We start from the raw sequence: 243,793 nt of genomic DNA, 5'->3' as shown, positions 1-243,793 counted from the left end.
CTATATTTTTGACATACAATTGTTAGCAAAACTTCATTTCAAAATGTTAATCCTATTTATTTTTAAGTTATGTATATGACGCGAATTGTATTTGGTGGAGTCTTGAACAAAAAATTATCGAAAAGAAATAACTTTTAAAAATGTTTTCTTGCTTTTAATATCAAGAAACCTTTTTTTTGTTGCGAGTAAGAAAATATCTCTCTCCATTTTAAGGGAATTCCCCAGTATAAATATTTTTAATCACACAAAAAAACAGTGAACCTAATACCAAGGCATTAAACAAAATTTAATAAAAATCTTTGTTGGGTTTTCTGCTATCTGTATCGACGCATCTTAACTGTCCCCACCAAACCTGCAAAAACAGCTGCACAAACTGCAAAATAAACAAAGGCTTCGGATTGGATTGTTGCAATTATCGAATGGCCATCAGAAACATTTGGCAAAACAGATGCTATTAACCAAATATATATATCTAGTCGGCCAGATGTGGAAAAAAGCTTTCCGGATATACATTGAAACACATTCAATGGGTAAACTTTTATTACTTACCCACAAAAAGTTCCAAACAGATAACAGAATTTGTTATTATTTCAAAATTTATTTACTGATGATAAGTACTAAATAATTCAGTTTTCTTTTAATTTACCATTACCACTTTCAATTAATTTTGGTTTTGTTTTTGCAGTCTTAAAAATTTGTCTAAACAATAAATTTTCCATGTTGCTTCAATTTGTTTATTTTCAATGTTTGTTTTTAAATAGTTCATTACGCTAATGTTAAATTTGCTGAGAGAATTTGTTATAAGAAAATGAATGCCAATAAATGTGGACGTGGAGGAGGAAGTGGGGCATCGGGCTGACGTGGATTGGAATCGAGTTGCATTAATTACAAATATACATATGTGGTGTTTGCTCCAAATGCAAACAGACGCGGCGACAACAATGAGATTTCAAAAAGTCAACATTTTTCTTTTTTGTATATTCTCCGCTTTGGGTTATTAGTTTCGTTTGTATTTCAAAAATATATTATGGAAAAATTGTACACTGATATTGAGGTATCGGAAAAAATCGGCATATATGTTAGGTATATGTATATCTGCATCTATATGTATGTACAGGACATTCAAAAATTGTATGTTTACGCTTGGGTAACGCTACTAGTTTGACATGCAAAAAATGGCCTTGCGCTTGGTGCTGTTCTTACTTGTGTAAAAAGTGAAAATTGTTTAACGGAAAATGACACAATAAACCGAGAGGAAAACACATTCCTGATCTTTCCTATTTATGGCAACCTAGGAAATCTAAATAACAAGTGCGATTCTACTACAATTAAATGTATCTCTGAAAAGCTTTAAAATTGTTTCCTTCTATAATTGCTTGCGGTTCTTGTTATTTGTTGTTTCTATTTGTTGGTTCTATATTCGTTTTCGTTTATTATGAACTATATAAAAATATTTGTTATTATTTATGTATTAAAATTCACAATTTTGGTTACGCTCCATTCGCAAAAATACGTTTAGATTTTGTAATATTTTTTACTCTTCAGCGGTCCTACAAAATCGATTATGGAAAGTTTTTAGCTTTGGAAAGGGGCGACTAAAATGAATATTGAAATCACACACTCGCACATCCATTCACACGTTGATAGTAGGATGGGAAAATACTTCAGATCCACTCACTGATATAGATTATCCCCCGATTCTCACACTTTGCACCAACCTTGTGGTCGCACATTCGCGTTCAAGGACCCTCTTAGTAAGCAATTCGCCAAGGGTATCCTATCTTCGATACTCCTACTAGATTCGATTAATAAAAGTATAAATTTGAAGTAATTTACTAACTACTGGTTGGTTGGTTTGTCATTCGTTTTTGGTTTTATAAATATAAATTACAGGTTTTAATTACAGTGCTTTACATTTGAAATTTCGTTAGAGACGCTGAATATATAAGCTAATATCGTGCCGGCATTATAAGTTTAACACGGCTATGTTACGGAATCAAAATGGAGATTGCATTTTATGCAAACTGGTAACCAAACAAACATAAAGCACATCCAGAGCGGGAAAATTGGGAACGGGACAGGGACACACACGCACAGAAATATACAAAATACACTTTGGGCTTAGATATACGATGCAAATAACAGCCAAATAACACCATTTGCTGTTATCCGCTGATTACTTTTAAAGCTTTTTGGCGCCTAGCTTCATTGGACCGCTCGCCCGCTGAGCCCTTCGCGCCTCCAATTCCCGTTGCCGCTGCAGCTTCTTCTCCTCACGCTTGCGACGCGCCTCATCCAGTTTGGCATTCCCTGAAAACACAGATAGTATACAGATATTAAGTATATATACGCATCTTTAAATTATTTGTTATACACTTGTATTATCACAAAGAACACTCACCAAATCCTGATTCATCCAGTGGCTCAAATTCGCCATCGGCCCACGAATCGCTATTCCAATTGGCATTATGCGTCGAATTATTCAAATGCGACGAAGGCGGGCTAATGTTATTGCAATTGGCAGTGGCTGACGTGGGCGATGTGTTGCTGCTGGATAGATTGGGCAGCTCCTTTGGCCGCAGCATCGATTGCTTCGACGGCGAGGTGACATGTGAGTTGAGCTTGGCCAGCGGCTCGATCAGATCATTCAGTTCGTGCTGCTGCAACTGCTGCTGATGGGGATGTTGCTGCTGATTTGGCAGCAGCGGCCGTTGATGCTGCTGACTGGATGACGTGGTGGATGAAATAGATTGTCTGGCCAGTTGCTGTTGCTGCTGCTCCTGCTCAGCTTGCTCTTCCTCCTCGCACTGGAAAAAATCAATGAAATAAGTATCTCAATTGAATGGCTCTTAAACTCAGATCTCACCGGATCCTCTTCGAGACTGCCCCATTCCTCGTTGTCCCAGCCATCGCGCACCTCGCTCAAGGCATTGGCTGCCATTAAGGCGCCATTATTAGAGCTAGCTGCCAACGGACTGCTGGGATCCTGAGACGTCTAAAATGAAATGAGAATAATCATTAAAGTTCAAGTGGCACACAAATAATACTCACATCCATTTCGCCCCAGTTTTCGTTGTCCCAATCGTTGTTGCCGTAATCGGAGGCCGAGGCGGAGGTGTCATTGCTTTCATGCTCCAGCGACGTCATTGAGGTAACACTGCTTGTTGTGGTCGATAAACTGCTGCTCGAGGGTTGCTCTGCACGGTGAATGCCAGGTTAATTACATTGTGCAAATTGCATAAGCGAGGCAAACACTTACCAAGCGACGCTGGCTTGGACAGATTGCGTCCAGTTAAAGGCGGTCTTGGTCGAGACGAATCACTTTGGCTGCGATAGAACTTGGCTGTGACGGCCGTCACCGCCCATCCCGCCCAGGTCGCCGCCGCATTGCCAATTGAGGGCGTTGCTGTGTGGACATCCGCCTCTGCAAGAGAATATTTTAACAAGTTAAATTTTCAAATTCAATACTTGATGTATAATTATAATCTAACAGATAATGTTTGCCGAATCATTTCTAAAATATAATTTTTTTCGCAGTCTTTTTAATTGTTTTAAAGTTTGTAAAATAATAAATTCTAATTGAGCACATACCCATTGTTTCCCGCAAGCTGGGATCCTCGGAGACCTTCTCCAGTTTGCCCAAGAAACCGCGAATGGTTTTGAACGCCGGATCGCGAACTGTCTTTTCTGGATCGACGCTGAGGGAACAAAGAGACGGCAGCACCCGGTTGGCCACCTCGCTCAGCAAGAAGTACTGCTGGGTGGCAGCCAGTGCCAGAACGCCGGCGACTCGGGCTGGCGGGAAAGGATCGCGCATGGCGCGAATGAAGGCGGAAACCAGCACACGCTGACGCACCTGCGGATGCAAGTGCGGCGCAATCTTGCCCAGACAGACTGTCGTGTTAGTGCGAATTCCGCCTTGGTCATCCCGTGCCTGCAGCCTGGCAAAATGACGCAGCACCTCTACATTCAGATTATTGTAGTTCAGCTTTGGCGCCAAATGGATGATTGACTTGACCGTCTGCTCCCTTATGGTGGCATTTGTGTCCAGAAAGCCATGGGCCACCTGCGGGAAAATCTGATCGTTGACCACTTGCGGCTGCAAGTGTGCGATAAACAGATCCAGCTGCTGCAGCAGACGCGATCGAGTCACACGATCCGTGGAAGCGAACAGCTTGACCACACATGGCACAATGCGCTTCTGGTACTCCACTTCGTCAAGCAGTTTGCCCAGCTGCAAGAAATTACAAATCTCTATGAATTACAGTCCCAAAAAGATGTATCAAGTCAGTCTACAACCTTAAACATGGGTGCCAAAACTGCCGAACCCGCATCTCCGTATTCGTAGGCTGTTATCAGCTGTGGAAGAATCTTGTGCCTGCACACATTGTCCGGAAAGTTGTCCAGATGCGTAGTCAGCCCGCTGAAGAAGCGATTCTTCTCAGCCTTGTCCTTGATTTGGATTTCCTCCAGGAAGAGCAGTGTGTCCACCAAATCGTTCTTGAAAAAGCCTCCCGGCTTGCGGCAACGTGTGATTATATCCGCCGGATTGGGGCGATTTGAAGGCGAGGCTCCCACTAATTCGCAGTAGAGCGATTGTAGGGACTTGGGTATATGTTCTATATCCTTGAGATTAGAGCGCTGCTTAAGAACGCCGTTAAAGGCTTCCCATACTAGACAGCCCAAGCCCCACATGTCCACAGAACTGTTTAAAAATTAGATGAAACGTTAAGATTAAATCGATTAAAAAGGCAGTGATGTATGTACCATTTTGTGGCCGCCTTGAGCTTGCTCTGGTCGTTTTTTTCCGGGGAATCGTAGACCTCCAGGGTCACTGGTATCTTTGCGGGCGGCATGGGATTTCCATCAGCCGCTGAGACGTACTCCAGGCTACCCAGCTTCCATTCGCCCGAGGCGTTGACGAAAACCGACCAGGCGGAGACATTGTTGTGCCGCAGATTGCCATCGTTGTTCAGAAAAGATAAGGCGCGCTGATGGGAGAAAAGATACAGTTGAAGAGGATTGTAAGAGAGAGAATAATTCTAATAACTCACGGTGATCTGAAAGATGCCCCAAGCCAGGTAAAGGCCCTTCTGGACATTGTCGCTACCCAGCTTGCCGAAGTAGCTGCCAAGCGGATCCACCGCCTCGGTAGCCACGTACAGCATCTTGTCCGTTTCCAGGGAGTCTAGGTACTGCAGGATGCTGGGGTGACGCAATGTCTTCAACCTTTTCAGCGATGCCTTTGCCAGCTCGCATTTGGTGTCAGATCCACTACGGATGTCGTAGACAAACACGGACACCTCCTCCTGGTTGCTCTTGCGTTTGGCCTTGTGAAGTGTCCATATGGAGTACTGATCAAAACCGCCGACCGGTTCGCCAATGTCGTAGGGAAAGTCTTTTGAGGAGTCGCGCGAGAAGAACGACCACATCATGTGTTTTGCTCGGCGGCTCAATATTTTGTTACTGTTGTGTCACGACGCAACAACAACAACAACTGCTGGCGATTGCAACTGCAACAACAACACACTGCGCAAGCAACACACACGCACACAATCACGCACCTTGTTGCTGCTGCAAAGGCACTGAGTTCGGTTGATTGAGTGACCGATTTTTGATTTAGCCTTGTGCTTTATGCCTCTGTCTTAAGCCTTAGCTTGATCTTTATCTTCGACATGCCAAATCTGCTGCTGAATGTTTTATATTATTCCTACGCTGCGCAGCAACAATTTTCCAGCTTTGCACACACAAACACGCACACACACACGCACGCTGGCTGACTTATCCGCTGTTTTTTGTCCCCAGAGCTTTCATCCCTGGGATCCTGGAGTCCTGGACAGGGCGATATTTTGTATGCGGTTCTTTTGCGGGGGCGGGGATGTCTATTTATCGGATCGGGCACTCGTCTCCGTCGAATTATCTTAATCTTTTTCCCGAGTACGTCAGCTTTTTTTGCGTGAGGCGTTAGTGACGGACCAACGGAGGACGTGCGTGAGCAGCTGACTGCAACCGATAGCACCAAACACAAATGGGCAACTCTGATTCTGGGTGGAAAACAATCTTGCTCCTTTGGCGAGCCACTTATTTATCATTGTTTACGTTTTATGTTTATATTTAAATAACTGAAAGCCTTATGCATTTTGAGTTTGTTTTACCGTTATCGTGATTTTAATACTTTTATGGGATTTGGCTGCATAATTAGATTTGAAAATCTATAATCAGCATACATAGGTGTAGGAGAAATGGTTCTAAAGGGTCTAAAGAAAATACAGTAATAAAAAACCTAAATAAATTCTATAAGATAATATTTAAATTTGCGCATTCCTAAAATAAGTTTATCTTAGGGAAATGTTTATGTTTAATAAGTGGTCTGCCTGATATGTGATTAAAAATACCCTTTTCTACGCCGCAGGCCGCCATTCACCACGAAACCCAACCATATCAACCGCAACCTGGTGGCAACGTCGCTCGGTGTTATAACACTCGTTGTGGCGCAGCCAACTTAACGCAGGTGAATTTTCTCCGACCATTTTGCCGAGTTGAAATTGAGTGAATTTTTGTGGCAGGGAATCTTCGACAGCTCTCAGGATGATGATGCAACGCACCCAGCTTCTGCTGCCCCTGGCCATGGAGGCCACCATGATGGCCCAGCAGCAGCGTGGCATGGCCACCTTGAAGATGATTTCCATTCGTCTAAAGTCGGTGAAGAACATTCAAAAAATTACGCAATCGATGAAGATGGTGTCCGCTGCAAAGTACGCTCGTGCCGAGCGAGACTTGAAGGCGGCGCGTCCCTACGGCATCGGTGCCCAACAGTTCTTCGAGAAGACGGAGATCCAGGCTGACGAGAAGGCCGAGCCCAAGAAGCTGCTCATCGCGGTGACTTCGGATCGTGGTCTCTGCGGAGCCGTCCACACTGGTGTGGCTCGTCTGATCCGCGGTGAACTGGCCCAGGATGAGACCAACACTAAGGTGTTTTGCGTGGGCGACAAGTCGCGTGCGATCCTGTCTCGCCTGTACGGCAAGAACATCCTGATGGTTGCCAACGAGGTGGGCCGTCTGCCACCCACTTTCCTGGACGCCTCGAAAATCGCCAACGAGGTGCTGAACACCGGTTACGATTACACCGAGGGCAAGATTGTCTACAACAGGTTCAAGTCGGTGGTGTCCTACCAGTGCTCCACCCTTCCCATCTTCAGCGGATCCACTGTGGAGAAGTCCGAGAAGCTGGCCGTCTACGATTCGCTCGACAGCGACGTGGTCAAGAGCTACCTGGAGTTCTCGCTGGCCTCGCTCATCTTCTACACCATGAAGGAGGGCGCCTGCTCAGAGCAGTCCTCCCGTATGACTGCCATGGACAACGCTTCCAAGAATGCTGGTGAGATGATTGACAAGCTGACCCTCACCTTCAACCGCACCCGACAGGCTGTCATCACTCGCGAGCTGATTGAAATCATCTCCGGTGCTGCCGCCCTCACATAAGCGATGATTCTGTGTTCGAAAGGCTCCAACGATTCAACAAGCTAATTGCATATGGTGCCAGGCACCCGGAGCAACGCCTGGAACTCTAGTAATGTTACACTTTCAGAAATACCCCAGAATAAATAGCGTGGAACGAACGAAAATAACTCTAACCTGGGACTCTTTAACTTCGTAAAGTGGGAGGCAAAGAATTTCGAAAGGAAATACAAAGGTTTGTTCTGGCTTTTACATATTGATGTTACCTTTTCAAATACAATAGTAAAGGTCAAGAGTTTAAACTAATATAATAGGATCAAACTAAATAAAACCCATTTTTAAATTTTTACGTATATTTTAGCCCACGTTCAAATATCAGAAAATGATGTTTACACTTTGTGCTTATCTATGGAAAAAAGTTCGTGGATTTCATTGGGATGCTTTGTTCGCTGCCTAGCACATATTCTGGAGCACATTAAGAATGTAGGCTCCAATGTCCTCATCCTGGTTCGTCCAGGATATTAAAACGGTCTTCTGCTTTGGATCTTTCTCGTCCTCTTCCACCTTCACCTCAACGGACTCAATCGCTATGGAGCCGTTTTCTTGCATTGTCACTGTCCAACCAGCCAGTTTTTCTTCAAGCAGTGTCTTGAGCCTTTCGCTGGTGCGGATCATCGGTCCCGGGTCGTCCATCTTGACCTTGGAAGTAAATCTCATCACATGCCGGTTGATGCCGATCTCCTTTAGGGCATCGGTCAAGTTTTGCAGCATTATTCGATTGTCCTTCATCACAAGAACGCCGTGAATGAGACGCCGTCGTTTGGGATCTGGCGGTTGGGCATTGTAGGATCGAGCTTCAGCTTTTAACAGCGAAACGGATGCGTCTACGGGAATTTTAATAGGCGTGGAAATCACACAGGTTTCGCCATTGGCCGGCATATACGTTTCCAGGTTGAACTCATCCTTAATCTTGGAGCGCAGGAACTTCATCTTTTCTGCTTCGCCATGGACGAGCATTACGTTCTTTGGCTCGCAATTTTGTATAAGCTGCATTATGCCTGGAAAAGAAAGAAGTTATTATTAACATTCATAAACTATAGTGGCTTATAGCAACCTTTTGCATCGGCATGGGCCGAAAAACTCATGTACTCCACAGCCATTTTGACCTCCACCACCTGGCGGTTTTCAAACTCCACCTTCTTGGCGCCTCCCAAGATCTTATTGCCCACGGTGCCCTGTACACAGTAGCCGGGCATAATCACCATGTTGTTCTCGTTGGGGGCCCACTTCTTAAAGATCTGCAGGGACAGACCGGCGTGCAGCATTCCCGGCGTGGCAAACACCACCATGGCTCCAGGGTTATCAATGTAAGCCTTATCAAATGGCTTGATGTGCTTAAAGTCAAACATGTTGCGGTGGACAAAAGTCTTTCGTATCTTTTGGTTTGTCCACGTAATAAACATTTTGTAGTAGGTGTTTGCCTTCTCGGTGAGGCCCAAAGCAAAGTAGATTGGATATTTGAGGTTCATCCGCTCCCAGTAGGTCTCCAGCAGGATGCACAGTTCCTGGGCTCGACCAAGGGCGAAAACGGGGATTAAAACCTTACCACCCTTGGCCACGCACTCGTGGACTTTCTTTAGAAAGTCTCTTTCACGACAGCGCTTTGAGTCCCGGATAGTGGTGGCGTAAGTGCTCTCGGATATCAACAAGTCTGGACGGCATTTGTCTATCCAGGCAGCGCCAAGATGTCTGTCCGGGGTCATATTGTAATCCCCCGTATAAACTACGCTCTGGGATCCCACCTTTATCCAGAACATGGCTGCACCAAGGACATGACCTGCGTAGTAGGCTTTGATTTCCAGATCAGTGTCCACCATCATGCTCTGATGGAGTGTGACGGGGATAACCTTCTTCATGCAGTCCTTAATCATCTGGGTGGTGAAAAAGTTGGACTCGCCCTTTCGCTCCACGGCAACCTTGCGCATGTCCTCCAGAAGTATGGGAGCTATGGCCTTGGTTGGGTGCGTCATGTAGATGGGACCAGTGTAGCCCACAATCTCGGACATATAGGGCAAAGCACCGCAGTGATCTGGAATGTACGTAGTTCGATAATGAAACGATTGGCCTCAATTATGCAGATAATGAGCCGTCGGATTCGTAACACTTACCCAGGTGGAAATGCGAGATGATTACACAGTCAATGTGGCTGGTGATCGGACCCTCGGGAACTATGTAAGAGAAGTCCGGGAATCGGCGCTCATCGTTATAGCCCATATGCATCCCGCAATCGAGCATTATGTTCTTGCCGCCCATCGAAAGTAGCAGACAGCTTCGGCCTACATCCTGGCCAGCGCCCAGTGGCGTAATCTTGATGTCTGGCATTTCAGGGACGGATCACCTGGATCCACTTATCTGCTTTTCCACGGCAACTTGTTGCGCTGATAATTGAAATTGCCGAAAAAGTCGACAGTGATTTTTGTAAACAGCAAGGGCGCAGGGGTGGCGTTGCCACTCTACCGGTGCGAGTAGTCTGGTAACGATGCCACGCATTTAGCGGTTCTATTGGGGTGTTCCAAGAATATGCACAAGTTTTAAAGGCCATGAAATTTAAAAAAAAAAAAACAATATTTATTGAAGATTTATTTAAACCCAGTCGAAAAGAAGAATGGAAAATGGGTAAAATTGCGCTTTAGCGGCTTTTGCTAAAAATGGTCTAGGAATTTTTTTTTTTTTTTTAATGGATACCTTGGGGCCTAAACATTAATAAAAAAGTGGCGGAAAGCTTAAATTTTAATTATTTATGTGTTAAAATTGCAATTATTACTGCCGCGAGGCAACCCGTTTTAGAACATTGCCATGTTTTTCTAGCGAAAAACTTTACCGTTGAGAATGTGTTGTGGATGAAGAGTGCTGCAATTGTGTGCAAATTTAAAAACAAAAGAAATTAAACAATTTTACCATGTCTGGCACTGCCAATTTTACTACTGAACGCTGTAAAGGTTGCGAAATGACTCAGAGTGATTTTATAGCACTGAGTGAATACCCAGAAAAGCTATGGCCAGTTGCTTTTTTGCTATTTTTACAAATAAATACTTAGAAATCAAGCTTTCCGCCACTTTTTTATTAATGTTTAGGCCCCAAGGTATCTATTAAAAAAAAAAAAAAAAAATTCCTAGACCATTTTTAGCAAAAGCCGCTAAAGCGCAATTTTACCGGAAAATGTTATGTTGCAGCACAAAGTAACAAATAGCAGTTACCAAATCAGCCTGAAATCTTTTCAGATTGTATGCGTACCCCAGAACACCGTAATGATTTGCCGCTTGAGAGACGGCCATACTAAACCGAAAGAAAAATAAAAGATAGCGTCTTGTCTTATCAAATCACTGTTTTGTTTTCCGAGGGCCAAATTGCTTCTGCTGCAAGATGCCCGATTCCTTGGAGGACACCTCGACGATTTCTCTGCGGATATGTCTGGAAGGACATGCGAATGCCTTGGCTTTGAACAAGGACAACAACCAGATCGCTTTGGCTGGAAGGAGCTGTAAGTTTAGAATCATTCAAGGTTTTTCTATAAATAAATCTAATGTTCTTCCCCAACAGTGCTGAAGGTGTACTCAATCAACAACAATGGGTTTACAGAATCGTGTAATATGCGCGGAAAAAACCAGAATCTTAGCTACTCCGCCAACGATGTAGCATGGTCATCATTGGATAGTAATCTTCTTGCCACGGCTGCCACAAATGGTGTTGTTTCCGTGTGGGATCTCTCCAAATTTGGCCGACAAAAGCAGCTGCTTGTGTACAATGAACATGAACGCACTGCCCACACTGTTACCTTTCACAGCAGCGAACCAAATATCCTGATCTCTGGTTCCCAGGATGGCACCATCAAGTGCTTCGACATCCGATCGGATAAGTCCGTGAACACCTATTTTTGCAACTCAGAATCCGTGAGGGATGTCAAATTCAGTCCGCACACGCAGAACATCTTTTCCGCCGTCTCTGAAAATGGAACCGTTCAGCTGTGGGACATGAGAAAGTGGGATAAGTGCATGGTTCAGTTTACAGCCCACTATGGACCCGTCTACACCTGTGACTGGCATCCCACGCGGAATTGGCTGGCTACCGGCAGTCGGGACAAACAAATCAAGGTGTGGAACATGGATGGCAGGCCGGGATTGGAGCACACAATCCACACGATTGCCGTAGTGGGACGGGTTAAGTGGCGTCCAGAGAGAACGTATGTTTTGAAAGGATTTTTTAGCGTTAAAACTAATTCTTTTTTTTATTCCTCCAGCTATCACATCGCCAGCTGCGCTTTGGTGGTGGACTACAGCGTTCATGTTTGGGACATTCGAAGACCCTACATCCCCTTCGCCTCCTTTAACGAGCACACCAATGTGACCACTGGCATTGCGTGGCAGGGCAGTGACTCTCACTGCCTGCTCTCCATCAGCAAGGATTCCACAATCTACAAACATGCTTTCAAGGATGCCACCCGGCCAGCGATGAAGGCGAATGCACAGGGCGCCAGCTTGGGCAGATTCGGAGACATATCCTTTGCCAACAAAATTAAGGAGTATGCTCCAAAGACCAGCGGTGTATCCAATACGAAATCCTCCAGCTTTATGTATGCCAATTTAACCATATTTATTTACAAGGCTCTAAGGATTATTTTTTAGAAGTCGCCGGAAAACGAATGTGGCTGGAAGTATTCAGTTCCATCTGGACCATTCCAAGATGTACAAATTCATAGTTAACGATACGGTAAACTATGCAATATTAAGGGTATTTGTACTGTATTCAAACTAATTGTTTTCATCTAGTTTTCTGGCTATCCCCTGAGTGAATCAGCTTCGAAACCCACACAAGAACATGAGAGCTTTATTGGCTGTGCCAAGGAGCTTATTATTGGTGGCAAACAGCTGGCGGATCTTTGCGAGCACAATGCTGAGGTGTCCAAAAAATACGGCAAACATAATGTAGGTAATCCAATATAATACTTACGCCCAAATATCAATTAAATTGTTCTTACAGGCCACAACATTGTGGAACTTTATTAAATTGTTCTACGGCACCAATCACTTTGAACCTCCTTTTGAGCACCGTTCCTCATTCTCGAATCAAAAAAATCCGATGAACTCCCGTCGTGCCGCACAAGTGGCTAGCGATTGGCCGCAGCAACGGAGTGAGCTGGGACAGGATCTCAATGGAAACACGCCAGAAACAACCCACGAAACTGATGTGGCGAATGTGGACGATGATCCGCTTGGTGGCAGTGGTGTGGAGCACCCACCAACAAGTTCGGTGATTCTCTCCGAGACGCAGATCATCAGTGAGATTACCTTTGACAACTTTGAGTTGTTGCGCAACGGGTTTATTTACGTGGGCCCAACGGAATGCGCAAAAGCTCTGGCGTTTCCTGCCCTTCATCACGATGTGCAAGCAGCACGCCCGCAACTGGATCTCAAGGCTTCCGATCACGAGAAGTCGCCTGTGAGTTGCACTTATAAGATAATGTGATTAAGTTAAAAATGATCTAATGAATTTTCTTTTAGCCACCTCATGTTCCCACTGTGCTGAAAGTCAGCCATGTTCCGCCCATTCCCATGTGGGAGCCACATAAATTCGTATCCGATGCCATTATGCTCATGAACGATGTGGGTGATGTTCAAACGGCTCTGACAGTTCTCATAGCATTAGGAGAGGCTCGTAAGCTGCTGCTCATTGATGACACACTTGTGGTTAGTAAATATAATTTAATGTTAATTAAATAAGGTTGTCATATTTCTTTTGTATCTAGGAGCACTGGTTCTACACGTATGTTGACCAGCTGCATCGGTACGAGCTTTGGAATGAAGCCTGCGAGGTGATTAACCGCTCTTGGTTGCGTTCCGTGCAGCAGCTCAATCAGCACTCCACGGCCATGCACACGAACTGCGGAGAATGTGGTCGTCCCATGGGTGGCAAAGTGGGATGGTACTGCGACAAGTGCAAGTCCATGCAATCGGCCAAGTGCTGCGTCTGCGGCTTAATTGTCCGGGGAGTGTACGCCTGGTGCCAGGGTTGCTCCCATGGAGGCCACATCAAACATCTGCAGAACTACTTTGCTAAGCACTCAAAGTGCCCAAAATGTGGACACCTGTGCGCGTACTCATGAGACGCGGAGGAAGCTGGATTTACCCAGCTCCTGCCCCCGATTTGAATCGATTGTAGATAGATAATAATTTGGCCCAATAAGTACCTTGCACAATACACTTAAGAAATCTTTGCCTTCATGCTTCTTGAAATCATAAAGAACTCTTCCTACGGAGAATCCATATTTAGAGGTACACACTTAATTAAAAATTAACATAAAAATCAGTTAGAAATAGTTAAGCGTTAAAACAATTTTACAAACTAATAATGTGATCATCTCTATTTTTGAATTACACTAATAATCCTTCCTACATTTGTTTTTAACTTTAATATTAGCAACCAATGATGCCAAATAAAATGTTGCCTGTTTATAAATGTGTTTTACTATGTTAATCTAGAGGTTTCCATAATTTAAAGAATACATATAAATGTAAATATCTCTTTTTTTTAATCAGTTTATTCGAACATTCTTTAGTGCTTTTGTCAGATTCGTATGTAATTATGAACAGTGTAATTATGAGGGTCAATCAAACATTAGGCTACTTGATGAAGGTGCTCTTAAAAGGTAATATTACTACTACCTTTACGTTGAGAGTTGAGCCGCACATTCAGTAGCAGAAAGGGGAGAAAAAGTTATAAAATTGAGAGTTCTGTAGGGATTAAAAACAAAGAGCAGCATTTGTTGCTGTTGCCTTTAACTAAATAACTAATTGTATGTCCTCGCGGGTGGGTGGAAATCACGGTCCCACAAGGACACCACCGCCTGCCAGCGCTGTCCAAATATCCATCATGCCCTCAGCGCAATGGAATTTTGGCAATGCAAAGCATAATTTTTTTATGTAGAATCCAATTTTCAGTTTTTTTTTTGCATTGCGCTTCGCGCAATTGTAACTTTGAGGGGTTGTGTACTCCCATTCAAAGCTTGGATTTTGGAGCAGCGTTGGCGGCTAATTGTCAAGAGGCAAAATCGAGGCTCACAGTTTGGCAGGAGTCGCCCACTGTTCCACTGGAGCCGGCAGCAGTGGCATTTCGCTTGAGCGTTGGTCCCTCATCATAACGAATCGTCATGGAGTTCGAGTTTCCGGGAATGGCAACGTAGCCCAGTGACTCGTAGAACTTGATCAACTTGTCCTTGCAGTCCAGTGACATTTTGTAGCAGCCCAGCTCCTCGGCCAGCAGGGAAACGGTGACCACGATCCTGGTGGATATAGCATTGGCTTAGGGACTCTTTATATTTAATTATACTTCTTACAGTTTTCCCAATTGCTTGCCACGATATGTATCATTTACAACCACATCCTCCAAACGACCACGCTAAAGGATCAAGAATTATTGGAAAAATTAAAGTGGTTCCTTGTACAAAGACATCTTTTTACTCACCACAGCACAATTATGGATAAACTTGCGCTCGATCACCAAGGATGCTGCTCCAATAATTTCATTCTTGCGAGTGTCCTCAATTACTGTTACAAAGTAATCTCCGCTGGCTTTCATCTGGGAGAATCGAGCTAAAAAGGAATTTATGTGGTTTAAATTTAATTCGGTTTAAAACAGAGATTCTGAGCTTACTCAAAAACTGCGTGCGATTCACATTGCCCACGTGGGTGAGTTGGGAAAGCAACTGCAAGAATCCACGATCGTAGTCGGTATCCTTTAGAGGTCGCACTTTCATCCAGGGCTCGCCGGGGTTAGCCGCCGATATAAAGGGTTTAAACTTGGCAGGGCTGCGATGGAAGTCCAGCTTTATCAGCAAATTGGGATCGTACAGATACGTCTCCTCCTGTTAAAGGGTTCGGATATAGTATAACAGATCAAAAAGTTCATATTGTAAGAGATAAGATAAGAAAATCTAGCGGTTTTCAATCTTAGTGAATTTATTGATTATGCAGGCTTGCTATTTGCTTAGTTTTGAAGATTGCGACTACCTTAAATTGCACCATTTTTGCGGTAGTTTACACACGTCAGCAAGTGACGCTGATGGAGGAAAAACTGAAGGTAAAATTCAGCCAACAGGTAAAAAGGTGGAGTCGAAGTCGAGATAACAGGAATGGTGTTAAGAACTGGTTTCTTGCACCCAATACTTTCGATTCGATGGTCGCCAACTGGTTTTGCCGCATTCAATATCATTTATTTTCTATTTTTGGCGCATAAATTAAATAGTACAAGCAAACCGGTAAAGTGCGTAAGACAGCCGCTTAGTATTGATTTAGTTTGTTGTGGTTATGGCCAGGATTAAAACAAGTAGCGTGTGCCCAAGGTCGCGGTGACTGAACTGCCACATGGTCACGTTTTTTGTAGCTTTTTAAAGAAATTTCTTTCCTGCTGGCCATTTCAGTTTGTTGTTTTCACTACTTATGAACCACTTACCATGATTTTATCTAATGTCAGATAATGATAACGAAGCACTTTACTTCTCGCGACAAAACTAGAAATCTCAAGCGGAAGTTTTCTGGTTGCTTTTATCGGCCGAAGTTTCGGAGCAGACTGAGTGAAAAACACAAGCCGCACAATTAACACAAAATACAGAAAGCCGAGCGCTAATTGGCAGTCGTGGAGAGGCTCAAATACCTCTGCAAAAGAAATAAAAACTGCAGCTTTAATGCAAAAATGACCGTGAATATTCGACAATGAATGTAAACATTTGAACAGCTGATTACAAAGAGAAAGGTGGTGCAAAGAAAGATTGGTAGAGAGAAACCAAAAGAGAGGGAAATCAGCTGTGTACAGTATTTACTGTCTTTTAGAAAACCAGGAATTAAATACATAAAAATAAATGTATTATTAGTCCATATAGTCAAATAGGCTAGTTGAGACATGAACATTCAAATGAAACATAAAAGCAACAACCAGGAAATAATTAAATTTTTTTAAAGCCATTTTTACTGTTTTTCAAACTTTTTTTACAATTAAATAACATTGCTGTAACGTCACATAACGTTACGTGGCCACAATGTATTTCGGTGTCTGGTACATTTCGTAGGCGAATTCTTCGCGATGACTGGGATCGTACTCCAGACCTACATAGTCAATTTCAAGGCCAAACGGACCATCCATTCCCTTCTTGGCTGCCACTGAGAATCCAAAGTGGGTGATCTTGTTCAGAGGTATGGCTCCTTGACGATCCTGAACACGTCCTTTCGAAGACAGAAAGAACTTGGAGAAGGGAATCTTCGCTATCTGCCAATGGGGACCTCCACGGGTATATAAAACATAGTGATAAATATCGTTCCACATCAGATCGAAATACCCCTCGGTGTGCAGATTAATCAGGTAGCTGCGTCCATCACCTCGCACCTTCATGATCAGCATGTTGTATTGTGTCCAATCGTAGGTGGACTCTCGTTTAAACGATTTCTATGAAAGGATATGTAAGTAAGTAAGTATGTAAGTATTAAGTAATTATAAAAGGAAACACAAATAGATAACCCACCCGCACTCGCTTTGTGCGTATATTAGCATATCCTGTTCTCTTAATGATCCCATCCTTGGTGTGATCTGAGTTAACTTCTCCATGGAAGAGTCCCGCTCCGGCTGCACTTAACTCTAGAGTGGCAGTACTTTTTCCCTCCCCATGATCCGCATCGGTGGTCACCGTCCACTTGTCCAACACATCAGGCGCCTTGAAATCGAACACCACATCTGTTTCGCCAGGCCGAAAGACCAGGATCGGGTCACTTTCGAGTTGTTCTTTAACCTCCTGACGCCACAGCTTCATCTCCTCCTTCAGTTCCTTCAATCCGTCTATGATAAGCTGCTTTTTAGACGGTTCCGGCAATTTGGTCTTATAGCCGGATTTCTTTTCCCGCTCCCAGAAAGTCCTGTGCACAGCGGTGGTGTGGATTTGCTGTTGGACAGCCGGCAGGCAGCAGCCCAGTCGATGTCCCTGTCGCAGGAGATTATTCATTGCGACATTGGCTTAATTTCCATAAAATATAATTGCACTAAGTGTGTTGTCAACAAAATAACGTAACAAGAATCAGCTGTTATTATTTGCCATTCACTTAGAAGTGTACAGCTGTACAATACAGAAGTGATTGGATAAAAAGCTCATTAAACATTTAAATGTATTAAATTTAAAATAAGTATTTATAAAAATAAAAAAAATGGTTGTTTTTGTATTGCTATGCATTAATATCAATGAACATTGTGTTTGAATTCTTAGCTCAGGTTGTGAACCTACCAGAGCTTCACTGCTCTCCATTTCAAGTGAATGGCAGGTTAGGTTTTGTTTTCGTTGCCAATCATTTTGCATCTGAAAATACGAGTTCAAAGGTTTAATTCGCTCCACATTGAAAAAATGAAAGTGCAGGACCTGGACAAATGTGCTCCCAGCAGCGACTGGAATGTCCTTTACTGGGTGCTGGGAACAATCCTGATGCCGGTTGCCCTGCCATTGGCTCTAATTAACATTTGGCAGCGATTCCGGGCTAAAAAATACCGCAATCAATTGCCCGGCAAGGTAATAAATAACCCTCAATAACTGATTAGCCGGTTAATTATGTAAACGAATTAAAGGTGGTGCTTATCACGGGCGCAAGTTCAGGATTGGGTGAATCCCTTGCCCATGTTTTCTACCGGGCAGGCTGCAAGGTTATTTTGGCAGCACGCCGAACTCAGGAGCTGGAGCGGGTGAAAAAGGACCTACTCGCACTGGATGTGGTAATGTCCAGCCCAACAGTTTTTAATTACTTATTAAATTTAAAAACGGTTTCTTCTAGGACCCAGCTTATCCTCCTACTGTGCTCGCCCTCGATCTGGCTGAATTAAATTCAATTCCTGAATTTGTAACCCGGGTCTTGGCAGTGTATAATCAGGTGGATATACTAATTAACAACGGCGGAATCAGTGTCCGCGCAGATGTGGCATCAACAGCCGTGGATGTGGATCTCAAAGTAATGGTGGTCAACTATTTTGGCAGCGTGGCCCTAACTAAAGGTTTAAAGATTAAGCAACGTTTGAATAGATTGTTTACTAAATTGATTATTTTTCTAGCTCTCCTTCCTTCCATGGTAAAACGTGGAAGTGGTCACATTTGTTTCATTAGCTCGGTTCAGGGTAAATTCGCCATTCCCCAGAGAGCCGCTTATTCTGCATCGAAACATGCCATGCAAGCCTTTGCCGATTCCCTTCGAGCGGAGGTGGCCAACAAGAACATAAACGTGTCCTGCGTGAGTCCTGGTTATATACGCACTCAACTGTCACTCAACGCTTTGACAGGATCCGGAAGCAGCTATGGCAGTAAGAAAATATGGGGTTCTTTTCTGTTTTGCACTTAAATACAAAACCTTTTCCTTTTTCACGCTTCAGAAATGGACGAAACAACCGCCAAAGGAATGTCGCCCGATAAACTAGCAGAACGAATTCTCCAATGCATTCTCCGCAAAGAACCCGACATTATTGTGAGCGATGTTCAGGCCAAGATTGCCTATTATCTTCGCCATCTTTGCCCAAATCTATACTTTTGGATCATGGCCAAGCGCGCCTTAAAGCTGGAGAATGCAGAAAAGAAGTCCTCTTAAGTTTAGTAAATGTTAAGTCGATGTTCTTAAGTATTAGTTTCGTTTTTATTGTTAATAGAATTTTGCCTTAAATGAGGAAATTATAAAATATCGCATATGTGTGTGTGTTCGGGTTAAAAATTAGTTACACTCGTGTTATTTCCTAACAATAAGATTAATAAATAAAGTATTGTAGTAATTGTAACATAAAGTACAACTGAATTGTCACACATGTGCTTTTTGTTCGCTAATGATAATACGTTAATTATTGTTTTGAATCGTTTTTAAAAATATTTATCGTAAAATGCTAGTATTCACTTCTTTGCTCTTCGGTTTTTGTTTTGTTTGTCCCACATCAATTCGTTTCGTTTTTTCTTCCGACTTCTTAAAGACATTTACGCGCTCTTAATTGACAAAATTACATATGTATTTATGTAGGTTGTTGGATTGGTGATGCGGGCTTGGACAACATTTAAGACTGGCCATTAACTAGGAATAGGAGATGGTTTCGTGGGGGTCAGGAGACGTACAAACGTGTTATAATTCATTTAGCTAAATTATAAAAATAGCAATAATCCATCTCGTGAAAAGTATAAAAAATTAATTACAATTGAGGTACACAATACACATACAGATTTAAAAATCGTTTGCAGTTTTACAATTACATTAATATTTATGTATATTTAGATTAAAATCAATCGGTTTCTTATGTACAATACACAAAAATTGTTCATTTCGCGCTAAATAGTCTTTTTGTCACGCTCAAAATACTCTTTTCCATCCGCTTACTTAATATTCATTTGCTTTTAATTATATACAGTACACAAACATTGGCATTACTCAAAATGTTATCTTTTTCATCTTTTTAATTACACTGGGCCATAAAATTTGACGTTTAGAAATACACTGGATGGGAATAAATGTCCTTTGAATTTTGTTATCCAATTTGAGCAAAAGTATTTAAAAAATCTTTTGGAAAATTTAATTTGCACACTTTAAAATCTATTAGATACACAAACTTCCATTCCGGTGTATTTTTGATGTTTCCTAGCGCTATAATTTGTTTTTGGTAAATTTCAACACTCTTGCCTGCCATTATTTTGTATAGTTCCATATTGAAATATGAAGTCAAGACAATGTTGAAACTAAACTTTAATTCTTTTTTCGGGACTATCAATATTTGTTTTTTGTTTTATGTTAAGCATTTCAAAGCGATTGTCGCGTACTCGTTTAACTATTTTCGTTCTCCGTTTCATTACTGGCCAACGCGTTAACTGTCTGTCTGTCTATATTCGATATTTTGGGTCGGTTGTCGGTTTCTTGAGCTGAGCTTATGTCTTCTATCTTGTATCTTGTATATTCCACAAAAATATACCCAAATGCTCGTAAAGTTGCAATGGTTATTGCACGCCCCATATGGATGTATGTATATATTTTTGATACGCCTTTGATTTCCTACACATTCATATAGCTACAAATATCAATCGTTATCCTTAGCCTAAAGATCGTTATTTTTGGGGTGTTAGTGTGTAACTCGAAAGCCGCTGCTCTGTGATTTGATACGGAATGTGGTCCTATATCCTAAGTATTTATGAATATCGTAAGGTGTGTCATTATTGTTTGTTCTCATTGCTCTAACTCGGTATTGCATATAAAAACTATGTCCATTCGATATTCTATGTACACTACAGGCCTGGGAATTGCAAGTGTTGCTATGGGATCGATGCGTGTTTTCAGGTGCCGGCGGTTAAGAGGATCGGGTGGATTAATGGTAATGTTCGGTTGGCTAACTTTCTATGTGGCTTTGCTGGGCATTATCTAAAAACTACTTTCGATGCATGATGCTTTTGATTCATTGACAGTATCGTTGGTTATCTTTGTATCTATTCCGTACATCTATTTGCAACTTTCCCCGGCTCCCCTTTTATTCTATATACTACTTCTTGGGCTACACCATCTTCAAACTTCCTCTATTCCTTTCTTATCTTAGTTTTGATCTTGAGAAAATATGCAAAGGATTTTTGAAATGTTCTCGGCTAATATTTTTTATCGTTTTAGTTCGTTACTAAAATAGCACCTTGTATTGTTCTGTGTGTTCGTCGTAGTTCGGATGAGTAGTGATCGTTGTTCGAAATTTTGAGAGCAGGAAAACTAAGCATTTAAGTATATAGTAGGTACATAACAATTTCAGTAATACTGCTTTGAAAATAACAAGAAGTATAGGCCAAGTTACGGCAAACATAGGTATTAAAAATATGGAGAGCTATTCGATTCCGGTTTTGTTTATGTTTCTGGGAATACAATTTTTACTTTGTAATCCAATGAGAGATCCATATATTTTAAAGTAAAGCTCATTTAGTTTTTCTTACGAAACCGAAATAGAATAGCTGCCCATACTTTTTTTTCGGTATTAACTTTTGATCAAATTCTCCATTTTAATATCTCTTATAGACCAAGGCTTGCTTGCGAGAAATTAAGTTGTATTGGCCTTATTTACGTCTTTAGTTTATTTAAGTCTACGCAAATCGTAATTAAGAAATATTAACTTGGCGAAATTGAATCAAATGTGGAAACCGGAACTAGTAAGATAGCTAAAGTTTCAGTTTACACAATACAATACAAACAGTAAACAGTAGAAGGTACAAAGTGCGGTGAGTGCGGCTGGCGGTTTGGACTGCGGTGGCATCAGTGGGTGATTGGTTGGGTGGCTGCGCGGGTGGTGGTGCATTCAAGGTGGCGGGGCGAGCCTTGGTCGGGGGATTTATGGGCGTGTGGAATGCGGTTGAATGTCTGTTCGTGTGAGTGGGCGTGGTATTTCACATATTCAGCAGAAACGGCAAGTTTAAGGCAGTGTAAAGTACACATATATATAATGTATGTACAAATATATATATATGTTATGCAAGTAAACCTATGCGACAATTTGTATAACTAACATTAAGACTTATCACTTTCACTTGGTTGGTTTTGGAAACTGGAACGGGATAGCTGCCCTTAGCTAACGAGGTTCTCCACATCGGATATGACTACCTCAAGATCGGAGGGCAGCTCATTGTTCTCGGTTGTCGTTGCTGTAGCTGTGGCTCCTGGTTTTCCAGTTGCTGCTGCTGCCGCTCCGGTGCCTGTGGAGCGTGTCCTGAAGTTGTGGAGGCTTCTCCTCATGGGCTGCGAGGGTGGTTGACGCTGCATGGCGCTGGTGGATGCGGATTGCTGCAACGCCGCTCCGCTTATCAATCCTGGAGCGACAGAGGAGCTGCTGGTGGCCGTGCTGCTGGAAGATTGACGTGAGAAATTGGGCGGCACCCCATTGCTTGTGGAGTTGGAGTTGCTGTTTCCTCCTCCCAAACTGGCCCTTGGAATGTTGCTGAAGCTATTCCTCGAATTCCTGGTCGGTGGAACCGGAACAGCCTTTGTGGAGGACACGCTGCTATCCTTGCGAAGATTGGCATTCGATGAGGAACGTCTTTGTGGCGAGGAAACTGCCATTGTTGGCGGATCCTTCCCACTTCTGGTTGCGCCACTACCGCTGGCCTTTAGGTTCAGGCTGCTGCGTTTCTTGGTTTTCGCCAGATTCTGACTGAGATTAATCAAATTCTGAGTACTGCCAAAGTTTCGCGTGAGGTTCACCGATCCACTGGCCTTGCTGCTGCTCCGGCGTGGAGCTGCCGCGAAGGGATTGTGGGTGGAGAGGGAGTTGGACCTGCGATAGGAGTTCCTCTGGGCTGGAACGGGTGCCTGCTGAGGAGCTACCTCCAAGCTGGCCCTGTTCTGCGAGCTGGGAGCAACCTTGCTACTGCTGCTGGGCTTTGAACTGCAGGCCTCCGCCTGCATATCCACATTCTCGTAGCAGTGCTCCATGGAACGTGGCGGTGTTGGTGGCTTTAAGGTCTCGTAGTTCGGTTCGTTGAGGGTAAGTATCTGGTTATCATCCTCCGCTTCATTGCAGAGCAACAGGGCACTCCTCTTGGCGCGTGTGGATACATCCTTCGATGTGGACTGTCCTGCAGTTCGATTGCTAGTCTTCTGGCTTCTCTTTGGCCTTCCACCTGCTCCCACAACGTGAGTTTTGACTTTGGGTTTCTTGGACAATCTCAGCGAGAACTTGAAGGGCGGCTTGTAGACCACCTGCAGTTTGACCTTCTCATTGGACAGATTACCCATGGACTTGGTCTTCTGGGGTGTCTTTTGCACCAGACGTTCTGGCGTAGATTGTGATTTACTCATCACCTTGCGAACCCTGGAACTGTGTTCGATGTGGGACAAAGGTTGCGCCACAATGGGCGATTCCAAAAGCCACTTTTGCACCTTGCCAAAGGTGTTCGTATGATTGTTGGTGGTGGACAGATTGGAGGCATCGTCCCCGTTGTTGTTGCGATGCGAATAGTCAATGATCTCCTTCATGTGCTTACCCAGTTTTTTGTTGGATTTCTTGGGCTCTTCCTCGAGGGATTTCTTCTTGGCCATCCCTTGCCCTCTGGTGCTCTTCTTTTGCTCTTGGTTGGCACTGCTTTTGGCTGCACTTCGAGAGGCAACTGCACCGGTGGTTGTTACTCCTGCTCCGGCTACTGCTCCTGTTCCTGGCTTTTTGCTTCTCTCGCCACGAACCTTCTTTTTGAATGGTACCTTGGTTCTTACGGCTGTGTGCACTATCACGCCGTTGTTGTTTTCCGGCAGACGCACTGTTTCCGTGGTGGCACTATGAATGATGGTCACGGACTTAAGCTTCAGATTCGAGCGTTTCGCCAGGAGTTTTGTGCTCAGCGCCTGTGGGAAATAAATAAGAATTCAGATGTAAGTTCAAATAAAGGATGTTTAAAAGTCTTATAAAATAAGGAAAAGGACAGAGGTAAATGTTTGAATGACATCTAGTCTAAAATTGCCCTCGAAATAGCCACTAAGGCAACTGCTAGATGAGTGTTATCCATTATTCTACTGGATTATTTTCGGGCACTGGAAATCTGAGCGCTCACCCAAGGTCTGGACCTCAGCTTGCGCTTTGGCCTCGACCTGATCCCTTAACATTTGCGTGACCAGTTTCATTAACTTTCCAAACCAAAGAATATTTAGTATTGAATTTAAAAATATCTTTCGAATTTCTAGTGGTCGAACTTACCAGGAGCAGGATAACGCCAACGGCAGCTAAAGCAACGGTGTACCAGTTGTGCTGCATCCACTTCTTAAAGCTGGCTATGCTCTCCTCGGAAAGCAGAAGCTTTCGCAAAGTCGCCAGTGGACCGGACGGATCCACCTCTCTGCACTTTTGAAATACATCACAGTATCTAAAGAAGGGAAAATTCATTATGAGTATATATAAGAATGTTGAAACGAAAAACCTTCTTTCACTTAGGTAAATACTAACCCATTATAGTCATTGCAAGGTGTTCCCGGCTTTGAGTACATGTCGGGCACATCGAAGGGAGCCTCATTCCACTCGAAGGAACTTCGGCAGGGACTATCCTCCCCTGGCAGTTTGCAGCACAGCTCACAGGACTTGATTCGGTCGTCCTGGGGTCCCGGAATACACTGACACGATTCCAGACCATAGGCCAAACAAATACTGCCCGTGCAGTCGCCCATGTAGCAGACGAACTCCTTGTTGCAGATGGTCTTGTTGGGTTTGTTTACCGACGGAGGACACTGGGGCACGCGTCCATCGCAGAACGAGGGATCCCTGCAGCCGTTATCATCCCGACATTTATCGCCAAACTTCAGTTTGCAGTCGGTGGTGCAACAGGGTCCTTGCGAAGGACTGCAGCGGGCGTGGGGTGTTAGGGTGCAGGGGGTTTCGTCCAGACGCGGTTGCCTTGACATGGGAAAACAGCATGAGTCCTTGCAGTCCTCCTCCCAACCGCAGTCGCACTGCTCGCCCGGCTCCACTACACCGTTGCCACAAATTGAGGACTGCGGCTCCGTAAAACATCCCTTCATGGAACGTGCCTTGGCATTTAGCACGGGCTCTATTGATTTTAGCGAACAGGTGCTGAATTTGTTGTTGTTCTTCTTATCACCCGAAGTGGCGCGGGCGAACATGATAAAGTTGCCATCCTCGCCGCCAGGAGTACATTGCTCCGGGTCGTGCTGAAATGGTGAACGTATTGTCATTAAATTGTTGTGTATTTAGTTATCATTTTATATTTCTTACCGGTGATCCGAAATTATGGCCGATTTCGTGTGCCAGTGTCACGTGGGAGACTGCAGGTGGAACATGCTTTCCGTAGTTCAACAGAGTGACTATACCCGTGTTTAGGGACTTCAGAGAACCCCTGTAATGCCCATTCTTTTCGCACACTCCGCCAGCATTCTTAAGATCACCAGTCCAAGCCAATCCCAAAGTTCCCATTTCGAAATCACGATAGGTGAACATGTACGCCAAGCAAAAGGCATCATAGTCCTCCTCTGTTAAATAAATAAATAAATACATTGTATATGTGCTTTAAAAAATCAATAAAGATAAGGTCGAACAAAAAGATGATGCAAAATGTATTTGTGTATTTACGGGTGGTCGACCTAAGAAGCATCTAATTGATTTGTTTACATATTTTTACTTTATCTGATTTAAACTTTGGCTTGTTTTTAATGGTCTGATTGATTTGTGTTAACACATTTTGGATAAAATGAAAACGTGTCAAGACTGATGCTGATAATGATAATTAATTGGCAAACATAAATAAAAAGAGAAAGTCAGTTTTTGTATATTTCAACATCCAATGACTAATAGAACTAAAGACCCGAGTTTCGATAATCCTAACGTTTTTACGTCTTATAACATACCTGAAAACAGTTCCAAGAACTTTTCGACTCCATAATTGCCTGGGAATCGGTAGCTGGGATCCTTCATTGCGTTCATGTTATGCACCTTGATGCGCTTGATCATAAAGGTGATGTTATCCGGCTTGCCGTCGTTGTTAAAGTCAGTATTCCGGTAGATGGTATTGGCCCGCTGAACGTGTCGAGTGATAGCCTCTATGGACGCCTCATCCGAACCCATTTTTTGGAAGAACGTGTGATCCGCCTGCAGATACAACATGCAAGTGGTCTTGCGATCGTAGAGCAGTCTTGGAGAACTATGGATATCCTCTCCGCCCCTTCCGCTCAGCAGATTCGTCATCAACATGCTGTTAAAACTAGGGTTGTGCGGATTGGGGGCGAATATTATCTCTGGATTGTAGTTGTTAACAATGATATTTGGCTTCTTTGTGGCTCCGTTTTTGGTGATGATCTCCACGTGCGTTTTGTGGCTGGGTCGGTCATTGCCATTGTTGTTATTTCCTAGAAAGAGCGTCGTCCAATTGGCGTTGAAGAAGTTACTAGGCAGGTCGCGGGTACCATTGTTATTCGGTTCCTCGTAGGGCGTTCCGAATTCCGGTTCGATGGGTCGATTGTACGTGCTCACAATAATGTTCTTGTGTTTGGTGTACAACTTCCGCACATTGTTATTACTATTATTATTATTATTGTTGTTGTTGTTATTATTGCTGTTGGCATTGTTGTTGCTGTTGCTGTAGCTGCGACTTCCCTCGCCGACATTGGAGGGATTGTAGTTATTTACAAGTATGTTGCGATTCGACGTGGGTTTAGCCAGCGTAGCCAAAAAGCTCTCCGTACTGCGCACAGTGCTCCTGGTTGTGGATGTGGTCGGGTACTTTCTCGGCGACTCCTCGCTCTTGTCCTCCTCGGAGGCCAGGACGCGGAAATCGTCGTTGTAGGGCACCTCCAAATCCAGCGGCAGGGGCGGATTGCGATTGTACGTTGGCGCTGGAGCATCCGACATGGCCAACTGCAGTGATTAAATATATATTATTATTATTATTATGAAGGTAAAATTAACTTCTTATAAACTATTTATTTGTAATGTTCTAGCAACATAAATTTTTGCTTTTTAAATAAACACAGATTTATAAAAACTCACCTCCTCTGGCAGCCAGCGCTTTTTCCTAAGTTTTTCGCTGGCGCAATGCGTTTTGGCAGGAGCTGCTGAGTTTAATCCTCCTCCGGTGAATTGCGTCTTTTGCATATTTACATCACTTAACTTATACACTATGCTGTGGACACCGCTCTCGGCCAGCTGCTGGGAGTATCGTTGCGCCGGCTCGATGTAATAGTGCTCCGCCTGGGTCTCTATCGTCCCGTCCAGCAGATTGTCGCTGGTGAGGATCGCCTGGACATGGGCCGCCTCGTCATCCTCCAGGCTTCCGGTGTAAATGCGTGAGACATCGTAATCGATGGGACCCAGAGTATTTTCGATCTCCACGTCGTGGGCGAACACCGAATGCGGCTGTTGACGCAGCACCAGGCGAAAATCTCTGCGAGTGCGGAGGCATAGGGTGATTAAGTGATTATATTGATGGGTGTCTCGAGTGCACTCACCTGTCGTGGGCGGAGAAATTCAAGCGGATGGTATGCGCCAGACCACTCGGTGTGGTGGCGTCCTCCGTCCTCACCTGTCGCTTCCGCCGAAAGCGAGCCTGCTCCAGGTGCCTGACCTGTGCTGCCTGCAGCACACCGCGATCGAAGTTCGCCGCCTCCCAGTGCTTGATGTAGGGCGTCAGCCTGTGGGTGTAGCCTGAAAGAAGAGAGCGGTGTTAGGTATTAGGGGTAAGCAGATGAAGGAGAAAGCTGCCGGCAGCGATAAAAAGATGAAATTTCTCTTAACGATGTGTTCAGAAAAAAATTGAAGATAGAGGAAGTACTAGAAAGCAAGTGCTTGAGAGGATTACAGACAAGTTCAATGGTCATTCAACAAAATATACAAATAAATATTTTTAAGAAGTCAATGCATTAAAGATAAAAAACATTTTTTGTAAATCTTAGTTACCTGGCAACTTGAGCGGCGTTGGAATGGCCAGTATCTCGCCGGGCAGCAACAGGAGCCAGAGGAACAGGACCTGTAGCCCCAGGAGACCCAGCAGCCAGCTCATCATGGATTTAATCCGGGGTTTCCAGGTGATTTGTGGGTGGCCTAGACTACTTGAAGGTTGTGTTTTTCGAACTCAACCTTGGCTGCTGCATCACATCATTGGCGCTTCTTGTTTGTTATTGTTGTGGGACTCGCTGCGAGGAAATTGCTCCAAACGGTGACATCTTCGCTGCAAGAATAAAGAATGTAGAATGGAGAACCGAGAATTGAGAACGGGAACGGTTATGATCGCGAAATGATTGCATTAACGGTCCGGGGCACAAAGAAACTGCATTGCGTATACGGCGGATCACCAAGTGGCTTTCACCTTTTACGCAAAATCTTTTGTTCAACTCGAAAATTTTTACACATGTATTTGTTTTTTGCGTCTTTTTGCATAAATGGCAAGAGCAACAAACGGCAAGAAGAGCGTCACAGCATCTCATTAGCACTTCACACAAACGCATGCACACACTGACGAACAATTGGTGTTGGTGTGCCCGTGAAAAATACTGTTAGTTGGACGCTCTATTTGGCCTCTCTTTACGTCTTTAACGTTTAAGGCGAGACCTTATTGGCCAATGAAATTAAATGCATTGCTTGACAACTGTTTAATTGGATAATTATTGTTTTTGCTCAATTTTTGTTTGCCTGTGTGTGTATTCTAACCGAGCTTTGGTTTGGGCCAAAAACACCCTCTCTTTTCTGTTCTCTCTCTTTCTACTCGCTGCTCGCTGTTGTTGTTGCGCTGGTCGAAAACCAAAATAAAATACAAGTAAAATTCAATTAGCCACGAATTGTTGCACTCTTTTTCAGTTTGTGTTAATTGGATTTGTGGAATATAGCCAAATATATCGGACAAAAACAGCAAGCACACATACGCAAAACAATCGACCTCCGTTAATGGCGTAAATGGTATAAGCCAGTCGCAAGTTTTTTTTTTTCTTTTTTTTCGTTGTTGCCACGGCCTAAAACCTGTTCTTCTGCCCAATCATCCAGGCCTAAATCGTTGGGATTTCCAATTTCTGTGCAATTTTCGGGCTCGCATGTTTGTGGTTTAACTTTGATTTAAGTACTCCCTTATCTGCTTACTTTTCACAGTCACTGGAGCACTTGCATTATTATTCGTTTTTTCTGCGCTTTTAACAACTTTTTTTCGACCACCATCCACCAAGCAGTGTGACCGCACGACGAATTGACCGTTAAAATGTCTGGCTCAGAGAAATATACTGAACACTTAGCAAATACTGTTAATCTCTAAGCTGAAGTTTTATTCTGGACTCACACCATGTTACAGTGGGGCTAAATTTTTAAGCTTGACAAAAAACACGGAAGCAGATAATACGGGCCAATTTTTTTTATATCAAATGGAATATTTTACAACAAATTTAAAATTAATTTTATAAGTTAACATTCAGGGTCTTCTTTAGCCAACGCCTGTTGCTTTTTGATGCCCTCCCTCAGTTTTCCTGCATTTTTTTCTAGTTTGGCGTAGCATTCTTTCAGTTGATTTCTATGGGTCTCTAGAGTCTCCTCTGTGGCTATTAATTTTTTGACCTTCTGATCGTATTCGTCAAAAACTTGCCACCAAGTTGAAAGTGAAAGATTCTCCGGCTCCGTGAGAAGAGCGTGCTCCAAGTCCGTGTAATCCGTAGGTCCGTTTACTGAGGGTTGATTTACTTCAAAAGTTTCCATGTCCGCAAGCATTTCTTCAATACTTGGAGCCGTTGGCGGAGGCTCAATTTTGGGCTTTGATTTTTTAAACATTTGTGTTTCTAAAAAACTGCATTTCACAAAATTGGTAACGTCAGCATTTTGATTATAAATTTAATAAAATATGGTTACCTAATGTGTGGAGATTAAACTGCACTACACCACTACGGGGAGTTTAATTTAAGATGGTCTTTTGTGGCAGTCTATGACTATATTTATAATTTAGTTTTAACAAATTTCTGCAATTGTTTACAAATAAGACAAACGATAAATATTAAAGTGGCCATTAACGGTTACCCCCAAAAAACCTACCTAAAAACATACCGATGTTTGCATGTAGGGTGACCAAAAACTTTTCGGCAAGGTTTAAATTTGAATTGGCATCCGTTTTCAATTACTCCTGGCTGCAATTATGGGAGCTCTATCATACAGCAACTTAACAGCGTAAGGAGTCTTAATACAAGGAAAATGCTTTAAAACGAATAATTTTTCCCCCAAATTAAATTGGCGGGCAACCTCAGTGTGGCCAGCTGGTGGCGAGTCCAAAAAGGCTTCATCTTTTTAAATGCTCGGTATTATGAAAGGAAAAAAAAGCGGGAACATATTTTATATGTTTTCATTCACATAAACCGACTGAAATGGCAAATAAGGACGAACTAAGTCAGGGAGCTAAGCAAAGATTGGTGGAGAATGCTGCCAGGGCCAAAAACCCATTGGAAACTCTCAATTACCAAAGCTTCAAGGCTTCCAGCGGAGAAGAATTTAAACTAATATGCAAAACAAAATCGGATGCGGATTCCAAGTTGCTTAAATGGGCCTTTAAATTGGCAGAGACCAACGTGGGACCCTACTATAAAGAACTCAAGATGGGATGGCAGCCAAAGATTAAAAACGCCGATTTGAATAAGAACTGGGCGCGATATTTGGTGGCTCAAAACGATAAGAAAGAGAACGTGGCCTATACAATGTTTCGCTTTGACATGGATCATGGGGATTGTGTTTTATACTGGTAATTATACTACAAGATTAATATTAAAGTCACTTAATGATTAGAATCCCGTCCGCAGCTACGAAATGCAAGTGGCGGCGGAGTACCGAAGAAAAGGACTCGGAAAATTTATTATGGGCATTCTGGAACATTGTGCTCGTCATTGGCATTTAGAAAAGATTATGTTAACTGTCCTGAACAACAACGAACCGTCCATTTCCTTCTTCAAACAACTGGGATACGTAAAGGATGAGATCTCCCCAGATGTCCTGGAAGAAGCAGACTATCAAATCCTGAGCAAATCGATGTTGGGCTAAGTGTTTATTGGATTCCAGATATTATAGATAATAGAAAATAGTATAACAATGCTTTTATTTCAACAAATTGGCCGTGGTCTCCAAGTGATTCGCCATGCGAATGTCCTGCGAACTGAGACCGCCCACATCGTGAGTGGACAGAGTGACGTCGACCTTGTTGTAGCAGTTGAACCACTCGGGATGGTGGTTGATCTTCTCGGCCAAAAGGGCCACGCCCGTCATGAAGCTGAAGGCCTGGTTAAAGTCCTTTAGAATGTATTGCTTGAAGATGGCATCGCGTCCCTCCACCAAAGTCCAACCGGCATCAAGGAGAGGTTGCAGCTTCTCAGCACGCTCCTGTTCGTTTAGTCGCACCTGAAAACATGCAACAAGTATGTTAAACGAGCTTTTTAGAATTTGACCCATAACCTAAATCAACATGCATATTAATTTTAATTCTCGAAGTTAATATTCCTTTTTTTATCCAATATGTTTGGTAGTAAAACCTGTTCAACTTATAGGAACTGCTTCTTTGCTGCATTTTGGGGAACCTAAGTAATGAGGTTCCTGACAGGTCCCTTACCATATTTGAAGTACTGCTTCGTATTAGGGTATTACACAGTTGCTTTAAGACTTAACGCGGCCTTGGAGGCTCGGTTTAAATTCGAGGCGATAAGAAAACCTCTCGGTTTCGCTCAGTTTCTATTGCCCTTGATCTGTAAATCACTTTTTTGTTAGTACCTACCACCATTTTGCGTTTTTTCGATGTGATTGAAGCCCCCGAGTTTTGGGTGCCGTAGAATCTCCGGAGATTTGTGCTGCCACCAGTTGCTGCTGTTGCTGTTTTTGCTCCTTCTCTCGTTGCTGGCGAATACAGAACTAAGATTTGCGAACCGCTGCGCGAAAAAGTAAAGCTCAGTTTTCGGTGGGTATTTCTGCTCCTCTCTCTTCAACCCACCTGCCACTCGTTGCTGTTGTTGCACTGCCCTGAGATAAACCAGATTTACAGCGATTGGTAAGCAGATTGGCCACTTTCTGAAAGTTCGGCTTAATCACATTCTGAGCGCATTTAATTGTTAATAACATTTTTGTTTAAAAAACTCGTTTGTTAGCTTTTGTTATTGTTGTCGGCAAAAAACAGCTGATTTATGTTACGTGTTAAATTAACATTGAGTTTACATAGTGTTATTGATTCTGGAGTGCCAACTTGTGTAAATGAAAAATAACGGTCGTAAACAATTTAAATTTAAATTTATTTTTATAACAATGCTTGCTCTGGTTTTTTTTACACAAAATGATTTTATATGTTATATTTTTATTAATATCTGCAATCTTAAACTATAGGTAAATTTATACCGTTCTGACGAACTGGTTATTTATAAGTTTTAATATGCATTCTTAAGATTGGTATTGTTATAGGTTTATCGTTACTTGGGCACAACATTTTCGGACTCCCCGTAATCGTAGTCCCCATTGGCGGTTGAGGTGTCCAATTTGGGATGTTCTGTGGTGGTGACTGCATTAACGAACGGTCCAGCGGTTGCCTCCGGAACCACAGTGGTTGTCTTCCGCCAGCGCAAACTGTAGCGACTGCGAATAAATGGTGGCTTGGTCACCACAATCGGATTGCTCAAAGCTGTAGAGTAGTTAACATTATTAATTGAGAATCGGAAAAGTCTTGTTCAATTTTAAAGGGTATCCTACCAAACCCAAAAAGGCAACAGCAAATGATGAGTACCAGGATAAGCTTCATTCTGATTCTCTCTGTCAATGCGAACTGTAACTTTTAGAACGAGCCTGACTGCTTTTATAGGCCCTTCAAAGCTGAGATAAATAATTCCCAATTCCCCTGTGAAAGCGAAATCATCCCGTATTCCTCTGGGGATATGGTGACCCATCCAAGTTCATTCACCGCATTGGCGATTTTGTATTATTTATTCGTTATCTCTGAATGAACTCTTACTCTTAGCTACATTGTACAATCGAATCGATATTATGCCTAAGCGAAATGGTAATAAATACGTGTGTGGAAACTGAGTGACCCGGCTTATCCGGTTGGCCATCAGTTATCCGGATCCGCGGGTCTCGGACGTTTGGGTCCGGAGGGTATTGGCGGAGGTGGGACATCGGGAACCGCGCTGTTTTTGCTCTCCGATCCGTTGCGAATGTCCTCGAAACTGGGCTGCGCTGGTTCCAGATTATCCAGGGATATGGTTTTTATTTCATTCGGTATCTCGGGGGGATTCTGGGGCTGATTCTCCTGGGCAGGGGGCGTGGCCGGAGGCGCAGCAGTGCCCGTTCGAATGGGATAGCCATGAGTGGGGTAGTAATCATAGGGCGGCAGATAGTTCTGTCTTATATAACCCGCCTGATCGTAGATCACCGGAAACTGACTGTAGGGATAAGGGGGCAGGTGGGTGGGTTGTCCTCTATACTGGGAGGGCAGGGGAATCAGCACTGGCGGCAATCCCTGCTGATTGAGTGGCAGTGGCATCTGATCCTTGGGCACCTCCTGCGGCTCCACGGATCCAGGTGGCAATTCCGGCTGGGGCTGCTGTTCCACGGGGGTTTCCACAGGCTGTTGTGGCTCATAGGGAGCAAAGCCACTTGGGTACTGAGCAGGCGAAGGCAATGGATAGGGGAGCTAAAGAAAAGGAATAATACCTTCCCATCAAGGAATATTGACTTGTAACGGATATAGAAACTCACCCTCTCGTTGGGCGTTAGACCAGGAACAATTGGTTGGCCGAATCTCACCAGTGGAGGACTGTAGAAGCCGTAGGGATTATACGGGCCAAAGGGGGCGTATCCCGGCTCGTGGATGGTGGGCTGGATGACCGGATAGGCCCGGCTGGAGGTCAGATTATCGTCGGTGGTGATCAGGGCATTGTAGACCTTCGGTTTCTTCCTCAGGCGACGAGCGGCTTGCGAGGAATCCGTCCACAAAACCAGGCCCAAAAGCAGGAGAACCAGAAGCGAGTGCTGCGGGGAATAGAAATCGAAACTGGAGTTACACAAGCGCCAATGTTCTGTTTTCCATTGACAGCTGTCCCTGGTTTTGTCACTGCGATCGGAATCAATGGAAAACCATAATCTGTCTAATTGATCGCCATATCGACAATCAATCAATGAATTGTTTGGACTACGCACAATTGTGTTTGTGTTTGACGGAAGTTGGGGAGCTGCTCTACAGGGAAGCTGGTTAGTAATGGGCTCCACAGCAACAACTACACCCAGATCGACTCCCCGCCAGAAGAAACCCACAACTTTCAAATACCAGCACTGCAGTCGCCGAAACAATCAACACATGTCAGCCTTTGTTGCGAATTCTCTACACTTCATTAGTTTTGAATTGAAATGTAGATTGTTCCTTTAATTGGATTACGGAGTAGCCGATCGAACCGGACGGGGGCAATATCTTACACTAGGGAAAATGTTCCATTAAGAATTAATTTATCTTAATATACAAAATGCCTTTACTCTACCCATTTTTAAACTGGAAGATGAAGTGGTAAATAAAGTATAATATCTAGAGGTGCTTAATGCATTAACTATGTTTCCAGCATATTCAAATATTTATAAAATTTTCTAAAGATTTAAGAACTAATTATTTGCTCAGTGCACGGGTTCAACTGGGAGTTTGACTGAGGCCTTTTCCTCAGCGGAATGGAGATGGAGTGTCTGTAGGTCCGGTTAGACGAGTCGCCCATTGACGTGGCCTGGTACTGGAGCATGGAAATGCACTGGAGCGATCCGCGGAACTGTGACCGCGTTTCTGATCTTGATCCCCGGCGGGCGGCGCACTCTAATTGCCGCTCTCGGATTACCCATTCGAGCCATTCAGCTGGGCTGGGCCGCCCTCCTCGGATCGGTTGGTTATTGTAATCGTTATTGTTGTTTACGGAGCGACTGTCTGACTGGCAATTTGCCTTGCTTTCCAAGCATTTCACTTTGACTTTCCTCGGCCCCCAGATCCCCACTCCCACTCCCCTCCACTCCTCTCCTCCACCCTCTCGCGATTGCCGTGATCTTGCTTTCGAGGGAGCAATTTTCGACGCTTTTCCTTTTCTCTTCTAGTTTCGTTTTCGATTTCGTCGGCATCTGGCAAACAGTGAAATTAAACGGATCGAATCGGACCGAATTGAGTGGAATCAGCAGTCATTAATCGTTGATCAAGTGCGGAGTGCTGCACTCCAGTCCACGAAATTGGGCCACCTCGAGTGCCATTGTAATGGCCGCGTTAAAAGTGATAGTTCAAAGCGGTTCATTGGATCACTCGCGCTCTTGGCCATGGGTGTTTCCATAGGCTCAGTGGCTTTCCGAGGAATCGGGGTGGGTGGTCTCTCAAAGGTGTCAATGAAATTCGGTTTTAAAAGAGGCTTGATCGTTGAACTGGATTGACCTGCCATGTTTTCTAAGACTTCACAAAATAACGATTATTTAAGCAAACTGCTTAGAAAGAAAAATTTTACTAAGTGCGTTGCACTTACAACTTGTTTGCTCTTAAAAATAACTTAAGTAGCTTTTATGTTCTTAAGTCTCACTAGCCAAGAAATAAATTGGTTTTTACTTAATGCAGTTATTGTCTCAGTTTTAATATAGTTGTCATTGCTGTAGTACCTTTTTTGCAGCTTCTAAAATTGTTAAGTTGCCCCTCGATCTATGCACATATTCCTAATCGCTTAGTTGTTGTTATTTATATTTTAATTGCAGCAGTTTAGTTGGATTAGTGCACATTACAAATACGCAGGGAAAATGTATATATGTGTTAATTGCTTTGAGATAACAAAGCGAAGCCATAAATCAAGTTCAATCAATTTAAATAACACTATTTAAATAAAAACCTATTTCTAATATGCTATTCAGTTTGCATGGAAGTTTTATTGTTTGTTCAAGTAATGCCTCCGTTTAATAAAATGATTTTTAGGGTAATTGCTAATTAAAACTCGCTATTAAAACATTATATAATTTGTTCTTCAATTCGATATTTACCAAGTTAAGTTTCCGCCATTGCAAGTTACCATATTTTCTGTTATTCTTAGTTCTAGCAGTTGTAGCCAGCGGAGTTCTGGCCATAAAATTGTAACGTGGACCCCGACCCACTCTTCATCCCATTTGCCTGAGTTTTATTGGCCTGCAGTGCCAGTTTGGCTTATGGACGCTGACTCAGTCGCAATTCGAGTTAGATTCATGGCTAAGACCAGTTCAAAGGCAATTGATGGCAGTGGCGTAACCTTAAACCTGAGTCTAAAACTGAATCTGATTTGCCAGACAGCAGGCGAAAGTGAAAGTGCCCAGAGAAGTGTGGGCGCTAAATGATTCCCTAAATCTCTAAATATATATATTCCAATGATGGATCAATGAATAAAGATATCACAGACGCCGCTTACCTTATTGATTTGCATATTGGCCGTGTCTTTTTGTTTTCCCTTTTCAATTTTTTCCCCGGATTTCGTATGCAGCCGATGCACTTTGTGTCAGGAAGCTCCAGAAAACCCACAAAAAAATGGCATAAATTGTCTGATTTGCACTTGGTCTTGCAAGTGTTTTTTTTTTTAAATGCACAATTTGTTTAGCGACTGGCCGACACGTAATGACTTTGAAAACAAGTTGCTGCGAATGATACGAATGATATGCAGTGCACTCTGGAGAACACGGATCACGATTCGAGTTGACTCTACGCGGAGACTGTCGACGGTCGACTGGCTCTTTTTGCGGCTGCGCACGCGCGTTTCTTGATTTTCTGGGGACTTCAAACGATCGCTGGGCGCGCTCCACGGGCAACCTTTTATACCTTCGGTGGTTGCGGGTTCGATGGTGCCAGTGGCTATAGTGGTTACAGCGGCTGCGGTGGTGGCAATGAAATGCTGGCTAAAAGACTTGCAAATAAACATCTGTGGTGGCTTTGGCGTTTTATGGGCGGACAGACAGGAACTTCTTGGAGTTGGCCTAGTTTCGATTAGCCTTGCTTCGAGTCTGATCACTTTTTTATAGATTACAAAAATAATAAAAGTAAATGATAGACCATAAAGACAGCTATTACACGGATTTCGCTAAACATAAACATTAATGCCTATGCTTTATTTTGAACGCTGATCACAACATTTTTTTTACGATATGGTAATATATGGTAATAAACCATTAAAACTTTACATTTAACAGTTTTTCTTGTTTAGAGCAAAAATTGCGCATACGACAGGATGTCCATATATAAAAAAAAAGAGTTTGTATACTACACCGATTTCCTTATACATCTAAATTATTTTTTATAATTCAAGAGTATTCCCAATTCGAATGATGGAAAAACGAAACACAAACAAAACAAATCCGAATGCTTTCCCATTGGAGGAGGCATTTTCATTAGCTTTAACTTAATTTCTCGGTGGCATTAAATGAATGCAATAAACCGAGCGAAAGTGTAGAATGGAGGCGTAATGAAAAACCAAACTGGGCTAGGAATTTGTTCAGCTCTCGACACTCTGCAAATGCAATTGTCAGTTTCGGTCACAACAAGTCTTTATTCTTGGCCATAACTAACGGGCTTACCGGGTTTCACTTTCGTTGCGAGCCAAAGTTCAGAACGGTTGTTCATTTCGCTCCGTGGCAGTGGTTTTAGTCACTCTTAGCCAGCTGTCAAGCCCTCAACTCTTTGTTGTTAACCAGATTGTTTGTATATACTTAGAGACTGGTAGAAAAAATGTATGTATATATACTAGGATAAAAAGTTTGTATAACCAACAAACTTTTTATAAGAAAATAAATCATTATAAAATATATAATAATATAATTATAATATAATTATATATTTTTAAAAGTTTTTACACAGCTTATGTTAATTTTTTTGAGTGCACACCAACCTCCTGCATGATAGTTTGTTTTTACTTGCCGCAGTCACGTTCACTGTCAGAGGTGATAAGAGTGATCCGATCCGGTCCCCACCCACACTAATGCTGCAACTTGTGGGGTTTTCAAAGTGTGGCGGGGTCAATCCAAAAACTTGGAGATCTGCTGAGACAGTTTAATAGACCATCACGGTGGGCGGAACCTCCTGCCCCATTTTCCTCTTGACTTTCGGCCGAACTTTCGCTTTCCCTTTTCTTTTTTGATAGGCATTATGCGTCTACGGACTCAGGTGACCCTAAAGTGCGTTTATTATATGCCTGGAGTGTATATTAATTTAAATAATCAGTACCGAACCCTATTTTAATGAATTGTTTGCCAAATTAGAAATTAAAACCATTTATTTACGTGACTACTGTTAAAAGTTGACTGCTGTAAAATTCAACGAATTGTTTGCACTGCCGAACGGTAGATGGCGCCTCTGAAGGAACGAAAGAACAATCTCTTTTGGAACTTGCTCAAAGTCACGTCATTTTTGTGATAAGCTGTGATTCAGACTTGTTGACAGGCGTGCATTTTGAAGATGGCATCTGGAATCTAGCACCTGCACCTATCGTTGCCTGGCGGCCTTTGCCATTTGATAAGGGTAATCGTTGGGCCAGTCAATCACCCGCAAATCGAAACAAGAGAAGGTTAATTCCATTAGAGCATCTTGATTCCCCAGAACCAGACTTCAGCTATAAATACGGCTGCTGAGCTCAGCACAAATTGCAGTTGCAGGTGTGACACAGAAAAAATACTTCGTCATGAAGGTCCTTATTGTTCTCCTTTTGGGTTTGGCTTGTGCCCTCGCCGATCACGATCACCACCACCACGAAGAGTATGTGGTGAAAACCCACGACGATTTGGTGACCTATCGCACCTACTGTGCCGAGAAGGTTCACGCCAGCGAGGAGCTCGTGGATAAGTACAAGAAGTGGCAGTACCCCGATGACTCTGTGACCCGCTGCTACTTGGAGTGCGTCTTCCAGAAGTTCGGCTTCTACGATCCGGAGCATGGCTTCGATGTCCACAAGATCCACGTTCAGCTGGCTGGACCCAATCAGGCCGACCATTCCGACGAGACGCACCAGAAGATCGCCCACTGTGCCGAGACCCACTCCAAGGAGGGCGACTCCTGCTCGAAGGCCTACCACGCCGGCATGTGCTTCATGAACTCCAACCTGCAGCTGGTCCAGCACAGCGTTAAGGTCTAGAGGAGCCACGGATACTGCCGTCCAGAACCATCTGATCGCTTGCTTGCAGTTCAAGTTTTAAATAAATGATGCACTCGTAACACAGATTTGTACTAAATGATTTGCTGTTTATTTTATTTAAAGTTAAATTTAAGTTTAATACTCAATTCATTTCAATAATACCTTTTGTTGCATTGAAAATGTGCAACATAAATATTTATGTCTCTACCTTACAATAGATGGCGCCACATCCCGTTTTGTTATGGTCTTAAACGTACATAACATAACTTGGTCAATTTTAATCAGATTCCAAAGTGGCATACCTCTCAACGTTGGTAATCGCATCCTTGATACAACTGGATTTACAATTTTCCATTTTAGGACGTTCAAAATTTTGTCTCCTGTTTATGTCAGATTTTTCTTAATATTCCGATATTTTGCCAATAGGAGACCTAGTTCTAGAGGTCCACAGCCCATATCTTTGTCAACTTTAATCCGATTTTAAAGCGGCATGCCTCTAAACGATTGTAATCTCGTCCTTAATGAAACTGCATTCAAAATTTTCCATTTTCGGATGGTCAAAATTTTGAGCCCTGCTCATGTCAGATTTTTCCCAGTGTTCTGAAATTGCTAAAACCAATTTTACCAATTTTATTTTTTGTATTATTTTTTTATTGAAATTTGTTTTTATTTTATTAATCAACATCTTTTTGGCTCATAAAATCCTTGACCCAATGGCCCAACTGACCAGAAGTGGCGCACCTGTAGGCCGAGAAGGCCCAGTCGTCCAGTTGGGATTTGTTCTGTTCCTTCTGGTTGCAGTATTCCACCACGAGCATCAGTTCCTCCATTTGGTCATGGGCTGCGAAGATCTTTGCTATCCGCTTGGCATTGTAGCCGCTTTCGTCTGTCCAAAGTCCCAGTTTTGTAACCAAACATCTCAATGTGGCTGCATCCTCTTCATGGGATTCTAGGCGACAGTTTTCCAAATCCTCGTAAACTTGTTCTGCAGTTGGTAGTTTCCAAACCGATGCTGCCTCGGCTTTTGCAAGTATTATTAAGAGCAGGCAGCTCCAGCAGATAAACTCCAATCTTGACTGATTCATTGCGTGCTCGACTGCTAAATGTTTATAAATGGAGCAAGCTCTGATAAACACAGCTCTTTTATAGAACAATGTGACTATGGAAACCAGTTCTAGAAGCGACATTGGCTTTAACCTAGAATTCACGGAAAATGGGTCTGCCGGCCGGTGTAATTTTTGTTATAATTGTCATGACGGGAGCATCAGATGCTGACGTAATCAAAGCTGGAATATTTCGGTTTTGCTAGACGACACTTCATAAAACTAAGTGACTGATGACAATTTTAATTGGTCCATAACATCAGTACACCTGAACTGGGATGCGAGTTCAAGTTCATGAATGGTTCGGCAGTTAAATTAAAGTCACGTTTAAAAAAATCATACCGATGAAGCATGACTATCTAGTGCGTAAAATTACGAGTGTTTTTCCTTTCCTATTAATGAGTAATTAAAACCTTGTTCGGGTTAATTTTTACTAAGATAAAATTGAGAGTTATTTCGCCTACTTTAGGTTTATTAAATGATTTGTTGATTTGTTGGTAATACCCGGACTAATATGGTTCCCAAACCACAATGCGATCGGCCAAACTGCAACTGCAATTATAAGTGCTCGGCTGACTGCACCGGGCGACAATTTCCCAGGCCCCGCCCACTCTCAACCCGATTGCAGGACGATTATTTGAGGTTCCAATCACACGTGAATTCCCCCTTGTGGATGTGTGTTTTTTTCCACCATTCCTTTGACTGCACCACTGGGCTTTGTTTTCAGTGGTGGGAAAACGGAAGGGCCTTCGACTTTCTCCGCCGACTGTGACTACTTCATTAAACAACTCGCAGTGGCATTTTCACGCTGCAATAGACCTTTCCGCACCACTCAACCCGTGCCGCATTTGACAAAGCTAATTTCGCCACGAAAGCCAGACCTCTCCGGAGACCCAGATCCCGTGCCACCCATTATCCATATCGCACATCGCATATTCCGCATCCCAGACCTCAGACCTCAGCCAGCCAAACGCCAAACAAACACTTGACACGACCTATTCAATTATTTCTCAATTAAATGTCGTGTAAAGAAGTCATCATCGAGTCGGCGTCGTCAATGCATTCGTCGTCGATCGAAGCAAAATCCATCAGTCAGTAAACGGAAAAAAATCTTTAAATATTTACCAGTTATGAAATTGTTTTACAAACCAGTAAATAAAAAATAAACGACTTTAGTTACATAATAATTGCTTGCATTATTGTATTGCAAATATTAAATTTTATTTTAATATTATTTTCTTTAAGTGCACCCATAAACACTTGGCACATTTGCCTGATCCATAAAAGGGGGCGTGGCACTGCATGAGTGTCGAAATAGTCAAAGGCAAGGTAAATTCAATTTGGTTTTTCATTTCCATTTAGCTTTGCTCGTGTCGAGATTGCGTTAGTTCGCCAGGCAGCATTAAGTACTTAGTTTCAAAGAGTTTCCATTAATCAAAAAGAATGAAGTGAAATAAGTGGTTATGGTAAAACTGAATACCTTTGATTCTACGGTGATTGTTTTTGGTTCGAAGCGTTTACATGGGAATTTAAGGATTTCTTCCGGTTATTTTGGAATTGAAATTAATTAAGTTGATATTGAAAGGAGTTTATGAACTACGTACAATATTTTCACCCCCATTCAAATGTGGTCCAGCCGTCCATAAAAAACACTTTATGTTCTATATAAAAAAGGGCTTTTTGTGGTTAATGGTCTGCGACTTGTTTCTTTTGAATGTGCATTGTTTCTCCACTGGGGTGCCCTTTTTTTGCCCATCTCCCCACTTTGTGGACTGCCCCGATCTCAACTGTTTCCATTGAATGCAGCCACCAGTTCACCTGACCACCCACCCACTTTTCCATAGCCCCATGGAAAATGTGGTCAGTCGTTCATTCAGGCTGCTCTAATTGCAACTTTGAAACTCAATTGGGTAGACACAAGGCCACTTCTCGAGCATAAACCACCAATTAAATATAAATGTTTGCGCTTTTCTGAACAGGGCTTTCGCTCTTTTTTTCTTCTTGTACATACTCGTGTGTTTTCGCAGTTAACAATTTGCACATGGCCAGTGTCCAAGTCGGAAGGTCAGTTGAGTTTCAGTGCTCGCATGATGAAAGGCGCTTCAGGACACGTGCTTTTTGTTTAAGTCGGGCCTTCTCCTTTCATATCCCTTCCAAGGACCAGCTAACGTTGTGGGTTTCCTTCCCTCACAAGGGCTGCGTTTTAGTGCCGACTTGGCTGGAGTCGGAGAAATGCGACAGTAAAAACTTTTGGCTCTAGGTTTCCCTAGGGGGCGTGGTCGTCGGTAGGCGACACTTTGAGCCAAAAGTTTTTCCAGCTAGCTTGAAAGTTTTCCGCCCACAAAGTTCTGCGCAAAGCGGACGAGAAAAATGCTAGAAAATTGGAATACTTTCAAAAGTTTCAAACTGAATGCAAAGGCATCTTTCATTCCGCTGAGAGGGGCGGGGTTCGGGGTGTTTGTCCATTTTTTCCAACTTAATTAATAATTAATTAGTGAGTCGAGTCTTCTGAAAGCCAAACAAGTGGCCGATGGCTGGCGGAAAAAGGAAAATTTTTATATAAAATAAATTCATGTTAAAACCTCGCACAAAGGGCCATGGCAATGCAGAGTGGCAATTGGATGGGGATGCACGGAAAAAAATGATATAAACATTTAATTGATATATGCCAATTTATTAATCCAAGCAAAACAGGAAACAAAGATGTTCTTTTAATAAAGCCATTTAATGAATTTATCGAAAATTATTAATGAAATCTTGAAGATAACACAGCGATTGTCAATACATTTTAACCATAGAAAAGATAATTCTTGAGTTCATATCTATATCAATTTATATTTATAATATTCTGTATTACTATTTTTATTTTTAGTATTTTTTCTGGCAGTGTACTGAGTAAGCTGGACACGGTCTGAGCTGGAGGTCAGCGCGTGCGGCGGCCTTTGTTGCCGCACTCCGCGCATTAGCGGCTAAATTACTGGCCAGTCCGCCGAGTGCGCTCGTCCACCGCCAAGGATGGTCAAGGATGGTGGACAGGGGGCAATGCGGTAATTGGAATTAATTCAGCATTAAGCTGCATTTTCTTTGGCCAACTCGCCGTGATCGTGGGCGGGGACATGGTCACCAGCAGCAGTTGTGGCCGCTCTCCATTATGAAGTACCAACATTTTGTATAATTTTTTTCTATTCCTTGTCCCGTTTTAATTCAATCGCTTGGGTTGTTAAGCGCAATTACTTAGTTGCCGCAAATGGCTGTTGGCGAATTCCCGGGTCCTGGGTGGGCGTGGTCGGTAGTTAGTGGCCAGTATATTTTGCTGGGAGTCATTAGCGGGCGAGCAATTAGCAGGACTTGGCAGCGAAATGCAATTCCGGGAATATCTCTGCAGGAATGCTGCCTTTTTTCACACAGCTTAACATTTTATCTCGTCCTTGGTAAAAATTATTAATTGTTATCTAAAATATTCTTGCCATTTTATTTATTCTTAACAGTTTAAATATTTTTATCAAAAGATTAAATTAAATATTGCCACATTTATGTATGCACAATCTAAGCAAAATCAATCTGAAAATGTCTTATTCCTGCATAAAAAGTCCAATTATTTCCTAATCACATATCAATTATGAACCCGCATAATAGACTTCAGAATGTCTGCATACCAAATCAAAGGCAACAATTGCAGTCAGAAGCAAACACACTTATGTGCCTGCAGATATACAGAGACCTACGTGGCGTATGCGCAATGTGAATGCAAAATTGGAGACAAGTGGAGGTCTTTTCAGAAGGGGCGAGTGAGATAGCTACACTTTGTCTGCAACTTATTGATATTTTTCAAATAACGAGGGTTGGCATTGACATTTTGGGGAAACTACTTATATGTAATCCTTTGTGCGTATAACATTTTATGATGTTATAAATTTAGTTTGAATGACTTTATGGTTTCTTGAGGTTATACTAGTATAGGACTTCTCGATCCACCCACTGACTTCTCGAAATTTCATCACTGGCTGCCTTCTTGTAACAGTTTGATCTGTTTTGCTTGTACGCAATGCCACGCCCCCTTCCGCCTGTTATATTGGCCACCCCTTTTTGCACTTATTAACTCGACTGAGAGTGTGTGTGTGCGAAATCCTTTTGTTTTTCAACTGACAATCGCCAGTTTTCCTCCTGCCTGCAGCCTGTGTCTTCCATTGTCCCAGATATATTGTAGATAGTCATTGTGCTATTTTCCGCTTGATTACGGCCAAAGGATTTTTGGCACACACGCACACCCACACCCATACCCACACCCACCGAACCAGCACCAAAACCACCCACTCTTGGGCATTGTTCGTTGGCATTTGACCGCGGGTTTGGCACTCGCAGATCCACAATGCTAGTAATCCCACCGTGTGCTCCACCTCGGCACCTTGGCAACCATTAAGTGGATACGCTTATTATCCATTGTTGGCGTTGATATGAGCCGGAGTGCCTCTTACCCCACCCTTTGACCCCTCCCAACCTGACCTCTGCTGGTCCTGTGTAATTTTATTCATAAACTCAACTAAAACACATTGCAGGCTTTGCCTAAGCTCTGGATATTGTGTGGTGTTTGAGGTTGGCTGCACAGCAAAAAGAATATTATTATAATATTATACTGTTAATTTCTAGAAACTTTTATAAACTGAATTTAATATTTTTGCTTTGAATATCAACTGCTGCTTATTTATAATTTTACTAGCCGCTAAAACAATATAAAAATATTTGTAGAAATTGCTGAAAATAAGAGCAGCTTAATAGCACAGCATAAATTAATAAATAGTTTTAATGACTTTATAAATCACAAATTTTGGGTAATAAATTAAGGAAGCTTAAGTGTATATATTATATTTCCAGCTTTTTTTCGCTTTGTGCATCAGAAATTGGGAGGCTGTTTTGTTTTCCGGGACTTATTTGCTGCTGGCAGTTGGCAAGGCACCAAAAAGCACGCAGCAGGCGGCTGGCTGGTTTGGCTTTTGTGTCAATGAATACAATAACCAAATTAAATAACCAAGGTGATGCAGCCAGGCCCATAAATCTGTTGCCTGCAGGAAGGACGAGTCGCTTTCGAAGGGGTTAAGTGCAGGAGCTGGAGAAGGAGCTGCAATTAGCGTACTCAACTCAACTCAACTCAACTCAACTCAACTAATAGATACTTATCTGCGGATCATAACTCAACAATCAACCGTGGCCTGGGAAAAAATCGTATCTATTCTTAGCCGTCTATCGTTTTGATATCCAATTTGTTTATTTGCGTTTATTCCGGCATAAAATCAAAATAAACGCTGCGGGGACATTTCCACACATGTTCGTGTCCTTGTTCAAATGGCAAACAAATAATGATATCAACTGCCGGGGTCTCAAGTGCAACCTTCCCACACAAAGCCGAAGAAAAGGAGAGATCTGTCTATCCTTTAGATACATTTTCCCTGCTCTGGAACCTTTTTTCCACTCGACTGAATAGCCTGCGAAATGAAAAACCACTGGAGTTCCTCCACAGCTCCTGCTAGTTTTCCCCCGCTAACATTTTTATTTGCTTGTTTACCTTGCTGATTTCTTTTTGAAAAAACATCTCCCCCCGCTTTTTTGAGCAAATTGCGAGCAATTTAACTGCAATTAAATTGCAATTTTACCACACACAGAGTCTGCGGCCGAGATTCCTCACAAAGGCGTCAGTTTTTCTCGGGTTTTTCCTGAAGAGCCGGCCGCCATTGTGCCACCTTTGTGTTGGCCCGACTAAAAGGAAATAACACTGAAAACCTTTTGCATTTGCAGATTTTACAATTATTTTCGCACTAAAAAGCGAGAGAGGCGCCACGCCCCCTACCCCCTACCAATACCATACCCACAGTTCCTATAGCCCGCCTCTTGACTTTCCCCGTTATTTCTGCTTTCTTTGTGCGCGGCGCACAAACAAAATGGCCGCCTTCTTATCTGGCCCATTGTGCAGCGTTTCTCCCTCTCACTCCCTCGCATTGTGCAGCGGCGCGTGCTTTATAAATTGTATTTAAAAGATATAGCAAAGCCAAACAATTCCTTTGAGCGAATGCCACAAATAATTGCTGGCCTTGCTCCGCCGAGGGCTTTTGTCTCGGCTCTCGGCGGAAAGGCGGCAAGGAAGGATCCCGAGGTCCTGCGGAAATGGCAGCGGCAGCTGGCACTCGAGCTAGGTGCTCTAATCGCGGTTTATCCACCAATGGCAAATGTTTTCGAGGTTGCTTAAATTTAAGCTACCTTTTTCAAGGATATATAGAAAAGAATTAAGAAAATAAGACACAAAAACTTAAAACTTGCTTAAATCATGTAAAACTTGGTAATACATATATATAATTGCTCTCACCTTACAAACCATTTTGTGAAACTTAATTCATTAAATTTTTGCTAGATCTAAGCTCCATCAAATTTTAATTACTTCCCAACCGAGGCACCTTGTACTACGTGCTCGAACTGCCTAATCTTTTCTAGATACGTAGTTATTATGCATAAATATTGAATATAAATATTAATTAACGAGAAGAGAGGCAAGGCAACTTGAGCCTGAAGTCAATGCCAAGACGAGGACAAGTGCAAAAGTTATCCTTGCTCTGCTGCCATGTGCTGAATATATAATTTTATTTAATTAAATTCACTCTGAAAATAACTTTGCAAGCGGCAACAGCAAGTTCCAACCGAAGTAATGAGATAAATTTGCATAAAAATGTCTTGACTTGTCGCCTTTTCTTGCGCATCCTTGTAGCCGAAAGGAAATATATTTGCCAGTTCACATCGTCATGGTTTTGCAGCTTTTCCGAGGGGAAGGTGCCAGGCGCTAATCCTTTGAAGGCTGAAATGCTGGCATATGCCAACACCAGAGAATCAAATGCCAAATTAAATTTTAAAGAACTCGCCGGCGAAGGGGATAACAACATTTTCAAATGTTTAAAAAATTCGCTACTTATTGAAAGTGGAAAGATGAGCACGTGCCGCACATAAAAGCCGGCGATGTCCCATTGTCCTCGCAGGATGCTGCATCTAATCCTGATTCCGTCAGCTTAATGTCACCAAAACATATTTCACTTTCACAAATCGAAAACAAATTCAACCCGCTGTTAGTTACAAAAAATGTGTGCTTGTGTGTGCCCAAATTTTCCTTTTCCTCCTTTGTGATAAATTGTTATCCTTTCAAAGGCTCAAGTGTGCGTCAAGTTATTGTTGTTGTTGCGGTTGCTGGTCAGTTTGGCTCGTTATTTCGTTGGTCCTGCAATTTATCTGAAGTAGCATGTATCTGATGCATGAATTATGCGTTTTGGCTGTTTTTGATCATTTTTTGCGACCCAAACATAATTTTTACCCAAAAAAATTTGTCTGTCAATGCTGAAATACTTTTGAAAATACACAGTGATGCAAAATTAAAATGATATATAAGTTTTATTTTGGTCAGTTATATATTCACCCTACCATCGGTTTTTTAATCCAACTTTGTTATGGCATACATACAAAAGAAACAAATAATGCTGGTATTGTTTGATTTTTTTATTGATCTGCTGAATAGCTATCGCCCATCTGCAGTCGAATATGTTTTTTTTTTCAAAGAAACCATGACCATCTGCATATGAAACGGCAACCACTGTGCGAGTGTCCTGGTGAGGTTGCACCCCTTTTCCGGATCGCCGGCCAGCTCTAATAAACTTAACAATAACCGCTTTTTTATCACCCCTCCCCGAGTGTTTGTCATAAATAATTCTAATAATAAATTAAACGCATCCGCAACTGCTTTGGGCTGCGATTCGGGTCACTGACGACTGACTGACTGAGTGAGTGAGTGAGTGAGTTCCGGAGGCGATTCGCACCCCCATTTGTCTTCCATTTGCCATCCTCAGACAGTTATCCTTGGCCGTCGGGCACGGGCACACAGAGCCCAATCCACCGCAAGCCCATCCTCGGTCCTTAAACCTTTTCAAACGTTTTTCGAATTCGTATTTTGAGGGAAAGTCAGTTAAGCGTGGCCTGCAAATTGAATTAACCGATTGTGTTGCCAGTCGAGATACATTCTTGATTTTTAATTACCAATTGGCAGGCAGACAGACACCTGGCCACAGGACCCAAGGATCCTGCGGAATGGGGAGCTCTCCGTCTCTCTCAATCAAATGTGTGTAATGAACTTATTTACACACTTTCCGTGACGAAATTTGATGGGCGCTTGCGGTTGAGCTGAGTTGGCAAATGAAATTCGGGAATGTCACCCACAGACGCTGCCGAGCATCCAAACCTCCGAGCATCCACCACCAGAAATATGCCAGACACCCACAAACACCCCACCAATCATTGCTGGCCTTGCCTTTTGACACGGACATCCACACTGGGGATAATGGATGAACTGTGAATATTTAAAAAAAATTTTTATTGTTTCTTTATTAATAGTTTTTAATAATAGGTTTTCACATCCAAATAAATTATGTTTACATTCCAAATTATTTAAAACTGGTTTACAATAATTAAATAAAAATCAATAGGAACTAAGAGTGAGAGTTCGATGCATTTTAACATGTTCTCATCATCATTTCGAAATGGAAGGAAGCTCTATATTGATATTTATCTAAGTTGTTTTATATTATCTCGTTTTATTCTTTATTAGTTTAAAATCTTTTTGTCAGTGCAATCATCCCGGAATCGAGTGGCTTTCACCTCGCTTCCCGGTCGAAATATTACAAAGTGTTTTTGCGCCCGTGGCATCGCGGCCCAGAAAAGGGGCGTTCTATTTGGCCGGGAAAACGGCTTAGGGAAATGGGGAGAATTTGGGGGAGCGGGGCGACGTTTATTGGCAATAATTATGCCGGGCTCTCGTCGACGTCTGACCGAAAACACCAGCAGATCAAATACCCAGTTACCAGCTACCAGTTACCAGTTACCAGCCAACTGGCAACCCCTCGAGCAGCTCCATTCCTCTGGGCCAGCAGACAATGTCAAAGTGTGATTTTTCGCTTGAAATACTTTTGCACAAATGCTTCGTCTCCCCACTGAACTCGAGCTGGAAAAATATGTTTTACTGGCATTTTGAATTATGTTTGAGGGCCATTGTATAGACGAGAATGGGCGGTTGTGGGCGGCAGAAGTTGGGGGTGTTGGTGTATTATTGAGAATTGAAATTTGTCTTTTATTTATTAAATGTAGATTGTGACAGTGCTAAAATGTGGTGGGTTAAAAGAGGGAGAAGGGTCTTTTTTGCCTTAAGTGGAAAATTATTTTTCAGTTACCTCATTAAATTCCATTTTTTAGTTTCCAAATTAATTTCAGTTTCAAGAACACTTAACCTCAACGAATCTAATTTCGCATAATTGTGTCAATGATTTTACAAAAAAATTTTATATAACAGCTCACGGGGTTTTTTCTTTAAGTTTCATATATAACTGAGTGCATTAAGTGCTTTAAGAATCGCAAATTAAATTTCATGCCAAAACTGTTTAACGTATATAAAGTAATGGTCTTTTATTCCACAATTCCGAATCTCATTTAGCTACATAAAACGTCTTTCCATCTGCCTGCTTTTCAAGTCACATCTGAAGTGGACGCGACTCGAGCACAAAACGATTTTAATGTATATTATATGCAGCATTTAAGGATTAAATTTCCTGGAATTGAGTGTGCTTCCCGGAGCTTCCACGGCTTCTCCGACTTCATCTGCCAGCCCCCGCTCTCCCAAGCCGTTAATTTTGCACTGAAATTAAAGTAATATTTGAACAGAATCCAATTACTGAGACAAGGATTAATGCATAGCAGGAAAGCATTATGAAAATTGTTATGAATTGGCTTTAAGTTTGTAATTTATTTGCTCAACAAATCATAAATATAAATCATAAAATCTTATTTGAGTTATAGTTAAATATCTGCTTGCTACTTGTTTCTTCAATTTGATATAAATTTAGAAGACACAATATATTTGTATTCATGATTTGGTTGGTAACTGAATGCATAATTATATATTGACAATTTCTTTCAGTGATATTTTTCAGCTTGTGATCGACGGCCATTGTAAGAGGGCTGCGCCTGCGTTTCGGGGCGTTTCGACAATGGAGAAACGGCGCGAATCACTTGAACGTATAAACTTGGGCATTGTACATGTATACTTTACACATAACTTCGTTTTGTTGGCATTATGTGCGCATTTCAATAATCGAAATCACAATGAACACGCGAGTGCCCACAGAGAACTGCCCTATATACATTATATTTATTGTGTGGCATGTGAGATCCTTTGTTCGCGGCCTTTGTGCAATGTGTTAAAAAGTTGTAAGCATTCTTCATTATTCGATACCGATACCGAACCGAAACCGATGCCAATTGCAATTGGGGTTTTTGAGCTGTGCGCGCAGGCGCGGCATCTTAAGTTTCCCCGCAATTCAGCCGCATCCTGCACCCAAACTAAGCGATTTCCAGGGAATCTATCTCTTGGGGATTTTTATGAAATTGTAATTCAATTAAATGCGGAGCACTTCCTACTCTGCGGCCTTTGTGTGCGGATAATTGTGGTGGTAATTGATATTTGCTGGGCTGACGGGGCAATTCAATTAAGTGCTTCGACAAAAGATTAATTGTGCGTGTGGGCGAGGCCGAGCGGAGAATTGTTCCTTTATTTACTATATATTCCCATACATACAGTACCTATAGTTTAGTGGGGACCAGCTGCAACAGAATGACAAGGCAGCTAGCAGTCGCATTGCTCATACGCCAGGGATGCCAACACGAGCCAGGATATAAATTGTACTATGTCACACGCATGACGTCAAATCGAAATGCCTGATAATGCTGCCAAGTTAATGCCGCACATGGCAAATTATGTTTTGACATCGCCGAGAACTGAGCAGCGGGCGATAAAAGACAAAATAACTTTGTTAACGAGGCCCTTAAGCACATGCACACGCCTTGTTCCCGTTCCCAAAAACAAATGCTTGTCACTCGGCGGCTTTTACCCCTTGGCAAAATCCCCCTCACGGAGAATGGAGTACGTGGAGATGCCAGTGGAAAAATGCCAAACGACTGTGGCAGGAATGAAGGAGGCTGCTGGGCGGGTGGAGGTCTCTGGGTGGCACATTATCCTTTTGAAAAATGCTAATGTTATAGCAGCCAGCAGAGAGCGCTTATAACCGAAAAAAGATAAATATGCAAATGTGTTTTTTTCCTGTCTTGCCGCTTTTCTTGCCTCGCCTTTGGCATAGTTGCGGTCGCTATATGAAGAGTCGTTAATGTCCTTGATATCCTTTTTTATTCCTTAATTTGAGGGACTTTTTAGCGATCTCAGAAGTTGCACGCTATGTGTGGATGATAAATATTTGGTCGTGCATTGGGTAATCTCACATTTTGTTTGATATAATACTTAGAAGTTCGTAATAAACATCTGCAATATTAAATATCTTTATTGTAGAATAGAAAGTGTACTCAGTTAGTTAATAATTTAAGGTTTGTAATTGTTTTAGTCATTAATACAATACAATACAATAAAATAAATGAGTATTAAAAAGACTTTGACTCATTCGACTATTTTGCATTGAAATTCAATATAAAATATTTTTCAGTCCTCAACCGTTTTTTTTATATTTTTATTGGGTTTCTGTCTGCATTTTTTGTTTGCTTCTTTGCTACAGCAATTTATACACTAAGCAAAATTTGAATAAAAATCAGCGTAAATTGCAGACATGTGCCCATTTCCAGGCCAGTGAACCAAGGACAAGACTTGGGAGGATAAAAAGGATGCAGGGGCTGTTGGGACTGCATCCTTTGTGTGCCGAATAAATCGGTTACGCTTTGGGAGGCGATAGCCATTAGCAGAAGGCATTCGGTTAACTGCGCGTGTCATTACAAATTATTAACAATTCCAGACCGAAAAATGCCAAACAAAAGGCCGCAAGTCAAGGCGATTGAGGCAACTTGCCGAAGAATTTTCCACCGGTGTGTTGGGCGTTGGCAGAACAAGAAGTTCGCATGATTTAAATGCCATTTTAATTGAGTTTCAGCCAGGCAGGCAGGATCGAAATCGGGCCCAGCCATATAGCCCACATTCACCCCCCGTTGCTGTGCAATGCCAACAAGCCGTTTGGACGGCATTCAAATGAAATTTGCCACCAGCTGGGAGAGCTGAAAGCTGGATATCCTGCCAATGGTAGAGAAACATGTCGCATGCCGCTCACAGGACGAAGTAACAACGCAAACTATGTACAAGACTGCACAAACAGATGGGGACAAAATTGTAGATTTAAATTGGAAAATATTACATCATATATATAATAAAATACTAATAATAATTTTACTTGAATCTAATAATATATGACATAAAATCCTTTTGTTTTTATTAGGCCGAATGCAACTCAAATGATTTAACTAGAATATTTTGTTTTAAAAAGTATTTTTTAATTGTTTTTTCGTTTCGATAAGTAAGAAGCAATATAATATAATTACTATATAGAGGAACAAGACCTGTGGCTAACATTTTTACCTCATCTGTTGATTTGTTAAACCCTCACTATGTTTGTAAATAGGAGTGTGTGTTCGGGCCAAGGGGGCGGTGTAATGCCAAGTGGTCAGGATACTACGGACTTCCATTTCGGCGCCATTGCTGTTCGCAATTATGAAACTATGCTGAAAGTGCTCGTTGCGAGAGAATTGGTGAGCGTTTCCGGCTGCCATTGTATGGCGTATCTCCGAAACTTTTCCCATTGGCTGCCGTTTCGGGTCTTCAGGTCCTTTGTGCTTGCGGCAAACTCGAAATCAATATCAGTTGTATCCTTCGGCAGCAACAAAAGAAGCTGAAGCTGCTGATTGACAGAAACAATCCGCACTCACACACACACACACCACAACACACACACGCACACAAAAGCACACAGAACTTGGAACACAATCGCAGAACAACCCTTCAACACTCAACTACATTTTGATTAAAATTTTATTTGTAGCTGCGCTTCCAAATACAATACATTTATTTCCTTTGAGCTCACGCACACAGAGGGAAACAGAAAACTACTCGAACAACAAAGCGCACAAAAGCGAGTCCTTTTCAGTTTTATTTGATTATTTTTTATTTTTTGTGTTGCTGCTGCTGCTTGTCAACATTCCAAAGGGGTTGGCTGCCCGGCCAGGACTCGTAGTCCTTGGCTGTCCTGCTGCCATTCGTCTGTGAAATAAAATGTATAACTTCCATTATTATTTTTTTATTTAGTCCGCTGGCCGTTTGTCGCCTCACTGACGCCCCCATCCTTCCTTGGTTTCCATTTCTCCAACACAGTTAAAAGTTTTTGCAGCTCATATCCTTATTATCAGATTTTACATGAAAAGATCTTTGTAATTATATTTTTGCCTTTTGAAATTAAGATTCCATAGAGTTCAAGGTTTATTATTCATGGTTTTATATAAAGGAAGATGTATTTATTTGCTTACAGAATTATTTTTAAGCTTATTTGTTTCTGTGCACTAACGTTTTGTATCCCCTTTGGAGTTTGTACAATTTTCGGCTTTTCCCTCGACTATTTTTACTGGCTGACGCTTTATTTTAATATTATTTTAAATGTTGTTTTTTGCACTCTTTGGCTGCGTGTGTGTCAGCTGTCTGCATTGTTTCGTCCTTTTCACTTTTGGGCTGCTCCTTTGTTCCTGCGCTCGTTTTTGGAGTAGCTCTTGAGTTACGTTGCCATTTTCGTGCTCCGGTTGCTCCTCGCTCGCTTTATTATTTGAGCATTTATTTTGCATATTGTGCTTGGCTTGTTTTTTATCCGGCTTTTGTGGCTCAAGTGCAGGGATATAGTGGAGAGAATTGCTTCTTAGTGTCAGGCATTTCTGTTGTATTGCAATTTATATTTTATAAGGTGTTGCAGGCGCTAAGCGCCATTGTTTTACATTTTTAGAGAACTTAATTGGCGGGAAAACATATCTTGAAAAGAAACTATTTAATCAAATAGAAAATAATTTTTGGTTTCGGTTTAATTACCCAATTTTAAATTTAATAAAGAAGAGCACTTCGCAAAACATTGCCCCCCAAGAAACATCAAACAATCTTCATTATATCCATATCAGCAAACAACTTATTTGGTTCACACGTGTCAATTATTTGCGGGCCAAAGTCAGATCGGTCCTGGCCAAGCCACAGCGCTCCACGTGTCCTGCACAAAGGACTCGACACACTCTCAACCCGATCCGTTGTCAATTAAACAAACAAATACACTGTTGGATAAACATCGACGCCCCTTGATGAGGCAAATCACGGCATTTAGATATTTATCGCACTCGTAAATCGGTTAACCCCAACGCAACGAGGCCAATCGCAATCGCAAAAAAGAGTGAACCAGTGCACCACCCAACCACTTCCCTCCCAGAATCACACGTCGATGTCAACCGCAGACTACACGTGACATTTACGCAGTTGAAAAACCGAAATCAAAACGTTTGACGAGGATCGTGGATATGCAAACAATGGAGTGCAACAACCCCGATTCCGGCCCACGCTATTTAAAATCCATTTAGCACTCCTCAGCGGCCGCAGTAGTTTGGGTGGGTTTTGAAAAATTGAAATTAAAAATATCCTAAGGTACAGTTGCCATCAGCGACACATTTCCATAAAGAGGGGGCATTTTGACATTTTGTCGGCTGGGATGAAAGAATCGAACAACTATCGAACGAGCCCCCAAGCAAATGTAAAAAATCATTCGTTGGTACAAAAAACACCTAACAAAACACACACACGCACAATATGTAAATGATGAATTTTGTGTAAACAAAACGCGGAGTGAGTGCATCAAAGAACAGGTCTCCGGGGTGAGCCATTAGGCATCCATCCCAGCTACTGTATTAAATCATATTGGGTTATGCCCATCCGCACTCATAGCTCACGGATGCGCACATGGAAATCAAATGGTCGTATCATGTGTTGCTGGCTGCTTGGCTGCCTGGGCGGCAAACACAACTAACAACCCGAAAATCAAAAGCAAAACAAACCCAGGCGATCCGAAAACGAATCCAAAAAAATTGATTTCTCATCGTTTTGGCAGTTGCCCAACGAGCCGCGCAGGTTTCACTATTTCTGATGGACTCTCTGGTTATTAGCCGACTGTGACTGACTGACAAACTGCCCCAGCCCCAAAAAAATCTAAGCACAGTGGTTAAATGGGAGAAAATCCAATTTGTAATATTTGTTTTACGCAAACTCAAAGATTTTTTAAATTATTTAGTTATTTCTGCAAACGGTAATTTGGAAATAATCATTTAAATATAATCACTTTTTTTTAACAACATTTGATATATTAATATATTTGATATCTAATGAGTATTTTATGGAAAATAAATTCATTTTATTTTGATAACCCATTAGAAATCTTATCCTTTTTAATTGTTCAAAAATCCCTTTCCATTCCTGGTTCCACTGTGTTTATTGAGTCTCGGCAAAAAGGTCTGGGCCACCTACTTTACACGTTTGCTACTTGAAATGGCATTTGTTTTCTTTTCTAGTTTTTTTTTCACTCATCCTTTGGCTGTTTCCCCGCGCTGTCTGTTGGAAAAACAAAACAGCTTCGTCTTTTGGGGGCTGCCAAATTAGTTGTTGCTGTATGGCCTCTGACCCTCCGATTGACAAGCCGCAGGTTGGGTTACGTTGCCCAATGAGGAGCTGCATCTCGTGATTCGAAATGTGGAAAAGCAAATAATAACAAATAAGTGAAACTAATGCCTGCGGCAGACCACCCTCGAATGAGCCAGGAAAAACATATGTCCCCGGTTAATCTTAAGCTGTTAAGTAACCCCTTCGCTTGGGATTCGCTTCGTGGCCTTGGGGTGGGCCACTTCTTGGGCGTTTCTTTGCGTTTTTAATTGACGGCACTTTAGGAGGCCACAAGAGGCATGTGCCATCTGCCAGCAGGAGCAGAAACCCCTTTTTTCTGAATAACTCCAGCCATTTTTTTGTACTTTGTTCCCATTGCCTTTGGGCTGTATCTGAGGTTCGATCTGTCTATTTGCTGGTCGGTTGGCTGAATCGGATGGGATTGTTCGTTGGCTCACCGTGTCCCCCTCTGGTAATCGCCTGCTATTAATTCATTGTCTATTATCAAGAATTTCCATGCCTGACATTGTATGCATTTTGTGCCGCACTCGAGGAGCATATGCATGTTGCCCGCCGCTCCTGCTGATGCTTCTGCTCCTGTTTTTGCTCCTGTATCCAGGATTCCGTCAGTGCTGTCGACTTTGCAGGGGATAGTTAGCTCCTTTTTTTTGAGTAATAGAAGTAAGTTTTTTTGAGTAATAGTCAGCTGAATGTAAGCAAATTTAAATTATTTTAAGCACTGAGTATTATAAATAAAAAGGATTAGAAAAATGAGAGATGCTTTGTAATCAGATTAAAAATATTTAAATCGGTTAAACTCATATAAAACTGTTAATGCTGGACATAAGAAAATAAATTGGAAAGTAAACACACTTATCGAGTTTTAAGCTAGAATTATTCTTCCCAGAAAAAAGCTAAAATATCACCACTATCCTTGGCTCTCCTCCAGCTTCATTGTTCGGCCATAACTACATGGGCCACTGCTACTCTAAGATATTATCGACAGCTCGTCCTCCAACGAGCGGCTGACTGACTGGCCGGGCTCACCAGTGAGTCCTGTGACCCGCTCCCCCCAGTTCGTCCTCGCCGCCTTTGTGCCGACCATTGTCCACTCGAGCTGAGGATCCTGTGGCTGCGCTATCCTAACCCACCGGCATTGTTGTAGCCTGACAATGGTACATAGAGCCCATTGTTCGAGTCGGGCACATAAATACAGGGGACTTGCAGATATAACTGGCCACACATCCTGGCCATCCTTGTTGCTGTTGACTTTTCGAGTTTGGCAAGGCGCACAATGGACAAATTGATATCCAATAATTTAATTTTGTTATCCATTCAGTCGCATGTTGGAAAATAGTTTTGTAATTTGCACTCGGCATGTGTGTAACCGATATTATTGTTCGTTGGTGGGTGTGAGTCGAGTCCTCTGGCCATTGTAAAATTTCTGGCAATGTGCTGGTCATGTGTGTGTGTGCGAGTTTGTGGGCATTAGTTTTATTATAATTTTGTTTATCGTGTCGTGTGTCCGAGTGGGGAAAACAAAAACAGCTCGACCCGTTTGTGTGTAAAAGGATTTCACACTTTTCCCCACACGGCCGTGCGGAATAGTTTTCCTGGTGTTTTTCCGGGGGTCGTCGTGTGGCACTGCCCTCAAAATAGTGGCAAATAGATAATGATGGTACGGATTAACGCTTCGCATTATTATTTGGTCATTGTCCTTTGTGATGACCAGTTGGGATTTTCCAGTCGTGGGTGGCCTCTATAATTGGGCCTTCTTGCCTTAGTTTTGTATGTGGAGGGGTGTTTTATGGAAAACCATTGTTCTCGGGTCCAACTTCTCACGATTATAAATTACGTGCTGTGAAAACTAAATATTTACTTAACTATCTCATGGGTTTTAAGCGATTGCCAAACAATAGCAGATTTCAATTAAATAGTTTTATTAATTGCTCCGATTAGTCAGCTATTTAATGCTGGCCTAAACATTTTAATTGGGTATTAAAGAGATTAAAAATTAGAAGCGGAACCATTGTTTAATTTTGTGCTTAGGCAAGCCAAATTGTAAGGAAACGAATCGGCATTAAATAGATTCATTTACTAATTGCTTTATTTGTAAAATAAAACCCCATTCATTGAAAATAAAACCAAACTTTATTTAATTACTTCATTTAATTTTATTGAATTATTTCGTAGATTTATTAAATACTTTAACACAGTGTTTGAAATGTACTTTATCTAAGACATAATATGATATTCAATACAATTATATATGCTTGTATTTATATGGTACACACGGGTATCTCATTAGTTGGTTGCGATCAAACAAACCCTTAAACAATAATCTCATCGTCTGCATAATATTAATTTCAGCTAAACAATTACATCTTATGGCTCTTAACTGGGATCGAGTGAATGGTTTTCTTAATCTGTAATTCATTAAACATATTATTTTTATGGCTTCTATGTTACAATACTTGTGTGCTAAAGTTTCGAGGGTAATATAATTTACACTTATTTTTAGGCATAGCTAGGACAATTTAGAGCCTGGTTTTTGTGTAAAAAAATATTTTGTTTCAAGACGAGAAGTTATAACCAAACAGATAAAATCATTTGAAAAACAAATTTCCTTATTATTCCTGACTTTAGAAGGGGATATTTTTCTCAGTGTAGGTGTGAGAACTTGGACTCTGGGAAATCTTACTCGAAAGGCCTGAAAACGGCGGCGCCGCTGGCCTCAGCCTCGCTGCCTCAATCCTGGGAATCCCCAGCGTTGCTGGTGCGATCCAGTCCGATGCCACCTGCCCCATTCGACTCCGACTGCTCGATGTCCGCCGTACTCAGAACCCCCGGAAGGTAGCCGGTTCCGGCGTAGGGAGCAGTCAGGAACCTCTTGGCGTGCGCCTGCATAAACGGATGATAGCGATGGGTTGGGGAGCCGAAAACCGAGGGCGGAACCAGCGGCGAAAAGGCAGACTTCATGGGAAACGGGGGGGAGGGAGGAACCTGCGGCGGGGTCTGACCCAAATCCTCGCCAGCCAACATGCACTCCATGGCCTGGAGGACATCTCCGCGGAATCTCTGCATCAGTTGCTCCACATCGCTCCTGCGGCGATTGGGAAACACCCTCATAAGGACATCAATCGGCGACCTCTGCTGCTGCTGCTGTTGTTGCTGCTGTTGTTGGTGGTGCTGTGAAAGGTGGTTCTGCTGCTGCTGCTGCTGTTGCTGCTGCTGCTGGTGGTGCGGCGAGTGCGCCGGTGGGTGGTGGTGGGTGGGCAAACCGGCGGCGGCCAGGAACTGCGTGTGGTGATACGGCAGGAAGCCCTGGGCGTGACTGCTGCTAAAGGATCGCAGGAGATGCAGATTTTCGGCGGGCGTATTGGGCGGCGATTGGCTGTCCTCCTTCTTAAGGCTGAGATTCTCCGGCGTGGCCTCATCCGGCGCCGAGTCCACGTCCAAGTCGGATTCAGGAGAGCTGGGCGGTCCTGTGCGGGCGGGCGACAAGCTGGCAGTCAAGTTGAAGAGTCCTGCGACCTTGGGCCGGGGACTACTCGGGGATCCGGACTCGGAGCCCGTGTCCTGGTCGGTTTCGTTCGAATGGGCAGCTCCACGCTTGGAAACTGAAAGAAAAGGTGACACAGAAAGAATTACAATTAGTTATAAATTATGAAGATTAAATAAATTAATATCTTAATATTTCTATATTTTTTTAATATTGAATAAATTATTGATATCCTAACTTTTTATTTAAGGTTCAATGATTTAAATATATCAGATATGATAACTGAATTTTTCTTCTTATTTTGTAGGTCTCCGAATTATTAAGATTGTTTTTTAAGATTATTGTAAAGAATAATTTCCCAACTCTGAAATCCACGATTTTGTCAGGTAGCGAGTGGAAACTGTGCGGTTTTCCACTTGGCAGTTCTGAGCAAATAAAAGTATCAAATGTAGAAATGGGAAAAATGTAATCAGGGGCATCGCAAACAAAAGTGGTGGACGGGGAAGGTAGATCAGGATGCGTTGACATGGCAACCTGGGACAACCTGCTGTTTTTTTCCAAAACTGAAACAAGCTATATGATATTTTTTTGTTTTCATCTCTTATGTTTTTCCTGTCTGTTTGATTTGCAGTTGACGAAGCCGCAGTGAAAATTTAATTAAGTTGAGGGTGCGTGGATACCAATACCCAATTCCAACCTCTGTAACCGAAAATAAAAATTCAAGCGTGAAATCGTCTTGGATTTCATTGCAAATAAAGAGTCGGGTACTTAAATAGACAGGTTTTCTCGATTGATTCGCGTGAGAATCCTGGTGTGTTTTTCTTTCTCGAACAGCAAAAACAGCGTCCTTTAAAAGGGCAAACAAATAAAGACAAGTGGGACGGGGGGAGTATCTCACGTTTCGCTCCTGCCAGGACCCTCAGCATGGGGTTGTCTTACCCCCAAGGACTGCAGATAGTCCTAATGAGTGGGTGAGGCTAAAAGGTCTTTGATATCCTCGACAGACTTTGCAACTGTTTGGCGTTTGATGGGGGAAGAGTTTGAGTTCGGTTGGTAAGGCAATCTGGCTGAGATGATCTGGTTAGAATTGATTGGCTTACTGGGCATAATACCAAATAATATTGGATAATGTTACAATAACTTTTATTGTTTAGCTCTTGAAAAGGTTTATTGTGAGGGAAAGAATAGAAGAAAATATGATGTTGCCGAATTCTCTTCCTAATTTGATAGGTCGGAGAAGTATTTCTATTATGCAAGTGTTTTTGATGCATTATTTGTAGACTATAAGTCTTAAAGTCTCCAATAAGATTTTATAACTTTGAAATTTAAATTCTTCATATATTCAAGTGGTTGCTCCTAGCTTTAAAAACACCTGAAAAACAGGGACGCCAAATCAAGTACCGACTCCATAACGAGGACTTTAACTTAATTGTTGCAATTTGAGCTCCTTAATGTCCTGGTTCCCCCGTTAACTGGATCGCAACCCCAGGACGTTTTCACGCGCTGTTTGGCAAAGTGCAGGACTGCAACTTGGCTGGCTAAACCTTTGTCAAAACAACACCTACGCCCCACCCACTAGCACCACTCCGCCACTTGCACACATGCGGCAGCTATGCACATGCAACCGCGAGTGTGGCACTTTATGCACCGCTGCTTTTTTAACAATCGAAAACAAATTTTTCTTAACGCGCGTTTTACTTGCGTGCCATGGTTTTTTAAGAACTCTTCTCAAAGAAGCCAGGCGTAAAGGCCTTTTTAAGGGGCTGCACTGAAAACCATTTATTTTGAAGATACAACAAATTTAAAACCTTTTAAGCTGTGAGCTCTATAATATTACCGTCCGATTTGAAAATAAAAAATTCGGGTAGGAATATAAAATATTTTGAGCTGTATATAAAACCTTTCAATTTGTGAGAATTCCGACTGATATTATATTTTATATTCCCTTTGATTCTTGATGTGTACTCTTGGTAAAAGTGTTTTCTTCAACTCACCAGGACTCTCGTCCAACTCGGTTCTCGTGGGCGAGAAGCCGACGCTGAGGTGCTCGGAACGGGTGCGTCCGTCGGTGTCGGATTCATTTCCGTTGCCGTTGAACCGCTGGGATTGCTGGTGCTGCTGGTTGTGTGGCTGCTGGTGGTGCGACTGCTGCTGTTGCTGGTGGTGCTGATTCGGCGTGGAGCTGGTCTCGAAGCCGTCGCTCGGTGGCGAGGGAATCCCGCCGTGAAAGACTCCATTCTGACCCGATCCTCCACTGGCTGATCCACCGCTTCCACTGTGGTTGGGGCTGTGCGGAGTGGGCGTGGCACTATCGCTGCCGTTCTGCTGGCCAGGAACCGAGGTGTACAGGAGGCCCAGTTCGCGGGCCTCGTTCTCTTCTTGGGCCTGCTGGCGACGGAGGGCCACCTGGAAGAGCGAGGGAAATGGCGGAAAACGGATCTTCGATCAGTTAAGTGTAACAGGAAGCTTAATTAATATTGGTAAGTCTGAATGGTTGTTCAACTTTTTTAAAAGCATTCTTTTAGAAGCGTATAAAGATTGGAATTCATTCAATGAAAAGAAATAACTGAATGAAATAATGAATGGAATTAAAAACAGATTTTCAATTCTGTATATTCTGTAATTTATGATGGTTCAACTTTAGTTGATTGTTAATTTGTTGCAACTATTCTATATTTTCCAATTTTGTGTAGATTGTTTTCTTAAATTCTTTTGTACAACCAACCTGAGCAGCCATGACCCGTTGGCGTTCCGCAATCAGCGTGCATTTGGCGCAGACACAATCTCGCCAGCGGCAATATCGTTTGTGACCCTTCAAGGCGCTGACCTGCAAGGGTTCGGAAAAGAAGAATCCAATGAGTTAATATCCGCAAATCCAGATGGCTAAGCCTCGAAGGACCTACCACTCCATGATTCCTGCAGCGAGCGCATTTCGGAGTCCTTTGATAGCGTTCGGAGGCGGCTCGTAGGAAGAAAGCAGGTGGCAGGGCACCTAAAACCGGATGCTGCGACATCAGATTCTGCATGTCCACACCCGACGGCAGACTCATTTCGTTTGGTGGATTGAAAACCTCTATTTCACGTTTATTGAAGTTGAAAACTTCTGAGCACACACTTCACTTTCAATTGTTTATAATGTTTAGTTTTTTAAATTAATTATTATTAATTTGGTTTGGTTTCTTGACAATTTCTTTCGATTGTTTTTATAGCTGAGACATATTCCTAGGTAACCACGCGCGCTGACGACATGACACACTGAGCCCTCGATTGCAACTGATTCAACTTTTTGGCCAAAAGGCCACAGCGCACGGCAGCTAAATCGACGGCGACGTTCAGCAATGGCGGCAAGCGGCAACATTTACCAATACAAAAGCGGCTGGCGAACGAGGGTTGAAAGTACGAGTGTATATGTATATAAGTACGGGGGAATATATCCGGACTCCGGAGGATTCGGATTCAGAGAGTGTTGCAACCACCTTTGTGTGGCGCAGCTGCCTGCGTCGGCGTCTCCGTTGCCGCTGGCAGCGACGCCGACGCCGGCAGAGGGCTGGCAATTAAGAAAAAAGTTTCAAATCTAATTTGGTACTGTATACAAAATTGTGCACTCGAGGCGGCGACGCGGCGTATGAGTAATGTGGAGAAACAGAGGAAGGGGGAGGGAGAGCACTCCGGACTGGTTGGTCGTGCGATGGTGGTGGTGCGGTGGTGCACTGGTGGTGGTGCCCGGTGGTTGTTTGGGGTTTCTTTCATTTTCTTTGTTGCCTTTGTTTCACAATTTCTTTTTTTTGTGTTTTCGGCTTGGCGTGTGTGTGAGAGCGCTTTGGGCTTTAGGGCTAATGGAATAGCCAACCAAAAGCGTTGTTGTTGCGACCTCGCCGCTGGTTGGCATGGCTAACACGCACACACACTGTCACACGCTCAACTGACACAGTTGGCAGCGTAGTTGTTGCTTTTCGAGTGGCCCCAGGGATTTGGTCGGGGGTACCTAATATTCCCAGCCCCCAATTTTATGTACGTACACCTCCTTTGGCAAAGCAAAGTTTCTGGTTTTTGGCACATCGCCACTTGCCTTTCATTTCCAGCTGGCGCAGCTAAAATGTCTGAAGTGCGTGCTAAAATCTCCATGAATAAATTCAGCAAGTGTAGGTACACAAATAATTGCTTATTTGTACATTATACTTGAAATAAAACATAAAATGCAAATAAGATGAGTTTGCTGCCTTTAAGGCTTAAGTTTAAGTATTGTTAATATACAATATTCAAGTATATCCAATAATATTTTGAAAGTCTTTAAATGCCCATTAAAACTTCTTTAATTAATCGATGAAGAACTATGTACAATACAAAAATTGCAGATAAAGAAAAATAACAAGTAAAAACGTAGTTTCGAATGTGCAAATACGTTTTGATATAAGTTTGCTACTTATAATATTCAGTATGTACAAAAACAACAATAGTTTGTTACATAAGAACTCCTCTACATAATGTGGCTTATATCCAGCTGTTTTGGAATGAGAAGTGCTTTTTTAATTTTATTTTTGGGGCGGTGGGTTGCGTTGGCCTATTGGAATGTTACAAAATAATTGCAATTGAAACAAACTGAGTGCGAGTTGCCAACAAACATGTGCGAAAGAAGCAGCGACATTGCGCGCGCCTGGATCTCTCGCTCTCCGCCGGAAATGCTCTGCCTCTTTCGCTGTTTCTCCGAGTCTCTCTCTCGTTGAGATTCTCCCTCTCTCCCTGAGAGACTCCGCCTACAGGAAAGGGCGGAGCCTTGGCTCTCACACATACACTCGAAAAATAGTAGAACATAAAGCGGCAACAATGTTGTACAAGTTGACCAAAAGAAACAAGTTTCCAGTCTGTCTATGTGCGTGTATGTGAGCTGGCTAAGGACCTCTATACACACACACACGTACACCCACCGATACACATAAGTAGAGGGGCAGTTCCAGTTCCGCTGATATCGTCTTTTTGGCCAGGCCACAGTCGTTGGCAACAGTAAATGGCTAGAAGTTGCTGCCGTCCGTTGATGTTGCTGCCGTGCTGTTGCTGTTGCTGTTGCTGCTGCAGTTGTTGCTCGTGTTGCTGCTACCGTGGAGCTACTGGTGTTTTGCGCAGGGCCAATTTCTCGCATTTTAACTTTGTTTAAAGTACGCCTATATACACACTCCCAATCACACACACACACACACAAGGCGTCAACTGCCCTGGGTGGCCACTTATAAAGTGTTTTTACTGCGACCAAATATGCAAATTAGTTGAGCAGCGCTGGAGATGACAACTTACTTCGTTGTTGTTGCTTTACAGAGAAAGAAAATATGTTTATAGACTTATATTCAAACCTTTCTGAGCTTCTACTCCTTTTGAAATGACATATTCAGAAACATTATAAATATTTTAGTTTTCATTTCATAATAAGTTTATTGATGATTGAATATATAAATACATTTTTAGCCATTACCACCTTTTATTTCTTGTGTATTGCCAACAATCAAAGCTGAAACATGTCCATTATGTCGTCGGCTTGGCTGGCTCTCTTTACGCTTGAGCGGACCTCCGAGGGCGGAAGGGGTGGGGTAGGGCGTTATAGTGGGGATGGGGGATGGGGGATGGGGGAGGGGAAGGCAGAGGGAGTGAACAGGCGGCGGTCCAATACAAACAATATAAGGCGCGCACACAGTGGCAAACAATAATAATCAACAGCCAAGGCAGCATACGCAGCCTGGCAACAACAATGGAAATGAAATCAACAAAAAATCATAGCAAGAAATGGAAATCAATCAAGGAGATTTGAGGAATTATAAATGCCCTTCTTAATAGATACCAATAAAAACCCTGGATCTCCGAAAAGTGATAAGCAAATATTTAATCAATTGATATTATGAATTTATTGAATGGAGGGAAACTGGTTGTTTTTGTAAACTTCCAACAAAAAGTTGAAAAGATTGAAAGTTGAAATCTTAAAGTATATGAAAGTATATAATTAAAATAAAACAATTGAATATGTAGAATAATAAAATATATATATTGATTAACAAGAGAAAAGGGTATATATTAGGTGTAAGCATATTGTTGTCAGATTGGGTAAAGGAAATGCTGATCTTGGGCATGAATTGAAGACACGCATGTGTTGGCCGCGGTGTAATAAGTAGCCGTTGGCAGGGGGCCCTCGATGAGGAAAGTCGAATCACTCCGGGATCATTGCTACTTTACTTAACCCGGGTCTTGACCACCGCTCTGTGTGCCACATTCTCGCATCTCAGTGCTCTTTTGATGACTCCGACGGACATTTCAAGTGGCCAACTCGACTGCTTCTGATTCGGTGGGCAAAACAAAGACAAAATAAAAACGGAGGACCTGGAGGGGGAACAATGGAAAAGTGCCTTAAAATGTTGACAAATATTTAACATGCAGTGGCCGCAAAATTATTTGATCAAGACCACCGAAAAAATATACAGAGAAAGATCTTTCCAAGCGAAACACACCGGGATATTGTACAAAATTAAAACTGAAACTTCAAGACATGCGGCTAATGAGATTTCCTTGCGTCATTGCCCCATTCATACGTTTCGATTGCGATTTGTTTGCTTTGTGTTCGGATGCTTGGGTTTTTGGTTTTCGGTTATGGTTTCTTTTTTGGTGCCGCGACCCCAAGCCAATATTTGAGCAATCGTTGGGAGTCGATTGTCTCTAGTTCTGTGTGGGTTAGCCAGGTCGAAATACCCCCGCCCATCCGCCCGTCCTTCCATCTTCCCCTTGGAACTTGGAACTGTCAGCGGCAGTTGGCTTCGAACAATGCAGGCGACGGCGGCACTCCAAAATGGACAGGGTCGAAAAAAGTTAATTTAATTTCGAGTGTGTGCAACAATTGTCGTTCGCTCCTCGTCCTTCGTCCTTCACGCTCGTCCTGCGCTTATCCTTTTCAGCTCGACAATAACAATCACAGATACAGACACACAGAAAACGGAGCCCCGCCCGCGTGTTTTGCATATTGTTTTACAAGATTGCAGGCTTCGGAATCGCTCCTTCGACTTATCTTTGACGCAAAGAAAATCTCATTAAATAACTTCCTGCGCTTTCAAGTCCTGCCAGCATCCTGTGACAGTCTCTCGCTATCGCTCTCCCACTCGCTCCTTGGCAGGACCAAAAGCTGAAACTTTGAACTCTCATGTATTCGGATTCGTTCAGCGAGCCATGAAATTACATTTTGCTTTTCTTGCGGCGGAAGTCCTCCTCTTGCCGAAGAAGAGGAAGAAAAGAAAACACCGAGCGGAAACCCATGGAAACGTGAAATTTTGTTAAAAGTTCAAGGAAACTTTGTGTGCGGCTGCCTGGCTGCCATTTTGTTAACTGAAATCTCTGGCTGGCAAGTTGATAGAATTGTGTTGTGTCATATGCAGATGCACACACTTGTGGTCAAAATAATAGCACTAAGATAGGTGAGCTATGAGTTGATTATTGCTCGCTTTTAAAAGAGATAGATGCGTTGATTCGATTTTAAAAATCCTGTTTTTTACTTCTTCAACATTTTTTAAAGGATTTTTCTAACAATATCCTCTCATGTGACACACGCCAAATACCGAAAATTACCTGAAATCAGCATCAGCCTCACAAAAAAACAGCATATCACATTCTCATTTCGAATCCCAGCCGGAAACTCCAATTTCAAACAACAAACGGCTCAAGGAGCTCACAGTTTATACAATATTGCGAATTCCGGCAGCCAACAATTCGACACCTTCAACAGGCCGATAATGTAATCGTTAACTGCAGTTTTCCAATCTAAATCCCCGTCCCCATTCCGTTTTCCGTTCTCAACCCAGTAACTTGAGATATCCAACACAATCTGCTCCTGACTTTGGCCATTGACACGCATTCAGGGTGCTAATATAATTTTCACCCAACAGCCAGCATATATAGTTTGTATAATTTTTGTAATAACACAACAATAACACATCGCCGGGGGAGAGAAATTGAGAACTCCATAGCGATGGTAATCATGCCATTGTTTGGGGTACTCGCATAAACACTGTTTCCGATTCCGACCTACCCAACGAGCTCTCTGTTTTTTATTTAACCCCGCTATCTAACCCTCAGTTAAGGACTCGCCTCCTTTGAATAATAATAGTTGTGAAGAGCACTACGCCCCTTTTGAGGCAACTGTTATTAGTTGAAGGGCGCGTGGTTCCCAGCGAACCATCGGATTTATGTTCACCCGAAAAACATACATATAGTGCTCGAAATCATCCCATAGTAATGACATCTATGGGTCGCCTGGGGCAGTATTTAATTTTGAACTCGACGGCCAGCTGTGAATTTTATTTGATTTAATTAAATACGATTGCATGGGATTGCATAATGGCCGTCGAATTGACAGTTGGCCACTTGGTTAGCTCCTCATTTTGGATGGGTGAAAGCGGCTGGTGATTCCTGTTATCAGCATTTGCTATGCTTTATGAGTTGGAATATGGGAAATAGGGGGTTCGACTTGTACCTCACGGAACTGATAAGGGGTCAAGTGCAATGTCATGCCGATAGACAGATTTCGCTGTCCAACCGCGGTTTTTAATATTATTAATTATTTCATTATTATATAGATCTTAAAATATAATGGTTGAAGTGCTGATAATTTTATTAAATATAATATTTATGAGCTTTATCAAAAACAAGTTTAAAATGGCGCTGTTTTTGTCAAAGCTATGTAAGAACTATTTCTGCACATTTTCGTGTTTTTGAATTTTGTGTTAAAAAAGGTATTTTTTGGCCATAAAATTAAAAATACTTGTCAGAATCAGGAAAAGCATACCTCTATGAACTCGTAATCAAATTTATAACCGATTTGTATTCAACGAAAAAAAAAATTTTTTTGACAAATTTTTGAAAAAAATACGATGGTACCCCTTATAAAAAATTAAAAATTTGAATGAAAATAATTTTTTTGGAATCAACCAAAAAGTGACAGAAATGGTTGGCTGTGGTTCTCAACTGTTCAAAATAGTGCAATATTTTGCTGTAGGCGGAATTTTGGCCAAGTTACAACCAAATCTGTACAAGAAAATCTCGTATTTTGGCCAAAATTAGATTTGTCCCTCAAAACATGCGTATTTTTCCCATAAGAAGCGAAATTATGGTTAAAATATTAAATAGCATACCTCGTTATGCTCGTAAATAGATTTCCAATCCACTGGTGTTTAAAACCGGAATATTTTTAATTTAAGTTTTAAGACCCAATGAATCTTTTTTCCTATATAGCAATTGCTATTTTATTACATGTTGATCACTATGAGGAAGAATTGTTAAGTCTTGGTTCAACACACTGCAAATAGGAATCTCTGAATAATCGCAAAGACTATTGAATAAGCAAGTTAATCAAGAAACAAGTTTTGCATAGCAAATAGAGCTTAGCAGATGCTCGATTCCAGTCTACGTCTGATTTTCATTCCAGACTTATCAGCTGGCGGGAATGCAGTACAACAATATGTTTCGGAACTGGACTGGAGCGATAAGCAAGTGAACTCTTGACACGGAGAATCTGGGGAGAGCGTAGACATATAGCCGTATAAAGATCGAGCTATCTGCGATTAACGATTAGCGTCGGAGTGCCTATAAAGCCAGGCACTCAGCCGTCGGCGCTTCAGTTTAGAACTTCAACGCGATCGTGCAACTTAATTTCAATATGCTCAAGTATTTAATCGTTGCTCTGGCCCTGTGCGCTGTGGTGTGTACCTATATATAATATATAACAATTAGTAACACGTTACAAAACAAACTGCTTCATTAAGTTTTACATTGTCAAAATGATAAGCAAATTTTAATGTGTAGATGCAATATCAAATTTATTGGATTTATTAACTGGATTGTATTTATCCTAGTGATAAACCCGTATCGAATGTCAACATGATATTATTTTTATTGTTTACTACATTGTCAGAGACAACGCAAGCATATTTCGAAAAAAAGTTAAGCAAGTTCAGGGATTCCATTCGACGTGTACTCATAACCTTGTAGAATATGAATAATTCCAATGAGATTACAAATTTGTTTTCATTTAAGATCTTACAAAACAATTTTGTCAAATGAGTCACTGATAACACTTTTTGTTAAATACAATATACTGAGATAGTCATGACATGCAACTGTTTATTCAATTTTTAATTAATTGTTTAAAATTATACATTTATAATTTACTTTGATAAGTATCTATAAATGTTTCCAACTTATTTTTTTATTACTGTTTCAATGGCATCAAGTTGGAGCTTTTCAGATTTCATTGCATTATAAATGTTTATTAAACCAAAAATGAACTATATGAATAATTTTTTAAACAGGCCCATGCCGATGACTGGACCCCCAAAACCGGCGAGGAGATCAAGGGCATCCGCGTGGAGTGCCTGAAGGAGAACCCCCTGAGCAACGACCAGATCGCCCAGCTGAAGCAACTGGTCTTCCCCGATGAGCCTGAGGTGCGTCAGTACCTGACCTGCACGGCCACCAAGTTGGGCATCTTCTGCTCCGAGATGGGCTACCACGCCGACCGCCTGGCCAAGCAGTTCAAGATGGATCTCTCCGAGGAGGAGGCCCTGCAGATCGCCCAGAGCTGCATCGACGACAACTCGCAGAAGGATCCCACTGACGTCTGGGCCTTCCGGGGACACAAGTGCATGATGGCCAGCAAGATCGGCGACAAGGTCAAGGCCTTCGTGAGGGCCAAGGAGGAGGCCAAGAAGAAGGCCGCAGCTTAAGTTCGTTCATTATATCCCAGAAATAAAGTGTGTTCATCTATTGTGCTGGAATGCAACCATTCGAATGGGATAGTTTATTGATTTAGGCTAAGCAGGGCAACAGGCAAAACCACAATACAAGTGCACCGAACTACGACTACTGAGCGTGTGGGTCTACAGGAGGATCGAGGGGTTACGGATCGAGGAAGTGGCTTCCTAAGCATCCCCGCCATCCGATATGGTCTTCATGGCCACATTGATGTGCTCCACCAGCGGCAGCTCGCTGTCCAGAGCCGGGTTGCGGAAGCTCTCCAGGAAGTAGCAGGTCTCGGTTCCGCCGGGATTGGGGAACTCCTTGGGCAGGAACGAGGGATCGCGTGGCTGCAGCTCGAATTCGAAGCCCTCGTGCTTGGTTAGCCAGCTAGAAAATCAAAAAGATTAATTAATATAAAGAAATATTAAACAACAAGATACTAATTAGAATTATAATTTGATTTTTTTAATGTTATAAACTGATAACCCCATGAGACCCACTACTTACTCCTTGGTGGTGGGACTGACGTTGATCTTCAGTGCCTCGCTGCCCGACTCGAACTTGTTGGCGATGGTGACGCTGTGCCCGAAGAGGCAGTACCTGGGCATCTTCCTGCCCACCACTCCGGCGAGCACCGTGCCCGTGTGCAGGCCAATCCGCATTTTGATTTGCTCCCCGTCGTGGGTGATGTGCTTCGAGCAGGCGTCGATCATCTTGAGGGCCATCCATGCCACCTTGTGGGCATCGTAGATGGAGGCCCGGTGGAGTCCACTGGCCACGCAGTAGGCATCCCCGATGGTCTCCACCTTGTACACATCGAAGAAGTCGCAGAACTCGTCGAAGTCCTTGTACAAACCCTCCAGCATGCTGATCACCATGAAGGGAGTTGCTCTCGAACAGATGCTGGTGAATCCCACAATATCGCTGAACAGGATCGTCACATCCGGATAGGTCTTGGCATCGATGGAGGAGCCCAGCCAGAGTTTCTCGGCGATTTCCGCGGGGAAGATGAGGTGCAGCAGGCTGACGTTCTTCTTTCGCTCCTTGGTCACCGCCGAATTTGCCTCCTCGATGCTGTTCTTGATCTTATCCATACGCCTGCGCAGTCCATCCTGCGCACGGGCTTGTTCACCCACCAGGATCACCTCCCTGGTGGCATCGTGAAGCGGAATGTCCGAAATGAAGAGTCCGTTGCAGGTCAGGCCATCCAAGCCGTCCAAAAACGGCGAACCAATGAACAACAGGGAGTTCGACTCAGGGCAATGAACCATCTGACCCTTGATCTCCAATCCAATGGCAGGGAAGTCCACTGCTCCCGGAGGATTATTTAAGCCAATCAGGAAGGGCGTGTAGGTGCGCCTCACAATGTCCCTGAACTTCATAGTCAATCCCTTGGGTCGCTTGAAGTCAAAGTAGGTCGTCGCCTGGCAGCCAAAGTCCGCCATGTAGGGCTTGTACAACTTGCTGAATCCCCTGCCCAGTTGCACCAGCTCCAGTTGCTCGTTCATGATGAAGTGCCAGGGGAACATCTTGCAGAAGCTGGAGGAGTTCATTTGCAAGTCGGAGGCATTGCTCGAGTTGCTGCGTTGCACGGTTTCTGGGATCGTTTTGCTCACGAGGGAGGGACGACCCATCAGCATTGTCTGGGAGTTGTCCTTGACAAGGGAGAAGAGGTAGCGATACCGACGGGCATCTCCCTCCACGGGCTCGATCTTGATGTTCACATCCACCTTGTAAAGCATTCGGGTAAGGGCCTTCAGGGAACCCAGGAGCAACCAGGCAATCACTGGACGCTCCGAGGTGAAGATCAGCTCTCCCTCGCCGGCACAAACAAATCCAGTATCGGTTACGTCCTCCTGAATATCATAAAAATTGTATTTGAAAATAAATTTACATTAACTTCTTTCATGTCTCACCTCCTGCAGCTTTAGCACATCGTAAACGCCATCGAGGGAGCCCAGAAACTCCTGAAGATCGGTTCCCAGGCAGCGAAAGGCCCTTTCGATAATGCCCGTGCAGCAACAGGTTATCAACTCCTCACCCAGAAGCACCAGAATCTCACTGGCACTCGCCTCGTCCATCTTCAAGAGCAACTCCTGGATATCCGCCAAATAATCATAGTTGGCGCAGCTTTTGAAGGTTTGCGGATCCAGTTTTCTGGGGGAGAATAGAAGTGGTTATTATAGAAACGCTACAAGTTTATAGGAAGTGTAATGGGGTACAAGTTTCATTGTGAAATTGGATTTAAAATATTATACAAATTAGGAAATTTCTGGGACTAATTCCTAATTAGATTTGATATCTTCACTTACAGCTTGTGAATGTTGGGCCAGTTCTGACGGTACTTGGCCACCAAGGAGGTGACGGCCGTATTGAGATCCTCGTTCGATGGCGCCGTGAGAAGCTGGATGGCCATCTGGAGGTGCGTGAGGGTCAGGGCGTCATCCGACAGCTCCTCGTCCTCGAGCGCCCAGTGGCCACCGGGTTCGGCGATGACCGACGGCTGGCGTGTCAGCGAATCCGCTCGCCTAAAGAAAGGACACGCCATGTTGCGTGCTCGCTGCTCAAGGGGCCTCTATTCGATCTATTTCGGGGATTAAACAGGTGTCAGGGTATTAGTGGCTTTGCCAACAATTCAATTATGGGCCACGAATACGTGGCTTAAACCCATTCCCTAGTTTGGAACTTTCAATTACTTTCTGCCCTAAGCTATGACTTAATTGGATGTTATTATTTTCATTTATGCATAAGTTAATATCAGCTTTAAAAAGTTTAATTTGAATTTTAAATATTAAATCAAAAGTGTAATTTTGTTGCATAACTTTCGATTGAAATAAATGTAAATGTATGCTCCTAAATGACACTTGTAAAACCTGTTATTTAATCTAAACAAAATTTTCTAGTAAAATGCAACTTATTTGATGGGTTTTTATTGGCAACTCAGCCATTGATTCGATGTGTATCGTGGCTTTCCGCCCGGGGGCTTTTCTCTGCTCTTTTCTCAAGTTCAACGTGCACTTGTGAGAGGGGGTGGTGCCCGGGTGGTATGGTGGTGGGGCGGTTGGGTTGGTACGTGCGCCACCCACTGGCCCACAAGGGCCCATGTCCCTGCAGTATCTTGTGTGCCCAACTCGAGTGCTTTTCCTCGGAGGTCAAGTGTGTGCCAGTCTTTCCTGCCTTCTTGGCAAGGCTTCCACTCTTGCTTTCTGGCCAGCCGCATTACCATAATTTTATTTTGCATAATTTACGAGGAGCGTAGGTGTCCTCCTTTTTCCCATCCGTCAGCTGCTTTCGCCCGATGTGTGTCACACTGGTCAGCTTTAATTTTCACCACCCCCTCTTCCTTTACAGGAGTGTGTATTTGCTTACAGGAAGCCCCCATGGATACACAATTTTCCAGCTCTTTCACAAGGTTTTTCCCCTTGGGGCACCCGTACGTGCGTGGCATACTTTTTGGCTTTAAATTACCTGATTTGAATTCTACAATTTTTGTACACTATTCTTTCCCTTTGATTTTCACTTTTGGTGTGGAGGCTTTTACTGTTGTGGAAATTTTCGGACTGCTGAGGAATTTTCGCACGCCTGAAAAGTGCCACAACTCGGAACTGAATGAACTTTTGGCCAGAATAAGGTTGCGAAAAAGTCTAGCGGGCAGCAAAGCTTCGCGGTGAAAGCTTTTCCAAGTGAAAGTGTGCAGAAATTGTTGCATTGTTTTGGATGGCACAAAAAGAGTGCGAGAGAGCGAGAGTGCGAGCGAGTGCGCATGTGTATATTTTGTACTTAATTTGATGCTGTCTGAAAAAGCTTCTCCAATGGTCACTTCTCAATTAACCTGTTGCGTGAGCAGCGCTCTCGGAATTGCCGCTCTCAACTAATAACAAAGGTGGAAAATAATCAATCTGCCCCCCTGTATCTGTATCTGTATCCGTAGCTGTTTCTGTGGCAAGGTATCTGCAGAATGCTGCATATGCTGCACACCACATGTCCGGCTGAAAACTTTTTACTCTCCAGAAACCGTAAACTTTTCAGCGTTCGCCAGCTCGCCAGTCCAGCGAATCGAAAAAGTATATGTGATACGCCTCAGTTTATTGACGTTGGCCGCCCGTGCTCAACGTGTTCTTTTCAATTGTTTTCTTTCCGGGGGGCTAGAGTTTTTGTTTACTTTCGATTCGCGCTCGCATCGTGTGAAAGTGCAGCTTGGCCAGACTTTTAGCCGCCTTTAATAGTTATAATTTGCACTAATTACGACCGCAATGAACGATTTCGGGCAGTTTGTAAGTGACTCAGGTTCTGGTATTCCAGTTTGGTTCTAAGGTTTCATTGATACGCGTATTCCAGCTATATAAACATAAATAATATAGTAAATTGCGTGCGTGCACTGCAGATGCTTTATCTAACCGCAGAAAGTGGAACTATAAAAAGAACACAAAGCTTCGTCCTTGACCTTGCACATCTTTCAGGTTCTCTGGAGCACTCTGAAAGCTCCTGCACCGAAAGCGAAAGTTTGAAGGCTGCACCGGCCCTTTGGAACCCCCCTCTCCCACCCCAAACTGTAATAGATAATTCCAAAAGCAAATTTACATCTCCATAAAACCATTAAATTTTGACGTGGTACTATAGAAAGCCAACCCCAAGGAGAAACGCTTTAATCTAATCAAGGCCGAAAAAGTTCGATTTGCCTAATCGTAATGTTTGGCTGTATTTTGGACCCTCCGCGGTTCGATAAGCGATAATCCCTAAGCTATTTTGGGTTCAAGCAACAAGTCTAATAAACTTTAAATAAATATTTAAAATACTGGGGGCTTTTTCAGCCAATTACAGTAAACCAATTAACAGGGTGTGTTGCCAGTAAATTGCCCACTATTCCAAAGTTTTTATAAAAATAGTTGAAATGAAAATGAACGGTTTACCTTTATAATGGTTTAATATTATGACTTTATTTTATTTTTTTTAGCTGTTTTATAAAAAAAACCAAATTAAATTTTTTAATAAAGTTTTTATTAATTCCAGGCCAAAGTGCAAGGCTCTAAGTTGGTGCCCTTTTTGGTAACCCTCGTCCTGTATTTCTCGCTGGTTAGAAAAGATCCCCAAGGAGAATTATGGACAACAGTATTGAAATGTCTGCCAATTGTGGCCCTGATGTTCTATGTGGTGGCCAAGGGAATCTCGCTCAAAAAAGAGTAAGTTTTAATAACGTCCATTAGTTAAGATTTCAATTTCCTATATATTTTGTACAGATATCGACGCTCACTTTGGATTCTCCTTGGCCTGGTTTTCTCCTCCGGTGGTGATGCCCTGCTCAACATAAATCTTTTTCCCTTTGGAATGATCTCCTTCGGAGTGGCTCACGTCTTTTATATCAGCGCATTTGGATGGAAGCCTGTAAAGTGGTTCATTGGAATTATTCTCTATATAGCAGTAACACTTTGTAAGTTATTAAAACTTAAAGTACATTTTAGAAATTACGTGCATATAAGTTTTGAAGTTTATTTATTTTATTTTAAAATCCCATTTGTATTGCAGTTGTTTACTTTGTGCATCATAATTTGGACGAGATCCTCATCATCGGGGTGCCAATCTATTGTTATCTTATAACCACCATGTTGTGGAGATCTCTGGCTCGAGCTGTGGATTCGAGGACCTTTCTCAGCATTTTCTGCGCCATTGGGGCTATTTTATTTGTGATATCCGATGCCCTGATCGCGGTCACCATGTTTGTTGGAGTGCCCGTGCCCTTCGCCCGCCTCCAAATCATGATCACCTACTATGCCGCCCAGTTTGCCATTGCGTTGAGCACCGCGGACGATGGTCCTGCGACTCAGCGGTCTCTTCGCAAGAAAATCAAGTAAATTAGTGCTCAATGCTCAACTGTTGGAAACCCATAGACAACATAAACGCGACCACCAAATTTAGTACTTCCAAACCGTCTAGATTAATGCCATTTACGTGTTTGTTTCCCCATCCCTGTAGTTTAGTGTAATCAAATATTTTTCCCTGTCTTTTTGGTGGATGTGGAAACGGATATTAGTAGAGTTTATTAGATGTTTGTTGACTTGAAAAAATAAATGTATTAAAATATTTTTATTGACTCTTAGTAAAAGGTTAAAAATTTATTACAAATCTGTTTAAAATCGTAGAAATTTCTCCGCAACTATTAAAATTTTATGAAACTAATCGTCGCTACTGGAACTACTTTCCTCTGAGGAGGAATCCTGGCGACTTCGTCTGCCGCGTCCTCGTGCAGAAGTCTTCTTGCTGGCAACCGGCTTGCGACCGCCCTTCTTTGGCTTGGCCGCCCGGGTTCTATTAGCCTGACTTTCGGTGCTGCCCGCGGGCTGATCCCCAGGATTCGCTGACGCATCCGGATTCACCTGCAGGCATTCGTTTAACCGGGTTTCGAACTCCGTGACCACGGCTTTGAGCTCCGGCTTGGCCAGCTTGTTGGTGTTGCTGATGATTAGCTTGAAAGACTGGTAGACTTCGTCCACTTGGACCTTGTCCTTATAGTGCTGCATGTTGTCCATTAGCTTTTTCACCGCTCTTTCGTTGTAAGTGAGAAGACCAAGACAGTAAGCGATGTCTCGCCACTGGCGTTCCACCCGCGTCACCGGGAAGCGCAGGCACAACTTCTCCACCAGCGTCTCGATCTGACGATCTTTCTGAATGAGGCCCAGGATATAGGACATGATCACGCGGTACTTGTCCTCATCCAGATTGAGGTTGATGTCACCTAGTCGCGAAATAATATCCGGCAGAACATTGTACAGAATATTCGACTTGTTTGCGATCTCCTTGAAGAACTGTTTAGTGATGTTGCGTATCTCATCGTTTTCGTCCACTATGCAGAGTGCCATGTCGGCGATTTGTCCCTTCACGCGAATCATCTCGTTCAGGATCAGGTGAGACAGCATTTTGACAGCAGTCAATCTTAACTCGGTGTTCGATTCGTGCAGCTGGGCGTAGAAGTGACCCGTCCACGGCTCAATAATATTTGGGAAACGGAACGTGAGATCCGACAAACCAACCACTGTGTTGCACTTGATCCGGATGTTCTTCGTAAGGTTGAGGATGTTCATTAAAAAGCTCATGTTGGATTCGCAGAACCGGGAGGACACGGTCATCAGTCGGGCCAGCGTCAAGGTTGCCGCCTGTTGCAGCTTGGCATCGCGAAATTCTCCGGGTTTCTTGCAGATCTCAATGATAAATGGCGATAGTTTGGCCAGCAGGGCATCGGGGCTGTACAGCAGCATTTCCTCGCAAATGCCATGGATTTCCTCTGCTATGTTATCCTCTGCGGTGGCTCCTACCAGGTCCTCATCCGGCTCTTGCTGTGGTTCAGCCGCCACTCCAGATAGTCTCTTGCGCACTTCCATGGCGGATAAATTAAGCGTTTGCCTGGCCGCATTCTTTGCGATTCCCGCTTGTTGGTTACGGTTTTTACGCTCTTCGAGCGCCGTCAGTTCGTCGCGATACTTCATGTTGTTATAGATGTCCATGTCAAGGAAAATCATCTCTTTGATGGTCATGTACCCAATGCAGAACACCAAACGGGAGACCAGAAAAACTGGCATCAGATCGCCGTGCGTCTGGGATGGACTATCGGTTTGAGTCTGGGTGAGCGGTAGGGGCTGTGAGTAGGGAATGTCTGTCGGTTGCGATTCGGGAAAGTTCTCCTTGTTCGTTACTGGGGAGGACTCCGGAGCAGCCGCCTCTCTGACGAGCCAGCTCTCTTTAAATCGTTTCAGCAGCGCCACCACCAGTTGCTGGGCAATCACATCCGGCGCCTGGCACATCCTGTAGTAATACTCCAACACACTCATGGCCAGACTGTCAAAGTCCGATAGTTTTTGGTGAAAGAAAAAGTCGAGAAAGAGCCGAGTGATTCTTCCCACAAACTCCGCATCGCTGTTGTGGCGCTTGTAGAACTTGGCATTGTTGTTGGCATCGATGGAGTTGACCAGCAACTGCAGGCAACCGGTGAAGATGCGAGGATCGCGACGCACGCTTTCGCTGGTGGCAATGTCTTCAATAATACCGGTGTTGGCCGAAGCAATGCTGGCCTTGGATTGTGAGGCCATGATTAGGAGTTGAAGCGATAATCGAGATTCATTGGCAGTGGTACCCTCCAATTTGAGTGTGAAGCGCTGGAAGAGCACCTCTATGACGGCGGCATCAATGTCGCCACCGGACACCCACTCGGCCATCAACGACTCCATAGCCGTGTAGTGGCCGTACTCGATCTCCGAGAGAAACTTGGACAGATTCTGCACCACTCGGATGGCGTGAGCTCGCCCCGTTTGGTCCGTGGAAAAGAGAACCCGCTTGTAGGCATCGGACACGGCATCCCGCTTCTCCTTGTCGGACGACCAGACCAGCTGCAACATCCTCTGCATTCCTGACTCTGTACCGTGGATTCCAAACATGTACCCTGTGGTGAACAAATCAACAGCCTCGAAAACATCTGTGTTTGTTTTGGACATGAGCATTTCGTGCAGTTTTGGGAATGCCGAAGTCATCAACACAGCAAAGTCAATGCTGTCCTTCAGAAACTGGACCGTTTTAATCTGTTGCAGCATCTCCTCGCTCTGCAAGTGAACATTAGTTTGTAGAAAGTTATATCATTGCATTTTTAAAAACCTACGCTCTGCTTAAATCCGGCGGCCAGCAAGTGATATGTTTTTAACAAGGCCAGCACATACACACAGTGCTCTTCGTGTTTCAGCAAGGAGCTGAAAAAAAAAAAAATAAAAACATCAGATCAACAATCTAAAGATCTCTGATAAAAAGATTACCTCATATTCTGATTGCCAGCTAAGAAATCCACCTTTCTCACCAGTACTATGACATCCTTATAGTTTTTCTCACGCATCAGTGGAACGATTCTCTCTAGTAATGTCTCGTCGCTTTCCTCTTTATCAAACTGCATGTCAGGAACTAAAAAATATATTTATAAAATACCTCCAACCAAAGCATAAATTAACACATACACTCCGTAAGATTGGCCTCGATAAAGGGCAGAAGTTCGGGCGCAAGGGAGCTAAACTCGTCGTTGAGGTTCTCCTCCTGTTTGCGCTCCTCCTCAAGTACCTCGTTGAGCTTCTCCATGGCGAGAACTTCCCGCTCATGCTTGGCGCGTAGTTCGTCCAGGGAAAGTTTGCTACAGTATGGATTGCTTTCCAGAGCGGATTTGATCAGTTGCATGGCAGCACGCCGCACTATCGAGCTCTTGTCTTCCAATCTTCCGATGGCTTCTTCCAGCACTCGGGTTAAAAAGTTGAGCGGAATGGCGTGCTGCACTTTTAAGTGGTGCCAAATGCTTAGCACCTTGGAGCGCACATGAGCTGATATATCCAAGATGTGAGCCATCAGGTGCTCGAGAAACTCGTTGCGCACTTCTTTCAGTTCTTCGCTGAGATCCTCAGAGGTCAGTTCGCTAACCACAGTGTCGCCGATAATCTGGAGCACACAATTACGCAAAGTGTGCGACTGGCAATCCAGAAGGTCATCAGCTAGCTTCTCCAAATGCGGAACGATCAGTGATGGAGCGATGTTCGAGAACTCGGCTAAAAAGTTTGAAAAGTGCTTGGACACAGTGGAATCAGAGCTGTCCAGTTTCAAAGCGTCCACAATGCTCTTGATTAGAATAGAAAAGACCGAAGAGATTCCATATTCCTCGTGCAGTAGTAGTATTCCGGTGGCTACGGATGCGGCCGCATGCTCAGTGCCACGCAGAATTTGCAGGACCCGGACCGGAAAGGTCATGGCCTGGTTATAGCGCTTAATAGAGGTGCCAAGGATTTGAAAGACTGTGTCAAACACATGTTTGTTATCTGGGCGTAGAGGCTGCAACTCGAGCGTTCGATAGCAGACATCGCAAAGCAATCTGTGGATCGTTTTTCAAGGGGAAATTGTCAAACTTGAAAAATTATATTTTCTGGATGGATACTCACGAAATAAAGTCATCCTCCGCGACGGGCGGACTCCAAAGCTTTTCTAGTGGGCACTGGAGTACGTTGAAGAGCTGCACGAGGAACTTGCCTCGTTTGACATCCCACTGAGGAAACTGCTCCAGTGTGTCCGACTGCTTAGCTCGCTTTTTCTGCACATTAATCTGCTGATCCCGCAGTGCTTGCTGGGCACTATTGTTGATCTTTTTACGGTGCTCACTTGCAGGAACAGAGTCATCTTTGTGAGATTTAGGTATCTGATGCGCTGCTGGTTGGACATAGGCTCGCTAGCCACCAGCAGAGGTTGTAGATCCTGAAACAGCTTATCAACCGTCAAATATAAGAGATCAAAAGACCTCATAAGATTCTGTGAGGAGATCGACTCGGAGCCTCGGCCCTCCAGGATCGAGAAATATATATCGAAGTGATCAAATATATAGAAGGGATCGCCTTGGTGAACTTTCCGTTTGCATTCTACAAGAAATATTCAGATGTTAAAAGATTGATAAAACTGTACCATTTTTAAAATAAACCCGCGCCATCGGACTCACCCTGCAGTTTTTGAGGAATATCAGCATTGGTGAATATCTCCTTCACATAATACTGATCCCCACTGGAGTTTGTAAGGTCAGAAGCGTTCAATGGGAGGACGAACTGGAAGTTTTGTGTTTCGTCCATGGCAATTATTTTTTTATTTACCGCAAAATAAAAATATGTTTTCTAAATTCCTTAGCGTCCTCTATAGAGATGGCGCCAAGTCGATAGCTTAAAATCGGTTATCGATGCCAGGTGGCGGAACTACTTTTACGTTTTGAAAAATAGAAATGCAGTTATTTTAAATAATTATGCAAAATGGTTACAAAGCATGTCAAATTTTCAATTAGGCTCACAGGTAATATCCAAATCTCTTGCAAGTCTCAGTATTACGAAATAAACCATAATAACACACACAGCGAGTTGCAGGAATCACCTTACCTAAAATAGTTAATATATCGATAGCACTATCGAAAGAGTCACACCTCTATACAAGACGCTGTGCAAATTCCACCGCTTTTGCACTTAAACAGTTTTAATTTGAATTATAGGAGTTTTCAATTAGTATTCACTCTGCAATCTTGACAAAATGCGTCCGCCAGAGTTTAAGCTTGTAAATCCGCCGGAGGATCTGATCTCTGCCGTGAAATTTGGCCCCAAATCGAATCAGTACATGGCGGCATCTTCCTGGGACGGAACATTGCGGTTCTACGATGTGGCGGCAAATCAGATGCGTCAGAAGTTCCTGCAGGAAGCCCCGATTTTGGACTGTGCCTTTATGGTGAGATAGCTCTATATAAATACTCGACCTTTTATTTAACCCCGATCCACAGGACATCGTGCACGTTGTAAGTGGCTCGCTGGACAACCAACTCCGTCTTTTCGATGTCAACACCCAAACGGAAAGTGTTGTTGGTGGTCACGAGGAGGCCATTAGATGTGTGGAGCACGCTGAGTACGTCAATGGCATCCTCACAGGCAGCTGGGACAAGAACGTAAAACTGTGGGACATGCGGGAAAAACGATGTGTGGGCACCTTTGAACAGAACAACGGCAAGGTTTACTCCATGTCAGTGATTGACGAGAAGATCGTGGTGGCCACCTCCGACCGCAAAGTGCTCATTTGGGATCTGCGAAAAATGGACAGTTACATCATGAAACGAGAGTCCTCGCTCAAGTACCAGACCCGCTGCATCCGCCTGTTTCCCAACAAAGAGGGCTATGTGATGTCCTCGATTGAGGGCCGAGTGGCCGTAGAGTATCTGGATCACGATCCGGAGGTGCAGCGCCGAAAGTTCGCCTTCAAGTGCCACCGAAACAGGGAGCAGAACATCGAACAAATTTACCCTGTGAATGCGCTGAGTTTCCACAACGTTTACCAAACCTTCGCAACTGGAGGATCAGATGGCATTGTGAACATTTGGGACGGATTCAACAAGAAACGACTGTGCCAGTTCCATGAGTATGATACCTCGATCTCCACACTGAACTTTAGCTCCGATGGAACCGCATTGGCCATCGGTTGCTCCTATTTGGACCAACTGCCCGAGACTCCGGCAACCGTTCCCCATCCGGCCATCTATATTCGGTATCCGACGGACCAGGAAACCAAGCAGAAATAACGTGCCTCGAGAACTCTCTTTATTACTTGTTTGTGGCGTTAATATACAAATTCTTTCAAACTAAAGTTACTTGTTTGTTTTCTTTGATTTTGCGTACATATCCTTGACTAGGATCCACAATAGTTTTCCCAGCACAATTGATAGTTCTACAAAACTCATGACTGAAGCTCCTATATAAAGACTTATGATGCCTCCGAAGTTGGCGAGTAAATCTAAAGTTGTGTACTTGAGTTTTGTTATAATTCTAGTCATCACTCGCTGACCAAAATAAATCTGCGCTTTGATCAATGTATCCGTAGAGTTCTTTGGGCTTTAAAAAATGATTGCATATAGTAGCTTATGAATTTATATTTTTGTTTAACTTACTAATCCAACTTGCGTACATTAAGCGTCATTTTGTACTGCCGTGAGTTACAATTATCCGGGCAAACACAAGTATGTCCACGTCGTGAGTCGTTAATGTATTTCTCCTGGTCGCCCGTCTTGACATAGCTAAAAATATCCGCATTTTCGCCCAGACATTGTGCATCTAAAATTCCACATTCACGAATACCCTCTTAAAAGGAAATTGTTATATTAAAGTAGGTTAAGTAACAGTTTTCAGTAGACCTACCAATCGGCGGTAAAAAAACTGGCGTGGAGCAGTTACAAGTCTTCAACACAACTTCATGAAGACATGCAGCCAGGCAATTCTCCCGATTGTACGGCAACAAGTTGTCTTTAAAATAATCATTTTTTTCGTACTAAATAGAAAGGCGCAATGATTGGAATATATTAATTTGTTTAGGTCTCTACCCACATCGAAAAAGCAGCGTCTCTTGCTCGGACTCATGTCAATTGTGTTGTGAGAGGTTTCCATAACCATTGGATGCACTGCCACCAAGTTCTCGGTATCCGGATAAAGTTGATACGTCAATTGATTAGACCACTGGCGAGGTTCCTTGATCATGAGCTGATATAAGTAAAAAAAATCAATTTAGTAATACAATATACCGTTGCTCACGATAAGAAGCACACTAACAATCATGCCAAAGGGGAGTTTTATGCCGCCTCGCATGTGCGAATTGCTGGAGTTGATCGTGAATTGCAGGCCCGATTCCTCGCCTGCGGTGCTCAACTTGTACGGATAGAACTTGTTTGTCAGCTGCTTTTTGCGGGAGTGTTCTGAGATCAGGGAGTTGAAGACTAGGCACTGACCGTGCTCCGTTTGCTCTGGCACGAAAAGCCTGCAGCAATCATAAGGGGTCTCATCAAAGACACAGGAATCGGGGACAAACAGCTCATCACATCGATAAGCCAGGTAGTTAACCAACTTTTGCATTGGCATAAACCGCAACTCTGTGAGATTTCTTTCGCCGAGCGCCCGTGCCCTATAAAAATTGGAAAAGTTTACAACGTCTAGGACTGAGAGCACTTGCCGGAAAGATTCTTGAAGCTCTGCACTTGGATTTCGGGGCAGAAATCGGAGTAAAGCAGACGGAGCTCTCTGCCAGTTGACATGGCTCCACGGGCAAATGGCCACCGCTGGAAAATCGATGTGATACACCGGCAACTGGGTGGTGTCTATCAAGCTGACCAGGAGCTGCTCATTATGACGATGCCGCAGCACGGAGTACAGACTCAAGCCGGTGATTCCGGCTCCCAAAGCGATGGTGAGCCACAGGCAGCGCTGCCAGAGATGCGGCTCCGCAAAGACATTCTGCATCCCATGGATGGTGGAGTGAGCAAAGGAGCTGCGCAATCTATCCCGATACTTAATCCCAGGAGGTTTGGTTCTGAAGCGGAGCAGTCCTGGCTTCGGTCGCGGAGCCACGAGTTCCTTGGTGTACAGCAACATGACGAATGGGAAAAGTTTTCTGAAGTTATCGCTCATTAGCTGCCAAAGTATCCCATATGTACATAACTATTCATTTGAAATAAGTGCTATAATCCATAACAAATTGGAGCTCTTAAACTTCTTGAGCATGTATTGTTATAGATTTTTCTATGATTAGTAAATGATACACACAGTTTCTGCATTAGTGTATATGTTTTTAAGTGAACCAGAAAACTTTAAAGGAAATCAATTACTTTATTAGCAAAATTAATGCTTGTCAGTACAGACCTTCCTAAGCCTTGGGGCCAGGCTCTTCTGGATCTGGGCAGCGTTCTCCTCCAGCGGACAAGGGCCTAAGCGGTGGGCTCACTCGCAGGCACGGTTGCCACTTCCAGAGCCAAATTCAATAAAAAAGGGCCAAAGAGCCAACGAGAAAAAAAAAAGAGCCAGTTTTGGCTCAAAAGAGCCACATCTGGCAACCGTGCTCGCAGGCATTGGATCGCTGGTTATATTGTTCATACAGGCGGCCAAGTCTGCATGGACCTCCTCGGTGTAGTCGGTAATAAGGTTGCCCAGATAGATCCTGTACAAGATGCATCGGTAGTAGCACATGGCCTTGGGATCCTCAGAGTGCTTAACCTCCAGGTACTTCTCCATCAGATCCATGGGAATAGCCAGCTCCTTGGCGCACTCCTCCATAAACTTCGGCCTGTCGTCCGGGTCCAGCGAAAAAACATCAGCGGAGGCCTGTGAGCCGGAAAGCAGAGAATTAGATTCGCGATTCCTGGTCTGGTTCGTAGGGTTATCACTTACCAGGCCGATCAACACACAGATGGCAATCAAAACCTTCATTTTGATTTCTTTGACTTATTCGTTCAGCGATCAAGGGAAGACTGTCCGAAATTAAGCCAGACAGCCGCTATTTAAACAACAAGTAAAAGAATTTCTGGATGCCAGAACTTTGTAGAAAATCATTTACTTTAATACTTAATTTATGCTTATCAGTACAGTTGTGTTATGAAAACCTTCCAAGCCTTGGGGACCAGGCTCTTCTGGATCTGGGCAGCGTTCTCCTCCAGCAGACAAGTGGTTAAGCGGTGGGCTCACTCGCAGGTATTGGATCGCTGCTCATCTTGTTCATACAGGCGGCCAAGGCGGTGTGGAACTCCTCGGTGTGGTCGATAATAAGGTTGCCCAAAAAGAGCCTGTACACGACGCATTGGTAGAAGCACATGGCCTTGGGATCATCGGAGTACTCAAACATCTGGTACTTCTCCAGTAGATCCTCGGGAATAGCCAGCTCCTTGGCGCACTCCTCCATAAACTTCGGCATGTCGTTCCGGGTTACCCAAACAGAAGCGGAGGCCTGTGAACCGGAAAGCAGTAAATTAGATTAGCGATTCTAGGTCTGGTTCGTAGGGTTATCGGATAGTGTTCAACAAAGCCAATAACTTACCAGGCCGATGAACATACAGATGGCAATCAAAACCTTCATTTTGATTTCCTTGAGTTATTCGTCCAGCGATCGCGGGTAGACTGTCCGAAATTGAGCTAATCGGTCGCTTTTTAAACAACAAGTGAAAGCATTTCTGATGCCAGAACTTTGTACAAAATCATTTACTTTATTACTTAATGTATGCTTATCAGTACATTTGTGTTATGAAGACCTTCCTAAGCCTTGGGGGCCAGGCTCTTCTGGATCTGGGCAGCGTTCTCCCGCAGAATGCAAGTGGCTCCGCGGTAGGCCCACTCACAGGCGTTGGATCCCTGCTCATTCTTGTCTACACAGGCGGCCAAGGTGGCGTGGAAGGCCTCGTTGTGATCGGCATGGTTGCCCACCAGCTGCTGGTGGATGTTCTCCACATTGAAGCCGTTCTGCACATCGAACAGGTCCCACTTGGTGAAGACGCACTTGAGGTAGCACTGGGTCTTGGGGTCATTGGGGTACTCGAACTTCTGGTACTTCTCTACCAGATCCACGGGAATAGCCAGCTCCTTGACGCACTCCTCCCGATAGTTCAGCATGTCGTTCCGGTTCCTAACCACATAATCAGCGGAGGCCTGTGAACCGTAAAACAGTAAATTAGATTCGCGATTCTAGGGCTGGTTCAATGGGTTATCAGATAGGGTTTAACCAAGCCAGTCACTTACCAGGCCGATCAACACACAGATGGCAACGAAAACCTTCATATTGCTTTCTTTAAGTTGTTCGTTCAGCGATCGAGGGAAGACTGTTGAGAAATCCAGCCAGACGGCCGCTATTTATACTTCATCGAGGGAACTGAGTGCGGTTCGGAGATTGGACTTGGTACCTGAGGGGTCTCGAAAAAGGCGAGATTGTGATTCTCGATTCCGCTTTTTATGCTCCAAGTGTGGGGAATTTGATTCTTTTGTGAAGCGAGCATTAATGCTTTTGTGGTGTCCGCAATTGGACAACAAAGAATTTTTGGATGCCATCTTATAACCTCTTTGGGCTGAGCTGCTGATAAGACTGCTCCCCGTTAATCTCTGGCAATTTGGTAGGTTTCTCATTTTTTTGTTGTGCAAAAAAAAAAGATTATTAAAACTATTAAAAATTTTTAAGCAAGCTCAGCACATTACCAATTATATAGGTGCACTTAAAGAAATTAAATAAATTTAATAATTGGTAAGTAAATATAATAAAATACTTTTTCAAAAATATTTATTAACGGATGTTAAATCTCAAGTAATTTTACAGTTGTATAGATACTTTCCAGTTAATTTAACGCAATTCAGATTAAAATTGTACGTTTTTTGAGTGCATTTGAAAAACAATATTGGATTTTATATGTTTACATTATTCCGTTCGATACCCTTAGGTTTTATTTCTCTGTTTAGGGCTGCACTTGAAAATTTTCCACTGGCGGTGCAGGTAGTTCAACTCAAAACGATTCTCCTAATGCGTTTTAGGTTTGGATTTATTTATGTGTTTAGGTCCCAAGAACCAGGTGTAGTGTTTATTTGTGTGTGCTTCGATTACAGGTTGGTGCGGAAACGTGAGAACGCAGCAGGTGAAGGCTGGGATTTCACAGTGTCACATTAGGAATTGTGAGGTAGGCGACAACAGGCGAAGTGATCCAAGAAGTTATTCAAGCAACCCAGCACCGAGATGCCCATTATAAGACCTGCTATTCCTCCATAGGAAACTAAAAAAAAGGTGGTGAGTGGATTGAATAGGAAATGAATACGAGTTTTTAACTTGCCCATCAAATCGATGAGAGTAAATCGAAGCATGGAGCGATACGAAAAAGGGTCTCCTCCTGGAAGTAAACATCTATCTCTATTTCCGCGGATTTTGTGGTCTGGGTGACTAATCTTTCCGTATAGGTGGACGTATGATACTGAGTGTGATCGCATAGGGGAAAACATCCGCAATCAACTGTGGTAAAAACGTTATCTCTGGACTCCTCGATGATGTTGCTCATGGAAAACAGGGAAACTATTGATAGATAAGCCACAATTTTAGCGGAATTCATTACCACTACAAAAATACAATTTCTTAGACTTACGCTTATGCTTATAAAAACATGACAAGTCCTTAACACCACAAATCCTAAGTCCGTTATTCGCCTTCGCATCCGTAATGTTTGATTCATCCAAATCAATTTTTACTGGTAAATCCAAAGTGCAGTTACACTTTTGCATTATGTAGTCAAAATGGCAGTTGTAGATACATCCCGAGCGGGATTGATTAAAGTGTTCAACTTCGTTCTAAAATAAAGGTGTTATCTATTTCTCCTAGCTTAAGTTCTTTTCTTACCGGAAACAAGCATCTGCGCATTTGTAGCGGACGGGCTTTGACTTCTAGTTCGGCAGTAAAATGAAGGGGTTCCACTGGAACCACAATTCGTTCTTCTGAAGAATAATCAATGCCCATGCCCAGATATTGATATGGTTCATGTACTATAACCTGGTAAAAAGTAGATATAGTTAGCTTTATTTTTGACTATTCAATAGATAAAAGAACGTACCCCCAATGAATTAACAAAGTATTGGCTGTGCTGCCGTTTGATTTTTACATTTAGCCCAGACTTAGATCCCGATGCTGCAACGGACCAAGGCCAAGATTCGACTGTGTCATATGAGAGCGGCGAGTTGAACATAAAGGCGAATCCATTAAAGGTCGTTCCAGAACGAAAAATATCACAACAGTTCATTGGTTTTCGGCGCCACTGACACTCCGCGAAGAAATGTTTGCAATTAAGCTGCCAGGACTCGGAGATTGCCCATTTTCTAACGTTTAAGGTTTCAATGTCTGAAAACTCTGTAAAGTTCTCCTCCGTCAAACTAAACGCCATGGGGGTCTGCCATAATACGGATTGCACCAAATTGTAGGCTCTGTTGAGTTTTTCCGATTTCTGCGATAAATTGTACCAGGTGACATTCATTGGGATAATGGTAACAGCTGGAAAGTGTATCTCCGACACATGCATATCGGTCCTCTCTATGGAGGTCTGCACCCAGTAGTAGAAATACCGCTCCGAAGACAGGATACACACATAGACAGTGGCCAAAAGGGCTATAATTTTTAATGGGAGTCTAGCGTATCTGTGAAATTATATTAATTTAAATCGAGGATAGTCATCCATGCATATTTTAGGTATACTGGAAAGGTGTATACATTTCCAATTGCTAGATATCCGACTGAGTACAAATTTGTATCATTTTCAGTGTTTTTTTTTATAGAACTGTTGATGACGGATAATATGGTAAATATCACTTACCGCCTAGTTGAAACCCATCGGCTCTCCTCCTTTTTCTTCCCCTTCTTGGACTCCTGGTGCTCATCCTCATTATCCTCAGAGGAGGGTTCTGGCTTCAACCCAATTTCTCCCATTTCGCTCAGGCGCTGAACTATGACTGTGGGAAAATCGGGGCTAATTGGCAGTTCTGCACGCTAATCAATGTATTCGACAGACCCTTTTTGTCAGCGGGCTTATCAGTGGCAGGAAACATAACTACTCAATTACAAAAATTGTGAGCCATAATGGTTTTCGGAGCAAATATTAAACCATATACTTTTAAGATACAAGCACTGCTTTATAAACATTTTTATTACAGAATATTTCTATAGCAACACTCTTTAAAAACTTAATTTTATTCCTTACAAATTTTATTAAAAATATCTTTAATAATCTCCACCTGCAGACTCATCTGGTGCGCTTTGCTCATCACCAGCGTGGGTTTGTCCTTCTTCTTTTACCTTCTTCTCTCCGAGCGTTTTGTGTCCCAGAAACAACAGACAGTGGTTCATGATCCCCAGTACCCGGTTTTTCTGGTCCAGTTTCCAGCCGTGGGCATTTGCACGGACAATCGCATCGATTGGAGCAAACTGGAGGCGGCCAAGAAGCAGTTTCTGCCTTCAAATCCCAGTGAGGAACTCGTTGATAGTTTTACAGTTTTGGTTTCTCGACTAGAGACCTTACGTTTTGGCGATTATCTGGCGAATTTGTCGGACCTGGAGGATGATAATCTGGAGATTGTGCGATTTTTGAATCTGACTCAATTAGCCATCTTTTTAACACTTCAGTGCGAGGACATTATGGTGGCTCAATCTTGCGTTTGGCGCCATTCCTTCTTCAACTGTTGCGATTACTTTGTGTTGGAAAAGACAGAGTATGGATTTTGTTTGGTTTTCAATTCTGAGATTTCTCCACGCTCCAAGGCGATTAGACAAAGGGAAGGATTCAATTTTTACCCTTTTCATAATGCCAAGGCTGGTCAGGGAACGGGATTGAATTTTGATCTGATCATCAAAGAGAATTTCAAGCGACCCGATTCCCAGGCCAACAATAATGTTTATGTAAGTTTACATTTTAGATGTCTCTACCGAAAATCTCATTAAATTCATCCTTAGGTAATGATAAAAAAGCCCGATCAGTTGACGAATGTTATTTATTCAATGACCCAAAACACGGAGACTTACGTAACTGTCCGTCCGGATATCACGTATACGGATGAGACCACCCGTAGCATTCCGCCGGAGCGCAGGAATTGCCTTTTTGCGGACGAGCAGCTTGAGTTGGAGTCACACGATTCTGCCAAGAAATATGGTAAACCCTTTCAGCTGACCAACTGTTTGAACAGATGCCACGAATCCTACTTGGTTCAACTCTGCAACTGTTCTCTTCCTATTTTCTTCTTGCTTAATTCTAAAAGTGCGTATTATTTTCCTTCAAAAATAGTTTATAGAGTATAGAAAGGTATATTTTTGTTTCAGTTAAGGAATGCGATGCAACCAGACTGCGGTGCCTGGCTCGTCACAATGGTTAGAGTGATTTGAAAACATTAATTCTGAAAATAATAGCCACACTTTTCAGTGCCACAAAACCGGGAATGACCTGTTCCTGTTTGGTGAACTGCTACCTGGTGGATTATTATATTGCCACAACCACTATACCATTGCCTGCCCATAGACTGTACAATTTATCGTAACCTTTTCTGGATTTTCTGATTTATAAAAAACCATTTCTTGCAGCCCCAAAAATCCAACACTATCAGGTGGAGACTGTGCCTTTGTATCGGACCAGTTTGGAATTAACCATTAACGATTTGATAGGTCAGATATTTTAGCTAGAAGACCATATCATTTTCTTATATAAATTTATTTATTTTTAGCCAATCTGAGAACGCAGCAGGTGAAGGCTGGGGTTTCACAGTGTCACATTAGGAATTGTGAGGTAGGCGACAACAGGCGAAGCGATCCAAGAAGTTATTCAAGCAACCCAGCACCGAGATGCCCATTATAAGACCTGCTATTCCTCCATAGGAAACTAAAAAAAGGTGGTGAGTAGATTAAATTAGAAACGAAAAAGAGTTCCTGACTTACCCATCAAATCGATGAGAGTAAATCGAAGCACGGAGCGATATGAAAAGAGGGTCTCCTCCTCGAAGTAAACATCTATCTCTATATCCGTGGATTCACTGTTGTGGTTGACTAATCTTTCGGTGTAGGTGGACGTGTGGTATTGGGTGTGATCACACAGGGGAAAACATCCACAATCAAATGTGGTAAAGACATTATCTTTGGACTCCTCGATAATGTTGCTCATTGAAAACATGGAAACTATTGATAGATAAACATAAATTTCATCAGACTTCATCGACCACTAAAATAAAGTATTCCAAACTTAGTTCATAATAAGACTTCTTAGACTTACGCTTATGATTATTAAAACATATAAGGTCCTTAAAACGACAAATCCTTTGTCCACTATTCTCCTTTACATCCGTGATGTTTGTTTCATCGAAAGTGGCATTGACTGCTAAATCCAATGTGCAGTTACACTTTTTTAACATGTAGTTAAAATGGCATGTGGAGATACATTCCGAGCGGTCTGTTTCAAAAAGTAGGGATTCGTTCTAAAGTAAATTTGTTAGTAATTTCTACTGGTTTAAGTTCTTCATATGTTACCTTAAACAAACATCTGCGCATTTGTAGCGGACGGGCTCGGACTTCTGGTTCGGCAGTGAATCGAAGGGGTTCCACTGGAATCACAATTCGTTCCTCTGAAGAATAATCAATGCTATTGCCCAGTTGTTGACTGGGCTCGTGTACTATAACCTGGTAAAAAGTAGATATAGTTAGCTTTGTTTTTGACTATTCAATAGATAAAAGAACCTACCCCCAATGAATGTATGTAGTATTGGCTGTGCTGCCGTTTGATTTTTACATTAAGCCCAGACTTAGATCCCGATCCAGCAACGGACCAAGGCCAAGTTTCGACTTTGTTATATGCGAGCGGCGAGTTGAACACAAAGGCGAACCCATTTAAGGCCTTTCCAGTACGAAAAATATCACAACAGTTTATTGGTTTTCGGCGCCATTGACACTCCGCGAAGAAATGTTTGCAATTAAGCTGCCAGGACTCGGAGATTGCCCATTTTCTAACGTTTAAGGTTTCAATGTCTGAAAACTCTGTAAAGTTCTCCTCCGTCAAACTAAACGACATGGGGGTCTGCCATAAAACAGATTGCACCAAATTGTAGGCTTTGTTGAGTTTTTGCGATTCCTGCGATAAATTGTACCAGGTGACATTCATTGGGATAATGGTAACAGCTGGAAAGTGGATCTCAGACACATGCATATCGGTCCTCTCTATGGAGGTCTGCACCCAGTAGTAGAAATACCGCTCCGAAGACAGGATACACACATAGACAGTGGCCAAAAGGGCTATAATTTTTAATGGGAGTCTAGCGTATCTGTGAAATTATATTAATTTAAATCGAGGATAGTCATCCATGCATATTTTAGGTATACTGGAAAGGTGTATACATTTCCAATTGCTAGATATCCGACTGAGTACAAATTTGTATCATTTTCAGTGTTTTTTTTATAGAACTGTTGATGACGGATAATATGGTAAAATATCACTTACCGCCTAGTTGAAACCCATCGGCTCTCCTCCTTTTTCTTTCCCTTCTTTGACTCCTGGTGGTCATCATCATTATCCTCGAAGGAGAGTTCTGGTTTCAACCCAATTTCTCCCATTTCGCTCAGGCGCTGAACTATGAATGTGGGAAAATCGGGGCTAATTGGCAGTTCTGCACGCTAATCAATGTATTCGACAGACCCTTTTTGTCAGCGGGCTTATCAGTGGCAGGAAACATAACTACTCAATTACAAAGCTTGTGAGCCATAATGGATGGCCTGACCGGTGAAAGTTTGCCATACGCATTTACGAGTCAACCGGCCTCATGTCCGCGGCCATAAAAGGGATCCCCGAATTCCGGGCGAAAGCTCAGTGATTGAGTGACTCAGTTCCAGAATGGCCAGGGGAGATAAATCGGTGCAGGCAGCCAGTGTCGGTGGCAGTGACAAGTGCCTCGTGGATTTGCTAAGAGTCCACTTCCGCAGCTACTGCGAAAAGTCAACAATTCACTGCGTGCGCTATTTGTACGATCCACAGTTGCACAATGTGGAAAGGTGTGTTCTAGCACTGATTTCGGAGCAAATATTAATCGATATTTTTAAAGGAACTAAGCGCTGCTTCACAAACATTTTTATTACAGAATATTTCTATAGCAACACTCTTTAAAAACTTAATTTTATTCCTTACAAATTTTATTAAAAATATCTTTAATAATCTCCACCTGCAGACTCATCTGGTGCGCTTTGCTCATCACCAGCGTGGGTTTGTCCTGTTTCTTTTACCTCCTTCTCTCCGAGCGTTTTGTGTCCCAGAAACAACAGACAGTGGTCCATGATCCGCAGTACCCGGTTTTTCTGGTCCAGTTTCCAGCCGTGGGCATTTGCACGGACAATCGCATCGATTGGAGCAAACTGGAGGCGGCCAAGAAGCAGTTTCTGCCTTCAAATCCCAGTGAGGAACTCGTTGATAGTTTTACAGTTTTGGTTTCTCGACTAGAGACCTTACGTTTTGGCGATTATCTGGCGAATTTGTCGGACCTGGAGGATGATAATCTGGAGATTGTGCGATTTTTGAATCTGACTCAATTAGCCATCTTTTTAACACTTCAGTGCGAGGACATTATGGTGGCTCAATCTTGCGTTTGGCGCCATTCCTTCTTCAACTGTTGCGATTACTTTGTGTTGGAAAAGACAGAGTATGGATTTTGTTTGGTTTTCAATTCTGAGATTTCTCCACGCTCCAAGGCGATTAGACAAAGGGAAGGATTCAATTTTTACCCTTTTCATAATGCCAAGGCTGGTCAGGGAACGGGATTGAATTTTGATCTGATCATCAAAGAGAATTTCAAGCGACCCGATTCCCAGGCCAACAATAATGTTTATGTAAGTTTACATTTTAGATGTCTCTACCGAAAATCTCATTAAATTCATCCTTAGGTAATGATAAAAAAGCCCGATCAGTTGACGAATGTTATTTATTCAATGACCCAAAACACGGAGACTTACGTAACTGTCCGTCCGGATATCACGTAGACGGATGAGACCACCCGTAGCATTCCGCCGGAGCGCAGGAATTGCCTTTTTGCGGACGAGCAGCTTGAGTTGGAGTCACACGATTCTGCCAAGAAATATGGTAAACCCTTTCAGCTGACCAACTGTTTGAACAGATGCCACGAATCCTACTTGGTTCAACTCTGCAACTGTTCCCTTCCTATTTTCTTCTTGCTAAATTCTAGAGGTGCGTATTCTTTTCCTTAAAAAAAATTTTATAGAGTATAAAAAGGTATCTTTTCCTTTCAGTTAAGGAATGCGATGCAACTAGCCTGCGGTGCCTGGCTCGTCACAATGGTTAGAGTGATTTAAAAAGATTAATTCCGAAAATAATAGCCCTTCGTTGCAGACATTTTCAGCTACGACAAACGAAAGGACGAGGATGAACTCTTCAGTGCCACAAAGCCGGGAATGACCTGTTCTTGTTTGGTGAACTGCTACCTGGTGGATTATTATATTGCCACAACCACTTTGCCATTGCCTGCCCATAGACTGTACAAATTATAGTAACCTTTTCTAGATTTCCTGATTTGTAAGAAACCGCTTCTTGCAGCCCCAAAAATCCAACACAAAAACTCTTCAAGGTGGATGTGCACTATCAGGTGGAGACTGTTCCCTTGTATCGGACCAGTTTGGAATTCACCATTATCGATTTGATAGGTCAGATATTTCAGGTCGAAGACTATATAATTTCGTTAAATTTCTGTTTATTTTTTAGCCAATCTAGGAGGAATCTTTGGCCTTTGTTTAGGAGCTTCTATGGTCAGTGCTTTTGAACTATTTTATTATCTAACTGTGGGCCTTGCCATGCACTTATATGACCACAAATACTACAGGGCCTTCAATAATCAAATGCGGCTTAAGTGGCGGAATTTTAAAAGCTATGTTAAAAATGAAGTTGGCCAAGCAGCAGAGCATTCTGCATCCCAAAAGGATATTGGTGAAAGTATCTTTAGACATCCCTTTCAGCACAGAAAAAATGTCTGGTAAATGTATTTTATGAATATTAATATTTTCAAAACATTTATTAAAAGTTTATCGTATATACTTAATCGGTGTAATTTTCCTTTGACCAAAAGGTACTGTTATAATTTTGGGTTTTTTCAATTTGCTCTTGTCCTTTATGTATAGGTAAAGACCAATTGAGAAGTAGTAGGCCAATTCAAAGGCGCTCAGCAAAGAGGCGCCCAGAAAAAGTCCAATTACACCACCAAAACTAGCTGAAAAGATAGATTTACAATTAAGGAAGTTCCATCGGAAAAAGTCAAGATGTTCAACCAACCCAATAGTTCCACAAAGGTAAATCTCAAGGTGGTCTGATATGAGATAAACCAACCGGATTGGTAGAAAATGTCCAAACGCATTGAACCCACCTGTGTGTTAGTTTCATTATAACTAAAGAGGATTTTACAAAGGTTTATAAGGCGTTATTAATTGGTTTGTAAGTCGAACTCGATATTTTTTTACTTACTCCATGAAAGTGGAGGTGAAAACGCGCTCGAAAATAAGCTGTTTGCAGCTGGTAAAGCAATCACAAATCATGCTGTCATTGAAATAATTCTTAACGTACTCATTCTCGTCCGGATGCCGTTCATTGCTGAAGACTACTGTAAATTGGAGTAAAAATTTTCGGTGAATTCTTACCCAATATTGTTAAAAATAACTCACATCTGTTGTCGTACAGACATTTGAAGTCGGAAGCCTTGCATATTGTAATATTATCTAATATATATAACAAAAATGAAAAAAAGAACATATGTAGAAATTACAATGAATTCCCAATAAATTCTTGAGTAATATTTCTCCATACTTACCATAATCGGTGACGGGAAAGAAGATGGAGGGCGAGCAATTACACAGATTGACGACATGTTCCTGGTGGCATTTGGAGCGACAGTTTCCCACCCAGTACTCGAATCCCGGCAGGTTCTTGTACTCCGGGGCGTCGGTTTCATCCCAGAAGATGCATCCCCGGACTTTGGGACTTACGGAACGGGCTCGGGCATCCGTGATCGTGTATCGGGGCACCATACTCACCCGGGTGTGTGCATCATGGGGCACGTGGCGCACCACGTCGCTCCACTGCTCCGGCTGCTTGATCATCACGAATATGCCACGTTTTCCGGGACGAATATACGAGTCATTCAGTCTGAAAATTATATCCAGACCCCAACCATCGCCGTACTGCGGAGTGCGGAGGGGATAGTACTTATCCTCCGCCTGAACTCGAAAATAAATATATTTTTTGCTTTAAAATCAAATAGGAATGAGTCTACTCACCGCTCTTTTTCGTGATGCTTTGGTGATGGCTGAGTTGAAGAGTAAACACAAGCCGGACTCCGTAAATTGGTTCTCGAAAATCTCGCAGCAGTTCACCAGCTTTCCCCGCCAGCGGCAGCTCGAAAAGATATCCTGGCACTTGAACTGGGTGTACTCGTAGACTTCCCGGAGGTTCAATCCATCTAGCAAATGCAGATTAGCAACTAGAGTTTCGTTTTCGAAGAAGCTGGACATCTCGCTGATGCGGGACAGGTGTGGATCGTCTGCTGCATACAAGAACTTGATGAAGACTTCCTTTTGAAGGGCAGAAACGTTGGGCCCAAAGAAATGCTCAGCTGCTCCGTTTTCCAGGAGCACCCAGTTCAATCGGTCCTTTGGGCAGATGCCAATCGAAGGAAACGGCGCCCGGAAAATTGGATGCATGGTGTTCTTAATGGTGGTGTGAATGCGCACATTCTGGTACAATTCGTTCAGTTCGAAGTAAACCACAGTGGCTCCAATGCTTGTGGCCACCAGAATGACTAGCCAAATTAACCTGAGTTTATATACAAAGTAAAGAAAGAATTTAAAGTTGATGATTTAGCTAGTAAGATAAGATTCTCTGTTTTGGTTACCATTTTACAGCCCAGAAAATTCGTATACTTATTTAATTATCACAACTTACCTCTCGAATTTCCTCATCTTTGGATCTGCCAGATATCGAATGCCATGTACCGAGGATTGCTCGGCATAATCCTTAAGATAAGGAAGCAAAAACTGCCACATCTTCCCCAACCGTCCAACATTTTTGGGATCCTGTTGCGTCTGGATCAGTCCTGATTTCCCTCCATAATCCCCGAAAAGTGGTCGACGGGGCCGCGGAAATTCGAGAGGATATAACATAACTTTATTCGAGAGCAGAGAAATATCCTGGATGCGCCTCGTTCGGCTGTTGCGAGGAAATTGGGAATTCAAATTTAAGTTAAGCGCAGAGGAAAGCCTCCGCAGCATTGAACTCAATCAAAAAGCAATTATTCGAAATGGTCAAGGGGGAGGCGGTGGATCCTGGCTGGTTTCCTGCCTCGACAAAGCTTAAATCACGCACACAATTAACACTCGAAAGGAGCAGTGTGGGCGAAAGGACTAAAAGTGGACAAGGACGCGCAAGTTGTTTACTCAACTCGATTCTGGATGGCAGGGGATGGTGCAAGTCACTGTCCATTGGCAGCGTAATCCTCCGTTGGCTCGACTGTTTGTTCGTTCATTAAACGGAGCTGCTACATTCAAAAAAACTATTTAACGTAAGATTTTATGCAAACAACATTATGGTAATTAATCTGAGAAAATATGAAATTAATTCATACTTTACAGCCTTTTAAGGCAGTGGTCTGCTTTAGGAGCCGAAAAAAGAGCGTTTTTTCAACAATTTTTTTGAAAGGGAAGGAAATGATTGCGGTAAACGAAATTTTGAGACGATATAATATTATATTTAAACTTTAAAAAACAATTTTTATTATTGCAAATAATTGAAATTAGCGGAAGTTGTAACGCTTTTTCTGGGGCGCCTAGAGTGTGCACTTGTTAATCGGTGCCGGTGATGGAGTTCGTGCGATGCATCTGAATCAGTGGAACCAATTTTTTTTTAGTTTTTATAAGTTCCTTTTCTATATGAACTAAAAAAATTCCGAAGAAATGACGAAATTCCAAATTTTTTCTAAGCTTGAAAAAAAAAATTCACTTTTTTGGAAAAAAAAGTTCACTTTAAGTTGCAAAACAAGTAATTTAAAAAGTACTTTTATCCACTTTTATCTTTCAAATAGAAGATAATACAATACTGAAGCTAGATCACTTTGGTTTTTTTCGATCGCACATATATTTTTTTTACTATGGCCGGCACCGCTTTCCAAGACTTGTGAAAATAAAAACTCGAGAAAACGGGCTGTAAAGTCTGCCCGAGCATACGAACTTGCTCGACACTCGGCCACTAAAACTGATCTAGCTTCGAAAATATGTCGAATTGGCCTCTAAAATTTTGAACACATATTCTTGGATAGTTTTGGAATAGATTTAAGACAAAAAAAAAAAATCGATTTTTTGAAGTCTGTAAAGCAGACCACTGCCTTAATGATGCCTTTGATAACAATAAATTTAGTAAGGAAAGTCAACATATGATATGTAGTTATTGAAACTTCCTCATTGTTTTTAATCCTACGTTATCAAATCCCTATATATTTTCTTTAATTTTTTCTCCCAGTGTAAGAGTCAACGACTTGTAGTTGGAGGAGTCTGTGTTACTTTTTATTGAGTGCTGGTCAAAAGAAAAAGATTGGGGGAAGATGTCGGACATTTTTGTCAAGCTTTCGGTCGTTTGTCTGTCGCCCCGAATTGTTTTGTGTAAACAAGTGAAAATATTTTCGATTTATCATTGCGTGCATTCCGTGTCCTTGTCAACTGTCTCCATCGATTGCCGGGATCCCGATGGCTTGGCTGCGTGATTTATTTGGCCAACAAACTATGCTCCAAGTTTGTGATTTGATTTTCTGGACTCTTGCATTTAGCGCCAGGGATTGAAGTCGACTTAGGGGAAAATCGGATGATGCCATTTTGCATTGGGTTGGCTTCCGTCCAAAGAAGGATTGGATAAACAAACTGGTAGAAACGATTAAACAAAGGATGACCTTAATTTTTGATTTTGTGCAAACAAATCCAAATTTGTTCGTTAATTTAAGCATTAGAAATATACTTAATTTTCTTGTATTTTTTTGTTAAAAGAATCACGGTTTTTCGTCTGAAAAAGGACAAAATGGCAGCACTGCTCGATGCCTGATTACCACCCGCAAGGATATAAGCAAGCGCACACACACATGCGAGTAAGCCTGCTAATCCTGGCATTATGGACAACCCGACAGGTCGCCAATTAGCGTTGTGTCAATCAAACATCGCGTCTCTCTGCCGAGAAACTGAATGCCAATTGATTTGTGCGCTCGTCCTCAATTTTCGACCATATTCAGGCGATATAGGTGGTTGTCCAAGCCGCGCACGGAAAATGACAAATTTCCAAATTTCCAACATTGATTGATGACCAATAATTCAGGTATATCCTTGCCAATACTGCCAGCTAAATGAGTTTGAAACATGGGATTGATTTGCATGGCATACACATCAGAACCTTGTTTACATGGGTTGTGTTATTGGTTTTTAAAATATATTCTGCAGCAATATTGATCTAAACTATTATATGGAACAATATGAAACGGATACGAATATATTTGTGTAATTATTTCAAAGCGGATTTCGTTCTCAACCTATCGGCCTTCGGTTAAAGCTGTTCTAATTTGCTCTACTTTCCCAGACATCCCATTCCCATGGCTTGAAGCGCAACTGTCTTGAACCTTTTTTCCGCAACTTTGAATTCTCAAAGTTATGGTTAAGCTGCTGCGATCCGGCTGATTAAACCGCCTTGGGTCGTGAAATATATCCGGCAGCGCTCTTGATTATGCACAGTGGCCGGGAAACAGTGGCAAACTTAAATCTCCTGATGAGTAGTTATAAATAAAGCGGTGGCACAACCACACCCACATGACACACTAAATCGACTCCGACCAGACGTTAATGACTTCCGCTTTCGCCAGAAAGTTTGGGCCACACTTTCGCTTTAACTTTGGCTTCGCTGCGCGTGTGCAACAATTTGGTATCGCCGTCGTCGTCGTCATCAACATCATCTCCTTGTGGCAGGGTTCAAGTTCATGTGGCCTATTTAGCGCAGACACCCAGGATGGAAAAGTTAAGGCAATTCCCCAGCCGAGGAGGAGTTCCGTGGGCCACCCTTTCAAAATTCAATCTCACTTTTATGAGCCAACAGAAACGTGACGAGGCACCAACTGTCACCGTCGCCGTGGAGTGACAGGATCAAGGAGCAGGGAACATGGAGCAAGGATGAAGGAAAGGGGAACGAGGAGCAAGGAGCAGGGAACTGAATGTTGCCAACTGCCAGTTAGACTGTCAAGTGTCTGGCAAAATGCCATTTAAATATGCAAATTCGGTTCAAAAGCGAACTTTAACTCGTTCGCTGCCACGCTAATTTGCATGTTTCGCGCCGCGGCTTTTGTCTTCGCACAGCTCCAAACTGCTCCGTAATTGCGTTTATCTTTTGATGGTTAAATCCTAGAAGAATGAACACCCAGCCTGGGCTCCATCACTTCCGGTCGCTAAGCTGCCATAAACAAGCCCAGCAACGCGTGTTAATTATTTAATAATATTAAGGGATTACAAGCCATGAACCTCAACCGCCATTTGCCATTTTGCCTGATTGATGGCCCGGCATCTACTCCTTCTCAGTCTCAGTCTCCCAGGCGAGGATTTCCCATCGATGGGGCTGTCAAACGGCCAAGGCTGTTGACTTGTTTGGGTCCCCGGGAAAGGTGCTTTGTTTATATCCACGCCAGGATAGAAAAGGTGCGGCAAGGACTTGTTCTGAGTGAAAGAGGAACGCTTGTCGCTTGCAAGTAATTTGAATAATTTTCTGAAGAAGTGCAAAATTTGCATATGAAATCTGCAATCTCGCATGCTGAAAACGGGGTGGCCGTAGTTTTTCCACACATTTGCAGCGGCAGCTGCATTGACTCAGGCGCATTCAGGCAGCAGGAAGTTCGTTCTGCTCCTGATTCTGGTCCTTCGGTTGTGCAGATAAAAAAAAAGGACTACCCAATATATTTTTGAGATTTTACAAAAGCTTGAAACTTACAAGGGAATTGTTTTAATACCTAAATGCTTTTAACATTGTATTTTCGTGTGCCAAGAAGCCAACTTATTTCTAATGGAAGTTCAGATTTTGGAAAAACAATTGGCTTAAGTGAGCGGAATATAGAAACTTACCATTTGCTATCCATATTTTTGGCCAGTGTTCTGTGGATTTATCGGGCGGTCGGACACGGAGGAGATGCTTTTAACTTGTCTATGCAAATGCAAATGTTTGTACGCAATCGAGGAATAAACAAATGCTCTCTGTGAAAATGTGTGCATGTGCGTTTGCCCTTGTCGAGTTGTTGGCTTCGAGAAAAAGTTGCTGTGCGAAACCCGAAGTGAGTTATGAACGGAAGAAAATTAAGAAAACTTCTTATAATTGATGTCATGCATTCTTAATCTCATCCCAGGCCGCCTGTCATTTGCATTTTCCCATTTTCGTTTCGCTTGGCAGCACAAAATTTATCAACATATATTAGAATACTTGCCGGGTGGGATAACACTTAAGCTCTCAATTAAAACACTTTGCCAGGTGCTCAACTCGCTTTAGTTGGGCAGTTCTCAAATGTAAACACTTGCATTATGGCTTTCTTCACAATTTTAATTACTTCTCGCAGACAGAATTCCTTAATTTGGCGCTCTTCACACATCGTGAACGTGAGGGGAAATAATAAAAACGGTCTTTACACATGCAAAATGCAATAAGTGCGAGCAGAATGCACTGTGCCAGGCATCAAGTACTAAATGTTACCAGGACACCCCGGAGGTCCTTGTGACCCTTTAGGAATACACGTGTGCCAGGGGAGCTCGCACAATTTAAGCCCGGAGTATTTAATTTGAAAGTTTGCTTAACAACTTTTTTAAATACCTAATGTGCCAAACTGGTGGACAAGTATTTCACGTGCCACATTTTTTCCCAAAATGTTTCACTTCGCTAAAGGTGGAGGGGTGTAAAAAGGATACAAAAAATTGTTGAATGTAGGGGTGTGAGTTAACGCTTGGTAAATATATTTAAAAGGAAATATAAATATTACAACAAGATTCTAAAATTATTTTACTTATTTTTATTATTATATTTTTCTGAGGTACTTAATTCTGGTAACAAAAAAATATTTTAAGTGAAGGAATTTTAATTATAGATAAACGTAGACCAAGAGTCAAACTGATTTTTGTTTTGAACCGCTCCTGGATAAAACTGTTCTACGGAACGTACGATAAAATCAGTATAACACTTTGGCGTCTGCGCGAAGGCGGCAAAGAATTTTGGCGCCAAGCGAACAGCTGGGAAAATGCCGGGCTGTGGACCCCTTTCCGAAGGACGAAATGCTGTTTCGAGCGAGCGGCCCGCAAAAGTGTGCTACGCCACTCGAGTTTTCCTGGCGGTTGCAACAAATGTCCCTGTGTGCGAGTGGTTGAGTGTGTGTGTGTGTGTGCTTGGGTGTTCGTGTGATTGTGTGGGTCGTGGGCTGTGGGTCGGCTGCTGCTGCCTCCCAGCGAACCGTCAATGGTAGCTTCTTGCAGGCAGAGCTGCCATCATCGTCCTCGTGTGCTATCCTGCCAGTTCGTCACTCCACTCAGACCCAAACGAAGTCCTCGGCCGAGTGCCCTCGTCACTCCTGTGCTGTGAGCCTTCGTGGCAGGTCCTGGCCGCGTGCTTTCCTCCGCTTTCGGCTGCCTTCAGTCGCTTTCAGTGGCGTTCTGGTCGCGTTGGTCTATGGACCGCCAATTGCCCAAAATCTAATTTTTGTGAATGAAATTCGCGAGCAAACTCAGAGTGAATGAATGAACACGGTGTCGTTCAAAAACGCGGAGTGATGAAATTAAAAATAAAGTGAAATTAAATAAAGTTACTGAAGCAGAAGAATTTTTAAATGGTATAAAAAAATTTCAAAATTTTATCCATTTTATGGACTGAACAAGTTATGATAAAATTGTGGAGCTATAGAACAACATTTCCTAAGTTGATTAAATTTTAAAACTTTTCAAATTTTTTTGACAGTTTAATATTTAAAGCGGACATTTTCAAGTTTCTTTACGAGAATATTTTTGTTCCAATTGACTTATGGTCTTGGTGTTCTTTTTTTTTAGTTCCAGAAAATAAATCTTTACTTATTATTCCAGTATTTCAATATCTTAGTCGCAAAATAAAAAAAGTGATAAAATAAAAATTTTTCAATTGGTCTGCAGTACCTTTCCGCTAAAAGGGAATTCTTAAATTTATAAACATTTTTAAACAAAGGTACTTAAAAGCTAATGGCTGGCCGGAATGTGCCAAATCGAATCAGTTGCAGTAAACGAGTTAATGGAATGTGGTCCCCATGTGAGGCTCGGCTTGTGCGGGTTTTATCCTTGGTCCTGTTGCGACCATCCTTCCTCCGTTAAGTGATTAATCATGCTCGTATATTTTCCAAGTGAAATTCAATTTGGACCGCAACGTCAGTGCAAGAACCACAACAGCCGCTCAGGCGACAGCAAAAAATAAGAAATAAAAAATAAAGCCCCCGGAAAATTTGAGTAGGGCGAAGGACATCATTTCGGGGCAACGGGACGAAAAATTCTGGCATCGATACAGACAGGAAGAACTGCATCCGACGGTGAGTGGAGTTTGGCTTTCATCCCCTTGAATTGGCAACTGAGTTGCATTGCCTCAGAACCAAAGGAGTTTTTATGGCAGGTCGATTCCAATTGGGTTCCAAAACCCAATAAAGTTGGCTAAATTCGAAGATGGCTTGGGCATAAGATTGTCCATTTCCCTTTATTTATTTGGCTCTTTATTTGTGCTGGGAAAATTAGTTGCGTTGCTGTTCTTTTGGCCAGGAAAAACAAGCTACAAGCCACAAGCAAACAAGCTACATGGCCCATACAAGGATACGAAAACAGGACCTTTTTCTCAGCGGGAAATAATTTAAGCCCCGAGCGATATTTTTTTAGTTTGGTAATTTAAATGTAAAGCAGGGGAAATCAGGCCGAACATTTAGGTTAATCATACGCCATGTTGTCCAAGGGCAGAGCCTCAAGCAGTCTGCCTGCTTTGCATAAATTAGTAAGTTTTTACTTTGAAAGCGGCGCTGCCTTTCTGCCTTTTGCTGGGGAAAATAAGCAAGGGAACATAATCAGGATATAAGGGCCATCCGTCTGCTAGTTGTCCTCGTTGCTCCTGCCATATAAATCAATTTTAATTTAATCACTTTATCGCTGTAATAAATCATGCGCCGGGCGCAGGAGTTGCCGCTCATGAGGATGCGAGTGCGGATGCGGATTGTTGTTAACAATAAAGCGGAGCACTGCTAACAAAACAAAATTTAAATATCAAGTTGAGGCGGCGCCGAAGACGACGATGACGGTGATGACAACGGGAAACAATGGAAAAAACTTTCTTCATTAAAATTTTTAATGACTTTCCCTCTATTTGCGCAAGGTAATGAAAGTCAACAGCCTCACTATGTTGCTGTGTACATAAATATTTCAAAGAATTCGTTTTTTTACCGATGCAAATTCTATTCCGAAAGTCTTTTGTTTTTCTTTCCCGCTTTTTTTTTTATGCGCCGCACTTTTTGCGTAATTTTCTTTACATCCCGCTTGCTTTTTGCCATAGTTGGAGTTTGTTTTGATTGCCTTTTTGCCGATTGACGTTTTGAGCCCGTCATTTAATTACATTACGGTCGATTAAGGCGTAACAAAACCATAAAATGTGTATCGGAAACACCACATCACAAAAAGCCGAACACATCCTGACATAAAAGTGAATTCCATTGAACTAAAATAGAAATTCTGGTTAATTAAGCGGCTCATTCTTGTGCGAATTCCACAGGCCTTTGTTTGCCTATTGATTTTATAATTAAGACAAATTCCAGGCAATTAAATCAATTCGCCCAACCCATGACCTAGTACAATGTGACTGACTTGTATCTAGGTCTAAATTATTTCACCTCAGGGTCCTGGCGTCTTCGCACTAATAGATTACCAATTAAATGCCACACACCATTAACGGGTAATAATACGCCGAGCTCGAAGGATTCTCTCTAGCAATCTGGGAGCGATTATAGTGTGTGTGTGTGCTGTTGTTTATGACACGCCCCCTGCCGAGTACCGCCCCCATCTATGTGTACTTTACGCATAATGACAATGGCACCCACATACCCACACTCACGCACACAGTCGCATGTTGTAGTTGATAGCTCGCTAAACTATTTATTTGCATATAAATATTTCAGCGACGATCAGAGGAGAACATTTATGTATACACCTGGGGTCAAAACAATAGCAGCTATCATACACATTTCTAGATATTATGTATGTGCTTTACTTTTGTTGAACAAGTTACAAATATGGATATGTATATGACGATTTAAAAAAGTAAAAATTGAAAAGAATTTTCTTTCATTTTTGATTTGCCATTTCCTGAACCTAAGTGTAGAACAGCGTGCATGTAACGGCACTTGTGTTTGCGAAGGGAAATGGAAAAGCTTCCTTTCCTTTTCCCCAAGAATACACAGGTACTTGTACCTTCGCCGCTTCCAGTCAAGTTTTCTCGTCTTTGTAATTGAAATAGTTTGTGAATTGTGTGTTTATGGGATCGTGTGCGTTGTAGGCTAAAAATGCTTCCGATAACACAAAAGGAAATCCATTTGCCACGACGGAATTGTTTTCCCACACTCACATGCACTCAGAATCAAACCCCAAAGGTGGCCTGAAAAATTCAGATAGGCTTGCGAATAAACAGATTAACTTTTCAAGTCTGCTTGTGAGCCAGTAGATGCAACTTAATTAAATTCTAGGTAACTAAATTAAGATGTAGTCTAAGTGGAGTTGAGCCTCAAATTTTCAAAAAGTCTGTCGGTGAACTTTTACTTTTCCTGTTAAAGGCACTTAAAGTTTTAATAATTTTGCCAGTTTGATTTAATGTTTAGAAAAGCGCACCTGAAATTAAAAGAGGTTAAAGTCGTAGTTAAACCAATTTTCCAGTACTTAGATAACCATCAGTTTTCTTTATTGACTTATTGAAGAAGGTTCGAGCTAAAGAAGTTTGACTGTAGTAATAAAAATATACCGTAGGTGTTTGTCCTCAGTCATTGTGAATACTTTAGTGCGTCAAATGCAAAAAGCATTGCGATTTATTTCTGCCGCATTCGTTGATTGTTTCGCTTTTATTTCGCCACCACACATGCAAACAATGGTACAGGACAAAGGATACAATGTATGCACAGCAGAGGACAAACACAGACAAATCCGCTTTCACTTTTGTTTGCTTAGTGTTGGCGAAACCAGAAAGCCCCGATAAACGTCGACGGAATGTCAGGTGGAATAATTTGGCGTTTACCAGCAAGTGGAGAAAGCGGAGAAAGGGGATTGGGAATTATATGTGTATGCTTTACTGACATTGACAGCAGTCAAAATTTTGGGGTTACGCATCGGCAGAGCCCTCGCCATATTTAAGTACTTACATCATGTGCATTACATTTTATGGCTGTGTGGGTAATAAACCAGCAAGTGCAATTACCAAAACAGCAACAGCGCGAGTGGCAGGCGGCAATTTGCAACATTGTTTCCCAGGGGATGCCAAAAGGGGTCAGCGGGGGTGGAGCACTTAAATAGTTTTACACATTAGCGCCACTCCAACGTTGAGTGGCCACGAAAATTGCGACAGCCCAAGCCAAACAATGCCCCTCGAAAGATTTTCATCATGGGATTTACCATGTTTTTCTTTCCTTCTTTGTTTTTAAATTTTCATATTTTTAAGGGTATTATGTTGTTAATCTGATCAACTTTAGTTAAGTGGTTTTCCACTAAACAAACCCTAAAGTTTGGACTTAAAATAAATCCCTTAGGTTTAAATAAAGTTGGTGCAGTAATTAGGCGTGGCTTTAAGGACCCTTTCAACCAAGCAAGGAATCTCTTACATGGCCCACATGTGAATGCTGTTGGCAACGCCCCTGAAAGTATGCAATGTCAAGCATTCGAAAACTTTTGCACTGCCCGCAGCACATTAATCTTGAGCTTGTTTGGTTATTTCACTTGCACACACGCATACACACGCACACACACACATACATCGCTATTTGACCCCGCCCCATGCGTGAGTATTTGATTTGGAAAGGTCGCCGTCGTCCCTGATGTTTTTTTTTCGTTCGGTTTTGTTGGCTTGGCGACTTGGCCGCCCGTCTCAATGGCGGCACACTTGTAACACTAATGAAAATTCCAAATTCCAATGAGCTGTCAGCCGCCACACAGCGACGTCAGCGTCCTTGGCACACTGCCAGTAAATTGGGTCCGAGTGGTCATAATTTCGGATGCAACCCCGCCCCCCGCCCCCCGGCAATCCATTCTGCCCCGCCCCTAAATCCCCCATACTTCTCCGCTCGAGAAAATGTAACAAAATGCAACGAACTTGAAATACCATACAAAGGCTACAAAATGCTACTGACGCTTGTTCGTTCGTTCAATCAGTGCACTGAGAGAAAAGCAAAGCTATAAGTATTAAGTATTTTCAATAAACTAGCCCAATCTTCAGATTAAATATGTAAATAAATTAAAGCGTGTTCAAGAATGTATCCACATTTATAGCCTTTAAAATATTATCCCCCTTTAAACATTTTTATTTTAATTCTTAGTGCACTTTCTCTCTTTGTTCAAATGTTTGCTTAAAGTATTGTCTTGGACTGCAGTCGACAGAAGAGTGTGTGTGTGCGAATCTATGTGAGAATTGATGCGAGTGTCTTTGTGGGCGTGAGTAAGCCTGTGATGGCACTTTACGAATTGCTTTGGCGTATGTGGGCTAAAGGGTCGTTTTGTTAATAACTTATGACAGGCAGCCAGCTCGGGCCCGAAACTCACCTGGCCAAAAGTGTGTGTGAGCCGTTGTTGCGGTCGCCTTTGCTGCTGGCCAACTGGGGATGATTAATGTAGCAGCTGAACGGCTTGGGCATGTGGCCAAAAAGGATTGAGGCCTGGGAAATTGATACGAGGGCTAGTGGCTTCAGGGTAAGCCAGTAAAAATCAGACATTTTCAACAGAGATACCTGAGAGTATGGCCAGTAGTCGTATATCAGAGTGCTAATGAAGAACGAAAGCTGCTCTCGGAGCTGCTCCATTGAAGCCAAGTTCAATGGAATTCCAAACTCTCTCAGCCGTCAAATGGGTTTCCATTATTTTGCCGCCCCATTGGCCAACTCCCTAGGGGAGTGCTCCTTATAGACAGATCCACAAGTCCCCTCATTTACTTAACTAATTCCCAACACGTGCTGTCACTTACAATTGTCCGCTCTCTCTTCAATTTTCGGTGGGCCTGAACTTTTGGTTTTCCACGAAGTGGAGCCCTGCAATTTTCAGGCCCGTCGGTTCAATTGGTCTAATTGACTTTTTCTTTTTGGCGGCTCGGGAAAAACTTTTCAACGCCCACCCAACGAGAAGAATTAACAGGCAATAATCGATGGAGTGGCCTGTTTCTCGACAATCCAATCCACCCACTCTGCGTTTGCTATTCTGACGCTTTCTTGCCCTGGAAATTATGCCACAAATTTGAAATGCCACATGGAAAAAGAGGCCTGGTGGGTGGTTAGGTGGCTCGGTATTTCGGTGGCTCGGCGGTGCTTCAATGCTTTTTGCCCAAGGGTGGGACGCTCGGCGACAACGAAATTAAACGAAAATCGTAATAAATTGCAAAAAATTTACGAAAATTGGCTCCGCTAGGGACGAAACACTTTACAACCGACAGCAGCGGGCAATGGAAACTTTCTGAATTGAAAAATTGAAAATAATGAATGGCACGCACACACACAATCCCAAACACACAGATCCAGCACGCACACGCACACAGACAAAGATACGAAGGCAGAATGGCAAATACACAGGGGAAAAACATATTTCTTAAAGTTATAAATTTGGATTTCTTTTTTTTTAGCAAATTGGAATTGGAATTGTTGCCTTGTAAACAAGGCTTAATAAAAATCTGTTGTTTTTTCTTTAACCGAAATTGTAGCCGTTCTTTAAAACGTTATTGAAAATCAAGTTGTTATTTTTATAACTTCGTGATTTGTAACTCTTAAGTCTTTTATGCAAAATTCCATTGGTAAAGAAAAAATACACATTACCCTGTTTTTTCCTCGTGTAACTACAGATTCTGGCAGGCGCTAAGCGTAAAACGCTCAAAATTACAGCAACAAATAAAATTTGCAGTAAACCGCGTGCTTGACACGCCCCTCCCCAGCCACGCCCCCCGCCCATTAGGCGCCGTGGGCGATGCGACAGATTTGAATGACAATTCGCCGGTGTGGCAGCCGCGGAAAAAGAGGACGAGATCCTGTCCCCCAGTTGGGCGGGTGGCTTTTCCTCGGTCGCCTGATGAGTGTAGATGACTGTAGATGCGTGTTTTCCTGCTGGCGTTATGAGGTGGAAAACCGGGAGGCTTTTCCGCAAAGGGGGAGTAGCATGGGGTGGAGTGAGAAGAGGGGGCAGAGTGGATGGGCCCACGTGGGCGCGAGCCACGCTCAGGTATTTAAATTCATTTTCGTTTCATGCCAAGGATAGACATCTCGCATTTGGCCTCTTTCGCGTGAAAAGGGCCAAAAGGGGGGTGGGAAAAGTGGAGGGGGTGGTGGAGAGGGGGCTTATGAAAATGATGTTCTCTTGCAAATTATTACACCAAAATTAAAATAATATTTCTCATGATTGCAAATAGCTCAGCCAAGCAGATTTTGTGCCACGCCGGGTTTTGTTTTTCTTGGCCGTACAGTCATAAATATATATACTTATTTATACTTCTAATTTTCACCTTTTTGTTTGGTTTTACCTCCAGCTACCAGCTTTTTCGGTTCTCGCCACGTTTTTGGTTTATTCTTTTTTTGCAGCGTTTGCTCAGTTGGCTTTTAATACCCATACTTTTTGTTGGCCTGCGTTATTTTTTTTATTATTTTCGCCTTAATAAACTGCCTGAGTTGGCAGAAAAAGAGATGGCTAAGGAATACTGCCGGTGACTATGAGCAATTTTCATTTTATTTCGCCGCCAAACGAAATGAGAAATACTGAAAAGCGTTGTGGGTCCTTTCGGGTTGTTTCGGGGCTCAGGTAGCTCCACCGTTTCCCCAACTAATTATCTCGAAATGAGTTTTTCGCAGCCACCTTGGCGATTCGAAGCGCAGTCTTAAGTTGTCTATCGCAGTTTGGAAAATGTCAGGCGTCAGTGCCGCCATATAGTGTGTGCCATATCCTGGGCAACCTCGAGTTCCCCAACTTCCTCGACTTCCGTGCCACGCAGATTGCCATTTAATGTTAATTTCGCGACTTAATTAGCCATAAAATCTGCGACCCGCTCGGCAGCGGGGCAAACTTAATCAGCTGCAGGAAAATGTGTGTTGCATGACTGCCAAGTGGATCTTAACCCAGTTTGGAGTTCTGCTCCAGCATGCTAATGTGCAGTTGATTAGAATGTCACTCCAAACCTGCCCACATGCACTGCTCGGGCCAAGATGTCCCGATTAAAGTGGAAACTGGCACAAACACGATAAGCCGGTTACCGACCGGACCAACAGACTTCTAGCAAAATGACCAAGGCCTCCGGCTGTCTGGCAAAATAGTGAAATATAGTGAAACCCGGCGACGGAGTGCATTATGTGCCGACAGGACTTGCGTGCTCAGTGGCCACAGGACCACCAGCATGACATATATTGTGTAAATCATGTTAGTACAAGTACACTGTGAAAAGTAGAGAACTTAGGGAAGTGTTATATTTTAAATGCAAAAACCATAGTTAAGTCTTTGCTTACACTTGTTGAAACATTTTTTTTACCTAAGTAACTAACAAAAGGGGAAAAAGAAATACGAGCATTGTGAAGATAACAAGTTTTTGAACTATATACTTTTCTACTTAAGGCCAGCTTTTCTTCTCTGTTGAGTTGACTTGTAGGAAAGTATTTTTTTCCAGTAGACGGAAACTCACAATTGATATACTAACGCACACGCCCTCGCAGATATGGCTGGCAAATTATTCGTAGAAAATTGTTTTTCCTCGACAGCCAGCAAATCAGAATTGATATGAGCCTATAATAAAACTATAAGTGGCCGTTTTGCGTGGCCATTAGGAACAGTCGATAAGTAAGTCAGCAATGAGACGGGCAATGGTAATGGGTAGGGGGATCGATTTGATATTCGAGAGGCAAAAAGAACGAAAAGTAGTCATTGTCTTTCTATACTCATCCGCCCGAGGCAACTCCTTGTGTCCTTTGTCTTATCTGCCATCCTGCAGTCAATATTTCAGTTCGTCTTTGACAGCTCCGCTGATGAATTCGCCTTCAGTCGTTCACGGCGGAGTTTTGCCCACACCTCCTAACGACGTGACTTTTGGCATCTTGTTATTATATCGAAATTATCCGGGCTGCAACTGAAATTGTTTCACAGTCACACGTGCCGAGGCCATTTGGGAATTCGAGGAGGGGAAGTGGGGAGCAGTGGAGCCAATTCGGATATATTCTGGCCAGCAAATGTATAGATATTGGTTTTGGGTCTTGCTCTTCGGTTATTTATTAGCTATTTTTGAGTGGAAAATAAACATTTGGTTGGAATTTGATGTTCTAGATATTTATTTTGATAAAGTTTTAAATTTTATTGTTAAAAGATTAAAAGTTAAATGGTGGTAAACAAAATTTAAAACTTTGTTTTTTCTTTTGGTCTTTTTTAATTAGCAAACTTGGCTCTGTTGTTGCCAACCATTGTTTCCAGCTCTGTTGGGATGCGGATCCGGTTTCATTATTATTTTAGCCAACATTGGCGATGCGGACGGCGTGTGCAGACAATTTGTAATTCGCTCGAGTATCTGCTGACGGAGTTCTTTATGTTATTATCATATTAGGCAGCGCCCGCACATATCTCATTTGGTCATGTGACTGGAATTCATTGCCCCGAAAATTATGCAAAACCCATTAAGTTTTCGCAATCGGAAGGCGGCCACCAAACCCCGAGCACCCCGGATTCCCATTTCCCGCTTTCCCGCCTTCCTGCTTTTCTGCTTGTGATGTGATACATTTTTAATTTATTGCCCCATGGCTTTTAGGAGCCCGATGCTCATCGAGCCGGCTTTTCAAAGGGAAACTTTGGGCGCCGCTAATAAAAACTCATGCCAACTCATCAAAAACTAACTTTAAATATGTCCTTTGGGTCCCAATGAAATGAGTGCGTGCGTGCGTCCTGAGACGAAATGAAAGCGAACCTATATCCTGGCACTCACTGGAGCAGAAGTTGAGTGGGCTCGCAGTTGGAGTTCGTTAGCTTAGTTTTCCCCCTTTCGCCAAATCCAAGAAAAATGGCTGGGCAAAAAGAATACGAAAGCGGAAAGCGAAACTCACTGAAAAGCGTAAACATTTCGTCTTCCGACTGCAACAAATTAATCATGATCCGTATGCCATGAACTCAGGTCGCGGGTGGTGAACGGTATTGATTTCGAATTATGCAAATATTTGGTCAAATGATTCGCTCATGTGTGCCCAACTCGACAGCTCACGAGATTCGGATTAGTTAGCATTTTTCCCCGGTGACGTCAGGGTTGCTTTTAGCTGAGTTCTCCACATTTCGCTCGCTTTACATTCCGCGGCTGACACGGTTGTTGTCAGGACATTCCGTGTTCGCCGCATGTCCGCTGGGTAACTTGATTTGTCAGGACAAGGACACCAGGACGAAGACGGAAGCCGCACGGGGAGAAACTTTCAGTGGAATCGGTCGGTCATCGAGGGGATGGCTTGTTTCACAAATCAAAATAACTGTCATTTGCGGCGTTTCCGCTTGACATTTCAACTGCAAAGGGGAGCACTCAGAAATTATATCGATATAAGTCTTATAAAGGCAAAACGAAAACACTTTCTTTATTGAGTTGTTGTTTGAGAGAAACTTATAAGCAATTTATGAGAATTTTGTAACGCCTTAATAAATTAAAGAAAACATGGAAAGTTTTCTCAATAAATCTCAATTGATTGAGGATTTTTTGCTGTGCATCGACAGATCCCGAGTACTGACCCACTTCCCATTTGTGACAATATTTAATTATTAATCACGACACACCAGGGAGCAAAGGGATGGCAAGATGCTGATGGCTCCTTTACGGGGACCACATGTCGCATGAGCAATATGCCACTTAAAATAATGCCCGATGCTCGATTGGCTCACTGACAGCCGGCAGACGTTGGTATTCGTGCCTATGGAGTCCTGTACATTGCCGTTGTCATTCATCTTGTGGTTTGGCGAAGAGTTCGCCGTGGCTGCCGATGTCCTTGCTGGTTGCTGGTTGTCGTCCTGTCCAATCATTATTCATTGCGTGACAAGCGCGTTAAATGTGTCTCTGGCCGGGAACATGTGTGAGTCGGCAATAACTTTTAACATGCCAAAGGTATTTCCGCAACAATAACAGCAGGGGAAGACACGCAGGGCCAAGAAGTGCCAGAAATTAAGGGGAGCTCACACTCGAAGAATCTTTTGGCCAGGCTAATAAAATCAAGTAGAATTCAAGGTATTTTGTTGGTTTACATTTTTGTACAAATTCCAAAACATGTTATGCCTTTGCTAGTATCAAAATCAATTGAAATTCTTTTAATTAAATGCTTGCAATGTCAAAAGCTTGTTATTCTAATAACTAAAACTATCAGAGTCATTTAAGATTGCACAAATGAATTAGATTTTGGTTTTGGTTTACAGCTTTGAACAAGTATTGCCTTTATCACTATTTTAAGTAATTTTATTTTTAAGTGCAGAATGAAAAGGATACTTTTTGTGTTTTTTTCCTGTTGGGGTGCCAATCGTGAGAGCCCGAGTTTTGGCTGTCGATTCCGTCTCCCCAGCTGTCTGTATGAGCCACAAATTAATGCCAGCCATTATCACGGAATCCACTTTCATGCCCCTCACCCCGCTGTCCTTATTTGTCCTTGATTGCCTCGAATAGCGAACAAAAAATATAAGTATACTATATATATACAAGTGTATATATGTATATCTGAAAAACAAAAGCCTCCTTTGGCCGGTGTTTCGAATGATTTCTGTTTGCCTCCGCTAGATTCCTTGCGTGCCATGACACTCTGCCACCGGTGTAAATATTTGTGACATAATTAAGCAACCCAGCACCGAACGGAACCGGGATCGGGGATTGGGGATTGGGGGTGGGGGAGTGCGGATCCGGGATCCGAAGGCATTATCAAATCGGTCGGGGGCACACAAGTTGCAAAGCCGAAAATAAAGCAAACATCGGCGCTTTCAGTGGAGAGCGCTTTCGCCACGCGCGTGATTAAATTTCATTTGTGGACCCAACCAAAACGGAACCCAACTGACTGACTGAGTCCTTAGTCCTTAACTCGCCGTATTTACCGTCGTTTTAGTGCCTCGCCTCGCTCGGGTTAGTCGGAAAAACGCCACTTTTCCCCTTCCCCCACCGCGCTTTTCCCTCGAGTGCGTGTGTTTGACTTGGATTCGCATTAAGATTGTCAAAGATTTGGCCGCCAGTGGGGAGCCACTCGAACCGTTCACTTTGTTTCGCTTGGTTTACCTGAAAAAAAAGAAAAATAAAGAGAAATCCCCGAAAACGCCAAAAACGCTCGGGGAGCAATTTGGAAGATTTTAGGCGGCGATTTATCGCTCGGCTCCTGAGTGGGTGCCACCGATACTTTGAGCCCGGAGATAGCAGATAGCAGTCTATTCTGCCGGCTCACCATCAAGTTAATTTGAATACGAGGGCTGCCAAAAAGAAAAGGTTGTTCAATGTCACCGGGGCTTTGCTCGTCTATCCGCCATGCGATTCCAATTCAGCGATAGTGCACGGAATTAATGGATGTTCGGATCCCACCTACATGCACATGTCCCTCCTCCACTGCCTGTGTCCTTATCGACATGAACAACAATGGCAGCGGCACTAATAAATTCTGGCATTAGGCCTCCTTTCAACTGGGGGCGTGGCCCCAAAGCCGGGAATATTACTTGACATCAGGAGAGTGCTTCGGCGAGTCGTAAAAACTTTGTTGCCTACTTCACGGGGCAATTCTACGTTTCGACCGCAAATACATGCAAACTTCCGTACAACTTTAAGAACCTACAAAAAAAAAAATAAATAAAAAAAAAATTATTTATTTATTGGCAAAAATTCTGACTTGAACAGGGGTCAAAAATTCACCATCACTAAAATAAAAAGTTCGTTCAGGAATTTCATCAGAAACGTTTGGAGGTATGCTACTTTGGAATCAGATTAAAATTGAAAAAGTTATGGGACAAGGAAATGCCATTTTTTGCCATTTTTTGTCACTTTTTGGCAAACCATTGGAAACTTAAAAAATTCTGACTTGAACAGAAATTCGACCACAACCAAAATAAAAAAAATTTTGACGCAGATCGTTCAGGAATTCCTTCAGAACCGATTAGAGGTACGCCACTTTGCAATCGGATTGAAATTGACGAAGTTCTGGGCTCAGGAAATCTGGTTTAAAGTAATTCATTTGGCCAAATTTCTTGGTTAAAAAAAAAAAAAAATTTAAGAATTGATTTTCCAAACTTTGAGGCCAAGAAGTTTGACTGTAGCTGTCATCTCCTAGTATTTCCTATTCCCCTCTGCTTTGGGTGCCAGTTGGCAGGCAATTTCAATAAACACATCGACTCGTCTCGCAAGTTTTAATAATTCAATAGGCAACAATGCGACATGGAAAATCGCTCCATATAATTACGGATCGCATAAAAATTCAAGAAATGGCCGGCGGCTGGCACTTTATTGAATGTCTGCTGAACACGAATTGCCTATTCGGTTTTCTTGACTTCAATTTAAATTCAAAGTCTGTTATTGCAGCTGTCACAGATACAGATACAGATTCAGCCAACAAATGTGGCCATGAGTGGGGCCTGTGGCTGAGTCTGATTCTGATTCTGACTCGGAATCGGAATCTGAAATGTTATGTTGTGATTTGGCGTGGTTCGATGCTGCAGTGGGTCTGCGTCCCAAATCAATTCCGATTGTATAGACGAAACGCCATTACTTCGGAGGGAATTAATTTTTTGGGCCACCAAAAGAGGACCCCGGGGAATTCGAAATTAAAATGCTTCGCACTGCAAGCTTATGAAATTCGGTCTGAAATTAACAACAACCTCATTTTCGCATTCATGCTGAGCACGATTTGCCGACCGCTTTTCCGGGAAATCTCTCGTGCTGCCAACTCCTCCATCAAGTTGGCATGCCCGCATATAAATGCAGAAGGGGCATTTGCTTAACTTTCATGAGGCCATTCAATGACTTAACCATTTCCATCCCGCTGCCTTTTCCAGCCACGCACGCACACAATTGCCAGCTAACTGAAAAGGGTCAAAAGGTTTTTCACACATACAAATTGCTGGCCTGGTCGAAAGCATTTTACATAGAGGCCAGACTTGGCTTTTGCCCAGCTTTTAGCAGCAACCTTTAAGGTTGCCTCAATTAAATTTCTCGTCCCAGACACAAAAAAAAAAGAGAAAACCCCAGAAAGCTGCAGGGCACCTCCCACTTGTTCATATGAGTTTGGCCTCCACTGGAAAAATAAAAGTGATGGAGGCTGAACTATTTGTATAAAAAAATTCGTTGCTTTTTGTAACAAAATATTTATCTAAATATTATTGTAACTTTAAATGAACATTCTTCTTTACCGCAATGTACTTTAATGGTTAAATACCAAACGTCAGAGTTTTCATATGAAAATCTATAAAAGAAACTCTAATTTAAATTGAACTTTTCACCGCAGTGTACACATATTTTCCGTGTTTTTCATTTGGTTGGCCTGTTTTTATGCCAGCTTTCGACCCGTGCTCGCATTTGACTTACTGCACATCAACAGCCTCATCAGGCTGGCGAATAAGTGAAAAAAATGTTTGCTTTTTTAGCAAGAGAGGCGAGTGAGAAATGTGCCAGGAAATTGTGCTAAACAGCTAAACAAAAAGCGCAGAAAAGACGCTGCCTCTGCTGTTTCTGCCGTTTCTGCAATGTGGCTAAAGAAAACATAAACCATAAACGTGTCAGAGTCGGCTCAAGTTATGTTTTTGGACCTTGTTTATAGAGGGGGTAGATGGGGAGGGGGAAAGAGGGGGTGGTGGTAAGATAAGCCAACAACAGCAGGCAGCAGAATTTATGGCGTACGCGGCCCGGAAATGAGCAGCCAGAATGTTGGGGCAAGAGGCACGCGTCCTTCGTCCTTCTCCGCTCGATTGGCTGCAGACCAGATCCAGTTTTACTCCCTGATGTTGACAGGTGATAATCGGGAACGACAGCTCAAACGTAACCAAGTAACAAATGGTATAGACCGCCTCAAAGGAGCACAAATTTGTAAATGAAGCCGCTTTTTAAAGGCTCAATTAAGGTTCTTGATGAGAAGGCAATGTGGCAGCAAATTTGCACATTATTGTGCGGCGTCACCAGGTAAAGGATGTTCTGGGGATTTAAGGTATTAGGGCTTATGCAAAGGACATTCAGATGACTACACAATGTCTTTTTAATCCTGTGCAGGAATGGAATTCATCTGAAATGTGGAAAAAAAAACAAAAGCTATGAAGTTTCCCGTTCCCTTTAAAGTGAAAATCCTAAATCCCAAGGCACTTCAATGAAACCGAATATTTCCGAAATTCTTTCCGTTTAAATGAAACCTTCTGAATGGCGAGTGCCAATGACAGATGTGCAGAGCTCCAAGGACCTTAATGCAGCAAGGATTCGCAATCAGGGGCCAGTGCAATCCAAGCTGAAGAAACAGTCGCCGGCTGTTTACATTAAGTACGGAGCTTAGCAATCAACTCGCGCCGACAGAAGGCAGGACTTCAGGACATTGGGACTCCGGGACACCGGGACTCTTGAATAATGCGGCGCACAGTTGTTGACTTCCTCTGTCAAATTCCGTTGACAAAGGCAGCATCCTTAGTCACTTAGTCATTCGCCCGACCGGAGTGGATGGAGTTCAAGCTCCTGGTGGTCGCACGCCTGACTTCCTGCCAGCCTCAGCACTCGAAATGTAATTTAATTTGTTTATTTGTGTGGCACTCGCCTCCTCCGCAGGACCTCCTTCTCTCTCTCTCTCTCTCTCTCTCTCTCCCAGTCGTCCTTAGTGCTGCTCCAGCTGGCGTGTCTGCTTGCCAATTAATTGTGCACCTTTTGGGGCCGCAAGCAGCAGGTGAGCAGGTGAGCTGGTGAGCAGGGGAGGCCTTCCCGATTTCGAGGCAGCCCAAAAAATCCTCTAATTAATGTGTTTGTTTAGCTTTTGTGCCCGGGAAATTTGCTTAACTCGGTTACCTGTGGATGCGAAAGTCAACATTTTAATTGAATGAAATTTATAGCCCGTGCCGAGAGCATTCAATTACATTACAATAGCTTCATTAGGCTGGCGAAAAGTTTTGCCAGAAAGAAACGAAGCGTCACTCACATAATCTTAACTCGATTAGCAATTAAAATCAGAACTTGGTACTAGGCCAAGATAAGAGTTTATAGCAGAAAAGTATTCTGTGAAGGAAGAATTTAATTTCATGGATAGACATTTTTGAAAGTCTCAAATGCAGCATGAATGTATTTTAGAAAATCATAAGGCCTTACATAATTTAGCTGGGATAATCATAGCTCTCGAAAATGTGTAGCACCCTAACTTTGTCTTAAGTTGGTCCGGATTGCATTGTGTTCACCAGACTCTCCGTCTCTTTTTCCGACAGCTTGACAGCCTGGCGGCGTGTCCTGGCCAAGGACATGAAAATGCGCTTCATTAATTTGGCTGGCAGCCGCGGACTGTCTGAGGGAAATCATCAGCAGCAGAAGCAGCAGCAGCAGCAGGCGGAACAGGATCAGGATCTGCCGGCGAAATTGGAACAGGAACTGAAAGTGGCAACGGGATTCGCGTCAGCTGCAGCGACACAGCACTGAGTTGCAATGGTGGAGGACAATGGGTCGCCGGAAGTGGAAGGAGCGGAAGGAGCCATCGCGCCCCTTTTGGCGCTACTCCGGATGGATGGCCTCAATCAGACGCAGATGCAGACACCGTCGACATTGCCTTCGCAGCCATTCTTCGGCAGCTACAACATCTCCGAGGACGTCTACTTCTACTTCAATGGCTTGCCCACGAGCACGGAGCTCGTCCTGAATGCCACGGCCACCATCGGCACCTCCACGCTGAGTCCTCTGGCCGCGGTGACGAGTGGCAGCGGAGGTGGAGGCACCACCACGCCGGAACCCGATCTCTCCGAGTTTCTGGAGGCCCTGCCCAACGACCGAGTGGGTCTGCTGGCCTTCCTCTTCCTGTTCTCCTTCGCCACGGTGTTCGGCAACTCGCTGGTCATCCTGGCCGTCATCCGGGAGCGGTATCTGCACACGGCCACCAACTACTTCATCACCAGCCTGGCGGTGGCTGATTGCCTGGTTGGGTTGGTGGTCATGCCCTTCTCGGCGCTCTACGAGGTCCTCGAGAACACCTGGTTCTTCGGCACGGACTGGTGCGACATCTGGCGATCCTTGGACGTGCTCTTCAGCACCGCTTCCATCCTGAACCTGTGCGTCATCTCGCTGGATCGCTACTGGGCCATAACGGATCCGTTTAGCTACCCGATGAGGATGACCGTGAAGCGGGCCGCCGGACTGATAGCCGCCGTGTGGATCTGCTCGAGTGCCATTAGTTTTCCGGCCATCGTTTGGTGGCGAGCGGCGCGGGATGGGGAGATGCCCGCGTACAAGTGCACCTTCACCGAGCACTTGGGTTACCTGGTCTTCTCGTCGACGATATCCTTCTACCTGCCGCTGCTGGTGATGGTGTTCACCTACTGTCGCATCTACCGGGCGGCCGTGATCCAGACGAGGTCCCTGAAGATCGGCACCAAGCAGGTGCTGATGGCCTCCGGCGAACTGCAGCTCACGTTGCGCATCCATCGCGGTGGCACCACCCGCGACCAGGCGAATCAGGTTTCGGGAGGAGGAGCAGGAGGAGGGGGTGGTGGAAGTGGAGGAGGAGGCGGAGGAGGAGGTGGCGGGGGAGGAGGATCTCTGAGCCACTCCCACTCGCACTCGCACCACCATCACCACAATCACGGCGGAGGAACGACGACGTCCACGCCGGAAGAGCCCGACGATGAGCCGCTATCCGCTCTGCACAACAACGGATTGGCCCGCCATCGGCACATGGGCAAGAACTTCTCGCTCTCCAGGAAGCTGGCCAAGTTCGCCAAGGAGAAGAAGGCCGCCAAGACGCTGGGCATCGTGATGGGCGTGTTCATCATCTGCTGGCTGCCCTTCTTTGTGGTCAACCTGCTGTCCGGGTTCTGCATCGAGTGCATCGAGCACGAGGAGATCGTCTCGGCCATTGTCACCTGGCTCGGCTGGATCAACTCCTGCATGAATCCTGTGATCTACGCCTGCTGGAGCAGGGACTTCCGCAGGTAAGGATCATGATGGTAGTACCAAAAAACGCAGTTGAAATTGATTTGGAAAATGGTTAAAGAAGAAAGATGGAGGAGCAACCTCAAAACCACTAGAAGTAGATATAGAGTCTGCTATTGATTGGCATTTGACCTGCGTTTTTGGGGCCTCTAAATCCTGTGCTTCACCCTGCGGACATGTTTCCTAACTGGCTTCGCCTCTCCTTTTTTTCAGAGCCTTTGTGCGACTGTTGTGCATGTGCTGTCCTCGCAAGATTCGCCGCAAGTACCAGCCCACGATGAGGTCCAAGTCGCAGGTGAGTGTCCCTATTCCCCCTCCCATTCCCATCCGGATTTCAGTTCAGCGAACGCGATTCGATTTGACTCACTTTCTCGCTTTTACGGTCTGGGAAAGTTCGCAGTTATCCGAATTTTCCCCTCGGCTGAGTTGTTGTTGCATCCACTCTTTTGGCGGGCAAACAAAAACTGGTTGATGGAAATCGCTTTCATGAATTACGTGCTGCCGGCCGTCTGCACTTTTGTATGCTCCAAAAACGAAACTCAACGAACGGCAAAATTAATTCACAAATTTAATGAATATGCAGAAACAAAAAAAAAAAAGGAGAAAGAAAACTGACATTTACCACTCGAGTTGCCCCCTTAAGCCCCATTTTTCTGGCCACGACTTCCGTTCACACACGGCAGACAACCATGGAAACTTCCTGCCATCCTCACATTTGCGAACCCCTGCATAAATCATTCGAGGGGCGCATCACTCAACCTGTCGACCCTCGACCCTCCACCCTCGACTCTCGACCCTCAGCGTGATTTTAATGAATAATTTTCTAATGTTTGGCAACTCTGGCTGCACCTGAGCACAGGAGCATTGCACCCAGAGTTCGCTGATGGAGAAATCCACTGTCGCCCTCGCTGGGACTTACTGTCAATAGGGTCCGTGAGTAATTAGCCTGGAGTCGCGTATTTGCCTTTCGAAATTACAGTCGAACTTGTCCAAACTTTTGCCTACATTAAGCTGCCAGACGGGATTAATTCTGAGTTGGTAAACTAATTGCATTATTCTTGTATTTAATGAGCAGATTTGGTGATGTGCAGTCTAGCAATATTATACTAATTAATTTTTTAGATTTTCATGAAGTATTCAAAATTTAAGAAAACATAATTTGGAAAGTAAACATAAAAAATAAAATTTTTCGATTTAATTTATTCAAGTTCTACTGTAATTTAGGCAATTTCGTAACCCATCAGAATCACTTAAAGTGTCAACTCCCCGAAATGGAGGCCAGTCCCAAAATATCTCATGTCATCACCGCATTAAAGTCCTCGCAGTCATTATCGTATTCACCTCGGGCCCATATACATATATAGTACACCAGTTTTATATATAGCACCGTCTTGTCTGGCGAATCTGAAGCTGATTGTGATTCCGGCGGCGTTCTTGATTTTGCAGAGATTCGCGACGCGGCGCTGCTACTCAACCTGCTCGCTGCACGGCATTCAGCACGTGCGACACAACTCCTGCGAGCAGACTTACATATAGTTTAGCGTAGATTTAGTTGACAATGATTAAGGCGCCCGCTCCGGTCCGTTACAAACAGCCCCGCCCCCTTTACGCCCTACGTACGCTTTGTCCGCAAGTCAATGGCAAGGTAAGCGACTTGTGACTTTGAGTCCTCTGATTCTCTCTTCGTTCTCCGTTCTCCGTTATCCGTTTCTCTGTGTGTGTGTTCCTTTCAAAGTCACATGCACGAGTATAAAGAATGGGGGATAAACACAAGCATCATGTCCCGTTCTTTGGATGCTGCATCTGTTACTGTCGCTCTCGGCTGTTGCCGTCTCTGTCTGTGACTGCTCTGTCTCACTCACTCTTGTTTGTTGACTCGACCATTGTTGTTTGTATCCTTGTTTCCACCTTGTTTTGGTGTTTTTTTTTTGTTCCTGAAATCTCTTGATACCTAACTGTTTTATGCTGAAAAGTAGGCAATGGAAAAGTTAACTTTTCATTTTTTTTAAATTGAAATTTAAATAAATTAAACATTTTTAAAGATATCATTATTTCAAGAGATTTCAGGAACACCCCATTTTTATTTTTTCTTGGTTTGCTTACTTTGCCGCAAAAGAACACGAAGCAAAAACAGACTCTGATTCAAGCACCTGTTGAATGTGTTGCACCTAAACACACACACACGCGCGCACACACACAAAGACACAAACAAAGATGTCCACCCACGTAAAAAAAAAGAAAGATGGAAAATGTCCCTGGGCACCAACACCTGAGACCGTCTCCTTTTGATGATGTTGTTTTTGTATGTTGTTGCAGACAAGCTGAATAAAAATGAAAAGAGCACAAACAAAGAAAAAAAGAAAATCGAAAGTTTTTACAAAGTCTCCGGGCACACATACACACACTCACTCACTTTCACACACACTTTTTGGCACACTTGCAGGACACAATGTCCTTTCATCGTTTTTGTCACCGTTTCCGTTGCTGTTTTTGCTCTCCATGTTCTTGCTCTTGTTGATGTTGTTGTTGTTACTGTCGCTGTCGCCACTCACAAAAGATTTTCCCAGTGTACACAATGGCGAACAAGGAAAAACCGAAACACAAGCTCCGTTCTCTCATAAAGTGTTTGTTGATTTTTTTATACCCGCTCCTGGCAGAGAAAACTGGTATATATGATTCAGGAAAGCAGATGAAAAAGGCTAAATATAAACTCAATCGGCTTTAATACGGACAACTGACTTTCAAGCTTAAAAGCCATTATTAAAGCAGCTGAAAAGCAAAGCAATTCAGCTAGTTGAGTAAAAAAACGGATGGCAATTAATGAGGAAATCAATTTAGCAATAATTAATGAGTTTTATTAATTTGCTTTCGGATTTTATTTCAAAGCTATTTATGTGGTATTAAGTTTTTTCTTTTTACAATCATTTATGCAAATTATTTTTATTGATTTTAAATAAGCCGATGATTTGACAAAAATTGATGAAATTGATGATGAATAAAAATAACCTTTAGTAATAGGTACCTATAAGTCCATTCAAGGCAATTATATTATATATCGTGTTGTGTAATATGTATGTACAGTTTAAGTAGGCTTTTCTCTGCATTTTATGTTCAAGGAGGAAGGGTTCCACTTTTATAGTTCGCTGTTTATTATTTTTGAATTTATTTTTGGCTGGCCTTTTTGACCTTTGCTTTCCTTCGAACAGTCTGAGTCAGGTTTATTTTTTGGGAGCCTCCTAGTTCATGTCCGCCCCAAGAAATCCCCACAATGGAGTCACGCACAACCGATACTTGAGAAATGTTATCAAGTGAACCATAAACATTTTTTGCACTTAAAAATTTCCAACTCAATTTTCGCCTCGGCGATAAGCGTACACAACCCGCACATTCGCACATACCACATGTAATTGTATTGATGAAAACGTTATTTACAGCAATCAACAGTCAATATGTGTCTGGCCTTGGTGATTGTGTGGGTGTCTGTGTGTGTGTTGGTGTGTGGATATAGGACTGGCGGATGTGAGTGTGCTCCTGTGCCTTTTCCGTATCCGCTCCTTTCCGATTTCGGGTTTTTCTTCTGCGATGTGTCTGTCATCATATCAATTACACCCAAGAGCATGCCAATTTATTTGCCAAGTGTTTCCACAGCCAATTGAAAGCGGCGTTCGCCGAACGCGGATGTGAAGTTTCGAGCACGACTGGCTCCACACTTAAAGCATTCAAACTTGGTGCTTCCTAATTCGGGTTCAATAGGCGGGATTACCCAAAAGGATACTCGAATAAAATGCAAGGTATTCCTTTAAAAAGCTTCACAAGATTTAAAGCTTACTGGCCATAACCACAACAAGTTTAGGTCAAAGGATAAAGTTTTTCCACTTTATTAGTTTAGCTGACAGTTACAAAGTATTTTTACAGCAAAGATAAATCAACAAGAATAAACTTAATCAAATAAAAAGTTGTCTTACAATTTGAACAAAGGAGATTTAAAATTACAGAATTATTGCCCACTAGGGAATTCTGAAAAATGCCAAACATAGCAGTGGCAGTAAATCAAAAGAAAGAAAACTAAGAGAAGCGAATATTAAGTATACGACTAGTTGAATTTGTGTACTTGTAAAATAAGTAAAATTTGTCTTTGTTTAAAAGGTTGTTATGTTTTTAGCTATTGAAATTAAAAATTAACATCCAAACCATTTCCAAAACTAAAACAAACATCACCTTTCAAACATAAAAAGTCTCACTGCTAACTGTTTGCAATTTGACTAATTTATTGCAAGTCCTTCGCTCAGGAAGGACTCTACCCTTTGGCCGACAAATGAGCCAACTTCCGGTGGCCGCAATTTGCCAGCTGTACGACAATTGGAAATGGGCTTTGGTCAAAAGAGGATATTGCAGACGTGTGGTTGGGTCCCTGCCCGAAAGGACTCGATTTCCGCCCTCGAAAGTCGGTCCCTTTTGCCTGCCGCACTGTTGGCCATCTTTGTGCCACCTCAAGCACATTGCGGTCAGCCGCAAGTTGCAGTTGTCTGTGCGCAGTGGGCGACACTTTAAAATTAACTTCACAGGGGATTCATCCAACTTTAATGCCACCGCCCACACACACACAGACACTCAGACACTTTCACATGCACATCAACAAGCTGATTAATCGACGACTGTCGTCCGTGGGACGCCTGACATTTAGGCCCACTTTGGCCGCCCCCTCGGTGTCCTAATGAGCCGTAAAGGATTCTCGTCCACCCACAGCCACCCATCCTGTCAGGGCCAATTTGCATACCATTTCGACTGGCATCTTTAGTCGACTGGGTGCACAAGGGAAAAAATAGCAGGAAAGGTCATCCTTTGTGTACTTTACATATCGAATAATATTCCATTTATGGCACCTAATTATAATAACGTCATCAAGTGAAATGTTTGGCATTTAAGTTTTACATTTCAAGAGTTCATTATTTATGCAACTGTCATCAATATCCAGCTTCAGTTGTACAGTTAAAATAAAACTAAAATGTTATGAAGAATAATAAAAAATTTAAAGATGGAACGTTTGAGATTCTCGATACATCAAAAAATGATAACTAGAAATGTTTTATTCTCTAAATATTTTCAGCGGTAACTCTTTCGTTAAAAACTTTAATACCTAATATTATAAAAACATGAATATAATACCAACATTTTAGTGCTGATTTTTTCCCTGTGCACCTGAGCGCAACAAGATGTTTTGATTGAAAATGCCAGCTAGACCAAACCACACACCCACACATACTCACACACTCGCACACACAAATCCTGCACTCACACACACTCGCAGCTGAGGCTGTTTAGCATAAATTTGTAAGCTTGTAAACCCGGAATTTGTGATTCTGACTGTTTGCAGAGGAAACCACTGGCCTGCCGGAGGCCGACTCCCACATCGGAACTGCTTCGATTCGGGGCCTTCGAGTAGCCGGGCTAAAACTGCAGGCAAATGGCACGTACTTTAACCAATCCTTACCAAATAAGGCTTGCTCCTTTCTGGCTGCTTATGCCGCTTTCGCTGCTGCTGATATAATCGCTGCTAATTGCATCAATTATTGGCCGAGCCTTTGCGCAATTTATGAGAACAAAAGCTAAATTGAAATCGAAAACAAAATTGCCTAACCGATTAATCAAACTGATTTCATTCCACTGAACTGAACAGTAATCGGGAATTCACTCTTGCAGAGCCTTAGTAAATATCACAAATATATTGAGTCGATAATGGCTCATTTCTCGGGCTGGACGAACATCAAAATGTAATTTACCACAAATGTTGCGCAAACATCAATTATCCCTAATTGACTGTGAACGTGAAATTAACGTTTATAATTATGTGACAGAACCGCTGGAGCGGAAGTCCGAGTTCCAGTCGGTGGGAACCCGTGTACGCAGCCATGTAACTTTTAATGTCCTTTCCCAGGATCCAAAGGGGGCGGGCCAGGCAATCTGGCATTCTGCGACTGTCACCTGCCAAGGTCCTCGCTTAAGCCGCCAAGATAGGGTGCCCCGAAAGCTTAGCCTTTGGCCAAAACTTTGAGGTTAACCCGAGTCGGGGTCCCAGGACCCCGGAGAGGTTTATTGAGTGCCAGGCAATAAATTACCAAAAGGGGCGTGGCCGCGGCAAGTTCGTGCGCGAAAAAGCCCACTTGGAACTTCACGGTGCCATTGACCCCCGGCTGAAGCCAACGCAAGGTTCTATTTCGGGTGACAAGCCCTTTGTGAGTCACTAAAACGACGTGATAAAAATACTTAAGGTTTTAATAGCTTTCTGATTAGTCTGTTTAATGACTTGCCCTTCTAAAATGCAAAGGGATATGCTTTCTTAAAAACCTCAGTCAAGTTCTTGAATTAAGGTAAGGTATTTATTTTATTATGCTTTATTATTCGTTGCTTTTTACATATTTTAAATTTATGAAATGTCATAAACTATTTTTATCCCAATGTTAAAAAGTTTAATCCCAGATTAACATATAAGCATATGCATTAAAATGACAGAGACGATTATTTGCTCAGCTCTCGTTTTTTGCCATCCTGCTGTTATTTCTCAGAACCGCCGGGGGGCTATAAAAATTGCAAATTACCCAGTTGCCAGCGGGCGTCTGCTAAGCGGGCCACCCGGTCTGGCTCTTCAATTATTTAAGCTAATTGCGGGCGCACTCCGAAAACCAGCAGACCACTCGGCGTATACGCAATGCTAATTTTACGCAAATGGTCGAGGGATTTTCAAATTTTATACGACCTGAAGGAGGCGTCTGTAAGCCAGTAATTGAATTGACCAACCAAAGATGATGGGTTTTTTGCGGGTTGGAGAAAGTAAAATCAGGTTAGAAGGAAGACACTTGCAACAAGCGAAGATCCCATAAGTGAAAATTCTATAAGCCCCTGGAATTTCCCCCAAAAGCACACACACGCACACCCACAAATTTGGTTAATGTTGTTGTTACTGTTATTATTCTTTGCTCTTTCTCTCTCAAAAAAAACGAAGGAAACTGAAAATTCACCGAAACCAGAAATTGGAATTTCAGCCACCGCTTTTCTTTTCCTATTTTCCCGCTCTTTTGTTGGTGTTATGGCTGATTGTTGTTGCCCTTCTCCTAGTTTTTCCACCACTTTCATTGTTTTGTTGTTTTCAATCATGCATTTTGCTTTGACTTTTACTGCACCCGGAAAAAAAGCCTGGGGAAAATAAAAGAAAATCAAAGGGGCGAAATCTGCCAGCAAAGCCGCAACTGTTTTGGTCTCTCTTGTTATTGTTGTTGTTGACCACCCACCACGTACCCACGCCCAGTTTTTTCAGTCTCCTGGTGTTGTTGTTATTGTTGCTCTGGCTGTGCATTGTTGTTGTTGTCGTTTCGCTTTGTTGCTTTGTTGTTGCAGCGGCTGCTGCGTTGAAACGGCAATTTTGTTTACAGCCACACTCACACCCAAAAAAGAAAAAAAGAAAAGAAAAGAAAAGAAAAACACCCAAACGTATCCGGAAACACTGCCTGCAAATTGTATGCAAACACTCTAGACGAAATAAGACAACAAAATGTTAATTAAATGCTTTTCTCTCGCCTCTCTACTTTTCCAACCCATTTTCCGTTTCTGCTTTTTGCCGTTGTCTTCCTTTTGACTTTCCTAAATTTAATTGTTGTTTTTTCTATCTTAATCTCGCCTATTTTACTATCTTAAACCTTTTTCTGCCTGATTTTAATCTGTCTTGTACCCTTTTCATAATTTTTTTGCTTACGTTCTTTTGAATGTGATCTTATTTCTTATTGTTTTTCTCTCTTTTCTTTAATGTTCCTAAATATGTTTTACTATACATAATAACTTTGTTTTCCGGTTATTAAAACTGTTTGTTATTTTCAATCCTTTTATTTTTATCTTAAATATTTTGTTTTTTTTCTTAATTTCTTATTTTTTTCTGTATAACAGTGCCATGTGGCCGCTGCAATGGTGGCAGCCTCCACCTCCTTCGGCTACCACTCGGTGAACCAGGTCGACAGGACGCTCATGTGACGGCAGCTGAGCAGTTGCAGCACCTGCAGCGGTGGCAGCAACTGCGGTGGCTCGCGCTCCGCCTACCACCAGCACCACTCCTCGGGAACGGCCACGCCCTCGTCCTCGCAGCGATCCTGCACCCGTTGCCAGAGCTTCCATCGCCACCACCATCGTTCCAGGCGCCGCAGCTCGGGGATGCAGTTGCGCGGCGACTACAACTCCACCACGGCGGTGAACAGCAGTGCGCTGGCCAAGACAATCGTGACGATCAGTGCCCCGCCGGTGGCCGCCGCCTCGGCCAGTTCCCTGCACCTGGGAGCAGGGGGAAGACCCTCCTCGGTGTCCACCTTGACGATTGCCTCGGTGCCACCCACTTTGAGTGGAGCAGGAGGATCCGTGAGTGGCGCCAACACCCCACTGGCGCCCAGCTTGAAAGCCTTGACTCCGGGACCCTCGAACTCATCGGGTCACCATGTGTCCTTCATGCCCATGACGGGAATGAAACGATTGCGCAGCTCCAACGCCTCGCTGGGATCACCGAACGGAACCATTGTTGGTGGAGCTGGAGTGGCGGATACCACTTCCGCTCCCTCGCTAATCGATGCGGTGGAGGATCCGCTCCCCATGAGGAACCACCACAGGATCCTGGAGCAGTGCCAGAGTGTCCAGAGTCAAATCACGACACTGGGCGACGTGGAGGACGACGAGGAAGGCAGCGACAGCGAAAGCGATAGCATCGGAATCGCTTTGGTGGAGACCACGCCCCAACTGGAGAGCCAGCCGGTGGAGCCATCGAGTTCCTCCAGCTCCTCGGTCAAGTAAACTCAGCCCCACAACCACAAAGCAAAGTCCTGGCATTAAGTTTAAGATAAAAACATATATAGCATAGTTCGTGGTACAAAATATGAGGGGTGATAAAAAATCTGTGGACAGTTTTAAAACTTGCTTGTTTTAAGGTTTCAAAGATCCAAAAGTGTTTATATAAATTATTTCCATGCTTTTTTAATGAAAGGAAATTAAGCTTCAACCCATGAAATTACTATTTGCTAAAAGTGTGTTATTATAGAAAGGGAAAGTTCCACTTCCATTATAGTTTTTACTGAAAATCGCCCTGAACTGTCCATTGATTTTTTGCCTCCCCGAAGTGCAGCCCATCTGAAGTGTGTACATAGCAATCTAGTCTCGCCTAGCCACTCATTAGCTTATCGATCGGTGATAGAACACTATGCAACAAGCAATCAATTCAATATCGCTGCCTGCTCTCCGGGTTTCAGTCACTGGCGGTGGTTGCATAGTGGGAATTAGTATTACTGTTAGCTGTCATATCTTAGATCTTCCATTACGTAGATGTATTCAGTTCTGTAAATGTCTCAAAGGTCTAGCAATTGAATTGAAAGCTACGTCTTCAACCTGTCCAAGTACCTGACTCTCTCGAACCCAAAGTCTATATTAATCTGTACATAGCTTAACTTCAACTTCTGCTATCGCTCGAACTAGCTTTCTGTTACTCGACACTTGATTGAATGTTATCAACTGAAATTAACTCTACGGGTGCAATATGAATTTATAGCAACTAAACATAGGACTCGAACAATCAGGCAAACAGGCTTCAAGACCACTTCCCAGTTGTAGGAGATTCAAGTACAAAATCACAGAAGCACTCGCAAATTGTCAGATAATTACTCCCATCCTCCATTATGTTCTTTGAACTATAGCAATACAGATAGAGTGAATGTTAAATGTGCTTCAGACAGCCGAAAGTTGGAGAATTCATGGCGGCAGCTTAATGAATTAATCCTTCAAAGGGTTCGCCCCCACAATTCTGTAATATTACATGTATGTATGCCCTTAATGGGCGAGCTCATCCGACTCCGATTTTGCAATAATTAATGTGTGCAATTAGGATTGATTTCTCCGACCGCAAGGCCAGAGAATAAATTGAGGCTAAGAAAGGGGTTTTGTGGAGCAAAAACCGTTGAGGAAAACTAATAACAATGGCGAGACGTCAGCTTAGTGGATGAGTAGGAACAAATCATCGCAACCGTCGAGGAAATGGAAAAATGTTGCTCATTGTTTTCAAAACAAACAAAGCGAAGTAGAAAATGATGGAAAGTCTGGGGGGAAAACAGAGGCAGCGGCAAAACCAAACAAATGGCAATTATTAATATTGAATATGGTAGCGCATAAGTGACATACATAGCTCATAGAGTCCTCGTTGTGTCTGTGTATTGGTGTGCATGCATGTCTAGTCCTAAGTGTACATGTAAATGCATTATCCCTAAGTTCCAGTGCTAGATTGGCAACAAAAGCTGCTAACTTGAACTCAAACTCAATTGATTGCCATGCATATTAGGCTAAGCTGCAACTGCAAACTGCAAACCTAGATTTATATATTGAGTGTACTATACTGTAACTAACATATACAACTACGCAAGGAGATTAAAAAGCGACAACTAAGAAGTGAACTCCGACGATGACTTTGTCTTATTTAAATTTCAGCCCGGGCACTGAGGGAATCTTTGCGGATTTGCGGTTTTCCAGGGGCTTAAAGGATGGATATCCGGGGCTGGGAAATGGCATGAGTTGCCACACTTGATGCCTGATGGCTGATGGCCAGCCGAGCAAGAAGACAAAGTGCACTGCCAGTCGGCAAACAACTGTGCAAAAAGTTTACACTTTACATTTTCGGATCATGGCCCCCGACCCTTCGACCGAACCTTCAGAGGGGTAAGTATGCCAGTCAGCCAGTCAGTCAGTCGGTGGGAAAAAAGAATATGGCCAAGATGGATAGACAGCTGCAAGAGTTGCAGTCAGCAAAGTGCGAAAGTGCGATGCAACGCATCTTAAACAACTCTCCGGGGGCAGCTAGCATGTGTGTCAGATTTTCCCTCTTTTTTCCCCGCCATTTTCCCTCGGTTCCTTGGGTCCTTTTCAGCGGAAGGATACCATCCCTTGTGGAAAGTGTCCGCAGTAACAATGTGGGGACAAAACGTGCTGCGTGTATCGACTCACTAATGAGAAAATGAAGGAGAAACCAGCGCGGAACTACGCAGATACAGCGCACTAATGACCCACAGTCGAACCCAGAGATACAAATGGAGATAGAAATACACAGATTGATACACAGATACAAAGGACCTGCTTTGTCCAACGCCATTAGCTTCACTGCGGAAAAAAAAAGAGAAAAGTGAATTTTTTTTATTGAAAATAAGTAACATTTACAGGTGGTTTTTAAAAGCAAGTAAGTATTTGAAGTAAGTAATCCACAAATATAAAAAACAAAACAAAATAAATGCTTATATTTCTGAAAACAAGGGTGTAACTACAAGTATTTTAATAAAAAGAATAAGTAAGTAGAAAAAAAGTAAAAGAAATAATTAGAAATAAAATACCCTATTTCTTTTCTATGTTAGTAACTTTATTTCTTTCAGTACTTGGGGTTTACTTTTAGTTGGCAATCTGCGACTTCCACACCTTCAATTGCCCGCTAAACTTTGTTGTGCCACCGCTGTTAAAGTGCGGAAAGGAGGTTGCCGCACATCAACGTTCCGCTCCAGATGTATGTAGCAAGTATATAGGACATCTGCAGTTGTGAATGCAGCGAGTCCTTGCCCGTAATCAGCCAAATAACGACTGCCAAAATGGTGGATAAGCGTGGAGCTAATAAAAAGAGGAAACGTTGCAAGCTGCATACAATAAGCTGCGACCAGAGCTCATCCTTCAGGGAGGTCCTTGCCCCCAGTACACCCCCTACTTTGGCCGTCCCTTTCAGCTTATCACTGGAGTTGAAGGCTGCGTCAAACCCTCGACGACATTTTATTTGCTCGCTGGTAATTTTGTTTCCGTTAGCTACTAGTGTTTTTTCCCCATCCTTAGACTTTTGGCGCCTCCCTCAGCTATCTCGTCCTTTTGCCTCCTTTGTTGGGTTTGGTTAATGAACCGAAATGCGTGTTTGTCTCCCACGATTCGGGTTTGTATTTTGTGGCATTTCGACTGGAGTTGCTCTGCGCTGTTCAGGTCCCGCCACAACCCCCCTTCGCTCGTCCTGATCCTTTTAGCCCGAATGGTGGCGAAATTGTGTTGCCCCAAATATGTATTGCAATCATTGTTTTGATGACTTTGTTGCTGGGCAAAGTCAAATTCGCGTCTCCGGAGGAACGGATAAAGGGGAATTTCATTCGGTTGTTTGGATTATTGCTCAAAGCTTATGTTCTGGAATCGGATTCTATTTATGGCCGTGTCTTTTGTATGTGGCTGACTCACACACACACACACACACACACGCAATTACAAAATCGCTGTCTGGCATTTCCGCTTCGCCAACTTGTAATGTCTTTAATTATACACAAATACGTAGGTCTGTCCTCGGGGCATCAGCATCAATATTTTGGATGACTGATAACATGTGTTTATATAAAATAGGTCATAAAAATCGGTTTTCACTCTTGAATAAAAATTAAATTACTTTATGTAAGGGTATAAAAGCTTTCTGTTTTACAACTTATTCAAAATTCACATGAACTTATTGTTTTAAAACAAAACCCATTCTGATATAAATATATTTTAACCGATGCATTCCCAGAAGTGTAACTAAAAACCCTCATTAAACAGCGGAAACCCGTCATTTCCTCTGAATATTAATACGACCGCACAGGCCATCGTAAAATCGATGTACAACATGGCCACAAATGAATGCCATAATGAAATCAAAACTCACTTACTCCCACATCGAAAAACCGCAATGGTTAAAAAGTCACAATGTTGTGCTCAAATTTGCCATGAGCAGTAAAAAGTTGCCCCGACTCTCTGATTACTTTTTCTTTATTTTCTGGAGTGTGTGTTTTACCATTTTATGAATTTTTCAGGCTCAACTTATTTAAACATCATGTCGCTGCTTGTGTTAACAGCGATTGTGATTTATCGCATTCGCAATGTGAAATATTAATGCAAATCCTTCGGAAAGCGTGGAATCGGGAAGGATGCTTTGAATATGCAGGGGGAAATTAGTGGTTCCATCGGCGAGCTGCCGTTCTCTTTATTGACCCTTAAAAGCCGCTAATGAAATCAATATAGCTGCTCTAAACAATTCCTCCGGAGAAGAGCGCATAAAAATGCTAAATAAATTGATGAACTGCGGCAGGACGCAGTCCGGAAAAGTGGATGGAAATGGTGGGAGGGGATGGGGAAAACTGAAGGAAGAACGGCTCGAGGATGACGAGATGGATGGCTGCCTGGCTGACTGCCTTTTGTCGTAAAAGGCGCCGTTCCCTTCCTGTTGTAAAAATGCGACCGGACGACCCTTTCATTGTGCTACGATTTAGAAACCGGCGACTTTTAGGAGGTTTCTGATGGGCCAACGGGGCACTTGCAATCGCCTTGGCCAAGTTCTATGTGGGGGCGTGGCTGGAGCCCAAATTGTATAAGTATAAATATAAATATAAACGACATTAAAGCGCGTCTGGAAATAAAACAAACAGCAACTCGAAACCAATGAACTGAGCAGCGATCCTTCTGCCTCCGTCGCCCAGATATAAAGGCCCACCTGATGTGGCAACTCAAGCGGAGCTTCATTGTGCTCCATGTTCCCGGTTCATTTTTCCATATCTCTACACAATGGCCCAGCTATTTTTGTAGGATCCGCGAGGGGGCGGTTTAGGGGGTGTGGCAGCAGGACCCCTGGCAATTTGCCATTGTGCGTTTATATTTAACCATTTATTAATATATGTGAGCAGCAATGACAATGTCCTCGACATAAGTCCTTGTTATTTGGGAGTCAAGAAATGAACAGCCCACGAAAAAATAGAAATACGGTTGGACTTCGATAAAATGGAAATACTTAGGAGTGTTTTTTATATATTTTTATGACTAAAGTAATAAAACAGATAACTGGTTAGATAGTATACAGTAAGTTATGGCTACATCTTTGAAATATTTTATGACTTACGGACCTATCACTGTTTTTTTGAAAAACTGTAAAAAGCTCTCAACGACGTGTCAATGGCAAAGGTTCAAAGTTTGGGTCTGGCGTGGGTGATCCTTTTCACAACGGAGGGGTTATTGTTATTGAAGTTGATGGCCCCGGTGTCCTGACGGCTGTGATGGCAACACATTGTTCTAAATATCTAATGGCGCCCAAAACAGGGTATTTGCAATTGAAGCGTGAATTTACCCAGCCCAATTCCAGCTGCGTGAACAATTTCCACAATTTCCACAACGAAGAAAATAAAAAAGCTCCGAAAAAATGATATCTGCAAACTCCAAGCTGTCGATAGAGATATGAAGTTTAGTTCGCAGAAGGAGTCGAAGGAGCCGAAGGACCAGAAGGATATGCAGCGAAGCAGGCTAAATGACATCAGTGGATTATCGCCGACATCGGGGGGAGCATAAACCAAGCAATTTCCTGCCATAGTCCCCCTATATCCTTTTCCCTTTGTGCGGAATAAAAAATTGAATAAAACACACACAGAGGACTCGACTCGACAAGCATGTGTGCATGTGTGAGTGGAGGGAAACAAAAGGATGAAATATCGCAGAAAAACACAACGCACAACAGGCGCCCCTCTAAAGTGTCGAAGTTTGAGGCCAGCACGTAAATTCGCGTTATCCTTGGGCTGACCTTGACTGACGACAGGACAGCGCAGGCAGAAGCGGCGAGTGCGACTTCCAGTGCTTTAGCCTTCACATTGCCGGCGAAGGCCCCGCAAATTCTTTCGCCTCTCGGCTTGAGAGTATATGTTAAATAACTTCACGCACTCACGCAGACATGCACTGAGCATTATTTTATAAACATTCATTATTTTATATGAATTATTTTATCTTAGTTCTTTACTAACTATTTTATTCAAATAATTTAGTTCAGCCATTCAAGAAGGATGTACAAGAAATTTAAAGGGTACTGAAATCACTTTTAAATGTAGTGAAACGTATTAAAGAATCTCAAAGTAAAAAAGGTTTTTATTATTTAAGCTTAAAAATTAAAAACTATTTTTACAAAACCTTTACTTATTTTTCACAGTGTTGAAAAAACAGCGAGATTGAGGGCTGGCTGCTGTGTATGAATGCAAGTACAAATTACAGGCTCATTCAGTTGGCCAAAAGGCGGAGGCTCTCGCTGTGGGGGGCGGTGGGTGTTGGGCGGAAGGATGGGGGCGTGTCCCGGCAGCGGAAAACATGAGTCGCGCTGCCTTCGCGGACCATTGGGCCGCTCTGCTCGAGCCCCCGCTGTTGCAGTTGGCCTTCAGCGGCATTTACACGTAGCGAGCATGTCCTGTGCCAACAACAACAACTATAGCAACAGCAACAACAAGAACAAACAGCCAGGACTACTGGGATGATGAGCCACAAGCTTACCATCGACTTTGACACTGGTAGTTGTCGCATTTCCCCGCCACGCCCCCTTTTCCGGTGGCTCGTAAAACTCTCCGTTTCCACACTAAATTACAAGTCTTAAATTTTATGCTTCAATAAATCCGCGAGCGACAAAAATGTGCGCGACTCGTCGGCAATTTGTAACAAATTGAATTCAATTAAATAAATTAAAATGCATTCAACATAAGCGCGACTGTTAAATGGAATCAAGCGGAAAAAAAAAACTGAATTAAAAATTGCTTTCGAATGTGGGGCACGGAAGCCCCTCCCTTCGCTTTTCCTCTGCAACTTTCCGTGAGCCAATTTACGGAGAGCGAGTGCAAAATCAAAGCGAAAGTTGAAACAAGGGAAACTTCGCAGGGGGAAAACTGAGGGAAAAACTGGCGGGAAATGGGCGAAGTAACTGGGATTTTTAGATAAATAAGAGTGTGCAAGGTCTTGAGAGCGCATTAATAAAAGCTGAGCATGTTGAAAACTTTTTGCCAGTCAATAGAAAAGTTCGCTTCGAGTTTGCTCGCTTTTTTTCCCCCATCCATGCATATATACGAATATATATACATATATATCTTTTGAGGTTTCTGGGTTAGGGGGCGTGGCTGAGCCCAGCCTGACAAATGACAATTTTCACTAAATAACTGTAAGAACTCATACAAAAGGCAAGCGGAAACCCCTAAAAAGAAGTCACCACAAAATGACAGGACACGTCAAAACAAAAGAGGGCTCAGGGAATCCTGCGGAAAACTTCCGAACGGGGCGGATACTTGATAAAGTAAAAGGAACCAATACATTAAAGAACTTCCTGCCTAGGTTAGCCAATCTTTCGGGCCCAAAACCACTTCAAGAATTATCTAAGCAAGTGGCGAAAGAGTTGGTTTTTGTGTGATCCTTGAGGAAATCAGGCACTTATTTAAGGGCCATCTTAAAGTACAGGGAAACTTAGCTATGTATCTAAATGGCTTCTTGCTAGGGAAACTTTTCTACAACTGATATGTGTTTCACTCTTATAAGGAAATAGTTTTATTAGGGACATATATTTATTGCACTTTTTTGCAAGCCAATTATATTTGCGCCACATATACTGTATTCCAAAAAATCCTTTAAGCACCGCGAAGGGAAATCAACACTTTCGAAAGTTTGCAGTGCATTTAATTGAGCAGACAAGGAGCTGAAAGTCTTGGCAAACTTTGAGGTCTAGATAGCCTCCCCTGTTGATCCTCCTATAAACATGTACGCTGGGCCTGGGCTAATTGAAATGCAGCCACTTGGCTAATGCCGGTGGGCCAGGGCTGGTGGGATCCGAAGGATTCAGCTGCAGTTCCAGTTCCAGGGGATCCCTCAGAAACCTCCTACGATGGCTACAAACTAATCAATTTAAAAACTTTCAGCCGGCAGCAAAGTTTTGCGTGCGATGAGCACTACTTGTCTGCCTTCTAGTTGGATAAATCTCGAGCGCTGCTGGTTCAACGTTTTTATGTACACCGCCTAATGGGAAAACGGAAGTTGCAGAGGAAATTCGGGTTGGCGACGCAGCAACAGCCAGGGGAAAAAATATAGAAACAGCGCTCGAACACAGCCAGCAGTTGTTCTGCATTTCCGTTTCCGCTGGCGGTGTCCCTGTTTCGCTCCCTCTCTTTGGCAACATTTTTGCCAAGAGCTGCACACAGAAACAAACTGGTTGGTAAACTCGTAAAACGCAGACCACATCCTACTGAATTTTCTTGCATTTATTTAACAAGTTATGGAATTGATTTAAAACCAGAAAAAATTTAATTTTAAATTCAACAGCGGTTATTCCTGGAAAGACTGTCTGCTTTGCTTTCACATTTTATCGGTCGTGAAAAGACAACACAAAATTTATGGAATTCAATCCTAAATTTAGACTGAAATTCATTAACACGAATTTCTGCTTAAAGTAGTTGTGCTTGAATAGAAATTCAGCATACCATGTAAAAGAATTTAAATAAGAATGTGTCAGAATGTAATTACTTGCAATCAATTTCATGAAGTAAAAAATGTTTCTTAGAGTGTGTTCATCTGAAAGTGCAATGGCATTGTCCTTGCTTATGATAAATCCGCGCCCTTGTTACAGAACACTCAAGTGGAGGGGACATTGTCTGCAAATATTCGCAAACGACGAAGGCCGGGCCGCATCGCTAAATAGATAAATTGAAAAAGTTACGCGTTTCAAATGGTTTTGCAAAAGCAATTAGTTTAACGCTTTGGGCCGAGAGATCTGCTCAACTCCACTCCACTCCACTCAGCATCGTATTGCAATTAGCGTAACTAAAGAGCAGAGGAAAAACAATACGAGCGCCAAATGGCCGGCAAACCAGCCGAAAGCCAAAGCCGAAATCGGGCCAAAACCAAACCAGCCATCCAGTTAACTGAAAACGCTGAATTATGAGCCATGACCGCGGGAGAACCAACGCCCCACCCGCTGTGCTTTTGGCCACGTCCGCGTGGCATGGCGCTTCCCGATCCCAAAACCAATTCAACCGCTAGTCCCTGAGCCACTGCACCCACATCCTCTCCGTCCTCCGATATCCCGATCGATTGGTGGAGGCTCCCTTGGGCGGTCGAAAACGCATTAATACCAAAATCAATCGGGCTGAATTTCAAAAAGTAAAACATGCATATATCGAAAAGATTCAGGAATTTGGCACCGTGCAATACTCTTACATTTAATAATACGTTCAATTTCTATTCATTATACTTTATTCATAATACTTTGTACATATATAACGGATTAAATATTAACATTCAAACAAAAACATACAAGTGAATAACTCTTTTTATTATAGAACCCGTTTACAAAATCCATGAACTCGATTGGCAAAATGTATACAGCTAATTGTGTAAAACTATTTTATATTTATTGGTTTTCTAATAATTGTGCAATTTGACTTCTGCTTATTGAGAGTAAATATTTTACAACGCTTAACAGGCGGCTTTATGTATAAATGAAAACATTAAAATAATTAAATCTTGAATCCTAATCCGAAATAAATATTTATTCCTGGTACTAGATTGACCTTTTTCATCCAAAAGGGTATTTTCAATGGTGGCAGATGTGGTCGTTGAAAAGAGTTCCACGAAATTCGGACCGATTTTCCAAAGGCCAAAAGCAAAGATAACTTGTCGATGGGTCGCTGTATTGGTCTCTAATTGAAGTTCGTTTGAATGTGTGGGTGGGCGAAAGAGTGTGGGTGGCTGGTTTTGGTTGAATTGGCTTCGCTGTTCGTGTGGGACATTGAATTAATTACATTTACACGGCCCTCTCCAGTTTCCCCATCTATTTTCCTGTCTGGCGGGCTGATGTTTTGAGTGTTAATTAAAAATTGCATGTTAAATAGGCGCTGACAGTTGCGGCTTTCATTGCTTTAAGTTCATCAAGTGCCGAATTCATTGTCAAAGAAGCTACATTTTTTAAATTCTCCTTCTCGACATTTGCGATGACTGCAAGCGTATATAAGCATCGAATCGCCGAAGCTAGCTTCCTTTCTTGTTAAGTTCTAGTTTCGGTATATGTTCTGAATCTAAAAACCACATTGTTGGCTGAAGAATTTTGTTTTTCATTTAAAATGTTCGAAATCTATAAGCTTCTCATTTTCCCATCGTTAAGATCCTTTTCTAATTCAAACATGCCGCAAAGTTCGTTATTTTTCCCCTAATGAAGCCACTTACTTAGCTCGCCCTCGGCTATCTTTAATTACCCCAAAGTACTGGAGCCAAAGGATAACTAATATCCCACAGAATCTTTAGCAAGTGCCGGCTTAAACTTTGTGGGAAAACGAGGGGCCGAGAAAGTATCTCGAAGTAGGAAGCTTTGCCCTCCGTGAGCAAGTGCAGGAACATTTTTTAATACAGGCAAACCCTGCGCCCTGTGGTCAAGTAAGATTTTGCTCATTTATTTACGAGATAAACTTTTGATTTGTTGTACCAGCTGGAGGGGAAACGAAGGGGATGGGGGGAGTGGTTAAATGCTGGCCAAGCTGAAATCATTTTATTACCCAAATACTATTTGGTAAGCGGCAAAACTCAGTCTGAGCCTCTGCCCTCTCTACTAAATTCAAATAAAACAAATTTAATATGCGATTCTTGCCCTTGGCTTCGGGTAATTCTCGCTTATTATAACCCCCTTAAAAACCCCGACCCCCGAAAACCCACTTTTGCCACACGAAAAATGTAACGCTTCAGTTAACAAACTTATGGCATAATAAAAAACTTTTTAAATAAATTCTCGCGAGGATTTTTATGGCCACTTTGTAATAAATAAAAATTCGCCAACTGAAAAGCGTTGGCAACCAAAAAAAATGTAAATTAAATTTTTTGTGGTTTGGCTTTGAGCTTCTTTGACTGACTGTGGCAATTCATCAACTAAAGCAAATTAAATAATCCAATTATCGACTGTCATAAAGCTGAACCAATCAAAACAGAAAAGCCACGATATATGGCTGCTTAACTGGAATTCAAACCGAGCACTCACTTTATGGCAGCACTGTTTATTAAACTACAACTTTGACAAAGGTAATCAGCCTGTTTTCTTATCAATGAAAGCGAAATCTGTCGATGGAAGGGGAACGGAAAACAAATATGCAATCTTCAGCGCCAGAGTTTATCGTTGGGATTTATACTTTGCACCGGCAAACGAAGAACAGCAATAAGCCGGTGATAACGTTTATCAGCGGAATAAAGCAAACAGTAGCTACACATGAGAACAGCAGGGTGTCGGAAAGGTGTCTTTTGCATACATCGGCATATGGAATATAATTAGTATGCAAAAACAACATATGGGCGGGCCAACAACACCCACTTCAAACACATGACGAAACAGCAACAAGCTTGGGAGTTGGCAACCTGACGTGACTTTGAAATCCAGATAGCGGTTGAATAGTCAGACACACGCCAAAACAGGTTAAGTTCTCTACATAATACGGGTGATAACATACTACCAAGAACCTAAAATAAAATGCTAAAAATAAAACAATTGATAGCACTCTTGCTAGAAATGAGAGAAGTAGTTAGGCCAATAAAATCCTTCCTCAATTTAAGCACAACACTCGTTTCCATTTGGTTTTAAACCTTCAACTTGCTACGCCCATTTCAAATAAAAACTAACCTGTTTTTATAACATTTTGTGCTTTATTGAGAATCCACTTTATACTTATGGCGCTACAAAAAACTGTTTCAACATTCAAGCTAGTCGTTATCATGTAATATTGTCACCGGAATTGCCGACATTTAAATGCCCTAAGTTTGTTTCAAACTTAACGTTGTATATACACGCATGTTTCATCGTTCGTTAATGGTTTGTTCATATGGTTGAATTTACAGGCCAGTGCTCTTGTTCACGCCCAGAACGTACTTGTTGTAGCCCTGGTTGAGCTGTTCCAGCAGGATGAAGGTCAGCACAGTGTGCGGACCCAAGCGGCAGTAGTAGGGGGTGAATCCCTTCCACAGAGCGAAGACTCCCTCCTGACGGGCCACTCTCAACAGGACATCGGCAGTGCCGCGGTACTCCGGCTTGCCATTGATCGTCTTCATGTTCTGGATTCGGGTCTTGGCAATGTCCAGCGGCATGGAAGTGATTGTGGTCAGCAGGCCACTCAACATGCTGGCGCAGAAGTGCAGCTTGATGCCCTCCTCCATTTTCAGGGGTCCGTTGCGGAAGTATGTCTTGAACTGGGAGTAACTGGCCAGTTGGGTCATGTTCACGACCATGGCGCGACCCACAGTGGGAAGACTGCCCCTCCAGAGAGCCGTAATGCCCTCCTCCTTGGTGATCCTAGCCAGAGCATTGGCCACGTTCGTGTAGTTCCTCCTCTCAGCAACTGGTAACCGGCCATCGGAGGTCATGCGCACCAGCGCCACCTCCGCTGGGGTTCCTATAAAGGCACCACAGGCGCCGGCGATGGTTCCCATGGCCATGCTGTCCGTTATGCCAGGAGCCCTTTGGAAGCGTTCACGGAAGAGATCATTCAGATAGGTGTACATTCCCAGCCTTCCAGTGGTGTAGGTGGCCTGTCTCAGCAGAGCAGCTCCAATGCCCTGGTACAAAGCCAAAGGTCCTTCCTTGCTAACAATGGTCTGAATGCAGTGAAGGGAGCTTCGGTACTCCTTCTTGCCACTGCCAGCTCCTGAGATCTGCATGCGCGTCTTGACCTGGGAGCATAATTTAAAACGTTTTCTTAGGAGATTTGGTTAGGGATTTTGTGCAAGCAATATCTTACCAAATCAAGGGGCTGCACCACCATCGTGGCTCCCATTCCTGATAAACCGCCAAACAAGAACTTAATGGCATTAGAGGCCGCCGCCTTCTTTGGAGCATCTTGTCCACTCGTAGCGCTCATTTTCCCAGACTTCGGTTACACAACACTCGAATAAATGCGCGATGATTGCAATTTCCAGTTTTAGCTGCCCGGAAAAGTCGATTCGCTGCGGGGGAATGTGGAAAACACCTCTCTGCCCGATGGCACAATTAATAATGAATTTTTTCCGTGGCACGCACTTGGTGAACAGCTGATATCGCTTTTTATTTGTGTGGGTTTTATTTCCTAGATTTATTTTTGCACCCGCGAATGTTGTTCAATGTCACAAGCGAGGAAAACCGATTTCGCCGCCTTTTTCCTCCGGTTTTATTTTTGGCACAAGTGGCACGTGCTGCTTGGCTGCTATTTGTTGCGTGGTCGCGGAATGTTTGGCACCAATTGCCTCATTTATTTGTTTTTTAGCCTGCAGTTGGGGAAATTCAATGCAACCAGCAACAACACGAAAATACATCTGTGACGAACGTTGTTGTTAGTGGGCCACAGCTGATGACGTGGGCGCGAGAGAGCGAGAGCGACGGCGCAAGAGAGCAGCAGGGTTGTCAGTACATTTTACATAGAATATTATTATTTATTGAAAAAATTTTTTTTTTGGAAAATTATGCACTTGCAGGTCTATTACCAAAAAGTTTTTATTTGTTACGTGTTAAAGAAATTTTTTGTTACAGGCAGAGTAAGCAACAAACAAGCCAGGTTTCCTTCTGGACTCACCTAACAACCCTAGCAGCTCCCTGATTCGCTCTACCCTTCTTCCTCGCGCAAACTGCACACAGTAAGAAACAAAACCGGTGTTGTTAAACGCCAAACAGCTGAGCGCCTTGACCGCACATTCAAATTAGAGAGCGCACCTTTCAATTAGCTTTTATACTGTATTTTTGTATCTTTCATTGTTTACACAAATGATTCGCCCACACACAAGTCAAATTATTAACAGAAAAATACCTTTCTATACATATGTTTTCTTTATCTCAGTTGCTACCTTTATTTGGAATCTGCTTATCGACGCGGGAATGTTTGCTGGCGTTTTATCATAATTGCGCTAATTGTAATTACAATTGGGCCAATTCGATGTGTGTCGTTTCTGATTCGTTTTAAATAGTCCCCGCTAATGGAAATACAGTAAAAAATGGGTGTATGGTACATTTTAATATGTTTTAAGGAAATGTAAAATGTTGAATTTTTTAAAAATTAAATCAAAAGCGATATAAATTAATTAATAAATCTGTACTTTATAAATGCTATGGTATACCAATACGTACTGTATAATAATTTGTTGTAAAGAAATGTAATATAGTTGTTTTCGTTCATATTTTTAGCTCTTGACTGCTAATTACTAAGATAAATATTTTGATCTTGGTACAAACACGCACGTATATAGGTTTTTTAAATATTATTTCTTTCTCCCTGCTAGGCAACCTTCACAAGGCCGTAACGCCTTAAAAGATGTTCCACGGATCGATGATTCCCGTGAATTTACCGAAAATGACAGATAATGATGATGGAGCTTGTCGCACAACATATTCTCATTAAATCGCACTCGTATCTCGGCACGGCATTCAGTCGCTGGCTCGGGATTCAATCCATCGAAGCGCATTACGCGCATTCGTTCCGCATTTCTCCTGCTGCCACCCATTGGCCCTCCCCCTTCCCACGCTCGACCTTGGGTTTGGGTCCCCCATTCAATCAGAAGCGACTCAACAGATTGCCTGTCGTTTGCCTGCCATTGGAGCTGAAGCAATTCCAATTCAATTTTAGCTGCGATGACGAAGCCGGCGACAACGGTTGCTCCAACAGGGATTTTCGCATTTTTTGTAAAAAAAAACGAAATGGGGGCGTGGTTCCTGGCCAGTACATTGTAAGCAATCAGTGGAGGTGGGGGCCAAAGCAAAATCTCCAGCTGTCAAGCGGGGCTGTAGATAAAAAGTACCTTCCATGCAGGACACTTTTCGGGGTCCTTTTCCCATCCTTACAAATTACACATACAATTCACGACCGGAACGAACCTCCAGCCACGGTTAATATGCTCTTACGGCTCGAACTCATGAGGAAATACATGTAGTACTTCCTACAGATACAGATAGGATAATAGCACAACTCAAAAATACCAAATATGTATCACTGTTTAATGCAAGAGATTTTTTTTTAAAGAATAAAGTTTATTATTTCATTTATAATCCGAAATAATCATAAATGTTATGGTGATACCTTGAAGGTCTATAATTGTGACCGCGAACGTATACACAAGCAACCGGTGTGAAGGACATCGTAAGTGAAATTGAACACATGGACTTACGGAAGAAAAAGAGGCATTCAGGCATATAACTTATGTGACTGCGTTGCGACAAACCATTTGAGTATAACTTAAAAAATGTTAAATTTCGTTTTAAATGTTCCACTTAAATGTTTACTGATTAGTTAATATAAAAATTTTATTTTTTAATTAAAATCGTTCCAGGGACGCGCATTTCAGAAACTGAAATTAAAAAAATTTTTACATATATGTAGTTTAAATTATTGTTGTGTGTTTAATTATTATATTATATATGAGATTTTCTATTCTATTTTGAGCTAAATATCCTTAAAGTTAAAACCCAACATTTTAACATAATTAGCATTGAATACAATAAAATATCCTGCGAAAAGTGACTCTTGAAATCGCTCGTCAAATTGGAATGTCAACAGAAAGAGGAACCATCAGCTAAAGGGAACGAAACCTTTTGAGAGCCCCACTTATCGGCTGCATTTGCGAAGCATCTTCGAATTGCTCGCCTCAGCGAGTGCATTCAATCTGATGGCTTGCCAGGTGCCCAGAATGTGGATATGGGATATGGACGTAAGTGCCGATGGGAAGGTGGACGGGTTTGTCGACTCAGGACCCGACTGGTTTCCACCGCTCATGTGACGCTGGCTGGCCAATCAATAAAATTTCACGGCGCAGTAATCAAAGCATGTGACATTAGCGTAAAGTTGAATGAGTCCGTGGCCCCGGGATCTGGTTAGGCTTTTGTGTGAAAGGCTGATATGATAGGGTCGCTCGATATATAAGCTCCTCCTTCATCTCTCCCCTCTTTGTGTTTTCCAAGCAGAATCAACAGTTTGTCGCCTGCTAATTTTAAACGATAAAGGGGACGGGGGAAAGAAGGACGCCAGCGAAGTTCACCTGCAAGTTTGTGAACATTTATTTTTGTGCAGCGCGCTTAGTGATGCGTTAGGGTAAACAGCTTGGGGGAGGCGGAACTTTCTACCAGTTTCAGTTAAGCGGGCCCGGTTTTTGGCAACGACCAACTTGGATTGCAAATCGAGTGGAAGACTTCAATGCGTTGGCAAACGAAAATAAGTTACCGCTCTCCTTCCTGTCTGCCAACATTTATTCTTGGCTCCGGCTCGAATAAATAGGGATCCTTGAAGTTCAGACAAAGGTCGCACTCCTTAGAAGGTATTCAGCGATTTGTGTCACTGCCAAGCGGCGAAATGGCCAAAAGGAAAGGCCCGGCGCGTGTTGGAAAGCCAAAAGTCGAGAGGAAGTCGAACAATTGGAAGCCGGCTAGAAATGGCGCATGACTCAGCCGGCAGCAACTGCATTCGGGCCAGAAGTGCAGGCCAAATTAAATGGAAACGCAAATGGAAGCAGATGAAGTAGGGAATTGTTTTGGCAAACTCAATTTTAAGCAAGTTTCCGCCAGAGTCCACTTAAATAAACATTGTCAAGGAAGGACCGGATTGGAACCAAGCCTGATTTTGGCATTTAATTAATGAACTTAGCGAGGAACTTTGAATAAAGACTTGGGCAACTGCAAATTGGAATCACATTCTAAACATTTTACAATTTTCATTGCATGGATGCAAGATTTAACAAATAGCTGATAAAATTTTCGAAAGCACATTCTATAACACATGAGTTATATGGTCTGGCGAATCCCCAACATGTCCTGAACCACCAACACTGACGCAATTTTCTGCTGACTGTCGCTTAAATTACAGCAGCATTCAGAGATCCTGCGTTCAGTAACGAAATCCGCTTTAGGAATTCATGTGGGGATAAAGCCGGAAAAAAGAAACGGCTGCCCCCTCCCTTGAATGGAAAGTTGAAATTGCTTTGGCCCAAAAGGCCAGCGAAACGGGGACAAGCGGGGGTTAACCGAGGGTGTTCTTTGGCTATTTGCAATATGCAAAATGCGACAAAATAGTTTGGGGGCCACGGCCACGCCCAGCCACTCGGCTGCCTTGGCTGCGTAAATAAACATTTAACTTTCTATTAGGATTTGCATGACAAGCAAGGGGGAAACGAAGGGAGGACGAGGACGAGAAGAGCTCGACAGGATTACCGCGACCGCAGCCAATTTAAGCAGACTCCTAAGGGGGAAAAGCCCGGCCAAATCTGATTGTGGACTAAACATGCTAATGGCATTATAATTATCCCGGGGAAGGCACAGCCACCTGCCCCGGCGATTTGCGAATTGCAAACTTTTTGCCACTTAAAGCAGCTAAATTGCATTGTGGCTGCAGCGGCTCCTCCATCGACTACTGTTTAAGCCGGAGCCCTCTGACATTAGCGTATAATCAGCATTAATGGCCAAGATACGGACGCATCATCCGGCGGATGGCAGCGGATTCTAAGGGCCATTGTGCTGGAGCTTCTGTTTTCCATTTGCTCCCAACCGGGGATTATATCCGCATCAGCTCAATGAAAAATTATATGCGTGCTGTACATTCATGAGGGTTCGTTTGGGTCGCCTGCAATGGGGATTACGCCCTTCTGTCCTCCTTGGGCGACATTGAAATTAGTTTGCATTATCGGGAACAACCGCTGACAGTTAATTGTTCTCCATTCGCCCTTGCTGCAACATTTATAAGCTTTGTTTACAGAGAAACATAAGAATATTGCTAAAAACAACTAAGTAAAGCACTAAAAACTAACATCATAACATTAAAATCAGTGGAAGTTCTGAAAACGATTATTCCAGAAAAAGAAATACTTATTTTATTACTTCAACTAAATCCAATAAAATGCAACCCTCAAAAGTTTTACTGAACTATAAATTTTAATTCGAATTTAAATCAGTTTAGCATTTCCCACAATTTTTCTCTCTGTATTCAACGTGATTATCCATTGCCCATTGTCAGCCACCTCATGATTACCTTTAGCCTCCGGAAAAACCTCTTGGCCGTAAGCGCAGAAAAATACGTTTACACGCCTCATTGTCCACATTATGTATACGCCACAGGCACCAACAGGCGACCTCGAATCAGCATCAAGAGCAACCGCCCGCTGATTAAGTGGGAAAATTTATGGATCCTTTTTGTACCATGGAAGAAGAACTCTTCTCGCTTGGCTCCGTTTTGTTGTTTGCGTGTCAACCTTTTTGGCCATATAAATTAAAAGCAGCTCAGTCTCGGCCTCAAACAACTAAGCCACTTGGCTAAAATGTCTGTGGCTTCAACTGTGTAACTAAAGTCGGTTCAGCATCATTGTCAGGCTCAGATAAAAACTTGAAATCTGCTGCGGGTGCAACTTTGCTCTATATAAATGCGGTCGGGCGGCCGAAAACCACTTTCTACTGCTCCGAACCGAAGTACTTTTCCTCGGATTTCCCTCTCCGCTTTTCTAAAAGGACAACAATGCAGGGCAACACGCAGAAGAATAAACAAACCAAGACCAAGGGCGACAGAAACAAGAAACAAAATGCGAAAAACAACTTGGCTGCCCACTTTCCATTTTCCGCTTTTCCTTTTCCCCTCCAAAGTCAATGGAAAAGGCAGCATGCCAGGCATAGTTTAGGCTGCAAAATTTATGGTGTTAATTCCAAGTGTAAGTGTTTGTGTGGGTGTGCGTAGATCATGGGGTGTGCTAGTGTGAGTGTGTGCTTGAGTGTCTCAATTCGGGACCCTTAGCTTACCACTTTGCACCATGAGCGGCAATAAGCTCACAGCAAATCCGAAATGTCTTCTCACATGGCGGTGAAATAGGAAAGGATACGAAAAGGCAAAATATTAAATGCTCTTTAGAAGTTGTAGTTAATATCGATAATAATAGCAAATATTAAAATAGAAAAAAAATAAAATAGAATAACAAAGTTAAGTAAAAAGGTTTTTGAAAAATTATAAAAGTAAACCAAACTCGAATCTTTCTGATCTAACTTCACTTTGACTTATAGTTTCTCCAACAACACTTATTTCGTTTTTTATTTTACTGAAAACACATCTTGCTTGCAAAACTTTTTAATTTTATTTTATAAAATTTTTTTGAGGATAATTATTAATTTGTACATGGAGCCTATGGATGTTGACGATCCCCTTGAACTCGAATCTGATATCCATAGACATTATAGTGAAAATCCTTTCCAGTGCACCTTTACCTGGCAAAATGTAGAAAGACAATATTTGCCTATTTTATTGAAGACTCTCGAGCACTATAACATTGGATTGGATACCAGCAGTTGGTGCGTCTTGTCGATGGACAATAAAATTGCGTATAACCCAAATGGAAGTCGAAAAACCGAAGACGATATTGAAATCGTTGCTAAAATTGACGAAAAAAGCGCGGAATTTATCTACAAGAAGGGCTTGAAACTCAATTATCTGGATTTTAACCTGCGATGCTCTCTTTCTAAAGATTGGAATCCTTAAGATTTAATTTATAAGTTTTAAAAAAATTTTACGTATTCAAAATAAATTACTAAGTTTTATACTAAATACGTTTTTAAAAGAATTTACACGCAAGTCAGGTGCCCAGCTCCCAAAGCTTATAAGAGCAACCCTCAAATTGATTGAATGCTGCGAATGCGAAACTTTTAGGAAGAAAATCCGAATAATCCATAATAAACACAAATATTACGAAAGTGATGACACCAGCTAATCCATCATGTCTCGTGCATCATAGTCGACCTTGAGTCCATTCCAACTGCCCCACAAAAGTATCAGACTTCCATTCCCAAGCGTATTAGGTGGCTGGTCGTCAGCGTAGTCAAGACTCTATTTATACTATCTTCATTCCTTTCCTCATTTTTGCCTACTTTTCTTGAAGGCTTTAAGGGGCTGGGACAGAAGTTCAGGTTCAGCAGACAGAAGGATACGTGGTTGTCGTCGCAGTCATCGGTGATTTATTGTTTCGAAAGTTTTCCTCCTCTTTGGGTCGTTGAAATGGCATAAAACTTTATTGAAATCCCAGCCACATCCGCCTCATCGGGAGCGCATCAATCAAGGCCCCCGTAACATATGTCGACAGATTGGTTAAATGCCACGCCCACTGCGGCAGCGCAGGTCCATAAAGAGGCCCAAATGGAAAATTGACTTTGAGCCATATAAATTAGAAAGCCATAATGAAGCAACCGGCAACCGGATCAAGCCGGACTGCAGTGAAATAATAAAAGTGCGGCAGAAGTAAAAGTAGAGTGAAATCTGCTCTTAAACATAAATGCCTGGAGCGGGTCGAGAAGGTCATTGGGGGTCGGGCGAAGCCAAGCGCAGCTGCAAACAATGGCATTTTAAAAGCTCCGGGCAGGACAAGGCCCGACTCTTTGCTCGACCTCAAAGCCACAGACAGACACAAAGGAAGGAGGCGGGGAAAATTCTGGGGGAACTCACATACAGATAAAAAAAATGTAACTTTCTGAGAACTAAAAACTCTATGCCTTAACCATTTAATTATGTTTAACTATATAAAATTAAAAGGTAGAGATTTTTTATTTTAGATTAAAAATAAAAAAAAATAAAATTTTATTGTTTCCCTATTTTTTCCGTGTAGATACCGAGTAAAGCGCGGACGGCAGACCTTTAAAGACAAACAGGGCAGCACGACGGTGACACAGCGGCACACATGGCGTATGCGTAATAACATTTTGCGTTACATTTGCTTTTTATTGCATACCGCAAGGCGGATGCCAGCCCTCCTGCTCCTTTGTGTGCTGCGGCCGCCTTAATTTCCGTGCCATGAGGCACGGTAAATGTAAATGTCATACGGCTAATGCGAAAACTTTAAACTGCCCAAACAAATGGGGACCTTCCGGGCCGCCAAATAAAAACTTTCCCAAATTCGTCGCGTCATCCGGACATTATAGCACATAATAATTGCCCGTAGCGCCTAACGAATAGCCACGTTCGTAAGCCTCGAGTGGCCTTTTTGACTGATTTAAGAGAGGTTACAGCCATTGTTTATAAGAGGCGTGTTGTCATGCAAGAAAACCACAGTTTAACTTATGTCGGCAAAGACAAACGATTACATTTTCTTAAAATATTTCCTTTTAAAGCTTTTGTAGTTGAACAACAAATACGAGACTGAAGTTATCCATGAAATAGTAAAGTATGTTGACTCCAACAGCATAAGGCAAAAGGGAAGTTAAAGCTGGATAGTTTTTCCGACACAGTACTTTCTGAAAACTGGCCAAAGGCAGACAGGCTCCATTGGGCAATCGAACATGGCTCACAATCGACAGTGGCGGAGTATTCCTCCCCAAAAAAGAGAGTCCCTCTGACGAATGTCAAGCACAGCCATCGGCGATGGGTAATTGGGAGGGCAAAGTGGCAGAGAGACTGGCAAAAAAGCAGCAAATTGTGTCATTTTCCGTTTATCTGTAGCCGAGTTTGTGTCTGTAAGTTTGCTGCTCAAACTCCCAATGAATAAAACTGGGAACGCGGCACAGAATAAGCGACGGAGTGGAATGCCACTGAAACGGAAGCCGCGATTAAATACAAATAAGGCATTAAGTGCAAAGGCGCTGAGGCGCATAATACAAATTGCGTCGATTGGGGAGCGACGGGGAAATCCAGATGATTGGGTGGGTGGTCCACCGAGCCTTGGGTGGCTGGAAGTTTGTCTGGATGGCCCTGATTGCCATGTTTCAGGCAGTCTCACTTGGGGAGAGTGTTCCTAAAAAGGAACACGAAACTACACTGTGTCTGACAGCCACAGAAAAACTTAATAAAATTCATAACCGTCTGAAAAAGTTTTATTTGTAAATTTCCACACGTAATTAAGTTGTAAGCTCATTGAGTCTCTCAACTTATATGTAGAAATGTCTAATAAAAAAAACTCCTGGGTTAGAAAGTCTTCTAGTCGCCCTCTTGTTGACAATTTTTATACATTTTTGCACAGTTCGCCTGCCAATTTATGCTGGCCAATTGCTCAGCCCGTAAGTAGGCAACGCTCTTTATTCCATTCGCTGCTATGCAAACTGCCTGCAGTAAAGGACGAAAATGGGAAGGACAGGACACGAAGGAGTGGATAAGACAGACAAAGACCATCACATTGCGGCTGGACGCGCTTGATGGAGTCATACATATAGACACGAACAAATATACAAGGAAAGCAGGAGGACTGGCAATTGAAAGTGGTCTGCTTAGTGGAAAAGCAAAGCTGGCCGGGGCTTTAAAAATTTATGAATGTGCTGGGTGCGTACTCCAGATGCTGGCGGGGAACGGGATCAAATCCAAGGCCGAGTCAATAGGTGCAAGTATGCCAATTTATATTTAGCTTCTCATCGGGAGCCCTTCATTCACAGACAAGCGCCCTTCTTTCACTATGATGTTCTATATTCTTATTTTTTTTGTCGAAGCTCGGCCAGCTGCACAATTTTGCGGTTCATTTAATATTTTTTCGTGTTGTTTACCTGGCCGTATGGCCAATTCTGTGTGGGCCAGGTCGAGTGGCAGCCAGCGGCCAGCGGGCAATGGCATTAGCATCGGCATTAGTGTTAGTCTTAGTATTAGCTCTGCCATTAGCCAGCTTCGCCGCGGGCTCTTTGAAGCTAACGAGCTGCCATGGCAATTAGGTTCGGGGGAGTCTGCCCCCCAAACCCACCCACACCCACACCCACACCACCACCTCACCTGTCGACAGGTTGCCCTCCGGTTTTCCATTTATATTTTATTGGCAAGAATTGTAAGCTGCCAAAAAAGTTGTGCCAAGCCATCACAATATGAATAAGTCAACGTTCGGTTTGCACTGGATTCGATGCCCCAGAGCAGCAGACTTGCAGCACTGGAGAACAATTTTGTGCAAAATCATTTTCAATTTGCTTAAGACGGAGAAAGGTAACCGATTAACATATTACTTTCACCAGACTTGTTCACCTCAAGGGAATATATATATAATATATATGGGAATGTGGAAGGTCTGAGCACAGTCTTTAAATTAAATTTTGAATACCTTCTAGAAAGCCTTTGTTGCAGGCAACTAACCCTCGTTTCCTTTGTTGAATTCTTAATCAAATTCTTATTTATTTAGTTTAAGAACACCCCTTTTTCGCTCAGTGTGGGTATGTGTAGTGGTAGGTGTCAAGCACCTGAGCGCGGCTCAACTCAACTCGAATCAGCTCGGCGCCCTGTCAATAATGTGTATGCATTCAGTTTGTGTGTGAAATCAACAGGGCGTGCAGTTCCAATTAAATCCAAGCATTCAATTACTGAAAAGGCGACAAATGCACACACCTCCACATAGCGTTTTTTGCAGTTCGAGATAAGAGCATGAAGTCCACATTCAAGCAAAGTTTTTCCATCATGCCAATACAAAAAATCGAACAAAAACGCGAGAATTGGCAAAACTTTGCAGGGGCTGTTGAAAGGAGTGTTGGCTTACAAGGTTTTTGGGACAGCTAATGGGTCGTTTTCGAGTTTAGAGAATTCTTTATTGAGGAAAAATAAACCCCAAGGTTATCAGGATACTGCACTTTTTCCTGGAAATGATTTTCTCCTTGAAATTGTTCCAGTTCGTGGACGCCTCGTGTTGATTTGATTAAAATTGACAGCCGCGAGTGCAAATGAAATCGAACCAAATCTGGAGGATGACATTCAGATGGAAACGACGGCAGCCGCGTTTAGACAAAAATATCCAGCTGGGGGGTTGGCCCCCGCATTTTTTATTCCATTGTTGTTCAGATGCCAAACTAGTTCCATATGCGGATGTTTTTCATTTAGAGCGGGCGGAAAAATATCCGTAAGGGTGCCATGTGTCTGTCGGCTCCGAAAAATCCATTTTGCATGTTGTATGCGGAAAAAAGAGCAAAAAACCATGAAGGGTAGGATCTGCCTTGTTGATTTCCGATTTCCATTTAGAGTATTGCATTTAAAAAATACTTTCAGTGGCAGATAGGAGGCCTTAAATTTATTTTAATTCGAAACATATTTAGAGAGCTTAACAAAATGTTTACTTTCCCTTTTTTCTTCCCCTGTTGTTTCCGAGGAATTGGCAAAGGTAACAAGCCTCGACCATTTCACTGCCCAATAATTCGATGCCGTATGCAAAGTTATTTTTCAGAAAGTCCTGGGCAAAGTTACCCTGTAAACAGCCCTTGATGCAATCACATCCGAATATATCACATGCCGCCTTGCCGCAGTAGGTTCCCACCAAAGCCTCTCCGTTGGCGCAAATCTTTATCTGGCAACCACTGCCGTTGCTCTTGGCCCCCACTGCACCGCAGACTCCTCCGCGGATATTAAAGTTAAGGATCGCCAGGGAAGTGCAGCAAGCGGAGCTAGCCACGTGGATATATGCCAACCAGAATACTGCGATTATAACCGGTCGCATGGTTAGCAATAACTGATGCGTTTCACCATAAGACACTGCTATTTATAAGAAGATCTGCACAAACAGTACTTAATGACGATGGGTATACTTTCTGCGAAGCACATTACACCATAAACACAATATAAACATCGTTATTGTTTACTTTTTCGTTTAGCAACCCAATCATTCGACTGAAGAGCTAATAAAATATAAAATAAATAATAAAATGTTGGTAAGCTAAAGATTATTAATTATTCTTCACAATTTTTATCTTCACGTTTAGAATGTATCAGCTTTTTGAAACATGAACCCTAAACCAGCTAAAAATAACCAAGCAAACAACAATCTCTAAACTTGGTTTCAACTTGACCATCGATTTGGACAAGGATCGAGTTTTTCTTGGGCACAAAGTTGCGCTTGCAGGCGAATATAAAAATGGAGCACACACTCTCGTCCACACACGCAGGAACATAAAATGTGGGCACTGATTACATTTGCATATTACGTATACGACGGGATATCGATGCAAGGGTTAGCCTCCTAACTGCTTTCCAACGAAGTGGAGTGTGTCTACGCAAGGAATTTAATTTGCAACTTTGCCTTTGGCCAGGCGGTGCCCGGGAAAAGTTGGTGTCGGGTAAACTTTGTCCTGCCGGTAAGCTACTGATCTAATAAAAGGACCACGACCCACAGTGGTCGGGCTTGTATGGAACCGAGGCCATAAATACTTCTAGATGTGCTATCGCTATGAAACTTTCACAAAAAATCTATAAAAATATTATAAATTTATTATAAAAAAATTGACCGGATCATACCACTATATCCTATAGCTTCCATAGGAACGATTGGATCAGTGGTGGCGCTTTGATGAGAGAGCAGTCCTAAAATCACTTCTAATGGTCAGATCAGGCTAATATTTATACTGTAAGTTATTTACAAGCATAGAACTATAATAAAAAAAAATTGGAGCGATTGCTTAACTCCACTCCCATGCCAACCTTCTCAAAAAAGTTATGATAACAAAAAAATAGTTTGTTTGTCGATTTTTTTTGGCTTATTGTATAGATATTTGTTCCGAAAATGTTCTCAAAAAATTTCAGATCCAAATTTAAAAAATTACAAGAGTTACGGGCCCTTACATGGAGCACATGTCGAACACCGGCCATTGCACAGTATTTGGGCTTGTATTGAGCAGCGGCCATAAGTACTTCTAGTTCAGTTATTGTAACGAAATTTACACCAAAATTCTAAAAAAATATTTTTAAATGTATAGTAAAAAATTGGCCATATCGTACGTCTATATCATATAGCTGCTATAGGAACGATAGGAAAGAAATAAGTATATAGTATGAAAAACGTTTTTGTTTTTCAAGAAATGTAAACCAAACTTACAGATTGTATGCCTGAACCAGTTTTAGAGAATTTCAATGAAATAAATAAATAAAAATATTTCAAAAAACATTACAAACACGAGCGACGAGGACAAAACAAAAGCAAAACTTTCCCTTGGCAAACGCTAAATGGCATCAGTATTTTCCCGATTATATAAACATCTGCAAATTTCTGCAGCTGATTTTAGGCATATAGTACCCTTAAAGTCAGACGAACACATTAACATACATACTATTTGTGGGATTTCGTGGCATCACAACTAAAACTTTAACTAAACATGAAAAAGATGTTCACAAAATAGTCGAAAAAGGGTTAATCGATCTAAAATACACAAATAATATGTAATTAGTCAGATAAATTTCATAAAACCAATTTTTTAAAGTTAATACCTTTAACTTTAAAATGCATTTTAAATAATTAAATTTGGTGAATTTTTGCGAACGTCCGACCACTTTGAACTTCACTTTTGTTTTCACGAAAAGCACTAAAACGCAGCTGCAGCAGCAAAATTGAAGACGTGTTCACACTTTGCATTATATTTTTAGAATGTCCCGTTAGATTTCCGGTAAAAACTAGCTTGCAATGACAAAATATGGATAATTTAGAGACAAATTATTAACATTTTGACTAATTATTTTAAAGTCGATTTTTCGATTTATGGCCTATGGGCGCAACCACTGTGCGACCGGGAGCCATGTGTGTGACACTTGTGGAGCAGCCAGCCAGCGGGATTATGCAGCTGCAGAGCTGCAGAACTTTAAATTATGTAATTCAACACGTTGCAAGGTGGGGAGGTGAGTGGGTAAGAGGCAGCCAGCAACATGCAACATGCAACGCACAGCGAACAACAGGCAGACAGGGAATGCACACACACATGGGGCACGTACAAAGTTCACTGGGGGAAAACGGATATATTGATGGTAAAGTAAAATAAAATGAAATAATATTTTTACCATTCAACAGCAAAATATATGTTATACTGAAATAATATTTCTTAGCTTATTATGAAAACAGCAATGCCTTGAATTGATTTAACATATAAAATGGAAAGCTGTCTTATAAAATGGTTTGTAAAATTTGATTTGTTTTATGAAGGAACCCACAAAGGCTCAAATTAATTTGATTTACTTTAATGTATTTTTTATCAGTGCCCGGATAAATTGTGGCCCTTTTACCCGCTTGCTGCTGCTCGCACTGTCGATGGATGAATATGCCCCACCTGGGATCCACGAATTTCAATTAACGTGCCAACACGAACGAGTTGCTCCCCGTGGCGCTTACCAGCCAATTCTGCACCTTCACCAGCTTGATGGCAAGCAATAAATTCGCCCGAAAAACAACTCACGCCAGTAAAAGCACCTACGCGGGAATTAAGGAGTCCGAAAGTATCCTACTTATCGCTGAATTTTGTAATCCCCACGCAATATATATTTCCAATTTCCACAGCTCACCCACATCCCCGATGCACTTTTGAGTTTATTTTAATCTGGAAAACGATTAAAACGTGACAAAGCGGATTCAGACCACCCACTGCCACTGATATGCCGCCAAAATGATTGCCACAAACGTTTATACAGTTTTTCATTGATGCTTGGTGGAAAGGGAAAAATGTGCTTCTGCTGAAAGTGATTTTATCTAAATTGCAATGCGAATAAAAATCATTTATAAGAGTTAAATAAAAACCAAAGAGAAAGACAAAACCTGGCGACAAGGGAGTTTCTCCAAACACCAAGAAAAATAGCAGATAAAGATTTATGTAGACAATATTTAATAGGTTGAACATGATTTTCCCTTAAAAGAACTTTTAGATGAACTAATTTTACGATTGGTTAATTAGCGAGCTGAAACGTGATAAGTTAAAATTATCTTTTACCTTTTCTCTAAATAACTTTTTGCGTTAAAATTGACCTCACCTTAAGTGGCGCCTCAGGGCGTCATGAATCAAATTTCGATTAGGGCCACAATAAAACAATATTTGAGGTACTTTAAAAAATTAACTTTCGGATAGCTGGTGATTTTAGATAAGCAAACCAGAACCCCAGTCTCGCTGAAGGTGAAGGAACTGAAGTGCTTTGGGGCAGGATCTGCGTGCTGAGGTGTTGCATGTGCCTCGGAAAATATAAAAGGCAAACGTGCGGGTGCTGAGCAAACACACTTACTCACACTTACACGGGCAAGGACATTCAGGCCAACACACACACACATACACACCGATGGAAAGTCAGGCAGCTAAGCTTATTTTACAAACGCCAAAGGCTGACTCGAAAGTGAGCTTAATAGGCGACGTGAGAGGAACTTTGTGCCCAAGGAACGAGCGGTTGAATGACTTACTCCTCCGTCTTCCTTAAGGTCCTTTGAACCGCTCTCACCACTTTCGTTCCGCCAACCTGGTTGGTGGGTGTGTGGGTGAGCAATATCATTGGATTAGGGCGATTATCTTTCTCAAATATCATTTTGCACGAATGCCAACAATGTCTAAATTTCCCGCGATTATATTTAAGGTGCCCTGTGTCGCTGGGCGCAGATTTTGCCAAGGGGATGGGGGCGTGGTCTCTCTGCAGACCGCACACAAATGTGCAGGTGTGCGGTTGCGTGCGTTTTGTGGTTGCCAAAGGACCAACGAGGAATCCCAGCATATTTATACACAGAAAAAAAGAAGAGTACTTTTAGAACACTAAAAAATGTTTTCACACCAAAATTTAAATAATTTACAGTCCTAAACGATTGTTTTCAATTTAAATTCAATTCAAAATAAAACTTCGTTTTACCCTACATTTTGGGATTATGATCGCTACTATTTAGTTTCTGTGCAAAAAACATGAGTCCAACTACTTTCACGTTGCTGGCTATTTACTTTTATGGCTTGTTTGCCAGCTCGTGAAAAGTTTTGGGCCGCACGCCCAAGTGACCCATTAAACGAATTGAAAATGAACAACAGCTCGTCCAGAACTGGAGAGAAACTTCTCAACCCAGATGATAGGGCATTTCCCCATCTCAGCTTTGTACAACGGCGCGTATGTGTAATAAATTTTGATTGAGTTGCACTGCATTGCAGCTTAGAGGCGGTGAGAAGTCATATCAGATCGAGATTGCCGGCGAAAGTTGTGGTGACTGCGGTCTAACGGATTTCATTCAATCCACTGCCCTGCAGAATCACAAAAATCCCAATATGCCACGGCAATGAAGTAACTTTGCCAGCCAGAAACCAGAAAACTTTACCCATAAGCACTAGAACGCCAAACAGAACAAACCAACCCAGAAACAAAAACAAAAACAAAAAAGGGAAATCACAAACTCGTGCCAAACAACTGGCAAACGGAATAACAAAAACGTTTGGCATTTGCCACTCGTGGCCCTCGTTGAGTAAACGTGGCGTATACGCAATATGCAATTAACTCGACCATTTCCCTTCGGTTATGTTTCACTTCTGTTGCTGCCACAGGTGCAAATTGAAAATATGTAGCCAATTAATGTTAATTAAATTCATATTTGTGACTTTGAGGGCCAAAACTGCTTCATTTCCTTGAGTCATAATAATTTAAACGTATATATTAGGCCACCTACACTGATTTCATCAGTTTGGGCGAAAACTTTGCAAGCAAATGCATCAACTTTGAGCGGTTTTAAAAGAAATATGCCATTGTAATATCTAAAAAGTTTGTTAACTTATTTAATGCTCTCATGTCTAAATATATTACATTGTAAAATTGTTTTGACCTTTTGAAAAAGTTTTAAGAACTTAGCAAATTCTAAATGTTCTGTGAAAATCGCTTGGAAGATGCAAAATGCATGAACTTAAAAGACTTACATAAGCAGCTTGAAAAGTCATTTGCACACATGGAAATCAGCCATCCAAGCAACAGCCAACAAACGGCAACCAAGCGATGCTATTTTGGCCAACGGAGCTTGTTTGCATAAATTTCATGCACATTTCCCATTGCATAGCATTTCGGGCAAATGAATTTTGCATAGACGGGCCACCATTCCAATGGGTGGCTGCGACTACAGACTATACATGCATTAATGGATTCCATTTTATAATTTACAACGATAACATTTTGAATACATAATTGCAAATGGTCGCACAAACGTATAATTAAAAGCTATCACCTGTGGGCGAAGTGCGAAATTGATTTCTCCCCTCTAGAAAGGAATAAAATATGAGATTCCGTCGCCCTGAAAATAAAAGATAAATAAGAAAATAAATAAAGGAAAAATCATTTTTTTGCACAATACAATTTAAGGGGGGAAATACAATTAGAAGGCCTGAAATGAGGGCTATCTTTGGGAGTGGATTGCAAGTAGGGTGTTAAATGAATCTTAGCGATTCTTTTTGCATGTTATTAGGTAATTATTGAGCAATAAAAATCAGTCAAGTTTTTTGAAAAATATTGTAATTAAGCCCATTTATGATCAATAATGTGGAGTCGTGTTTTTAGGAAAGGACTTTGCGCCGTGCAGTCTCCAGGTCCAGGATCACGACTTAAACAAAAAACAGCAACTGGGCTTTAAACTTAAAGGTACAGCGCACACCATGAATTATTCCATATTTGAAAAAAATTATTTTTCCATTAAAAAATTTGAAGTTAAAAAAAAAATTTCAAAAATAACGTTTTTTTTTCGACTTTGTTTGTAAAAAAAACATGTTATAACAAACAAATATGAAAAACTGTTATATTCATGGTGTGGAGAATTTAATTTCAAACATAATGCAAAAAACCGCATTCGATTAAAATAAAATCTCTGACCTGTACATTGCACGGCGACTTTGAAAACACGACTTTTCAGGAGAAGCGTTTAAAGTTTACTTTTGTGCATGTCCGCCATATGACACACCCTCACTAAATTGTGTATAACTTTGAAAATAAGGACCGGACGGCTTTATGCTTTTAAAGGCTTATTCTCAGACATATTTAGAGTACATTACCCCAAAAAAAAAATTTTCGAAAAAAAAAATTTCTAATTGTATTTCCCCCCTTAAGGTAAAGCATTCTTTGTGTAGGCCAAACAAACTTGTTGATTGCCGATGGCTACGATATACGTATAATTAATTGTTTATTACTTTGTCATCCGGTGTCAAGTGCATGCAATCGATGTCATACATCCTTTAAGCCAAAGCTTTGGCCAAAAGCGAAGCCCCGCAGAAATCAGAGGAGATAAATGGCCAATATAATGCGCACAAATTAACGTGCCATCCATCTTTCAGTCGGCCCAGTTGAAATCGGTGAGCAGTTAATGGCAGGAAAATCTCGGCGACCGAGCGTGGGCCACAATCGCTCCTTAAAAACACACACGTTTATTTGCCCACGTGGAGGGCAGGCTACCCTTATATATGATTTAATATTATATCAACCGACGGCAATGCATAATTCATTTTAAGCACCACTTACCGTTATGACGAACGGCCATGCTGGCGATTTAAGAGCGAGTTTAATGCCTTTAATACTCCGCTCGTCCCGAAAAAAGGAGCTTCTGCCGGCGCTGACCCTGATTTATGGTGCGTATACTTGATGCGGCCGCTAAACCGCACAAAATGCCTGCCAAACTTCCGGCTGCCATTTAATAAAGCCCACAATAAAACTTCAAACCGTGAGCACACAAGCAGGGGAATCTGGCAACCTGCACATAGCCATTATTAAATTTTATAACATTTCGATGCGTCTGCATTTCAATTGGGCATAAACGGTTTAAGGTTTCCAGCCTGCACACAATTTGCCCATAAACTTTCGCCAGTTGCCTTTCTGTCGGCCAAAAGAGAACTTTGATATATTCAAACCTAATGGATAGCTGGGCAAACTCCGATCTGGTTGTGTGTTTTAGGCCAAGCACAATTTAATTTATCAAAGTCATAAACTTTCCAATGGCTAAGCCGCAGAATGCTTCATAAATGGGGATTTGCACAGGCTCAGGTTTGTAGGTTGTTTATTGACTTAAAACGTTGTCTAAACAAACGAAAATCTACTCTCTAACTAGGCTTTAGTTTAAAGAGTTTAGGAAGTTAATTAAAGCCTGGGGAACAAACTATTTGTATATTGGGAGCAATTTAAATGTCACAATTCCTGAATCTCTAATCTTTGCTAGTGGCAACAAAAATTTGATAGTGCTATGTGAATAAAATTTCAAGACTTTCGTTATTTGTTTTCACTGCAAACTGGAAAGTGCCAAGTAAACAAATATGCATACAGAAGCTAACAATTTGATCACCAAACAGAGGACTATGGTTTTTCTGAAACCGAAATCTGTGAAAATGGTTTTAGTGCCGCATGGCACGGCAATTCGATTACCAACCGTTTGATGTCCTGCCAGCCAGCTAGACTCCCTCTCCAATTAGAGAGCCACTAACGACTCCTTTTAGCTGAAAACCTGAAAACCGGCCACACACGTCAACAAAAGTCTAAAAAAAAAAAATAAAACAGGTTTACAAACAAACGCGGACAGGACAAGCAGAAAGGAAAGGAAAATTCGAGTTTTATGTCCCTTAGTCAAACAGGAACCGAAAATCTGTTTATAAATCGCTCATGTGGGGTTATTGTGGCGGCTCATCCCTCTAATTCGACTGGTCTATCGGCTTAAAAGCTGTGGGCCCTCCAAGTTTGTGCCATCCAAGCATTATTTTCCAAAATGGGTAACGAGGAACCCGGCTCTCAAACTGTCGAACAAACACGCATAAAATGCGGCAATAAAATTGTTTTTTTTTTTGGTTCCAGCCTTTCTGTTGCTATTGGTGAAAGGTAAGGACCGTATGTGTGTCTATAATTTATGCAACGCCGCATTTTCATGGCTAACACACACACTCACAGAGAGATTTCGAGTGAGGCCCGGAAATCAACAAAAATTTATTGAGCATAAATTCAAATCCGACTGATGCTCTTCGCCTGCCCCCGATTGTTGCTTTGTTTATGAAAGCGTTTTATGGGCTTTTAAATTGATTTTATTTCCATTCGTACTCTCATTTATTCGTCTCTGATTTCCTTAAAGCTTCCGTTTTGCTACAATTCCTCTGGTTTTCCCAATTACTTTGGGCACACAAATGAAGAGATGAAAACTCTGGAGTGGGAAGGGCAGGAATACAGCTGTTGCTTTTGTTCACGGTGATTGGCAGAGGGTGGCGATGGGTGGGCAGATGACCTTCCAGGTGACTCCTGCCAACTCAAAATGAGCCGAAGCCTCTGTCTCCATTTCCATCTACTCCATGTTGTTATTTCCCCCGAGCTCGCCATTCAATGGACATTCAATGAAATGTTTTATTATTGACAAAGACACAGACTTTCGCCATCTTATCGCACTTTTCCCCCCTCCCAAGTTTTCTGCGCAGTTTTCCGACACTCAAAGGAAAAACTCTTGAAAGTAAATATGATGCTGACTATCGGCATCTAAAATTTTAACTAGGTCCAAAAAATGTTGTAAAAAACAAAGCTTAAAGGTATTCCTTAACAAACAATATCTCAATTTAATTAAGAGTTTCCTCCCCAACTTTTCTCTCGTTTTTTGTCAGTGCTCTCAAGATTTCCTCACATTTTTCCCTGTCCATTTAGTTTTTCCTTTGTTCGTGGCCCGCCTGTCGCTTTCAGTTCTGCTGCTGCTGTGCACCGAAATTGGGTGCGATAATATCTAATCATTACTTATCATTATTGGCTATGGTCAGGTGGGGTGTTTGTCCTCTGCCCCGACCCCAAAATCCCTCCCGATTGCCTTTTTTTCTCGTCGGCTTGCTAATGGGCGTTCCTCGGGTGTCTGACTTGATTTCCAGACTGTCGTCCTGTGGCTCTCAGACAATTCCGCTCACTTCCTTGCCCCGAACCCGAGGCAGCGATTACTGAACAAATTAAATTAGTGAAAATACCGAACGGGGCAAAGGGGCCAGGTGAAGCAATCTAATTGTAGGTGTGGATGGGGATTTTGGGTGGGTGCGTGACTGCCCACGTGGGACATATGTTAAATCTGCTAAAAATGCGACCAGGTGTCGGCAGCCAATTGGCCTCTGCGGTCCTCGGGCTTCCTCTTACCATCTTAAACAAGCTAATTAGGTTTAATGGCCAGAGACCATTTAGCTGTCCGCTCCTGCCGCCTGTCAAATGCCAAAGGGTTCCCCAAAGGACAATCGTAGGTCAAGGGTTAGTGAGAGTTCAGTTGGTAGTTGCGAGACTGGAAAAGTTAATTACTCATGTGCTTTTCGTTGTTTAAATTGAAAACGATAAACGATCTAAAAATGAAGATATCAGCCGATAAACCAATAATTGAGATTATTATTATTATTATATTATTAAGTTGTTCTTGACTAAAAAATGATTCAAAAAAAGAATTACCTTAAATCAATTTATATAGGTACATTAAAAAATGTTGTTTATGGATTTTGACAATCAAATGAAAAGGTTAAATTGTGACATAAAATATGGCATTAGAATATAAAACTCGCCTTTAGAAAGATTCAAAAACAATTATACAAGAAAAATTAAACTCTACATATTTTGGTTGCATGAACAGCTAAGTAGAAAAATAAACTACGCGAAGCTTTTCTGCGATATAAAAGCTTTGATAGAAAACAATACGCTGTTCATTTCAAATGCCAACCAACAACAACGGAATTGAGACAAGACGTTAGACAGGCGAAGTCAAATTCCGCATACAATCTGAATACATTACCCTACATCCTTGAACTGCTCACCCTCGAGACCTCGACATAGACCTAGTACAAGGAACCCAAGGTGAATCGATCAAACGATGCTTTTGGCATGGCAGCCAGTCAAAACAACAAAGGGTGAATTAAAGCAGGTCAGCAAACTGACAACCAGCAGAATTGGCTGTGCAGGAATTTCCGAGTCGTCAGAGTCTCAACAACCTCAGAATGAGTGCCAACAAAATATTCCTGCGTTACTATCCGCCAGGTGGGAAGGTCATTAAACCAAGTGTTAAATAGTTGTTAATGTTTCTTCGGTTATCCTAGGACTGGCCGTAAATTATCGAACAGCAAAGGGCAATGAGCGTTTGCGACACTTTGATTTACTTGACCTAGATACAAAGTAAGTACACTTTTTGTACGAAACGAAGAGTTAATTGGTTCAATTTTAACAGAACAAACGTAGAACCTTTGGCAGACAGGATTCTGTTGCAAACTTTAGCTGAGGCGGAGGAGGATCAAATACATACAGATTCAGAGAAAAATCCTCCACTTCGTCCTTTAAGTGGAAGTGTCGCTAGATCTCAAAACACTTTCAGTGCCCTGAAATTGGCTTTGGAAAAACTGCAGAAAAAACTTAGAGAGCCGGTGAAAAAGAAATTCTATCTGCACAAGTGCCACAACTCGCACATTCTGCCGCTGACTAATGTGTCCTTCGATCGGAGTGGCGATCGCTGTCTTACCGGCAGTTATGATCGCACCTGCCACGTGATCAACACCCAAAACGCTGAGGTGGAACACATCCTCACTGGCCACGACAATGTGGTGTTCTCCGTGGGCTTCAATCATCCTTATTGGTAAGTTTTAGTTATACATTAAAGAGTTTGGAAGCACTATTATATAATACAATAATTCCAGCGACAAGATTGTGACGGGATCCTTTGACGGCACCGCCAAAGTTTGGTCCTCTAGTAGTGGTCAATGCCTGGCAACTTTCTATGGACACACCGCAGAATTGGTGGCCGCGGAGTTCCATCCCATGAATGCCAACTCCATAGCCACTGCTTCCATGGACGGAACAGCCAGGATTTACGATGTGGAAACTTCCCATGAACTCCAGCAGCTGACTCATCATGGAGCCGAGGTGATTGCAGCGCGGTACAATCGGGATGGACAGATGCTGCTCACGGGTTCATTCGATCACACAGCAGCTATTTGGGATGTGAGGAGCAAGAGGTGGGTCTTTAATTCGGTACAAGATCACCTTTACAACTTTACTTTATAGTCTCAGCCATCAGTTGCGTGGCCACAATGCCGAGTTGTCAAACTGCATCTGGAATTTCAGTGGATCTCTGATAGCCACAGGTTCGCTGGACAACACAGCAAGGATTTGGGATGTTCGGAAGCTGGATCAGGAACTCTATCTAGCCGCCAAACACAGTGACGAGGTGTTGGATGTTAGCTTCGATGCGGCGGGCAGACTGTTGGCCACCTGCAGCAGCGATTGCACCGCAAGGGTTTGGAAACTCGAGGGATCCTCGGAGCCAGAGATGCAGTCCCTGATGGCAGGACACGCGGATGAGGTGTCTAAGGTGTGCTTCAGTCCCAGCGGCTGCATGTTGCTCACGGCTTCAGCGGATAATACGGCGCGTCTTTGGCTCACAGAATCCGGTCAGTGCTCCCAAGTTCTCGCCGGTCACGAGGGAGAAGTGTTCAGTTGTGCCTACAGCTACTCAGGCGACGCCATCCTTACCGCCTCCAAGGATAATACTTGTCGTTTCTGGAGGTGATACGACTGGTACACCGTTCAACTTAACGACGGATCAATCGACTGATTAAAAGTTTGGTTTTTTTTTTTTTTTTTATCAACATTTACTACAAACTCGAGCGTAATTTTGCTTTTCTTAAGATTTTCATCATCAACTTGCTTCTTATAAATTAATAGTTCTTAGTTTTCATTCTTGTTTCTTTAAGACATTCGGACATTATTGTGGATTTGCTTTTGTTTTGCTTTGCTTACTTTAGGGTTTAGGTATTACTTTTCTCGTTTCCGTACATAGATAGTTACAGTTTTTGTTTGCTAGTTTGGTTTTTTTTTTACCGTTTTTTTCTGGTTTTGTTTTAACATTTTTTACTTTACATTATTAAGTTTCGCTTCAGGCTCGGCGACACATCATCTCATATATATAAAAGGTGAACAAAAAGTTTCGGTAACAAACATTTTACATCTTACAAAAGTCCGCTTTCGTTTCGGAATCAATAGTTAATACATGGTTTTTTGAAAAAAATAAAAGTTCTTGTACACAAACATTTCAGCGAGAGGCTCTCGCTCATTTTTTGTTTAACTCTTTTTTAAACTACATAGTTTTCAGGATTTTAAGAAGTTTCAACTGACGGTTGTACTGGTGATTGCTGATTGATGAGGAGTGACAGAACGACAGGGCACACAGAGGGTTAACATTCACAAAGATGGCTGGGTCCTTCAGAGGGGTCTGATCGGAATAATCTGATGGGTGTCGTGCTGCTGCTGGCTATTAGCCATCCTCTCATTTTGATCCGATTTAAATTTCTCTGAGGTCTGCTCAGGTACGCTCTGTTGTAGATGTCTCCTATATCTTAGAGTTGTGTGGGGAGTGGCTATTTGCATTATTGTGTTTAGGACTGCTTCGTATAAACTATAAATGTATCGTAATTCTTATTATTATCATTATTAGTAGGTTTTTCTTTTGTGTTTATCAAAGTAGAAAACTGTTTGGTGTGTGTTCTTGTTTGTTTGCTTCGTTCAAGTTGTGTGGCTCTGCTTCTGATCTGATCTGATCTGGTTGCTGCTTTTGTTTAACTGGTTTTGTTTAGTGTTTCGACTGCAACCTAATTCCTTGGACTCTGTAAGAATAACAAATAACTCGATTATTGACGATGTAGGGAGCCGAATGGTGAGGATGCAGGCTTGCGGCTGAAGCGGAAACGAAAGTGGGCAGAATTAGATGAAACATGCGATAACAGACAAGATCTTGACATAAAAGAAACGAAACAAGGCGAACGTGATGGAGGGAGTTCGGTGATGGAGGGACTAGTGACTCAAGCAACGTAATGAATTATCGGCTTACATTTAGATTATATGAAGCTTAGGGTGTTTAGTTATCTTTGTTCTCTTGCTGGTTTCTTGGTTGTTGGTTGGTTTAAAATGAACAATTAGCATTACAAAATTCATATATCATCATATGCATACAGCTAGAAAAAAGAAAGAGAATAGGTAGCCATGATTAGAGGTTACGAGGCAAGGGCGAGGGCTAGGGAAACCCCAACTGAGCATGGGACGATAACAGTGATTAATGGTGAGGTGGCGATCGAATAAAATAGTGATAACTCAATCATTACCAAGTCCTCTGGTCTCGATCTACTGATTAAATCAAAACTAAGGCAATTTCAAAAGCTATAATGACCAAAAACTGTGCTTTGCAAGCGATAAAAAATATATGTGTTAGCAGTGGCAAAAGCGCAGCGAACCAAGTTATAGATTATAGAACAGATTTCGTACTTGACATGGTCGATCCGGAAACTCTTGCTTGAATGTGCGCTCGATAACGTGATATCTGTAAAGGTAGGTAAACACCATTGATTAGCAATCGCCGGCCGATATTTTCGGACATGATCCACTTACTTGGACTGCAGACCGCCACCGGGTGGAAGACCTTCGATGTCGTCTCTGTTCTGTAGACACTTCAACAGATCCACGTAGTCGGTTATCACGCTAGACTCTATCTCGTCTGCAACAATATTAGAGGGAAAACCATGGTCAGTTTAAGGTCGTCACAGGTCGCGATCTTAGCGTTATAGACTTTTATAAATAAATGTTTATGTACATAAATGGTTCATAAAGAAATACGGATTCAATTACATAGTTAAGCTACTTTAAAGCAAATGCAATATAGATATCAACTCTGTTATAAAATCTCAACTAAAATAAAAACTGTGTGGCCATCTCAAGCGAATTTGTAACAAGGGAATAAGATAATATTGATGCGGGACGATAGGTAGAACACAGCTATAAGAAAATCGTATAATTTTGCTGAATAATAAAGAGCGAAAATGTTGTAAACAAAATTAAAAGACTTTCGAATTATTTAAGAGGATCCGATCGAATTAACCTGATAACATGAACAACTTTTGATATAACATTGTATTAAAAACTGGACCAAATATTTTTGTAGCAATTTTTTAGATGATTATGGCGAGGGACAATTTTAATTTTAGCTGTCGTAGGCATGCATATTTCGTATTGTGGGGATTACTTTTTACAATTAATACTCAGATAACAACTGGTTATAGCAGGTCGGGGGCAGGTGAAGGCAAATCAAAATCAAACCAATAAACTGATAAGATAAACGATAACAAAATGACAAAGTGGCTTTCGAAAATTTACAAACTACCAATTTATAAACGTACCTTATGCTCACTCATCTTAAAATTGAATTGCTTTCTGTTTCTTGTTCTTGCATTGACACTTGGCCCATTTGGCTAATTTGCGCTTTGATTTGGCAATTGTGTAAAAGAAATTGGGGTTTTGTAGTACGAGGCGCGAACAACAACCATAAAACAACGACAGCGAATGGCTAAAATGTTCCTTTTGACAAATTACTTTAAAAAAACCTTATGCATTAGTTAAGACTGGCTCTTCAAAATCAGGGTAATTAATAAAATTAAAAGAACATTAATGAGCCTTCGAAGTCTGCGGTTGTAATGAGTAAAATATAATTAAATACAATTCGTGTGAAAGAAAAATGAATAGAAGCGTATGAAAACCAAATGAGAACTGAAAACTGAATCCAATAGAACAGCATACAAACACTTTTGCTTATGTTTTCGAATCTTTCGTTAAGTTATATTTTTGACTTGCATCTGTGGTAATTTATTAATCACTATAAATCGTGTATGTTGGGATGTGGATTGTGTGTTTTACACTTTTGGCTCGATCACGAATTCTCCAAGAAACCCGAGTACAAACATTTCGGGCGACTGGCTTAGATGTTGTGAAATATGTTTGATCGTTTTTGGGTAAAGTAATCGTTTGCCTTTGTTAACAACAAGCACAACAGTTGGTGAGCATAAGGTTTACAATTCGGTTTCATTTAACCTACGTATACGTAACATTCAAGACCCTTTTGGCTAGTCTACTCTAGGCTAAGTAAATCGTCTGGACATTTGAGTATTTGCAATCTTTGGTTAGCTGCTTAAACTAGGTAATTTCGTAATTGGTTTAGCTACTGCGACCACTGGTGGGTAATGCATGCTCTAATTAATATACTAATTTGCTATTTGTAAATCGTACGAATCCGGGCTAAAGTATTTGTCTATATCAACAAGGTCACGTCTGAAGCTCGGCCTCTGGATATTGGCCAAAATTCACTTTGGTGTTTTAAATACTGAAGTCTCAGAGAGTTTTCTCCCCACTACTTATTGCTTTCTATACATAATCTTTGTTATTTGACTACAGTTCGTCTGAGCATTTTATAGTTAATAAAATATACGTTTTCATTGCTTTTTCAAGGTTCTTTCTACCAGTTTTCCCAGCTTATTTACAATCTACCTAAATCGAATCTTCTCTGAAGACACTTTCCTATCCGTTTTTGCTTACAAAATACTTGTTTAATTCGATATTTCTACTAGTTACATCAATTCCAAGTGTTTGTTTTGAGTGTCAATACCTGCGTAGGTTAAATATTGCATTTTGTTTGATTGATTTGTATCGTGGCTAGTATCAAATTGGGGATACGTATACGTAAATGTATATATACAAACTGGCTGACGGGTCATTTTAACTACTTTTGTCGGGCTGGTTTGTCGATAATTGTTAATATTTAGGTATATATGTAAGACTAAAGCTAAATGGGCTGGATTTACGCATACATGGAACGCTTTTGGCAGTGGCTGTAGTACACACAGGCATGTATAAATAATACTATAACTCAGGCACACACACACAGCAGAGGAACTCCGGCCAGCCACACGCACAGCCACCAGATATGACAAACTAACACGCTATACAGGTATTCGCTATGCATTAGCGATAGGATATTGGTACTACGCCCGCACACACGCCCCCAATTTACATGTTTCTACAGGAAATGGACAGTAAAGGATCTTTAGGAGTTCAAAAATCCTTGGGTTGATGTAAAGTTAATATTCTTTAAAAAAAAAAGATAAGATAACCATAATTGAGCAAATAATCTTAAAAATGTAAATTCATAAACCTACACCGAAATATGTCCCATAAACTTCCCGTTTTGCTTTTTCAAACAATAGGGGTTTAACGAATCTAAGAAATTAGATAACCTTAGGGAGCTTTCACTGTACTTGAGTTGTGTGTGTGCGGGTTTCATTCTTGGCATTGGTAATGGCAATGGTTTGGTATTCATCTTAGTATTGTTGTTTTGTTTTGGAACTACTATTGGAAGGAACTATTCTGATGGAATCGAGTTTTTGGACAAAGAGGGTCGGAATCAACTCCAGGACTTAAGGTCGGGGCATGTAAGGCCCATGTAAAAGTGCTCGCGGCGTTCAAGGTACATTGTATACGTATTCGGTTCGATTAAGACACGCAGACGGAGGAGACCACTACGCCATAGATCAACAGTTAACGATTAGTTATAAACAGAGTAGACGACTTAGACAACCTCTTGTGATCTTCTCGATTTGTTTCTCCAACCGATGTTCAGCCTCTATCGCCTCCTCGGTGGGCTTCGGAGCTCCAGGGAAGGCAATGATGATGATGCTCATATTATCCCGACTTCCCTGTGGACCAAAAAGGTATCAGACTGACTGACTCCTGGAGCGGATAAGCAACATAACTTACCTTGTGCAGGCAGGTGTCCACCACCTGGTTGGCGATGCTCACAAGGTCGCTGGTCACCCGCATTCGTGAATGGATGAAGCTGCAAACGTCCTCGTTGGTCATCACATCCCAGATGCCATCGCAGGCGAGCACCAGAAACTCATCGCTATCCTGTCGACTCTGACAGAATATCTCCGGTTCCGGCGACACCAGCTGCTCGCACTGTCCCTTCTCCTTGACGTTCTTAAAGTCGTAGTCCCCGAGAGCTCTTGAAACGGCCAGGGTGCCATTCACCCGCTTGATCATCACACTACCGCCAGCATTGTGGATGCGCTCCTTTTCCTCTGGCAAAATCGGCTTGTGATCCTGCGTGGCGAATACCGGAACTCCCTGGCGGCACAGAACTGCCCTGGAATCCCCGCAATTGGCGATGTACACTTGCGTGAGGCTGACGAAGGCGCAGACAGCGGTGGTTCCACCGCATTTCTCCGACTCCTGGGTGAACTCCGGCAAGTCCCGCATCACCTCGTCGATGCGCAGGAAACCGGTGCGTATGCCCTTCACGTGGTCGCCCCCAATAAACTCCTCGGTGCTGACGATGCTGTCCAGCAGATGCTTGGCACAGTGCTCCGAAACCTTGCATCCTGCGTGTCCATCGAAGACTGCAAAGAAGCTCCAGTCCTGCAGGGCATCCCCCAGCCCGGCACGAGCGTAGTAGGCGTCCTCCATCTCCGACCGCCAGCCCTGCATCGAGCTGACTCCGAAGAGCAGCTTGTTACCCTCGCCCTGGTCATTGTGCTTGGCGGTTTTCGGCTTATCCAGGAATCCGCCCATGTCCACTGAACATGCTGTGTGCTGTGTGCCGGGCAGGTGTAATTCGTTCGCTGAGTCAAGACTCGCCAATAATTCTACGTGTAAGAATACAATGGTAGGAGAATATTAAACGACCGCCAATCAATACACAAAGCCTTGAACTTGAACTTCTACCGAGGGATACAAAAAACAATGACGGGACAAACGAGAAAAGTTTAGTTAAAGGCGGTTAAGTCTACTTATAACAGTATGTACTTATCAGAACACTTATTCTGGGCTTACTAAATAAAAAAAGACAAAAAACAAGCTCGCAGCTTTTGAAAACCAATAAAACTGCATAGGAAGTACAGCGGAAATTGAGTTGACTCATAGATATTTTGATTTCTGCCAAACATGAAATAATTACTTGCCATTTTGTGAAACTACACGCTTGAATGACTATAGAAAATCTAGGGAATAATTGAAGAAAGGCTATAGGAGAGATTTATTATCAAAATTTAACCGATCTTGCCTTGTTTGTTGTATATATATACTTGACAGTTGTTATGTTGCAATATGTGACTTGTACATATACATTACATTATTTAAAATATATATGAACTTTGTTGAATCCCTTATAATCTTATCACATTATATCTAGAAAAGGGACTCCTTAAACTTTAAAGCTAAGAGTCTTTTTCAATACTACAATTATACCGATAACAACTTGGGAAGTTTAAACTCGAATCAGCTGGCACTTCATAATTCATATTAGTAGGTCTGAAATAGGGCTTCCTTGCCAAGTTTTGCTGTAATTTTAGAACAATAATTTTAAGCCGACTGCAAGGACATGGAAAAGCAAACAAAGAGGGGGCGAGGCGGAAGTCCTCATGGCAGCTTGCCGCCCACGCTTTTCACCGTTATTTCCTTTGCGCCCTTCGTTTTTTCTGCATTCTCTTTTGGCACATCGATTTATCAAGGACGCGCCTTCGTCCTTCCGCTTGGGTGACTAAATTTAGCAATCAAAAGTGGGCGGGTAAATACAGTTCGTAAAATACAGAGGAATAAGGGAAAAATTGCGCGCGACAGCATCCAGAATTTATATCTCATTCACAAAAAAACAAACGCAAGTTGGCAGTCCCATTTTTGGAGGGGGTGGGGTAAATCCGGCATGGCCCCGAAAAAAATGTTAATGAAAACACACTCGCGATTTATGAACTTTGGCGTCGGGAAAACCTTCGTTCTCGTTATTTTCACCTCGCAAATTTTAAGTTTGATGGTCTCCGCTTTTTGCCGCCTCCTTCTCCTCACGTTCTTCTCTTTCTCATCCACTAGTCTTCTCTCAGCGTGCGCGTGTATGTGTGTGTGCGTCGGTGAGCTGAGTTCGTGTGCGTGTCTGCCGTAAGTAAAATTTAAGAACAAAAAACCGTGTGTTTCTGCGTGTTTTTCATCGCCGTCTTGCGCTCTTTAGATTGTCGGGCGAATCACGCGGTAATTAACACTTTCGCACGATCGCGAGCTGCACTTTAAAGGCGGAAAGGGCGTTTTTTCTAATATTTTGATTAACAAAATGACGCACTAGAGCTGGAACAAGAATCGATGACTATTTGGCGCTATCGATGTTTAAGGAGAATGGAAAATATCGATATCTTACCCAGGCCACCATCGATAAGGTTAACTTCTTGAAGTGTAATGACATAAAATCCGCGGGAATATTTAAAGTTATATATTATATAACTTTTACATATTCTTTTTATTTTAATAACATCTAATATTAAAATCTAACCCTTAAACCCAAAATTAATTGAGTAAAAAATTTAAAACTTATAGAAATATCAAAAAAATATTAACACATGCACGTATTAAAACCTGTAAAGCGGTATTATAAACGTTTAATTTGGTTGAGAACTCCGCTTAATTTTATCATTGGCTGCACCCTTCTTTATTTATCAACAGGGCTCTGTTAAATATAAAAGTTTGCTAAAACGCCATCTACATCTTTTGGTCAATAAAATATCTATAATCTTCATTCAATATCTTTAAACTTCTTATGGAACTTCTAAGCGATTCGCTTCTAAATTTTTCATTTTGTTTGTGGTCAATTTTTCAACCCCTGATCATGTAAAAATTTTTAGATAAATTCAAATCATATGATTTATGATATTTCTAACATTTTTAAGTGGAACTCAGCTGTAAATAAAATGACTAATTATCAGCAAAGGAACGAATCTTGAAGAAAGCCCCATTCTTTTTAAAGATTTGAACTCAGTAGCAACTTGATAAGCTATTGTTATCAAAAGAAACTGATATGTCTCATAAATGAATTCCTATGACTTTAAATAAAAAATACTTATAACGTTAAAAAGTGACACTGCAATCACTTTTCTCTGAATTCTTTCGAAATTTTTACGTTCATCAATATAAACAAAATTGAGAACAATTTTATATTTTTTATAAAAGTATTTAACAATATATAATGATTTTCGGGGATTTCACTGATACTGTTATTATGACGAACTTTCGAAAAAAGCGTCATGATAATAATGCTTGAATTAAAACCACACCCGATAATGGCTAGATCATAAATCTAGGAAATCAGATATTCAGGTGCGCTGGGTGGTGGTATAAAAGGAAATCTGGGTCTTAGGGCGCCGCAATCTTGGCAGGTTCTTCGAGTGTTCAAAGTGACAATGTTGTTCAAGGCTCTGACTTTTTTCGTGGCCATTGGAGCCGTCTACGGAGCTGTGGTTCCTGCTCAGTTCGAGGTTGAGGCCGAGACCCAGCTGATTCAACTCCTGCTCAGCTCTCCGGCTCTGAGATCGGCGGAGTTCTTCAACCTGGATTGCTTCGACTACTACACTCCGCTTCTCAAGCAGCACGCCGATAAGTACGAGGAGGATTCCAGGGCGTGCTATGAAGTATATGAAAGGGCCTTCGAAGAGATCGACGGAAGCTACAGCGATCCTCGCAACGAGCTGTCCAACTCCGTTAGGGACATCTGCGTATCCTTGTTGACGTGCGATGCCAAGGGCTCTAACAGCGATGCCTTCGATTGCCTGGCAGAAGAGGTAAGTATATAAAAAAAATGTATGTACATTATCTTAGATACATACATATGAATTAATCTAGAAGGCATAAGTCTTAATTTTGGGCAAGCCTATTTTTACATATCAAAATATTGCATTAAATTATAAGACAGACATTACATCTCTAGTGATTTTAAAAGTTTGGTTTTCACCCTTTTATTTTTATTTAACTTCAGGGACCTTCCAAATCCTCGGCACTTGATTCGGCTTCCGACCAGGCGGCTGACTACAAAAGTAGCCTGACCCTAAAGATTCGCGAAATTGATAATACTCGATCGGCCTGCCTTACCACTGCCACAAGGACTTACAGGACGAACCACGCCCAGTGCGTCGAGGATATGGGGACATGCGCCTCCGATCCCAACTGGCAGTTTCCCGCCACAGTCATCGACTTGTAGATCTCCTGATAAGCACTATGCCATTCAAGTAAACCTTACAATGATCTACTCGAGAACTTTAATTGCTGTGAATTAAAACTAATGTGTTGAGACTAAATACCAAATTACAAAATTTGCCGCATAAAAAGAGTGAACAAAATGATTATCTAAAATAATAAAATCACTATTTGCTATCACTTAACCAAAGGTTTGCTTTACAGTATTTAATTGAACTTAAGCAATTTCTCAGTGTTAATTTGACAACAAGATATTAGCAGAAAATTGCCAACCATGTGTTTATATCAGTAACTAGAACATCCACTTAAGTAATGTGTAATTAAAAAGATAGCAAGGAACGGCCGCTGTAAACTAGTATAAATACGGGGTGATTGATCCCACACCTCCCAAGTTTACAGCTCAAGATGTTTCTGAAGCAGTCTTTTGTTCTGAGGTTTTGCCTTTTCCTGGGCGTCTCCCTGGTCTCCGCAACCAAGCTGCACTTCGCCATTAGACCCAACTCCCATATCGTTGAGCTGCAGGAGGAGAGCAGGGAGCTGGCTGCCACACATGCGGAAGTCTCCGGAAAGTGTTTCGCGATCTACTCACCGATTTTGTCCAAAGTTGTGGAAGATTTTCAAGTTAACTATGGGGCCTGCATTTCGGCCTTTGACAATGGCACCGCTGTAGTCAATGAAAAGTATTCAGACGATCGCCAGAGCATCTTGAGGTCTGCCAATATCGGTTGCTCTTATCCCAATGCCAACTGCCAGGTTTGGACATCAGAAGCACAGGATCTGAACGTCGTCATCTCTCGCCTCGAATGCGCCTCCAGCAATTCCGGCGAAAGTGCAAAACTGTTCTACGCCATTTCGGCCAATGCCACGGAGATCGCAGCCAAGATCCAGGAGGAGTACAGACTTTTAACATCCAAAAGGGAAATTTGCCTGAATGACGCCAATCGCTCCTATGTTGAGGACACCGCCGACACATATGAAGAATTGAACGCCTGCTTGGAAGGTAGAATATCTGCAGCAAATACCACCACCACATGCCAAACTATAGCTCCAACAAACACAACAACCGCAGCTCCAACAACAAAAAATAATTAATTATTATAAATTATTATTATTATTACTTTATGCAGTAAAACTTGTATTCAAAAATGTAATAAAGAAAAATCAGGCATAATATATTTTTGGGTTTTACTAATTGGTCTTGTTTAACTCAATAGAGTCTTGTAACTTTATATATTCTTGCATGGGATGATAAAAGCTATTATGTTTTTCACTGAACAAAAATTATATTTGACCGAAAGATTTGGAAATTGTTTTAATATAAAGATAACCGTATAACCAATTTATACATATGTTTTATTAGCTTAAAATCTTTAACAGAAATAGTAACTGTATTTATAGAGTACAAAATATTATATGTATGTATTAGTCTTAGGCTTTGCAAACAGAAAAAACGTTTTGAAATTTAATAAATTTGATGAATAAACTTCAGCGTTTAAAAAACACTTCTTTGAAACAATATCTAAATCAGATTGTTTTTTTAACTCGTTCACTTGATCTTCAAATTAGCTTTTAAACAAGTAGAATGTTATCTAAAGATAAAATTATAGGTATTGGTACTATACTATGTATATAGTGTATATATAGGTATCGCGATCACTCGCTTTGTAAGAAGGAAGTAGCCCCATGTCAGCGATAAACAGTTTTCCGAAAATCGATTTTCGAAAATGTAATTTAACTTGTACGCAGTAAAATTAAAAGTAATTACGCCAGCAACATAACATTTCACGATACAAAAAGCAATTAGTACCGATAGAGATAAGAGGCTCGAGCAGTGGATATAAAAGCCGTGGGTCTTAAACCAAATGTATCCAGTTAAGAAGTTATAACTGAAACTAAGCAATGTTTTTCCGATCCTCTCTCTTGGCGGTGGTATTAGCTTTTGGCCTGGTTTCTGGCCTAAGCGTTACCCTAAAGTTGAAGGGTTCCAAGTTGAAGTTGCCAATTACAAAGAAGATCCAACAACTTCAAATGGAAACGGAAGAGATGGCTGCTCGGGATCTTGCTACTACGCAGTCCTGTTTTGGCCATTATAACCCCATCCTGAACGGAGTGGCGGTCCAGTTCCAGGAGGACTACGATACCTGCGAGAAGAACTACGCGAACGGCAGTGCCTTGATAACTAGTGCCTGGAACAGCACTCTTTACGAAATCCAGGGGAGTGGCGATCAAGGATGCAACACCTTCTTCGATTGCTCCTCGATTTTGGACCCTGTGTTGGTCTTCGAGTGCTTTGCCAATGTGGTAAGTTTACAAATATCCTAATTAAAAAAAATATTACTATAATTGAATTTTGAGTAGTGCTTAAAGTTGTGACTTTCATTTGTAAACTGATTTTTTCTATCCTTTCCTCAGGGAGCTGAACAATCGAAGATCATGTACCAAGTGTCGGCAAATGCCACTGAGGCCGCCACTGCCATTAAAATCCTGCTGGTATCCTTGGAAACTGAGAAGGAAAGCTGCCAGAATACTGCTGAACGGAATTACGTGGAGGGCACCGCTTCAACCTACGAGGATCTAACTCAGTGCCTCGCTGGAAATCCTTTGCCAGGGGAGACCACTACTGTGAAAAGCCAATAAAGCATTTTTCGATTTTTCAATATAAAATAACTCCCTCTTCAAGGGTTTCAAAAGTAAATAAATAAATAGATTATGCCTGAAAAATGTTTATCCTTTCTTTACAAATTTTGATATATTTCAGCTAACCAATTTTTAACTGATTTTCGAGTAGTACGTCCTGCAAGATTTTATATCCCAACTCGGGGACCACCCGAAATGTGAAACCATATCAGTGCTGAAACCGAAACTATCCGACTAATTTCTTTTATGTCCGCATTTAACGACAGCCTCAGCAGTTTTCCCACAGTTGAAGAGAGTTGTTCGACGATATCGGGACACCTATCAATGGTCATCCCTTTGACCTGTCCACACCCAAAGAGAAATTTCGGTGACCTCTGGCTTTACAGGTACACGGAAATCAGTTCGCATCTTGTCTTGACCTGTGATAAACTGGTAGACATTTCCTTTTGAAGGACTGCCGACACACACCCAGACTTTGTGCACAAATTTTGCGCTTAATTAATTGTGAAATATTGGCTGGAAAATCAATTGACAATGGCGAGTTGGCCCGCCACAATTGAGTTGTAATCGCAATGGCCAAGTAGGCGTCGAAGGATCGTCGAACTCGGCGTTTTGTGCTGGTTAGCTGGCTGGTTGCGGCCGACGTTTGCTGGGTAACTACAATTGCCAGTCATGTCTTCATAAATTTCATTGAATTGAATCGCCGCTCGAAGTAGGTCTCCCCAACATGCGCCAAAAACACACAAAACACGAGGGGGGATTCGGGGGGCTAGGATATACCTATTCCGACTATTTCATCTTTTGCCGACGGCGTACGGCTCATGTTGTATGTAGCCTTAAATTGAATCGTTACAAATTTTGTTGCTCGTTATAGCAAGCGTTTTATTGCCCAACCAGTTTGGGCCGCCATGCAAAGCAGTCGAGAGAGTCTGAAAACCCAGGGATCTCGGTCCTGAGATTATGATCGCCGAACCGAGCTGAACTAAAATGAACTGAACTGAGGAGAACCGAGCACGCCCCCCTATGGAAAACGGTAGCCCAGGGTTCGAGATCGGTTTTGGGTTCGGATTCGGGTTCGGGTTCTACGGGCACAGCGTTTAATAACTTCATTAAATGCCCTTTGACATTTATGCCAGACACACTTATTTATGTGGCACTATCTTCTCGGCGGATCGGTACAGGTAGCCAGGAACCCTATAAATTACATAATCATCAGATAGTGAAACTGTTTACAAGCCGAGACTCGAGACAGGCACACCCACAGTAGCCGCACAAAACAAGAAAAAAAAGGTCATCAACTATTCCTATTACTATTCCGATTGATTAGTGTTCTTTTTTATTCGGAATTTATTTGTATGTGGCAGCCGCGGCTCAAAGCTAATTGCTCTAATTTCTAGCTAAGACATTTTTCTGGCTGCCTGCCTGCCCTGGAGCCATAAATATTGTCGATCAGATCGGTGATCGCAGCTTGCGCCCGCCGATTTTTATCAGGAGTCGGGCCAAAAGTCTGGGCTCCGAATTTGTCGTCGGCCCTTTGGCCAAAACAATGGCCATTTGAATTCGCGTTGGCCCAGAGCCCGCGGCCAAAAGGCCAAGATTTATTACGTCAAATGCCCTGCAATCTGGTGGGGACGTTGCTCTATTTCGCCTTATCTCGCACTCTGCCAGACACTCAACTATACAGATTCTATATATGTAGTTATAACTAGCGAAGGCACGTGGAGAAAGGTTGCGGTAATCATAATCAGAACACTGATAGTTCAAACAAGTCGTAATTGATCGACTAATTGGAGCTGATTCTTGGTTCTTTTTTAATTCATAACCAACTGACAAAATATCGCATATAAAGTCTTTTGTTGATAAAACATTGCAATTAAGAAAACATGTTATCCTACCTTAATCAACCTGTTAACTTAAAAAAGTCTGACAAATGAATTCAGTAATTATTAAGTTTCAGAATCTTAGAGTGTTCAGTGGCGGATCCACGGGGGGGAAATTAGGGAAATTTCCCCCCTTGGAACCAGAGAACCTGAAAATTTTACTTGTTTGCTATGGTTGACTTTTCAAATATAACCACTTTGTATACTAAAAAATTGGGATGGATAATTTTTGTTTTATAATTTGTACTGTATTTCTCTCGCAACAATAAGTTTGAACCCCAAATCGAAGAATAAGTTCAATTTCCCCCCCCAAGAATCGTCTCTGGATCCGCCACTGAGAGTGTTTTAGCGTCGACTTGAGGCAAAATATTTATGCACTCGATCTGCCGCTGTGATTTTTGCGTATTCCGTCTGAATCCGAGTCCCCCTAAAAGCCAAATTCAGGAAAGTGATCGATATGCGGCGGCCAGTCGACAGAACTTTGTTATCGTGGCCATTGTGGCTTATTGTTGCTGCTTGGGGCACAAAATTATTATGTATCTCGGAGCGATTAACAGACGCATTTCAGTTTTATTGCGCCAGATCATTATCGGAGCGCGGATTGGACCTTTTTGTTTGCCTGTCGCTGCTGAGGCCGAAAACTGTACGACAACAAATCATTAGATCATGATCACGATCATAACAAAATCATAATAAAATCGAAACCGGAGAAGAAACCCAGTCGGGCGCTCTCATCGATCGGTGAGCGGCTTCAAAGGCGGCCCGAAATTAACATCGAGGCGCGAAGAGAAACTTTCCTTTCGCCGGACGATGCCAATGATTTCACCCAGTGCCACATATTGGCCAATGCCACAGAAAAGGAGAACGCGACATTACTATGAGTGCACTGGAAAAAATGTGTATCCGAATATGAGATTAATTAAAAGTTTGAAATCCGAATAAATGTAAAAGGATACATATGCTTACAACAATAATATTTGGGTTTTGATAAACATATGAATTATACTAACGGGAATAAATTAATTCTGGAAAAAATGTTTCAATTGTAAGAGTCAAATATTTTCCCGCAGTGCAACCTCATCATCGTCATCTCTCAACGAAATGGAGACGTGCCATTGCGGGTGGCTTTGGCAATTAGAGAACAAGTGCCTGAGAGGTAATAAATAGCGGCGGTTAGTTCAAAAGCGCGATCCACTAATCAGCTGGCCAAATGCCAGATGGAAAACCCGTTGAGGAGGTGTGAAAATCGTTTACCGATCGCCGAGAACAACAACGCGGCCATAATGGGCTGCAATGGAGCGAAGTTTAGCAAATAAATTAATCGAAAGGAAATCGGCGTCGAACGCAAACGAGTTACCCACCGTTGACCGCTAATTCACATATGATTTATTTTATAAATTAGGCAGCCCACTCGGAGATCAAAGCCACCATCGCACTTAGCCCCATTGGCTTGTCAAACAGTCCTCCTCTGTTTTCTTTTTTTTTTTTTTTCTGGTTTTGATCGCACCGCCTTAAAGACAAAGCACTTCGGAAGCGGCTTCTGAAACCCGAAAAAAACGATCGAAACGGTTAAATTTGTTTGACCAGCGGCAGCGTTTGGTAATGAAACGCTAAGTGGCCAACAGTTGTTTAACCAAGAGCCTATTTACCAATCAGCCGGACTCGCCTGACAAATTGTTTGGCCCTCCGCCGGCTTTTCATTTCGCGAAGGTTTTCGAGACACAAAAGCCAAGGGTTAAACATGAAATACTGGTAATAATTCCCCCCTGCACAAACTCCACTCTCCGCTTATCATTTTAAGAATACAACTTTATCGCTTAATCCCCGACTTTTCCAATTATGGCACTGAGAATATGTTTTCTTTGAAATTGGCTTGACTTGCACCCCTCATGAGGGGGGTGTTAACCACCCGTAGCCAAAAAAGAATCTCTGTTTATCCTATTCGTTTCACCCCTCGGCACAATGAGCTATGATATATGTAACTTTGATAACGAGAGCATTTAACCCAAAAATGGTGGAGGGAGGTGTCAGTGTTGACTTCTTTGAGACCAAAAAAATCAAAGTCAAATTTATTAAGCCTTGGTAGTACAAATTAAAAGATATGTATAACTCTCATTTATGAACAGTCACTAAAAAACTTCTGCATTCACAAAAGTCTAATTAATTAAAAATGTTAACAAAAATTTCAAAATAAAATTTAAATTTTTTCTATTTTTTTTCTTTTTAAAGTATTTAATCTAGAAAAAGGCCAACTTACCAGCACTGCGGAAAGGAGCTTCCTCGGATTGCCTCGTAATTTGCCCGCCTAACGAGTTCCCGGACCAAATCGCAAGAGCCCACAAACCACCCTCGCATCTCCGACTTTCGCTGGTGGTGGGTGCCACTTCCACTTCCACATCCTCATCCTCATCCTCCTGCTTAACCGACTCCAATTCCCTGTTCTGCTGGCTGTCGACGCATATTAATCCAATTATCATGCACTGTGCACGAAATCACTTAATCGTTTCGAAATGCGGAAGACCAGCGGGAAGGGAGCATTACACCAAAATGGTTGCACTTGGGAGGCAGAGTCCGAATAATTCCGGTTTAGTTGCATTTAGTCACTGCCCCCTGATTATGATTGATGCAAACTGGAAAACTGTCCCATTGTGACAGCTCCAAAATTGGTTCTAAATTTAATAATATCTTGTTGCTTTCTAACTTTTGTGTGGGCGTTTAAATTAAAAAATTATAAGCAGCATTTTCAAGATTTTAAACATTTCTGGTAGCGGTAATAAATTAACTTAAGCAAGAACACCTTATTTTGTTTATTGTTTCTCCTCGAGAATTCATTTGACCTGTAAAAGACCCAGATTCCCAGAAAATATCGCTTCCACTGTCCCACGAGCCTTAAGCGAGAGCGAAACAATTTGATTTAATTAAAAAATTATGGGATTACATACATTAATGCTTGTCAAGCAATATATATGCAAATTTCCCACACACACACACACACACACATAAAGGGGAAGGGGAAAATGGGAAAACAGGATGACAGGGAGCAGACTGCGGCGAGTGTCGCATATTAAAGAATATTTTATTTGCTTTTATTACACAGCCCGCCCAGTTCACCCTGGTCGAAGGCCAGTTTTCCCGCCCACTTTCCCACTTTTCCACCGGAAACTTGCAGCGCAGACGCCGATGATATGGAACAAAACTGAGAAAAAATGGCAACGTTTTTGGGGGGCGGCCAAGGAAAAGCCAGACGAAGGTGCAGGAGGAGGCGGAGGCTGAGAATCTAATAAATTGTGGCACTGTCACTTGGCTTAGTGAAGGATAACTGGCCACACGCCCTGCGAAGGCAAACAACAACACCGGGCTGCAAGGGCTCATCAAAAATTCATAACGCGCCACGTAATAAAAATTATTCAAATTTTTCGCAGGGTGGTGGCGTGGGTCTCGGTTTCGTTTTCGGTTTGGGTTTGGGTTTCGGAGAGTCAACTAAATTGCGGTGATGTTTCATAAGGATGGCTGGCAAAAGGCAGGCGACGAGCGCAGAAAAAGGACAAATCACACCCTCGATTATGATGCGCAAAGTAGCATCCACAGTTGCGGTGGAAATTATAGAGCAAATATAATTATTTGAAATGGGATGTGGAATACACATTTAAATTACTAAACTAAATACAAATTTAAAAATTTGAATTAATTTAGTCTATTTGTAATGTTATATTTAACTGGAAGTTGAAATAAAATAATAAAAACTAGATAAATAAATTATTAATTGTATAAAAATATAATTTATTTGGATATTTGTATTGAGTAAGCAATAAAAATAAATTACAAAGAAAAATTGCAGTTAAGGCAATATTTTTTTGTCCGCTACTGTGCATATATCCCATATCACGAGGGAAGAACGAGGAGTGTAAGGACATATTCATGGGTCGTGTGGCCAAACGGAAATTGAATGATTTTGCGCAACAGTCGCGGAAGTTGCTACTTTATAGTCATTTAGTGGTTGGTCTTTGGACAATGCATCACGGGCTTATCACATTGCCGGGCTCTCCTTCGGCTGCTGTCACAAGCGGATTATGGCCAAAAAACCACAGGCGACCGGGGGCTGAACGATGTTAAAAATTTTACAGAATTCGAAACCTGGCTAGGATGTCCGATAGCAAAATAAAAGTGCCGCAGGGGGGACAATGACAGCGATGTCGCTTCCCAGGCGTCAGCGCTGTTTCCGCCGGAAGTGTAATTTGATACTTTTACAGCTCCGCACGGGCATCGCCTATCGCCTGAGTTCGCTTATCGAAAGGGTTCGCAATGCTCGATGCTCCTCGAGGCACGCTAATTTCTGCAATTGACTTTTAAACCTGGCAACGGATGGCAACGGCGCCTGTCAGACCTGCAGAACGCACATAACGAGCTCCTTTTTTGTGCATTTCAATTCAATTTCCTCTCGCATGCGAAATTGCCGATGAGGGCCTAGACCAGGCCAAAGTTGGCATAAAACCGGGAGTTTGGCTGAATGAATGCCATGGCAGCAGGGCAAGTACCTGGTCAAAGTACAGTACTGACTAGAAAGCTTAAATAACATAAACCTGATGAGAACATTATCAAGTTTAGATAACATATTGCTTTGCAACCTATTAAGTGTTTGTAGGATAAATAAGACTAGATTTTAACTCAATAGACTTCTTCTAGCACTTATTTTACTATATATTCTATTATTTAAAAACTACGGGTAGTAATTTTTCCAAGCTGGCACCCACTGTATGTGCTTCACTCGTATATTTGCAATTTCGTTGGCCAGTTTCCATGGCCTGTTTTTGGCCATTGAATGAGTGGCTTTGGCTCCGTGGCCAACTCTGTACCCCCTTTCCATCCCCGATCGGTCGTCTATATCTCTGTGGTGATGTCCGTGAGTGAGTGAACTGTCACAATTGACGTGGGGCGTATAAATTTTACATTTAACGAAAACGTAATCGAATTGAGCGAGCTGTATATGGCGAGTCCAAAAAAAAAAGAAGAAAAATAAAAACCAGAGGGACTGGAGGAGCCGAGGAGCAGCCAGTTAGCCAAGTTGGCTTAGCCCCGTCTCTTTCTCGGATGTCATAGCCCTCTCTTTCTCGCTCCGTGTGGGTTATGAAGACATCAGGCGAGGCGCATGGCAATTTGTGGGACGCCACAGAAAAAAAAGAGGGGATTTCGGAGGTGGACTATGCCAATTTGATGGCAGCATGCACAGAATGCATTCATCAGGCCAAGATTGTTAGCCATCGATGGAGCTTTTGGTTGGGGATCCGAGATTGGATATCGGACTCTCTGCGCATTCCCAGGCTCACGTTATTAACTGCTCGGATGCGTGTAATGGGCCACCTTGGAATATAATAACGAGCACTTTTACCCATTTAAATCCGGGGCTACAGCCACCTGGGGACACATTTGGCCAACGTTTTTCAATCAGCATAAAAATTTATCAAATCAAATTCGAATACCTGCTGCCAAATGCAAAACACTAACGCCGAGGAATAAAAATCGCATGACAATCAAATGCCACCCCGAAATGCCGAATGGAAATCAATCGGGACGTGATGTTTGTGTTTGCCCGGGAAATTTGCATGTGAAAAGCTTGCTTTTCCATCAAAACGTCGTTTGGCATGCAAATCGATTAAAATGAAATCAAATCCAATCCAATCAGCGGGCCAATCGCAGCTTTGTTTGCACTCGGGCAAATGGCCAAATCATTGCCGCCGGCTGGAAGCCAGGACACAGCCATCGGTTTATATGTAGGTCCTGGCTCCTTCGCCAGCTGCTCACAAATCGTTTAACTCAAATTGACTTGTCAATATTTAATTAGGCGTTGGCCGGGTAACAAGATGCGGGTTCCGCCCGCTTTGATGTCTCTCGATGGAGTCCGCTTCCTGCGGATTAGTTGGCGGTTTCCTTTAGTCTCCGTGTTTGCCCAACGAATAAGGAGTGTCTATATGTACAGAGTTTGGAGGTATTCGTCCTAGAGCAGCTTATATGTAAAGGTTATGGATATATTTTTAAAATAAATAAATATTATTATGTTATATGATTCAATTTAATACAAATATATAATTCCTTAATTGATTGCCTCCTCTTGTGTAAATGAAATCATGCTTAAATCGTAGTTAATATACCAAGGGGCGTATGAGCAACCTCATCTTCCCCAGACAATCAATCATTTGATCGGGCAAACAACTAGCCCAATATCTTGGCTTCTCACAATAAATGTCAAATGCCTCCTAATACAATTAAGGGCCTTTGGTGGTAGCACCCAGGCATTAAGAGGCTTAATTTTTTGCTGGCTTTGATTTCGATTTCGATTCCGATAGCTGCAATCGCCTTGTCGTGTCCTTTGTCAAAAGGCACGTGAAAAAACGTGTCCCATTGACATTCAGCTTGATGAATGATCAGAAGCTCCTTGGGTTCGGCTCGGAATTCCAGTATTTTGCCTTTTTCCCAGATTTCGCTGGACCTTGACTGACTGCTGACACGTGACTGCCGATTGACGAACTTCCAATAGGATTTTGGGGGAGTGAGGTTGATTATTATTCAGGGGTTTATTTAGCAGGAAAAGTGCTAACAAAATTTCAGAGGGTCTAATGAGAATATGCGAAATTTAGATTTTTTATTGTACTCGAAATAAGTAAAGGTATAGGGTTAAATAAGGGGAAAACATGCCAAACATTTTTGGTGTTTGTTTATGCCTTATCGATTGATTTGAAAAACATTGCAAATAAAAATAAATTTTCCCTGTCTATATTCATACCCTTATTGTAGCAACTTGTTTCGCAACTTTACCTATTCTACAATTTGCTACGATATTGGCAAAAGTGTCAAACGATTCGCAGCCCCTTGACAAGCGAGAAACATGGAAAACTTCGCCGCACAGCACCCTCATCCGATCTCATTAGCAACGTTGGATAGAACCGTCAAAAGTGCCGTGCGGACAACCTCAATATCAAAATTCGATATTCACTTTTTGCAATAGTAAACGGAAATTTCGCACAACGCAGGCAAAACTTTTTGTTTCCTGTTGTTGTCAATAACTAATTCGTTTGTCATTTTCCGTTTACATAACATATCAGCCCGAAGGGGGAGGAAGCTCCACCGCAACGACCGCAATTCGAGCAACAAAATGCTGCACATATAAGGACAAAGTTTTTGCCCGGATTCTTGTGGCGAGGTCCTTGGGTAGTCCTTGTTGTTGCCTTCGCTGTTGTTGTTGTTATTGCGGCTGTCGGTTTGTTTATCGCTGCCAGGCTACAAAGACAACATTATTGCAAAAGTGTTCGAAACATATTGAAAGCTCAATGCAAACACCAAACACCCATCCCGGAGCTTTATTTCCACCCTAAAAACTGGAAGAATCTGACGCAGATTGTGAGGCTGCCACTGTTTCGTAGGCGTTTTCACACACTTCAAGTGCCAATTTCGTCGTGCGGCTCATAAAATGGCAGTCTTTCCGCATAGTCAGTGGTGGAGCTGGAAAAAGAGAAAACTTTTTTATACAAAGTCCTAGAAAAACTACGAAAAACTTGCTATTAAACATAAACTACTCTTGGAACTCTGGTAGATTATTTACAAAGTAAAAAGCAAAGAGATTTTAAAGACATTTTATGGGGATGATCGTTTACAATTTATATATTTTTCCGAACCCTTCGAACAACGACTCTGCTTTCAGCCTATTAGAGTTTTCCTCTGCCGCTGCGATTTACATTAATTTGCCATTTTTCATGCTGTGCCCGGCACTTGAAATTTATGTCTATGTGCGGGTGAATCATAAAAAGTACGTCAAGATTTTCCTATGTAAATGATGGCGCGGCAATGAAAAAGGATCAGGCTTTATGTGATGGCCCAAACTATGTCCTGGCAGGCTGCTGCTGCCACTTCTGTTTGGAGTAATGCGACGCTCTTAAAAAACCCGGCAAGACATTCGGGTGCGTGGCTATATCCTGGCAAACGCCAACAGGTTCCCGCGCGGAGATTTGCATTCGGAATAAGATGGGATGGCTGACAAGCGCCTGGAAAAATGTTAATTTAGTGCACGATGCGTTGACAACGACAACGAGGCTCTTATGCAGATATATCAGTCACCATCCAGCCAATCCAACCATCCAGCCGGGCTGCTTGTCATAAAGCGATCAAGCAGGAGGCTTGACATTTCAATTTGCAAGCCGAGAGGAGACGAGCGAGTTGATTCGAGGAGCCAAAGACATCAGGACACTTGGAGAAAATTTATATATGCCAAGACATCCATTAAAAGTAAAAATAACCAGTAAAACAATTTTTGAAAGACTTGGCTTGCACTTTTAAAATTATTTAGCAGAGTTTACATGTATTTTCCGAATAGTTTTTCAAGTTTATAATTCTATATTGTTTTTGTACATTTTTCCAAGTGCCACAGCTACAACGACAACGCAGCAACGGCGACAACGACAACGCAACGAAAACGAACGAGTCGCAGAAGACAGGACAACATTCGCGACAACATGCAAATATGCAAATCGATGCGCTGACAATTTTCAGCCAAATCAAATATGCAATTTAAGCTGAGAATCGCATGGCATCCGCTGTCCCAGCTCCACGGCAAAAACTTCTCCGAGCTCTGAACTATGCCCAACTTTTCCCGCACTCTCACGAGTTTTGTTAATTTATTTTGGCCGCGTGCCGCAATGAAATCGCCAGTGGCAACAATGCAGTGCCAGATACAAGCAATTACGAAAAAGTTACTGTAATCCTAAGAGTCCTGATGCCCGAATCCTGATTCCTGAGAGTCCTGCGCCTGCTCCCTGTCGCAGGAACAAGCGGTAAGCGGCTTAGCATTGTTGACTTTCACATCACAATCACTTAGGGGTTGATCCTGCGACTCCTGTTTGTTGTTCTATGCCTCGCTTTTTGCCCGATGTGTGATTAGCCTATTAGCCAAACAAAAAACATAGACTACAGAAATCCTCCAGTAATGGCAGTCCCATGATGAGAAAGGTAAATATTGAATCTGATGCGCAGTGACGAGGCTGTCATCTCCGAAAGGAGCAAGTCCAATAAAAATAAATGCCCGCAAGGCGTTAGTTATTATGGCAAATCTAATAAAACGAGCGTGGGATAAATGGAAGTATATTTTTGGAACGGGTAACTATAAAATAAGAGGTATACTATACCTTGCCTAATAAAACCAATTTCTTATTTATTTTAAATATTTGGCAGTCAATTTTGTTCTATAATACTCTCTTGACCAATTTATATGTGGATATTCGAAAGATATCAAGCCTATAAATCACAGACTACAAATATTTATGTGCAAGTATTTAAAAAGAGCCAAACGAGAATCAAAATCTCGATGGCCAGAGCCCTGGAGCCCTTTATTCATGGCTTTGGTTTGGTTTCTCTGGCGTTTCTTTTTTATTTTGGCTACGAGCCCGGCTTGCATTGTTTTCCGGCCCGCTTATTGACGAAAATTTCAGAAATTTTAATTTAAAATATTTCTTTGAATGCTAAATTGTTGACTCTTTGCACCGTGGAACTTTGGGGAGCTGCGGTTCTGTGGATCTGTGTGGATATGTGGGTCTGAGGCGCACAAACCAGCTAAGCAAACCCCACGACAAAGACACAAAAGAACAAAAGCGCGCGACAAACAAAACCCAGAGCAAACACAGAGGGGTTAAGGGGGCCAGTGGGGGGTTAAGAGGGGGCCGTGGGGGTGGGGTTTGGACAAACCTGGCCAAAACCCAGCTAAAACCCGGCTAAACCGAAGTGAAGTGAACTGAACCGAACTGAGACATTCGAGAGGCCGCAGGATCGTGTCGCTCGTTTGTTTCTGCTGAAAATCTTAAAATTCTCGCAATTTCATGTTCGTTAAATTTTGATGTTGCAAATAAATTGAATTGTTAAACGTGCAACTTCGGATGTTGTTGTCGATGGCTGTTTGGCTGTTGTTGTTGTTGTTTCTGTTGCTGTTGGCGGATTGCTGCAGGCGCATATTTAAACAAATGATGGCCAGATTTGGCGGCTTTTGCCCTGCAGCAGCGGCATTGCACTGAAAAGATGAACATCTCGCTGTTCTATGAGCAGCGAGGGTGGATTGAGCAGTACCGATCAGGGAAATCGTGGGAATACCCTGAGGTCAGTGTTCATCTTAGTAATATTATAACTGTTTGAATTAGTTAAAGGAGCTTTGAAAGGAATCAATTTTTAGTTGATTTTTTATTACAAAATGTTAACCTCTTAAAACAGAGAAAATAGTTATAATGGTGTTCGATTTTTATTTGAATGCCTTATTGGGACTTATTGAATATATAATATAGGTGATTTGTATAGAACATTTTTATTCAATAAATAATTTTATAGAAGGGTTAAGGGTTAAGATATCCTCTAGCAACCCTCGCTCCCTTTCGGCCATCGCTGTCCCAGCAATATCAGCATCTCGACCCGTCCCAATTGTCCCCAAAGGTTGTCCGAATCCTCTTCGTCGTGCCTTTTGTTATTGTGAGTTAAAATATTTATTTGTCGTAGCGCCTGGCCGGAGTGAGAAATTCTGATGGGTTTCTTATTTGCTTGGCTCGGCTTTTTTGCATATGTCCGGCCAGTCAGCCAAGGCAACAGCGATGACTACATTAACCGCATGCATAATAAACCCGGCCCAAACAGAATCCTCTCCTCCCCCCTGGAACCTTCCCCCTGACCATGGGTCTCCTCAGTCTATATCTTTGTCGCTCTATTGGCTTCGATTTTATATGGAAATGCGGCATCAACAATGGCTTCATATTTTCCTCTCTCCCGAAGGCGCATTCAAATCCTTGCTGCACCTTTGACATGCTCACTTTGGATTGGGATGGCGGATGATTTATGCAGCCATGGAATGTCGTTTGCTTTTGCCGTTTTTTTTTTTGTATTTTCTGCATTTTTCTTCTTTTTTTTTTTGGCTTTGCAGCAGCGGCAGCAACATGTGAAAAATTAAGTGATATTTCGGAATTTGTTGGCAGCTCCGCAGAATCGAAGCGGAGTCTTCGAATTGGCAATGGTAATTGATGCCAGTGCTCTCCATCAATGCCCAAGTGCTGTGTAGACGGTCGGACGTTTCCCACAGCTGGAAAATGGAAAACCGATTTTCCATCCCACTAATAGAAAGATTATTAAACGCTTGTGTAGTTGTTGGCATTGTCTGGCGGCCTGTTTGCCCATTAATTCATCATTATTAAGATGTCAGCATTGTGGTTGACATTTGCGACCAACCATCCTCCGATCCCCGCCGTATTTATACATGCGGGCCACTTGACATCTGTTGGCTGTCACTGATTTCGATTCGGATTTGGATTTGGATTCGGACTTGGATTCCGATTTGGATTTGAGCCTCGCTCATTTTTGTGTTGGCCGTCTGCACCTGCATTTGATTGATGCTAATTTTCCACGACATTATTGCAAGTTAATCTAGAGTCCCAGAAATGACTGATGTCCCCAGAGCTGGTGTTTTTGGCCCCTGTAATTAATAGATGTGGGTGCCCTCTTTAGCCAGAAACGAGATGGGAACCACTAGATACGCTCATTAGATCGGGGACAGATGCACTGGAAATTCTGGTGGGTCCTTTGTTTTTACTCATTTATCTTAAGAGGCTGTAGCAGATCAGTTCAGATAACTAAAATAAGTATCTTAGTTAAAATACCATCCATTTTCATTGGGGAGAGAGAGATGTTTAGGTTTTAATTGGGAATATTTTGTTTAGGTATCAACGTGTTTAAATAATTTTCCTGTTTTTGTTAAAAAAAATGTCAGTACCATTGAATTTTACATAAATAACTTATACTTTAAACGAATCCCAATTAATTATTTTGATAAATATGCATTTTATCCATTGAGACTCCTTTATGTTTAAATTAATTGAAACCAAAATTTGTGTCCCCTTTCCAAACGCCACTCAAATCCCCGCTACAGCGTCCCACTAATTAATGCGAACTGTGCAAAAATTTACGTTTGAATGCTTAATTGGCTGACTATCAGAGCCGTCGCATCAAATCACATGGCTATTTGTTACTTCAACACCCAGACAACGAGAGGAACCGGCGGAGCGGGGGCAACAATGTAATCAGAGGGCCAAAACACGCAATCCCCGTTCGCACGCACAGAGTCCAAAAGCCACCTAAACCACCGAGCCACCGAACCCACCCACTGGCCCAAAACCCAGACTGGACCCACTCTCGGTGGGTATATGGTATATAATAACTGGCGGGGCTGGAGATTCACAAAATGTCTTCCTCACTTTTCGCGCTTAATTAAACAATTAAATTTAATTACGGTTAATATGGCTCTAATTGCTGTATTTCCTACGTCCACACGCACAAGGAGCGGAGCTTTTCCCCTTTCTCCCCTCTGCCAAAGCCAACTATCTGTACATGGCTTTATGTGGTACATAGACTACTCCATGTAGAACTGGGAAGCTGGGTTCCATCGGGGTCTCCTTTTGTGCTCGATACATAAAGGCATCAAATTAAAAGTGCCAACGCCAGGTCATTTTGTGGCAGTCAGAGAGGGATGGCACTAGGGGGAGGCAGGTCGAGGAAAAGAGAGGGACACAGAGTGGGGGCAATAGCAGTCAAAATGTCCTTACACGGACTATCTGTCTGACACTTCTCTCCATTCCCTCCCATTCCAGGAGTCGAACACAATTAAGCGGAAAGAAAAATTATTATAACTTTATGTTTTGTCATTCCCGGCACGTACGCAGGTGCGAGTGAGATGGCCATAGACCATGTGACACATAAGAAAGTTGGGGTAGTAGTACATAAACTAAAATCAATAAAAAACTACCCCCAGAAGTTTGTGGGGATGTAAATTCACCATGGCTGAAGATGAGTTCTGCAGGTGTGTTGAGTGTGCGCAGGACGAAAAACGAGAGAGGGATGGAGAAATTGCAAGAAAGAGACCGCATGCCAGACCACTTTGTCCTGTTTTGTCGCCCGGCAATTTTCTTAACACTTGGCTGCGTTTATTTGCACACGGGAAAATTGCAAAAATGGCGGCGCTGCTACGGCCGCAGTCGCAGTCGCCGTCTCTGCCGGCGTCGACCATACTAATATGTCCAATTGTGGAAAATAATTATAATGAAACAAATTTCCACTCACTTGCCGAAGAGGAAAGCAAAACGTCATATCCTTTTGGCCGGACTGACCCTTCTCGCTCGCACACTCTTGCTCTCTCCCTCTCTCTCACACTCTTCTTGCCAGCCCCCTCTCCCCATGAGAATGTAATAAATGGCTGCGTTTACCGTTACTTTTTTTACCAAGGGGTTGTGGTGTAAAGCACTTTTTGCCTGTGTGTGTGTGGTTGAGTTGAGCGAAATTAAGTTCATATAAAATAAAAGCAACAACATAATGGCAGTGCAGTCGTGGGAGTTAAATCGTTTCTACTTGAATTAAGGTGAATTGTCTGCCAGTTGATATTTGTTTGGTTGTTTTCTTTTCCTTTTTTGCAGTGCATCTGTGTGCGTGGGCATAAATCTCCGTGTTGGTGAATTTTATTGTCTCCACTTGCCATGGATTTCTGAGTTATAATTGGAAGTGTAAAGCAATAAATGCAACTGTTCAGCACGCTGAAAATCAGAAAACAGAGAGACAAAAGAAAAACATTACCCTTTTTCAGATGAGAAAACTAATGACAACGGAAATAAATATGCAAATGAATAATCTGTTAAAGGAGTGTCCAATATGGGATAATAAAGAAAAGAATTTTCGTTCGATGATTAACATTTATGTTTTCCTTAAGTTCCAATACTATTTTTTGCGCAATATAGTCAGGACTAATAGAATATAATTGCTGATAAAGCGCAAAAAACATTAATCTCAATTAATTATCTGTGAAATGTATAGCTACCAATATTATTTCACCTGCTTTGGGATATTCATTACACAGCATCCTGTCTGTGAATCCCGTTGTTCTTGAATTACTCTCTATCTCCCGGAAGCAATCAAACTTAATCAACTGAGCAGTGGCAGCAACTCCCCATCTTGACCCCCCTTTCGGCACGCCCCTGCGCCCCCTTTACTCCAGCGCGGATTGATGAATGAGAAATGGAGCCCATCAATGGCGCCCCTCGTTGTGGGGCAATCTGGTCGGAATATCTAAATGCCTGCTAATTTGCTTAATAATTGCATTTGGCATTAGAGCAGCAGTTGTGGAAATGCGGCGGACAGTGGATTGCCTTTTTCCATTTGCCAAACAACAATCAACGTCATTCAGTGGTTCCCTTGGGCGCCTAATGGCACCACCAGAATCGGTAGCACCACCATTAGAGCCCCCATATCCCCCATAACCAGTAATAGCAACAATATGCACTAAGACGGGAGCAAACAGCTTCATATGGCAAGCCATCAATTCTAAGTAGATGACACCGCGCAGATAAATTTGTCCCACTAAATTGGCCAAAACATGAAATAATTGCGAATGTAATTAGTTATTGCCCACAAGAGCGAGAAGTCCACACACAAACACACATACACACACTCAGTGAGCGAGACAGACATCAGAAGGCCATGGGAGGGGAAAGGGGGGCGAAACAAAGATGCTGATGCAGATCCGAAGGGAAGCGGGAGTGCAGGGAATACAGGCGCTATATCTATGTCTCTGCGGGAGTGACTGCCATGGTCATCACTGAAAGAAATAAAAACTTAATTTTCAGGGCCAGAATTTGAGTATGAAAACCGAGATAGATGTGGATCAACTCCATTACCTTGAATTTTGTCCTTGCAATATTGTTTATAAATAAATAATAAATCATTTCCCCTTGTTGCTTGTCACAGCCCAAAAATCATTTCCAATTTTCTCTCAGTGCACTTCTCCCAGTGGAGTCAAGTGGAATGCCATGCTGCAGATGCCACTTAATTTCGCACAAAAGTAAATTGTCTTGTTGCAACAACTACAACAGGCAACAACAGGAACAGAAACAGAAACAGAAACAACAACCATGGCACAAGAGAAACGGACAAACATTACATGCTCTGGCTTTAACTCTGGATGTGGATGTGGCCATATAGAAGTGGCTCTGTCTCCGCTCCGCCCACATTTCCCGACGCCCCTTTCTAGATCAGCGCACTCTCTCTCTCCCCTCTTCGCCCCTTTCCACACTATCCCCGGCTGTTTTCCTGGGCTCCAACAGCCTAGAAAACATTTCTGACCCGGCTCGAATCAATGGGAACAGCCTGTTACGACGGATCTTAGCTGGTTTTCAGCTGGCTCTTTTGGGGCCGTTTTGGGCGCGCATGCCGACGATTAAAATCTTCAGACAAATTTTGCATTTTGTTGGCGTCTCTGTCGCACACAATCCGGGCGCATGAATTAAAAGCCATGGCAATGCAAAGTGGCCAACACCAGAACCAACAGAATACCCTAACTTAGAAAAAAAATTTTATCAAAGTACGGATTAAAAAAAAAAGTATTTTTTAAGGGAATAATAGGCTTTTTTTGAGGCTTATATCAACACTAAAAGGATTTTTTGTTTTAATAAAATTATCAATATAATTGAAAATATTACTATATATATAGTTGGTTTATAAATGTGCAATTACACAAACTTTTTAAATAAAAATTTAGTCCTAACATGTTTATTTTCCTTCCTTTTGAATATAATTCCCATATTGTTCATTGAGAAATATTTCTCTGGGTTTCCCATTCATGAACTTCATGTCTAGCATATAACTCCAAGCCAGGATGACTCTTAGGTGGCTAGGGCATTTAAAATTAAATTGTATCTGCCAGCGACGACCTACACTTTCGCTAATGTATCTCGCAGATGCAGATACCCGTCGAGTGTACGTGCGTTCGGTTTTTGGGGCGCAAATTAATTGTGCGCCCAAACGGAGCGTGCCGACGACGACGACGACGCGCTTGATATGCGCGATTCCTTGAAATTGTTCGCATGAAAATGCAAGAGGCAGCACCGCATTTAATTCAATTGAAAATAGTGCGAAACTGGCAAGGAAAAGCCACAGCAGCGGGCACAAAAATTTAATTGAGTATTCAAAAACGTAAACTCCCCGCAAGGAAGAGGCGCAAGGAGGGGCCTTTTGGAGTTGAGTTCTTGGAGCGTTTTCGCAGAATTCTAAACTTGGAAATTAGGTTTCAGACACGACAATGTTTCTGGCTCCTGGTCCTCCGTTTATCGGTCGCGTATCTCACGCTATTTTGTTTAATTGCATTCCCCACAACTCATTTCCAGGAATGCCTGCAGTTGACCAAAAAATTACTGCCTTAAAAGTGTGGGAGCAACCGCCGATCGGCGATCTTTCGACCCAACTTAGGAGCACCATAACCATGGAAAATTATTACGGATATTTTCCATTATTCACCCACTATGAAATTTAAATTGTAATTACCAATTAAGAGTGCTTAGGCCAAGCCATAAAACCCACACAATGTAACCAAACTAACTCACCTGACCCAAAGTCTGTAACCCCAAAAGGGAAATTTCGGCTTAAGTGCAATGTAAATGGATATGAAATGCTTTTATTTTTGGCTGCCTCGAAGTGCGAACAAAGTGAGCAGTGGAAAGAGTGGCACAAAAAATTTAATTGACGTCCAGGGAATTCCGTGGAAAATGAATCATTTGCATAAACGGTCTTGGGGGAAGAAATGGCAGTGTTTTTGGGACATTGTTTGTCTGAGACTTTGGAAGAAATAAACTGAAGAATAATAAATGCTCTTATCAAGAAAAAAATAATATCAAACAAATATATAATTATAATATATTCAAAAATATTCTCCAACATATATACATTTTTTGAAAAACAGTTATAATATTATTATATTATTGCAAAATAATGAACCAAAAGTTCATGCTATCTTTTTTAAACGTGTTGCTAATTAAAAATGATCTGTTCTTGCCGTTTAAATTTTCAGGAGAACTGTTGATCTTCCTATCATTCGGATAATTGCCTCCCTATCTGCTCCAGATGTATTAAATGCTGAAGACTGGAGCACTTGCAGTTCGGTTTATTTCCTCCCTATCAGGTGGTTGGAAATTTTCCGGGAATTATGGAGAGCAGCTGCTGCCTCACATAACGAGGTGAAAACATTATTTTTATTACCTATTTACCTCAATTTATTCGCGGTAATTGCGAGTGCTCTCCATTCGAGTTAATGGCCAATCGGATCGCCATGCCGTCTGCGGAGGAGTTTTTAATATCGCAAACCGGGTTAAGCAAACGGATTTCCAATTCGCTTGACTTTATGAATGAATCTTCTGTGAACACACGAATATATCTTTCTGTGGGCAATCTTCGTTTGTTGAACTTGCTGTCGGTTAATGGAGATGTTGGTGTTGGGCTGGAAAAACTACAATCTGTCCGGGAGCCGGGGGAGTTTGTCCAGTACTCGGTATCTGCAGTATATCTTGCATAATCAGCACATAATGAGCTCATTTGCATGTGTCCGTGTGTGGGTGTTAATTAAAAATGTTATGCTTGGATTTGCACTCCCAGAGGGTGATACTTACATATATGGCTTGCTTTTCTATGAATTAAGTTCTGCTTTGGAGAAATTATGTTTTGTGGATAACAAGAAATGTTTCTCACAATATGTTAAGCAACTTGTTCTGATTTCTAAAACAAATTAATTCTATAAACAAGTATTAATACCCAAATTATGATTTTCAAAGTTAAAAAACTTTTTACATATTTAATAACAGTTATATTCCTCTGTGTAACCGCGACATAATCTCGCTCTAACATTTGTCCGAAGTTAATCAACCTAAAGCTGTAGTTAATCAATTAAGCAGAAAACAACTGAAATCAAGTTGTAAGCCGATCTTAACTGCTCTGCCTCAATTGGGTCTTCCTGTCCCTCCTCCGTCTATATCCCCAATCGATTCCCACTCTGAGTCCGTTGGCGGCTGGCCCATTGATAACTTTGAACACAAATATTATCATTGTAAATGCGCCGCCTCACAGTTGGGCGTTAATATCAAGCTGTGATTTCGGTTGGGGGCGGGGGGTCCCCGATATATACACAGATATATATACGTTTGATTGGGCGCTGGGCAGTGAGACAGAAAGAGAATCAGAAAAAGGGAAAAAGAGGCTGAAAGACAGAGAGAAAGAGAAAGAGACGACGACGCCAAACAAATGCCCGCAATCAGCGCAGGCGGCGCTCGGTCCATTAGGCCCGATATAAAGCTTAATTGCCGGACTTGGCCAAAATCGCAGCAGGCTACCAATGTGACCAGGCTGTGATTGTGCTGCCGATGAAGCTCATTTTCCTGATGTTAACCACACTGGAAAAATGAATTGAAGACATATTTAATAACTCACTTAATATGTACAACATGTATTTAGAAAATATTTATTGAAACTCAATTTTCATTATTACCATAGATTTAACATCATTAAAAATTAAATACATAAATACAAAACGTATGCAATCTTTTCTCTCTCTGCCTTTTTAGCCTGCGTTTTGGTCGCCTTTCGGTTTCTGTTTCAGGCTGTTTTCCGCTTGCCAAATGATTTGATTACGTTTTGATTAACGCATTGCACTTTCCGGCGCGGTGCGTTTTGCATGCAGCGCCACCTGCGGCTACCTGAAGGCGTAGCCGGGCCTAATTAATAAACAGACGAGGGGGCCCAGTCAGCAGTCGCTCGGAGACCGATCTACCCATCCACCGATCCCCGATCCCCCGATCGCCCTAGTCGAAATCCCCATTCTCGGGGGACTGGGCGTCAACCGTTGGCGTCAGCGTAGGCAGGCATTGTAATTATATACGCGTAATTAATTGCGCCGACAATCGATTTGACATCCGAGATAAAAACTGGCGGCTGCCGTGGAGAATTCGCCTTCATTGGCGAACGCATTTATCACTGCATGATGAACAATAAATGCATAATTAATTTAATTATTTCATTGCTACCCAATAAAACATAACACGATTGCAGTTTAATTGTTAACAAATTATATTCAAATCGTATGGATGGCAAACAGGTGAGGTTCGATGAGTCAAGTGGAATTGCGAAAGCGATATACTGTAGAATAAATATATACATATATGCAAGTGCTTCAAATCAGAACGTTTTATATTTATATTTCTATTTAAATTTCAAAAGTACGATTAAAAATTTAAATTAAATTATATGACCAGTATCATTTGACACTTTGTTTTAATCCCCTCGTTTGATAACTATAATTTATTTTACTGTCAGCGATGAGTGTATCGCATTGCCATCGTGTGAGGAATAACCCAACGCAAAAAAACATTTAAACCAATATTTATTTAACCTACACAGTGCAGAAATTCTAGGAAATTTTCTCTCCTTATCAGCCATAAACTGGCAAATAACATTTTAATTTATTTATTGAGCACACAAGTACTAACAAACACACACATGTACACACTTAGTTAGCACCAACACTTGTTTGCCATTCGTAAATAAATCAAAATAGCTAAATTATTTGACGTGTTGCTCGCTGCTGTGCCGACGGCGTGTTATTTCCATTTGTAATTAAATTAATTGGGTTTTAATTCCAGGCGATAAGAGACAGCAAAAAGCACTGGCAACACAGTGCTATTGACGCTCGGCCAACTGTCAACAACAAATAAAGAAAAAATGTATTCGTTATTGAACCCCGCCTGACACTCGACAAATCGCGCAGGAATAAAAATTATACTGCAAACAATTTGATAATCACTCAATTGCAATCTTAATTCGCTGCTCGACGGCCTAACCTTTGCGTATGTGCTTTAATGGAGAGCGAGTTGCGAGCGATACGTATACGCCATGTGGGCCATCTGAGTTGCCTCAGCAACCGATTGCTGATTAATTAAATATTAATTGCCAGCCGATAAGGATGCTTCGTCGCTTCTCCGCTTGAGTCCAATCCGACACGATCGCGCCAGATGATACAGATCGACTCATAAGAATCCAGAGTTCTCGAAAGTCAAAGATGAGTAACGATGAAATTGTGAAATGTCCATGACAGTGGACTATACTCATTAGATTAATTTTTATTGGGTGTGACGGTGCCAGCGGTATTACACCAATTTCACGCGAATATTAGATGCTTCTTGTTTCGCAACCTACTTATTTTTTCCAAGCATTTTTTCCTCTATCAATTCGCTGCGGATGCTGATTTAGGTTTCTTACGAATCCCATTCCCGATGTGTTATAGTTTTGCAACACCAACGTATTACCACATATGGCAGCCAATCGGTCTTATGCAACCACCCCGTTGAAAATAACACTTTACGTTTTAATCAAAACAAAATTGTTTTCCTGGCATATTACGAGGCTGTAGACAGCATGATTATCAACAATTATGCTACTTTGTAGCTGTAATCTAAGTATTTAGTTATTTCATGAAGTTATTTAATTCATTGAATGTTCGTTTTTAGAAGAACACCATAATAAATAAAAACAAATGGTATTTTTTTTTTGTATAATTATATATTTTTTTCAATGATTTTTGTCTGATTTTTCTTCTGCCCTTTTAGCATGTTTTTGTATTATTTTTTCACATTTTTTATGATTTACGATTAAACAACTACAGAGGATTAACGCTATATGGTATTCATAATATATTATGCATGTATGAACTATATGTATAGGTCTGTGGTATTATCATAAAGTACTTTTAACGGCATAGGTATAGCATTAGATTAGTTTAGTTTAGATGCTTAGAAGTATTTTTTAAATACACGATCGATCCATTAGCTAGACTGACTTACGTTGCAAAATACAATACAATCAAATATGAATTTAGTTAATCTTGTTTTTACGCTTATTGACTTGAGTTGTGCAAATAAATTACGTTCAATCCTTTTGTCAATTGATTAGACGAAACAAACGAACGAAGGTGTTTAATTGATTGGGTTTACATGCTAGATTTATGTACAATTAGGAAACATTTCTCTGCTTGCTTTTGCTCTCGCTATATACAATGTTCGATTGGTTAGATCGGGTGCTTCTTCTTGCTCTCTTATCGTTATTTACAGGGTGTGCATTTGAAACAACATTTGGAAGTATCGTAACGTAAAATGCGCTAACATCACAGCAAAATTTTGGGGGTTTCCGCTCGAGGACCGGCGACAGCGGCTATTTGGTTACCAGGATGATCATGACGGGGACTATGGCTCATGGGGCGTTGGCGGTGCACCACCAACTGGGCCGCCACTTATCCCAGATGCATCAAACTGGGGTGGAAGTACCCGGCCATTGCCCACTGGGCACCCGGCGCTCCTCTTCCCAACGCCGCCATCTTGATCTTCTCGATCTCCGCCTCCTGGAGCCGCTTGGCCTTGGCCCGCCGGTTCTGGAACCAGATCTTCACCTGCGTCTCCGTCAGCCGCAGCGAGGAGGAGAACTCCGCCCGCTCGGCGATGCTCAGGTACTGCTTCTCCCGGAACTTCTTCTCCAGCGAGAGCAGCTGCTGTGTTGTGAAGGGGGTGCGGGGCTTCCTGTTGGGCTTGTGCTTCCGCAGGTTGCACTTGATCCGCGGCGGTTCGTTGGCATCTGGAAAATGGATAGGAAAAGTCTTGATTAGTGAAAGGCTTCATTTGATGTCACTTAAGTTAAGATTTGTGAGATTCCCTGGTAAAAATTCCCTTGAGCGGACAAACTGTCCGCGAATGCAAAACTTTACACTACAGTGCTCAACTAATTTAATATCAAGTTATATAACCTAATCAGCATCCTTTGTTTTATTTTAAGAAAAACAAACAATTTTATAATATTGTTTGTCAACAGCTTTGTTCTTCTGAAGACTCTTTTACTGTACCATTAAGCAGGCGAAACCCAGCGGCCTGCTGAATGAAATCTGCTGTCAACTGTCGCTGTCCTTGGCCTTGTCAGCTTGGCTAAAAGCAGCGGCGGCAACAATATACGGTAATTACTCCTTTAAGTGGCCAATAAATTTGCTGTCTAAACTATTTGTCAGACAAAGCAGCAGCGGCAGCGGCAGCGGCAGCAGTAGCGACGGGAAATGCATTCCCCGAGTGAATCCCCTCCCCAATCGCCAGCCTCCTCCGGATTGCCCCCACCAATACCTCAGTTCGATTCTCTCCACAGCAAAACAATTTTAATTTGGGCATTTTGTTTTGGCAAACAAAGGCACAGAGAAGTAAAAGACGTACAGAAAAAAAAACCAACCAGCAAAAAGAAACGTGCAGGCCTTATAAAGACGGCCGATCCGTGGAAAAGGGGGGTCCAAAGCAGCAGCTGTTGCAAGTTGCAAGTTGCGAGTTGCATGCCGGGAGTGTTGTTAATGAAAGTAATGAGCTTGCCATCGGGGCTGCGCCAAAACCACAAAGATGCAAATGGCATTTTAAAGATGCAGTCAGTCCGGGTCAGATCTTTGGATCCCCCAGCCCCTTAGAGTTCCCCAGTTCCCCATTTTCCTGCGGGGCACGCGTAATTTATTGGGCATTTTGTTTCGAGGCAACCACAGAGGCAGCAGCCGAATCAAAATAAAGACAAATGCAAATGATATGCAGCGCTTTAATTTTACGCATAATTGCACAAATTGAAATTGCCGAGTGACAAACGTGGCCAAGTTGCATGCTTTTGTAATTGCTTTTTATGCTCTGCATATGGCAAACGATGCATGAAAGAACAATACCACAAGGGCAGACCGAGAGGATCCCAGAACCCACATATGTAATCCCTGCACAGAACAAATAAGTTTTTTTGGCACATGAACTAAGGTATCTAGAATACAACTTGGGTATTATAAAATACAAAGCACCATATTCAATAATCTTAAATATCAAATTGTATCCCTTATAGTTCCATGTCGATCAAGCTCAGAAGTCTTATAAACTTCCTGTGTTCACACACTTTTTTATATGTTATGCCTTCGATAAACAAATAAATGTCGCACGGGCTGCCATAAGACAATAAAAATCCAAGTCGCGATGGAATCAAAACTAATAATCAAGCCAGCTTACAGAGGAACTCGAACGGGCTGACTGGCTCATTAAGTAATTAGTGTGACATGTCGGAGTTATGTTAATGCTCCGGCCTTATCGGCCGATATGCATATAATTTCACTTATTTGTGTGGCTGGCTCGGTTTCTGGGCTGCAGACTGCAGGTCGTAAAAGCATTTCGTATGGTCCCTAACAAGGTGAAACGAAATGTGAACACTCCCGATAAAGCCACCAGATGATTCGATTCCAGGTGCCCGACTTTATAATGAAGATGCTGCGCTCGGAAATTTGTTACAGACTCAGCGACGCGGCCTCTATAAATATAAATATATTTTGTTATTTTGTTCGCCTTGTTTTCTTGGCCAGCTTGCATTCCGTGTGAAGTTTTGGTTCTGTTTTGTCTTGTTTGGTATTTTGTTGTCGCTCTTGTTGTATTGACCATAAATTAGTTGCCAAATTAGCATATAAACGAGGCGGCCAAACTTTTACAGCCCTTTTTCGCTTTTGTCACAGGTTGAGGTTTTGGCTTTTACGATATTTCGTTACAATAATATTTATACACAGCATGGCTTTAATATTTATATGAAATTTATGATCTGAGCTTCGAATACTTTAGTTAATTTTCTGTGTTTGTGTTATTTAATTATATATGGTTTTTTAAATAATAACATTTTTCTTTTTCCACTGCTGTGACTTCAATTATTTATACGCTGTATCGCGCTCCAATCTTGCCTTCTTTCCGTTTCAGTTTGCTTTACATTTATTTCAAAATTAATTGCTCATTTGTCGCTAAATTGTTGGAATGGGGTTTCCATTGCAAGTGAGCTGGATTTTCCGCCCCCCGTCCGCTGCCCCGCCCATCGAATGCCTTTGGCCTGTTGCAAAACCTGCGGAAAAACTCAAGATCCAAGGGGGAGCGACAGAGACGCACGTTGAAACCAGAGTGCGAGACTTGTTTTCGCCTTTTTGCTCTTTTATAGGCATTGTTGCTGCTGCTGCGATGTTGCTGCTGCACTGCAATGTTGCTGCTGTGGCTGCTGTTGCTGCTGGGGCAATACGTCGCCAGCATCGCCATTGCCAGCGCAAATACATGCCACAAACGCCAATTGTGACATTTAGCCTATGTTTGTAATGGATTTTCAATTAATTTGAGTTCTCCGGTGTATTGTAGACGAGACATCGTATAAGACCATCGAACAACAACAACAACAGCAAGAGATACAAAGTAAGAAAAAAAAAACAGCAGCTAAATGAGACAGGCAACAAGCAATTGTGAAATTTACGCGTATCGTTTGGAGCAGCAGCAATACCGCACCAAATATCCAAAGCAATCGCTGTATATAGCCGACGGTGACAACGCTCGATTGATTTGCGGTGCAAATTGCTGGCAATTAATTCTTCATTAAAGCGTTTTCGCATAGCACCATCCATCGAGCAGCGTTTTTTCAGTGAAAACCGTTGGGCAACATGGCGATATTGGCGGTATCGGCGGATTGGAGGATTGGCGGATCGGTGGATCGGTGGGTATAGCAACCAAATGGGCAGATCGCTGGCCGGATGGCTAATGCAATTACACGCTTACGGTCAAAACGGCAACCGCTCGGGGGCCTTTGGCTGATTTCATAATGAGGGATTTTAATTAGCACCAAATAGGTATTTACCGGCTAAATGAACGATTAAGCTGCAAATTAAATGCCGAAGGTCCTGGGTGAAGGCGATTGCCTGGACGCGCTAAGCATTTAAATTGTTGGCCCTAACACCGGCTAAACGAGTCAATTAATTAGCCAGGAGCGTGTTAATAACCAGTTGCTTTAGATAAGCTTACACGGGTGGAAAATGTGCCTTTAAGATTTAAGAAGTATAATAAAATGTAGTAACAAACAGAAGATAAAATCTTTAAAGCAAAGATAATTTTTAACATTCTTTTTTAAATTTTAAAAAGTGTACTAATTACTTTATAATGAAATGTATCTGCACATGATTTAATACCAACTGCTTTAATTTTCTTAGTGCACCTGCACTGCCCACTGGCAGCTCTTTGAAAATCTTGTCACATTGCGTGCTGGCCACATATCTATTTGGACTGTTTTGCAATGAAGTTCGCTGCCTCTGGGCAAGATAAGAGTGCTCGGATAGCCCGTGGGTTGGGCCGACTCTTATGACAGGTTCCAAATGCTATTTAATTACTCAGGTGCACAGCAGCAGCAGCAAAAGCAACAGCAACAACAGCAGCAGCAACATCCAACAGCAAGCAGCTCAAATTAGTTGAACTACCAATTGTCTACAAATATTTAGCAAATGTTTTCTCAACCTCATAGTGGCACCCCCTTCCCCAAAAACCCCCCAACACCCCCCGCCTCTTGCCCCAAAGTCAGGCCATCACCATCACCTTCGCTTTGTCTGGCTTGGTAATTTAATGCAAATAAATTTTATTTACCAAAACATACATCAAAATGTCTGCGCCGCCACACGCCCCCTGCTCATCCCCCTCCAGTCTCCCCGCCCCCTCAAAGGCCCCCCTTTTAGCCCACGTCCATGTGTTGCATGTGTGTATTGAGTACAGCTTATGCACGTTAGATGGCGTGCAGAATGCAAATATTATTTTAGCTTTTGACTCTCTCGGCTTGGAGCCTTGCAAATGGTGTTAAAACGCATGCAAACGGCCCCCTTAACCCTCTAAACCCCGCTATCCCGCATTAACCCCCCACCGCCACCTGCTCTTCCTTAACCCTCTTTTTTCGCCAGCAGCCGTCTGTCAACGTTTAAATTGCTGCCGGGCTGTTGAAAATTGCGTGTTTTGGGTGGGCGTTGCTGACATGCCACACCCACCGTTTTGGCCAGGTTTTCTCGCTCTCTCTCTCTTACCAATAAGCTATCCATGTGTGTGTGTGTGTGCGTTATTTGCTTCTATGTATTTATGCAATGACTCCCAAGTTGTTGCTCGTTTGTTCAGCTTGAAAATTAATTTCTATAATGGCTGCCAAGAATTGCAGCTGCAATGCGTGGTGGTTGAACACTAGGGGTTAAGGGGGACGGAAGGGGGTTAAGGGGGCCGGCAAAGGGGCAAAAAATGGGTGGCATGTGCACCATACGTGACTCGACTGCGCTTGCAATTAGTTAAATTATGAAGGCACAAAAGGGAATTCCCCATATTGCAACACGAAAATGTTAATCAAATGGCCGGCGCAAGAATGCAAGGAAAATATGAAAAAAAAGAACAAGGAAATCCATAACCACCTACAGCGAGTGTGAGTGTGTGTGTTCCCCTTAGTCTAATCGGAGGTAGTTTAATTTAATAGGCCATGAAAGAGCCGACAAACGGTAGCCCTGCCAACGAACCGGGAGATATACACAACCTCTATCTGCAGTTGCCGAGGCACTAAGTACCTAACACTTGACATAATGCCGCAAAAGATAGCGGGCCAGGTCAGAAGGCAGAAGGAAGGCCCCTGGAACCTGAAAACGGGGATCATCAGTCCACAAAAGACAGCAACCTGCTGCGCTAATGAGACACGCTGAACACAGGAACCAGAAACTGAAACCGAAACCGAAGGCCGGAGGAAAAAACAGCTGCCAAATGAAACGAAACGAAGTGAAATGAAGTTGTTCGCCTGTATTTTATACACAGGCAGCGGTTGACAGCCAAATGACAAAATAAGCGGCAAATGTTTGGAATAGTTTATTCATCTCGGCCCGTCCGCATGGCCTCTTTATAGAGACGGACAAAAGATAGCTCAAGTGGCTGTCGAAGGCCCAGAAATTGATGGCCCACATCGAGATTGATTTATAAGTATTTTTCAGTTTTTTTTTTCTAATTTAAAATAAATTGATATTTCGATTTCTCTATTTTTCAAAACTGTAATTTGTTCAAAATTATTAACTATTCAGGAAGTATTTTACAAAAGTATGTATTGCTTGCCAAATATTGATTGAATCTAAAATTGGAAGTCCGTAACCCACTTGAAGACCCAAATTCCCCAAGACGACACCCTTTCGTAGCTCTTTTTCTGTATAAAACCCTGAAGCATTATAAAACAATGCCTTGTGCTGGCAAAAAACCAAAAAACACACAAACCGCACAAACAACAAAAACAGTAACAATAGTTGCTCGTCTGCATATAAAAAGCAAATTTACACTTTTTTTTGCACCGACTTTTTGCACCGCCCTTTTTTGAGTGTTGGGCAACTTTAAAAAGCGGAAACGCAAAGTTCGCGATGGCCAAGAAAGGTTCACATGTCAGTCCGGCATCAAAGTGTGACTTAGCGAGTGTTTTTCCAGGCTTTTTCCTTCAGTTTTTGTCCAGGAAATGCAGGCAAAGTGTGAACTGTGCATGCAGATAGAGATCGCCCAGTTGAGTTAACCCGCCAGACTCGCTTCAATTAGTCTGGCCAGTCGGTTAGACAGTCCGGTTTTTATGCGATTATTATTAGATTTTCGGACGATAGAAGGGGGCTGGCTGTCAGACCGGAAAACACCGAAAAACGGCGGTGACCACCGAGTGCAATGAATAATCAGACGCAGCCAATTGAGTCAAATCAAAACCGACGCGACGCGACGCTCCATCCCCATCATCATCATCATCATCATCAAATAATGGGCCCAGCAATCAGGCATATTTCATTGTTTTATTTAAAGCCCCGCTATAATTGCCACGCACTTTGACTACAAACTGCAGTCACGATCGCTCCATCGCATTGATGATGACGACGAGGTGGCCATGATGGAGCACCCGCAGTTCGTCGGGAGGAGAATCACCATCGCCATCGCCATCACCATCACATCAGCATCGACGCCAATTAAGGCGAGGGGCAGCAGTTAATTGAATTAAAATGCGACACAAAATGGTGTAGATAAAGTTGCCACCGAACAGAACAGAACGACGGGGCAGAAACAATGGGGGCGACGTTAAGGGAGCACCAAGCAAATTCCACCATTAAATAAATCGTTTTTGAATACGTATCTCTGGCTGGTGGCAAATGCGATCTTTGTTTTGCGGTTTAATTTACGAAATTCTATTGTTGCTAGGTCAATAAAAACAACTCATGAGTTTAATTTTTTAGAGTACCTAATATATGATTTTTCAAGGTTCAAAACCTTGTAATCTATATATAGATTTATGTATGAATATATTAACAAATTGTAAATAACTCCTATCTTTTTTTCTTTCAAACCCTTTAAAATATCCCTTTTGCAATGCAGTTGAGCACATGTAGCCGATAAGGTTTATAATTTCCTCCTCAAGAAACAAGCTAGCAAAAAACCCTGCTTAACCCGGTTGAAATAACATGTGGCGACACTTACCTCCACCAAATCCTGCTCCCGGAAACATGCCGGGCGGTCCGAAGGGCGGCATTTGCCGGGCTCCCGGCCACGGTACTCCGGCGCCCATTCCCGTCCAGGCAACCGCCGCGGCGGCCAGCGCACTGAAGGGAGTCGGGCGGATGGGCACATGACCGGAGGCCAAAGCCGCCGGCGAAAGTATCGTTGAAGGCATGTGCGAACCCGGCGGAGGACCGTGCGGCGATTCCATTGACTTGCCACTGCCGTCCAGGCCGTCTGGCGTGGAACGCGGCGAGTCGTCCGCGTTCATGTCCTCGATATCCACAATGGAGTCCTCCTCCTCGTCGTGATCGGGGTCGTGGTCCTGCATCATCTCCTCGTCGTACTCCAGCTCCGAGTCCGTGTGGCTGCCCAGCGGCGAGTGTCGCTCGTTCTTGGCGGGCGTGGAGGCCACGTTGCCGGATCCCGGCGCCGATCCCACGGGCGTGGAACTGGGCGTGGAGCTCGTGGAGGCGGGTGGGGAGTTGGCTCGGGCGTCGGCCTGCTGCTGCTGCTGGCGCAACTGGGCGGCCATCGCCTGGTGCTGGGCATGTGCCGCTGCTGCCGCGTGGGCGGCCTGCAGCAAGTGGGCGTGATGCGCCACGGCGGCGGGATGAAAGGCATTGGCGGGAACTTGGCTGGCCGACGACACCGGCGGCGGTGGCGGTGTGCTGCTGGCCTGGGAAATGGGCGACGTGGCCGCCGAACTGGTGAGGTTTTGTGGTGCATCTCCGGCCTGGTTGGGTGGCGTTCTGGGCCTGGTGTCCGCCAGCAGGGAGGCCACGCTAAAGTTGCTCAGTCGGGAGGTGGTCTTGTGCAGGTGATGCGCCGGCGGATGCACTGCGGCCAGCTGGAGGGCCGCTTGTTGCTGCTGCTGCTGTTGCTGTTGCTGCTGCTGTTGCTGCTGGTGTTGCTGGTGCTGCTGCAGCAGATGTTGCTGGTGGGCCAGCAGCAGTGCCGACGGCGAGGTGGGACTGGAAAGCGGATTTAATCCGGCCGGGTGAGCGGGACTCAGGATTTGCGAGTTGGTGTTGCTGGCGGACATGTTGCCGCTGCTCATGTTGCTGCTGCTCGTGATGGTGTTGCCCGCGGGTGTGTTGCTGCTCGGCGGCACCGTGGGGCTGGTCATCGTCTGGCGCAGACCTGTAACTGTCATGCTCGCTGGGCTGAGCTTTAACATAAAGCCTTTTCGATCGATCGTTCGATTAACTCGGGCCTCTTTGAATGCGCTTTGCTCTAATCGATGGTTTATTGTTTCATTGAGACATGGCCCGGTGTTAATTTGTTTTGATTATCTCTTAATTAATGCGCTCGTTCATCACACGCTTTAAAAACACACACACACACTGTCTCGTCGACACACGCGGCGTTATTTTGCTTTGAGAGATATATTTTGCTTTCAGAGAGAGATACACGTCCTCTTGAGATCACGTCTGTTCTGCGAATGAACCAAAGTGGTTATTTCGGATGCACCGCTGCCTCAGCCGCACACAGATACTCACGCACACCACGCTCCGAATATTGGTGGTGGAAAACCGGCTGCGGAAAGAGTGGCTCTCTTTCACTCCCATGGAGTAACCCCTATACCACGACACCATTTTTATTGGCTTCGAGACGTGCGCTCTCTCTCTTTTTTTTCAGTGTTAGTCTCGTATTTCTCCTCTTTTCTGGCTTTGCACCGCCTTCTTTTCACTCAGTGTGGTGAGTTTCGGTTCACTCTTTTAGAGGGGGATAGAATATCCAACCCCCAAACTGTTGCCATCTCGCTTGCACGCCTAATTATTATTGAATAATTCAATCTTCAAAGCGTTTTTCCACTTTTTTTTCGAGCTGCTGCGCGTATTAGCATTTTATAACAAGCAGCGGCGGCAAACGCTTGTCCATTTCCACTTTGGTTTTTCGACTTTTCTTTCGCTTTCTGCTTTTCCCTCTGCCATCTCTTTTCATCATGACTTCATTTGGCCAAATTGGCGTGATTTTTGAGCTATATACGAATATGATTGGGGGGTTTTTGGGAATTTAATTGGTACTCCAACATGTCCTTTGCGAGTGCAGACAATATAATAAATAATAAACCCATTATTATCTGGCTTCAAACATCGTCAAGCGACTGGCTGAGCGTCCTTATCGCAAAGCTGCAATCTCGGTCAGGAAATTATGTTTTTTCTTCCTTTCTGCTCCTTTTTGGGTGCCCACCTCAAAAGATAAGCCATAAAAATCGGATCGGGGCACATAAATCGAGCATCCCTGGAACCCAGGCATATCAATCACATACACATAAATGTGAAATATGCAGGATTTTATAGAATTTTGACATCCCCAAAAAGAGCTACGGAATGAACTGCATGAAAGAAACGAAAACCCTTCCTCCTTCCCACTGTATTTATAATTTTTGCTCTACAAATTAAACTCATTTTAAGGATTATTATGTGAAATTGTTGGCTTGAAACTTTTGCCAGCCATTGTTCAGCTGCTCCTTTGTTTTCCGCTGCTCCAAGGACCAAGTTGGGGGGTTGGGGAGGTGGACTGTGTGGGTGGGTGGGGTTTTCCTGGGCTTTTCGGGCGGCAAGTTGGTGAAAGGATTTTAATGGCAATTGCCAGTGGGGGAAATAAAGAGCTCAATTAGAACAGTTGACGAATGGCTGTGTGGTTGCCTTAATTAGTTGCAAAGCGATTTTGTATGAGGCCTGTTTTGGGTACTCAAATATATAATATGATTTCTTTCTTTCTTTCTTTAATTTCTTTCAATTAAATTTTTCTAATGAGCATTATTCCATCTCACTAATTACCACTTAAAAATCTTGAAATGATAATAAAATTCATGGGTTAATACTCCTTAACATTTCCCATAATTTTTTTAAAATATTACCTAAAAAAAGCCTTCAGCAATAAACCCATTTATAATCTTCACACATTTCCCAGCTATTCAATTAACACTTGATATAGCTCTTACCACTTTTCCAACGCCCCTTCACATTGCTTCCACTGATTAAAAATGTTCCTACTTCCCAAAGTTGAGCACTTCATTATAAGGCCCAACAATTCCGCTTTCTTTTCAATTAAACATTTCGAAATGGCTGCAAAATGTGATGGGATGCCCCTCTGCTCATTAATATCATTGTCTTCATTTAATTTTCTAGACTTTGTGCCGTTGGCATAAACAATTATAGCCAATTACAAATATTAATTTCTCAGGCCAAGCACGTCGAGCGTTTCTTTTATTTTCCTCTACTTAACCAGCATCATTATTCATTGCGCTTTGAAATACGCAAATGAGAGCCGAAAAAAAGAAATACAAAAACGTGGCGCAAATTAATTTTTCAATAAACATCATAAGCGAGTCCCAGCCCGTTCCACTCCCCCTTTTTTGTCCACCAAGCTAAGATGAAACGAAACCGGCAAAGCAGCAGCAAGTCGGCCAATACAAAAGCACTAACAAAAGTCCACGCTTCGGCCAAGTTGGTCAATTGATAAATGGCCGCCGATTTGGTTGCGTGCAGTGTTGGCAACTATAGTTTACAAAAAGATAGCTATGTATATCACATTAAATAAATGTTTACTTTTAAAGAAATGTTTATTTTAATATTTTCTGGTTTTATATGATAATATATCCCCAAAACCTTATTTAAAACTTATCTCTCATAATAAGTTTTTAAGTTTTAAGTTTCGAACAAAGTTTTTTAAAGTTTAAGCCCAGCTAGAATTAGCTATTTAAAGGCCAGCTGGATACCACTAAGTGCGTGGATCGAAAAGAGTAAGTTATTTCTCTCCCGTTCCCGACTCCCCTGAACGTATGTAAATGTTTTGATGGTTTTTCATAATTTTTCAAATTTATTTTTCCCGCCGTCCGATTCGAGTTTGATTTTAGAAGCTGTGTCTGAGAAGAGGGAATGAGGAGGGGTTAGTTAGCCATGATTGAGTGGGTGTGTATGTGGGCGTTGAATATTTATGTGGGTTGCCGCTTTGGCTTCGTGTGCTTTTTTGTCGGCAATTAAATGAGAATTTTGTGTTTTATTGTGCAATTAATTCAGAATTGAATTGCATAATTGTTTGTATCCGAGAGTGAGCAATTACCCAGTCTGCAAATTGATTATTATTCCAGTTGGAAATGAGAACAGCGAGAAGAACTACTAGATATAAGTGATATAAATATTTTATATCTATTTTTATTTAAATTCAATTTTTGTGTTGTTTCTTAAATGCGCTTTAACTTATTTTTATTACATGCTCATAAGGCTTTTCATATAATAAATTTTAATGAGTTCCAAACTCACAGTCATCCTCCTCCAAATATAATTAGCAACTCGGCGAAGTTAAGCCCATCCCCCCAGTTTGAAAGGACCCCCAAATGACGCTAATTTCATAGCGACCCGGCAACCAGTCCGCCCAACAGAGGGCGTCGCTGTGCCAGGACAACCAGCCAAGCGGCGCATAATCAAAATTTCATTATCCTTGCGATGCGTTAAATCGCTTAAACAGGCCGAAAAAGCGATGCCACCCACCCCGTGGATAATAAATACAACAAACACGTCGCTCCAGAAACAACCTTCTCGACCAAACAGTTGACATGTTGACAGTTCGGAAATTTCCGAAGGACGCACAGGACGAGGCTGTTGCGAAACTCTGCTCAATAAACGTTATTTCAGGACGAGAGGAGAATGGTGAAAAATGGGGATTTTCGGGATGCTTTTCGAGGGGTTGTTTGGCGAGTAAATAAACCATCCCCTTGCTAAACCCTGCGGTTGTCAGTCAGTCATTTAGTCACAGCGGCTGTTGTGGCAATTGCGGCTGCCTCACACAGATACACACTCATACATCGATAGTCTCACACACACTCACACACACTCCGCTAAACGGTGGGGTGTTGATGATGGCGCACAACGCTCGTTTATTGAATTACATCCGCATGGCTGAGCATTTAACGAGCTCTCGGGTGTCGTTTTGCTGATGGCGTAAATGTTTGGCAAACAAGAAGCAAATAAATAAAGTTCTGATTTGGCACTGATTGCCTTCAGTGGGTGGGTGGTTCAGTGGTTCGGAGATTCAGTTCGATCGCGGGGTGGCTGATTGACAGCGCAGTTTCTCTCTATTTCAGCTGATTTTTTATTTTACTCACTTTGCTTATGGGAAAAAATTGCAGAGCCAAAAATAATAAAGCGGAGTTTAAGTCACTTGCAAGATAAATTTTGTTGTTCTCTTCTTTATTCAATCAATTCTTAAATCTAAAAAAGCCTGATATAAAAAACTTAATAAAATCAACAACCTTATTAATGCAATTAATTTTTTTTTTTTTAATGTTCTTAAAATTCTTTAAATATCACTGTAGATACATAATATGTTAAAATTAGCTTGATTCATTAAAGTTAAAATTTATACGTGTATGTAAATTGAAAGCCTTTATCGCATTTTTTCTCTGTGCAAATCAACAAAAAAGCTGCTCGTGTGTCGCAAGCTCGTTTATGATTATTATTTTTTGCTGCCATTTTTATTAATTCATTTTGTATTTACTCTATTTATTCAACTCGGTGTGCGGTGTGCAACGCTTTATTCTCACCCCAGACAGGTTCTTATCTTCATTGCCGGCATTATGTGAGATAAGCGCAGGACGACGACAACGACGTTGGCAAACAACAGGGAAAATTCCACCCAACTCGGAATTATCCACCCACCCTCTGCGCCAAAACGGGTGCCCCATAAAAATGTAAATCAAATAAATTTACCTAATATCAAATTTCCCCTTCAGCTGGCAAGCTAACAAGGCAGCAGCCTTCCGGCTTCCCCCTTTCCCTTTCCCTTTCTCTGCTCCCCGAGCATTTTTCCTGGTGGCAGGACTTTACACCCTCTTGTCAGTCCTCCCATATTTTCTCCCTTTTCCTCACAGGCCAGCAGCATCATCATCATCATTCACGCTCATCCTTTATCCGCTCGTTTAACAATCGTTTAATAATTTAGCCTGGTAAATAACACTAGCACTAACACTCCAATCCCGACCAGGCCTTCTGGCTTGGGATGGAGCTGTGTTGGCTTTCTGGGCTGTGCGTTTTCCTTGGAAAGAGTACAGTGGAAAGGGTATGAATTTATATAAATTGAAAAATAAAATACAGATACCAATTCTAAATTTTTAGATAACATATTCAAGAATATTATTTTTATAAAATTTGTTGCATATATAATGTAAACTGTTTGATTTGTATATCCCTCTAATTAAATAGAATTTTATTTGTAAATAACTTCCCTTTGCTTTTAAAATTGTTCTATTTCCGCCGAATTCTTTGGAGGCAAGCACTTGTAATCCTCTTAAAATAAATTTCAAAATAAATGCCAGTTTACTTTATTGATTTTCAGCATCCTGGTATGCCCATGGTGTCCTCGCTCTCCGTGTGCGCCTTATCCTTTGCAGCATATTAGCTACTATCATGCGCCAAACCGCAACCCCCCGAAAACCGCCCACTCCCCGAACATTTTCCACCCGAAAGGCAAACCAAATACCCACTGAGCTGGTGGCTGCTGGTTGGAAAAAGATGGCTGCGAGGAGGATACTTGGCTCGAGTCATTTAGCCATTTAACTTTGGCTTAATTCAATTTGCAATTTTTCAAAAGCCTTCGGGCTTGGTTTTTGGTTTCGGTTTGGGGATGCTGGGCTCGTTCTGCTGGCTGACTGGTTGGTTGGGGGCCATGGAGAGCATACGCTTTTCAAGCGTTTTTATGGCTTTCTGCCTTTCGGGGGTTGACTTTTGTAATTTCAGCCGGCTGCTTCCTGGCGCAGGATGTGCGGTTCTGTCGCCTTTTATGTGCCACCATCATCTCTCCCCTGCTCCGCCCTCAGCCTCCCTGTGCATATATTTACTTACATCCCGGGGGTCTTTCGATCCGCAAAGTCACCCCTGACTCGGGGGCCCTTGGCTTTATTTGTCGTCGCTTGGCTAATGAATTTTGATTGTTTTTCGCGTGGGAGGACCACGACGCACAGCTCCATAAATGGTTGACTTGTCGGCTCGCCTTTGTGCCGCTTAATTACAACTTAATTGCGCTTTATGCGTACAAATTTCCAGCTTCCTTTAAGGCCAACGACAGACGGACGACGGGCCAAATCAGAAATCCGAAACTCGGGCAGCTAAAATCAAATTAGCTAAATGTATTTATCTTGTCAATTTGCAGACGCGATTGCAAACTGCACTGACAATCACACGATCCCATGTCCCGGCAAACGGACAGTGCAGTTCATTAGGCCCGGCCTCGACTTCAAGCCGAAGTTGAAGTTGAAAAGTTGCTAAAATGTTTACAAGTCACTTTGCGGCGATACGAGTCCGCTCGCACATCCATATCCCGCTGCTCGCCTTCAGAAGCTCCCAAACTCTCGATGGACAAACGCTCTTACTGTTCTCCATGACCAAGTTGTGCACTGAGAGAAAACAGAGGAAATATAAGGGAAATAGGTCTATAATAAATAGTTCTTATTATACATTTGATTTGGGTCTAAACTAATTAAATGGCGGTACAAAAGTAAGATACTATTTGGTGGGATTAGTTAATATAAACATTACACTTTTCTGGTTACATAGTCTTTGCTTTTGATATATGTTCTCAAGAACTTTTCATACTTTACTAGATTTGTTTACTCTGTACACTTTCCAGGTTCCAAGTCACAGAGCCCGTCTGGGCCATATCAATTGTTTGTTTGCCTTAGATCTCTGGCTCCTTGGCCCGGCACATTTGTTTGTCAACTGCGTTGGCCGTTCATGGTCGCTGGCTTTCGTTGGCTTTCTGCTTTGCACTGATTGCACTTTGCACAAGGATTCCGATTTAGCCGGGCAGTAGCCAATTCCGCAGCCAGGCAACAGCCACAGCAACAACAACAACAGCAAAAGCAAAAGCTGCATCCGAATCCGAATCTGAAGCTTCTCGCGCGACGCACATAAAGTGTCATTCCGTAGCTGCTAATTGACATCGCACACAGCCGCCAGCGTTTCAGCTTCTCAGAGTTCCTCTGCCATTTGTATCTGTAGGCCAGGCCAACTGAAGGCGACTCTCTTGGCCGGGCTGAAAGCTGAAACTGGACAGTGGACACTGGAGCTGAAGCTGCTCAATTGTTCTCGTGGCTCGAAAGTCCATTGATGCGATTTGAATGTGCGCGCGGCGTGTTTTTGATACCCTTTCTTGGAGGAGTTTTCTAGCAGGAGGATAATGTTAGCATTATAATTATGTATATTTATAGAATCTTGAAAAGAACTTCGATTTGTGAAACCTAAAAACATGTTCTTCTTAAGCATGTACATATTTTTAATATTCCACAACTTAATTTTCTATTTTTTATTTATTTTTCGCTTCTGAGATAGTGCATCTATAATTCCACTTATTCAGCACTGATTTCCCCCCATTTAGATAGAGTTTATTTATAGAGCCCGGTAGCTGGTGTCGCAGTTAATTGGCAAATGTGAGTCAAAGTTTATAGAAAATCTGCCACAACAATTGGCGCGCGTTGCCGCTTTGAAGTCATAATAGATGTAGCCAGCTTCCGAACGGAGTGGGTAGAGGGGGATCCTCGGTTACTCTGGAGTGTTCCAAAAGAGAAGTGCCGACTGGGCAGCGGACACCTGACAAAGCCGGACCTCCACTATATCTTTCTTCCTCGGGCCAGCGGAGCGGCTTATTTGCATGGCAAATGTTGACGCTTGGTAGTTGGAACGTCCCAGCCGATGAGCAAACAAATCATAAATACTCCGAATGCTGGTCGATGGCTGATGGGTGATGGCCTATGGGTTCCCTGTTTGGCAAAGTAATTGAGTAAGTGGCGGCGGTGGCGGTGGCGGCGGCTGACTTGTCATACCCATTAGCATTTGTTTGCCGAGGTGCGGATCTGAGCGCAGAAGCCGAAAGTCATGCGGCGGAACACAAATGCCACATTAATTGTTTCAAGTTGTTGTCGACTCCGAGCGACGAGTCCGTCGTCGTCGTCAGCGGTTGCTCTACAAATATTTGCGATCGTTTTCAAGTGGCAAGATTATGACGCATTCACGCCAGATCGAAAGGGAAAGAGAGGTAATTACACTCGGGGAAAATAGCGCCACTAAGTGGGTTGCTAAGGTAGAAACTACTCTCTAAGCACCAGAAGTTTTAAGTACACAATTTACTTAAACGAACACAGAAACTAAAACTCATCTATTCAAGCTTAAACAATTCCTATTTTTTCAAAGCAAATATTTTGCGTACTTTTATAGTGTTTTCCCTCTACTTTATTTTCCTGTGTAAGGACAGAGAAGTGAGATGAGCTGATCGAGCGATATTTGCACTTAGCCCGGTCCACTTGTGTGTTCCAGTTTCAGTTTCCAGTTTCAGCTGCAGTTATTAATTGGTATTTAAAGCGAAGAATAATGTTAACTCAAACAAAAGGACACACCACAAGCACTTGAATCCTGCCGTTTCCCCAGCGTCTCGGCTCATCCATCACTTGGCATCACCCACAGCGTCTCGAGTGCCGATTGCAGGTAGGGTGTCCCTCCGTTGAATCTCACCGACCAGCTGGATACCCTGCCTCGCATTTAGCATCTCGAGTGCGCACTTGAGCGGATAAAGGCGACGGGAGGCAGGAGGCGGCGCAGGAACCGCAGGACACTTTCTGCACACTATCTTCAGGTTTATTATTTTCACACTCGCATAACAAAAAAATAATTGCATGCTGTGAGCTTAGCCCAAAAGCAAAACTCGCAGACTCCGAGGCACCACACCCTGGTTGTCCGGATGCCCAGGTGCCAGAATACCAGAAACCAACGCCAGACCTCGTGGCAACTGTCGCTGCTCTGTCCAAACTTTATGGCACTAGCTCTGTGCACTTAAAAGAATAATAAGTATGGTTTTAGATTACTATTTGTTTTAAAAATGTATTCCACCTACCTATAAAGAAATGCTGCTTTCTATTTAATTATTAAAAATAAAATATTTTTTGTATTATTATTATATTGTTTAAAATTAATCTGAAAACTAATCCACTTTTTTTGAACTGCATCTTTATGACACTCGCTGGCTGGCAGCTGTGCCCCGCCAAATGGCTGAACACAAGCCTCGGGACTCGAGCTAGCCGTTAAAACGACTGCCAAAACATTCAATAAATATGTTGGCTCATATAAATTATGGCGGCTAATGAACACGGCGAGTGTGTGGAGCAATCCTAGAGAAAACTCGGGCCCAAACACAAACCAAAAACCGAAGAAACCCAGGCGACACAACAAAGCGCCGTTGCATCTGCCACTAAATGCTGCAGCACGCTTATCAACCGCCACGCATCTCTAAGATTTCATTGGAAATTTACTATATCAATAGCCGGGCGAGGAGACAACAATGTCGACACTTGGGTTAAGGTTAAGGTTTGGGTTAACCCACAGCAGCATTCCCCGCTTTAAGATCCCCATTCCCCTGCCACTGGCTGATTGAAATTTGTGAGCTACTTGGCTTGGCTTTATGGTCCGCTAATTAATAAAGTCAGATGGTGGCAGCTAGTGGAATAAAAAAGGGAAAGGATGCCTTGATGTAAGTCGATATCCTTTCCTAATGAGTATGTTATACGAAGGTGTTGTACAAGAGAAAACAGTATCACACATCAATTATTTAGTTTGTTAAATGATTTTTATATATTTTTTATATATATTAGATTTTAAAATATACAATTTGTTAGTAAAAACCAATAAACCTTTTTGAAAATGAACACAAATCAAATCCTCTTAGAGTTTTTCTAATGTATTCTAAATATAATACCCTAAAGACCATTCGATAACTCATTAAATAAACAATTGATTTTTTGTCAGTACCCAGGGGTAAAAAATCTATGAAAAATATATTCTCCCACAGCTAATTCCAGTGCGATTATAACCACTGGCAAATCAGATTTGCTTTGGCTTTCAGCAAGGCAGAAATCAACCAAAAAATATCTTTTAATTACGCTGCTCCCTCATATGCGAACAATACAAAACACACAAAGTAGAACTCAGGCAGCTGGTGCAGAGGGAATTTGAGGGGATCAATCAAAAAGTGCAACTTGTATGGCCCATAAGCGCATAATGCCGTTTTCACTTTGACTTTCAAATTGGCTGATCTCCTCCGGACAAAGGCCCAAATCCGGCTAATCCTCTTGTAGGAAAACGTTGCCTTTTTGACACCCATCAAACGCCTGAAAGAGCTCAAGTGTTTCGAGTGTGTATCTTTTGCATACAGCCACTCGAATCCTCTCTGGTTTTTTTTTTCGAAATTCTGACGAAACGAAACAATCAAACAATTGGCCTGTCAGCAGAGATTGGATGTCAAGGGAGCAGCGCTTAGAGGGAATCGCACTTCATAGTCGGATGCATTGTCCCCCACGAGTTCATTATTAAATCATTTTTGGGCATCTTTGCCTCCGATCCTTCTCCTTCTTGACACGTGAGCTGACCACACACACTCGTGGATAGGATAGTTTCGCCAAAAGATACAGATACATTTGCCAGCTGGACATGACTCGTCCAAAGTTGATTTCATATGCAGATTGCAGCGACGACAGCTGACGACTTTGTTTGCCAATTATGGCGATTTCTGTTTTTATTTCCCCGTTGCCAATCGATTAATGACAGCCCCAGATGCTCGACTCGAAAATCCCAACATAATTGGCTTGTAGCTCGTCATAAAGCCAAAAATAATGAGGGTGCTGAAAGACTCCCGCACAAAATATGCGAGGATTTCCACAGTTTCCAGGCGAAACAGATAGCAGATAACCAAAGAGATAAACATCTCGGTAATGAGACGACGATCCACGGATATCGTCCTAGTGAACATATGCTTTAATTGCCGATTGTTGGCCAGGACACTTATGCGGGTTGTCCGATGGCTGCAATTTAAAGTGCCAACAAGCAATTGACACAATGGGTCCAAAACTGCGCAGCAATATCGTTTGGGAAAATACTCGACAGTTGTTGGACAAACGCAAGGGCAAACGCCCCTTGGACTCTCGATTTTTGCACTTTTTGGGGAGTGACCAAAACAATTTCGAAATTAAAAACCACTAAAGATGCCGTTGACACGCTTCATATATCAACGGCCGGACTGCAGCACCTTTTTGATTTCCGGGAAAAAGAAAAATCGAACCGCCCGGAGGCGTTAAGGCCAAAACACACTTGGCACTCGGCTGGCAATTAGATGCGCTTCACTTGAACCTATTTAAAATACAATCGAAACACGGCCGCCTCACAAAAGAGGTGTAAAATTGTGTCTGTTTTTCTGGACCGTTTTTGTTTTGTATTTCGCAACGGCCAACAATGCCCGGCCACTGATAGGAACAATGGCCGAAAGTCCGGGCCAAGATGCCAGACAATGCGGCTGATTTTGCCGCTGCCTCGACTGCGCCGAAAGGTGCAGCAAAAACAATGAGCCGGTATTGTCTGCCGGGCCAATTGCAGATTGCTTTAAACCCAGCCCAAAACCCAACTCATACGTAAGGAAAATATCGTCGAAATTGGCCAGCAATTAGGATTTTTCTATATTTTTGGCAAGGCAATTAAGTGGCTTTCGAAAGACATAACCAATATTCAAAACTTAAATTCATTTCAATTTACTCTGCTTCTAAATCTTTCTATAGCTTATCGGAAAGATTTTTCAAATATATTTTCTGGTTTGTTTGTGAGTTCAATAAACCCCTCAAAACCAAACCAGGCACTCGACTAATTTAATAAGCAATGAAAATTATCAAGAGTTTTCCATTAGCCCCGCGGGAGCCACTCTTTACTATCAGGCCAAATTAAAACATAGCGCTTGTAATTGAGCATAAAAAGGATAGCATCGCTGACAGCAATTCCGAAGGCTTATCGCCAACAACTCGATGGAGTTGGGCCACCATACCAAGTTCTCCCCTTCTTCAGATGTAATTGAGGCTGTCGTCTCCATCTAATCGGCAGGCATAACGCTTGACTAGCCCCAAATGCTTATCGCCAGCCGATTCACTCGCACAAAAGACGTGTAATTATGTGGCAGGGAGATAACCCTTACTTTAGGACCAACCGAGTCGGGGAAAACTCCGTCCAACAGCTGACAAGATTTATAGACTAAGTCTGACAATTAGCGCTGATAACTTTCGATTTCGGTTGCATTCGATTTGGTCGGGGTTTCGGGTTCCCAAAAATCGAAATTGCCTGTCTAATTTCCTGAGTTATGGCGCCAAGTTCAGGACGGCACTGTAATTATTGAATATGAGAAAAATTACTCAAGCATCGGAAAATATGAGACTGAGAATATATGGATGTAAGCAGCAGCTGACTAAGAAAGTGGGTGTGGCCATTGCCTTGGCCAAACATTAAACGGTAGTTAGTCCGATTAGAGAAAGGTTCTCGAGTGGTAAATATTGAGCCTCTCAGACGCTTTCTCCGCGAAGCGTGCTCCTGCAGGCATTTAACCATGGGATCTGGCGCCAGAGGTGGACACTTGTCGCACATTCCGCCACGGTCGCTATCTTTGTGGATCGCATTTCACCCGGAGGATGGGGCAAAACAACCCGTCTCGAGGGGAGTCATCCCTCCAAGGCACGGCTCATTAATACCTCTCATATTTTTCACGCCAACTGAAAGAGTTTCGGCGGTGTCTAATGAGCAAAGGGATTGCATTTTACTTTGGTAAATTATTCAGTTTGAAGAGAAATATATATACAAAATATTTCTGGTATTCTCTCAGTAACTTTAAAAAAGTGTATAAACATGATATTGTTTTTCCCTCTCCCTAATTAAAGACCTTTTTCGCCCTTTAAGCCCATCAATCATTAATCAACCGTTTCCCATCGTGACATTTTCTGCTGGGAAACAACAGCAATTTAATCAAACTACTGACACACTAGGCATGAAATGTCTATGCAATTTTCGTCAAATTTATTGTTATTGTGAGAGCAGTAGCAGCTAAATGGCTGGGAAGGTCCGGCATGCAAATGACATTTCGGCAATTGCATTAATGGCGGCGATTGTCTCGCCTTCGAAGGGGAGTCGTTTCGGCAGGGGAATCACACTCGACTCGACTGGGCACATTCATGCTGGTCAATTGCCAGAGTGACATTATTAACATCCAGTCAGGCGGGCACTGCCGATTGAGGGTATTATTATTGTTATCCTTTCAACGCAAAATGGCCGCCTGACATGGCCATAGTTTCGGCATTCAAATTTCGCCATCGCCATTGTCTGCGGCTAACTGTGCGTGCCGAGCATCCAGGAACAGCCAAAATATCCCAGCGGGCAGCTGACGACGGGCGATTAAAATCTCAGTTGGAAGTTGCAACCCAGACCCCGCATGGGAACAGGGCACTATATGCTGAATAGTTTCAGCCAACATGGCCATATTCAATTTTAATAAATTGCGACTTTAATTGGAAGGAGGAAGGATGTTTATTCGGCATACAGCTGCTGATATTTACTTTAATTTTATAAATTATAAATATAATATAAGAAATTAAAAATCAATTAGATAATTAACTGTTGCTAAATTCTTTTAACTAACCTACCGACTTAAAAGGAAACGTTTTCTTAGTTTTGCAGCTGCTTCCGCTCGATAAAATAGCACAGCCAATCGGTAATGATTATAAATGTTTATTAATTGTTTGAAAATAATTGATAATTATGGAAGCACTGAGGAGGATCGATGGCGTCTCAGTGCGAGCCCGAACCTGATCCAATTACGCGGCGCGGAAATTCCCACACGAGGGCGGAAATGCGAGAGGAATAGTGCTCGGATCGGTTCAGATCAGACTGATTGCCGCTGCCAGGGATCGTTAGTGGCAGACAAGTTGGGCGCAACCGCAACAACACAATTCCCGTGAAAACGCGGCGAACACACGCGGCGTTTCGTGAGCCCAGGATACTGGATATAATGGGATATTCTATATGTATGTATGCCGTAGGATATGTGGCATGAGTAGGGAATTGGAGGCGTCAGCGCCGGCGGCGTTACAGATGCCGCAAGTAGCTGTCACTTCTAACACATGTTTTGACCGCGTCAATAAATCATCGCATGTCGGGCGTGTCAGCAGCCACAGAAGCTATAGCTCCGAAAACTGACAGTTCAGGGAAAACCCCGTGATTATTTAGTACTCCATATAGTCATAAAATTGAACTAGAGCGAATAAATAAATTACCAATTAAGAAGAAACGACAGGAAATACAATAACAATATACACCAGTCCAAACCTCATTGAGTAAAGACGTGCTATCGGCAGAACTTCGCGAGTACCATCAGTTACAAAAACAAAGTTCTACCAATTTTGGCAAAAACAAACAAGTGCGTAAAGAAGATTTCAAAAAAACCCAAGAACAACTATCACAGCAAAACCGCTACAAAAGTGCTCTGTGCAACGGGCGACAGCCCAAGCACAATAACAATGAATCGACCACCTGATCTAGATTACCCTGCACTGGGTAATAAAACAACAACTCTTGACCCGAAGTTCCTCATAATCTCCAGAACAGATAACGAGACTTTTGAAAAAGTTTCGATATTCATAATAAAAAGAGTTATTGAATTCACCTGCGGCGGAGAAATTGAAACATGCACTAAAACCAGAAACGGAACCCTATTAGTTAAAACCAAAAGTTCAGCACAGGCAGTAAAACTGCTAAAACTCTCCAATTTCCACAACTTCACTGTAAAAGTCACTATACATGAAATTTTAAACTCCTCGAAAGGAGTAATATACTCAAATGAACTACGGCATGTAGACGAAGCTGATATATTAAACGAGCTTAAGCTTCAAAGGGTCAACAATGTTGAAAAAATCTTCATCAAAAAGAACAACATTCTCCAAGAGTCTGGACTCGTAATTGTCACCTTCTCTTCAACGTTTCTCCCGGATACCATAATGATAGGATGGGAAAGAATAAGAGTTCGTCCACATATTCCACGCCCATTAAAATGCCGCAACTGCCTCAGGTTTGGACACCCCACGAAAGCCTGCAGGACCCCCACCAAAGCCTGCAGCAACTGCTCAGGAGAAGTACACACGCCAGACGACACTGAATGCGACAAACCCAAGTTTTGCATAAACTGCAAAAACGACATTAACAACGAATACAACCACAGTCCCCTAGATAAAACATGCCCAGCCTTCATTAAACAAAAAGAAATAATAACAATTAAAACACTACAAAAAGTCGACTACAAAACCGCCACAAAAATCTATCACACGCGCCACACCCACCAATCTACCCCGTACTCCAAGATAGCATCCTCCGAAAAACCTACAATCACAGAAAACCAAGCTCCAAAGACTGCCAGCACCGAAGGCACCAACACTAACACCAACCGTGAAATAAGGAACTACAACGACATTATCAATCCACTACCCAGCACTTCGTCCAAACTCATCAAGCAAACAACAAACCCCGGCATCGAACATATGGATACTGAAACCTCCGCAGAAGTCACCGCTACCCGCTCTAAAAATACAACCCTTGAATCCGATCGTAAGCTTAGAAGCCAAACTAAAGATAAATCAAATGTAATTTCCAAACCCTCCCTCAAGGCTAAAGACAAATCTGACAAATCTAAGCCCATAAACACATCAAAATTAGCAAACGAATTAAGCAAATTAGCCAATCGCAATAGCTCTGAAGAAGAGCTTTAAATAGTTTTCTTTTTTAGTTTATTATTGTTATTGAACTTTAAAAACTAATCGCTCAAACTAGTACTAAGTAATACTCCTTCCCCTTACATTATAATGCTTAAAATTATTCAATGGAACATCCATGGATATAGAAATAACTACATCGAACTCCAATCCCTGATCAAGACCTTTAACCCCCTAATCCTTGCCCTACAAGAAACACACATAACCAACTTTAACTCTCTACCCATTCCCATTAACTACACACTCTACCAACAATGCTGCACCAACTCTTACGGGGGCGCAGCACTCCTGATACATAACTCAATATCTCAAAGACAAATCTCAATCACCCAAGACTTCGAAGCAACTGGAGTCTCAATAGACACTAAACTTAAACTAAACATAATATCAGCCTACATTTCACCAACCAAGCCCTTTAACAGAAATAACTTAGAAAACGTCCTCTGTTTCGACAACACTCCCACGTTAGTCCTCGGAGACTTTAACAGCTGGCACCCCTACTGGGGCTCACCTAGCCCTAATGCCAGAGGCAATATTATTGCCAAATTCCTAGACCGTTCAGATTACATCTTATTAAACGACAAAAGTCCCACCCACTTCTCCACACACAACTCTTTCACACATATAGACTTATCCTTTTCTTCATCCAATATAGCCCCAGAATTTCTCTGGGAAACAATAGACGACCTCTACGGTAGTGATCACCTCCCTATTTTAATCTCAATGAACCTTAATACCTCCCCCTCATCCTACACCTCCAAACCCTCCTTTAACCTAAAAAAAGCAAACTGGGAAGCATACAAAAAATCTTTTCGATACAATTCTACTGACAAGCCTCCAAGCGAAAATGTCAATAAAGAAGCAGCTATGTTAAGAAAAATTATTATCCAAAGCGCGCACCAATCTATCCCCCAGAACACTACTTTTCAATTTCCTAGAACAGTCCCTTGGTGGAATCAAAACTTATCAATTTTGAAGAAAGCCAAAGCGTCTAAGTGGTCTATATTAAAGCGCAACATTACTACTTATAATACAATTGAATACAAAAAAGCCAACGCGAAACTAAAAAAAGCAGTTAGAGAAGCCAAACGCATCTCTACTTTCAATTTCACTTCTGATATTAGCCCCTTCTCATCTCCAGCTAGAACATGGTCCAACATCAGGCGGCTTTGCGGTTTTTACCCCTCAAAGCATATACATTGCATTAACGACCCTTCCTTCCCCACCCCCAGAACATCCCAAAGCGAAATTGCTAACTCCTTTGGACTTGCCTGGTCCAAAGAAGGCGACGACAGTAACTTTTCTCCAACTTTTCGCACTAACAAATCTCTCTTAAACCCCACCATAGACTACCAACCCTCCAATTCTGCACTCGAAATAGAAAAGGACATTTCATTCATTGAATTCAGCAGCGCACTCAACTCCCTGAAAGGCAAAACTCCAGGCTTAGATCGCATCTCTTACATTATGATCAACAACTCCCCTATATCATTCAAACATAGAGTCCTTAACCACTTTAACTCAATCCTAGATTCCTCAATCCCCCAAGCCTACAAACATAGCCTAGTACTTCCTATTCTAAAACCCCAAAAACTTAAAACAGACCTAAAATCGTACCGTCCTATATCCCTAAACTCATGCCTCGCCAAAACACTTGATAAAATTATCGCCAAGAGACTGTGGTGGTTTGTTTTAAATAACAATCTAATCAACAGCCATCAGATTGGATTTAGAAGGGGAAGATCTGTCATAGACAGTCTACTTTTAGTAGACCACATAGCAACTAGATCCCTCTCCCTCAAGAAACACATCACATTGATCTCTCTTGATTTCAACAAGGCATTTGATAAAATTGGCATACACTCCGTAATTAACCAGCTGAAGGAATGGAAAATTGGCAAACGCATATTAAATTACGTCCTTAACTTTATGACAAACAGAAAGATAATTATTAAATCCGGCAACAACCTTTCAAACATTTTCCCACTCAATAATGGCATCCCCCAGGGGTCTCCAATCTCAGTAATTCTCTTTCTTATAGCTTACAACGCACTCTCCAATATTATCTCCGTACACAAAGAAATAAAACTAACAGCTTACGCCGATGACTTCCATCTTATAATCGAACACAATAAACAAAAAAACCCCACTTCCAACCTTCAAACCCTGTTTTCTCAAATAGACGACTGGTGTACTTACTCAGGATCAATCCTATCGAAAGAAAAATGCCAAGTTCTTCATATATGCAGAAAACATAACTGTTCTGCCAATATACTTACAGGCGACACAAAATTTCCCAATACCAACTCCCTCAGAATACTAGGTCTTACTATTAACAACAAATACACCTGGTCCAACCATATTTCAAAATTAAAAACAGAACTATTAAAACCTTTAAATATCATCAAACATCTCTCTTCCCTTAAATATAACTGTAACACATCCACTCTTATCAATACTATTAAATCTATCCTTATTTCAAAAATCGATTTTTGCCTGCCTATTTACGGGTATTCTCCCAAATCTAAATTAAACTGCTTAAAAACAATAATAAATGCAGCTCTAAGATCAGCCATGGGAGCCTATCGAACCACTCCAGTAAACAACTTACTACTAGAATCTAAAACAAACACAATAGAACAAAAACGAAACTTCCTTACAGCCAAATTAAGTAAAAATATCCTTTTCGCCCACGACACCCATATAACTAAACTAATAAAGCCACACAAAAGAATATACAAATACCCTAGTACCATAGACAGAATAATCAAAACATGCAACCATCTATCTCTTCCCGTTTCTCCTATCCGAACCAGTAAATGTAATAAATTTAATATGCCAACCATACATAAAGCTATAGATACTATTCTGTCATCTCATAATAAACAAAATACCCCTGCAACAACCTACCAACAACTTTTCATGTCCTTACAATCCTCATACCCACAACACAATTTTGTATATACTGACGGTTCTAAGGCTGATGGTATATCTGGATTCAGTATTACCGATGAAAATAACCTTTTAAAATCCGGTCTACTTCCAATGTACTCTTCCTCCTACACGAGCGAGATCATTGCCATCCTAGAAGCCACAAAACTTTGTCAAAGAAAGTCTGGAAAACACGCAATCTGCACTGACTCCCTCTCCTCCCTTAACTCGATTAAAAACCACAATAAACACTCCTACTATATAACATCAATAAGAAACATCCTAACCAAAAACTTCCCAAAAATAAGCCTTATTTGGATTCCTAGCCACATAGGAATAAAAGGTAACGAAACTGCTGACTCATTTGCCAAACTTACCCTTCAATCCCCCCTTATATACACCCCTAACTACAACTTTACTGACATTGCTCGCCTCCTTAAACAATGCTCAGACAATGAACTGATAGACACCTTGGAAACAGCCTCTCCTTGGTACAAACTTATAAAACCCCCAACATTCCCACACAAATACGAAATGAATAGAAGACACCAAATTATCATCAACAGAATACGACTTGGACACACCAAGCTCACCAACGCGCATTACATTGATATAAACCTTTCCTCTATCTGCCCCATGTGCAACAACAACCCAATTACCCTAACCCATATTTTTACCTCTTGTCCCGCCCTTACTCTCCAACGAACTGCATTGTTCAACTCCCAAGACCCTCTCCACAGTATCTCAAATCCTAATTTAATCAACACCCAGAAAATTATACTTTTCCTTAATAATTGCAACATACTATATAAGATATAAAAAATCTGTAAAATACAATAAAAATAATAATCACAACTGCTAAACTACAAAAAGCGAGCTTAAGGCCTGTTGCTGCTATAGCTCTAAAAATGAAACCATTGTTAGGTTATAGTTTTTAACTATAAGTTAGCATTAGATAATAATAATAATAATAACAATAACAATATAATATAATATTAATACTAATCACTTAATGACAACCATTATCTTTGTGTTTTTTCATTCATTTCTACGAAAAACAATGTTTTTGGGGTTATCAAGAAAAATAATTAAGCAATGACCTCTTTAATGAGCGAATTTTCTTAATTTTGTACTTTATTTATTAAGTGTCGTATTTAAAAACAGTGCAAATAAATTTATTTTTTAATGCGACATATGACTTTGGCTATTTTAATCCGATTGCAAACTGAACGATCTGCGTTTAAATTTTTCGATTTGGTAATAATCGAATTTTTGACCCCTGTTTATGTCAGATTGCAACTTTAGCCCATTCTTAGCTTTCACCAATAATAGAAAAAATAATTTACGTCAAGTTTTCTATTGCTTGATTGTCCTTCCATTTATTAACCATAATTTTCACTTTCATTGAGGGCTGGACCAGCATTCTGGTTTATCTAAGCTAGACAATCTCCAAGATGAGATGGGAAATGGCGGAAAGATGCAAAGTCAAGCTGGCAACTTGCCCTCAGTTCAAGTACTCAAATAAATTTCAATGTTAATTTAAATGGAATTCATTACCCGGCCAAGGAGTCCATTATAAATCACGTTCAAATTTTTGTAAATTCATCGCCACTTTAGTTAACCCCTAATGACTTTTATGTAGGAATTGTTTTGGGCAATCAAGTCAAGCCAGCCGGGGTCCTGACCAACCCTCGAGTGTTAAATTAGCCCCGGATAGGGGAGGATTTCGGCAGGGATCCGGCAAAAGGTGCAAAATGCACAAATGAGTATAAATATTTTCACAATTAACGAGAAATTAAAGGCGACAAAGATGCATGGCAGCGGTAAAAAGCGGCAGCCGCAGAGGACTATTCACATTTGCACTGGGAAAAAATGGTAAGCAACAAAAGTTATGAAAACTATCAAAATAATATTATATATTTTTATATATTATTTTTCTAATATTTTTTATTTTGATAAATATTATTGCAAACAATTTTCTTCTTCTCTTCAAAAGATAAATTTAATGTATATTGTTTTGTATAAATAAACCAAAGTATTTAATTAACTATTATAAAGTGTAGTAGTATAATCTAGTTATATATTTTTGCAGTGCACTCTCGGTTAGATCCTGCGGCTATCCTGATCCTGATCCTGATTCAGAGTCACCCAAAGAGACAGCGGACAAACAAACAACAACCCCAGGAGCAGCAGATGAGCAGGCACTCGAGCACTCGAGCCAGACAAAAGGGCAGAACACGAATTTAATAGACTCCGATGCTCCGATGATGATGATGTCCTTCTGCCATTTAATGCGTACAAAACGTCTAATAAATTAACTTCACTTCAGTCCGTATCTGTGTGTTGTTGGGCTTTGTGTAAGTGGCCTGAAAGAAAAATCGTTTTCAAATGAATTTCAATGCAACGAAGCGTAAAACATTTTACGCCGCGCATCGCATCGCGTCGTTTAGGGGAATCACTTTCGGAGGGTTAACAAGGAGCCATATTAAAGGACATGCGACGGCTGCAGGCACTCGATATATGGATATGCTATTAGACAGTTTATTAATGAATCCTTTCCATTGTTAGCGCGTGATTTCACTTTCACATGCCACCGTACCCCGAGCCATTCGAGGACAATTAGACGAAGGACGCTACAAAAAATAGATTGCAGTTTATGAAATGGGACTTAATGACCCAGAAAGCATGGACCTGAACTCCTTGTAAATATGATCGAACAAACAGTTGGCATCGAATGACAAAAAGGATAACGCACTTGAAAGATGCCGTGCCGCTACCGAACATCCTTTTAGATTCGGTGTTAAATATTTTCCTGGAGTTGTGACGCTTCGTTTTTTAAGCAGAATTCCAATGATTTTGTTGTGATTTATGCACACGGCGGGAGATACTGTAAGTGAATCGGAGTGTTAGGATGGGACTCCTACAGAATCCGATCGTATGTCACTCACTAAAAAAATATTCAGTCTACAGATACCACTTGAAGACACACAAAAGTATGCTATAAAAATTCTAGATTGAAGGACATAATACCACTACCTGATCCATTGAAATTTGTTTCCCCTTTATAAAGTCTTTGTTTGAATTGGTACATCTGCCTCATGAATATTTTCAATTGTCTATTCAGTTACCATTACAAATTAATATTATGACCCGTTCAGAATCAATTGTCAACCATTTTTTAAACATTTTTAACACAAGCAGACGAGCCAATATACGATAGATATGAATTGGTTCTAAAGTGCCAATGAATGGCATACAAAATTGTGGCAGGGTTTTCATTATCACCGAGCCATTGAACAAATTTGTTCTCACTTCCCGCATTCATTTATATCCATATATCTGCTGCTCTTTCTTACAGCGCTTTGTGCACTTTTTCTCCTTTTCAGCTAATACGATTATAAATATACGATTATTAACACACGATTGCCCGCTGACATAATTAAGACACAAGAGGATGCCTGAGCAAATAATGGAATTGATGGTGGAGTGGTTATGGAACAAGATGAGGGGACTGAGCCATGTTCACATCGAAGAAACAATGGCGGAGTCAGAAGCTGGATGACACACGGCCCACTGACGTACTATATAGCTCACTGACGTCGGCTGATGCCCAGATATATCTGACATGTGCTGGCTGGAACACCCGCCATCCTTAACGGCCTGCTAATAGATGTACAATATTTGAAATTAAAAGTAAACCGCAAACAGGCCGGAGATAAATGACCAACAATGGGTGAAGTAGAGGGTGATTAATGAGAAGTCAGGCGGATAAAGTAAATACCTTCGATTTTACCCCCTGAAATGCCAACCCCTTAAAAAGTGTGTGAAAGTAAAGTATTTTTAAAGTATTTTTAAAGTATATTTATTACAATAATTACCATTTACTTAATCATAGCTTACATTCCTTTATTCCTTTGTTACTATACCTCTGAAATTGAATTAATTTCCAATTCACCTCCGCCATGACCCTTTTGTGACCCATCATCCTTCAGCAGTCTGCTGTGTGTCCAATCAATACTGTTGACTTCACACAAAGTTTCCTGCTCATTCAGCTTAATCCCCGCCATAATTAGCTTAAGCTCGTGATCGCAGTCGCCACACCTTCAAGGTGATCTTGGCCGGGCTCGTTTAGCGCAATTAGCCACAATCGAGTTGATATGTCAAATTAATAAAATATTAAACTGAAGGTGGCCCCTGCGGCTCGCCGAGGTTAAGGCGCATAAATTTCGCAATTCGAGGCGTTGATTTGTTGAACGAGCTCTCATTTTTTTCCAGCAGGATCGCAGGACGCTGGTTGGACTGTCAAAAGGCAGTAATTTCTGTTTAACTTTGCGCGGCCAGCCTTCGATAAATTATCGCAATTTGCGTTGCATTTGCAGAAGTTGAGGCACTAGCAGTTCCTAAATTAACAGAAGCCGAATGCAACTAATTTGCGACAAAACGCCCTCAGGTAGTGGCAGTGGGCCAATAAATCACGTCAACCTAAACTGGAAGCCAGCGGCCAGAGAGCCAGAAAGCCAGAAAGCCAGAAAACCGAGAAGCCGAGAAACCAGCTTGGCATCATTTGGCACTCGAATTTGTTGTCGTCGTCTCCATGCGCGCCAAATAAATTGCCCTTGCCAGCGGTCCAGCCTTTGGGGTTTTGGCCAGGCTTTTAGCCTTTGGCCAGGGCTCTCCAGCCAGAGTTTCCTGGCCCATTGCGAGGCGCAAACGCGGCCGGCAATTGTGCAGGATCACCATGAAATGGGATTAAATCGGACAAAAATGTTCGTTAGCGTCAATGAAAAGGCCAAAAAGAAGGCATGAATGGAAGCTGCGACTTGTGGTAGGCTGCAGTTCCAATTCAAAGGAGTACACTTCAAAAAACAAGATAACCAAAGAATTAAAAGGGTGAAATTATATAAAAGGATTTTATAAATCCGTTAAAGGTTCTTCAGACTTTTCTGTTTTAAAACTATTATACTTCAATTTAAGCTCTCAACATTTAATTTTTCTTAGACTTTCTCTGAGTGCATTTTCAGGGCTGGCTGGGCCAACAACAAATTAACACCTTGGCTTTTGTGTTGCCACTTTGGGTACAAACAATAAATAAATATCACTGCACGTTCACTCCCCGCAAAAGTCGGGCTGTCAGGAGGAGTTTCGAGCAGCTCGAACAAGGCCAGTTCCTGTGCATTGAGATTGGCAAATTTATCGTCTTTTAATTAAAGTGCAGGCGACCTGGTTCTCTGTCAGTCGGCCAGAAAGAGATCGCACTAATTGCCCTCCCCGTCCCACTTCCTCAGCCTATTAAGAAGCGATGATCGCCACGTGATCTGCATATAGGAAAGAGCTATGGCCAACTGCATTTGTAAGCCTTCATCTGATCTTAGGAATTGACCAAAGAGCTAAGGAAAACAACACTGTGATAATCTTTCTACCTAAAAAAATGTACCATATTTAGGTTATAAAAAATTTGTGACTATATATTTGTGATGGCTGCGAGAGTATATAAGCTTCGACTTACTAGCTTCCTTTCCTGTTTTGAGATTAACCTAGAAATTATAAATCTGGTTCGAATTTATATACTTTTCCAGTTAAGAATTACTTGTTTTGTTACCCAGTGTAATTGGGTAGTTTATCTGCCCTGTTGGCCATGAGATTTGTACACATCTCAGAACTGATAACTAACTGGGATGCCCATCCGCCCCAGGCAGCCTCCACTCAGCACTGGGCATCAAAATTGAGTAATTTAACTACTCAATTCACGATAAATATCCTACTGGGCAGCTCGATGAAGTGGATCACCGATCACCGATCAGCGATCAGCGGGGGAGTCGAAGCCTCTTTTCGAGCCACAAGCCCTTCGTCTTGCCATTTTCTGGGGTCCGGTATCGTTGTTAGCTGCATTGAAGGTGTTTTTGAAATTGCCGATCATTAAGTGGAGACGTGCGCTGCGACGCGAGGGCTGGTTATATAGTTAGCAAAATGTATTTAGTGATTTAAAAAAAAAATCAAAATCAAAATGAATACCAAGCATATACAAAAAATGTTATATTCAAATTAAATGCGATACACATTTAAATTAAGTATTTTGTCTTTTATATTATATATGTTAAAGACAATATATATAAGGTTCTCATATTCAAAATAAATACGACACTTACTTAAGCTTAATAATCTGAATATTGTCAAGTTAAATCATTTCATTTTCAAAATTAATACGACGCATATATTAGTTTAACAATTTGATTGCCGCCCCACAATCAAAACGATCGGTGCTATGTTTTGTGATCTTTTCAGCGATCGTTCAACTTAATCACAACGTTGGTTGTTCAGACTCTGCGTAAGCGGGAAAATCGAGGGGGGAAAAGTGGGGGCCACGTTAACAACTACACAGATGTAACTACAAGATACTGCATACTTTGTTGGCCAACTGCAATTTAGTTTATTGTTATAAGTGAGTGAGGTTAAGTGAACGAGTAATCTACGAGGGACCTCCCCCCGATCTGCCCGATTGCACCTATATATATCGGCCGATCCTCGTCATCGGCATCATCATCATTTGTAAAGGAGAAGCGAAAAAATCACAACTGATTGCATTCCGATCGAGCGGGCAAGTAAGTGGCGAGTCTGCCGGAGCAAAGGTGTTATAAAATTTGTTTAACTTAATTTCAGTGAGCGCCGCTTGGCGAAAGAGACGGATAGCAGCGGCGGGGGGCGCTGAAAGGCGGCGCTCCTTTAATCAAGACATCGCGGCAGGACGATCAATCAAGCCATCAATTTAAATGTGTTGTAGCACAAAATACAGTAATTTTCAATATATTTTCAGCAATAATTCAATTTGCAATTATCTCAAGTGTTTTGACTCCGAAACTTCAAGACGATCCACCGACCACTGGATCGATGGATCGGTGGATCGATGGATTGGTGGTTTGGTGGATCGGTGGATCGATCAGAACAAATGAGCTCGGCCCGGGGGCTCTGCTCACGAATTGGTGTAAATGAACCCAATTGATTAAAGCGTAAATTAACCTGGGGTTAACAATGCCTGGCCGCAATTGTTATTAATCATCCCGAGGTATGAATGCCTAATCAGTTTGGGAATTATGAGCGCTCTTGGGGGCGGCAATTGTCAAAGCAGTTGCTTTCCCATCGAATTCAATGAACGATGATTGGCCTTTAGAGGAGAAGAAAGTGCGATCAGAATCTGGCTAAGTGAAATAGTGGAGCGGGTGGGTTTCCCCAGCCACTGGCAAGTGATATTCAAAGCAATAAATAATTGTTAACGATCCAACAGATCATCGGAAAAGCCTTTTCACCGTCTTGCCAACGCTTTGAAAACCCTTCGATTGAATATCAGCTTCACGGACGCAATCCTTACAATTTCCATCTCCCCATTGACGAGAGTTAATTTTTCATCATTACAGTTTCCCAGCCTCCGATCCGCGCTTCAATAAATCAATCAACAATGCAATCGACGCTGGCAGACATCGCGTCTGGGCCAAGTCATCGGCCCTAGAAGGTATATGGCTAATATGCCAGACGGTTTGGAGCCACCAGCGATCGTTGATTTGTTTACAATTCGACTTATCACAATTCATGCTTAGTTGGCACTTTTTCGGGGGGATGTCCATTGGATTCGGGCCCCTCGAAGGTGCAACCGTGGAAGAGGCTTATGTCAATAGAACTTCTTCAGCAGCGCACTTTGAAGTGGGAAATTGACAGGCTTAATGATCCGACTTTGGAATCCCTCGATTGTCGGCCGAGGGTCCAGCATTTGGGCATTTCTAATGCCGAAACTTCAATTCGAATGCAATTCGTCGGGGTTTTTGGTAATGGGAGCTGGGTATTCATACAGAAGCAACAATAAACTGTATTGGAAGTCTACACTTTTAATTGGAATCATGTTTCACTTAAAATAACTCTAAAAAGTTAAATGATTGTGTAGTTTTATGCAATGCCTATTCTTAACTTAAAATGTTGTTGGAGTATATATTTACTTTTTGTATTGCCTTTTTGGACACTAAGCCTTTGCTAACGAACTCTCAAGTAGAAAACTGCCAAGCAATTCACCAGACTGTAATCTCTGTCCAGCAATATTTCAAGCTTTTTGTCGCTGTGAAAATTAATTCAGTTGTCTAATTTTTGCAGCATTACTAAATAAATTGGCCGAATGAAAGCATCCCATTGGGCCTCCCCCACGTTGCCTTTGGGCCTTCCAATCAAAGAGCGCTGGCAGCCACGCAAAATGCAAAACGAGCAAATGCAAAAGACCAAATCCCCTTTGGCAACACAATGGGGGGACAGAAACAGAAAATGGGCAACCGAGCCGAGTGCATATAAAATATTTTGATACCCGAGCTGCATTCATGTTAAGTTAAGCCTGGTTTATGAGTGTTGAAAGTGCCAGAGGACCGGCTCCGTGATTGCAACTATTGTTGCGGTCCAAATGTGGCATGAAGTTTAAGGCTGCCATCAAATTTGGTAAAGACAATTTTAAATGCATGGACCAGCCGTCCGGGCTTATGACTGACCGACCAGTTGGTCCGTTGGTCGGTCGTTCGGGCCAGGAAATTCTTCGTAAAAGCCCACTCGGCGCATTGTAATGCGCCTTTGTGTTAAACAAATCATAAATCAATAAAAAGAAAAACTAAGCAGCGGCATTCCAGCTCCGGTGGAGTCGCTCTGGCTGCTGGATCCCGATCCCAATCCCAGTCCCAAACTCAGTCCAAGTCGCAATCCCGATCCCTGGGACTCGCCTGTCCACGATAATTGCGCATACACCTCGGCCAGACAGACTGCGGAGACAAAAACATCTTAACTTAGTGGTAAGTGCAGTCAACTAACTGCTACCACTAACAAAGACAACAAGCCAACAACCGGCCACGTTCCGCGACCAGAACGCAGCATGTGCTATGGAAAATCGTGCCCCGAGCTCACGACTCCGTTCCGGAGGATCAGAGGGGGCAAGCCAGGCGAGGGGAGGGGGGCAGGGGCATGCAACCTGGCCGTGCCCCTTTTGGGCCAGGAGAAAAAGAAGGCAAGTGCCGGAGGCTGTAAAACACTCAGCACCCAAACGCGAGTGGGTGGCTGCAGGCGGGCCGTTCCACACTGGAGGCAAACACACTTAAAGTTTATTTACAGATAAAATATATTAACAATTAAATTGAAAAGGGGTTTTAATAGGATGGAGCTAAAAACTTAAAGCAAAGGTGAGGTACCAGAAACATAAGCCGTTAGATTTATTATTAAGTTTGTAAGGTAAATATATTCGGCTCGAAGGACCATTTTTTATGAAGTCTAAGATTTGTAAGTTATTTTTAACCAAAATCCAAGAATAAAAAAATTAATTGCAAATATTAATGCTGCAAAAGAATATATACTTTTAATATGTATTTTTTTTAGTAACTTCTGTCAGTGCAACAAGACGATCATCGGCTATGGAAAATTGTCGCGCCGCTTAATCGACAGCAGCAGTAGCAGTTGCATCGGCAGAAGCTGCAACAGCAGGCAACCTCGAATGCCTGCTGGAAAAATTATTATCATAGTCACCGGTCTTTGCGGCTGATGGTGCAGGGAAAGCCTTTTGGGCCCGGGCTCAGTTTTGTGTCAACACAAAATGCTCGAGGTGTTGGAGAGTTCACGCTTTTGCCAACAACTACTTACCTGGCCCTCAACAAGCATATTAAGCCGCAAAATGAAGTTATCGCCTGGCCCGGCGAACAAAAGGAGCGCTCTATGAAAAACTGATTCATGACTTTGGGCCAGGCCGAAAAAGCTGGAAGCAATTTTTTTCCGCTCTTCGCTTTTTGTTTTTTTTTTCATTTTTCGTATATATATTTTTTTTGATCGTGCAGCCGCGGCACGGCATAGTTGTTGTAAATTTGTTGCAGCTCTTGTTGCTGTAGCCAAAGTGGTGATTTACGGCATGCGTTGGCCAAAAGAGCTGGATGCTGGGAGCCGGGAGTCGGGAACCGGGAGCTCTTGGCCAAAAGCTGGATCCTTGGCTGCCATCGGAAATTTGCATGGCCAGCAAGCGATCCTGCAGATAATAAAAGCGCAGCTAGACGGCAGCCGGCTAAGGCGATCCTCGCGGTTTTGGCCGATCTTATCTCCTGCCAGAGTCAACGCTTTAGGCCAAGTGCCATTTGAACGCAGAGACCAATGAACAGGAAAAAAGAAAAAAAAAACAGAAAAAAAGGAAGGAAAAACAACCTAAAACAACAACGGGGACAAGAAGAACGCCACGTTTAGTGTGCGCATTTTATGATTATGTTGTTTTGATTTTCACGATCAGCGGGCTGCGGGCAAGTATTTAGTGTATTTAGTGATTGCAACTAACATGGCTAACAGGCCTGGGCCTAACCTTTGATCGTGTTACTGATCGTGGCATAATTATTGCCGTGGTAGCATAATTAACAAATGAATTTGTATACAAGCTGCAGACTGAGAATAATCTTGGTAACGTGTTGGTTACAAATCAATCACCAACGGTTTTCGATAAGCCTAATGAAGTGAAACTGTTTATGATCGTGGCATACATACATTTTAATTTTCCAACCAATTATTACACGAATTTCTAACGAGTTTAATTAGAAGCAAAATCAAAAACTTTTCTTGATTGTCTTGATTACAGTGCGATGGTGCTACTGATTATCAACAAATTAGAATAAAATACGTTTTTGTAAAGTGTTACAACTCTGTTCAAGCTCTTTGGTTCTTTAATGATTTCTTTTATTCAATTAAAATTCAAGAAAAGTTGTACACGAACCACCAATCATGACTTGGTTAACTTTTAATTAACAAATGGAGTTGTTTCAATGGGAATTTGATCGTGTTACTGATTCGGGCGCAATTAGAATACAATCTTTCAGCGGGTTTTTTTAATCTGAATCAATAAACGAATGAAATCATGACTTACCTAACAATTTATTGACAAATACAAAAGTTTAAGGAGCAAAAATACCACTAATCGTGACTTGTTATACAATTAATTAACAAATGTAGTTGTTACAACGTCAGTATGATAGCGCCACCGATTGAAACAGAATTTAAATGCAACGATTTACCAACCGTACAACATTTTAATTAATAGAATTTTGCTGGCAAACGTTTGGTATTTAGGTATATTTTAAATTTTACTCATAATTAATCTACTAACATTATTTTTTTCATCTTCGTCGTGTTACCAATCGCACCACAATTAAGAATAGAACAATCTAGAAAATATTTATGGCCTAGTCATAATTTGGAATTGTGTTAGATCATAATCGACGGTAAATCAAAAATCGTAAGAAGTAATTAAAATGTCACAAATCCGAGAAAGAGTTGCCCTTTTCGATGGTGTGCGGCTGTTAAAGTGATTTATGCACTGCGAGGGAAATATTCAAAAGAAAATCAGTTAATAGTTCGGTGCGGCTCGCTGGGCATTTAATAAGGATTTATTGTTTCTCGCTAGATGTTAATGCCGCCCGCTAGGCAGCCCAAGACATCCCGAAATGTACAGCTGGCAAACGTCTTAATGGGCTATTAAGTGGATATCTTCATGGGAGGACCGCTCGGCCGGAGATGTTTTAATCAGCATTCGAGTTATTTGGTTATTTGGCTCTCGACGCTTAGTTGTGGTTTTACGAGCGTGACCAAGAAGACCAAAGGCCCCAACTCCAAACTCCAGTTGGGTCCAACTCGCAGATGCCCCTGGCGGCGGCATTCCAAAGATCCCACTCATCACAACATTTATTTGTTATTTGTAAATCAAAAGCGCATTTAAATGCCTCTGCCAGCCACCAAATAAATCATGCCTTTGTGACATGAAATTCGAGTAATTTAATGGACCCAGTCCATGATTTTATGACACCCGCTTCTTTAATTTGTTAATTTGTTTTTTTTTTCTCTCCTTCCCTGGAGAACACATGGTGCAATTTATGCCCCATGATGAGCACATATATAAATGACAAGCTGTGCGGCTTTATGTATTTCTGAAAAGCTTCGACAACACTTCCAGGAAACTACAGAACTAGCTGGCCCTCTGCGGGCGATTATAAACATATATTTTATATTTCGTTCGTATTTCTGATTGTTGTGTATTGAGCTGCCAATTGATGCTTGTGATAGTGTCAGTTGGCTGAAGTCCTGAAAGGACTTTGCTCCGATTTACAGGGAGGTATAAGTTCCGAGAGGTTTCTAGACTACTTCCTATCTCACTTTCAAATATTATTTTAAACTAATTAATAACTTAAGATTTTCTAAGCATGAAGGATACAGTTGTGTCTTATAATATTGTCTTAATTAAAATAATTCTATTATTATTCAATTACTTTAGATGTAATTACCTTTTTCCAGACGAGGTATCTCAGGTGCGACACATCCAATAAAAGACCCTCGAGTTGTTATTTTATGTAGCCGCTGTTAATATTTTATTGTTGAGTGAATGAACGAAAGGAAGTTGCAGCATTGCCTTCACATATTTTTTAGCCGTGTTTGCGCTGCTTTTTCTGTGTTTGTTGTCAGACTGAAGCGTGGCTAGCGGTTGTCACGTTTTGTTTGCTGGCAATTTATGCGCTGCCCGACGATCCTGGCATCCCCAGCGGTTCAGCCAGCATCCCCAAACGGCAAAACGACAGGAAGCGGGGGAAAAAAAAGGCAGCCAGGGAACGCCATCAGCAGAGCAATCCTGTCGAAGCATTCATCAAAAAATGGAAACTAATTTCCTGTCAGTCGTTGTTGCCGTTGACGCTCACAATGCCTTACACCTTCTTCATGATGATTTTTTCAGCTTTTTGTTTGGCCGTGTGCGATGCCATTTCGGTTTTATTGTTGCTCCATTTTTTACTTGGCTTTTTATTAATTTTTTGCTGTCTGCCGTTGGTCGCGATACAATGAAGTGAAAATGGCGCTGGCTGCACATAAATTGCCGTCGATTGCTGTGCGTTCTTCACTGTTCATCGTTCACCATTCTCCATCTTCTGCCTTCACCGATGCCGATGCTCCTCGTCCTTGTTTTTCACCGCCGTTATCCTTATTGTGCATATGGCGAAGTTATCTTTTAGCTCTTTGTGCTGCAACTGCCATTTGACTGGCCAATTTTAATTGAAAAATTTTGCATATTGATGGAATTTTTTCCCTCCAATTTTCGGTTTGCATATGGATTTATGAACGCGGTTGATAAGGCGAAAGTACATTCAGAAAAAAAGGGTAATGGATACTAAAAAATTGTCTTACATTTTAGGTTTCCTATTTCAAACATTATTTTGAGGCTTCATTTAAAAAAGATTAAATATGTTTATTTTTTAATTAACAAAATTTCTTAAAAATGAATTATTCATATTTTTTTAAGTGTTAATGTAAAAGCCATTGCGCGACCAATAAGCGGCACTTGCGGCAGCTTAAATTATATGCCATTAGGGATAGCTTTAATGCGATCTTGTAATTTTATTGGACGAAATAACAGAGAAGCGGCCGAATCGAATACCCAGAAGGCTCTCAGATCAAAGCTGCCAATTTGCTGCCGCAAAGAAGGGGCTTTTCTCCCCCTACTTAGGCTCTTAATTTGCGACAATAAACTAAACCATCGGCTGGCCTTTGAAAGGAGGTCCAGTTGGCTGGAAAATTACTTGGCCGGGCCGAAACAAAAAAAACGAAATTATGAAATGCAATTTGGAAAATATTTGCAATTGGCTGCGCGGCCATTAAATTGCCGACTGCGAGACTCAAAAACAAAAAAAAAAGCCGACCCGCAAACAAACCGAAACGAAACGGAATAAAATGAGAGGCCGCAATAATAAGTAATCATAATAATTGCAGCGAGAGGCGCTATAAAAACCAGGAGACGGGGAAAGCTGGGCGGAGACGAGTTAATTAAGACGTTTGCCCAACGACCGTTACAGGCGGCGTATACGCAATTAAAGAGTCGCCAGGCATTCAAAATATGAAGAAAGCTGCCTCGGAAGCAGCGACATTCGCCGCCCAGCGGAAGTTTACTTAATTGCGTAACGAGGGGGAAGGGTGAGGGGAGTCTGCAGATGGAGGCTCCACCGCAGATGTAGAAGCCTCGTCCTGGAGGAGCCGGATTTTAGGAATTCAAGTGCCGCCTCGGGAGAGTAGTTGACAAATAGTATAAAGTAATTGCATCATTACCTGATGACTAATGTGCGACAGCTTCTTGAAAAATAACTCTTTAAGTTATCCCATGTAAGTTGATTTTTAATTTTTACCCTTAATATTTAGATACTTTAAATATAGCCAGATCACCTCTTCTCCAACAGATATACTGATGAAACCCCGTCAAGCATTCCTCCGGCTAATGACTTACATTGAACTTTAACCCGTTGACGTCTCCAGAGACAGGCATTAGCCAGGCTTAGTTAGCCATGGCCGCGGAACAGAAACACCTTTGGCACGGCAACAAAATGGCAGGTAGCACTTGAGGCTTAATTGCCTATTAGCAGGAGCTGCAGCAGCCGCAGACACGACCTCGTCGAGCACTAAAAACAAAGCCCAGAAATCTTGGGGCCAAGCAAAAAGCAGCATGGCTGATCCAAGAGCCAACTCAAGTGGGAGTTGCAAGCCATTGGCAATTAAGTGCAAGCCAATCAAGCGATTTGTACATGCCCAACACTTACACATGCCGAGGTGCTCTTGGACTGCAGATGAAATAGACACTGCAAAAAACAGGATTACTAAATCAATTATCGCAAAATTACATTCACAGATTCTAATTTGTAGTAAAAAGATTTGCATACTCATTCCTTACCAATTTTATAATAATAATCAGATCATTTACATTTATTTTACTTTTTTTTTTTCATTTTAACAATGCAGATTTCTCAAAGTGCTGGGAGTTGGCCAGAAGGAAAACTCATTTGGGCCCGCTTGTCGATGATCTTGGCCACTAACCCAACGGGCGGCGGCTGAGTTGGCCAACAGCCAATGCGCATCGACTCTCTTTTGACGCCTTGGGCAGAACGCGCTATAAACTTTAATTAAGACATAAAGCAGTTTTAACTATGCACTAAAAGGCAGCCCCCCGGCCCACGAGGCAAAAGTGAAAGAAGGGCAACGTACCCGGCAAAAAAAAAAGAAAAACCTACCTGGGGATGGACCGAACTTTCCGACGATGGGGAACTTTAAGTGCGCTACGTGAAGAGCATAAAATCTGTAACGGAACTTTAAGTATTAGCCCGAACCCGGATCTGCGGAGATAGTGTCTGCGGGGAAAGGTGAGAGTGCCGTCCCGTTTCGGACAGTGTGATTGAGCAAATTGCGTGAAGCTGTTTATTAACACGCTATAATATCCTATAACTAAGACAGAGGCACACGGTAAAATCTCCGTCAAATTAAAATGCCCACCTTTCCCACGACTTCTATGACTTTAAGTAGTGTCATTAAACTTTAACGGGGTTATAACTAGTCCTAAATTGGCAGTAGGACTTACTTGTTTACACCTTAAGGATGTTTACGAGGATATACCTCACATTTTTAGTGCGATTGCCATTCTTCATTGGATAACATAATAGTTTTGGCTGAAAATTTCATGGAAAAATAAAGGGAAAGTAAAAATATTTAAACACTCATTTCTTGGTAATAAAAAAATTCAATTTACATAACTAATTATTATTGAAAATCATCTAACCAGAGGATTAGTTTACCATGTATTATCCCTACTCCAGAAATTAGCTCACTTTTCCAGCTGCTTTGCGGAACTGCGAAAATTCCTGGAAAATTCCTGCGGCAACACATCGGATGCAGACCCCGAGTGCTCCCAGCCAAGCTATGTGACCAATCTCAGGCACTCACTCACTTACAGTTCACATGGCGAATGGGCAAAAAATCAACGTCTTTTTTGCAGTCGTTACAAGCGCTCTCAAATCGCTAACCAATTAACTTGGAAAGTTCACGAAACTGCAACCGCGCAGCGAGCACTAAAAATCGACACATAAAATAAAGTTATAAGAATGCTGAGCGAACCGCAGTGCAGATGGATGGATGAAGGATGCCAGCGGTTGAGAAGACTGCAGACTGGAAGACCGAAGACTCGAGGACCGAAGACCGGAGACTGAAGACTGGTTTTGGTATCCTCTGATCGTCGTCAGTCAGCAGCGATTTAACGTGGCGCACATTATTCATTCCGTACGTTTTTATTACTTCATGTTCGTGTTATTTGTAATTTTAACAAGATAATTTTGTTCAAGCATTTAATGACAAGCCGCAGAGTGGAACCAACGGCAACGGCAACAACAACAGCAACGGCGGCAGTCAATTTACTTGCACTTGCACCGATGATCTTCAGTGGACCAGGTGTATCTCTCGGTATTTCTGTATCCGAAGGATACACTCGGACCAAGTGGACATACGCTTAATTGCCGTGGAGCGGAAATGTATGCAACGGGCCAGCAATCATGTGATTTTTATGCTGCCAAACCAATTATGGCAGCCTTTTTGGTGGGATAGCCCAAGCACAACTTAATTGGCAAAAATATTAAATCAGCCAATTTGTAAGGAAAAACGCCAACCGACTCGGCCGACTGTATAATGAAGCCATCAACTCGGTCCCGCTGCCACGCCTCCTGACATCCTTCTTCGATTGTCCCGAGCCATCCAATAAACATCTAGAGCATACACCCTAGAGCCCTCTGTTCTTTCGGCCAGATCGTTTATCAAAATCCGCTGCCATTGTGGCCATTTTAGCAGGGCATTCAAATTCCTAGAACAATGAAATAATTCCATAAATTCGATCGCTATTTAGCGTTGGCCACCATTTTTCTGCCCAGTCACCATCTTGGCCAAAGCTCCTCCTCCTTGGCTTTCTGGTAGGCGGTTACCATTGCGATCGAAACGGGTTTTCGTGGTTAAAACTTGTTGGCCAAAAACAGGTTTCCCCCGTTTTTGGGGCGAACTAAACTCAACTCGGTAGGGAGCTGTAAATGTTGGCTAAAATGTCTGGCCCCGGTGGATTTATG

General features: G+C 42.3%; 39 protein-coding genes across 45 annotated transcripts; 15 read left to right on the top strand and 24 right to left on the bottom strand.

Moving 5' to 3' along the window:
• Positions 1-1,850: 1,850 nt before the first annotated feature.
• On the bottom strand, positions 1,851-5,987 carry LOC108088513 (N-terminal kinase-like protein). Its single transcript, XM_017186350.2, has 9 exons — positions 5,055-5,987; positions 4,768-4,991; positions 4,300-4,705; positions 3,592-4,234; positions 3,260-3,424; positions 3,052-3,197; positions 2,867-2,995; positions 2,402-2,807; positions 1,851-2,310 (listed from the first exon to the last, which is right to left on the bottom strand). Exons 1-9 carry the CDS (start codon positions 5,433-5,435, stop codon positions 2,183-2,185), a joined length of 2,628 nt encoding a protein of 875 aa, XP_017041839.1. The 5' UTR covers positions 5,436-5,987; the 3' UTR covers positions 1,851-2,182.
• Positions 5,988-6,431: 444 nt separating this feature from the next.
• Positions 6,432-7,634, top strand: LOC108088515 (ATP synthase subunit gamma, mitochondrial). The gene is made up of 2 exons (XM_017186353.1): positions 6,432-6,511; positions 6,567-7,634. Exon 2 carries the CDS (start codon positions 6,589-6,591, stop codon positions 7,480-7,482), a length of 894 nt encoding a protein of 297 aa, XP_017041842.1. The 5' UTR covers positions 6,432-6,511; positions 6,567-6,588; the 3' UTR covers positions 7,483-7,634.
• A 159-nt stretch (positions 7,635-7,793) lies between these two features.
• On the bottom strand, positions 7,794-9,990 carry LOC108088514 (integrator complex subunit 11). The gene is made up of 3 exons (XM_017186352.2): positions 9,627-9,990; positions 8,573-9,547; positions 7,794-8,516 (listed from the first exon to the last, which is right to left on the bottom strand). Exons 1-3 carry the CDS (start codon positions 9,838-9,840, stop codon positions 7,912-7,914), a joined length of 1,794 nt encoding a protein of 597 aa, XP_017041841.1. The 5' UTR covers positions 9,841-9,990; the 3' UTR covers positions 7,794-7,911.
• A 777-nt stretch (positions 9,991-10,767) lies between these two features.
• On the top strand, positions 10,768-13,971 carry LOC108088449 (GATOR complex protein WDR24). 2 transcript variants are annotated; one of them, XM_017186228.2, is made up of 8 exons: positions 10,768-10,999; positions 11,059-11,698; positions 11,756-12,088; positions 12,144-12,225; positions 12,285-12,440; positions 12,496-12,954; positions 13,017-13,202; positions 13,262-13,971. In XM_017186228.2, the coding sequence occupies exons 1-8, from the start codon at positions 10,882-10,884 to the stop codon at positions 13,616-13,618; spliced, it is 2,331 nt and encodes a 776-aa protein (XP_017041717.1). In that variant the 5' UTR covers positions 10,768-10,881; the 3' UTR covers positions 13,619-13,971. The 2 variants fall into 2 exon arrangements, with proteins under 2 accessions (XP_017041717.1, XP_017041716.1); XM_017186227.2 differs by having other exon boundaries at positions 10,769-10,999; positions 12,141-12,225.
• Positions 13,972-14,035: 64 nt separating this feature from the next.
• On the bottom strand, positions 14,036-16,236 carry LOC108088452 (probable glucosamine 6-phosphate N-acetyltransferase). Of its 2 annotated transcripts, none has more exons than XM_017186232.2 (5): positions 15,964-16,236; positions 15,166-15,376; positions 14,977-15,104; positions 14,849-14,910; positions 14,036-14,794 (listed from the first exon to the last, which is right to left on the bottom strand). In XM_017186232.2, the coding sequence occupies exons 1-5, from the start codon at positions 15,964-15,966 to the stop codon at positions 14,551-14,553; spliced, it is 648 nt and encodes a 215-aa protein (XP_017041721.1). In that variant the 5' UTR covers positions 15,967-16,236; the 3' UTR covers positions 14,036-14,550. The 2 variants fall into 2 exon arrangements, with proteins under 2 accessions (XP_017041721.1, XP_017041720.1); XM_017186231.1 differs by lacking the exon at positions 15,964-16,236 and adding an exon at positions 15,522-15,620.
• Positions 16,237-16,453: 217 nt separating this feature from the next.
• LOC108088451 (complex I intermediate-associated protein 30, mitochondrial) lies at positions 16,454-17,588 on the bottom strand. The gene is made up of 2 exons (XM_017186230.2): positions 17,027-17,588; positions 16,454-16,950 (listed from the first exon to the last, which is right to left on the bottom strand). Exons 1-2 carry the CDS (start codon positions 17,498-17,500, stop codon positions 16,534-16,536), a joined length of 891 nt encoding a protein of 296 aa, XP_017041719.1. The 5' UTR covers positions 17,501-17,588; the 3' UTR covers positions 16,454-16,533.
• Positions 17,589-17,790: 202 nt separating this feature from the next.
• On the top strand, positions 17,791-19,322 carry LOC108088450 (dehydrogenase/reductase SDR family protein 7-like). The gene is made up of 5 exons (XM_017186229.2): positions 17,791-18,055; positions 18,112-18,255; positions 18,315-18,531; positions 18,589-18,834; positions 18,904-19,322. The coding sequence occupies exons 1-5, from the start codon at positions 17,894-17,896 to the stop codon at positions 19,113-19,115; spliced, it is 981 nt and encodes a 326-aa protein (XP_017041718.1). The 5' UTR covers positions 17,791-17,893; the 3' UTR covers positions 19,116-19,322.
• Positions 19,142-29,190, bottom strand: LOC108088448. 2 transcript variants are annotated; one of them, XM_017186225.2, is made up of 9 exons: positions 29,083-29,190; positions 27,910-28,180; positions 27,462-27,657; positions 27,004-27,397; positions 25,866-26,871; positions 25,237-25,490; positions 24,454-25,172; positions 24,208-24,373; positions 19,142-23,858 (listed from the first exon to the last, which is right to left on the bottom strand). In XM_017186225.2, the coding sequence occupies exons 2-9, from the start codon at positions 28,013-28,015 to the stop codon at positions 22,089-22,091; spliced, it is 4,611 nt and encodes a 1,536-aa protein (XP_017041714.1). In that variant the 5' UTR covers positions 28,016-28,180; positions 29,083-29,190; the 3' UTR covers positions 19,142-22,088. The 2 variants fall into 2 exon arrangements, with proteins under 2 accessions (XP_017041714.1, XP_017041715.1); XM_017186226.2 differs by having other exon boundaries at positions 27,910-28,175; positions 29,083-29,178.
• A 142-nt stretch (positions 29,191-29,332) lies between these two features.
• Positions 29,333-29,985, bottom strand: LOC108088453. The gene is made up of 2 exons (XM_017186233.2): positions 29,836-29,985; positions 29,333-29,773 (listed from the first exon to the last, which is right to left on the bottom strand). The coding sequence occupies exon 2, from the start codon at positions 29,755-29,757 to the stop codon at positions 29,398-29,400; it is 360 nt and encodes a 119-aa protein (XP_017041722.1). The 5' UTR covers positions 29,758-29,773; positions 29,836-29,985; the 3' UTR covers positions 29,333-29,397.
• Positions 29,986-30,271: 286 nt separating this feature from the next.
• LOC108088544 (N-alpha-acetyltransferase 40) lies at positions 30,272-31,048 on the top strand. The gene is made up of 2 exons (XM_017186390.2): positions 30,272-30,712; positions 30,771-31,048. Exons 1-2 carry the CDS (start codon positions 30,342-30,344, stop codon positions 31,006-31,008), a joined length of 609 nt encoding a protein of 202 aa, XP_017041879.1. The 5' UTR covers positions 30,272-30,341; the 3' UTR covers positions 31,009-31,048.
• LOC108088545 (pterin-4-alpha-carbinolamine dehydratase) lies at positions 30,983-32,115 on the bottom strand. Its single transcript, XM_017186391.2, has 3 exons — positions 31,946-32,115; positions 31,733-31,883; positions 30,983-31,362 (listed from the first exon to the last, which is right to left on the bottom strand). The coding sequence occupies exons 1-3, from the start codon at positions 32,071-32,073 to the stop codon at positions 31,063-31,065; spliced, it is 579 nt and encodes a 192-aa protein (XP_017041880.1). The 5' UTR covers positions 32,074-32,115; the 3' UTR covers positions 30,983-31,062.
• Positions 32,116-32,271: 156 nt separating this feature from the next.
• Positions 32,272-32,809, bottom strand: LOC108088547. Its single transcript, XM_017186393.2, has 2 exons — positions 32,692-32,809; positions 32,272-32,623 (listed from the first exon to the last, which is right to left on the bottom strand). The coding sequence occupies exons 1-2, from the start codon at positions 32,738-32,740 to the stop codon at positions 32,415-32,417; spliced, it is 258 nt and encodes an 85-aa protein (XP_017041882.1). The 5' UTR covers positions 32,741-32,809; the 3' UTR covers positions 32,272-32,414.
• A 94-nt stretch (positions 32,810-32,903) lies between these two features.
• On the bottom strand, positions 32,904-36,738 carry LOC108088546 (extensin). The gene is made up of 3 exons (XM_017186392.2): positions 36,378-36,738; positions 33,697-33,969; positions 32,904-33,631 (listed from the first exon to the last, which is right to left on the bottom strand). Exons 1-3 carry the CDS (start codon positions 36,390-36,392, stop codon positions 33,050-33,052), a joined length of 870 nt encoding a protein of 289 aa, XP_017041881.1. The 5' UTR covers positions 36,393-36,738; the 3' UTR covers positions 32,904-33,049.
• Positions 36,739-38,594: 1,856 nt separating this feature from the next.
• Positions 38,595-39,180, top strand: LOC108088378 (general odorant-binding protein 99b). Its single transcript, XM_017186125.2, has one exon. The coding sequence runs from the start codon at positions 38,634-38,636 to the stop codon at positions 39,081-39,083; it is 450 nt and encodes a 149-aa protein (XP_017041614.1). The 5' UTR covers positions 38,595-38,633; the 3' UTR covers positions 39,084-39,180.
• A 577-nt stretch (positions 39,181-39,757) lies between these two features.
• On the bottom strand, positions 39,758-40,171 carry LOC108088383. Its single transcript, XM_017186132.1, has one exon. It carries the CDS (start codon positions 40,166-40,168, stop codon positions 39,758-39,760), a length of 411 nt encoding a protein of 136 aa, XP_017041621.1. The 5' UTR covers positions 40,169-40,171.
• A 17,885-nt stretch (positions 40,172-58,056) lies between these two features.
• LOC108088381 (putative uncharacterized protein DDB_G0282129) lies at positions 58,057-62,526 on the bottom strand. The gene is made up of 4 exons (XM_017186129.2): positions 62,163-62,526; positions 61,985-62,086; positions 61,254-61,665; positions 58,057-59,377 (listed from the first exon to the last, which is right to left on the bottom strand). The coding sequence occupies exons 1-4, from the start codon at positions 62,307-62,309 to the stop codon at positions 58,506-58,508; spliced, it is 1,533 nt and encodes a 510-aa protein (XP_017041618.1). The 5' UTR covers positions 62,310-62,526; the 3' UTR covers positions 58,057-58,505.
• Positions 62,527-68,849: 6,323 nt separating this feature from the next.
• LOC108088524 (general odorant-binding protein 99a) lies at positions 68,850-70,069 on the top strand. Its single transcript, XM_017186365.1, has 2 exons — positions 68,850-68,980; positions 69,591-70,069. The coding sequence occupies exons 1-2, from the start codon at positions 68,939-68,941 to the stop codon at positions 70,002-70,004; spliced, it is 456 nt and encodes a 151-aa protein (XP_017041854.1). The 5' UTR covers positions 68,850-68,938; the 3' UTR covers positions 70,005-70,069.
• Positions 70,043-73,623, bottom strand: LOC108088523 (head-specific guanylate cyclase). Its single transcript, XM_017186362.1, has 5 exons — positions 73,486-73,623; positions 72,330-72,601; positions 71,934-72,174; positions 70,525-71,873; positions 70,043-70,404 (listed from the first exon to the last, which is right to left on the bottom strand). The coding sequence occupies exons 2-5, from the start codon at positions 72,563-72,565 to the stop codon at positions 70,200-70,202; spliced, it is 2,031 nt and encodes a 676-aa protein (XP_017041851.1). The 5' UTR covers positions 72,566-72,601; positions 73,486-73,623; the 3' UTR covers positions 70,043-70,199.
• A 497-nt stretch (positions 73,624-74,120) lies between these two features.
• Positions 74,121-76,097, top strand: LOC108088464 (lysoplasmalogenase-like protein TMEM86A). Its single transcript, XM_017186249.1, has 4 exons — positions 74,121-74,291; positions 75,028-75,197; positions 75,255-75,445; positions 75,541-76,097. The coding sequence occupies exons 1-4, from the start codon at positions 74,271-74,273 to the stop codon at positions 75,864-75,866; spliced, it is 708 nt and encodes a 235-aa protein (XP_017041738.1). The 5' UTR covers positions 74,121-74,270; the 3' UTR covers positions 75,867-76,097.
• On the bottom strand, positions 76,084-80,732 carry LOC108088458 (condensin complex subunit 1). The gene is given in 7 exon segments (XM_017186242.2): positions 76,084-78,602; positions 78,659-78,746; positions 78,810-78,951; positions 79,005-79,900; positions 79,968-80,175; positions 80,178-80,438; positions 80,516-80,732. Coding segments are annotated over 7 exon segments (4,137 nt in total). The 5' UTR covers positions 80,643-80,732; the 3' UTR covers positions 76,084-76,187.
• A 230-nt stretch (positions 80,733-80,962) lies between these two features.
• Positions 80,963-82,185, top strand: LOC108088463 (mitotic checkpoint protein BUB3). The gene is made up of 2 exons (XM_017186248.2): positions 80,963-81,279; positions 81,332-82,185. Exons 1-2 carry the CDS (start codon positions 81,088-81,090, stop codon positions 82,118-82,120), a joined length of 981 nt encoding a protein of 326 aa, XP_017041737.1. The 5' UTR covers positions 80,963-81,087; the 3' UTR covers positions 82,121-82,185.
• On the bottom strand, positions 82,123-84,274 carry LOC108088460 (pickpocket protein 19). 2 transcript variants are annotated; one of them, XM_017186243.2, is made up of 6 exons: positions 84,225-84,274; positions 83,142-83,996; positions 82,920-83,072; positions 82,734-82,863; positions 82,487-82,676; positions 82,123-82,430 (listed from the first exon to the last, which is right to left on the bottom strand). In XM_017186243.2, exons 2-6 carry the CDS (start codon positions 83,991-83,993, stop codon positions 82,187-82,189), a joined length of 1,569 nt encoding a protein of 522 aa, XP_017041732.1. In that variant the 5' UTR covers positions 83,994-83,996; positions 84,225-84,274; the 3' UTR covers positions 82,123-82,186. The 2 variants fall into 2 exon arrangements, with proteins under 2 accessions (XP_017041732.1, XP_017041733.1); XM_017186244.2 differs by lacking the exons at positions 82,123-82,430; positions 84,225-84,274 and having other exon boundaries at positions 82,585-82,676; positions 82,734-82,838; positions 83,142-83,993.
• A 27-nt stretch (positions 84,275-84,301) lies between these two features.
• Positions 84,302-84,864, bottom strand: LOC108088465 (general odorant-binding protein 99a-like). Its single transcript, XM_017186250.2, has 2 exons — positions 84,750-84,864; positions 84,302-84,683 (listed from the first exon to the last, which is right to left on the bottom strand). The coding sequence occupies exons 1-2, from the start codon at positions 84,786-84,788 to the stop codon at positions 84,303-84,305; spliced, it is 420 nt and encodes a 139-aa protein (XP_017041739.2). The 5' UTR covers positions 84,789-84,864; the 3' UTR covers position 84,302.
• Positions 84,865-84,893: 29 nt separating this feature from the next.
• LOC108088467 (general odorant-binding protein 99a-like) lies at positions 84,894-85,506 on the bottom strand. Its single transcript, XM_017186252.2, has 2 exons — positions 85,393-85,506; positions 84,894-85,302 (listed from the first exon to the last, which is right to left on the bottom strand). The coding sequence occupies exons 1-2, from the start codon at positions 85,429-85,431 to the stop codon at positions 85,027-85,029; spliced, it is 315 nt and encodes a 104-aa protein (XP_017041741.1). The 5' UTR covers positions 85,432-85,506; the 3' UTR covers positions 84,894-85,026.
• Positions 85,507-85,538: 32 nt separating this feature from the next.
• On the bottom strand, positions 85,539-86,213 carry LOC108088466 (general odorant-binding protein 99a). The gene is made up of 2 exons (XM_017186251.2): positions 86,088-86,213; positions 85,539-85,997 (listed from the first exon to the last, which is right to left on the bottom strand). The coding sequence occupies exons 1-2, from the start codon at positions 86,124-86,126 to the stop codon at positions 85,608-85,610; spliced, it is 429 nt and encodes a 142-aa protein (XP_017041740.1). The 5' UTR covers positions 86,127-86,213; the 3' UTR covers positions 85,539-85,607.
• Positions 86,214-86,872: 659 nt separating this feature from the next.
• Positions 86,873-89,143, bottom strand: LOC108088461. Its single transcript, XM_017186245.2, is given in 7 exon segments — positions 86,873-87,103; positions 87,161-87,208; positions 87,211-87,396; positions 87,467-87,668; positions 87,718-87,867; positions 87,929-88,505; positions 88,682-89,143. Coding segments are annotated over 7 exon segments (1,383 nt in total). The 5' UTR covers positions 88,795-89,143; the 3' UTR covers positions 86,873-86,996.
• On the top strand, positions 89,077-90,513 carry LOC108088361 (pickpocket protein 19-like; the record flags this gene model as incomplete). Its single annotated transcript, XM_043209274.1, has 5 exons — positions 89,077-89,760; positions 89,815-90,115; positions 90,178-90,225; positions 90,278-90,376; positions 90,436-90,513. Coding segments are annotated over 4 exons (1,053 nt in total), but the record flags the coding sequence as incomplete, so codon positions are not given.
• A 69-nt stretch (positions 90,514-90,582) lies between these two features.
• LOC108088462 lies at positions 90,583-92,681 on the bottom strand. Its single transcript, XM_017186246.1, has 6 exons — positions 92,336-92,681; positions 91,583-92,159; positions 91,372-91,521; positions 91,118-91,319; positions 90,787-91,023; positions 90,583-90,730 (listed from the first exon to the last, which is right to left on the bottom strand). Exons 1-6 carry the CDS (start codon positions 92,446-92,448, stop codon positions 90,624-90,626), a joined length of 1,386 nt encoding a protein of 461 aa, XP_017041735.1. The 5' UTR covers positions 92,449-92,681; the 3' UTR covers positions 90,583-90,623.
• Positions 92,682-92,999: 318 nt separating this feature from the next.
• On the top strand, positions 93,000-94,869 carry LOC108088362 (pickpocket protein 19). Its single transcript, XM_043209286.1, is given in 6 exon segments — positions 93,000-93,711; positions 93,766-94,066; positions 94,129-94,176; positions 94,229-94,373; positions 94,433-94,539; positions 94,598-94,869. Coding segments are annotated over 6 exon segments (1,134 nt in total). The 5' UTR covers positions 93,000-93,450.
• Positions 94,870-94,914: 45 nt separating this feature from the next.
• LOC108088363 (pickpocket protein 19) lies at positions 94,915-97,041 on the bottom strand. Its single transcript, XM_017186110.1, has 7 exons — positions 96,824-97,041; positions 96,160-96,694; positions 95,694-96,099; positions 95,548-95,601; positions 95,351-95,486; positions 95,162-95,274; positions 94,915-95,099 (listed from the first exon to the last, which is right to left on the bottom strand). The coding sequence occupies exons 1-7, from the start codon at positions 97,039-97,041 to the stop codon at positions 94,915-94,917; spliced, it is 1,647 nt and encodes a 548-aa protein (XP_017041599.1).
• A 5,471-nt stretch (positions 97,042-102,512) lies between these two features.
• LOC108088536 (dopamine receptor 2) lies at positions 102,513-130,696 on the top strand. The gene is given in 5 exon segments (XM_017186380.1): positions 102,513-102,755; positions 103,294-103,475; positions 118,546-120,255; positions 120,470-120,551; positions 128,192-130,696. Coding segments are annotated over 3 exon segments (2,466 nt in total). The 5' UTR covers positions 102,513-102,755; positions 103,294-103,475; positions 118,546-118,759; the 3' UTR covers positions 129,080-130,696.
• Positions 130,697-140,747: 10,051 nt separating this feature from the next.
• On the bottom strand, positions 140,748-142,416 carry LOC108088539 (mitochondrial 2-oxoglutarate/malate carrier protein). The gene is made up of 2 exons (XM_017186384.2): positions 141,856-142,416; positions 140,748-141,787 (listed from the first exon to the last, which is right to left on the bottom strand). Exons 1-2 carry the CDS (start codon positions 141,973-141,975, stop codon positions 140,954-140,956), a joined length of 954 nt encoding a protein of 317 aa, XP_017041873.1. The 5' UTR covers positions 141,976-142,416; the 3' UTR covers positions 140,748-140,953.
• Positions 142,417-153,091: 10,675 nt separating this feature from the next.
• On the bottom strand, positions 153,092-153,472 carry LOC108088364 (protein Diedel). The gene has a single exon (XM_017186111.1). The coding sequence runs from the start codon at positions 153,470-153,472 to the stop codon at positions 153,092-153,094; it is 381 nt and encodes a 126-aa protein (XP_017041600.1).
• A 9,989-nt stretch (positions 153,473-163,461) lies between these two features.
• On the top strand, positions 163,462-165,250 carry LOC108088502 (dynein assembly factor with WDR repeat domains 1). Its single transcript, XM_017186333.2, has 5 exons — positions 163,462-163,728; positions 163,788-163,863; positions 163,916-164,317; positions 164,379-164,696; positions 164,746-165,250. Exons 1-5 carry the CDS (start codon positions 163,689-163,691, stop codon positions 165,248-165,250), a joined length of 1,341 nt encoding a protein of 446 aa, XP_017041822.1. The 5' UTR covers positions 163,462-163,688.
• A 57-nt stretch (positions 165,251-165,307) lies between these two features.
• LOC108088503 (protein phosphatase 1B) lies at positions 165,308-172,687 on the bottom strand. 2 transcript variants are annotated; one of them, XR_001771233.2, is made up of 7 exons: positions 172,342-172,686; positions 170,314-171,200; positions 170,135-170,252; positions 167,122-167,227; positions 166,999-167,053; positions 166,568-166,691; positions 165,308-166,343 (listed from the first exon to the last, which is right to left on the bottom strand). XR_001771233.2 is itself a non-coding variant. In XM_017186334.2 (6 exons), exons 2-6 carry the CDS (start codon positions 171,124-171,126, stop codon positions 166,329-166,331), a joined length of 1,107 nt encoding a protein of 368 aa, XP_017041823.1. In that variant the 5' UTR covers positions 171,127-171,200; positions 172,342-172,687; the 3' UTR covers positions 165,308-166,328. The 2 variants fall into 2 exon arrangements, 1 of the variants encoding a protein (XP_017041823.1); XM_017186334.2 differs by lacking the exon at positions 166,568-166,691 and having other exon boundaries at positions 172,342-172,687.
• Positions 172,684-174,902, top strand: LOC108088505. Of its 2 annotated transcripts, XM_017186335.1 has the most exons (3): positions 172,684-172,757; positions 173,732-174,152; positions 174,347-174,902. In XM_017186335.1, exons 1-3 carry the CDS (start codon positions 172,684-172,686, stop codon positions 174,566-174,568), a joined length of 717 nt encoding a protein of 238 aa, XP_017041824.1. In that variant the 3' UTR covers positions 174,569-174,902. The 2 variants fall into 2 exon arrangements, with proteins under 2 accessions (XP_017041824.1, XP_017041825.1); XM_017186336.2 differs by lacking the exon at positions 172,684-172,757 and having other exon boundaries at positions 173,688-174,152.
• LOC108088365 lies at positions 174,902-175,656 on the top strand. Its single transcript, XM_017186112.1, has one exon. The coding sequence runs from the start codon at positions 174,970-174,972 to the stop codon at positions 175,654-175,656; it is 687 nt and encodes a 228-aa protein (XP_017041601.1). The 5' UTR covers positions 174,902-174,969.
• Positions 175,657-176,447: 791 nt separating this feature from the next.
• On the top strand, positions 176,448-177,289 carry LOC108088384. Its single transcript, XM_017186133.1, has 2 exons — positions 176,448-176,865; positions 176,977-177,289. Exons 1-2 carry the CDS (start codon positions 176,464-176,466, stop codon positions 177,199-177,201), a joined length of 627 nt encoding a protein of 208 aa, XP_017041622.1. The 5' UTR covers positions 176,448-176,463; the 3' UTR covers positions 177,202-177,289.
• A 22,227-nt stretch (positions 177,290-199,516) lies between these two features.
• On the bottom strand, positions 199,517-208,745 carry LOC108088529 (muscle segmentation homeobox). The gene is made up of 2 exons (XM_017186372.1): positions 207,290-208,745; positions 199,517-200,573 (listed from the first exon to the last, which is right to left on the bottom strand). Exons 1-2 carry the CDS (start codon positions 208,485-208,487, stop codon positions 200,236-200,238), a joined length of 1,536 nt encoding a protein of 511 aa, XP_017041861.1. The 5' UTR covers positions 208,488-208,745; the 3' UTR covers positions 199,517-200,235.
• Positions 208,746-243,793: the final 35,048 nt, after the last annotated feature.

This window comes from Drosophila ficusphila, unplaced genomic scaffold, assembly GCF_018152265.1.
Source record: "Drosophila ficusphila isolate 14025-0441.05 unplaced genomic scaffold, ASM1815226v1 contig_791, whole genome shotgun sequence".
NCBI lineage: Eukaryota > Metazoa > Arthropoda > Insecta > Diptera > Drosophilidae > Drosophila > Drosophila ficusphila.
This window is presented reverse-complemented; position numbering and strand designations above follow the sequence as displayed.

Excerpts from the sequence above, each read along its gene's own strand:
- LOC108088466 (XM_017186251.2), bottom strand. The coding sequence starts at position 86,126 with ATGAAGGTTTTCGTTGCCATCTGTGTGTTGATCGGCCTG. Across the intron at positions 85,998-86,087 it reads TCTGTGTGTTGATCGGCCTG|GCCTCCGCTGATTATGTGGT; the intron begins GTAAGTGACTGG and ends TACGGTTCACAG.
- LOC108088453 (XM_017186233.2), bottom strand. The coding sequence starts at position 29,757 with ATGTTTAAAAAATCAAAGCCCAAAATTGAGCCTCCGCCAACGGCTCCA.
- LOC108088462 (XM_017186246.1), bottom strand. The coding sequence starts at position 92,448 with ATGGGAGAAATTGGGTTGAAACCAGAACTCTCCTTCGAGGATAATGAT. Across the intron at positions 91,320-91,371 it reads TGCGCAGATGTTTGTTTAAG|AACGAATCCCTACTTTTTGA; the intron begins GTAACATATGAA and ends AATTTACTTTAG. Across the intron at positions 91,024-91,117 it reads ATGTTTTAATAATCATAAGC|TTTCCATGTTTTCAATGAGC; the intron begins GTAAGTCTAAGA and ends ATCTATCAATAG.
- LOC108088378 (XM_017186125.2), top strand. The coding sequence starts at position 38,634 with ATGAAGGTCCTTATTGTTCTCCTTTTGGGTTTGGCTTGTGCCCTCGCC.
- LOC108088364 (XM_017186111.1), bottom strand. The coding sequence starts at position 153,472 with ATGCGACCGGTTATAATCGCAGTATTCTGGTTGGCATATATCCACGTG.
- LOC108088365 (XM_017186112.1), top strand. The coding sequence starts at position 174,970 with ATGTTTCTGAAGCAGTCTTTTGTTCTGAGGTTTTGCCTTTTCCTGGGC.
- LOC108088546 (XM_017186392.2), bottom strand. Across the intron at positions 33,632-33,696 it reads GTCTAACGCCCAACGAGAGG|CTCCCCTATCCATTGCCTTC; the intron begins GTGAGTTTCTAT and ends CCTTTTCTTTAG.
- LOC108088363 (XM_017186110.1), bottom strand. The coding sequence starts at position 97,041 with ATGTTATATCCTCTCGAATTTCCGCGGCCCCGTCGACCACTTTTCGGG. Across the intron at positions 95,602-95,693 it reads CTTTCCCGTCACCGATTATG|ATAATATTACAATATGCAAG; the intron begins GTAAGTATGGAG and ends TATATATATTAG. Across the intron at positions 95,487-95,547 it reads ATGTCTGTACGACAACAGAT|TAGTCTTCAGCAATGAACGG; the intron begins GTGAGTTATTTT and ends TCCAATTTACAG.
- LOC108088450 (XM_017186229.2), top strand. The coding sequence starts at position 17,894 with ATGAAAGTGCAGGACCTGGACAAATGTGCTCCCAGCAGCGACTGGAAT. Across the intron at positions 18,256-18,314 it reads ACCTACTCGCACTGGATGTG|GACCCAGCTTATCCTCCTAC; the intron begins GTAATGTCCAGC and ends GGTTTCTTCTAG. Across the intron at positions 18,835-18,903 it reads ATCCGGAAGCAGCTATGGCA|AAATGGACGAAACAACCGCC; the intron begins GTAAGAAAATAT and ends TTCACGCTTCAG.
- LOC108088505 (XM_017186335.1), top strand. The coding sequence starts at position 172,684 with ATGACTATTTGGCGCTATCGATGTTTAAGGAGAATGGAAAATATCGAT. Across the intron at positions 172,758-173,731 it reads CCCAGGCCACCATCGATAAG|GGCGCCGCAATCTTGGCAGG; the intron begins GTTAACTTCTTG and ends TCTGGGTCTTAG. Across the intron at positions 174,153-174,346 it reads TCGATTGCCTGGCAGAAGAG|GGACCTTCCAAATCCTCGGC; the intron begins GTAAGTATATAA and ends ATTTAACTTCAG.
- LOC108088465 (XM_017186250.2), bottom strand. The coding sequence starts at position 84,788 with ATGAAGGTTTTGATTGCCATCTGTGTGTTGATCGGCCTG. Across the intron at positions 84,684-84,749 it reads TCTGTGTGTTGATCGGCCTG|GCCTCCGCTGATGTTTTTTC; the intron begins GTAAGTGATAAC and ends TCCGGCTCACAG.
- LOC108088547 (XM_017186393.2), bottom strand. The coding sequence starts at position 32,740 with ATGAAGCTTATCCTGGTACTCATCATTTGCTGTTGCCTTTTTGGGTTT. Across the intron at positions 32,624-32,691 it reads CTGTTGCCTTTTTGGGTTTG|CTTTGAGCAATCCGATTGTG; the intron begins GTAGGATACCCT and ends ACTACTCTACAG.
- LOC108088452 (XM_017186231.1), bottom strand. Across the intron at positions 15,105-15,165 it reads GAATCGCACGCAGTTTTTGA|CTCGATTCTCCCAGATGAAA; the intron begins GTAAGCTCAGAA and ends ATTCCTTTTTAG. Across the intron at positions 14,911-14,976 it reads TTATCCATAATTGTGCTGTG|CGTGGTCGTTTGGAGGATGT; the intron begins GTGAGTAAAAAG and ends TTGATCCTTTAG.
- LOC108088514 (XM_017186352.2), bottom strand. The coding sequence starts at position 9,840 with ATGCCAGACATCAAGATTACGCCACTGGGCGCTGGCCAGGATGTAGGC. Across the intron at positions 9,548-9,626 it reads CATCTCGCATTTCCACCTGG|ATCACTGCGGTGCTTTGCCC; the intron begins GTAAGTGTTACG and ends CGTACATTCCAG. Across the intron at positions 8,517-8,572 it reads GGCCCATGCCGATGCAAAAG|GCATAATGCAGCTTATACAA; the intron begins GTTGCTATAAGC and ends TTTCTTTTCCAG.
- LOC108088503 (XM_017186334.2), bottom strand. The coding sequence starts at position 171,126 with ATGGGCGGATTCCTGGATAAGCCGAAAACCGCCAAGCACAATGACCAG. Across the intron at positions 170,253-170,313 it reads TGGACACCTGCCTGCACAAG|GGAAGTCGGGATAATATGAG; the intron begins GTAAGTTATGTT and ends TTTGGTCCACAG. Across the intron at positions 167,228-170,134 it reads AATCGAGAAGATCACAAGAG|ACGAGATAGAGTCTAGCGTG; the intron begins GTTGTCTAAGTC and ends ATATTGTTGCAG.
- LOC108088523 (XM_017186362.1), bottom strand. The coding sequence starts at position 72,565 with ATGGCGTGTCCTTTCTTTAGGCGAGCGGATTCGCTGACACGCCAGCCG. Across the intron at positions 72,175-72,329 it reads TGGCCCAACATTCACAAGCT|AAAACTGGATCCGCAAACCT; the intron begins GTAAGTGAAGAT and ends ATTCTCCCCCAG. Across the intron at positions 70,405-70,524 it reads GTCAGTCCCACCACCAAGGA|CTGGCTAACCAAGCACGAGG; the intron begins GTAAGTAGTGGG and ends TTGATTTTCTAG.
- LOC108088467 (XM_017186252.2), bottom strand. The coding sequence starts at position 85,431 with ATGAAGGTTTTGATTGCCATCTGTATGTTCATCGGCCTG. Across the intron at positions 85,303-85,392 it reads TCTGTATGTTCATCGGCCTG|GCCTCCGCTTCTGTTTGGGT; the intron begins GTAAGTTATTGG and ends TCCGGTTCACAG.
- LOC108088463 (XM_017186248.2), top strand. The coding sequence starts at position 81,088 with ATGCGTCCGCCAGAGTTTAAGCTTGTAAATCCGCCGGAGGATCTGATC. Across the intron at positions 81,280-81,331 it reads TTTTGGACTGTGCCTTTATG|GACATCGTGCACGTTGTAAG; the intron begins GTGAGATAGCTC and ends CCCGATCCACAG.
- LOC108088524 (XM_017186365.1), top strand. The coding sequence starts at position 68,939 with ATGCTCAAGTATTTAATCGTTGCTCTGGCCCTGTGCGCTGTG. Across the intron at positions 68,981-69,590 it reads CTCTGGCCCTGTGCGCTGTG|GCCCATGCCGATGACTGGAC; the intron begins GTGTGTACCTAT and ends TTTTTTAAACAG.
- LOC108088383 (XM_017186132.1), bottom strand. The coding sequence starts at position 40,168 with ATGAATCAGTCAAGATTGGAGTTTATCTGCTGGAGCTGCCTGCTCTTA.
- LOC108088464 (XM_017186249.1), top strand. The coding sequence starts at position 74,271 with ATGAACGATTTCGGGCAGTTT. Across the intron at positions 75,198-75,254 it reads GGAATCTCGCTCAAAAAAGA|ATATCGACGCTCACTTTGGA; the intron begins GTAAGTTTTAAT and ends TATTTTGTACAG. Across the intron at positions 75,446-75,540 it reads CTATATAGCAGTAACACTTT|TTGTTTACTTTGTGCATCAT; the intron begins GTAAGTTATTAA and ends TTTGTATTGCAG.
- LOC108088381 (XM_017186129.2), bottom strand. The coding sequence starts at position 62,309 with ATGAGTCTGCCGTCGGGTGTGGACATGCAGAATCTGATGTCGCAGCAT. Across the intron at positions 62,087-62,162 it reads GCTGCAGGAATCATGGAGTG|GTCAGCGCCTTGAAGGGTCA; the intron begins GTAGGTCCTTCG and ends GAACCCTTGCAG. Across the intron at positions 59,378-61,253 it reads CGAGTTGGACGAGAGTCCTG|TTTCCAAGCGTGGAGCTGCC; the intron begins GTGAGTTGAAGA and ends CTTTTCTTTCAG.
- LOC108088539 (XM_017186384.2), bottom strand. The coding sequence starts at position 141,975 with ATGAGCGCTACGAGTGGACAAGATGCTCCAAAGAAGGCGGCGGCCTCT. Across the intron at positions 141,788-141,855 it reads TGGTGCAGCCCCTTGATTTG|GTCAAGACGCGCATGCAGAT; the intron begins GTAAGATATTGC and ends TTATGCTCCCAG.
- LOC108088513 (XM_017186350.2), bottom strand. The coding sequence starts at position 5,435 with ATGATGTGGTCGTTCTTCTCGCGCGACTCCTCAAAAGACTTTCCCTAC. Across the intron at positions 4,706-4,767 it reads CTCAAGGCGGCCACAAAATG|TTCTGTGGACATGTGGGGCT; the intron begins GTACATACATCA and ends ATTTTTAAACAG. Across the intron at positions 4,235-4,299 it reads TTTTGGCACCCATGTTTAAG|CTGGGCAAACTGCTTGACGA; the intron begins GTTGTAGACTGA and ends AATTTCTTGCAG.
- LOC108088448 (XM_017186225.2), bottom strand. The coding sequence starts at position 28,015 with ATGATGAGCTGGCTGCTGGGTCTCCTGGGGCTACAGGTCCTGTTCCTC. Across the intron at positions 25,173-25,236 it reads GCCATAATTTCGGATCACCG|CACGACCCGGAGCAATGTAC; the intron begins GTAAGAAATATA and ends TCACCATTTCAG. Across the intron at positions 24,374-24,453 it reads CCTTGCAATGACTATAATGG|ATACTGTGATGTATTTCAAA; the intron begins GTTAGTATTTAC and ends TCCCTTCTTTAG.
- LOC108088515 (XM_017186353.1), top strand. The coding sequence starts at position 6,589 with ATGATGATGCAACGCACCCAGCTTCTGCTGCCCCTGGCCATGGAGGCC.
- LOC108088384 (XM_017186133.1), top strand. The coding sequence starts at position 176,464 with ATGTTTTTCCGATCCTCTCTCTTGGCGGTGGTATTAGCTTTTGGCCTG. Across the intron at positions 176,866-176,976 it reads TCGAGTGCTTTGCCAATGTG|GGAGCTGAACAATCGAAGAT; the intron begins GTAAGTTTACAA and ends TCCTTTCCTCAG.
- LOC108088544 (XM_017186390.2), top strand. The coding sequence starts at position 30,342 with ATGGCAAATAAGGACGAACTAAGTCAGGGAGCTAAGCAAAGATTGGTG. Across the intron at positions 30,713-30,770 it reads GGGGATTGTGTTTTATACTG|CTACGAAATGCAAGTGGCGG; the intron begins GTAATTATACTA and ends TCCCGTCCGCAG.
- LOC108088529 (XM_017186372.1), bottom strand. The coding sequence starts at position 208,487 with ATGTTAAAGCTCAGCCCAGCGAGCATGACAGTTACAGGTCTGCGCCAG. Across the intron at positions 200,574-207,289 it reads GGGAGCAGGATTTGGTGGAG|ATGCCAACGAACCGCCGCGG; the intron begins GTAAGTGTCGCC and ends TCCATTTTCCAG.
- LOC108088449 (XM_017186227.2), top strand. The coding sequence starts at position 10,882 with ATGCCCGATTCCTTGGAGGACACCTCGACGATTTCTCTGCGGATATGT. Across the intron at positions 12,089-12,140 it reads ACGAAATCCTCCAGCTTTAT|AAGTCGCCGGAAAACGAATG; the intron begins GTATGCCAATTT and ends ATTATTTTTTAG. Across the intron at positions 12,441-12,495 it reads AAAAATACGGCAAACATAAT|GCCACAACATTGTGGAACTT; the intron begins GTAGGTAATCCA and ends TTGTTCTTACAG.
- LOC108088451 (XM_017186230.2), bottom strand. The coding sequence starts at position 17,500 with ATGAATAATCTCCTGCGACAGGGACATCGACTGGGCTGCTGCCTGCCG. Across the intron at positions 16,951-17,026 it reads TACGCACAAAGCGAGTGCGG|AAATCGTTTAAACGAGAGTC; the intron begins GTGGGTTATCTA and ends ATCCTTTCATAG.
- LOC108088502 (XM_017186333.2), top strand. The coding sequence starts at position 163,689 with ATGAGTGCCAACAAAATATTCCTGCGTTACTATCCGCCAG. Across the intron at positions 163,864-163,915 it reads TTACTTGACCTAGATACAAA|AACAAACGTAGAACCTTTGG; the intron begins GTAAGTACACTT and ends CAATTTTAACAG. Across the intron at positions 164,697-164,745 it reads TGGGATGTGAGGAGCAAGAG|TCTCAGCCATCAGTTGCGTG; the intron begins GTGGGTCTTTAA and ends TTTACTTTATAG.
- LOC108088545 (XM_017186391.2), bottom strand. The coding sequence starts at position 32,073 with ATGTTATTAACAATTAAATGCGCTCAGAATGTGATTAAGCCGAACTTT. Across the intron at positions 31,884-31,945 it reads ACAACAGCAACGAGTGGCAG|CGGTTCGCAAATCTTAGTTC; the intron begins GTGGGTTGAAGA and ends TTTTTCGCGCAG. Across the intron at positions 31,363-31,732 it reads CGAAAAAACGCAAAATGGTG|GTGCGACTAAACGAACAGGA; the intron begins GTAGGTACTAAC and ends GCATGTTTTCAG.
- LOC108088460 (XM_017186243.2), bottom strand. The coding sequence starts at position 83,993 with ATGAGCGATAACTTCAGAAAACTTTTCCCATTCGTCATGTTGCTGTAC. Across the intron at positions 82,864-82,919 it reads AGAGACGCTGCTTTTTCGAT|TACGAAAAAAATGATTATTT; the intron begins GTGGGTAGAGAC and ends CTTTCTATTTAG. Across the intron at positions 82,677-82,733 it reads AGTTTTTTTACCGCCGATTG|AGGGTATTCGTGAATGTGGA; the intron begins GTAGGTCTACTG and ends TTTCCTTTTAAG.